The sequence below is a fragment of the Mesocricetus auratus genome, unplaced genomic scaffold (assembly GCF_017639785.1).
Source record: "Mesocricetus auratus isolate SY011 unplaced genomic scaffold, BCM_Maur_2.0 Super-Scaffold_100029, whole genome shotgun sequence".
NCBI classification, from domain to species: Eukaryota; Metazoa; Chordata; class Mammalia; order Rodentia; family Cricetidae; genus Mesocricetus; species Mesocricetus auratus.
Genome location: NW_024429210.1, coordinates 7132569 through 7385851, shown reverse-complemented (window position 1 = coordinate 7385851; position 253283 = coordinate 7132569). Strand labels below are relative to the sequence as shown.

Genomic DNA, 253283 nt, shown 5'->3' with positions numbered 1-253283 from the left:
GGGGACAATAAAAATGCTCCCTTCTTTTTGAACATTTTTAGCAAATACGGTCGTCTCTGCATGTTCTGTTTCTTGCTGCTCCCGAAAAACACTGTCTTTAAAAATGGGAAATGATTCTCCACATTATGTATTTACTGAGTTTAGTAATAATGGCTACTTTAAGGACATGTTCAAAGGTTTATTGAAAGTACATGTGTGCGAACTTACGCTTTACCATTACCATTCAGCTCTCCGACTTCAATCTGACTTAAACAACAAACCTGCTGGGTTTTAGTAACTTACATAACAACTATTTAATTACGTGGATTAAGTGGACAGGTGCTTACTCTTGACACAGACTTACATAAAATGGACAAGGAGGGAATCCTGCTATAGTTACACAGGCTCCTATACTCAATTAGGCTTTAAGGGTAGTATTTGAGAAATGAATCTACTGTATGTGCATGATTATGAGCTCAGGATGGCTGTCCCTGAATCTATCAGTGGGTGACAATTACAGTCTAAACAGTTCATAATTTATCTAGGAATAGCATATGGCCATGGATTTAAAGCCTTATTTCAGCTAATGTTATCAAAGACCACAATGCAAGCTTTTGGAAGCATGTCTGGGAACATCAACCTTGAGCTACTTTGCAGTATAAGGACAATTTGTGTTTACCTACAATCAATCTATGCCATTTACACTTTCCCTTTATAATAGGGAATCAGGGTACAACAGGAAGTTAAGGTACATCTAACTATCTCTTCACTCAGCTAATAACACATCCCTTTTCCAGATGTACTATTCAACTTTTTTAAGTTACTGACATCAAGGTGGACTGGCTTTGGATAGGCTGGTTTATGATCCAGATTGCTTGTGGTTGGAATTGTGATGACTGCATTGGACAGGGGGCTCCATTAGATGGTTTTGTAAAACAGAAAGCAACTTGGTGGGCAAAACAAGGCAAAAAACACAAGATCAAATACTTGCAACAAACCTTCTTTCTCCCCTCCGACCACTGATACAAACTGAAGTCAAAGCAGTATTTTTAAAAAGAAACTCATATTAGGAGGCTACAGTGTATTGCTGCTCCTCTCAACTCCTTATTAGGAACAAAATGCTTCCTTCTGCCAAAGGAATTCCACAAGAGGTGTAAGTTTTTCAAGTATAGATTCTGTGGTGCCTTGGTCATACTGCCAAAAAAAAAAAATCTCTCTAGGAATCTTCTGAATTATTTCTATTGGATATTTGGGAAACTATCCCACGTATGCCTTTTCTTTTTGAACCAACCTCGCCGGGCTACTCCGTTAGCTTGGAGCCCTTCCACCCCACCTTTCAAAGATTTATTTGTGGGTGTTTTGCCTGCACGCGAGTCTGAGCACTACGTACATGCAGTGCCTCCGGAAGCCAAATGTGGGCGCCATATCCCCCCAAACTGGGGTAAGAGACCATGGCAGTGGGCTCTGGGAAGTAAACCGGGGTCACCGGGAAGAGCGAGCAGGGCTTGCACCCTCTGGGCCACCTCTGGCCCCTCCACCCACTCGTCCTGTCAAGTGTCACTGAGAGTAGGGGAGCGGAGCAAGGGCACCGCCCGGCCAGACTAGTTTTAGGGGAGCCCAAACCGGTCCGGCCGAGCGTAACCGCATCCCTGTGTGCTGCGAGGAAGGTGCCGACCAGAGAACCTAGCAACCGACCGCCATCGAGCACTCAGGACCCTATCCCGGGAATGACCCGGCAGCCTCTCCTACCTAAAGCCACGGAGCCGGCTCCTCCCGCGATTTCAGTCCTGAGAATTTGAATCCTTTCCGGGAGGCCTTTACGTCCCGCCCTCTCGCCCACCCCGCCCCTCCCACTCGGGCGCGCGCGGTGCCTTCTGGGCTTGGTAGTTTTCCCTGGGTTTCATCGCCGAAAGAGAAGGAAAGAAAGGCGGTTGGAGACTACAAGGTCCAGAGGCCCCTTTGAGTGACGGCAACCGCGTGGGCGGGGCTCGAAAAGGGCGGGACTCCCAGTGTGTTTTGATTGATAAAAGGGCGGCGGGAGGCTGAGGGTCTGCGCGCCTAGGTTCTCCCCGCCCTGGGGGCTCTTCCTACCCGCCTAAGCACCCCCGTCCCTGCCGGGCTTATGTGGTTAAGGTTGCTGAAAAATTAAAGTTCACGTAGTGGTTTTTTTCCCCCTTGGACAGGTGGTTATTTAAATGTTTAGATGATAAGATCGTGTTACTCCTTTCCTTAGTTTCTTTATAGTAAACATTATAGGGAGCTGCTTGGGGAAGCTTGCATCTCAATGCACTATGTGCTTCATCTAGTAGCATTTACCAAAAATATAGTGAAATATCAAGGACCACCGAGGCTGCTATGGAACCGTAAACCGTTCTGCTTATGTGGTTATTAAGTAGGTCGAACATTTTGTCTTTGTTTCCAGAGCTTTTGTTTGCCAGCATTCAGCGTTTACCCCCTTGCCAGCTCTTCATCTAGTTCTGAATTTCTGTATAACTTGTTTTGCTTATTTCAACCTTACTACTTTTAGTTTGGACAGTCTGGTTATAAAGACGACGCTGAAGCTAAGAGGCACTTGCTTACTGTACCCTTGGCAGACAGCATCACAGGGGACACCCTGGGGCATGTAATGGCCTCGGAGGGGAGCTTCGATATACCCTGTTGTGAATTCAAGAAACCTTGATTCAACCGGGAGACACACTGAAGAGCTGATTGCCTACTGTAAGTTATTGTCCACATTCCCAGGTAACATCTGAGATAAGCCAGAGACTCATTGAGAGGAACTGACCTCGGGTTGAGAGCTGAGGGAAACGAGATACTCTCATAAAGGGCACATAAGTCTGATCCAAACCACTTTCCACTAGCTGTCATAAACAAACAAACAAACAAAAAACCCACTAGGGTCCACTATAGACGATACGAGACAGAAATGCAAGGAGAGAGGAAATGTGTGTGCTGGTGAGTTTTTGTCAACTTGACACTTGGAAGTAGGAACCTCAAATGAAGAATTGCCTCACTCAGACTGGCCTGTGGGGTCATCTGTGGCGGCATTTTTTGATTGTAGATCCATGTGGGAGAGCAGAGTCCATTGTGGTGGTCCTGGGTTGTGTAAGAAAGCAAAATGATCAAGCCATGAAAAGCAAGCTGGTAAACAGTGTTCCTTCCGGGCTTCTGTTTCAAGATCTTGCTCTTTCACTGATCTCTGGAATTCCTTGTCATTTTTGAGTTCATGCTCCCTTAGAACCTTCCTTCTGTACCTTTACCACGGCTTAACATAATGCTGATCATGCCGCCCTTAACCAGAAGAGGGCACCATTGACCTGTTGGTGGTACACCTCCTCCTCCCCTCCCAACTAAGTTTAGTAACCGCGTTAAATTTAGTAACTGTTTTCTGGACAGGACAGGGCTGTAGCGCTTATAAACTTAAGCAGCTGTTGTTGCCTGCGCAAGACCAACACTAACTAGATAACCCAGTCAGCCTTCTAGTGTACAGGAATGGGGGTGGGGAAGTTCAAGAGCCTCTACTTCTAACTGAGGAGTTAAAGATAGAGGATGGCTTTTGGGGAGTTTTCTTACCGGGCATGTCATCTGGTAGGTCAAGCAAGCACGGGTGGATAGCTCTATACCCAGGAGTAAATGACAGCATCAATTGGAGTCCATGGATGGATGAGAGTGAGAAGGAAAATATGAAGGAGGAGAGCTGAGAAGGGGGGGAGTGAATCTGAGACGTGGGAGGAGGAGGAGAAGGAAGAGGAGAGAAGGGTTGAATACCATCAAAACAACGACACCCTTTTTAAAAAAATTAGTAAAACTTAATATGGAGATTATTGCATTCACAGATTGGGAGACTAAACACTGAGTGTGCGAAAATGCCGATTTTTGTCAGTGAATTGATGCATTACAATGTGCTCTAACATGATGATGAAGACGTCTGGGACATGCTGAAGCATCACTGAAAATTACATTGAAAGACACGTCAGCACTGGTTGGGCACCTTGAAGGCACTGTGTATTTTTATTCATATATTATTCTGACAAACACACTGCCATTTATGTTGAGATAAAAATGTCAAAACACATGGGCTGGCCCTGTTTTGGACACTTATTCATTTCCATATAGTTTTTCCTAGAGATTTTATTTACTTATATTTTATTTATTTTTAAAATTTTTAATTTTCTTGTGGTTTTTTGAGATGTAATTTTCCTGTATAGCAGTCCTGGCTATCCTGGAACTCAACATAGCCAGGAACTCAAGATAGCCAGGCTGGCCTCAACTCACAGAGATCCACCTGCCTCTGCATCCCAAGTGCTGGAATTAAAAGTGTGTACCACCACCACCTGGTCCCTATTGCTTTTTAATTTTTAATTAAATATAATGACATCATTTCTCTCTTTCCCTCCCTAAATCCAGTCCCTCCAATATACCCTTCTTCCTCTTGAAATAATTACCTTTTTAAACTATTGTTTTACACACACACACACACACACACACACACACACACACACACCCCTAAATGTACAAACAGACTTGTTCAAGGCATACAAGTTCAGGGTTGTCTACTTGGTATTGGATAACCAACTAGAGGCTCATTTTTGGAGAACACTAATTCTTGTATTCTCTGCATTCCTTGGTTGCCTGTAGTTCTTTGCCTAGGGGTAGGGTTCTCTGAGATTTTTCCACTATCATGTTTGTTGTCTGTTGGCGTTCTCTTTGTTTGGGTTTTATTTAGCTAGTCGTTTTGTTGAGGTGGGTGAACTGTCTCTGTCATTTCTAGGAGATCCTGTCTTACAGCAGATTTCCTGGTCCTCCAAACCAACATTTTCTGGTGACAAGTGGGATATTAAAAATACCCAGTGTTGTTCCTGTCCCAAAGTAGGTTTGCCTTAAAGTTGTTTCTTCCTTTCTTCTCCAAGTTCCTTCCAGTCATCCTTTTCCTTCTCAGTCTGTTCCTCTGGTCCCCCCCCCCCCGTTCTGCTCATTTCCTTCTCATTTCTCCACAGAAAGAGTAAGCTTACATCCTAACAGATAGGTGTGGAAATCAACAATCATAGAAAGTCGAGGAAATTTGGGGGACATGAGTACAAGAGGGCTCCTCACCCCAGGGTCTGATGGAAGCCTCTCACCAGAGGAGCAGCAAGATTTCAGCCCAACGTTCGCTATAAAGAGGGCCAAGAGAGCATGGACTTCACTCCCCTCATGTATCTGCATGTTTTATCTTAAACTCACAAGGTACCAGGCTTGAGGTCTGAATGTGTATGATCTTGGGTCTGGCATTTCTTTTCCCTAGACAGTTTTTGAATGCCTCAAACAAAACTGTTAACATTGTTTGTGATGGTAAAGCTATGCTACCTTCCTGTACCCCGTGAGCTAGCATTCCCAACTGTAGTCGTGTCAGGTAGCCCCAAGGAAGCACCAGGGGATCTCACTTAGGTTTCTTATCACATGATGAAGACAGTAACTTCACCTGCTACCAATATCCTCTATATGACTATATCCTCTATATGACTATATCCTCTATATATCCTCTATATGGCTATATGTAATAGGCACTGAGCTGTGACTTCCCTTTGAAGCCAGACCCACATATGTGTTTGTTTTACTCTGCACTCTAAGAGAAGTTCACAGCATTCCCAGTGTGTTTTCCTTTCTTCCGAGAACCTCTCTTTATATTAACTCTCACACTTAAGCCTATATTAATGGTGGATGGAGAGATTTCTCAGAACACTGGCTGCTCTCTCAGAGGTCCAGAGTTCAATTCCCTGCAACCACATGGTGTCTCACAGCCATTTATAGTGGAATCTGATACCCTGGTCTGGTATACAGGTGTACATGCACATGGAGCACCATATACATAAAATAAATAAATCTTAAAAGAATCATTTAAAAGATATGTTTATGTATCCTAACTCTGTATTTTGAGTTGGTTAATCCTGAATTCTTTTCTGCATTAAAACCACGAATCTCAATTTGGTCTGGTCCAGGCTGCTGCAGGTGGCAATGAAAAGCTGTGTCTCTTAACTCTGTCCCACAATACTCTAACAGAATAAGCAAAGATAGAATGAGACAGACTGTCTTGGTCAATATGGACCCCAAATGGCATTTCGGTAATGCCAAATCATGGGTCTTCATTGCAGATCTGGGGATGTATTCTTGCATTCTTTTTGTGATAAAATAGTGGGGTTAGGAAGTGTGTGTGTGTGATTAATTTACTCTCTGAAATAGGAACAGAATTTGAGATGTAAATTTGGGTATTTTCTATATGGAAACTATAAAGCCTTGAGAATACGTAAACTCTGAGGTGTGAAAGGAGAAGCTGAGAAGGCACTGGAATGGGAGGCAAGATTCCTTAGAGGGACCAGGAAGGGAGAGAGGAGCTAGTGGAGAAAATAGCTAAGGGGCTACGGGGGCTACATGGATTGCAGAAGATGTAAGGTCAGGTGGAGAGGTGACGGGGGTGACCAGGATGAAAGAGAGGAAGAAGAGCACAGATAATCTCTTAGAGGCTGGCGGGGCCCCTCCTGGGCCTCAGACACTGAGCTGATTGGTTCCATAACTGGAAAGTTCTGAGGCTCACAGTTGAAAGCCTTGACTCTGAGAGTTGTAGCTACGGCCAACAGAAAACATTATGTTTTTGTAGAAATCACCTCAGGATGGATGGCACTGGGACAGCTGAGAAAGAACATTACACCGAGGGCTGTGATGGAAGGAACAAGGCTGAGGGATGAGCACAAATGCCAACACTGTGGTGCTTGCGCCTTCAGGGCAGGTGACATATCCACACATAGAGGACAGCTTTTTGCTTCTGAGTTGCTGCTAGTCTGAGATCACAGAGCTAGCGAATGCTAGAAGGAGCTTTTGGGCAAGCCTGGCTGATCCTAAAATCGAAGCATCTTCCATTCCGTGCAGATGGCTTCCAGCATCCCCCGACTGCTGGCCAGGACTACTTCCCAGTGAGCCAGGTTCCCCTGCTCGCGTCTAGTACCTTTCTTAATAAAAATTTCCAGTGGGCATTTCTCAAGTCTTTGTTTTTCTATGGCAGCCCTCTGACATCTGACCCATGAATTCCTTCTTGAAATTCTTTCAGATACAACACCCTTGCTTCCTTCTCTGTCCATTTCTTCATGATGTTTCATTGATTTTGTTTTCGTAGTTCATTCCTTCATCACTCATATATATTATGATAATAGTCTATATTTTCTCCTTTAATCTTATACCAGGAGATACAGAACAAATGATTTAAGGTATGGTACCAATGCCAGTGCCACAGTCCAGGAGCATAAGCAACAGTGCTACAATCAGGCAAGGAGAAGTTTGAGAACTAAGACACAGCGAAGTAAGAGAAAGGCATGGGAGGGGATAGGAGAATTTGGATGAAATGAATCAAGCCATGTCTGCTGTAGATTTAAAGGGTTGGAAAGAAGCTTGGGGGTATACAGTTAAGCGGAAAATTAGCCTTTAGGAAATATGTAGAATGTTTGTGTATAAGGAAACTCAAAAGCATCCTGGCCTAATTTCACAAATTAGACACTCTTAGGGAGAGCCATTAAAAATGTAAATAAATGGGCCAAATCACAGCTACCATTCTGGTCACCACAGTGAGGGCAATGCTAGAGTTAGCAGTAAGACAAGGACTTCAGAAGGTTAGTGACTGGGGGGAGTGAGGACAAGGACCACTGACTGGGTCACCAAGGAGATAATTAACAAAGGAGGCCGAGAAATCTAAGACACCATTTCATTTGAAATGTTACTTCTGAGAACTCTTCATTGCGCTTTGCAGTCATTTTGCCTGGTATTTGTGATTGGAATAAAGTCAATGATAGGATTAGACAAAGTGTTTGCTGTCGCTATTGTACATTTTAAAGTCGTGTTGAATGGACCCTGGAAATTAAAACATGAACACTCAAGTCTGTTACATTTCTAATGTCCTGTAGTTAGATTAAGGGACGTTTGAAAGTACACTCCCGTGGTGTAGTGGGACGGCTCAGCAGGTGGAGGTACCAGCCTCCAGGCATGAGTGACTGACTTTCAGTCCCTGGGCCCCACATGCTAGAAGGAAAGACTGACTTGTCAAAGTTGTCCTCTGACTTTTACGTGTGTGCTATGGTCCTCACACACGCACACACACACACACACACACACACACACACACACACACACACACGGTGGAGTCATATACTCCTTGAACTTAAACATTTTTTAAAGAAAAGAAAGGTACATCAGGAAGCCTAAGGTAGACTGAAGCATCAGGTGATGCTGTCCTTGAACTTTCCACATGCTTTGGGAAATGACCCAGAATGGTAGAATCTGTGCAGTGATGGAAGACAAGCTCTGACATGTGTTCCTAATAGCAGGAAAAACACCCCCTTTCAGACTTTGCCTTTTCCTAGGACATAGCAGCTGGGTATCACTAGCTGCTACCACAGATGTTGGGTACTGTGCTGGCTATGTGTTTGATGCAGAAAGAACCTGGGCTCCCGATGGATGGTTCAGTATCTTACTTAAACTTTCACGTATTTTTCTAAGTTTAAATCCTTACATGAATTATCCTTATAATAAAACAGCTGAAGGAACTGCACTGATGGCTCAGCAGTTAAGAGTTCTTTCTGCTCTTGCAGAGGCCCCCAGTTCTGTTCCTAGCACTTAACGTCAGGTGGCCCATGACACCTGTAATTCCAGGTCCAGGGGATCCTATGCCCTCCAAGGGCACACACATGATGCACACACATATGTTTACATACATGTAAATGAAAATAAATTCTAAGAAAGAGCTGAAATTTTATTATTTGAGGCCTACTTTGGATTTTACTTACTCAGAGTCTCATGGCTTTTCATATATTAATGAAGTAAATAAAATAATAAACATTTGATTAAAAAATTCCACTCTTTTGATAGGAAACAACATTGAGACATTAGTGGAAAAATCCCATCTAAACCTTCAATTATTCTCTCTTTCTCTCTCTCTCTCTCTCTCTCTCTCTCTCTCTCTCTCTCTCTCTCTCTTTCTCTCTCTCTCTCTGTTTCTAATTAAGTATCCCCTTTAAGTGACCCTTCAGGGATATAAACTATCTGGACTTTGATCCTGCCCTTGACTGATGCTTGTGAGGAGCAGAGAAAACACAGACTCACGGAGTTCAAAGGGTGTTTCCAGCAAAGCAGATGAAACAGTCAGTTCTTTTCAATGCTCTTTTGGTGGGGAAGGCTGATGTAGTGCTTTGGCTTATGCTAGCCACCAAGCTCGGTACAAGCACAAGTAACTGACCCTTCTACTTGCTCCCGATCAAACTCAGGCATAAATATATATTTTAGACATAACCGTAAAGTGCCATCCCCTCCTTGCCCTGAACCTAGATCTTTGGACATAACTTGGAGCTCAAACCAAGTCCTTTCTCTTCTGTGGTGGTAGGGATCAGGTGAGAGACAGGGTATCCGTTGCCTGCAGATTATAAGGTCTACAGTATAAAGGCAATAGTTACTGCAGTCACACAGACAAAGCTTACTGGGAGCATGGCTAAGGGAGAGATGTGTGTGCTTGGGATCTGGGAGATGTTTTGACCCATGAGATCTTATTGAGGGAGGTAGAGTGTAGGGAAAGCTCTCTAAAATGGATGGGGCTAAAGAAGTAGGATGTCCCAGCCAGAGAAGGCAGCTCAGAAATGCTAGTCAAGTGGTGAGTGGAGCCTGAGGTTGATGATAGATACTTAATGATGATGACTATTGTTACATGAGGCTGCTAACCATTGAGGCTGCTCTCCAGAGGGACTCACACCCTACAATTAATATCTGCATGCAAAAGCATTCTCCATGGTTTCAGAAAATGAAATGGTATGTTCCCAAGAATTTCTGTGACACCAGGGAATCAAATTATATTGTTCTCCTGGGCAGAAAGCTGTACTTGGGAACTGTGGGTATGAACTTAGGGAATGTGAGGAGAAAATTCCACTCTAAGACTCTTCTCAACTATGCATTGTCTTTTCAGACACCTAAGGCCTTGCTGTGTGTCCCATATGGTGGTGGAGTCTGATTTGGTTGGGTCTGAAACCAATCTTTGGAATCCTCTTGAAGTTGTTAAAAAATGGTTCCTTCACATTAAACACAAAAGTAGACTTATTTAGGCTGACAAAGATAATCACAATCAATAACAGTGTAAGTCTGGAAACTGCTACAGAAGTGCCCTTTCCCCCACTTCTGTTTTTTAACAATATAATTACTGGTGTCAATTGTGACCTGAAAATGTGAAGTCAAATGATCTACAATTAAATATTAATTATTTTTATTAGTAAATAAATAGTAAATATTTGTAAGGTTCTTTTTTGTTTTTGTTTTTTAATTTAAATTAGAAACAAGCTTGCTTTACATGTCAATCCAAGTTTCCTCTCCCTCCTCTCCTCCCCTGCCCCCTAGTGGCCCCCTCTCCTATCCCCTTTCTGCTCCCCAGGGAGGGTGAGGCCTTCCATGGGGGATCTTCAAAGTCTGTCACATCATTTGGAGCAGGGCCTAGACCCTCCCCCGTGTGTCTAGGCTGAGAGAGTATCCCTCTATGTGGAATGGGCTCCCAAAGCCCGTTCGTATACAGAGGCCCCACAGATTGCCCAGACCTCCAAACTGCCATCCTGTTCAGGGGGCCTGGTTCAGTCCTTTGCTGGTTTCCCAGCTATCAGTCGGGGTCCCATGAACCCTTGTTCAGGGCAATTGTTTCTGTGGGTCTCTTCAGCCTGGTCTTGACCCCTTTAATCATCACCCCCTCCCTCTCTATAAGTTTTAAATAGCTGTTTTTAAAAGTTATTTTAAGTGTCATGATAAACTGTTGCCCAGGAAATGAATTATCCCTTTATTCAAGGTATACACCGTCCACCTTCATTTCATATATGAGAAGCACTGTCTTGATATTTTAGGCTTTGTGTTCAAGATAGCTTTCTTGTTCTTAATAATGGCTCCAAAAGAAAGAGTAGGGATTCCAAGGGGGATCCCAGGGTATGAAACACGGAAGCACAGATCTGCCTGCCAATGCTTCAGAGCACACTACTGAAGTCCTGCAGTGTGTAGGGGTCAGCATCATCTTCTGACTCAGGCATCTACCAAAAAATATGTTCTGGTGAACAACCCACATGGATGTGGGTGCTGCCCAAAATATATAAACTCTAGAAAAATATGATTCCTGTTTCCTATTCATTATGAGCATGCCCTACATTTTCCAGTAGACAGCCTCTGATTGTTTTCTTATATGATAATAACTTTCTATTATTTTATAGGGAGAATTAAATATTCATCATTCCTTATGGGCAACCTTTTAAATATCTATCTTATTGATAGCATAGCAGAGGAATATTCTGATGCTGGGATAGGCTGTCTGGCTTTGTGCGGAGAACTCTTGACCGATGGCACATAGAGCAAAAAAGGATGTAGCCTGCATCTGAAGGAAACCTTTTCTGCTATTTCAGAAGCCATTTCTTTCCTGGTCTCTCCAGAGGCAGTCTTCTATACACAGGCATGGCTACAGCTTGCACATCAGCTCAGAGTCCCCAGAGTCCCCAGTGTACCTCTCCAAGTGAAAGTCAGTCTGTCCGTGCACATGTGACTGTTCTGCATGGCAAGGCAGGAGGAGTGGGAGAGGGGTGGCTACACAGTCACGTTATCACCTGCTAAGTTAAACTGTCTTGTTTTTTTTTGAAGGTTTAACAAAACATGAGCTTAAGATAACAGCCTAGGCTGATGACCAAAGGAATTAAGACTGGGCTAGTTTAACCCCCAGAAATAGCTGACCTGACAAGGGTTAACTCTTGAATCCCAGGCTGATGCCTGGGAATCCAGCATGGGACTGATCAAGACCCCCTGAATGTGGGTGTCAGTGAGGAGGCCTAGGTAATCTATTGAGCCTTGGGCAGTAGATCAGTATTCATCCCGAGTATACACATGGACTTTGGACTCCCATCCAACAATGTGAGATGCACTCTCACCCTGAACTCTTGAGGGAGGGTCTAGGCCCTGCCCTGGATGAAATGACAGACTGTGTACACCCCCATGGAGGGCCTCACCCTCCCTGGGGAAATGAGGGGATATTGGGGGGTTGGGAGGAGGACACGGGAGAAGGGGAGGGAAACAGAGAGGGACCTGGAACTGACTTGTGAAGCAACCTTGTTTCTAATCTAAATTTAAACTTAAAAATAAATTAAAAAATTCTGATGATATTAAAAAAAAAGATAACAGCCTAGGAAAGATGTTTGTAATAATGAGGGGCCTTGGAGCAGCCAAATTTACTTTATCTTTTCTGGGAAAACTCCTACAAGGCCTTTAAAAAAAACAAAACAACAAATAAAAATGAAGTTCTGGGATCAAGGAAATAGTGGATCAAAGCTAACAGAGCTCTGAAGAGAATCTCCTAGATGTCATAATTTGGGTTTCATCATACGGCATATTAAAGGAATAGATATTAATGACTTGATAGTTAATGAGGAACAAAACAAAAACAAATCAGCTTTTTTTTTTTTTTTTTTTTTTTTTGGTTTTTCGAGACAGGGTTTCTCTGTGGCTTTGGAGGCTGTCCTGGAACTCACTTTGTAGACCAGGCTGGCCTCGAACACACAGAGATCCGCCTGCCTCTGCCTCCCGAGTGCTGGGATTAAAGGCGTGCGCCACCAACGCCCGGCCAAATCAGCTTTTTTTAATGAGCAAGAAATGTGTCCATTCTCACCGATCATCATAGAATTACAAATCAAAACCATAGAAAGATATGACCTCACAGCTGTTAGGATGACCGTAACTACAAAATTCAAATGACAATAAGTGTCCTGGAAATGGAGAAATGAGAACTGTTATATTCAGTATTTGGAATATAAAGTGATGCACTCATTAAGGGGGACAGTATAAGAGTTCCTCAAAATTAAATTTGGTCCTACCATATGGTTGGGTAAGTCTATTCTTGTACATACTCAATTAAGTTAAGGTCAAGGGCTCAAAGAACTATCTACATTCTCCTGTTCATTCTAACATTATTCACAATTGCGAAAATACAAGGGAAAAGATAACTCCTCATCAATGGGTAAATTAGTAAATAAATGTGGTACAAGCATATAATGGAGTGTTATTTGACAATGAAAGGCAGGATCTGTTGGTTGTGTTGTGTGACACTATTCTTGGGGAGTCATGAGCAGATGTCCACTTACTTCTATTATAGAAAGCTGACAACAAATCAAAGTAAGGGCACTGAAGTTCAACTTGGTGAGCCAATGAATTTTACTGGGGGTACTTGCAGGAATCCAGACGAAGGGTTACTGACAGGAGCAGAAATAACGCGAAGACAGTTGCGTTAGCAAAGTCCACCCAAGCATGGGCGACATCTCTTAAAAGCTGTAAATCTGAGCTTGCTGTACAACATGCCAGCAGCTCGACAAGTTGGAGAGCTTTAGTGACGATAGATCAGTTCATATAAGCCTCTTCCAGGCAACTTGAGTGGTTTCTTTTTCTTCCAGGGAGCTAGGCTTGTCTGACAGTATCTCTCAGAAGTCCTTATCGCTTATATATGCTTGAAGAGGTAGAGGCCTGGTATGTCTGGTCAATTTCAGGGATTTCCTGAAATTCCTGAGTTGTTTCTTCCTGAATCTTAATGAACTTTCCTGCAGGATGCAATGATTTATCTTGGAAGAAATATCTATACAGCAACTTAGAACATGAGTGAAGATGTTATGTGACAATTATGCTAAGTAAAAATAAGCTGGGTACAGAAAGACATAGGAAGTCAGAAATTGTGAAACTCAGATGCAGGAAGTAGAATTGCGGTGGAAAATCCTTGTACACTGTGAAGATTTGTTGCTGTGATTGGTTTAATAAACAAGCTGAATGGCCAGTAGCTGAACAGGATAAAGTTAGGTGGGAAAGCCACACTGAGAATGATGGGAAGAAATGGGTGCAGTCAGGGAAGATTCCAGCCAGCCAGCTGTGGAGCAAAAAGTGAGATAGCAAGCCATGAACCAAGTGGTAAAGCAAAAACAGAAATATGAGTTAATTTAAATGTAATTAGCTAGACCTGGATGACATGACAGACTCTGGAGGTCCACCATGGAGGGCCTCACCCTCCCTGGGGATCGGAGTGGAGATTGGGTGGGGGAGTGGGGGGCCTGGTGGGGAGAGCAGGGGAGGAGGGGAGGAAGAGGCAGCTGGGATTGACATGTGAAACAAACTTGTTTCTAACTTAAATTAAAAAAAGGAAAGAAAATGAAAATTTTTGCTATAAAAATAAAACTTTGAAAGTGTCATTTTAGAAGTATGGTAAAAGCACATATTAAAATGTATTCAGTATGTATCGTAGGAATACTTCTGTGGCTCACTTGTTAATATAAGGTACTTAACTATAGGCCTCTAAGTTTATGTGCTAGAGATTATTTTTTAATCCCATGAATGCTAAATACTTAAAGGAAGTATATGAACATTTGTTGTCATGTAGAATGAGGTTTACTGTAGCCACCAAGCAATTAGTAATCTGCTAAATGTGACAATTCTTTTTATTCTTAAAGAGGATGTGATTTAATGGTGTTAGGAACCAGAAGTGATTGTTTATTAAATTGCATTTTTAAAATAAATAAATAAAGAATTAGCTAGTAATAAGTCTGAGCTGTTGACTGATAATTCATAAGTAATATTAAGTCTTTGTGTGGTAATTTGAAAGCAGTTGCAGGGAATGGGAGCAGACCACCAGGGGGTCCGGACAGAAAAACTCCACCCACATAGGATCATGGTTAACAAGTATTGAACAGAAAGGGATCAAGATATCTAACTTAGATTCTTAGTTATAGCAGATACACGAAATAAGGAAACTATTTGATTGATGCATTTTAATTCTGCCTTTTGGCTCATTTTTCTTTGCTGACATCTATATAGAAAAGGCAAAAAATAATGACAAACTAGAGAAAGGAAAATAAATTTTAGCTGTACTTCGAAATAGGTCCTGTGCTAGCCTCTTTTCATGAACTATTTTGTTTAATGTTCATTGCAAACCCCATAGACATCTATCAGTGGCACTCCTCTATAATAGACCAGAGTCTAGCTCTTTAATTTTATGTTTTTCCTGGTCGAAAATGATCCACACAGTAATGGATAAAATTTATACTCACAGCTGAGACAGGGCCTAACAGTCATAAGGTGTGATGCCTCGTGGAGTCTGTAGGCTTGAGGCCAGTGTGCCTGTAAGGAGAGGAGTAGAAATCGGCCACGTTATGAGGCAGAAAACCCTCTGTTCACAGATGCAGGTACAGGAGAGGTGCTGGCCCCAAGTGCTTTTGAGCTGTGCGTCATGTTACCTAACGGCCTTTCCCTTCTTTGATGTGCTTGAGGACAAGTTTGAGAGGTGCTGAGGAATTGTCTGGGGGAACAGGAGGAGACCTGAGAGGTGCAAATTGCAGACCTATGTCAGAAAGCTAGAGAATTTCTCATAGAATGTTTCTATAATTCTGTCATTTCAGCCATTAGTGGCAGTATTATCTTCATTTTATTTATGAGAGAGCTGAGGTTCACCAGTGTTGAATTAATTGACCATAGTCATGACGACTACTGGGCATTGAGCCTACACTCAAAATTCTATGTATCTAAGGCCAATTCTCTTTTCATTCTATCACTCCAATGAAAGTTTCTCTTAAAAGAGAAAAAAACTGAGAAGAATAGAGAGAGGTATGTGCAGAAAATGGGAAATGATTACAGTCAGGGTGTACTCTGAGAGCTCATTCTTGTTCATTCCGCTCCGTGTGCATTGCTGCAAGCCCATGGGTGAGTCTCTGGCATCTCACCATGGTGTCACAGACTCACAGCTGGAGAGCCCAGCAGACTGACATGTTGATCTTAGGATTCTCAGTTCCTAACAGCACAGCAAGTGCTGCTTAGCAACTGCTCAGTGAGACACAAGCATCTGCTGCCCTAGCCTTTCTTTCTCTTCCTTCTCTATAGCCTGGGCCACCTGGCTCTCTGTGGTTTCACCAAGATCCTTTCGAATGCAAAGAAACAGCTAATTCAAGTCAGTCTTTGTCTTAGGCTTTCTATTGCTTCAATGAAAGACCATGACCAAAGAGCGAGCTGGGAAGGAAAGGGTTTATTGGGCTTACACTTCCACATTGTAGTGCATCACTGAAGGAAGCCAGAACAGGAACTCAAACAGGCCAGGAACCTGGCTGGAGCCAGTAGCTGATGCAAAGCATGGGGTAGAGCTGCTTGCTCCCCCATCGTTTTCTCAGCCTGCTTTCATATAGAATCCAACAGGAGTGGACCCCCCCAACTGGCTAGACCCTCCCCCATTGACCTCTGATTAAGGATCTTCTGTAAGCCTTTTTCTCAGTTGAGGCTCTGTTGATGCTAACTTGTGTCAAGTTGACATAAAACTAGACAGGACAGTCTTCTTCATGTTGGAACCCAAAGGGTTGGTTTAGAACAACCTCAGCAGCAAATAGCTTAGCACCAACCTGGGCAGACATGTGGTCTGATGCTCCCCTCTGAATCTCCTTTTCCCCCTTGCTCCACGGCTTGACTTAACTTTATAAGTCAAGGTGGAATGATTGAGGCTGGTAGACAGACAGGGACAGAGAGAGACACACACATAGAGAGACAGGCAGACAGAGAGAAGAAAGACAGGCAGACAGGGACAGAGAGACAACACACAGAGAGACAGGCAGACAAAGAGAAGAGAGACAGGCAGACAGGGGCAGAGAGAGACACACAGAGACAGGCAGACAAAGAGAAGAGAGACAGAGAGAGAGGCACATACACACACACACAGAGAGAGAGAGAGAGAGAGAGAGAGAGAGACAGAGAGACAGAGAGACAGAGAGACAGAGACAGAAACAGAGACAGAGAGAGGGAGGGAGGAAGGAGACAGGTATGGCATTTGATTTTCCCCAGTCTGACTCATGGCTCTCTGGAACTTGTCACTTTGACCAGGTTTCAATTGTTCTGTGAAGCTGTACTTTCACTCCCCTGAACTTAACTCAAAGAGCTGAATGTCTAGCTAACTTTGATTTTTTTTCTTCACTAATAAGAAGAAAAATCTCATCTTACATACATGACACTGAGGCCTTATAGTTTGAGATTTTGTAGTGTTTAGTATTATGCTGGAACTTGGTAAGCACACCCCAAAATACTTGGACTGATTAAAAAAAGCAAAACAACAGCAACAACAAAAAAACCAAAAAGCAAACTGTGTCTATAAAGCCCAGCTGAGGTGTGGTAACTCAGTGGTAAGAGCACTTACCAGCAGGTAAAATGCTCTGGGTTCCAACCTTAGCATAGAAAGAAGGAAGAGGAGAAAATCTTCCTCAACATCGGCTCTTTTAAAATGGTAAAGCTCATTTCTGTAGATGTGTTGCATGTTTTCAGGGAAATCTAGAAGCAACCCAGTGTCTGGCATGCGTTACACAGATCCTTGTAAAAATTATCCAGCACTTCACTGGAAACGCTTGTGGTCAAGAAGGGTTGCTTTAGGTTCAACCGAAGCCTGAACTATTTTATGTAGAGAATCCAAAACGTAAGCAAAAAGGCTCTTTCCCACCCTCCATGTGAATCTCCTAGGATTGTAGTGCATGACTCTGCTCAGCCTTCTCTCTTCCCAATAATGCTTTCTTTTGTTTCTGTTTTACTTTGTTTCTTCAGATGATGGAGACTGAACCTAGGGTCTCACACTCTAGGCAAACCCTCCACCACTTAGCTCTCATGATCCTTAGCCCTCTTTTTACCTAAACATTCTTTTGAGACAGGGTCTAAGTTGCCCCAGACAGTCTTGAGTTCACTCTGTCCTCACAAGAAGCCTTGAACTTGTGATCCACTTGCCTTGCACTTCTGAGTAGCTGGGGTTATCTGCTTATGCCACCAGGCCCACCACAACTACACTGTTTGCAGTGGGGATAATGGGAGAAAGCTGGCTTTCTGGGAAGCACAAGCCAGAGAATCCTGTGCATCTCTCCACCACAAAGAGAAGCACAGCATATAGAGATCTATTTTTAATGCAAAGTGATGTATTTATTTACATGCATACGTGCCATCATACTTTGTTTTTATTCATACCCCGCCCCCTCTACTCTATTGATGAATATTCTTGACACAGACCCATATTTTATATATAAATTTAAATTGTTCTGAATAGGCATTTTAATTCCTTTTCCTTATGGACAAGTATCTGTCTTAGCAATCAGATCCTTTAGAAGTAGGTGGTCTCTGAGGGTTTCTGGTCCAACCCCCTCATTGTATGGGGAAATGTGAAATATGCCAAGTGCCTACCCAGAGGATTTATCTGAATGAAGAAGAGAAAGTATGTTCTTTGTCAATTGCTGAGTTGAAATGATACTTAACTGTTTAATATCTACAGATCATCTTTTCTCCTTATTTCAGAACATCAGACTTCTGAAGTTGCCACAAAGAGCCCTTGTTACTGCAACATGCACATTGTCTTAGTATTTTTCCTGTTGCAGAGATAAAATATTCTGACAAAAGCAATTAAGGCAATAGAGGAAATTATTTTAGCTCACAGTTTCAGATTACAGCTAATCATTGAGGCCAAGTCAAGGCACCAGGCACCTACAGCAGTCACATCTCCACCCAAGAACTTAGAGAATAATGCATGCATGCTTGTTTTTTCTCCACTCTTATATAGTTCACAATCTTCTGCCTAGGGAATAGTGCCACACAGAGTGGGTGAGTCTTCTCATCTCAACACAATTGAGATAATACCCCCACATGCATTCTTGCAGGTCAAATCCTCATGGAGACCCTTATCCCATGTGACTTTAGATTGTACATAGTTGATAGCTAAAACTACAACACACATAGAGGGGTGGGCATAAACAACGATTTCATTTTGTGGGAAGAAAGGAAAACTGAAGCTCCCATCATCTGGCAATATTCTTGGCCTACCTCCAACCCAAACACAGTTTCAGCAAAGCAGATTAACACAATGCTGGCACATCTCTGGCTGTGGAGCATATACATGTAGGATAGGCAATGTGGTCCTTTTCTTCTACTGGAGTCTGCTAGCTATGTTTCTGTAGTGTTTTTTTTTAAACTAAAGGATGCTAGAATGAGGCATCTGGAAAAGACTTTAGTGTATACTACCAGATCCTGTCTCATTTTACATATGATAAACTAAGTCAGGGGAAAGTTCTCTCAAGGACACATGTAAGTGGCTCACAGATCTGGGACATGACAGTTCAGCTCCTACTCAAAAAGATGAACTGTGCTCAAAGTGCTTGGGGGCACCATTTTTTTAAAAGTGAATTTTGTTTATTGAGACCAAATGGTAAGTAATTTGAGGATGAAGTTATGTGCATTCAAGAACAAGGAAAATGCATTTAATTACAAGTTCTCTGTTGTGGTCACTGGGCAAATCATGGAATTGCCCTCTCTCACTAGTACAGGCTATGATATCATCTGAGAACTAAACTAAATGCATCTGTGAGAAATAACATGACCCATTTCTGTTTCCCACAGTTCTTCAGGGTTGAGGAGAAAGGTAGTCTCATGACCTTTTAAAGTTACCTCTTTTCACATCGTAACCCCCACGTATATAGCAGCCCCCACTTTTCAGGTCAAGGAGATTCCATGACCTTGAGGGAGTTTTTTCTGTTGAAGTTTTGAGACTGTGTATGGAAGAGGTGTTCTGTAGAATTCAACATTGTGGACCCATTACGTTGATCCATTGCAAAATTCACGAAAATGGACCGACTGTCTTTCAGGCAAAAAATAAAAAGACTTTTAATTCCCATAATTTTTTACTTGATTGTAGATGACACTTTTGTATTCAAAGGAACTCACTATAGCCCTATAGAACACTTGCAATGTTACAGCATAACAATAGAATAGAAAAAGCAAGTCCACAAAGTAGCCATCGATAAACTAAATTTCATTTTTAGAGTAATAAAATCAAATGAAATAATATGGATTAATTTTGATAAAACTACATTTACAAAGAGACTAAATGCACAAATTTAGTGGTTATATCTGAGAGGATTGGAAGTAGCTTAGATAGAAGAAATATAAGGAATTGAGATGTTCTTATTTGTAAATTGGGTGAGGGGTTAAAAATATGAGGGAGAAATAAGATATCAAACCAACTCCTAGATAAATTTTCAATTTTGCAATAGTCTTACTGACTTTTTTTTAGGAAATTACATTAACTTAAGATACTTTTCTAGTAATGAGATATTCTTAGTTCTATTTTGTATAGGTAAGAAAATCCAAAAATTAATGAGGCTATACATTGTAGTGTCTTGTTTTTCCTTGTTGTGCAATAATTTGTAACTATACACCATTATATTCTATTAGACAGTGTAAGTTGGGAACTGAGCAGGGATTAGAAAATGAGCTTCAGCATGTGATAGGTAGAAACATTTAATACCTGTCTTGAAGATAGCAGAATAAACAATTAAAAAGCTTTACATCCTGATGTAAAGATGGCTTCTGCACCCCCAGGAAAATAGAATTCTAAGAGAGAAGAAGAGGGCACAAAATAGTAAAACCATTTATACCTCAGTAGCTATGTGGGACTTGCTCTACAAACATATGGGATTTAGATAGAGATCTTTCATTTGTAGATGCTACCTTTGAATCTTCAAATATGTATGTTGTAACATGAATAATAAAAAACCCAGAGACATATATTGGGGTGGAAGCTAAAGATCAGAGAAGCAAAGTAGCCAGCCACTAGCTCTTATCTCTACCAAGCTGAAATAGCAACCCTGTCTCCACAAGGCAATATGCAGTTTACACTAAGCCTCAGACTGAAATCCTCTGAGTTCTTGTCTCCTCCTGCCTCATATTCCTCTCTGTCCAGCCACATCACTCCTGTCTCAACCTCCCTAGTGCTGGGATTAAAGGCATGTGATCCCAAGTGATCACCTTTGTGTGAGCTGTTTCTCTTTTAGACTGGATCAATTTCATGTAGCTTAGTGTGGCCTTGAACTAAGAGATCCATTTGCTTCTGTCTCCAGAGTCCTGGGATTAAAGGTGTGTGACACCTCTAGCTCTATGGCTGTGGCTAGCTTTGCATTTTGATCTTCAGTGGCTTTATCAGATCATATATCACCACACTATGTTTCGTCTCAAATACCCAAAGAGGTCAGGAAATAAGTAAAGGGAAATGGGGGTGGGTTTCAAAGGAAGGGAGATAGAATGCAGAGGTATAGAGGATAAAGAAGAATTGTGGAATAGGAAATGTTAGTTATTTTGGTTTGGGGTGGGTGGGTGAAAAGATTAGAGGAGGGAGGGATGAATAATACTAAATTCCTTTAAGAAAAAGTCATATTGCCAGGCAGTGGTGGTGCACTTCTTTAATATTAGCACTTGGGAGGCAGAGGCAGAGGCAGGTGGATCTCTGTGAGTTTGAGGCCAGTCTGGTCTACAGAACTAGTTCCAGGACAGCCAGGGCTATTACATAGAGAAACCCTGTCTTGATAAGCAAAACAAAACAAAAAACAAAAGTCATACTTATTATCATCATAGAAACTTTCATATACATATACAGAGTTAAAGCAGTTTCCTTATATTGGTATAACAATGCCCTTATTAGACACTACAGACTAGCAATACAGTATGCAGTGCCAATAATTGGGTTACTTCTTTTAGAGTCTTTAGCCAGTCAGGTCACATAGACACTTCTCCTCCAAATTACATGCTATTGTCAATGCTATCAATTACCCTGTAGAACTTGATGCCAGGGATGAGTTGCTTCTTTTAGAGACATTGGAGGGTGAGTCCCTTAGACCCCTTACTTGTGCTCTTGGTTACCCACCAGAACTTGACAGTGGGACCACATTTGAATATGTCATATGCCTGAGTCATAGAACATGGAGAAATAAGGCTGGTAGTCACTTGGAGATTTCACTACTACTGACTAGCTTGTGTAGTGCTGGAAAGTGCTATGCATGCTACTGGAGGAGAAAGGCAATCATTATTCTTACTTATCTGTGAATCCTACAAACTAAAATAACAGTTTGCTTGGCAAGACATGCCTGGTGGCACAACAATGTCATGAACATCATGAGATTAACCAGTTTTGGTTGCATTTAAATCTTGCTCCACAAAATAAAACCCATACCTGATACCATTATCAGGTCAAGAATTTGTGTCCAGAGTTGTCATAGACCCTAGGGGAGAAACTACTTCTGTTTTTCTGACAATTGGGTAGAGTATTAAACCAATTCCTAATGACTTATTATACCAATAGATTAATGTATCTCATCAGAGAAATTTTTAGTTACCTTAGATGGAGACTAACACAGAGATCAGTACCTGGTGAAGTTCCAAGGATGCAAAATTCTCAGCCATAAATGGGTCATTTCTATCACAACTGTTCTCCCAAGGCTCAGGGGTCTTTGAAGGAAAGGGGGCTGAAAAGGCTGTAAGAGGCGGAGGTTACGGATGACTACAAGGAAGCAGTTCTTTCAAGGCACAGGAGGGCAGCTGTACATATGAACTCACAGCAGTTGTGACAGTATGCATTTGACCTGTGCAAGCCCAAGCCAGACCAAATCTTAGCATGCAGAGGGGAAATGGGCATGAAGACCCACCCCTGAGGAGGTATCGGTAGATGAGAGCTGCTGGGAGAGGGAGAGTAAGTTTTGCTTAAGCATGTAGCTCCTTGTATATTGACCATACTTCAGTTGAAGGCCACACATCCAGGAATATATATAGACAGCACAAATTGAACTTGATAGGTTAAAAAAGAGTTCTATTTTGAGACATAAAGTTGTGTGATTAGGGAAGGGGGAGTGGATCTGGGAGAATTTGGGGGAGGGTTATGAGTATTGTACACATTGTACAAAATTCAGAGACAATAAAAATGAGAAGAAAACACCCGACCCCAAATAATGGGAAGGAAGCTACAGTGAGAAGAGAGATGAGGGCTGTTCTGTATCTTCTCTCGGGGTTACCATGTGTGGATAAAACACCCGGAGCAGAGGTGTGCCAGGAGTGTGGCTGTCTGCTCAGCACAGACAGGCTGAGGCTGAGAGTTAGGGAGGAGACGGGGAGGAGTTGTAAGGACTGTGTACGTTTAGCTTTCTCCGATCTTCCTGTCCATCCATTGTTGTAGCTTCAACAGGAACCTGACAGTTTCCAGGCAGGCCAGTATGACAGACTTTGAGGCTCCCCAGTCCTATGAGCCAGCAGAGCCTAGAATTACCTTTTCTACTCTAAACCTTGACCTGAGACCTCCAGGGGTAACGTGAGCCTGCCATGTGTCTACAAAGTCATCTTTCTTCTTAACTGCATCTACCTCGGTTACCTACTGACCTTTGCTGTGGCTTCCCAGTTGCTCTCTAGTTTCTTACTAAATCTCCTTTCTAGTCCTGTAGATGAACTCTCTCAGCTGGGCCCAGATGTTCTGTTCCAGGTTTCCATTCTCTTCCCCTTGGGTTAAGCTATTTGTCCCTGATTTGTTCTACACTGGGAAGAGCTTGAAGTTAAACTAGAATTTCAACATCCCTGGCATCCCCACCCCACTTGCATCTTTAGCCCAGTTGCGGATACTGTTCCCTTCTGAAACCTCTTGAGCTGGCTTTCCATCAGCCCCATTCCTTTCAGCACTATTGTTTTCCAGGCTCTTTCTAGAATGGCCAGTCACCTATGCTCACAGCACTCAACTGATTTACTAACTCAAAGTTCCAAAGTCTTCCCCTTTCCTCAAAACTACTACAACAACAACAACAACAACAAACTCCAACATCATCAGAGTAACACCCTGCTCTCTGGCACCTTCTTTTGTGTTAGTTCTCTTTCTGTTGCTATGTTAAAATACCATGACTAAGGCAGCTTATAGACAGAACAGTTTATTGTGGCTTAGCCTTCCAGAGGCTTAAGAGGGTATCATGGTGGTGGGAGGCATGGCAGCAGGCACCTGGAGCAGGAGGCTATGTAATTACATCTTCAACTACAGGCAGGAGTAGAGAAAAGAACTGGAAGTTGCTTGAGTCTATGATCTCTCAAAGCCCGCCCCTGACAACTTACGTCTTCAGCAACGTAGATAGGGTTTAAGACTATACCGCCATCCCAAACAGTGCCATCAACTGATAACCATGTGTTCAGATACCCTGCACTCCAACCATCAGGGTGGAGGCTCTGATACGAATGTGTGGAAACACTTTTCTTCTCTTGAAACAAAAGCAGTAGTATAATCCTGTCCCAACAGTGAAGGAGTATAGGCATTCCCAGGTACTAGGGCATTGTGGGAACCTTTTTCTGACCATGAATGACAAGGAACAATGTGTATGTGGGTGATTTCTTCCCATTTTGGCAGTTAATGGGGTTGTGAGGACTCCTCTCTAAAAGTTCGTCCCGTCTAAGAGACCTGCCAAGATTTCTTGGATCCTCTCACACCACCCACAGCTAACTCCCGCCAGGAAACAGCAGAGATACCTATAAAGGCTGTCCAGGGATCACAAGGACTTCCTACCAGCTAAGCCACAAGCCTGGTGCTCAGGTTTCAACCTCTGTGGGTGGTGGCAGGGGTGGCTTTTTGTTTTGTTTTGTTTTGTGCGGCAACCCTGAAGTCAGCGCTGGAAAACTGAAAACAGAGGTGCATTCAGGACGCTTTGCTGGATTTATTTTCTCACAGACAACTGGAACCTTGGGAGCCAAAGGAGATTGTGGAGAGTATGTGAGCAGATGGCCACTGAGGATAGCTGGCCGGGTGGGCTGTAACACAGGCCAGGAACTGCCACCCGAGGATTGTGCTTGGGATGTCCACGTGATGCATGAGCAGCCACACAGGGAGCTCTGTTTTGAAAATCATTAAGCTGAAAATGAAAAGAGATAAAGACATAAACATAGAAGGGTATTTGTCTTTGGTGAAAAGGGCAACTTTTAAAATTTTATTTTATTTTTTGTTATGTGTATGAGTATGCACATGTAAGTTCAAGTGCCCCAGAGGTCAGAGGCATCAGTTGGGAGTGTACTTACAGGCAGTTGGAAGCTGCCCAACGTCCAATTCTACCTAATGTCCTCTGTAAGAGCAGAGTGCACTCTTGATGGCAGAGCTCTATTTCCAGCTCAATTAGGACTTTGAAAAAAAAGATGGATGGAACCTCAAACAAAACAATGATGTGATATTTTAAAAGTTAATTCTTCTTCACTATAGACACTAGGAATAATATTTACAATGTATATAATGCATGTGATTATAAAATTAGATGTGACACATTAAATTTATAAGTCTGACTTTTATAAGTCAGATAAAAGACTTGGGCAGCCCAGTAGGAAAAGGCCAAGAAAGTAACTAAAATGCGGTGTGCATGTGTGCTAAAGTGTATATTCTATTTTTTACAATTGTTGCATTGTGTATAAAATAACCAGTTTTATATAAAAATGAAAGGTGTTTATTTTCACTAATGTATAAACCAAGGCAAAGCAAAGAAGCTCCATTGAACCTGCACTATTTTAAAATTTGTTAACAGCAATTGGCAAGGAGCTGAAGAAATGCTGCCCCTATATTCTTCTGGCAATCTGACGAAAGCTTCTTAAGATATTACACTCCCACACCATTTTCCAAAGCCAACCCTCATCATAGAAGCCTTGGGGGTAACAAAAGATTCTAACTGCAATGTTGTTCATAGTATTGGAAGCATGGGAACAAACTATCAGCAAGGAAACAGTTGCTTTAGAGTAAGTTATGATCACACTATGGAACATTATGCAATATTTAGAAAGCATTATCTAGGGTTTTGTGTTTTTTTTAATTAATTGAGATGGGTTGCTCCATGTAACCCTGGCTGTCCCGGAACTCGCTTTGTAGGCCAGGATGGTCTTGAACTCACAGCGATCTACCTGCCTCTGCTTCCCAAGTGCTGAGATTAAAGGTGTGCATGACCATGCCTGGTCAGGTTTTGTGCTTCAATAGAGTTCTCCAAGATGTTTTTCTGAGGGAGAAGAGTAAGATGCAGAATTATAAATGGAGTAACTATTTTTGTTATTAAACATGAGCTAGGATTTTCTATAATGCTTTACTTTTAAAAACAAATATGTACTAATGTATAATTATATTGCATGGATCTAGATATTAAGGACTATACATAAATATTTCAACACTTAAAAAAACTAGAAGCGGGGAAAGTGAGAATCTTTGCAATGTGGAGGGGATGGTGTGTAGTGAGTGAGGCACTCCTGACACAGGGTACTCACCTGACCATGCAGAAGAATCTGTCTTGGAAAGAGTACCCCGTGGGGTGTTGTTGGTCCTTTCAATCTGCAGAGATACCTCTCTTAGGTTATTGACAAGTCAATTTCATAATGAAAGAGGAAGTCAATACAAGTGCTATCTCATCCTGGATCTAAGTGGAAGGACTGGCTGTTAATGAAACAGGAATGGGACAGGAGGATACACTGGAGTTTGTATGTTCTCAGCTCTTTCTCTTAGCCTTTATTGAACACTTACTATGTACTGATTACTTCTCTAGGCACCAGAAACATGGTGACTAATGTGGTATAATCCCTGATTCTAAGGTGTCTTTCATTACAGGGTAAAACCCATATAAAAAGTTTCAATATTAATGTACGTGTGGGCATAGGAATACAGTTATGGAAATGCTGTAAAGGACATGATAGTGGGTTGAGAATGGTTTCAGGACATGATATTTGCAATACATTTAGGGAAACATCCTCAAAACTCTTCTGTTTAATTCACTTTTAAAAACAAATCGCAGGGGCTGGAGAGTTGCCTCAGCGGTTAAGAGCTCTTGTTGCTCTTCCGAAGACGCAGGCTTTGTTTTCAGCTCCTGCATGTATCAGTTTACAGTCATCTAGAACTCCAGTTCCACGGCATCTGATGCCCTCTGAATGGACATCAGTCTCCCACATGGTACACATACATACACATTAGTTTAAACACTCATTCATATAAAAATAAATTAAAAATTCCAAATCTCAATAATGGTGGTGGTCTGTGGCAAGTAAACTTAAATTTTATTTCCTAACTTTTAAAATGTGATGCTCAGAAACTTTGAGTCCCAACAGTTAAGACTGAGATTAGTATTTTATTCAAAGAAACATGATGGATGCAGAAATTCTGTGCTATGTTTGGATCTCATAAATGATGGAGTGCACATGCTTTTTAAAAACATCCTTTATTGTCTTTTAATTTCTTGCACATAAAGTAAAAAATTGCCTGACTACAAAGACTGAATATTTGTGTCTTTTCTTTCCAAAATACACATGTTGAAGTCTTAACATCCCAAGCAATGATAAGTGAGAATGAAAGTTTTGTGACATAGATAAGGTCATGATGGTGGACCCGTCATGATGGGATTAGTGTCTTTGTAACAGGAAACATCTGTTCTCTCTTTCTCTTTTCCTAAGTCTGCACCCACACCAAAGCTCTTGCCTACAGAGAAAGAGAATGTTCACCACTCACCTTAATTTTGGATGTTCACCCCAGCACTGTGAGAAAAATATCTGCTGTGAGATCTAACTGTTAAGGCAACCCAGGCTGACTGTGACTTTCATCACAGTTTTTGTCATCTTATGTCTACATGTTCTGTTTTTGCTCATCTCAAGAGTCTGGGCATTATGGTCTCTACCCTTCTGACTCCTTTAGATGGAATTCTTCTCCAGTGGTGCATTAGTGTTAGAGACACTGCCCCTTAGAGCTTCACTCTTAGGAGAGAGATCAGAAGAGAAGATTAAACAAGAAATCATTGCACATGTAGTTTTGATGAATGAAGGGGAAAGGACATTCAAGTGACATATATTAAATGTTGTCCCTTTGCAATTGCAAAAAAAGAGTGCATGTTACAAAAATTCAACCAACTAGACATACACAAAATAAAAGGTAAAGTCTCCACCTTGACACCTCATTGTAGCATATTTTACTGTTATTAGGGTTCTTACCTGTCAAAGATTGATTGATGCCATTGGTTTCAGATAGTCTCCAGACTGTGTGTGCATGCACACATGTTGGCAAGTATACATATATGTAGGCATAAGCTTTTTACATGATTAAAAATTTTAAGATAAGACACAGTAAGCTTTTATTTTTCAAAGTATAAGTTCTGTATATAGACTTATCACACCAGGGAAGGTCTCTGATGGGAAGTGGGGGAAGACTTTGGGATTCAGAGCCCAGTTGGAAGCCTTCCCCATTACAACCTGCCCACCTGACAAACAGAACTGCCTAGAGGAACTTAGCAGGAACATCAATGAGTATAAGAATTCAGGGGGCCACCATGAAAGGACTCACATGTCTGAACAGCTACCCTTTGTCCCTCCTGAACACAGATCTACCTGCAACTGGTAAGAGTCAGAGGGATCTGAAGACTTCACCTGTCCACTACACAATGAATGTGCCCACACCCAAGTCCTATATCAGCTCTGCAAATATGTCAGCTGAAAGCATATAGTGGATAATGATGTAAATCAAGCAAAAGCTATAACACCAGTTACATAAATCCCAAAGGGAGTAACAGAAGAAATACAAAAAGGAAGATAAATAACTCCTCCAAAAATATGAATCCTACCGTAACAGCATCTAGTGAGAATGAATCAGGTGAAATCCCAGAGAAATAAAAAAGAATAGTCAAAGAAACAAAAAGAAATATGTTGAAAGAAAGCAAAGTACATCCAAGTGTGTGAAAGAAACCCAAACAGAAAGAAGCTGTTGACCAAGAACGCAAAGGAATGAAATAAGGAAAGTGGTCCAAGACGTTAAAGAGGAACCTAGTAAGAAGACAGAAATGCTCAATGTAAACATCTAAAGTTCAAAAAGTGGAAAACATAGTGGGCCAATTAATTAAGCTCTGTGGAAAGTCTCATCAATAGAAGAACTCAAGGAGAGAAGAAACTACCTGAGCTGGAGTAAATGGAGCAATCAAACAAGGACAAAGATAAAATAATAAGAAGGTGCAAGTGGGAATTACAAGAAACAAGCACCACACTGAGAAATCAAATCTATGGATAACAAGCATAGAAGAAGGAGGAGAAGATCTAGTTTTCAAACAACCACAGAAGAAAATTTTCCAGAGGATGAAAAGACAACCACTCAGATACATGAGGCATTCAGGACACCAAACAGACAAGACCAGAAAATCAAGACACTACATCATATTGAATATGCAGGACATAGTAAGAGAGAGAGAGAGAAAGAGACAGAGACAGAGAGAGAGAGAGAGAGAGAGAGAGAGAGAGAGAGAGAGAGAGAGAGAGAAAGGGAGGAAGGGAGGGAGAAACGAAGGAAGGAAGGAGGAAAGGAAGGAAGGAAGGGAGAGAGGAAGGAAGATTAAGCCATATATAAAGGCAGGCTATCAAAACAACAGTGGATTATTCAACTGAAACTTTAACCGGGAGTCAGGACAGACATGCTTCAGTTTCTGAAAGGCAACAACAGCAAACTCGGACTACTATACCCAGCAAAACTGTCTGTCATAGTTAAAGAAAAAATAAAAATTTCCCATGATAACAACAAGCTAAAGAAATTTATGAATGGTTTTGATAGACCAGCTCTAAACCAGCTAAACCAGCTCTGTAGATAATACTTGAAGGAGTATTTCAGTGTGAAGAGAAAAATAAATCCATTCATGAGGTCACACAAAACCATAAACTATACTAGAGTGATAGATAAACACAAAAGAAGGGGAAAAAACCAGATAGTACAAAATCAACAATGTGGCAGGAATCAATATACACCTTCCAATAATGACTCTGAACATTAAGGATCTCAATTCGGTACTGAAAAGGCACAGACTGATATACTGGATAAAAGAGCAGCAACTGTCTATTTGCTGCCTCCAAGAAATGTGCCTCACCACAAAAGAGAAATACTATTTATGGTGAAATGATGGAAAATATATTTAAGGAAATGAATGGTGGAAGCAAGCAGGGGTTACTGTCCTAATATCTGACAAAATAGACTGCAAACCAAAACTACAGAGAAAAGATAAAAGAGGGTCATTATGCTGATTAAGGGAACAATGACTGAAAAGGACATCTAAGCATATGTTCCTAAAACAGGTGCACGGAATTTTAGTTTTAAAAAATACCATTAGATGTAAAGTCATAAATTAATGCTATCATAATGGCAGTAGGAGATTTAAATATCTTGCTCTCATGAATTCACAGGCCTTCTACCCACCACCACCAAAAAAGTAAATAAAAATAGAAATATGCAAATTAAATGACATCACAGATCAAATAGAGTTAACAGAAATCTACAGTGCATAATCTGTCCAAATACACATTCTTCTCAGTACCTCATGGAATTTTCTTCAAAGTGTGTGGAAAAAAGACATTATCATTTTGTTTTGGGTGGTATTTTGATTGCTAGTAAGGTTGAACATATATCATAAACATATTTTCCCCTATAAACGGAAACTTTTAGTTGGGGATGTTTGAATTTTTATTATGGGTTCATTGGAATTCTTCACATTTTAAGATATTAGTTTTTCACCTGTCTCAGAGTTTTTGTCCTCATACATATTTTAAATTTTCTATTGTGCTTAGTCATTTTTGTGTTTTAGAAACTACATAATTAGAAGGACAAGTTGGTAACCTTTTTTTATGACTTTGGAGTTTGTTGTTAGCCATTTAGAGCAAGTTTCTATCCTAAGATTAAAAACAAGGCCATGAATATGCCACCTAATACTTCCTTTTGCTTTTATTTAGATATTAAGTCTATCTAGAATTTGTTCTTGAGTAGCCTATGAAATAGGTTTCTAAGCTTTAAATGTATAGAAAATTTATCCAAAGCCACTTTTAGACAATCTCTAATATCTGAAAATTTTTGCTATACGCTGCATTTCCATATACATGTGTCAATTTCACAATTTGTATTTTTCTATTCATTATTTTTGACTACATTTGCATTACATAACGTTAATCATTAGTTGTATGGTGCATTTTTATAGCATTGCTATTTCTATTCAATTGTTTTCCAAATATTGTTGGCTATTCTGGTAAATTTTCTGTTTTTGATTCCAATTTCTAAAACTCATGTTTCCTAAAATAACTATTGAAATTTCCTTTTAAACAGCATTGAGTTTGTGTAATATTTAGGGATAATTTGCATCTTTATTAACATTTTTTCACTTATGAATGCAATATATCTTTTCAAGTTTCTTTTATGCCTGATCAAAGTTTTATAGCTTTCATATTGTAATTTTGAAGTTTATGCATATATTTAAAAATTTTTATCTTATATGGTGCACACAGATGCCAGAAAAGGGCTTTGCATTTCCTGGAACTGAGGTTACAGGTGGGTGTGAACTGCCTTATGTGTGCTAGAAACAGAACCCTGGTCCTGTGGTGAGGCAAAAAGTGCTCTTAAGCACTGAGCTAGCTCTCCAGCCTCTGCACATTTTTGTTTATCCTATCAACTTGGTCGTTTAATTCTTATTTTATTTTTAAAAAGATTTGTCTGAGCCGGGCCTTGGTGGTTCACGCCTTTAATCCCAGCACTAGGTAGGCAAGTGGATCTCTGTGAGTTCAATGCCAGCCTGACCTACAGATTGAGTTCCAGGACAACCTCTAAAGCAATACAGAGAAACCCTGCCTCAAAAACAACAACAACAAACGAACAAGCAAAAATTATCTGTAGGTATAAGGATAACTATTTAGAATATATTAGAGATTATATTTGTTTAGGAAAATGTCAATAATGGGTTCTCCTTAGGGTCCATGAGCTTTGGATACCAGACATGACTTACCTCCTATTGAGTGGGACTTAAATCTAATTACATAGCTGTGGATAGTTTACCATGCTGATCGTTATTGTGATCTGTAGGTGTGACAACTAGGACTACTGATTGCTATTCTCTTTCAGCAGCTTGCATAGCACCTACAATTACTGTGAAAGCTATTCCCCAGGGAGAAGTCTTCTAGGTTAGTTCTAGCTCAGTTCTCCCAAGTCTAGTGTCTGAAGTGTGTAGTATCTTCAGTAACAAGGTCTTATTGTCAAGTTCTGGGAGGCATTACAGGCTCGCCCCTCATCTAAGAAACTCCTTTTGCAGCACATGGAGACCAGCATAAGGGATCATTGGTCAAATCGCAGAGAACAACTAACCATGGCATGCCCAACTCCAATTGATGCATCTACAACACAATTCTTACACTTGCAGCCCAAGGGAAAATTGCAACAGTGGGGGTGGAAAGATCTCAAGAGCCTGAGGACCACCGGCACATTTTCTGTGAGGCAGTGCTTCCAAGATGTGACAGTGAAGCTGCAGCCATGAAATCTAAACAATATGTTTGCTAAAAGACCTGCATAAATGACAGCACCTACTGACAGGCCATGGGGATGAATGCATTTCTCAAGTCCCCACTCTTAGATGAAGGCAATTAATGGCTGCTGAGAGAGAAAACTATCTTCTTCAGTGTAGATCAAAGTTTCTGTCCAGCAACTGTTCAGTCCCAAATAAACATACAGAGGCTTATATTAATTATAAACTGTTTAGCCTATAGTTCAGCCTTATTACTAACAAACTCTTAAAACTTAAATTAACCCATAATTCTTATCTATGTTTTAGCCACATGGCTTGCTACCTTTTTTCAGTAAGGCATTCTCATATTGCTTCCTCTGCATCTTTCCTCTTCCCAGAATTCTCCTAGTCTTGTAGTCCTGCCTGGCTACTGGCCAATCAGCATTTTATTAAACCAATAAGAATGACAAATCTTTACAATGTACAAGAACATTATCCCACATCACTTCAGGGCAAGGCCTCTGACAGGTTATCCAATGCTAAGTGGTTATCCATACACACACACACACACACACACACACACACACACACACACGTAACAATAATCATTGAAGAAAAAGTCATGAATATGAGAGTAAGTCAGCGAAGGTGTGTGGGGAGTTGGAGAGGGAAGGAGGAATGGTTGTAAATGTCGTAAATTTAATAATCATCTATTAAATTCTCAAAATAATAAAAAACTCAGTAAAGAGGAAGGTTTTTATGTCTGTCATTTTATATGTGTGAGGCTATGTGCACCCAACTGCACGTACATGTGGGGGCTAGAGGCGTGTTAGACTTAGTGTCTAGGGTGCTGTGATTGGGAGGGAGGGTCCAGTGGGGGTAGAGAACATCTTTTAGGGGGGTTTTGCTCCCTTTCTTTCTCCCTCTTACGCCCTTTTCTTTCCATCCTTCTCCTTTTACTATCCTTTCCTCCACTTCTCCTTTATCCTTCCACACATATCTTCTTTCTCCCTCCAGGCTAGGAACTGAGCTGAGCACTTTAGCTCTGCCCTCCAGCTCCGCCCTGGTGCTCTACCTCATTCCAGACCCACAGCAACCAGAACAGGTTCTCATGGTCCAAGATGCCTAAAACCACAAGCCAAAATAATACTGTTCTTTCTCCACATAATTTACTTTGGGAATTACTTAGATTTTTTAAAATGGCGACAGAAAGCTAAGTTACTTGTTTTCAGAACACTGAACGTTTGGATGGTTTTGAGTAGTAGAAATGGTAATGAATCCTGTCTGGTTCCTGTACAAGGTGTCAGGTTCTTTGGCAGACATATTTATCTACTTAAAGATGCTGTTGCCCATTCCTAAGTTATCGAGTCATCGAGTGTGATTGTGCTTTATGGACTGATATGTGAGCATCTGCCAGTACCTCCCTTATCAACAGTCTTCTGTAAATAATCAAAGTGCCTGTGTTCAGCTACTCTAAGTTTCTGGAATAAATGATTCAACTTCCTGTATCTCATTTAGAAAACATCTATATTCCCAAATGAATCTTATCATCTTTCTTTCCTTATCTCTTTTTCTTCCTTCTTTTTTTCTTTCTTTGTGCTAATTTTTTTGTACCATTTTCTATGTAGATTGAATTGGGGAAAAAATCCTCATCTTTTTCTATGTTCAAAAACTCTTCAATAATATTATTTGAAGCTTTACCAGGTCACCCAAAAGACATTTGGAGGGTTTAGTAGGCAACCACACTTTCTGTAAAAATATAAGGACCTGAGTTCAAATCATTAGCACCCATGTAAAAAGCCAAGTATGGTCACATGCTTGTTACTGTAGTACTGTGGAATGATGGGAGACAAAAGGATTTCTGTGTCTTGCTGGCTGTTATACTGGATCCAGTTTCAATAAGAGACTTTATCTCAAGGAAATAAAACAGATAGTAATAGAGCAGGAGATCCAGTGGTGCCCTTTGGTCTCTGCACTCACACATGTGTATACACACACACACACACACACACACACACACACACACACACACACACACACACACACACACACACTCCTGCACAAAAAATACTTTGAAATAGTAGTGAAAATTTCTATCTAGTAGATATTTCCAGTGATGGGCTGTGAAAACCCCATCTACGTTCCCAATTTCCCTCATTTTGTTCTTGACTGTTAGAGCCTGTTTTGGGTCATTTCTTACGTTTACTCATGTGGGAGTCATTCAGCTGACAGCATAAGAGCACGGGGAGCTCTGTCACAGTTAAACTATCCTTGTTGGCCCCTCATTCCTCTTCCACTTGGGTTCAGTGAAGGGTCTGTACAGTGAAAGTAGACCAGGGAGAGGGTTCTGGGAACACAGAAACCTTTAAGGCAACGACCTCCATCAAAGTAAAAGCAGCCGTTAAGGAGTGGCCTCACCCAGGCTTGGAGAAGCAGAAGGATGCTGTTCTTCCTCAACCACTCCCTCCACTTAGAATCCACTGTTCCAGGAAAGCCACTGTGTGTGCTTTGGAGACTGCATGCAGTGACAGGCCCCTTGGGCTGTACCACCTTCAGTTCCAAGTACCTGGGACCTTTTTGTTCTGTACAAGTCCTCTCCCACCCTTCCCCAGGATTGGGATGCTGGAATAAAGAACCAGCCACCTGGCACCCCGCACTTGCCGTGGGCTTCTCTCTCCAAGTTCTTTGGTGTTCTTTTTTGCAAAGGACAGAAAGGCTTTGGTGATTACATGGGGGTGAGGGAATCATGAAGCCCTGATCACGAGGAGCAACAATGGTAAATCACGCCGGGCAAGCTGTTCCTCTCTCCCATACTTTCATAATTGGGGATCTTTTCTTGCAAAGGGATTATTGCCCCAAAGGCCAACTCTCTTTAGGCTGAAACCCTGCCTACACTTTGACTGCAGGGAGATCGTGTTAACAGAGATTTGGCCGGAGAGAAGTCCTAAGCCCTACAGCATTCCTGTTACGTTGTTTGCTCTAAGCTGTTCTTCTCTTTGGAGTTGCTAAACTCATTAACTGAAGGCTTTGATTCTAACACACGCAAGTGTTCTCTGGAGGCTCCCAGAGCTTTCTTTCCCAGGGGCCCACATTCAGAGGATGGGGATACGGTCAGTCAGTAGGTCATGAAGCAGAGAGAGTGGGGAACTCCCACATTGGATTCTAGGCCCAGAGCAAAGGCTTGGAAGCTCCTCATTTGCTTATTGTACATGGATCTAGCAGTCCTGAGAAGGCCTTCTCCATGGATGAACCCCACACTTGTAAATGACTGATGGTGCCTCCAATGAAAAATACAGAGACAAATCAGTGGCTTCCCTGGAAATGATTCAGAGCCAGCCCTGTTGGAGGGCTGTTGGAGCCAGCAGAGATCAGCTTCCTGTGTAAAAGAAACAAGGTAGAGCATTGATTGTGTGGCAACAGCTGGTGGAGGGAAAGTTGTGGAATGAAGTGCTTGGCTTATTCTCTGGAGTCAACCTACTGGAGAGCCAGAACTTAAAGCCCCATAGACCACTCATTGGGCTGGAGTCACTGACTTTGCAGCCCTCCCAGCTAGCTGATGAGTGAGTCCCGCCTTTATGCCCTGTTCTTAGCAACCTAAGTCCTCAGTGCTGCTCACTCTTTGGGGCCAGGTTTCTGTAAGTTGTTCTCTTCCATGGCACAATGCGCTTCACAAGTAGGATGCTTTTCCTTTGCTTTTGTGGTATGTCTACCAGTCTATCAACAATATGAAAGTCTGGAAAGGATCACACAGTATCTGAAGAGTGGAAGCAGAATCTAGGAAACAGAGTCCAGTTATACAAGGAAAGTCTCTGAAGTGGCTTGTAGGGCTTTTTTCTTCAGAGTTATTGGGTTACTACAGTAAGGATGCGTATAATGGAGAGGGTGTTGTGTGGGGTCAGGAGGAATAGGGGAGTTTCTTTTCTATTTTTCTACGATTCTAAATCTTCTCTGAAAATAAGATTTATTAACTTTTAAAAAGTTTTTAGTTGGGTGGGGAATACAGCTTATTGTTCCACACAGCACCACAAAATCAGCAAGAACAAGTCAAGAAAGAATGTCTATAGTTAGGTATGAACAATAACAGAAGCCAACACTGCAGTGTTAAGAAAGTATGCAACGTTATTACATTCCTAAGAGTAGCAAACAATGAAGAACATACACCTAATTTTTTAATGTACAATCAGCATGTGCTAATGAACAGTATGTAAAAGAGATCCTGCTTTGCGTTTGTACAGATATTGCTTTCATCATTGCAAAACTTTACAAAGTTACATTGTACCATATAAGAAGCTGTAAGGCAATTGCTTGAATGAAACTAGCGTGAAATTATTGCTGTCTGGTGTTAATCAGTCATGTCATCATATCCTGGACTGTCTGATTTCTATGCCATCATATTATATAGCAACCATACTTTGTATACAAATAAAGAGAGTGGGGAATTAAAATTTTAAAATAAAAGTGCATCTAGGATGTACAAACTTAAATTTTTTCTTATACTTTTTGCTATTGTTGGGGGTAATGACTCCTAGCAATTTTGTTGGTAATTCAGGCAAGACAGTCTTTGACCTCAGAGAATCACTGTGTATATGAATTAGCTTCTTTTGTATGTGTGTGTGTGTGTATACTTGTGTGTGTTTGTGTTTCTTAATGCAAAATTCCTGTTCTTGGGGCTTCATTCCTACAAAAATCACTCAAGTATTTGCTAGTTGTCTTGAAGTTTGCCCTTTGCAGTAAAATAGTAGGTCAAGATTTTCATTTTGGGAAATGGAGGTTAGTGGGTTGCCAGTGATGTTGGATGAATAAACAAACAGCATCATACCTTTACTTTAATACCTACCACCCATTCTTAGCAGAGTTTGCTTAGGTAACACAAAAATAGGTGGTAGGGGTGTCTGTATCACACTTCCTCTGCTTCTTGTCCATTGGCTATACACTTTACCCTCTAATGCCTGCACAGTTGCCATGGGAATCCTGCCTAGATTCCTGGCATGGCATCCCAACTCCCAGAAAGATGCTGACAAGCAAGCTTAGGGTTCTCCAGGTCTGGACATCATTTGCATCTGCAGAGTCACCTGGTAGTCTAAGGTTGATCCCTGAGTTTGTGATTTTTTTAAACTTTCTCTGTACAGTAAAAGGGATTTAGGACTTCTTAAAAAAGTAAAAATTCCCAGGTTTTACCTCATGGAGATTCATATTGGATTATTCTTGGGTATGACTGGATTTCAACAGTTTTAAAACCAACCTTGGCGATTTTATGCTGCATGTATGGCTGACAAAGACTTCACTAGAGTGACCATGTTTGCACTTGATAGACTTAAGGGATATACTGATTAGCCTAAACAGCATGAATATTATTATGGCTTTCCAGACATTTCTAGTACATAGTAGTAAGTACATAATTGGCATTAATGTCATATTAGCATATGTAAACCAACCAAGTGTTGTGTTATCGAATCTATTACACTTACAAGGTCAAAATGGCAGATGACCTGAGAATGACAGGTGTTTAAATTCTTCTTGCAGTGATGAGCAGGCAGTAACTCCTATGTTAACAGTGGCCCAGAATCCACAGCTCCTGCTCAGACAAGCACGAAGCGTGCGTGCTGCCCATCCTTTCTGCCTGTAAGGACACTGTAATGACACTCTTCTCAGGACCTGCCTAGCTTAGCTCTGCAATGAAGTTGCACACTCACGTCAGAGAAAAGAGACTTCTTCCTCCACCTCTGCTGAACCATTTTTAAGCAGATTTCAATGTCAATTTTTTATTCTATTGCAGTTTTTCTAAAGCACACAGGTTTTTTTAGTTAAAAAATGAGTTTCCTAAAAAAATAAACTTTAAAAAGTTCAGTGCTACATAAAGAGGACAATATACTGAAAAAAGTTACAAAAATACATCTACACTTACAACTTCTGTCTAAATGTGGCTTTAACAGTACAAAGATGCTTGTCTCTGGAATGGCAGGTGTGGCTGGGAAAAGAAGGGAGGGTTTCTGCTCAGTTAAGGTTTTATAGCCCCCAAGCAGGGAAATGTAAACAGATCATTATGGGATAATACAAATACATGCTTATCAAAGAAAGTAGAGATTAAGCAAATTTTAACATCTGCTTTGTAAGTGGAATCAGCCCATTCAATGTGGGTGGTGGGAGGAGATAGGTTTTATGACTTGCTTCTCAGATAACACAAAATGTCCCAGTACTTTAGCAAGACGTCCCAGAACCTTAGCAAGGCACAGATTTAGATATTTGCCATTTTCAGTATAAAAGTTGTGCAGGAAAAAAAAGGGGGGGTCATGGGCATAGATTTTGGAAAGGCCACACTTGTGGCCAAGCAGCAGGTTTAGTGGTGACTGCAAATTTTGCTTTCCTTGTGCCAGAAGTCTCTCCCCTACCCAGGCTGTTATTTAATGGTGACCATGGACAGGATAGACAGTGGCTGGCCTGTAAGTGACGAATATGGTGCAGATGGGGACTTCATACCAGACTGTCTATTAGAATCAAAGCTGGGGTGCATCTCTGGGATTCTGACTGGATTAGACTGTTGAATCTGGGGAAAATTTTCTAAGCTCTCCAGGGAACTCTCACTGGCAGTGAAGGTACTAGCTTTGTCTCAGACAGTTGTAATCAGAGAACTGAAAGGAGTGACTGCAGATTAGCAGTCACTAGTGAGTGTCGAGGGTCCCTTTCTCTCCAGCAGTGGCTCTTGAAACCTTGGTATTTATTGGGATATCTGGGGATATTCTGAAAAGTCCATGGGCTTAAGAAGAATCAGGCTGAAACTCTACTGGCTGGAAATGTCTCATGATAGCCTAGTCCAAGACACAGTCTTGTAGTGTATATGTAGTTCAGGGCTCTTTCATGACCACAGTTTGGGGATGGGGTGGGATTCTAAAGCACAAAACAAGGCCTGTTCAACAAATGATTAAACTGTGTTGTCATTAGGAAGGATGCGATTTGGTGCCTCCCTGGGTCTTCTATCTATAAAGTTCAAGGCAGCAGGACTTACAGAATATTTAGGATTTAAGAGATGATCATTTCCAATCATAAGGTAAAAAGTAATTTTCATGGGGTATAATGATAGGGACTCCTTGAAGAGCATATGTATAATGTTAATGTCCATTGTAAGTGTTAGCCTCCTATGTTTGTATTATACTTATTTTCCCCATGAATTGCCCAAGAGCCAAGGTGGGGCCAGGGCATAGAAAAAGTCGATCTAAGATTGGACTGGGAGACAATTAGTTGAAAGATGTCCTGCGAGGTATATGGTTCTGGCTATCTAATGGAAAAGTGAAGCTGAGGACTGCAGAGATGTAATGGAATGGTGGTCCCAGGATGGTGCTTCCCCTCTCTGTGCCTTTATTTTACACCACTGGCTGCTAAGGTCCCTTTACAACAGTGGTTCTCAACCTTCCTGATGCTGTGACCTTTTAATACAGTTCTTCATGTTGTGATGACCCCCAACCATAAAATTATTTTTGTTGCTACTTCATAACTGTAGTTTTGCTACTGTTATGAATTGCAATGCAAATATCTGTGTTTTCTGATGGTCTTAGGTGAAAGGGTCACTTGACTCTCAAAAGGGTCGTGCCCCACAGGTTGAGAACCACCGCTCCATAGGGTCTGCATTGCAGCTCTCGTGCCTCATGTCTCTGCACAGACACAGTGGGGACACACTGACAAACATAACCTTAGCCCTGACAACAACTAAACTTTATGCAGAATATTTAAATAAGAAGAAAAGCAAGCTTGAATAGTTTTTGCTATTTTATTTTGTTATAAGAAAAGTATTTCAAAGTACAAAAATACTAAGATTTCATTGCTACAATTTCACTGGATTTCTACTGCTTTCCCTCACCAATCACCTGCCCCTGACAAGTAAGTGACAGGGTCATTTTGAACCAACACCCGCCTAAATGCTTCCTCTGCATTCTCGATGGATAAATAACCAGCATGGAATTTCCTGGCAGTGGCATGGGATTTCACTCTCTGGAAATGTCGCTTAATTTTCTAACTATTTTTCTAGATGACAGCCTGGCATTGCCAGGAGTGGACAACAGTTAGGAAACTCAGCGGAGGCTGCAAACTTCATTCCCAGGCTTGAGGGAGCAGCACGATGACAGACTTGGCCTTGCACCTTACTTACGAGTAGAGCTCTCCCACATTGCTCTCTTGGTTGAATTCCCTAAGGAAACGTACGTTCCATTTCCCTTCGTTTAAGACCTTTTTTTTTTTTTAATCTCAGAGGACAATTGGCACTATTATCTCCTGTGTGAAGTTTCTAGATCTCCTCACACAGAATGTGTCCTCCCTGCTCTGTGCTCTTGGCGCCTGGCTGATATGACTTGTCTGGCCATCATCGCTTTGCTTTATGGTTAGTGTTTATAAGTCCATTTCTAGCCATCCCTTGATAAATGGGAAGGAACATTAAAATATTGTTTACCAACGACGGCTGTTAACTAGTTGGGCTGCAAGGCTGAGAAAAGTAAGAACAAACATTGAGACCATGAGTATCTGGATACACCAATGGCAGTGGGATTGCTTGGGGGTGAATTTCTTCCCAAAAGCATCCATGGAAGCATTGCTGTCACTGTCAGACTCATATTGCATGTTTGCTACTTGAGTTCCACTCGATCCTTAACGTTCTTCTTGGAAGCTTACCATGGGATGTCACTTATTATATTGTAGCCTAGATAATGTATCTCAGAGGGCAAGAAAATTTCGGTGGCAGCCTACTAGAGAGAAAAACACATCTCCAGTAAACGCAAAAATGAAAAAAAAGGCAATATTTTCCATGTGTGGCTTATACTAATTTTAGAGGGGTGAAGGCAAAGTGGATTTGAAGAGCAGCATCACTTTTGTGGTCTCATGATACATGCTTCAACAGACATGATGCCGAGACCAAAATTTTGGGTTATTTTCCTCTGTGAATTTTTTCATTATCACACATTTTAATTAAAAGCTTTTGGTTAGAACAATAATGGTTCAAATGTGGAATCATGGTTGTTCTTTGATAATACTGGTTTTTTTTTTTGTTGGCTTCATGAAATCAAGATGGGAAAGCACATTACAACTCAAAACAATGAAACGGAAAACATACAAGGAAGTTCTAACAGTCAGAAAACATTGGTAAACTAGTATGGCTTAAGTACCAGGGACATATTTATACAAAAGTAAGTCTGAGGGAAAATTCTACCCCTTCATCCTTCTTCCAGTCCCACTAAGTAACAAAGTGGCTTATCCTATTGTACCTGCCATGATTTAATGCTTTACAAGTGTGGCCTGCTCAGGGCATGCAGGACATCTTGTGTATTCGGTTGTCTTGCCACAGAAGTGTCTTGAAGCAGAGCTGGTGGAGTCAACTGTCTGGTCACAGTTGGCTCCCGGCAGCTCCGTGTAATACAAACCACAAGCAAGCTTCTTCTTTCTTGGAAGAGCCCATGAATCAAATCATATAAAGAAAACAAAAACCCAAAGGTACCTATGAGGCAAATCTCCATATGTATGTGTTTTCCCCATGCACCTCACCATGAGGTAAACTTCTGTTCCGATGGGCAACATTCTTGACGGGTGCCTTTTTGTAGAATCTTCACAGTTTGAAGATCAAAAGACGTACCTTCACCTTCCCAAAGTGCATCAGGGGAGGGGCCCACTTCTTGGCTCAAAGACAAAGCCCATCGAGGTTACAGTTTAGAACCAGTCTGAGGGTTTAGCATTTGGCACAAGATGAGCATGGCTGTCAGGGGTGGAGGCGCTGCCACGGTTTGGTCCTGGGCTTCTGAAAAGTCTGGAAATTTTATAGCTGGTATGATGCCCCTCCATGTCAGGCTCCAATAAACTCACTGCTTGGAGGTGCTACCCTTAGGTATTCTGCATTTTCAGCTGTGGGACCCTTATAGATGCCATTTGGCTTGGCTTCCTGGGGAAAGAAGTCCTGTTGGTAATCAGGGTTGTCCAGGCTCATTTGGTGGCTGCCTTTTGGAGCCCAGAGGGCAGGGCTGTCAAACCCACCGCTGACACAGGTAGGCTGGGCAGTGTTGAGATACTCAGGGTTGCCCACTGCGTTGCTATGGGGGTTTTGATAATGCAGGTCTCTGCCAGCAGCTGGATGCAGGGGCTGATTGTGATAGACAGGGTTCTGCACAGAGCCTGCTGGCCTTTTGGGGACAGACTGGTTTATATATTCTGAAATGAAAAAGAAAGCATGTGGTTAGTCAAACTTTGCCCTAAGATTCCCGAAGCAGAATTTCATGGCTCTGAAATCTCTGAGAACTCTATAGACATCTTCAGTGAGACAACTGACATCAGAGGACAAAGAAGTTCTGGGAATACTATGGAGACTGCACAATAAACTCTAATACTTTCTGTCTTCTCAAAGCAATGGGCATATGTGACTTTTGCAAATTTAAAGAATGATATGTGGGATGTGTGTGTATGTGTGTGTGTGAGAGAGAAGACACATATATTCATCTTTTATATGTAGATATATACACAGAATACACATACATACATGGATATTTTTGCTATGTGCTTCCAACCCAACAAATCTGCAGAAAACCCAGTTGTAATTTGCACTTGACACAGGTCTTCCAGCATGCTCAGTTGTCTCTGTTTTTTCCCCTTCACCACATCTACAAATTTGCCAGTCTCCACCTCTGGGTGACTTCGAAAGGAACAAGTGACTTGCGTCTGAGGATGTGAGAGCAGGCACCAAGGCAGCGACTGTCCTGAGAAAGCTACTCACCAGGCGCAGGGAGAAACGTGTCATCTATACTATCCTCAGTTAAGGCACCCGTGGGGTCAGAGCTGTACCGCTGCAAGAAGCCATCTTCCTTGATACGACAGCTCTGCTGGAGAGAGAATTCAGCAAGGTTAGTCCAGTGAGAACTACTCAGATTTTGTTATAGGTGAACTTCACCTGTGGACTCATTAAAAGGCATAATCGAGCCTGGTACATGCTGTGAATTCAGAGCTCTAGAGGCTGATACACAAGGACTGTGAGTTCAAGGCCAGCTGGGATACATATTCAGACTCAATCAGAAAACCAGACAAAGTAGACTCAATGGCGCCTGAGTCTGGTAAAGCAGATTTCTGAGAAGCTCCAAAATGATACCTGCTCCAATGGGCTAGAGGGAGACAATGTCTTGATCAGTACACCTAACAGAATGTCCTGAAGGGTTGGAGATGCCTTGTAATCTGTGTTCCATCAGAAGGCAGTCAATGCCACATGTGGCTACTGAACACTTGGAATGTGTGATGAGTTATTTAAAATTTAATTAGTGGTGTTGTAGCTTCTGAACAGCATAGCGCAGGCACATGGCGCAGGCACAGTCCGATGCAACGCACTTGGTCTTGTTCAGCGTGACTGGAAGGCTAGTGCTCACACTAGTGGCACACCCACAGAACCTGCTAGGAGGTCTGCTGGAGATCTGTACACCTTCATTCCTAATGGCTGCCAGGTGTTGCTGATGCTATCTGCCTACAAACCACACTTCCTGTGGTCATGTGATAAGTGATCACTAATTGCTGGCCTTAGGATTCCAGTCAAAGAAGCCGTGGTGTGGAAAAGGATGTTCAGGAAGGAAAGTCAGCAGGATGTGGGAAGAAATGGGCACTTGCTATGAGTAACCAGCTTATTTTATTCTAGCCAATAATATTTTCATACATACCCCATTTCTATTGATGCAAGCCACAGTGGAATTGTTGCTGGTAGTACTCTGGAAAAGAAAAAGCCGTGTTGTCATGGTACATTGGTATATTCTCATCCATTTTCAGTGGATGTAGGAAGTACGTCTCACAGAGTAGAAATATTTCAAGGTGTTTAATGCATGGGATTGAAGCAAATGTTTTTCGGGGGAAGAATTTTTTGTCTGGAATTATAGCTTTAGAGAAACCAGGAAACAAAATAACTAACTGTTGATTGTTAAAATTTACTTTTTTTCTCCAAGTATAATCTAAAAAAAGGAAAGTAAATCAGTTGACAGAGATGAGAGGGGGGCACATACCAGAGAATTCAAGAGAGGAGTCCGAGATGTGGATGGGCTGTTGAAGAAGCCTTGCTGTGGGATGAGGTATTCATCGGCATCAACTACATCTTCCATGTCCTCTTCATCCATCAGGGCTCGGTAAAAGTTGGAATCTGTAGGGCTCGGCAAATGCATTCTTTCATCCCCCTGGCACAGAGATTTTGAGACCATTAGAAAGGGCAATGGAGCTGCCCTTCTGCTTCCTGGCTGCAGGAGTAAAGGTTTTTATTAACAGGTGCTTGCAGGTGTGTCAGTTCAGTTATAGTGCAATTTCTGTGGTTCTCAGAAACACAGCTCTTTCCATATTCATGTGTGGGCACTTTGCAATGTAACAACACACACACACACATAACCCTGATTCCAACAGCCTGCCTATGAAATCTGCTTAGGAGAAAGGAGGAAAAAAGCAATGAGAACATTTTCCATCCCCTACACAATGTTCTGCGTTGTGTTTTGCATGCATTATTTTTCTGAAGCTTTAAATCCACAAAGTTAAATAATCGTGGTTTCGTTATCTCAGAATCATTAGAGGAAACAGGCTGATTGCTTGTACAAGGAGGCACGGGGATGAATACAGAGTCAGGGACGGAAGCCATGTAGGTTGACAGTGAAGTCTTGCTTCTCAATTTAGCAAAGCCAGGGCTCTATTAGGGGCAAAATGTAAGATGACTGACAAAGTGAATCCAAGGAACAGGTTGGGTCCAGGTAGGACTCCTCAAATGGCACATGGTGACTTGGAGTTGGGTGGAACCCACCACTTATCCCCATGTAGTTCAGAATCATTGTATTGTAACTGAAGCAGCTCCAATACACAAAAGGGTTTATTAACAAGAAAATGCCCCACAACGGCATCTGGAGGCATCAGAGGGATTTTGACAATAGAAGTGCAAACTGTGGCCTGGTACCTGGATAACAAGGTAGCGCTGGGGGTCCCGGGCCATTTTGGAGAATTCAACAATCAACTCTCGGAACTTTGGGCGGCTATCGGCATCTATCATCCAGCCTGAGAAAGAAATGAAGAATGGCAAAGCAATTAGAACCCTGGAAAAAATGATGAAGAGGGCATTGCTTAAAGCACTTATGCTGTGATCTTTCTAGGCAAATGAATGACGAAGATCTATAATCTTTGGGACTGACTTTTCAACGTTGGCACGTGAGCTGACACTGGTTGGATCTCTAAGTCCATGAGAAATTGTTGCTGCCATTAGTGGATAGAACCCAGGAACTTATGTATCCATCCCAAGTCCTATACAGTATTTTTAAGCCAGAGTATCAATAACATGATCTGGTATTTCTTCATTTGTCTCCCTTAGTCGTCATTCTCACATTATGGTCTTCAGTGAGCACAGAGCATTGCTGTACAGTCACTACTACTGAATTACTCTGACTTTGGCATGCTTTGGTGCTTTTATTGTCCCTACTCCATAGCCTTCCAGACTGGAAACCAGACTAAATTTAGAGAAATATCTAGGCTTTCTACAACCAGTTACCATTCATACACACGACAAGGCTTGATCCATGTCCTGTTATTTACTTTGCTGTGCTGGGCCGCATAAAGCTACTACTTTCTGTGTGAAACTCTGTCTAATAGCCACACTGGTGCATTGGATTACACAATGATCTAAATATAGATCCAGTGACAGGGAGGATAAACTGTGGACTAGAAATCCCTGTGCCTCTTGGGGATTCACTTTATTATTTTTTTAACTGGATGTCAAACTATTTTAGGCCAAATTGCTATGTGACCTTAGACAAATCATGTAACCTTTTTGGACCTCAGCTTCCTCAGCCTAAACCAAAGCAGTGAAAACAGATTAACTCTCTGGTCTAAAGTTCAGAGATACATTTTATTTATATTAACCCGGCTGTGTTGTTTAGGTTTTGTCAATTTGAAATAAGCTAGAGTCGTCTGGGAAGAGGAAACTTCATGAGAGGAAATGCCTCCATTAGATTGGCCTGTCAGCAAGTCTGTGGGGGCATTTTCTTGATTAATGAGTGATGTGGGAGGGTCCAGTCTGCTGCCGGTGGTGGTGCCCCTATGCTGGTGGTTTTCAGTTGTGTAAGAAAGAAGGCTGAGTGAACCAGGGAGAACAAGTCTGTGAGCAGCATTCCTCCATAGTCTCTGCTTCAGTACCTACCCCCAGGCTCCTGATTTGAGATCTTGCCCTGGCTTTCCTTAACAATGGACAGTAGGCTGTAGGCGAAATAAACACGTTCCTCTCCAAGTTGCTTTTGGTCAGTGTTTTATCACAGCAATAGAAAGCAAACTGAGACAATGACACTGTCATTTCCTGTACTATGCTTTTATGCCAATGCTATCACGTGTGTGTATTTTCAGAGCTGACCTCACTTGCAGTGTGCATGGATCCAAATGCACACTCCTATTGGGATTAAAATGATTAACTGCTATACTCCAGGAGATCTCACATAAATCCACTGCTTGAAAGATCTAAGCCAGAGCCAAAATGCTGATTCTATCAAATTCCCATGGTTACTCATTGTTAGGCATTTAAAAACATTAAGTCTCTCTGGTAACAGGTCTCAAAATGTAAGGCAACTTTGTAAGGTCATTGAGCAATTCAGAGAATAGAATATTTTGGAATAATGACCTATGAAAGACTTTAGTTTATTTGCTTGCAAATATGGGAAAATATGAAGTCAGGATGAGTCAAGCAAGTGATTCCTAAAGAATGTTTGCAGGAGGTGTTTATGATGTTTCTGGAATTGTGTGCCTGCCTGAAAGACTGATGGTGCTTCTTCAGGGAAATGAAAGCCTTGAATATTTGGCTAAGAGTAGTTATGACCTTCCAGGCCCATCTACAAGGATTTGATTGGTCACCCCGGTCACTCACACTTGACCATGATCATGTAGACATCGATGGTGCAGATAGGTGGCTGTGGAAGGCGTTCTCCTTTCTCTAGGATGGAAGAGATCTCACTTGCAGGGATTCCATCATAAGGCTTGGACCCAAAGGTCATCAGTTCCCACACAGTGACTCCTGAGCAGACAAAGCAGGCAAAGAAAGTTACTGCTTCATGATCTTTAGTCATTATTGTTGCTAAGTATTTAAAAACTCATGTTTCTATAGCCTTGAGTCATTGGTTTGAATACTGATACCTTTGGTTTGCCTATCAAGTAGGATAATAGCATCTGTTTCATTAGCATGGCTTCAAGGATCTAGTAAGGTCTTATACATACATAAAATGTTTAGCCTAATGTGAGGCATATAGTTGCTGACTGATAAGTGGAATACTTCAGTAATAACTTTAAAGATAAGGACAACTGTGGAATATGAGTTTGCCACAGAACAAGGTCCATCCACTTACCCACCTGCCCTGAGTGCCTTTATACTCACAGTAGTGGAAATAAGGACTGTAAGCTTATGGTTGTAAACTTCAAAGCATTTTATATGTAATGTTCTTTGTCTTGTAGCTAATACAATCTGATATATCTGCTTCCATAGGAGATGTTCAGGGCAGCCTGAATTATGGTTCTTGGTAATGACCACCCATGTCTGGTTCAGAATAAACTCTCCCTTATTCCTTTCAAAGTGAGAGTTGTGTTTCATAATGACAGTGTTTTCCAACCTTTCCATGAATTGCTGGGGGCAAATTCAAGGATCAAGTGCCTGACCCAGCAACCAAGGGCATTAATAGTTAGACCACAAGTAAAAGGGAGGCATGCAAGGCAGGCTTGCCAAGGGTGGTCACCCACCCAGTGCAGATGAAGCATAGTCATGTGCATGGCTGTGCTCTATTTAGAAGAACTGGGCTCTGGTGAGGTGGTTCTTTCTTATTTTCCTTTTCTTACTTACTTCTTACAGTTATCCTTATGGTTCACCCTTGTCAAGCTACTCTCTTTGACACAGAGATATTAAATCAAGTACCAATTGAAACAACAGTCTTGGCCATTTCATGAGAAAAAAATAATTTCTTTATCAGAAATGCTTCATTTGTTGTCTTCCTTTGGTTCCCTTCAAGTTCAAAGCAAGAGTTTGCTTTTGTTTGACTTCTGCAGGCAGAGGCTTAACCCACATTCTGGTCCTTTCCCCCCTATGACTTTTCCTGCAACATGAGTTCATGGCTGTCTCTAGTGATACTTGGTGTGGTAGTTAAGCTTCATTTCCTTTGTCAGATTCTCTCAGTAGAGTAGATAGACAGCAACTCCATTATTAATGCTCACTGTCTTGAAAGGTAACACTTGCATGTCAGAGCACATAATGTCAATTAACAAATAATAAGAACCAGCTTAGCCTTAGTACAAATTCATTAGCATCAGAGGTTTGACTTACCATAGCTCCAGACATCACTTTGGTGTGTATAAATTCGGTGTAAAATTGACTCCAAAGCCATCCACTTGATAGGCACCTTGGGATGATGTGAGATAAAGCAGCAAGAAGATGATTAGTTTACAGCTGAAAAAAAAATCTAGTCACTCTAGGTGTGATTACAAATGACTAATGAGGAAACCCAGGTGACCTCCCTGCCAGGCTGCTCCCTCTCAGTGGGGGTGAGGTGGGGGTTAACTATACCAGAGAACAGGAGAGGTCCCAGAGTCACTTCATGTAAGCTGTAGCTGAGAGCATTTGGGGCAATGGACTATTCTGTTGAAGTAAGACTCTGGTATTTCCCTGCAGCTCTAGCTCCCAGACTAGGAGCTATGTTTTCAATAACCAAGTTCACTGGGTTGACAGTGCTGTTTAGAGCCATGTTGTCAGCAGGGTAAGAGGGCTGTAACTGGGAGGGGGTCATCTGGGGTTCTGGTAGGGCTGTGCATCCCCCACTGCTATGACAAGGCCTTGAAGGAACAAAAACAATACGGAAGGACGATAGCCAGCCCCTTCACTGCCAGTGCCTAGCATGAGTCACATGGACTCACCGGAACTCCCAGAACAGCACAGCTTATTGAATATGAGTCTCAAGAGAGGGTGCTACTAAATTAGCTGTGATATTTCCCAGCTGGTCTTTTGAAGGGCGTTTTCCTCCTGGAGGAGGAAGTTGAACTCAACAGTTGTTAATATGTCACCTAGAGATGGGAGCTTGCTCTCTTTGACCTTTGGGGGTGGGGTGGGGTCTCCCTCTTTACTAGCTCTCCCACCAAACTCCATTCACAAAGTAGAGAATGACCCTGACTAGACTCCAGGTCATAGTGACAGCTGTTGGGACCTCACTCAGAATGTTTGGCAAACGCTGCCCACAGCTGACAAGTAAGGAGATGGATCTGGTTGTAAGGGAAATGCTCCCCGGTCTACTATTAGGTCCTTACTTTGCCGCCCTCTGCATGATACTCTTTCTCCTCAGCACCAAGCAGTTTGGCCAGCCCAAAATCTGTGATCTTGACATGCTGTGGTGTCTTCACCAGTACATTCCTAGCTGCCAAGTCACGATGTACCAAGCGCCGATCTTCCAGATAGTTCATGCCCTGAAACACAGAAGGCCCTGCAATGAGGGAGTGAACCATCCAGAGGACCCTCAGTGTCGTGGAAAAGTGATCATGCTCCTGAATTCAAGGTGAAGTCCACAAGAATCCCGGGCTGCTCCACACCAGGGAATGTATTATTAGCCTTCATTCTTTGTGACTTGCAATTGGTAACCATTAGTGATTATCTTGAATGAATGACAAGCGAAGGGAGCTATAACCTCATGTGATCAGGAACTTTTCTCCAGCCAGATATTCAAGGCACAAGCAGAAGAGGCCAGTGGTAGAGTGAGATCCAACTGTTGGGTACAGACCTAAGGTGTCTGCATCCACTACAGCTTGCTACCTGGAGACCTTTGGAGGCCACCACATGCATTAGCTCTCTCCTTGTTTTAAGGGGGCTAATGTAAATCTCACTAGACTATAGCACGGCAGGGTTCCTTGGAGGAGTTCAGGCATGCTTTTGTCATTTTCCTTGGGCTGTCTTCTGAATCACTGCCAACAAGGAGAACTTTGTCCAACTTTACTTTCTAGGTTATTTTCTTTAAACTAAAAGGACAGGGGTGTTGGATATGTTTTACAAGACACCACCCACCCTTTACCACCTCCTTGGCTGTTCGATATTCTGTTGCAATTGAAATCACCAACATAACAGCCATAAAGAAATAATGCTTGAGGTATAGCTAGCAGGCTGATGTGCAATGAATTCCCAGAAACACCCCATTTGAACCGCTGTCTTCGCTCAAACCTTCTGGTGCCCATGTCACAGGCAGTTCCCCCCCCCTGCTGGCTGATGGGCAACACTTTTGGCCTCCACTCCTTCTCTGGTGTGGGTTCAGCTGAGCTGGGCTTCCCTGGAGCTTACCTTGATGTGGTCTGCTGACACCAGCTTACCAGCAATGCCTTCTCTATGCAGGGCCAGACTGTCAGGAGGGGGGGGGGTGAGAAGGAGCCGAGTGTGCTGAAGTCTTGTGTGTTTTGTTCCACACTCTCTTCTCTATTCCCAAATACACTTCTCCCCTCTGGCCAGGAGGGTAGGCCCTACCTCCCACTTCCCATCAGACTGATGCTGTATAAACTCCCCTGTACGGAGCTGACCCAGAGTGGCACTTGCTGAGGATGCCCAGGAAATAAGAGAGCCTTTAACCCACTCTCCTAGTCACAGTGTGTTTGTGATGGTAGACAACCCCCCCCCATTCTAGTGCATTGTCAGGGTATACCTGTCATCCCCTAAACTTCCAGGCAAACTCTCTCTTTCTGCACAGATTCTCAGACAAAAGATTATTGTTGACTTAGCCTATCAGAATGAAATCATGTTCTTTTTAAGGGCAGAACCAGTCATCTCAAGAAAGTAGATGCTATCAAAAAACTCAGCTTTGAGTTCTAGTTTGGAAACCCTTGATGTCTTTTTTCTTTGGAAAATAAAATCACTGTTCGTGTCTCTTGTGAACAAGAGCGATCCCACACTCTTATCACATTATTTAGGAAGTTCCTACAAGTTTTAGATGCTGTTCATGTTGTGTGTTTCTTTTTTGAAGGTTTGCATGTGCAAGGAAATGAAAGTGAGGAATCCTGGTGCCTACCCAGGAGGAAACCGGAAGAGTCTTTTCTGGATGAACACTTCAAAGTTAGGAATCACCTAGGGAAGGGGCTGAAAGAACGGGAAGGGGCAGAAGCTAGAGAAACATTTCCAAATACACAACTCGCTTTATCTGCCCCTTTCTCTTGCTTGATTGTGCTTGAGAAACTGTCTCCTTCCTCAGCTCTGACATATGGAACGGTAGCTGTTTTGGTCTTTGGTGTCCCTGTGTCTTACAAGAGTGAGGACTCGGCATGCTAAATATGATGAACTTTTCCCCACTAGAAAAGGGGTGACAACACTTAGCCTTCTGCCTGGGTAGAATGTCCTCACTTGTTTTCTCCCCACCCCTCACTCTTTCCTCTCGTCTTCCCTGCCCATTTCTCTTCTCGCCTCTCCTCCATCCCATCCCTCTCTTACCCTTGCTGTCTCCTATTCTTCTCTACCATGTCTCCCACTCGTTTTTTCACACCAGGAACTACTGTGGGGATGTTGTACATGTTTAAAGTGACAGTCACATTCTAGTCTCTATGCCGAGGACCAGTCACCCGTTCTCTTCCTCCAAAACGTCTTGTCTTTTGTCCATTTATTAAACTCACCAGGAGAACCTGAGAGGGCATTTCAAATTCCACACAACTGCCTGTATTGACTTTGATTTTGCTGCTTTAAATGACTAAAAGAAACCCAGGTGTGGTGCTGCATTCCTTAGGCAGTGAAAGGATCAGGCATTACGCTGACTTGGCCCTGCTACCTAGCAGAATGCACTCAGGCAGCACTCTGGTCAGCCCAGGGTTTCAGGAGCTCAGTCTGCACGCAGGTGCAAAGGACCCCTTTAAGAGACAGACCTCCGCCCACTTCTCTTCACCTCTGGCTCTCTGCTCTTACTCCTCTTGCTCTGCCCTTCGCCCCCCCCTCCCTTCGTCCCTCTCTCTTGTCCCTCTCTCTTCTCCCCTTCTGGCTGTCCTGCGCTGTAATAAACTATGGTTAATGCACTCTCTGATCCCGGTTCCGTCTCGCGCCTTTCTAATTTTAAACTTAAGCAAAAGAACAACAGTCAGCACTTCATAGGTAGTGCCAGGAGGATTAGAAGTTCAAGGGTACCCTTGAATCCAAGGTCAGTCTGGGCTGTATGAGACTCTGTCTAAAACAACAGTAAAAATGCTCAACCTGGATTTGTTTCATGGGACGCAATTTGAGCACTTGTTAATGAATGATAGCGGCAGTGCCAAATACTGAGTATGCACCATACTGCAGCAGCCTTTCTGTTTAAGTACCTACAGGGCCACTGGATAGAGACCTAGAGCAGCCTGCTTCTCAGACAAGTTCTCAGCCTCCAGACATCATGGAGATCAGTTCTAACTTCCCCTGCTGTGACCTGTGTATGAAATTTGCCGACTGGGCCAAAGCTGTTTGTACTATCAAAACCAAAACAGCAAAAATTTAGTACTTGGTGGTGTGTCAAGAACTCCCTGTAATTGTGTGAGTGATAAAGTCATGGGACCCTGCTGGCTCATCACACCCACAGGCTCAGGGCTTTAAAGGAGCATCATGTCTTTACTGTAAACACAGATTTCCTCAGAAGAGTCTTGGAAAAGCCCGAGGAGAGTGCCCACACGCTCTGAGATACAGAGTGCAGCGAGGGTCTTAAGTCAAGTCGACTGGGGACAGAGAGATTAGATCCATTGGAACATAGACACAAATCCATCCACTTTGCTGTAGCCCACACTTTCCAGGCAGCTTGAGAGGCCATCTCAGAATGCAACAAGGTTATATTTTAACAGGTCACTGAAGATAAGAGCCGTGATATTGCTTATGAACTCTCAGAGTCTAAATAGTAATATCAGCACTGGCTCCCATGGGGCCTCCTGGGAGGACCATTTCCTGATTCTTTTTACTTAATTGAGTTAAACATACTTATTTTTTGTTTAATTGCTACAGGACAGAGAGAATGGTTTTTTAAAAGCTGAAGTTAAAAAGAAATGAACTTGAAGAGCCACAGTGGAACTTCAGCTTAAAAGGGCTGGCCTGGCTGTGCACTTCACAGGGATATCAAAGGTCTCTGTGGCACACGGCCCTGCAGAACAAGAAAGCACTGGGAGTGGAGAGTGACATCTAAGGACCAATTTCCCAAGGGTTGTACATCCCACATGTCTTGGGCAAAGTTCAGAGAGGCTAGAGACGATCCATTTCTGTTCTGCCCTAGAAACCACGATAAGGATAATCCCAGATGTAGTGGCCCCCACACTTTCCCGTGCAAGGAGGGAGCAGAGCTGGAAGACAGCTGGGCAGCATTTCTGTGCTTTAGCATCAAGTGCAGGAAAGAATGTGGACATGCAGGCAAGTGTGCATGCTGCTAAAAGCTCACTGTGTTGATGGCTTAAACGTAATTATGTTGTCTGATGATGAAGGAAGAAAGACACAATTTAACATAATTAAAATAAAGCAAATATTTGGTCCTGTCATCATTGATGAGGTGTATGTGTGTGTTTTGAAGGCAAATGGATCTTACGAGCCCTTCTTTCTGTGGGCAGGAGCAGTGGGTGCATTGAATCACTCTCCAGTTTGGTGTTGTCAGTCACTGAGATGGGAGGTCCACCCCAAAGCTAATGCACAATCCTGCCCTGAAGCCTGCAGAAGCCATGATAGAGGAAGCAGATCTGAGTGCTAAAGACCTGAGTCCAATGGGCCCCGGAGAAAGAAGCTGCGTATTTGATGGTATTTGGAGCAAGTCAGAGTGTCTCTGCTACCACCCACGTCTACACAGACAGCAGCTCCGGGTTGAGCTCATATCCACTCTCCTTTTCTTTCTCTCCTGCCCCCACTCCTCTGCTATGGTAGAGCCGCATTGCTGTGGCTTTCCTTACAGGAGTTCCGGTTCCTAGGTTTCCATTAGTTACCCCTTTCTCTCTCTCTTTCCCTCCCTCACATCCTTCATTTTTAAGAAGCTTCTTGACAGTTTAGCTCAGACAATGAACTTGTATAACCACCGATACCTAGAAAACTGTTGAAGCTGCTCAATTCTTCTGTGGGTCACTGAAGGGTTTTCATGAGTCCATAGATCAGACTTTGAAACATTAGGACTTTAGCTTGTGCTCAGCCACTGAATGCCCCTGGGAAGTTTTCCTTCACTCTTGTAAAAGGAAAATTGTTTAATACCGAGATGTGTTGCCACTAATACCACTGATCACTCAGGAAAACACTATAATCCTCACTTTCAGGGGTGTACGCTCCACTACTTGGCTAGTTCAATATGGCGCAGTAAGGAATCCTTATGAACTCCCAAGCAGGAGTGCCACAGGCCAAGAGTGAACTGCCCTAACCGTAGGAAGATTTCCAATCAGAGCAATACAAACAAAGTACAACAGCACAGCAGTGGCTTTAAATAACAGGCTGAAATTGAGATTAATATGATGCAGAAGAGAAGCTAGGAAACAAGGAAGACCCCAAGAGAGACATACAGGGTCCCTCAGAGAAGGGGAAAGGGACAAGATCCCCTGAGCAAACTGGGAGCATGGGGGGAGGGGAGAGGGAGTTAGGAGGCAGAAAAGGGAAGAAGGGGAGAGGAGGGGAGGATATGAGGGAGCAGGAAGATTGAGTCGGGGGAAGAATACAGGAGAGCAAGAAAAGAGATACCATAATAGAGGGAGCCATTATAGATTTAAAGAGAAATCTGGCACTAGGGAAATGTCCAGAGTTCTACAGGGATGACCCCAACTAGCAATCTAAGCAATAGTTGAGAGGCTACCTTAAATGGGCTACCTATAATGAGATTGATGACTACCTTATATGCCATCCTAGGGCCTTCATCCAGTACCTGATGGAAGCGGAAGCAGAGATACACAGCTAAGCACTGAACTGAACTGCTGGAATCCACGTGTAGAGAGGGAGGAGTGATGAGCAAAGGGGTCAAGACCAGGATGGAGAAACCCACAGAAACAGCTGACCTGCAAGGGGAAGCATAGGACTAAAGCAGGCCCCCTGAATGGGGATGTCAGTAGGGGGGGCCTGGGCAGTCTATGGGGTCTCTGACATTGGAATCAGTATGTATCCCTAGTGTACGAATGAACTTTGTGAACCCATTCACTATAGAGGGATACTCTCGCCTAGATACACGGGGGAGGGCCTAGGCCCTGCCCCAAATGATGTGTCAGCTGATGATCCCCCATGGAAGACCTCACCCTCCCTGGGGAGCAGAAGGGAGATGGGATGAGGGCTTGGTGGGGGGGGGGCAGGGGAGGATGGGAGGGAGAGGGGTCTGGGATTGGTATGTAAAATAAGATTGTTTCTAATTTAAATTTAAAAAATGAAAAAAGAGAAAACTATCTTAAGAGCCAGTTGAACCTCAAAAATGCTGGCAGTTCATGCTTGAATGGTACCCACACTATGCAGAATTGCTATCTGTGGTAGGCTCTGTCAGGCTTTCAGAGGGGTGGTTTAGAAGTCACTCAAACTTCCCATGTGAACGTGAAGGTTCGGGGAGAGGAAGAAAAAAACTCATAATCAGAGACAGGAAAATGTTGGCTAGAAGATGCTACTTTCAAACAAAGTCAAATTAATAGACATCTAGATGCAAGCAACACGCGGGATTATAGTTAGACTGATTTTAGCCATTGCTGCCCTTGTTTAGTCAGAGGGAAAAAGAGAAGAAAGAAGGAGCATTCAGTGAGCAGCAGATGTACACTGGAACCCAGGGCAGGTGACAGACTGGCTGTTCTCTGTTCTACCATATAAAAAGATGGGTGGCAGAACACAGTAGCACTCAGCAGCTGAAGAAGACTGAGCAGCTTATGCAACTCATGAATGCCAGGATCAAGGATTTGTAGTTCACCGAAGAGGCAAGCCTCTTTTGGTTTGGGCAAAGCTCATAGAGACTCTCTGTCTGTCAAGGTGTCATTACATTCTGATTGGTCCATCTGCCAACATGGAGGGTGTGCGTGCGTGCGTGCGTGCCTGTGTGTGTGTGTGTGTGTGTGTGTGTGTGTAATGGAATCCATGATCTTGCACATGTCAGCTAGGAATTCTATGCTGAGCTATGCCCCATCCTTAAGAAGACCACTTTTGTGGAACCTGAAATGCTAAATCTCCAGGAACCTCTGGTGAACTGGACATCAGTAGTCAAAAAGGAGAATCTGGCCCCAGGAAGAGCAGAATTCTGGTAGCCCTGCCCCATTCTGGAGATGTAGCTGGGGAAAGCAGTCACAAGTTTGAGAATAAACCACACCTTCCCAGCGATCAGCATGTGGAAAGGAAGCAGAGTAAATGAAGAGGCCACTTGACAAAGGAATGCATCATGTCTTGCCTCAGGGAATCCTGGAGGAAAACATAAGACCAGAATCCCAGGGTTCAGGAGTGAGGACTTGGGTAGGTCTTCAGAAACCACCTTGCATCTAGTGAAAGCTGTTCTGGGTTAGGCGAAACTCAGCTAGTGAAGTAGAGATTGAATAGTGTCCCCCAAATTTCTTTTCTTTCTAGCACTACAGAATAAACTTTATTTGGAAACAGGATTTTGAAAATATAATTACTTAAAGATGTTGAGGTTCAACAAGTTGGATTTAGGATGATCCCTAAGTCCAATGATTGGCACCTCTTTTCTGTATATATTTATGGGTTATAACTTGATGTTTCTATGAGTGTACCTGACATGGAGAAAATTAGGCAAGCTGAATAGCATAGCCATAACGTCATCTCCTTATGGTGAGGATATTTAAAATCAGATGGCTTAGTGTTGTCACTAATCTGCTGTCCAGTGACTGTATCTAATATGTGAAAATAAAGAGGCATCTGGACACAGAGATAGGAAAAGAAGCCAGATGAAGGCAGGAGCAGAGAGTGTGGTGAAGCTGACACAGGCTAAGGTGTGTTGGGGACACCAGATGCACAGAGAAGTAGTTACCAGCCCCCAAGAGCCTTTAAAGCCAGTGCCTCTTGGAAATCCTGAGGTTGGACTGCTGACCTCTAGAAATATGAGGGGATAAGCTTTTGCTATGATACTACACCAAATCTGTAGGACTTTATCATTGTAATACAAAGAAACAACCACATGCAAGTAACAAGCATTTAGCAGCAACAAGAATTCACAGCCACTCAGGCACATATGACCCTATTATCGAACTTCTCTCTAACAGCTATCACTTAACTCCTTTATTCTGTTCAGAGCATGTAGACTGGGCAATGGCATATGATCATCCTAGTTGGAGAGGAATGAGTGTGGTTCAGACTTTCCAGATTGTGGCTGAGATATCTCATATGGCACAGGAATATAAAAGACATATTGCATTCTGGATTAATAGGGAGGGGCCTGATGCTTTTCCAGCATGACCCAGAGTTTCACACCAAGGAGCAGGCCTCATCCTATGCCAGAGCTTTCAGAAAGAGTAGGTCTTGTCGTGTCACATGTTCATGAACCTATGTGTCTATAGATGGGTGAGGCAAGTTCAGCACATACATTCCTACGTGCCAGGAGCAACTGCCACCTTGAGCAGGGCCTATAGGCAACAAGAAATGGCCCAGATCTGGGAACACATTTGCCTCTGCTCCTGTGGTCCCTTGCATATCCTTCAACAACTTACTCAACTGTCTGAAGAGGATGGGAGTGGTGACATATACTTAGAGACTAGACTTCACCACAAATTCCTTTAATTCAACCAAGTAAAAATGTGCTATTACCACTAGAAAACAAACCAAACTTTCCAAGTTTGGTTCCAAAATGACGTAGGGCTGAGGTTGAGATGGAGAAAGTTGAGATGAAAGTTTGAATCCTTTAGAGGCCCATGGAGAGTTAAATAGTTGGTCTGTTGCTCTGTGCTCATCTTCAGTTCACAGGGGTGGAGGGGATGTATGCTCCCTCAGCCACTCTCTGGCTTTGGAGTATGCCTGTGATGGGGAATGCTGACGTAGCCATTCCACTGGGCTCTTCAGACATGCATGCCAGGCTTTATGCTAGTCCCTGCCTGCCCACATGTCCAAACCATCTCCATCATTTTTTGTGTTGTTTTTATTGACAGGATTTCTTTGCAAAACAGTCCTGGTTGTCCAGGAACTCACTCTGTAGAACTCACACAGATCTGCTTGCCTCTGTCTCCCAAGTGCTGGGATTAAAGACAAGTGCCACCACTGCCCGGCAATCTCCATCTTCTTAACTCTCCTTCTTCTGACCTCACCCTGTTTTGTTGACCTTACTATAAAGTCCTAACTTAGTGAAACCACCATTCTGTGCTACAATCTCCACAATGTTCACTGAAAAGAACTCCAGAGAAAAAAGGACAACATCCGATAGGATTGCACATTCACTACTAAGGCATTGGTTCTGTGCCCAAGCCAAACAATTAAAATTAACCTGAAAAGATTAAAAAGATGCAAACATACATATGTATCTATCTTCTCAGTGAACCCAATTGCCCATACTGCCTGCCTTCCTTCCTTCCTTTCTCCCTTCCTTCCTTCCTTCCTTCCTTCCTTCCTTCCTTCCTTCCTTCCTTCCTTCCTCCCTCCCTCCCTCCCTTCCTTTTTAATTTTTTTGTTTAATTTTTGTTTTTGTTTTTCAAGACAGGTTTTCTCTGTGTAGCTTTGGAGCCTGTCCTGGAACTCCCTCTGTAGACCAGGCTGGCCTTGAACTCACAGAGATCCGCCTGCCTCTGCCTCCCAAGTTCTGGAATTAAAAGCATGCGCCACCACTGCCCAGAGTACCTTTCTGTGTGATCTTAATAATGACTACTGTCACTCCTGGAAGACCGGGGCAGAGTACAGCAGGTCAAGGTGCTTTGTATTACGTGGAAACATTGATCCTGCTTCCTAATGCCTGCCTCAGCTATCCCAGCAGGCAGAGCTCCTCTAGTGCTTACCTTTGCAATCTGCACACACCAGTTGAGTAGGTACTGAGAGCCAATGTTGTCCTTGTGCTCTCGTACATAGTCCAGGAGGCAGCCATAGGGCATCAGCTGTGTGATGAGCTGGACGGTGGAGGTCAGGCAGATGCCCAGGAGGCGGCATACATGAGGGTTGTCCACACTGGCCATCACATAGGCTTCCTATAAGCCAAAGACAACAGATGTATTACAATTGCTCTCTGGCAGTGAATGACCAGAGAGGCACATGGACTCCTTTCCAGGTAAAAATGGATGGCTTTGTTTTGACTTTCAAACTGTGACCTCTATACATACAACTGTCAGGGTCATTTATATAAGGCTATGAAATGCCACTATACTGAGGGAGGTAGACTCTCTCTAGGTGATGCCACGTTGGAGGTCTGCTTGGCAAACAAAGACCCAAATGGAATTTGCTGTTAACCAAAGCATTGATGAAAAGGGACCCGAGTCACCCTGATATGTCAGAGTTTAGGAAATGCTAGCAGCTTCATTGAGATAACCCTCCACTCTACCCCTTGAGGCTAGTGATGCTGCCTGGGGTTTGTGGGGTCCAAGCTTGACTCTCAGTATGTCCTGGACTTGCTCACTTCATCAAAAGTCCAGGTCACAGGTACTTTAGAGATCCTGTTTTGCAAAAGAGATCACTGAGCCAGCAGGCAGTCTAGAGGAAGGTCTCCCCCTCTCAACACGGCACACTTGACTCAGACTAAATGGTGGGAAGGCATTTGGATCAGGAAATCTGCCCCCCACACCCCTGCAAAGAGCTTTCAGCATACCAGTTCCAGCCTCGGACATGGATATTCATGCAAACGGAGATGCCCATATACACGTTCACACATGGTTATGTACTTACACTCACATACATACTCACACATACATACCCCCACACACTCACTCACCTATGCCGCAGTATATAAATCTGTTTTACATTCCCTGTCCATTGCCTGGCCTAAATTGAAACTGGAAAGTGTATGGAAAAATTATTAGGCCGTGGGATTGCCAGAAAAGCACGAATCACATCTCTCCTCTGGGTCTGGGAAGCTGTACAATCATAACAGCGCAGAAATCCTCTGGCTGTGCCTATTTTCTCAAGATGTGTTTGAGATTTGGGCACATATTGTATTCATTTTAGAGGGGGAGAAAAACATCTGCAAAGTGGAACAGTGTGAGAAGCTCAGCTGCCATAGGCTGACGATGACTGGGACAGGAACAGAGCAGGGGGGTGGGGGCGTGGGTGTCAGGCCACACAGAGTCTGGAACCCTGCCAGTTGGTCCTGCTAAAATGTGATAGACAAACAGAACCGGGCTGTCACTTCCTGCCCACACCCAAGACAATGGGAGTGTTGTATAGTCGTGTGTGCACGTTGAAATGAGCTTTGTTCTTCCCTGTTTATGTTGGAAGTCGGGAAGGTGCGTTTCAACCCGCAGCAAATATGCCTGGTATCCCACAACAGTCTCTGAGCCAGCTGCAGGCAGGCAGCTCTCACAGGGGAGACCCTGATGGCTCCTGTCCCAGTCTCACTGCAGGGCGGTCTGTCCCTGAGGCTTCGGTGACCCTGAAAAGCCATTGTTTGTCTCTATTACTGATACGAGATTTGGATCCTTCCTTGATGTCTCACTCATCTCTGAATTATTTGTGTTATGAATAAGGGCAAAGGGTTCCAGGAGATGCTAAATTCCTTGAGAATAAGTCTGAAGCTAAAAATGAATGGTAGTGGGTCAGCGAGATGGTTCCACATGTAATGGTGCTTGCCGTGGGAACCTGATGACCCACATGTGGGCCCTGGAGCCCATGGCCTGTGTAGAGACATAATGAAAGAACTGACTCCACAAGTCATCTGCTGACCTCTGCACACATGCTGTGAAACATACATCTCAGGGCATTCCCTTAACATGTGCACAGGTATATGAGCTCATGAGTGTGCATGCGTGTGCTCATGCAAACACACACACACTCACATACTCACAACCATCTTTAAGAAAAGGGAAAGGGTAGGGACCCCTGACATTTAAATATCTTTACCACTTGATTACATTACTAAAAACCCTATGACAGGGGAGCTAGACCACAGAGTGTGGGGTAACTGGATCCACTCATAAGTGCATGTCAGTCTTTAGAAAGTACTGTGGGCTGTTCTTGTGGCAATGCTGACTGATGTTATGCTTAGTGCCCTGTTGAAATTGGCCTTAGAACCACAGGCCTTTCCTCTTTCAGCAGAAACCAATTCCTCAGTGCCGTCGCCCTCACTGAGCCATCCAGCAATAGCACATGGGCCTTCATAGAAGACGTTCTGAGTGTCTGGCAGATGCAGCCTCAGAACAAGCAACCCAGAAGGCCTCAAGGCCATCATGCACTAGCTGCCACAGCCACAACAGCTGGCATACAAGGAGAAGACCTAAGGTGACAAAAATGAAGACGCTAGGGTAAGGGCAGACACATGCGAGTAATGGACAGAGAAAGGGGTCAAGGAGCAGGGGAGGAGCAGGGGCCTTCAGATGAGGGGTACACTTGACTTTTATGCCTGCACTATATTTATCTCCAAGCCCCCCACCCCCACCCCAAGCAGATCTCCCTCCTCCTTTGTGGACCATAGCTGTCATTCAGAATATTTCCAAACTGTAAACTGTCCCTATATTATTACCTATAAACACTGCTCAAATCAAAATTATTGGTGTAATTTACTTGTGCATAAATTACATAATGAATTAAAGTGCTACCTAAGGAATCAAGGTTGACTGAATGCTTTTCTTTTTAACAAGTATAAGTGGTAGACTGTAAGTAAAAAGCCTTCTCAAGTCGCTGTCTACTTGTCCTCATGGTTATATGAATGAGACTTGGCACTGATTCATAAGCTTTAAAATGAAAGATGATTTTTCTTGACAGGTGTGCTGCCAGAATACATGATTGTCCATGACACTGCTTTCATGTATCATCTTTCACGGGAATGGGCAGCGTGGGTTTCCCTAAGCTTTCCTCGCCTCTCTTCAACCTTCTGTCTCAGGGTAAGAGTCGTTTTCAATACCCTATTGGAAGCCTTGACAGTACTGAAGTGGGCTCTATCCGGTTCCAGGATGGCCTCTTTGGGTTAGTCCCTTTACAGTTGGGTTCAACCCTATCATGAGCTAAGAAGGATAGGAGAAGTGGGGGGAGGGAGTCGGTAGAATTCAAAGCAAGAAGGTGCTCTCATAGAACGTCCTAAAGTCTCCAGGAAGTGATAGTCAGCAACAAGGGAGACGATGTTTAAATTAGTTGGGAGAGGGCTCAGAAGGTGGGGCAACAGCCTAGTAGGCTTCCTACTGTTGATCTCTGGTATCTTTATAAAAAGCCATTGCAAAGACTGACTCAACAAAGGAAGGTGAGCGCTCATTTCAGATATTGTGACTCACTTCAGACCTCAGCCATAGACATCTGAGCAGTCTGTGCCTCCATTGCCTCATCTGTAAAGCCTGTGTTGGGGGTGCATCCTGCAGTCACTATGGTAACACATGCTAAGACATTAGCATCAAGCCCGGCCCTGGAAGAAGTATGGTAATTCCGAGCTTTCATTCTTTGGGGTGTGGGGTAAAGGTGAGGCTTAGAGAGAACTGTATTTCTGTACCAGGAAGCATGAGAAGAGATGAAAACTGAATGTTTATGGTGTGGTGATTAAAACCATTTAAAACTGAGCCTTGTGGTGGCAGGAAGGAGAACCTGCACTTTCTGAGATCCAGAAAGTGTGGACAGCTTGACCTAAAAAGGAACTCACGTCAAGGATTTCCTTGTTGGCTTTTGGAGATGTGGCTTCTCTTAACTCCTTGATGGCTACAGGAATTTTCACTTTCTCCCCTTCTGGAATCCAGAGACCCTGAGATGAAGGATAAGGGTGATGTTAACTGGAAATCATTATGCCAAGCAACATGTTATCTTGTGAGGTAGATGAACTTTTATTAATGACTCTAATCCTCAAGAGCCCACATTGCAAACTCAACAGTGCTGGGATTCATAATATCTTAGAGACCCTTAGCTACCAGACTCTAAGAATTTGAATAATTTTTAGATTAAAACAAGCAAATACCACTTCATATCAGATTAAGTCTCTCTTTACAGAAAGTGGAGACCATCACAGGAAACCATAACTGGATATAATGTAGAAATTAACCGGGAATATTTAAGGGGAGGAGGTCAGAAAGATAGTTAAAAGTCAGAATACCAGAAAGTCTGATGTGAAATAGTTTTTTCCCTAGAAATGACTGCATAAACAGGATAGGATTATAACAATATCAATGGATATGCTAAAAGTGAAAATTTCATGGCATCCTATCCCCAGAAAAAGAAAGATAGGTAACTAATTAGCTTTTCCCAGATACGAGCCCCCTTATTGGTTGTCCAATGCAGAGATCAGACCTGAAGCCATATACACACAAATAACAAAAGTGGACTTAGTTGGTTGTATTTACATATGTGTATATACACACATATATGCATATTTAACAGTAATAATGAAAAAGGAGATATCAACTTGAGAGTAGGAGTCAGGGAGAAGGTAGAGGAAGGGTACCTGGGAGGGACAGAGGAAGAAATGGGAGGGGAGAAAGTGATGTAATTATATTCCAATTATTTAAAACCAACATTCATATAAAACTTCCAAAGGGTTTAATGGCCCACATATGTAATCCCAGCATTTGACACCATAGCAAGATGATTGAATTTAAGCTCTATCTGGGATACATAGTAAGAGCCTGTCTGAAAAAAAATAAGGACAAAGCAAAACGAAATCTCTGCTTGAGATGGTTTGAATGAGGAATGTTCTCCGTGGTCTTGGATATTTGAATATTTGGTTCCCAGCTGATGCCACTGTTTGGAGAATTGTAGGCATGGCGCCCTTTCTGGAGCAAGCACATCACCGCAGGCGAGACAGGAGATGAAAATTCTAACACCGTCTCCAGTTTGTTCTCAGAGCTTTGTGCTTGCATCTGAAGATGTGGGTGCTCATCTCCTTGCTTCTGCCACCAGGGCTGCAGCCTGTGGCCATGCTTCCCTGCCATTACGGACTTTAACCCTCTCCAACTATAAGCTAAAGTCTTCTGTAAGTTGCCCCGGTCATGGTGTTTTATCACAGAGATAGAGAAGTTAACACAGCCAGTAAAGGCAGTGTGGATAATTCAGAATTCTAACTGAAATCAGACATTATGAAAAATGGACCTAGAGAAAGCAGACTGAGATAGTCATTATATGGTCTATTCTGACAGTTGGAAACATGCAGACCCTGTGTCTCTATCTATTCCACTCCCTATCTACGCCTCTATAGCGGGCAATGACATCTACGAACATGCTTTTGATCTCACAGTGCTAACAAAAAAGATTCCTTTCAATAACCTGGGATAACACTGCAATTCCTAGACCTTCAGCAAAAGAGACAAATGTTGTTAAAAATCACCAAAATGTTGAGGAATCTGATTTACCCGCACAGGACTGAAGAGCATGACAAACACTAGTTCCTAGGGCTAGTGCAGACCTGTCTCCAGGGATCTTACCTTATACACTGTGCCAAATGCTCCGGAACCCAGAACTTTGATCTTTTTGAATTCTGTTTCCTTTAAGATCCTCAGGAGGGCTTGGTTGGGAGCTTCTCCGCTGGGTGTGAGAGGTTCCACGAGCTGCAAAGGAGAAGAGAGCAGAGCTAAGCTGCTGGTTCTGCATTCCATAATCTGTGACATGCAAGGCAGATGCATTCAGAATGGCTGGCAGCCAGCAGCAGGTGGCCATGCCTTAGTACAAAGAGCTCAGCACAGATGCTTCGAAGGAGCCAGGCACACATTTTCCTCAGATCTTAGTAATATGCAGGAGAAGCCCAGGTCCTCTGATATGCTCCATATCAGTTTCTATGTCAATCCGTTTTAATTGAAGTATAGTAGCAAGAAAAATGTTAAACCATAACTGTTGGGGTCATCTTTGGAGCCCATAACAGCACTATGCTTATGAAGGACGACGGTTTCTAATGCAGTGCTAGACACAGGTGCTGGCTAATGACTTAACACCCATTCCATAGAGAAGTCACACGGAGGCAGCCACTTGTGTGGGTACTGGCATTTACCCCAAAATAACATCTCAGTCATGGGGCCATCATAAGATTTCAGTGTCTCTCTTCTTGATTACGTTCCTATGTACACATCCAGGAACTACACTTTAGGCAGGCCTCCACTCAGCTTTGAATTTTGAAAGACAATGCCTAAAACATGTATGTTTTGTTGAATGGAGATACCAAATTGTAACTGATTTTGTATAGTTGGACTTTTTTTTTCTGGTTCTTCCATCATAACAAATAATTCATAATGACCATTATGTATCTGCTATGGTTTGGACAAGTATCTTTCCAAGAATCATGTGCTAAAAATGGGCCACGATGCCATTAGGAGGTAGTGGGACCTTCATGAAGTCGGGTCCACAGGGATATAGAAGGGACAGAGGGCACTAGTTCCTTCTCCCTGGGATATGGTGATTTAATGTTCTCCACCACGCACTCCCGTCCCAGGCCCATTGCTAACCCAAACCTCTTAAAACCAGGAGCCAAATCAACCTCTTCTTTTTACATGGATTATTATGAAAACTTATTACAGTGATATAAAGCTAAAACAACGTCTAATACATAAAATTCCACACTATAAGTTCTCAGAGGAAGCTCTTTCCTCCTTTGCAGCAGCTGAGGGTCATGGAGGATATGAGGACCTTACTGATCCCAAGGCAGCCAGGCCTCACTGCTCACCTCTCTCTCCTGAAGCAGGCGGCGAAGTGTACGTTTTCGGACAATGTGGCGCCTTCGCATGAACAGGCCAATCCCCAGGGCCACCACCACTATGAAAAGGAGACCACCCACAATCCCAGTGGCAATGGAAGGAATCCTGGGCCTGGAATGAGGTTGAGAGACAAGAGAAGGTTAAGACTGGCATTTCATACATGTCCTGCACCATTTGATACATAGATAACATTGAAAATTATTTCAGAAATTGGGATGTTGTGGCTTCCAGAGAGGAAAGGAGTGGGGGATAAATTCCAAGACAAGGTTTCCAACATTCTTAGTTTCTTTGCCCCAAGTCAGCACCCTTTTTTGGGTTAAAAAATGGAGTTCTCCACAGGGCCAGGCCTTGGTGGCACACGCCTTTAAAACCATCACTTGAAGCAGAGGCAGGCAGATTTCTGTGAGTCTCAGGTGTGCTTGGTCTATATGGAAAGTTTCAGGACAGCCAGGGCTATTTACATAGTGAGACCCTTTCACAAAAAGCAAAACAAAACAAAACAAAAAATTGAGGTCTCATCTGAACTTCTCTCATTATGATAATTATTTTTGTAATATATTAATGAAGAAAATATATCACATATTATATAAAGCATATAATATATAGAATTGAAAAAAAATCCAGACATCAATACCACTTTTTAATTTTAATTTTTTGAGAATTGGGGTGGGGCTTTGTGAGATTCTATATCCATGTTGGCATGTCAGCAGGTACTGTCATTGTTCAATCTTGTTGAGACAACTATATTTTGAGAGTGCTACTTTATTTCATATATAGAAGACAGCAAATACCCTTATCCTCTGGCTCTTACAATCTTTCTTCCCCCCTTCCATGATGTTCCATGGACCTGGGGTGTAGGGTTGTGTTATAGAAGTAAACACTGCTTTTTATATGAATTTGCATCCTGTTCTTTCTAAGAGAACATTCATACAACTGGAAAAAATAGATATTTTCCCATGGCCATGTTGGGAGATCTTCCAGACACTGAGATCTCTCATAGGGCTCTCTACTTTCATCGCTATCCTTATGTGAGTGAACTCAATGGAAGTAAAAACTGATACGATTTAGATATAAAAAGCATCATCATTGCTGTAAGTGTTGCCCCAGTGTATCCTTAAACTCAGGAATGCATTCACTTCTCTGCTTTACCAAGGTCAAGTCTAATTTCTGAAAGATGAAGAATCAGAAGTCCTGTCTTCAAACTCAGTAAGGACTTTCTGAATTAATATTACCAGCTCCCAACTAAGAATATTTAAGGATTGTTTTCATTTCTTTTATGGTGGTAATAGGCTGAAAGTTTATTATCCTTAAGAATCTACCTCCATTTGAGTTCCTGATAAATTTATTTTTATTTTCAGGTATACATGTTAATGAATAGCAAATATTTGTTATCCGTGCTATTTACATATAGATAAGGTACCAAAGTTCTCTAAGATCCTTCTTAATTGAATCATCTGCATATCATGATATGGAATGCATTTCCTTCTCAGGGAGTACAAGTCATCTCTGGAGCTATAGACCAAACCCCCCAGTTAATAAAATTAATGAGTTTTCACCAATAAAAGTTAAACTCGGGATATACCAGGAATAATTTGTTTCAGAGAATGTGTCAAATGAGAAGCCCCAGTAGCAAAGGCAGGTAACCAGTTCAGAAGAGAAAGCAGTTAATAAAGAAACAATTACAAAGAATGGTCACTGACTATTTTCAAGGCAGAGATTGTATGGCAAATTATATAAGAAGGTCACGGAGGTTGCCTAGGAAGACGGGAAAGCTCTGCTGGTACAGTAACCTTGGAAACATAGAGGGAAGATGGGATTCAGAAGGGTCTGATGACTGAGACAAGGCTTTATTTTATTTTTTATTTTATTGTTTCAGATGATGGCAGAAGGGACCAACCACCATAGAAAGAAGTTAAGGAAGAGATGGTAAGGGAAGGGATATTTGTAGTCATGTCCACAACTGAGAGATAACTTGATCAGCAAACAGGCATTTTGTAACCACTCTCAATTCTTTACTACATGCTGTTAGCTGATGATATCACTTTTGTACGACGTCTCTGAACACAAATACATAATTTCACTTTTCTCAGGACAGCATCTCAGTCAACAATGGCAAAGGATCAGAAACAAAATGCTGAAGGAAGTTCATTGTCTTTGCTGGACAATGTTTCAAGAAGGAAGAGAAAATGTCTGAAGGTAGACCTTTGTCATTTGACAAAAATGTTATTCCTACCATGTTTGTGGCACAACCACCTGGGCTACTTAGAAGAAAGAAGGAGACCTTTAGAAGAGACAAGACTGAAGTGAAGCTGCTGTATCTGCAAAGCTAGAAACAGATATGTAGAATGGGTTGGTCCACAGTGTATACTTCTTAGGGAGCTGGCCCTAGCATGGTCCATCATATGTGCTCTCTACTGACCAATCAAATGGACACAGGGTAAGAGGGCAGAACCAGAGACCTATGACTGGCCCAGAGAATTTGGAAGAAACTAAAAGGCTAGAGGGAAACTAGAAATGGCTTCTGGTTACAGATCCAAAAGGTCTACCACATTCAAAGTCACGGTACATACCTTGATGGACATCCTTGAAGACCTGGCCCAGTACATCTGTAGAAAAAAAAAGACACACATCTTTTTCATTCTACTTCATTGGCATTTGTTGATCATTTCCCACATTGCTTTAAAACAATTGTGATAAATTACTCTTTTATGGCTGTAATCACAGAGATCTCAAAATTGGGCAGTTACTAACACATTTTAATACATTAATTCAATTATATATAATAATTAATATATTTGTTCATTTAGGCAGAAAATATTCTTGAATGCTTCATTAAAGCAGCCAGGTCATTAATGAAATGTAACACCATAAATGGTTGCCACACAGCTGGCACCAAATGTCTGGAAGGACAGGGATCAATACAGCAAAGACCATATTTGGAGACTACACCCTAAACATTCTGTTTGTATTACGCAAGACAAGAATTGGTTCTAATCTCTACCTTCTGCTTTTCTTGGATTTTGAGGGATTTCCCCCTCTGACTTCTCCTTGCTGTAAGATAAAGCTGTGTGCAATGCCTTTGGCTCTGCATTCATAACCATACTTGCTGGCATTCCATCTATAAACAGTGGGCTACACCAGGGGGTCTGGTTGTTTCATTCTAGATACACAAAAGACGGTCAAAGAAAGATAGGAAGCCTTCTCTTGTGTCAGTTAGACTCTCCTTCAAATAGGATGTCTGGTGGTCTGTTTATTGTTGAATTTAAAACACCGGGAACCCATGCCTGCTGAGGGGATTGACAGTTTGGACAAGCTGCTTGATTTCATACAGCCCTTGAAAGCTACACTGGACAATTGCCATTGATTGTCAACAGAAAGCTGTGATCAGTGAGCTCAGAGGGAAAGATAAACCAGTTCCCATGTAACAGGATGACCAATGGGGACAGTGACAGCACAGATGCTGCTGAAGGGAAGGATTGGGGCATCACAAGATTAAGGAAGCGGTGGGGAAGCTGACAATGTACTCTCTTGTCTTTTGCCTCTTGGTGGAAAGTCAAAGAGGTCATATCATCTACTTCTGTCATATTCTGTCTCCCACTCAATTCCTTCTTTCATTGCAAGAAATTTATAATTACAATTACAAAAAATGCATTGGGATGTATAACTAAAATGAGCAAATTCTTGTGGAACTCTGTTTAATTTATCAGGGTAAAAATGTCAAGAAAATATCCCTTTTTGTTTAATATGACATAAGGTTCAATTTAAAGATGTATGTGCCTCAAGTGTTCCTGCAAATGCTGAGGTGGCCACAGCTGTGACTCTTGGAGTCACGTAGGGTCCTTAAATATAATGTAGTTCTTAACACGAGTGGTTCACAAATTGTGAGGATTGCTGAGTTCCATAAAATATTTCCTTCTCCACGAAAACAGGAAAAGCACTAACCATTACCCTCTCTTTGAAAATTAGAGTGGCAGTGTGCTTGATAATATACACATCACAAATATTTACCTAGAGAAAGTTATCCTCATTTTTGTCCTCATCAACACTTCACCATAACTTTTAAGTAAATCCATTTCAATCAATCACACTTCTGTGTAATCAATTATTTGAGACAAAAAGACAGGTTATAAGAGTAAGACTATTTAAAAATATATGTTCTTCATCTGACATAGAATTAGGAAAAATAGAAAAAAGACATCTGACCAACTGATGAATACAAAATTTTAATTTACATTTTGAACAAATTCCATCTTTCTGTATTTAAAAACTGTTTGTTATTCAAGATAGGCATGCATACTGATAATTCTTCCTGCTTGGTGACTTCTGAAGTTCCCTTAGGGCCAATAATACACACTCACAGACAGACGCCATACACATACACTTATTTCCAAGACAGAGAAAGGGAGATGTTCATTTATCGTATACCGCTCATGCAGCAATATTTTAGAGAATCTGTTCCAAAACTGCTTGTGCAAAAACAATGGGCTAAGTTAAAAAGGATCAAAGCGTAATTTTTACAGGCTCTGCAGAGATTACAAACTGGACAATGTAACCAGTGTGGTGATACAAAAACAGGGAAAATTGTACAATGTTAAATTATTACCAAAGAAATGGTAAATTCTAAAACCCACACCTGACTTTTTAGAATTATTATTTTAAAAGTGCAGAAGACTCTCCTTAGCAAGATAAATGGAATTTCAGACCAAGGCTATCCCTAATGTTGAAACTCATCACCATCAGATGTCAAAAGTTGGCTTCCATTATTATTGTTTCTGATATTATTCTGGAAACTCTGGTCCCTTTACACAATCTGAGACTTTTGGATAAGAAATTAAAATAAAATATTGAAAAGTAGTATGCTTGTTTTCTTAGGAAACTAATTGTCCTAACATTCACAATCCTAATTGCCACTGTAACCACCACCACCAATGTCCTCACTGTCCCCACCACCACCACTGTCTATATCACCACTATCTTACCACTATTACCATTATCCACATCACTACCGCCACTTTCCATATCATCAGCACCATCTACATCACCACCATCCCACTATCCACACCACCGCCATCATCACTATCCACATCACTGCCATCACCAGTATCTTTACCACCACCCTCACCATTAACATTCATTGTTCATTAATACTCACCCTGCCTTAGTCACTATTTTAAGTGTATTGAAGATATTAACTCATGACCACAAAATCCTGTAATCTATGCTGATTTATTTATCATTGCATTTTACAGAAGAATTTAGTTAGATACACAGCACCTTATAGCCCTGTAGTTGGTATTGGAGAGTTCCAGGGAAAGAATGAGAAATAGATCTGAGTAAGGGTGAAGATTTTAAGAAATACAATGAGATGTGTAGTATATATATGTAATATATATATCTCAATACTCTGATTCTGTTCTGGTTACTGAGTGCAATCTGATTCAAATGTTAATTTATAGTATTCCAGTAAATCAGATGTATAGAATCAGAGCACTTCTGCTAATTCTAGCAGATTTAAAAAAGGTGCTTTGGAGCAATATCTCAGAAAGAGCTACAGTGTGTGCACGCGCACACACGCATGCACGTGTGTGTGTGTACGCGTGTGTGTATGTGCATTGTGTGAAGTCTAGAAGTCAGCATCAGATATTCTTCAAACACAACTGCTCCTTTTAAATTTTTTTTGTGAGTCAGGATCTCTCACTGAATGGAAGTTCACCAACAGTCTGGCTAGAATGGATGACCAGAGGGCCCTGGGGATCTTCTTGTCTTTGCCTTTCCAGCACTGGGGTTACAGGTGTGTAGCGTCATGACTCCTGGCTTTTCCTACATGCTGGGAATCAAACTAAGGTCCACATGAAAAGCATGTTACTGACTTGGCCATATCCCCAAACCCTTCCCCACCCCCAGTCCACACCATCCCCATTCAAAACTTGTGTATACAGAGGGCAAAGAGGTGACAACTTGGCGATCGTACACATCACTCTCTCCTATGGGCACATGCAGTGTCAAGGAACCAAGACTCCCTGAGTCAAACATCCTGCGAGGCAGAGTGATACTCTTAGCAGTCTAAGATCTGCCCGCCAGCACATCACTCTGCCACCACAACCACACAGTCGAAACTCATTAGGGCCCTGGCTAAAACACAAGCCAATATAACCTACTACCTAAAATGTCGTAGACATTTCCAGTGTATAGTTTTTCATATGCTATTGTAGGTGATTGTGCTACACTTACCCGTAGGTACAGTTTGGATGGCAGAGGTGGCAGACATTATTGGCATCTGCATACTTCCAAACCAGGGTGTTGTTCTCTCCCATGATCCCAGCTGGGCAAGTCTTGACACAGTGTGGGCCGTCAATGTAGTGGGCACATTTGATGCAGTTGTCTGGTCCCTGAACCAAGGTACAGAAAGGGTTACAGATCCTCTGCTTCTTTTGTAAAAATGGAAATAACTTTTTGTTTTGTTTTGTTTTTGAGATAGGGTTTCTCTGTATTGTTTTAGAGCCTGTCTTGGAACTTACTCGGTAGACCAGGCTGGCCTCGAACTCACAGAGATCTGCCTGTCTCTTCCTCCTGAATGCTGGGATTAAAGGTGTGTGACACCACCGCCCAGCTGGAAATAACTTTCTGTTCATAATATTTACTGTGAGAAATCAAAAGTCATTATTACTATTATTATTATTATTACTATTATTATTTTATTATATTGTGCATTCGTGTCTGTGTACCACTTGTATGCCTGGTGCTCATAGAGGCCAAAAGAGGGCATCAAATCTTGTGGAACTGGAGTTAGAGGTGGCTGTGAGCTGCCATGTTGGTGTTGAGAATCAAACTTGGGTCCTCTAGAAGAACTGTCATGCGCTTAGCCACTGAGCCGCCCCAGTGCAGAAGTTCTTAAAATATATACAAGTTTTGTGATTGCTCTTTCCTGCTATGCCCATGATAAGATATGTTTCTCTGACATTGCTGAAATAGATTTACCTTCTTTCAATGTGTTTTAAATTAATATATTAATTCTGAATTTATGTATGTGTGTGGATGAAACTGTGGAGATGAGCGGACAGCCTGTGAGAGTTAACACTTTCCTTCCACCATGTGAGTCTTAAGCTACCAGGCTTGGCAGCAAGTCCCTTTCCCATTTTGCTGGCCCTCAAATATACTTTCTGCTAACTATACAAATCAGTTTGATTTGTAAGCTATAATCTGTTAAGAAAGGACAGTTGTTATTTTGCTTCCCATTCTCAGCCACTCTAGTACAACAAAAGTTGTATAGAGTTAAAGATATTCATCGAAAAAGCAAATGCATTTATTTTACCCAAACATAAACTACATTCCTTACTGTATTTTAACATTATTTTAAGATATTGTAGGCATAGTACTTGTCAAAGTCATCTTGATTGGTCTGCACGTATTTTATATCCTTATCTTTCTTGTGTATCACATTTGATGTTAAAAGAATGTATTGGGGGAGGCTGGACTCTGACTTGCTGAGACACATGAAGGAAAGCCCTCTTTTGTATTTCTCCAGGGCAAAGAACGTGGCACATGGCAGTGCTGGCTGCAGAATGGACTGTGAATGTGTAGCGTTAGATCCTGTCTGTAAAACTTGGAATGTCCTTGTAAAATCCTGAGAAATGAAGGCAGGGGGACAGCCTGGGTTGTGTGCTTCACACTTCACAAGAGGACTGAAATAAAGCTGTTGGGCAAGGCTTTTTTCCCTTGGCTCGGGTGACCGTTCAGCTTTGTCTGCCTAGAGGCTGAACACACTCAAAGCCAGAGCAGCTGGAACCCTAAAGTAAAAGCAGCAATTATTTCACTGCAGCAATGAAAACCCAATCCAATGCCGTATAAGTCCTCAGACCAAGGGCTTACTTTGTAACCAGTCATGCTGACAGTCTAGATTTCCTAACCCAGTTCTGTTATACTCTGCTTGATTGATGGACAGCCGCTGAAACATGTTTTGATGAGGAGATTTAGATTTTGCTTCTGGAACTCACACTGAAACAGAGCCCTGTCTATGCCTAGTATCAGGTATGAACAGCATATTCATGTCAGAGAAACCTGAATTCTCACTTCCTTACCTTAGGAGTTTGCTACTGTGTGTATAGATAACCAAATGATTAAAAAATTACTGAGATTTCTTTAAAAAACAGTGTAACTTGAATTTGTTAAACAATACTTTGGTGGTGTTTGATTAAAATGAGGAGCTGATGGCAGATGGCAGAAGCTGGGAAAACTGCCTGACAGTGTCCAAGGCTAGCACAGGATATCCTGTGGTACAGCAGGGGCAGGGTGGCCATGGTGAAATGGTTATGGGATCCTGGACAAGGCAGGCGTGAGGCACCTTTAGCTACTTTATGGATCAGATCCTGAGCATCTTTTCCGTGGAAAGGGCTTGCATGGCCATCTTTCCTATTAGGGGTGGCTTGGATCACTGCTGTTCCTTCTGCTGCTGCTGTGAAGGCTTTCCCACAAAGCAGGGTAGGCAAGAGAGTAGAGCTCCTTACCCGGCCTGTGCAGGTGATGTTCATTTCCTGGGGCAGACATTCTGGATGGCACTGGATGCACTCGGAATTCTCCACAAACTCCCTTGGCTCCCTGGGAGAAGAACACAGTGAACTGAGCGTGCCATACCCCCAGTGGCTGCAACTATTTCAAGTAACGCAAATGACCTATGCCAGAAATTCAAACGCATCTTAAGGGCAAAGGGTCAGAATTCTGGGGGGACTGACCTGAAATATAATATGCTGAGGTCACCAACAGAACCTTAGGTCACCTCACAGACAGCTTCATTTATAATCTGAGTACTTTCCTGACATTTTCCTATAGGCATAGTTTTTGAATGTCAGGCAAGAAAGCCAAATAAGAAAAACATCTTTACGAGCAATCCTTTACCTCTAAGACTAAACTCATGGATATTTAAGCTGGAAAGAAATGGTTACTAAGACTAACGGATTCTAAAGGAGCATTGAAGTTTGTTCACTTCCAGAGCCTCTGGAAAATACCTGCCTGTGTGCTGCCTCTCTTGGTATTGCAACATTAGACACACTACTCCAACAACAGACTCCTCTCAGGCAGCCTTTCCTTTGCCTACTTTTAGTTCAAGCTGAGCTAGCAGCATCTAGATAGAAGCAGGAGGGATGGAAAGAGGGATACAAGGGGCCATGGAACAGCAGGAATAGCAGGCAGTAATCAGGCTGAGCTGCAGAAGCAGCACTTGGCTGGCTGCTTGGCGGGTGAAGAGGAGGCTGGACAGCTTGAGAGGGGTCGAAGCTGGTGGGAGGGGGATGGTGGAAGTCGAGAGGATGGAGAACTGAGGCTGAAGGATAGATTACTGCAAAGAGCGGGAGAAAAGAAACTACAGGTCCTGGTTGCTGAAAGAATTCCAGAGTGAGGCAGGCGGATCTCTGTGAGTTCGAGGCTGGGCTGGACCGACAGCCTCCAAAACAATACAGAGAAACCCTGTCTCGTAAAAGCAAAAAACAAAAAACAAAAAACAAAACAAAACAAAACAACAACAAAAAAGAATTCCAGAGTACTGACAAGATTTTAGAGCCAAGGGTCTCAGATGTTCCGGGCCCAAGGATTGTAACAGTTATCACCTCCAAGGATTGTAGAACCCATTACTGAGGCCTAAGCACATACTATAAAACCTAAGAGTCTCATACCATAGGCCTTCATAAGAACTCTAAGACTTGTGAAGCTGAGGGTCCTCCTAATCAAATAATGAAGAAGGGTTGTAACAGTTAAGGGTGTCATGTGCTCCTGTCCCTGCCTGCTTGCTTGCCACTATAAAGTGCTGTCAAACTATAAAGTGAACTAAAGAAGACAATGACTAGCATTGGATCGTTTTCCCCTTGTCATTTCACTGTTCCTATGTCGACAGAACAAAGGGACCGCAGCTAACGGACAGTGTCGATTTTCTGAGCTTTGTCTTTGTGTCACCTCCTGTGGAAGGGCCCCGGCTTGAACAGTGGTGAGGTGCTGCAGGCCGTCAGACACCTCACACTAAGAGCCCTGGGCCTCTGGGTATGATGAAGAGATTAGAAAGATGAAAACACGAATGTCTGTTTATAACAGGAAGGACTGTACTGGTGCTTCATAAATGATATTCAAACAGCAGTTACAGCAGTAGCCCTAAGCCCATTAAGAAATTCTTACAAATCAAAATTGTCTTTCCATCCAGCTCTGGAATATTTCTGGGTAGAAACTGTGGTCCACATCCTGTTAGTGAAACAGGATGGACGTAACTCACAAGTCTCCTCTCCACCATGGGTTTCCTTATTACCTTAAATTATAAAAAATGCCCCTTTGTCCTTCAATTTAATTTTCCAAATAATTTATTTTAATCATTACCAGTATTCACTTAAAACTTTACCCCAATATTGAAATTCTCATTGCATACAAACATTGTATTATTAACTGATTACTATTAAATTTAGCAAATATATGAATTACTACTTTGTTCATAGTTGTATTAAAAATAATTTGCACCACTCGATGATCAGTGTGTGTGAGGGGTACGTAAAACTAAAACTGATTAGGAAATATTCCATGTTGATATATTTTAATACAATGGAAATAGTCGACTGGAAAGAAAAGGTCAAACGCCCACGCTTTCTTGGATATATTAACCACTGTGTCTGTTCTAGCTTGAGAAACTCCTGTACAATGAAAATTTAAAGTATTTTCAGGAAGAGAGACTGGCAGATTATCAGGTGCACTGAGGAATAATGAAAAACTTACTTTCTAATGTGATGGACACTTTTCCAAAACAATGAACATAGAATAAACAAAGATAATATCAAGAACAAGAGAGAAAGAAAAAAATTAACTTGGATAAGTACAAAGCTGTAAAAGCAGCACGGTGGCTCATTTCTTAGCTAGACAAAGGCCAAAAGAACAGCGTCTCACCCCTCCAGGACGTTACACTCCTCCACGCACTCTCTGCCCCTGCTGACATTCTGGCAGGAGACACAGTCCCTGGGCGAAGGGCCCCAGCAGCCTTCCGGGGAGCACAGAGAATTACACACATGGCCTGTGGCCTCTGAGAAGACACAGTGAGTCACAGGTCAGTTATAGGACAGTAACAGCGGGGGTCAGAAGAGGTAACACTTCTGAGAGGCTGTGTGCTTTTCACAGACACACAGGGGTTCTGAAGAGAGTAGGGTGCCATGGCTTCTGAAGCTTGACCCTGACTCTGGGGAGGTTTTGATGATGGATGTCACAGCTGACAGAAATGGCAGGAAAGGTTGTAGCTGCTTGCTGTGTGCTGGGTACCATGCCAAGAGCTTCACATACAGGAAGGATTTCATGTCACTGAGGAACACCACGTGTCAATGAGGAAGCCAAAGTCCAAGGTGATTAAAATAAACCGGGCAAGTTCTCAAAGCCCAACTGGGCCAGAGGACCTCTGCTACTCATCATTACCTTCCCCAGTGTTTAGAGTCTTGCTGAAAATCCAGGAGCATTTGCCAGTTTAAAAAGCTAATTTAACTTAGTGTTTTAAACTAGAGCTGGGAATATAACTGTGAAATGCATTAATTCTTTGATGCATGTGTGTAGACACCTGTGTGCACGTATACTTGGCTATAGTGAAGTGAATACAGAGTTCTTTAGTTAAAATGTAACATCATGGAGACCACATTTTGCTCTTTGAATTACAGATGTTTAGGAGCCTAGATCTCAGCGCATATATTACATATTGTTAGATATGGCCACAACTGAAGAGGGGGAGGGTTTACTGTGCCTAACAGTTTAAGAAGGAAATACTGTCCATCACAGTGGCAGAAGCATGAGGCCAAGTATCCAAACACACAAGCCTTACGGGAACACACTCAAGCCACATCATTTCCCCACCTCTCACCCTTGCTCCCAGATCACAGAGGGTTATGAACATCTTACAATGCAAAATGTGTTTATTACATCTTCTTAAGTCTTTAAAAAACTACATTATCTTTTCATTATGTGTAGGGGGATGTGCATGCCACCGTGTGTGTGTGTGTGTGTGTGTGTGTGTGTGTGAAATCAATTTGTGGGAGATGGTTATGAGTCCTGGGAATAGAACTCAGATTGCCGGGCTTGGCAGCAATGTTCTTTTCTGCTGAGCCATCTCATTTGCCCTTGGTAAGTCTTTAATAGTACCAGTGTTACTCAAAAGTCTCAGTTCTATTTTTTCTTGAGACTCAAAGCAATCTCTTAACTGTTGACCTTTGTGCAATCAGAAAGAAAATTATGTACATCCGACATATGATGACACATAGTAAACATTCCCATTCTAAAGAAGTGGCATGAAAGAAAGACTGAACCAAATCGAGAATGAAACCCAGCAGAACTGCCCAAGTCCTTGAGACCCTGAATAATTTCATTAGGATTTCCAGATTTTGGAAATAAGGGGTTCTCAAGAACTTGGTTAGCTCTATCCTTCCTGGTCTGCCCCTTTACAGTATGCAAAATATCCTATTCCCCACCCCAGACATCCCATCCTGATGACATTGCTAAAATTCTGGTGTGTTCATCATAATTTAAGCTTCATCTTTTTGGTTCGAATGGGTGGCCTCTCCAGGCCTCCTTTAAGGGACTTCAGTCCTGCCACATACTAGCTGGCTTGACTGGTTTTCTGTAATCTTGGCACAAGCTTCCTTGCCCCCTTCAATCTTGAATCTTTCATGTGTACAAAGCCAGTACCATGTGGATGCTGCTGCTGATTTCAGTGGCCAGCTAAAGATGTAGCCTGGCCTCTGGAGGCAGGAAATCTCTCCAGCAAGGTTCTCAGTTTCAGCTCTTTTCTTTCAAAAGGATGTATATCCCTTTGGCTGGTGGGGCTTTCCCTCAGGGCCCTTTTTCCTATTGTCCCAGTGTAGAGTACAAGACTTCTCTTTACAAGTTCATCTCTCTGCAGTTATGATTGCATTCTCAGCATCTGACTTAGTCGCAACTTTAAATTCTCCCCCTTCCCCCTGAACTACACATTTTTCATATCCATATCCACTTTTTGTGCCAGCACACTGTAGACCTGGATAAGAACAGTGAGCAGGAGACACTGACCTCTTTGGCATTCCTTCTAAAAACAAATTACTTGAGGGACCATCTGCACAGGTGAGACAGGACCAGTTACTTACTGCAGTCATTCTGGGCTCTGTTGTTCATGATTTTGGTTTTCTGATTGGAAGTCCCAAAGAGTTTTTTCCAGTTTATTGTATTTGCATAGCATAAATTTCGGTTTCCAGAAATGACCACATCTCCATCACTTATTTCTTTGAGGGAACGCAATCCCAATGATGTTATGTTTAGACCAACAACCGCAAGAGAAAACTGACCACTATATAGGGAAGAAGAAAAATTGCATTGTACATGATAGTGAAAACAACATGCTACTCTCAAATTTTGTTTTTCTGGGTCACTTAAGTTTCCTGAAAACTGTGTTCCAATTATTACTAATCATTCTGTGAAAAATATGAATCACAACTTTCAAAAAATGCAAGTGCTTTTTAAGTTTCTTCAAGGAAAAGTCGGTTTCTCATCCATTTATTATCTTTAACCTTGGATAAACTGGAGGACTGAGTCATTGGCTTCATGTCATTTCATTTACTGTATTTAGAGTTTTCCTAGAAATCAAAAACACCTAAATGCACTTTAAGTAAATTTGTTTGTCTGTCCTTCCATCTATTCATCTATCCAGTGTCATCTGGTCATGTTTATTGAGTGAATATCTGTGGTACCACTTGACAAGTACTATATAGGTTAAATATGTGTCTCTTATACAGGCAGAGTTTTTGTTTGTTTATTTGTTTTTGCATCTACCTACCATAATTTCCCCTCCCCCCTCCTCCAAGTCCCCTTCCCCTATCTACTCTTTCTCCTTTGTTTCTCTTCACAAAAGGGCAGGCCTTCCATGGATATCAACCAGCCATGGTATATCAAGTTACAGTGAGAGTAGGCACCTCCCCTCATATTAAGGCTGGACGAGACAAAGGAGGAAAGGGTTCCAAAACCAGGCAACAGAGTCAGAGACAGCCTCTGCTCCCAATGTTAGAAGTCCCACAAGAAGACCAAGCTACATAACTGTAACATATATGCAGAGTGCCTAGGTCAGTCACATGCAGGATCCCTGGTTGTTCAGTCTCTGTGAGCCCCTATAAGCAATTAGGTTAGCTGATTCCAGGCAGAGTTTTTTTGAGGTAAAGAAATGAATGCAGCTTTATAGAGCACTGTTGGTCAAGCGTGGACACTTAAGTAACTCCATGGAGGAATGGCATAGAAGGATGACTTTCTTCAAGCCCTGATGTCTCATATCTGAGACCTGGAGAGCAGAGCCATGTAAGATTCTACAAGTTATGTTCCCATTGGATGGCCAGATTAAAGTTAGCAAGACAACAGGCAATGAATCCCAAAGTCCTAGGAAGAGGACTTCTGGATGTCTGTAGGTCGGGAGGGCTGGAAGACATGCCTGGGGATGGAGGGTGAAGTCAGAGCACAGATTTATGCCCCTGCTGGAGGAGCTTGGGTTATCACAGTCACATAGAAGCAGTGTGCCTTTGTAGGAAACTTCTTTGACACCTGTCTCAGGAAAGGGTTGGTTGAGATAGGACAAAGGGAAGAGAATGAAAGTTAAGAGATTAAATGCCAAAAGTTTAAAGCATTATTTGGTAGACCCCTCTTCCTTTTCATGCTTCTTCCCATTTTCCCCACAGCCTGTTTCCAGAGAAGTGACAGTCCTGGATAAGAGACCCGCAACCACCATTTCCTGGGAATTCTTCCCTAGCATGAGCTCAGAGAAGCCAAGGAGTCAGGGTCAGTCTGGGATCTTTTTTGTAGGTCAAGTCCCAGTTTTTGTGAGTCACACCCAGACCTAGTGGCCATCCAGTAGTTTAAACCCTTAAAACGAAGCTGAAGGCTACAATGCAGTCACTTGAAATCCTGTGCTAAAGTCCATCCCTGGCTTCAGGAAGGACATTCCTTAGAGTTTCAGATCTCAGGCAGGAAGTAAAAGTATCTGTGTGTTTAGTATTAGAAGTGTCTGACTAATAGAGTTTATGGAAGCAATGTGTATTGTGTATATGTGTATGGTGATTTGGCTTATGAAATAGTTCACGATATGTCATGTTAATGGTGGTAAATTCCAGAAAAGGTTATCATAATCAGAAAGATTTCAAGGCAATTTGAGCTACAGATTTCCAAATTTCTCTTCCTTCCCACAATATTAGGATTTCTCTGTTAAAGATTTCCCTCCCTCCCTCCCTCCCTCCCTCCCTCCCTCCTACCCTCCCTCCCTCCCGTCCTCTGTCTCCTTCTTTGTTTCTCTGTCTTTGTCTATTTCTCTCTCTCTCTCTCTCTCTCTCTCTCTCTCTCTCTCTCTCTCTCTCTCTCTCTCTCTCTCTCTCTCTCTCTGTATGTGTGTTTAGTGTGTATCTTTTTCTCTCTGTTCACACATTTCCTTGTTGTGACTGGAAGAACAGTCATTATAGGTCCCCAAACCATGTAGTGCTTGGTCCTCTTGTGTGATATGTGACTTAAACTGTATCATTATCAAATATTAGTCAAGCATAAATAGGGAGACATTCTATAAAACACCTGATCACATATTTCCAGCGTGTCAAGACATTGAAAATGGGCAAAGACATAGGAGCGAGGGACATTTGAAGGGGACTGAGAAGATATTAGAAGTCAGTGCAATGTGGGATTCTTGAGAGGACAGAGAAAGAACAAACATATTCCTGGACAATCTGGTGAACTCAGAATACAGTGCACGGTCGAGTGAACAGCGCTGTGCAGTGTCAACATCTTTATCTTAATCCAACTATCCACCCCGGTAGGTTGTCTACACTAGGGGAAGCTGAGTGAAAGATCTTTACACTACTTCTGCACCCCTGCTTTCAGGCCAATTTCAAAACGAAAAGCAAATAAACTACCAGGCTTCTACCAGGCTTTGTTTATGGCTGACTTACTGTTGCTTTGTTCTGCCGCGTATTATTTCAAGGTTCTCAAAAGCATGGAGGTCAGTCCAGTTTTCAGGCCAAGCCTGAATCAGCAAAAACCCTAGAAGGAGGAATAAAGGCTTAGATACACGGTACTAGAAACTAGAGATTCGGTATATGGACAGTGGCAGTGAATTCTCCCAGCCTCACTGTGACTGAGGATGACTAAGGAAGCCTAAGGATGACAGTCCTGGTGATATTAAAAAAAAAACACTGAAATTCTGCCCCCTCCATGGAACTCTGAATCCCTGATGGCACCTCTCTCAACCCTCAGGCCAATGCCCACCCGGCAAGCTGGCCACGTGCTCTGATATCCGTGAAGGATATCAGAGCACACACTGGGTTCCTTCTCTGACCGTTTCCAAGTTGCTGGTTACTTAGGGTCTCATCTTAAATACTTTCTTCATTTAGCTCTGATCTCCGTATCGGTCCTGTTTTCCAGATCAAATTACCCATTTTCAATGATGAAGAAAATGAAGTGCAGGTGGCAGTCATGGCTCTGAGACTCCCCAGGGGACAATCCTTTGATATCTGGTTTATGAAACCCGAGACCCTGAACACCCCCTCCTTCTTCTCTCTGGGGTTTGGGGTCTGTGGGGATGATGGCCTGTCTGAGCTGTGTGTCCACATGAAGTCCAGCGTGGCCGCAGCCTTGGCTTAAATGCTTTCAGCTTGCACGAAGGGACACTGGAGTTTTACAAAGTCTCAAAGAACTAATCATAGCGACAGAACTTCAGAAACCATATTCTTATTTTAGGGAAGAAGGTGGGATGTTTGATAGTTTGTATAAAATTTAATTTCCCCGCGTATGTTCCCGGATACACCAGCACGAACCTGTTATCTCCTTTACGGTCTTTAGAATATCTAGTTCCTGTGGGTCTAGAGGAGGAGTGCGTGTGAAGGTATCCCTGAAATAAACAGCGACACGATTGTCCATCATTTTCTGTGGTTTGAAAAAGCAGGTTCTGCTGCTCTTTGTCCAGATCACTCAGCTGTTACTTACCCCTTAAAGGCCACTGGCAGGATGTGAAGGTCCCCACTGATGGAAGTGCAGTATTTGAAGTGTTTGATGTTTGTAGCATTTATGGAGAGTGTGTCTTTAAATTCACCAATGCCTATGCCATTACAAACTGTTAAGAGAAACATTTGTCCATTTACCTGTGCTGAATTAAGAAGGCTGCACCTACCCAGGCAGAAGCATGAACTCCTGCACCACGAATTGTTGACTCATCCCCCCAGGTGGCAGGACTCCTGTTAGGCTTTGGTGTTCTGGTCACTGGAGTGCGGCTTGGGGCTATCCTTGTCACAGACCTCTGTTGGCTTTGAATTCTCCCCGTTGTTTTCGGCCTGGACTGAATCTAGCCACTCATAAAGACATTGGCTCCCAGCCATTCTGTCTGTGACAGTTAACCTACCTGGGCTGCAGGTGGCGCCTCTGTACCTGGTTCAAGAGAACGCCCCCTCCCCACCTCTCCACCTTTGTGTTTTGGCTCTGCAAGTAACTTGGCTTCTACTTCATGGAAAATGCACACATTGTAAATGAAACGAGTAAGGTGTGCTTGCTTGGAGGTGGGCATATGCATTCAGCCCGAAGGTCAGGGACAAGGCTTGTCTGCACCTGGAGGCCCCTCACCTTTGCGACAGGGCCCATCACACTTTTTACACTTGCGAACGCCATCTTCTTCCACCTCGTAGTAGTCTGGACCACAGGCCCGGACACATGAGCCATGATCTGTCACCACGTAGTTTCCTGAGGAAGAGGCAATGAAAAGAAGGTGTTGAAGGCCATGACAGGTGCTCCTAACCCTTCCACAAACTTCCTCAAGTCTACTGAACAGGTCCCTAATAGTTTGGTTGACTTTACTTTTGAGGGGAGAGAGACAGGTTTTCACTAGAGAAAGAATCGAGCCTGAGTTTGGTGGTTTTTCTGACAGTAGTGTGGAGGGAGCACATTCACCTACTGAACATCAGTTTCCTTGGTCAGATCTGTGTTTAGAACTTACAGGTGAACCTTGACACTGTATGAGACACCTGTTCATGCTTAGCAGACAGACCATGTCCCACTGAGGTGACTACAGTTGGTTCTGCGTTTGACACCAGCTTTGCTCTTTCCCACCTGCCATGTGGTCCTTGGAGGAGCAGTGAGGGGACCAGTTTGTTCCACTCCACAGACAGGCGCCCCAAGTATCTCTCCACTCGCTCCACTATCTCATTTAATATTTGTGATGACAGGATGGTCATGTGCTCTCCTTATCCTAGGTTCTGAGAGTTTTCTGTGGATTTTAAGGCCCTGTTTACTAAGTGCTTACACAGAGAGTCCATCTATGGCATGACTATGGCGAGTTTTCTTTCATCAAGTTTTCATTTACTTTGCAGTGACTTATTATTCTATTTGTGCTCTTCTTTTTCTTTCTCTTTTTTCTAAATAGACTTTCACCACCTAAATCAAAATAGGCAAAATCTCACCCTCATAGTTTTTCTTTTGGTCTCAGTTTCCTTTCTAGAAGTCAAGACTTTTTTCTTTGGGGGGGTTGTGGGTTTTTTTTTTTATTTTTTGAGACATGGCTTCTCTGTATAGCCCGACTACAAGGCAAGCACAAGGGGCCCCAAACTACCCAAGACTCTAGCATAAGACAAAAGAGGACACGGATGACAGGAGGGTCAAAGGTGGACAACTCACGGGGGCATTTCTTCACACAGGTGGCACCAAAGCTGTACTTCCCCTCAGGGTTGACATCCATCTGATATGTGGTAGGGTTGTACAGCATCAGTGGTGGGCAGGTGTCTTTGCATGTGGCTTCGTCTCGGAACCTGTGGCAGACCTGTCATAGGAGGGACAACATGCCTGCTCAAGTTGTGGTCAGACCAACAGCAGCTCTCAGTGCTCAGAGTTCAGTGAGAGGGAAAAGAATCCAATCAGCTTTTCGGGGCAGTCAGAAACATTGTTCTCTTGCAGGTGACAAGTGGTATTTTTAAGTATACACCCTGTTCCAGTTGCTACAACTTAGGGCTTGTGATTAGAAAAAGTACATCTCTATTGATTACAGGTGACAAAGAAAGGTAACCAAGACATGGTAAATATGGTGTAACACTATTTTTAAACCCAGTTTATACTGGGTTTCTCTTATAAAGAATGCTTTAGAAGACATTTTTGGACTTATCGTCAAAGTGCAGGAATCTTAGCAGGAAGCTTCCATGCAGGAAGGGCCAGACCAAAGGCATTAGCTCTTACTAAGAACTCCATGGACAGTGGTTCTCCTGGGCTGCTCATTAGATCCAGCCCAGACTGCCCAAGTGAACAAAATCCCGGGGCCAGCTCTGGTTGGGATTTAAGAATCTTAAGTTTGCAGAAAGTATAGAATATTTTAGACTCCAGCTCAGGATGGACTTCTTCTTTTGGAGCCCGGGACAGGGCCTTGCTCGGCTTGGTACTAACCCCAGGAATCACATTCGCTAACCCGGGCACCTGCCAAACTTGACACTAGCAGTTCACCAGAGCTTTGGTAGCATCAGGGGGCAAAAGACATCATGGGATGGCGTAGGGTAGCGGAGCAGCCAAGAGGTATTGAAATATGGTGGGCAAAGCAGAATGGAGGGGATGATTCCAATGTCATACTATGCAAAGGTCTGTGTAACTGGACACATCTCAAGGGGTCTTAAAAAAGCAGCTCTCGACATCTGTCACAATGCTGACTGTTGGCCAGGACGACACTTATTTACGCTGTGCCCCACAGGAAGGCCCCATCACAGTCAGTGGGGAACAGTGCAAAGCTCTGAGGCCTATCTTCCCCAATGCCTAGAGTCTTACCAGACAGTCACTCTCTCGGGGTCCTGTACACCCAGCGGCACACTGGTTGTGGCAGCAGTCACTGGGGGACCTGCCGCGACAACGCCGGGAACATTGCTGGGCACAGATGATTTTGGTCACTGAAAAAGAAAGATCACCAATGAGCTGCATCTAGGCAGCAGCTCATCCTCTAGTGGCATCGAGGAATACTTGCAAGCGGTAGAAAGGCACAAATGGGAAGAGGGATGGATTTCCTGACTGTGGGATTTCCTGACTGTGGGATTTCCTGACTGTGGGACAGGCTTCTAGGCGCTCACATTCAGCCAAACTGAGTATCATCACAACCTTCCCCTGGGCACATCTCTCTTATCATTTATTTCAAATCACTTGGGAGAACTGATTAAAGCAAGTCTGATCAGATCTTTTGGATAAGCAGACAATCTCTGGAGAACCCTTGGTGGTAGAAAAAGCAGACAAGCCAGAAGAGCACCTGGCTAGAAGTAGCGTTTAAAGGAACTGATAGTTATGTCTCAAAGGCAATGAACTGTGGTCAGTTTTGGAGCTGATAAATTCCAGGGTTCTTTGGGTGAACCACAACCATGCCACATGTGCTCCCTGGAGAAGCACTTGGTACTAGAAAAAGGAGGAGTGGGAGCAGAAACAGAGCATCTGACCTAGGCACTTGGGTAGCTGGTTTTTAGGCTTTTAATGACGGGCTGCAGTATCCCAAATAGTTAGCCTTAGATGGCTGTGTGCAGTGGGGTTGGCAAGACCAACATTCATGAAACAGTTAATACTGGGTCCTCTGCCAAGTTCCTGTACTCTTCCTGTTACCAAAGTGTAGGAGAGGAGGGCCACACACTGTGTGGACTCCACTCACAGGGGCATGTTCTCAGGCCCAGCGTTGTGCCGACTTACATTTCTGGCAGTTCTCTTCTCCTCCTCCCCAGCAACTTCCGTTAGGACAGCTTGGATCACATTTTTGGCCTGAAATAAAAATCCAGTAGTTAAATGTGTGTTTCAGCAAAGTGAACAAATGACATGGAACCAGCGATGCCTCTCCTAGGTCCTAGAGAATGTTATGGCTCTCCCAGGTCCTAGAGAATGTTATAGAAACAAGGAACAGTTTGGAAACTTTGCATTCATAGTTGGCTCGGATGCTTTGTAGGGTAAACTAAAAGACTAGTGCAAGAAAGGAAAACTGTGAGCCATGGGCTACAGTTTTTTGTTTTTTGTTTTGTTTTTTGCACTTTAGCTTTGAAAACTGAGAAAGGGTACCCGCTGACTTGTCACAGGCACACAAATGACCAATCTAAATGAGTCCAGGATCCGAGAAGTGCCACCTGCTTTGGTTTCTCTTCCAGACAGGCTCCGTGTAAACTCATTCACCTTGCTATATCCAATCTCAACTGACTTGGGGGTGGAGCAGGCAGTCATCACTGAGTTTTGGGATGTTAAATCATGGCTGGTATAAAGCACCCTTCTCCTCCAAGCCTTGGAGTAGTGCAGAACATGCCACAGGAAGTAAACATTCTTATTCTGTGAATCACTTGGCCAATTACCTAAAACTTCAGTTATTAGTTGGCATGCTACTATCTGGAAATCTTTGTGATTCATAATTTTTTTGTTTTTATATTTGGTCCATATCAAATTGCAGCTACAAAGTTTTTTAATATCTTGAATTATGTTCTGCAATTAATCACACTAAGAAATGTGGAGATCAAAGTGTTAGCCAAAAGTTTGTTGAAAAGTTCTACAGAACAGATTTATCCTTCTTTCCTTTGCTTTTTGTGGTTCTGTATACTTTACATTTCCATTAGGCTTTTAAAGACTACTCTGCTTAGTTTTAAAGCCCTCTTTGGGGCAATCAGATATCATATAATGTAACTTTATTTCACATGAAAGCTTATTTGATGGTGTCTGAATTTGGCTTTTCAACTTAATATTCACCCTCATGTTCCTTTCTAGGACTTAAGTGTATATTAATACTTTATTACATATACTTAATATATATTTGGAATTCACATTGAGCTATGGAGTAGCTGATGACTTTATTTTCTTTCATGCAAATACATTTTCTTATAGGCTCAAATTCTTAAGCTTCATCAACAATAATATATACTGGTCACAGTGGGCCATTCTTCTTTATCTCAGACACCTCACCTATATCACAGTGAAAGTCACCTCATAATACTGTTTTTGTCATTGTTAAAGATGGAATGCAAACGTCGCAAAAGGCTTGTGTGTCTGCAAGCTCTGGTCAGTGGAAGAGAGGAGAAGGTAGGAGACACAGGAGACAGGTTTCCTATCTTCTAGTATGGATAACTCTCATGTCCTTACTTTATTTTTAAAAACTCTGCTATGGCTCTGACACTTTGGCCATTTTGTCTCTTATTGTCATTACAGAACAATTTATTGAATGAATTCTTACTTGAAATTTCACTTATTTATACAATTTTGACTCAGTTAGGCGTATTCTCATGACTAGTGCTATAGTTTGGATATACAATGACCCCCAGGGGCTCATGTATTAATGCTTCATGTCACAGAGAGATGGCAGAAACGTCAAGAGGTAGAACTAATGATCACCCTGGCAAGGTGTGCCCATGGGTGCAAAAGGGGCATGAACGTAATGAGGGGAAATGAACCATTCCCTAGTTGCACTTCAGATCCATCCTGCAGGAAGAAACATGTGCCTGCACTGTAAATCTGGTCAAGAATACATGGCTGGGAGCTCCTAAGCCTTAGGGAAGAACTTACTACTATTATTTTGCTAAACAGACATAGCATCAAAAGTGCTTTCCAAAGACTTAAATCTGTACCATAGATCAGTGCACAATCCTCATAAGAGAAGCTTCTTCATGTAGTAAAAGATAATTACTACAAAGACTTCTACTGGTCAAAGTGCAGAATAAGTGTCTTTGGAGTGCTCAGCCATACACAAGACATCTGTGTCACAGCCCTCACTCCTAAGGCTCTAAGACCATCACAGAAAAGAGGGTAGAAAGATGATAAGAGCCAGAGAGTTCAGGGGGAACTGCTATGAAGCAGCATCTTCTGGACAAAACAGGGCTGTTGTACTGTGCTCACGACTTCACAGCAGCTGTGGCTGCCTGCCCAAGACCTGCAGAAAACCAAGCCAATCCACATTCTAGCATGGGTGGGGGAAGGGACCATGAGAGCCTACCCCTGGCTGCTGGAGGAGGGAGAGCCGTTTGTCTGGGGGTGTGGCCCCTGGTTGGTTAAGCGGTCTTCCGTGGATATCCCACAGCCATGCACGTATGTGCAGCACTGATTGTACTCAGTGGGTCATTAAAAAGATATGAAAGTGGGAGGAAGGCATGAGAGCAGAGGCGTTGGAAGGGTGGTAAGGATGTCAAATATGATCACAATTCATTGTATACATGTATGTAATTGTCAAGTAATAAAAACATTGTATGAAAAAAGAGGTGGAATTATTGGAAGCCCAGTTGTTGAAGGCAGTGTCTTTGACAGGACAGGAGAATCCTGATTTCTTCTCTCTTTTGTCTTTTACTTATGGTGCCACAAGGTGAACACTGGATGTCAGTTGTGACTGCACAACAATATGGACATGTAATGACTAAGACGACAGATTTCCTAAGTTTTCACCCCAACTACTTTAATTAATACATCAATCAAAATAAAGCAACTAAGCAAAAAAAAAATAAGAGTTTTAGTTGACTTTTTTTTAGGATTCATGTAGACTCTGTTGGAGGTCTAAACCCAGCCAGTATATAAAGCACAGTTGCAGGAACAGAAGAGTAGGAAACCGGACCCAAGCCTTATCAGCACTATTGGGAAGAACAGACTTGGTGGAGTTTGGCAAGTGGAAACATGCCATTTCAGAGCTTCCTACACAGTGTTAGTGGAGGTCACAGATTGAGTGCCCAAGCTTAGTTCTGGTCCTCTGCAAGGCCCCCAGTTGCAGGGGGCTGCCGGAGGAGTGAGGCATGGATGAGATAAGGACATTGAGGAAAACATGAACAAATCTCCTCTCCATGGTTCTATGTGAGAGTGTTTACCCTGGTCAGCTGATGAACAGAGCCCACAGGATCAGGAAGCACACATGACTTATCAGCACCCATGAAGGAGAAGGGGACATTCCCTGTACCATGACTGCCACTGCAACCTGTGTCCCAGAGAAAGGTCTCTCTGATGCTCAGTGGTTTCACAAAGGCTCTGCCATCCTGGGAGTGATGGGTGTTGCCTTGGATGATGAAAATTTTCTTATATTACTGTCTTGAATAAAACATCTCTAATGGAAAGGTCATTTATTTTCTTATAATTTTTGCTATATGTTGACTAATCTGATCTAAAGTTAACATTCTCTCTCCCACCCCAACACTGTCCACTTCAACCACTCAGAGGATCTGAAGCAAGTAGAAGGTGAATGACACACTTACAGCTGCTCGGTTGGTTCTGTAAGTCCATTGACATGTTGCTCAGAAAGTCATTGTGGACGATGTCCTTCCACTGGATAGTCTCCATGTTGCAGAGGATGGGGTTGTTGCTAAATCTCACAGCACCAATCAGGATTTCTGTAAGAATGGAACCATAGCAACCAAATTCTTTGACTCCTATTAACTTAGAAAATGCATGCACTCATTTCTTTATATTTCTAATGTTCTATTTAATGTTTCCAGTGTGGAAATCTGAAGTCCCCAAGATTGGCCCTACAGAAGATCTGCTAGGGATATATAAAGATACACTCCATGATAATGACAGGAAAAACTTAGGAGTTTTTAAGGACTAGGTTGTGGATTTTAGAAATACATTAAGGAGGAAAAAAAGACCTATTCAGTGTATATGGCATGAAGGAAAGGCATACAGTCACTGAGGTTATATCAGACAGACTGGAATGATTGATGTGGAGGGGCTGTCGGGGCAGAAGGACAAGGTGGAAATCATAAGCATTTGGACTCAGAAGACCAGTACTGTCACAAGACGATTGTCATCAGGCATACTCTCGGGTGTCACTGGAGGATTTCCACTGAAGAAGGAAAGGTTATGAGTGTGATATGAAATAACAAACATGTATAAAGAAGAGTCAAATAAACACCAGTGGTGTTAGGTCATACAAGGCTATACAGTCTTTTGAAAGAAGAAATGAGAGGACTTTACAAAGTCAGGGTTGAGAAAAAGTCAAACTTGTACAAAGGGAGAGGGCTACATTAATAACTTTAGACATACACATGGATGGAATGACTTATGTATAGAAAAATCCATTGATGCCCTGGTCTGCAAAGATGAACCTGACTTGTGGGCTTCTGTCTGAGAACTGAAATGCACAGAGAGACAGATACATTGCAACCATGTCCAAAGGAGACAGGGCTAGTTGATGTGTAGGTATTACCTCACTAAGTTCCAAAGACTATCACTGAGATATGGGGAAAAGCCTGGAGAGATGACATACTAGGGGACCTGGGTTTGGTTCCCAGCACCCATAGTGGGTGGTTCGCCTTTAACTCCAGTGCCAGTGCATCCAATATTTCTGGCCTCCATGGGCACCCACCTTCACATGCACACCCCAATTACACACACACACACACACACACACACACACACACACACAATTAAAAGTGAAAATAAAGTCTGGGCGTTGGTGGCGCACGCCTTTAATCCCAGCACTTGGGAGGCAGGGGCAGGAGGATCTCTGTGTGTTTGAGACCAGCCTGTTCCACAGAGCGAGTTCTAGGACAGGGTCCAAAACAATACAGAGAAACCCTGTCTCAAAAAAACAAAAAAAAGTGAAAATAAAAAGCATAAATGTGGGGAAACTCAACTATAGGCACAGAAGTGGCTGCCCCACCGCACAGGCAGGAAATGGAAGCACCTGTCTGCATGGAGTGCTGACATGGAAAAGGAGCAGTTCTCTGGGAAAGCTTGCAGACACTGCTGGCTGACAATAAGAGGAGAGTTGCACATGTTCAGGAGCAGACTTTAGAGGAAAGGGAAGTTGGAGGTGCTGAAGGCTTCTAGCAGACAGAAACGCAAAGCACAACTGTAGACCTGGGGGAGGTGACAATTTCTTCAACAGAAGACAGGGGATAAAAGAACTCCAGAAAGAAGGTGGGCAAGTCAGAAAGAGCCAAGATGTGGGGGTCTACCTGGAAAATAGAGGTGACAGCAGTATGATAGAAACAAGAGGAAACAGAGGTATGAGGTCAAACTTGGCAACAGAAGATAGGCACATCAAGGTTGCAGTAACCAGTAAGAGAAGAGACCAGAGGCACAGGGAGGTGGGAAAGCAAACAATAGGTAACTATAATAGTTATGGGGGGGATGGGGGACGGGATTCAATAGTCTCCTCCTTCTAACTGAATAGAGAAAGGCAATGAGTAGAAAGTCAAATCTATTGTTTTTATTTCAGCATTTGGGAAATGCGCAGTTGTGGCAGCAGTCCTATATTAAATAACTGGGACTCATACAACTATAACTTGGCATTAATTAGAAAAATAGGGGTAGTCCAGTTAGAACATGCACACACAGGTGCACATACAGACAACAACAACAGAGTAGGAACTCAGTAGCTGATGCATGCTTTGTCTGTAGTAATATGGTTGACTTTTGTCAACACAAACGGAACACATTAGCAAATGCATGTACTACATTTTGGACGTGAGGGCACTGAGATACAGAGAAAAAAACAGGTGAAGGAATATCTATAGAGTCGTTTGACTGACAAGTGATGGAGTTAGAGCTGGAACACAGACAGCCTGGCTCCAGATCGAGACTCACACCGCTGGCTTCCTCACACGTATGAGGCAAGACAGGCAGAACAAGGCATGCCAAAATCACCAAACAGGCCATTTCATGCAAAGTGTGTACAGGAGAGATGAATGCTAGCACAAATTCAGAAACATGCGTGGGTGCTCAGAGCAGTTAAAGTGGTGGGTGGGAATTCTGGAGGTAGTTTATGGGATGGTGAAGCAGAGAGCTGGGGAAGGAAGTGTCTGGCTGGCTGTGTGGTCATATCCTAGCTCCACACACCAAATAGGGTCCCACCCTCCCTTTCACCCCATCCCCATACGGCTTCCCCATCAGAACTGCAGGATACACAGGGATGAAAGAACCAGGGCTTTGGAAGAGTTATCTTACTGCCATGTCATTGTAAAATGACAACATACAACACCTGCTTTTATGGAAGGCTGTGGCATTACGCGGAGTTACTGACTTGAGAAACAGTTCATGAAATGGAGGAAGAATTGCTGTTTCTCATTATTTTAGCCACCCTTTCCAGTTTCGTCTTCAACTTCAAAACCTTCCCTCCTCTTCCCAACTTACACCCGAGTTTCCATATAGCAATATTAACCTTGAAACCTATTCCTCAAACAGGACAGATTTTTAAGTACTTTAGACCCCTTTCCCATGACTGGTTTTGGGGTTCAACTGATGTTGGTCGACTTTGGTGCTAAACATCAAGTGACCAAATTCATAAGCTTTTATTGAAGCACACTAATCATTATTTTTCATTGTTGTTGTTAATGTTTTGCTATGCCTAATCAATGAACTGAATGATGAGAGCCATATAGAGACAGGAAAGGCATGGCATGCATGGTTTGGAATACCTGATGTTTCAGACATCCAGTTTTGCCTAGGAATGTATCCCTGCAAGATGAGGGAGTGACTGCATGTCCTTTCTGCTTCTGGCCCATGTTCATTTCCTAGTAACACAAACTCTTACCAACTGAGGTTGACTGGATCCAAAGAACTTGGTCATTTATTTCTGTCTCTGGATGTTATTCCTCATCCATGGAAAAACTGGTTTCTACCTGGCTGGAATCTCTTTCCATCTCATTACCTATCATCTATGTAACCACCACCCACTGAATCCTGCAAACAGCACTCAGTACATGTGTTTCACACACAAATTTTCTCTGAGTTAGTATTAATTGAAGTGAGAGATTTGCCACATACCATCAGAACCCCTCTTGGCCACAATGTCCCACTTCTTACCCTGTAGGTTCCGCATGGGCAGTTCCCTAAGGCCAGTTCTGTTTGTCCCATAGTTGGAGAGGACCGCTAAGGCATAGGTGTTTTCATACAGAGTGTTCCCCCTGATGATCTGCAGGTTCTCTAGAGGAATCTTCTCCACAGTGTTGAGGGCAATGAGCACATAGCCAGCCACCTCCTGGATGGTCTGAGAGGGAAAACAAAGCCTATTAAAGTGGGTCCAGGAGCCATGTTTAACTTCACAATGACGCATTCATGTGGCAGATAAGACATGTAGACAATCACACGTGGGCAAAGGGTGTGGCAGGATTTGCAATGATTTCTTTCATGTTTGCATTTGAAGTTTACATTAAAGAACAGCTAATCATTTGATATATTGTGATTCCCACGCTAAATGGGATTCCAGATAAATGGAAGTGAAAGTAACTATTTTGAATTCATCTCTCATGATTTCTTGTGGAAGGAAGAAGCGAGGGAGAAGGGGGAGAAAAAAATGAAAAAGAAATAAGGGCAAAGTAAACCCAACCAAATTCCAAGGTTTTGAAAGCCTTCAGAGTTGGCTCTTAATGATTCACTAGGAATATTTAGGACTGTGGAACAGCAGAAGGGATCTCTCCCATTCTATAGCTTGACCTTAGCTGGAAGAGTGGACTTCCCATAACACTCATCCATAGTCCCTTGGATTTTGTGGCTTCCATAAGATGAAGTATCCATGCCACAAGTCAAATTCTGCTGAGGCTTTTCTGTTCATGTTTCATTCGATAGTGTTTGAGTAGGACAACCACATTCAATGAACTAACCTTTAAGAAGGAAAGGTCATAACCCCTTTGCACGTAGGTAATTTCCAAGTTCCCAAGGACCACTTCACAGTTGTTGAACATCCTCTGCAGGCTCAGAAAGTGGTCTTCAAAAGTGCCGAGTTGTGTGAGCCTGTTGCTTGTGCCTTGGCAAACTAGAGTAAAAGGGAAAGAGGTCTTTCAGAAGATGCCGAGCAAGGTAGCAAACCACAACAAAACAATACTCATCAGCTTTCTGAGCCACAGTGGCTAGCAATCATCTTTGATCAAAGCCACCACAATGCTGATGTGGTAAGAGACGTTTAAGTTTACACAGCTGTAATTCATAGTGAGACAGAGCTCATTCCTGTGATGCATGCGATCATGTGATAGTAAGAACACAGAGAAAACAAAGCATTAAAAGTGGAAGGCAGGGGAGATGTAAATTCTACAGAGGATTGCATTAGTTACCTATTTTGTTTCTATGGCAAAATACCAGACAAAAATCCCCTTAAGGAGGGAAGGGTTTATTTCAGCTTACAGTTTTAGGGAAGACAGTCAACCATAGCAGAAAAGAATGACAGCCAAAGTGTGAAACATCTGGTCACATTGCATCCACAGTCAGGAAGAAGAGAGAGGTGAGTACCACTCAGCTCCCTTTCTCCATTTTATTTAGTTTGAGGATCCCAACCATAGAATGGTGCTGTCCACCTTTAGGGTAGAACTTCCAGAATCAATTAACCTCATGTAGAAAATTGTTCACAGATATGCCCAGATGTCTATTTCTGTGGCAATTCTAAATCTTGTCATGTTGACAATCAAGATTAACCATAGAAGTTTCTAAAACAGGATAGATTTAAGAGTGCCTTTAGAGAAAGATAATAACCAAATCTATGTGGATGATACAATTGCAAAGTGAGTTAATAACAATGCAATGAACATTTTACTTCACAAAAATAAGTGTGCTACATTGTTGTATATACAAAGGGTCTCCAAAACCACAAGATAGAGTAGGCAATGTTTTCCAACCCCAATTCTATGTACCTAAAATCGATGAAAACAATAGAATGTTTAAAGTCAACTGTTAGAAATTAAAAATACTCCTCAGCCTTCCTGCCCAGCTCCCACTCCCCCCACCACCCCTCACCGTGTTCCCAATCTGTTCAGAAGATCTTGCCTCATTCCTCTTCCCTGGGGTACCATGCATATCTCTCTTAGGTTCTTTCCTGTTTCCCAGACTCTCTGTCAGTGGAAGTGCACACTGGCACTATCCTGATCCATATCTAAAATCCATATATGAGTGAGTACATACCGTGTTTGTCTTTTTGTGACTGGGTTACCTCACTCAGGATGGTTGAGTGGGGGGTAGAAAAGGGGGAAGAGGGAGTCATAGGTTAGAAGACAGATATGGCACCAGTGAGACCTCTAGTGATCTAAAGGGATGACACCAACTGGCGAGCTAAGCAATAGTGTAGAGACCACCTTAAATGCCCATTCCTGATAATGAACTTGATGTCTATAGCCATCCTAGAACCTTCATCCAGTGACTGATGGAAGCAGAGGCAAACACCCACAGTTAAACACTGAACTGAACCCATGGAACCCAGTGACAGAGAGAGAGGAGCGATGAGCAAAATGGCAAAGAAAGGGCTAGCAAAACCAGCAAAGACAGCTGATCTGAACAAGGGGGAGCTCTTGGACCCCAGATCGACAGCTGGGAGGCCAGCGTGGGACTAATCCAGACCCCCAAATGTGAGAGTCAGTGAAGAGGCCTGGGCAACCTATGGAGCCCTGGGCAGTGGACCAGTGTTTATCCCTGGCATACAAACAGACTTCATGTGTCCATAACACAAAGAGAGATGCTCTCTCAGCCTGGACTCTTAGGGGAGTGCCTGGACCCTACCCTGAGTGAAATGACAGATTCTGGATATCCCCTATATGGAAGGAAATGGTGATAGGGTGGGAGGCTGGGGGGGGATGATGGGAGGGTGCGGGAGGAGGGGAGGGAGAGGGAACTGGGATTGGCATGTGAAGCAAGCTATTTAAAATTAAAGTAATAAAAAATAAAATAAAGTAAAAAAAAAGATATTGGCTCTTCTCTATGAGTTCAAGGCCAGCCTGGTCTACAGAGAGAGTTCCAGGAAAGCCAGGGTTACACACAGAGAGAAAAAAAAAATACTCCTTGGAATCATCCAAGGACAAATCAAAGTTCTGGTTATGGAATACCCAGAATTCTCTTTTAACTGAAAAGATGACACTTTAAAGTAGTAGGTTAGTAAGAACCCAACATGTCCTTCTGTCTTTTTCACATTGTGTTATTCCAAATAGCATAGGTATCCATGTTTGTCTTGCATCCCCGCCAATATGCAACATGTCAAGACACAGACTTAATCCAAGAAAACATGCAAATTTAGGGGCCAAAGTTAGACCACAGAAATGCACTCAGTGGCTTGCATTTAAAACCAGAGGAGAGGATAGTAATAAAATGGTATTCACAGCCTGGCTTTTGGGGAGACATGTTTAGGCAAGCAAAACAAAACAAAGAGACTTGGAGCTTTTGAAGCAGGGAACTTGTTAAAGGATATACTTTGAACCAAAATTATCCTAAGAGTGAAGAAATATGGCCTCTGGGTTTAGACATTACATTTGGAACTGGCCAGATCCTTCTGTGTTGGCAAAGATGTTCCCTTGACAGTGACAGTAACCGGGGGGATAGAGCATAAAATAAGGCCAATGTCAACACAGTGGTACTTTCTTTAGGTACCTTTACAATATGTATTACTGTTTTATAGGCTTCTTTGTTCCCTCCCCTTGGGTTGTTCTAAGAGCATCATCTGTCTGGCCTGGCATGATGGAGCCACAGTAAGCAACCGGCACATGTTCAGACACCACATAATCAGCCCAAGGCATTTATAGACACTATGAAGCAATCTTCTCATCCTCTTTAACTCTATGGGAATCTCTCTAGCCCCCTTCCATTTTCTCTAATTCAGCAGAAGTGAGGGCATCACATAGAAACTGTGAAGGCTGACAAGTTTGGCTCCATATCTCCCACCTGTAAAGACAGGGTAATTTGACAATTCTTCCAAGTATGACTTTGAGTTGACCCAATATGTCTGGTCTGCTTTTGTCTAAGAGTGTGAGGTGATCTGGTGTTTGTCTCCACTAGGAACAACTGCTTAAGTCTTCTGTGCATACAGATCCCTAAGATGCCACCATAAATATATCTGTAGGGGTTTGGCAGTGATAGGCCACCTTCCCGAAGTCACATTGTTGATTGGCAGCTACCTTTCCAATTAACAGGTAGTAGTAGCCTTTGCTTTTAATTCCTACTGATCAGTCATGGACCCAGTTACCACATGTGGGAGCCTTGTTTTCGATACCAGTTGGGTAGGTTGAGCCCTCTGCAGTTGGACCCTTTCAAAAGGCATTCTTCAGCACACAGAAACACATTCAATTGTATTTAAATAACCAAGGACTTCAGCTTGCCAGTTTCTTTAAGTGGGCATTAAGATTTTTCTTTGTTATTAAGCTAATTAGAAAGTTTTGTCAAACCAAAGTCAAAATACGCCATTTGAGATTAGTGAGTTACAGAAAAAGAACAATGTATTTGTGTTTCCTTCATCTATTTAAAATGCTAAACAAGCAATTTAAGTATCTATGAATACTTATCAGGGGCTTCATTATCTGCAGTTAGGATGAGTTACTTTCATATTCAGACAAAGAAGATATGCTTAGGAGACACCAGGACTGTCTATGTAAAAACTAGACAATCAGAAGTGATTCAAGCTCCATATAGAATCTAGGAATTTGGTTTCCCTCTTGCAAACCCAGGGCAAGTACCACTAATCAAGAATAAAGGTTGTGGGACCCTGGTCCTCAAAACACTTTGCTTCCAGCCCCACTGTATTAGGAGCATTTACAGATGTGTGTAAAAACTGAAGGAATGACGATATTAGCATCCTCAAGTCAGAACTTTACCATACTCTATCACATTTCTACTCAGATCCATCTGGTCCTTGGATATATTTTAAAGTAAGGGGGAAACATCAGTCAAGTCCACCTTGATTGACAGTCATATGCTTGGCACACTTTATTGTGTTTACAGCTGTTTTTGGAGAATCCTGCCTTAACTAGAAGATGAATACAGCAAGTGCACACAGTGAGATGATCTAAACTCCTGCCACGACAGGAAATGTCACTGTCTTCCTGACCGTTCCTTCCCAGGAAGGCTTGGCTCACACCAGACACAATCAGACTCTTATGATTTTCACTGCATTGTGGTCTTGCCTACACTGGAGCTTCATAGGGATGGGCTCAGGAAATTCTGCCCTTTAAGTTGGGTTCATTTCACAGCCCAGTATTTTGGGGATTAATCTTTGCTTTTGTGATAGATTTCAGGCAAGCACATTAAGAGAAATTATTTGTGCATTTTCTTAAGGCACAGGCGGCTGCTTTGATGCTTGGTTATTCTTTTAAGGAAACTTCCACTTAACTGAAACTAAGAAAAATCTGCCACCCTCGTGCAGTGGTCCTGGCTTTACAGTATAGGCGCTGGCACTTCTATGCTAATATTGCACATACAATTCTTCTTGTTCATGTATTAATTAACATGCAGCATAAGACAAGCTTCTCCAGAGTCCTCTAAGCTCAGTCACATACTTTTAGAAGTGCCCATAAAAATGCATACTTGTTTTAATTTATTGTTATTCTCAGCTATACAGTAGGGGCTACCAAAGTTATGAGGTTCTTGGAAATGTCTCCCCATCACCTCTGAAATTGTTTCTGCTTCTGTCCTTGCCCTGTTTCCTACAGTACATCCCACTTTAAAGCAGAGATCACATCACACAAAGCCTGGGTCCAAGCCATCGTTTTGGTGGTTTCCTGGTGTAATTACAGTAAGTGCAAGCTTGTTTCTGGGTCCACAAGCTTTGTAATTCTGCCCTGTTAGCCAATTTTCTACTGTGTCTCTGGTCCAGGCACTCAACTTTAATTTGTCCCAAACCCACAGCTCTTGCTGATCGAGCTGCCTCAATCCCAGCACTGGACATCTTGGTCGTCCTTTTAGCATTGACATGGTGATTCAACAAACACTCTTCAGAAGAGCCAATCCTAACTCACTGCCACTTCCTGTCATGCCATGCATACTTCTTTTCTTCATATATTTAAAATACTTAAAGTGATTGCTTATGCATTTATTACATAGACCACGTATTCAAAGCCGAGAAAAATAAAACTACAACTGCATGGAGTGTGTACATTTTCTTATCCTTATTTTTTTAAAATAAAATACCATGTTTTCTAAAGCATTTACACTGCAGTAAGTGTTATGAGAACTAACTAATCTTGGGGTGACAATATATAGAAGGGAGGATGTGCGAAGGTCATACACGAATGCCACTTTTAATAAGGTAACTACATCCAGGGAGTTCCTGGAACTCATGATGCCCAGGTACTGTGGGCTGAAAACATATACATGGACACTCTTGGCACTGACAGGAATGATGTGCAAATGCAGGGTGGTATTACACTTCTATTTTTGTTATCAAAACAACAAGTGATCATGTGACCAAAGTTTTAGATGACACACATAGGTTTTTATGTTTTTCATTTCCTTATGTCTGATGAGGGAGTGTTCAGAGGATAAGGGATTCATTTGTAAAGTGATAATCATAGGACTTTTCCAGTCCATTGGCATAAAATCTTCCTAGCCCAGACAACACATTTCACTAACTTAAAAGCTAGGGAACCATTTTCATAGTGTCACTACTGAGAAGTTTAAGGCAATTGCAGATGAAATGGTATGTAAATAAATAATGGTTTAAGGAAGAGTCTTAGAAAGCTGCTTGAGATTACATTCCATCGGGGTGGGAATACTGTACTCTACTTGGTGATAATGACTCTTCACATGGGGACAGTCAAAGAGGACCCAAACTGCAGTTTTCCTTATGTGTAAGTAAATTTTAATGTTGTTTCTTAGGGAAATTAATGGAAATTTTCTCCATTAGGACAATATTATCAGGCTAGTTTTATGAAAGTTTAAATGAGAGAAGAAAAAAATCTTTGATTTGAGCCATAAAGAAATAATTAGAAAATAGGAGCATTGGCATTTACTGTGAGCCAGATCAAAGGTTTTATGCAATGGGAAAAGTCTTATGATTATCAAAATTCATCTTGACTTTACAAAGTGATCTTCCTCATAGGTTTTCTTAGCTATTTTCTCCTCTACTACAACTGGGAAATAGTTTCTAGATTGTAGGCAGGTGAACATTTGCATCAAGCTCCATCTACATTGCAGCTTAGAAATAAAGATGATAATTTGCTTTTTGCGTTAAAATAAATGTGTGGAGCTAACCACGGCAAGTTGTAGCATGATTACACAGTTGCAAACTCCAACAACCCAATTATGTTAACAAGCAAAACACATTAGAATAACATTTCTTATATTTTGAGCTGGGAAAGCTAGCATCAAAACTAATTGACTTCCGTCCCCATGATTCTCCTCCATTGTCTCTAAATAATTCTAAAACAAATAATTCTAAAAACCACACCAATTAGAGTTAGAACCCCTTTGTACATTTTGTCCCACTTCCTTGGTAGGTAGGTAAAATTTCTGAGTTCCAGGAAGGACAGTTTTATGAGGGACAGAAGAATATATTTCCAATGACATCATCAAATACCTTTCTATTAGCAAGACTACCTTAGTGTCATCCCCAGGCAGATAGCTCCTCTTAATATGTTAGCCAGGTAAAACGAGACAAGTTTTACCTATTTAAAGGGGCAATTGTGAGTGAAGTAACATTGTGAACAGGGGGTTAGAGAGAGGTGGCTCAGTGGTCAAGAGCAAATGCTGCTCTTCTAGAGGACTCCAGATTGCTTCCCAACAGTAGCATGGGAAGGCTTACAAATGCCTGTAATTTCAGCTCCAGGGAACTTGATGCTCTCTTCCAGCAATCTTGGGTACTACAGCTGTGTGCACAAGCCTCCACAGAGATACATACATACATGCATATTTTAATTTAAAAAATCTAGAAAAGATTGTGAATGAAAAGTGCTTTACAAATGATATCCCTCTCTAAATGTAAGCGATGTGCCTCACTGAGGCTTCACTATAACTACAACAGTTATGCTTATGTATCTTCAGTGATGCCGGCAAACTACTTTGCTCTACTGTTCTTTAATTGACGATCTAAAATCACAGCATAACCTGTTCCACTATTCACAAAAAGTTGAATGGCAAGTCATAAATAAATTTGTCTTGTGATGGAACTATTAGTGAATTCTATAAGAACATACTCTGACCTGGGAATACATTACCCTCGCAGGGAGTTTCCCCGGTTACTTGCACAGATGGAAAATAAATACTCTCAACACAGACTCATATAATAAGGAAAGTAGATTCACAGCAACCTAGAATTGAAAACGGTTGGAGTAGTCCTGCTGAATATTGAGAGCACCGAGGAGTGCACGATGGAGAAAGTGGCCCTAGCTTAGAGTCCGTCTACATGGACCTGTAAACAATAGTCAATGTTGTGGTGTTGTGCTCAGCTTCTTGGAGCCTGTGTGAGTAAGCACTCCTCTCTGGCCTGAGTGCTCGTTGTCTAATTTCACGCCTGCTCACTCACTCATGATTAGGGCCGTTTCTGCAGTGAATATTACTTCCCTTCCTGAAGTCCATCTCCCAAACTTCCACTTCCACCTTTTGCCTCCATGGCATTTCAATGAATTTGACCTATTTCTCCAGAGCTTGCTGTTCTCGAAGTATTTCAGCTCACCAAGACTGGCAGCATGGAGTCAAAAACATCAGTAGTATCCGCATTGCCACCATACCTCATAGTGTTCAAAGTCCTTCTTCTGAGTTCAGGCAAGACCTAAAGGAAACAGCTACCCTTGCCAACTCCCTCCTATGGCTGAAATCTGAGGGGCCCTTGAAGACAAGACTTCAAGGAAAATCTAGGAACAGTATGAGTTAGCTCCCTACATTGGTTTCCTGCCACCATGGGAAACTAGAACACTTTAAGGAATGGTGAGTTTGTGTGTGTAAGTGCTAATGGACATAAATGATTATCATAAAGCATAATCTCTGATAATGTCTAGTGTGAGAAAGGTGGGAAATACACAATCTCCATAGACTGGGCCTCAAGATGACTGCATGAAAATTGACTTTGAAACCTGACTTGACGTTTGAAACCTGACTTCAAGGGAAATAGCTCTTTACTGAACCTTAAGATGCCCTTTGCTACCAGCTATCAGTCACCTATGACCTCTCTTCACCCTGTGCAGTCGGGGACTGGCCATCAGACAGCATTTTGGAAGCATAAAAGGTTAGTGGTAGGCTGGAATTCACCCTCATTATTCAATGTCGCCATGGTCTTGGTGCACTAGTCTGCCCACCTGTGTTTCCTTAAGAGTTTCTGTCAGGGGAGCTGAGCGTTCCCACCAGGGTGTGGGGTGTCTTCCTCCGTGTGCCTTTACCATCCATGTCATTCCCAGCAAGGCGATGTGAAAGCAAAGGGAGGCAGGTCTTCAAAGATCTCCTTACTCCAAGCAGAGTCCCCACCCAACTCACATAAATCCTCTTTCATATCTTGCTCAGGTCTGGTGACTCACTCTTTGATGACAAAGGCTGAGTAATGTTTCCCACATTGGGCTATTCACTTGCAGGTTGAACTATTCCTCTAGAATTCATGTACATGCCATATATGGCCAGCAAGCATTATGACATGTGGGGCCAGCAGCCTGGAAACAATACTGGAGCCAATTAGCAAAGTTTACCTTGCTTCGTTGTCTTTTCTGCAGGCTCAAGAGATTGTTCTTTATTCTGTTCATTCATTCCTGCATTCACTAAGCTACAGGAAAGACAGTTTTATGAGGGACAGAAGAGTATGTTTCCAATGACATCACCAAATACCTTTCTATTTGCAAGACTGCTACAGAATCATCATATGTCATCTCCAGCCAGTTAATGCCACTCAATGTCCTAACTGGGTAACATGAGACCAGTTTTACCTATTTCACAGGGAAACTGGGAGCAGTCATAAGATTGTGAACAGGGAGCTCAGTGGTTAAGAGCACTAGTTGCTATTCCAGAGGACACCAGTTCAGTCTCCTGTACTCACATGGGAAGGTTTACAAATGCCTGTAGCTATACCTCCAGGTTGTCCACTCTTCTGTCTATTCTATATTCCATTCACTTACCTACAACATGTTAATAAAGTAGTTCAAAGATAGTTGCCAAGGATGAAACAGAAATACTGACTCAAAGAATCCAATAATCCTTTAAAGAAATGACATGAAATGTGAAATAGTCATAGAACATCCCAAAATATAGAGCCATGATAAATGATCATAATAAGGCAGAAATAGGATAAATCACCAAGCTCTAGTTGCCAGAAAAGAATGTCCCAATATTCCTTGGTAAACATGGATACGTAACGGTTTACACCGGATTAAAGGAATAAATTGGCTGTAAGTGCCAGTGTTGAATCCAATGACCCTACCATGACCAGTGCCACAGTTTGAAACCCTAAAAAAAGTGGGGGGGCTTCCATTTGTATACTTTTTTCTCTGCATTCCTCTCCTCTGGATCATTGCACACATTCTAACTTGAGGATGTAGCTTATCTTTTCTGGATTATAGTTATCTATAGGAATCATAAGTCTTAAGAAAAATCTTGGACAAGGTATTCAGTTCGCAAGGAAATAACAGAATTCTGACCCAGAAAATGGGATTGGAAGTTAGTTTGGGGCAAATATTTCTCTGCGGAGATATTCTGGACATGTTGTGCATGTCTGGTCCTCACCACAAGATACTTTACCTGTTTTTTTCTATTTTTAACTCACTCAAATTTTTCAAAAATCAGATTTTAATGTACTCTTGTATGTAAGGCCATTTTTGTACGTATACATATGTATGTACATACACACATACACACATACACACACACACACACATTTATGTTATTCTACAATAAGCACCAAAAACCAATCTAGCAAACAAGTATATAGTTTTTCTCACCAGAGAAAATAATGGGAAACCTAGGGACAACCAAAAGCCTGAAAAGAACAGCAACCACGAAGATACAAGTAGAAGGCTGGTATGTGGGTGTGGCTATTTTTCTTTTTATCTGAAAACAAGCAGTCTCCCTGCAGCTGCTCCCTCTTAACCTTGGCAGCTCTTGGCTATTCCAAGTCACTCTCCTGTCAAGTTTGGTAGGGGAATCTTCCAGAATGTTGCTCTTGCAGAACCCCAAAAAAGCCCCAGAAGGAGTCATAGGGGAGGCTCAGAGGATTTGAACTGTTCTATAGGGTAACCTATCGAAGGGAGCTTTCTTCTCCCAAGGACACTACGCTGGGTTATTGGGACCTAATGGAGTAGTTAAAGGGAACAATGCTGAGGTGTGGAAAGGAACAGACTACTTCAAGAGTGCCTGGGGGAAGAGCTGGGATGGGGATGAAAGTGTGTACCTAGAGCTGTGGCCAAGACCCAAGATGTGCTGTAAGTCCTGCTTCTCACTGTCCCTTCCAGGCTGGGACTCTGCATTGCACCATCGATGCTTCAAAAAAAGAAGAAAGTAATCTTTAAACAGATTGCTGGCTTGGCCTCATGGAGTAGGCAGCTTGCTGTACTCAAGTTACAGAAGCAAGGCAGGTCTCAGAGCTACTTAAAATAGATAGGATGGCATGTCTACACCAAAAAAAATGTTTAAAAGGCAAAAATGAGCAAGAAGCAGCGGGGGAGAGATCCAAGCCCCTCGATGTTTGACCACAGAATGATTTTACTGGCACTCATCAGTGGTCACCAGACTTGGAGCGACATGTCAGGACTAAAATCCTGGTTTGGCCCTTTCCCCCAACCCCTCCAAGCCTCTTTCTTTCTTCTATTAAATGGGAACAAGATTTCTATGACTCTGGGAGGATTTGGTGTGATGGAAGAGTCCCTAGCAAAGCACGTGACTCATGGAAAACCCTTACTAGGTCCTCCCGTGCCTTGAATCTGAATTAAATCTGGATCGGGGCCCACTAGCATGAATTGCTTCCTTCCGTTCAAGCATTCTCAGAGGAGGCTGACCTTTCTACCCTTTTACTCACACTGCTGGTGTGTGGCCTGTCCAAGAGCTATGAGGTTGTGCCGCTGAGGGAGGGATAGTTAATGCTGACCATAGCTAACTGCCCACCCGAATCACAGCGATGTGACCATGGCTCAGCAGGAAGGTAACGGGGCCCAAATCTGACTAAGGGGACTGTGCTGGGACTCTTGACAGTAAGGAAGCCAAACCTACTATGGGCCTTGCAAAATTCTTTCACAAGAAGTCCCCTCCTGCCTCTTGGAATGTTTTCTCCTGTTGTTATTTTTCATTCAGCAAAGGTCCTTTCCTGACCCTTTGCAGTGGTTTTAGAAGTTGATTATGTAAAGGCTAGGCTCACGACCAAAGCTAAGTTGATTTGGATTTGTGTGCTGTGTTTGCACATGTTTTTATTCAGCTCTTCCCTGAAAATGAGCAACCTCTTCACTCATTCAGGGTTAAGCCAGATGTCCCTTTGTTTCATTCCTAAATGAAACAAAGCAGGGTGTAGAGGAAAGCTGTGAGGGTGTCTCTCCTGGTGAGGAGGCCTGAGCTGCTTTCTCTTATAGATCTGAAACCCAAAGCACATTTTCAGGATTCACGCAAAAAAAAAAAAAAAAAAAGCTGACTCAAAGATCACTAACAACTATCAAATCCTGTCATGAAGAGCCCAAGTCAAGTTTTGTCATAGAACGATTTGAACTAAGGCTCAGGACATTATTGCAATGGGCTGGCTGATCTTTTGCTTCTAGGCTGTGGTCACTTTTCCATGGGGAATGCTATCTATTAGAAGTATATGTCCTTAGGCATCGCCATTTGCTATTAAATGGCCAAGTGTCTGGACAGATAGTAAGAGAGGGCTTTTGCCGATAGAACTGGCTTTCTAATGTGCTCATCAAAGTCTAGCAGAGGGAGTCTGTGGTGTTATGTATGAAGTTCTAGAACAGGACCCAGCACACTTTCTGTGAAAAGGCCACACAATGCACTTTTGCAGATGAGGTGGTCTCTACCCATTCCTTAGTTTCTCTGGAATAGCATTACAACAGTTGCAAGCAATGACATAATGGGTACGTAACTGACTGTTCTATTGAAACTTCACTTACAGAAGCAGACAGGATACAAAGTCCTGATGTATTTCCCAGCCTGCTTTCAAAGGCCTAACAGGAAGTCAGAAGGTATATAGTTAGACACCCTTGTTCCCGTACAGGGTAGAGATGATCCTTGTGGCAATGACAGATTTTTTTTTAAAGAGTATGTTATAAGGACTTTTCTTGGGACTAAAGGTTTTCTTATCTCACTGTCATCTAAACAGAGTAACCACCATAAGATACAAGGTACTGGAAACTGGTACCCAGGTAGGAAAAAGCTGTGTGTTGGTGTGCATGAGGTCTGTGCTGGGCATCATTGCAGCCTTAGATTTCCCCCTACCCTAAAGCACATCCAGTAATCCTGTCCTCTAATAATGGAATGGACGAGTGTCTCTTGTACGGCCATCTCTACGATACAGTTTTTCCTTGCACTGATCTGAAACTTGTTCTATTTTAACTACCCTTGGCAGAATGTGTCTCATTACTGTTCTTACCCCAGTATCTTCCTACAGAGTCCTCTCCTTGTCAGGACTCCCAGGAAACCCACATGGGTGGCTTTCTTGCCCACGACCTTTGCAAGGCCTGTGTCTAGCTGCTCTGTCTCTGGCTTCTGTGTAGTTGTAACTCCTCTGTGTGAGGAGTTGCTCGTATTCAGTGGGAAACATTGTTATTTCACAGTATATCCTGTTAGCTTAAGGAGATAATGTGTCAAAGGGAGGGGCGACATGACAGATTCCTGAGGCAGGAGGAGCACAATTAGCTCAAGGCCAGTTTGGATAAGTAAGTGAGACTTTGGGTCTGTAGTTCAGTGACAGACATGTGATTAGCATGCAAGGCCCTAACTTTTACCCTCAGCACTGACAAGAAAGAGGGAGGCTTGGTAGTCAATCCCAAAGCTTAGACTGGGAAGCATTTTCCCTTGCTGTGTCTCCCTTAGGCTTTAGATTCCTATCACATCTTAAGAACCTGTAAAACTCATCAGACAAGAAAATGCTTCGTTTTCAATAAGTCATTGCTTCATTAACTTTGCAATATACTGTCACTTCGTTGTTAACTATCGTGTGCATGAATACTTACAGACTTGCCCCAGTGAATCACAAAACATATTTCATATCTTCATTCTGAAAAATCCTGCCTTCCAATTTTTGCTTTCGTTTTACTCACAGATAGCTTTCTTGAATTTCTTCCTCACATGTTCTTAAATGTTCTCCACATAACCTTGAACTAGGCTGACTTTATCTATCGGTAAGAAACTATTTGAATTTCTTTTCCCTTAAGGACATTTGCAGGTCCATTGCAAGGAGATACCTCAGGTGTTCTTTTGTTTTGTTTTGTTTTTGTTTTTCGAAACAGTGTTTTTCTGTATTGTTTTGGAGCCTGTCCTGGAACTCTGGAACTCACTCTGTATACCAGGCTGGCATCAAACTAACAGATCTGTCTGCCTCTGCCTCCCGAGTACTGGGATTAAAGACGTGCGCCACCAACGCCTGGTTTACCGTATGTGTTCTTGAACCCAGGAAGCACCAGGGAGCTACAAGGCAGACACCGGTTCCACAATGAAAGTAGCTTCACCCAGAGATGGTGACAATTAAGTGGTGGGAAGAGTGGTTCATGGAATGAGGTACTGAAGCCTACCTCTTGGAGCAAAACCACTACAAATGAAAGTAGCTTACCACTTGGTATGTATGAATACCAAACTGAGGCTCAATGATTCACTCCAGGAGAGAGGAAACCATTCCATTTGTTCTTGTGCCAACCCTTGATTCCCTCGCTATCTTATTAAACTTGACAGCACACGTTGATGGAGAAAAATCTGGTGCTGGAATCATGGACTCTGGCATGCGCCTGTAAGGCCATCGCAGGACGGTGGTTTCCAGTGGCTGTTCAGCAGCAGGAAGACAGAGGGCTTGTGGGATGGACATATTTCAATAAGCCCTAAAGCAAGTCTTGTTTTTTTTTTCTGATTGCCTGGAGACTGAAGCCAGATACCAAAGAAGTGAACGACTCTAAGTGTGTACTTTATGTCTTAACTCAATTCGTCCTGAAGTTGTTTACTCTGGCACACTGTCAAGCCTTTACAGCCGGGAGAGCTGGTGGAGGAAGGGGTCACTCCCAAGGGTGCCATGAGTCCCTTCCAATGAACTACTTCTATGCTGCTGAAAAACCACTCAAAGATGATTTTTCCCCCTTGAAGCCAAGAAAGTTTTCTACACAAGCATTTCTTTGTAATCTCAGTTGGCTTTTACAATAATTTGTGCTTCTAGTTTAAAAGCTACAGATGTTGTGTGGGTAGAGGCAAGGAAGAAGGTGGGAACGAGAGGATAAAGACGTGAGGATCTGGGTGCCTCTCGCTCAGAAAATGTGATAACGCTTTCTTACAGGGAAAAAGCACATGGAATTAATAGGAAATGCAGATAGTTTGTGGTGCCACTGCGAAGGCTGGAGGCTGCTTGGTTTGAAGATGTTAGACTAGATACCCTCCCATCCTCTTCTTTAGAGTCCTAACCCTTTGTAAGGAGGTTATCTGGAATTGCAACTTTATGTCTGAGGACATCACAGAAGTTAGGTAACTGAACTCAGCCATTCATCATATACTACCCTGCTTTGTAAAGAGACAGAAACCAAAGTGTCATAGAAACGTTAGGATACAAACGTCTCCCTAGTAGCTAACTCATTTTATCCTGGGAATGCCGTTACCCAGTGGAAACACACTTGTACATTCTCTGTAAGCCATTTGTTATTTAGCATTGATCTGAGGCCATTTGTCTGTGTATAGGTTTTTACTGAATGTCTATTTTATAAGTCCTTAGTAAATTTTATATTCCAAATCACACGCTTTTCATGGAGTGAATACCTGAATCATCGCCTTACAAAAGGAACAACCTTACAAAATGCTTCATTGTCTAGGTTGCAAATACTTTTGACTTTAACATTCATGTCTACCTAGGAGAGAAGCTATTGAAAACATCCACCTAATAAGGAAACCGCTAGCATGGTGAGAGCAGCTGATCCCAGAGCCGGCTCAGGAAACACTGTGCAGTAATTCAGCAAATGTTCTCTGGGTGCCTTGCCAGTGTATGAACACAGAGACTGGCCATGTGGTAAGGTATGGTGTGCTAAAATGCATGGATTCCAGCTTCACAAAGTGTTATATGCAAAATAAGCCAGGTATGGTTGTGTATGTCTATAATATTATCACTCATGATGAAGGTAGGAGGATAAGGGGAGGATTAAGGACTTCAAGGTCAGGTAGGGTGAGGGGAAATGTACCAAACACCAAGACAAGTGGTTAGTTCAAGCAAGATATCACTATTGTCAATGCTATTTCTGTATTAGTGTATGAAAACCATTGTAAAAGGTCTAAGGATGTGGCAGTAGATAGGCCTGTTGCTGCTTCTCTGCTTAAGAAGCTTCCTGTTCTGGGCAGCAGATACAAACACTCGCCAAGTCTTTGCTGATTTGATCCTGAACTGCAGCTAGGGTCATGCTGGACCATTCCAAGAAAAGGACAGAGCTTGACCTAGTCTGAGAGTTCTGAAAGGATTCCTCGAGGAAGTGACCATTCAGCTGAGAATTAAGGACCAGAGGAACCTGGCCACGTGTGGGGAGGGATGGGGGTAGGAGGCTTTGCCTGCGGAAGCAGTGCAGGAGTAAGAAGGACCAGAGGTGTAAGTAGCCTTATGACAGGAAGGTGTGACGGAGGCCAAGCCCAGGGAACAAGCGGAGTGGGAGGCAGTTTCTAGCTAGAGGGCTTGTGAGAAAGCCACAGGCAGCTTTCAAATAAGGATTAATGTGCTCCGATTTGTGTTTTTAAAACATCTGCTGCTTACATCAGAAAAACTACTTACACATCCATTTTTATGGCAACATTATTTATAATAGCCAACACAGAGAAACAGCCTGCATGCTCACCAACACACGGATGGGTAAAGAAAATCCAGTGCGATGTATTTAGTAGACAGGCTTGTTGGCACATGCCTTTAAATTCATCACTGGGAGGCAGAGGCAGGCAGATTATGAGTTCAAGGCCAGCCTGGTCTACAGAGTGTGTTCCAGGATAGCCAGGGCTATGAAGAGAGAATCTGTCTCAAAACAAAAACAAAAAACAAGAAAGAACTGCATATGTGTACAATGAAACTTTAACAGCTATAAGGAAGAAAGGAGTTCTATTATTTACAGGTATTTAGAAGGAACTGGATATCATTAAAATACGTTACTCTCAGAAGAAAAATCCTGTTTTTCATGAGCATAATATAGATCATGAGAAGGTAAAAGGTGTGGTGATATATTGTTTATGATTTATTAAAGCTTGCCAGAGGATTCAGAAAGCAAAGTCAGTTGGAAGCCATAGAAGCCAGGCACACACCTTTAATCCCAGCAGTCAGAAACTAGGAGGTTGGTGGTGCATACCTTTAATCCTAGGACTCAGGGTTAAGAGGTAGATGAATCTCCCTGAGTTCAGGGCCACCCAGGGATACATGAGATTCAATCAGTCTAAAAGAGAATTACAGTTCACACCTTTAATCCCAACATCAGGGAAGTATGTAAGACAGAAGCAAGTCTCAGAGAGGCATTTATTCTCCAGCCCCACTGAGGAGAAGCAGCAGCTTGAAACTTGTGAAGAGCTCGTGCGTAGATCAGTCCTTCCAGCCTGAGCTAGGGATGAGAGCTAGTGGCCGGCTGCTTTGCTTTTCTGATATTCAGCTTAAAGTTTGAACTTCAAAATCAGTCTATGGGCCTTCTATTTTTTTTTTTTGTGCTACAAAAGGTAATGAATATGCAAATTACAGTGCTGCATGTTTGAAAACATCACAATGACACTCACTATTTTTCATGAAAACAAAAAAATATGGGTTAATTAAAAATGCCTGCTGGTTGGGGAATCCTAGACAGCATCAGAGGTGGACGTTTCTGTCAAAGAATAGAGATGCTCTGAACTCTACTACAGGTTACAACCAAAAGGGTATCATGAATGTTATCATTATGTTAGAGCTAAAATTTGCAATGATTAGGCTGGAAAGATGGCTCAGAAGGTGGAAATGCTGGTGGTGTGCACACTCCTGACAACCTGCATAATGGGGTAACCCAAATCAAGGTTGAAGAAGAGAAGTTACTGCATGAAGTTGTCCTATGACCTACACATGCTCCCCACAATAACAACACTTACAGAAATTTCAATTCTATAAATCTGAAAGTTTTAGCACTGAGGGAAAGAAGTTTGCAGTCTTGGCTAATACTTCATGTAGTATCCAGGTTTGTGTTGAAATAATTCACTCGGCTACTTAGAATAATTCAATTTTACGGTAAATTTTGGTAGAGATTTAAAAGATACTGATATCAATAATATTTGTAGAAATAAAGCTTTTAAATTTGAAGCAGAATGAAATAAATGTGACATGCCAGTAGTATGGGAGAAACATCTCCAGTTCTGAACATTTAAAGACCATCACTGATCTAGAACCAAGATTTTCCTTATCATTTAAACTTTATCTTTGTTGTCTATAGTTCTCTTCCTTTTTATTTATGTTGGGCATTCATTCTATATTACTGAGCCAGTCTCCTAGCCAGTATTTTATGTACTTCCTCTAACTAGACTGTAAAGCTACACATGCTCACACACTCTCTCACACACACAGGCATGTACACACACATGCATAGACATACATACATGCATGTACATGAACAAACATATACATGACTGCATACACACAACTTTCATTCTAAGGTTGACTTTGCACTGGAATTGAGTAAATAAGCATATTAGTGATAGATTAAAGCTCTAAGCCTCCTCTTATGATGTTTCATGAGAAACGAATGATGAAGATTCCAAGCTGCTGTCAACAGCCATATATGCAAACAGGTAGACTGGAAGACATCCTTCCAGGAGAGTCACTCCGAGTTCTCACAGATGCTACATCAAATAGCTAGCCGTATATGCTCTTTTTCCAATCATTAAACCTAAGATAAGATGGAGAAATTTCAGCGGATCATTTCAATATCTTCTATGGCAGTGATTCTTAACCTCCCGAATGCTGTGATCCTTTAATACAGTTCCTCATGTTGTGGTGACTCCCAAGCTTAAAGTTATTTTCAATGCCACTTCCTAACTAATTTTGCTACTGTCATGAATAGTGATGTAAATATCTTACATGCAGGATATCTGATATACAACCTCTGTGAAAGGGTCAGTTGACCCCCAAAGGGGTTGTGACCCACAGGTTGAGAACAACTATTCTATAGCAGTGCTATATTCAGAGCCTCTGCTACAGGGGAGAGTCTTATGAGATTGGGGTCTACCTCAGAACCTCTGCTGCAGGGGAGGGGGCTCTGCATTTGTCTGGCAGAAGAGCAATTGTGTGTGTGTGTGTGCGCGCGTGTGTGTGTGTGTGTGTGTGTGCGTGTGTTACTTGTTTCCAACTGGCTTCAGCAACCCAGTGTAGACCCATCCTATCCTAGTGTGGCTGTTTTTATTTCAGAGAAGCCAGGCGGCACAGACAACCGAAACTTCAAGGAGGTGAGGTGCCAGAGATTTGGGATGAAAGCTCACATTATCCACAGGGAGGCTGCTGAGAACAAAGAGCCACCAGAAAGGATTTGTAGCTGGATAGAAAGGAGTCAACGGAGATGTGATGCAGTAAAGTTGGGTTCTGGATGTAGTCAGGGCGCAGAAGACTCTAAGAGAAGGCTGCTGTGAGCTCTGTGAGTTCTCTCCCATCATCTCACAATGATGCCCCTAGTCAATTGCTATTTTTTTCCGATCTGGATGGCCATCACCACACAGATGCTAAAAGCATTTGGGCTGCTGGATTAAGGATTGCTGAAAACTGACACTTCCGTGCTTTTCTTCTCTGGGAAGAAGTTCTAGCACTAACTTCAGCTTGGCTGAAGTTACCCAGGAAAGGTTTGTAATCCAAAACAGACCAATTCTGCCGTGACACACTGTGTTTCTAGAAGGTGTTTAATAGTCATCTTCTAAATAGGTGCCAGAGGAGAGGACAGAAGTCGCAATGACTGACCCTGTTTGGGAGAACGAAGGAGAGGCCAGCAGGCAGAAGATACATGGCTTCATAGTAACAAGGCCAAGGACCATGACAGAACACAGCCTCTTGGTTCCTCCCACCAATGCCTGGGGAAGATGTCTTAGACATTTCTAACAACCAAACAGACACCCAAGAGGGGAAACACATGGTGTCATGGAAACATGTGTCATCTGTCTGAAGAGCAGGGATGTCCTCTTTGCTTCTCCCCCTTGGCCTCCGAAAGCACAGAAGCAGTGGGGGCAGGGCTCTCTCTTGAGTACGAAGAATAGTTTACTTTCTATTCACTTCCAGAGTTTTATCTCCAATTTTACTTGTGCTGTAAACATCCAAGCTTTCAGAGGTTTGCATGATACAGAATTTCCAAGGGGGGGGCAACATGAAGAACTTTTGTTTTTATGTTAGAGATTTCATTACCCTGAACCATCTGAGACATTTTCCTGTGTTGTAACACTTGGATTTAGTTCATGGAATATTCCAGACTCTCACAAGAAGATTCACTTATCGCTTTCTTTCTGGTCTGTAAACCAGTCCAACAGAGTTCCAGCTTGTAACAAGCAGGCAATTCACTCAACCAGAAATCAGGTTATCTCAGCTCTTGAGCACGACACCTGGTAAGTTTCTATCCCTCAAGCTGCCCAGCTCATTCTCATCATGTTTTTCTCTTTGAAAAATACTTTGTTTACTTTTGAAATTTTCATTCATGTGTATTTTGATCATGCCCACCCCTCACTTCCCTGACCAAACTTTCCCTGAATACCAGTCATCACATATTCCTTCCAATTTCACATTTCCTGTCCTCCCAGCTCTTTCCTAACACACTGAATCCCACTGCACCTGCCCACGTGTGCACTAGTGTGGTGTTGCTCACCGGCAAATGTGCATGTGACTTACCAGAATTCACATTGCCAAGAAAAATGATTCTCCCTCCCCTCAAAGCTGTCAACTGCCAGTAGCTCCTCATCTGGGGATAGGACTTCATGGGTTCCACACATGTAATTCTAAAATGTTGACAGGCTTGATCTTATGCAGGTCTTGTGCAGGTAACGGCAACCACTGAACTCATGAGTGCAACAGCCATGTCGCATGCAGAAGACGGCATTTCCCAGTGTTCCTCCGTATCCTCTGGCTCTTACATTCTCTCTGCCCTCTCCTTGAGCCTTGGAGTGGGACACAAGCTGATGATGTAGATGTCTCATTTAGTGCTGGGCATTCACAATTACTCACCCTCAGTACATTAGCCACCTATGGCAAAATGCTTCTCAGACCAAGGCTCAGAGTGGCACAGGTCTTGGGTCAGGCCTGGCCTCCTCTCTCTGACATTCTGTTTACAAGTAGTATTAGCAATGCTTTTTAAGTCTGTAGTGAATGAACCTCAGTAGGACATAGATAGACCAGAAGTGCAAAACTAGGCTTGCCTGAGATGATGGATTCTCGTCCCCAGAGGACACTGAAAGGGGAAACAGTGAGAAGGAAGGGGGTGATAGTGTATCTAAGCAGACCTGAGAGAGAATGGTTCTTAGAGGACATCCCCTTAGAAGACTTCCAGCCTTAGGCTCTTCCATCCTGAAGGCATAAAGCTGTTACTCTCCCTTTTGCTTGCCTTGATCTTCTGTCTTTTCCTGGCATTCAATTCTTTGCCTGTACTAGGGAACAAACTTGGCAATGTCTTAGACAGTCTAGTCCTTCATTACATTGTAGGTGCTGTGGCCAGTGCAAAACAAAATACAATAACAGTAATAATCACAGCAGTAGTAATAAGAAGACAGTCAGTGAACACTCTTCACAGTCGCATCCCAAGGACATCTAATAAGTTCATCATTGCTAACATATTAAAAAGCCACACATAAATGCCAGGCTCTATACTTATTGCTTGTGATATGAAGAGTCTTTGCCTTCAAGGAGTTGACTGTCCAGGAATGAATACAGGCCTGAAATATCACAGGCTAACTCCTCTCACAGGGCCACTCAGTTCATTAACCACTGAAGGGGAAACACATGGATGCCTTTGCAAATGGGTCATCCACTGCCACATAAACATCCTCATTGTAATACATTTTTTTCTTTACAAAAGCACATACCCTTTGAAGGAAACGATGGAAGTAATTATTCGTCGACTCAAGAGGAAGAGAGTAACTCTACTGTCATTAATAAAATTGCTCAGTATCCATGAAGTAGGTTGAGTTATTCTTATGGAATACAAGAAAGTAGAAACTGGTCACAAGCAGTTTGGGGTCATCAATGCATACCAACAAACATGGGGGGTGTGTGGCAGGGGGGAGTATCCTCTGTTGCTTGGGGAACATGCTGTCAGGGATTTCAGGAAGTCATTCTGCCAGCAGTCAGGAATGGCAAAAAAGCACAGCAATGTGACAGAAAAACCCAGGCCACCCTAGGTGTGTAGCCTTGAGTCCCACAGTTGCAGGAAGAAGGCTTGTCAAGCTCTGATAGGCACATGCATTACTGAGATTTTTGTTAAAATGTAGATTCTGAGGGGCCCTTGGTTTCTGTAGTTTTCTGGGTCATTCTAGGTGATTTGATATAAGAGGTTCTGGAGGAGGGGTGAGAAAGTGGGCCAGCATGCCTCTGGCAACCAAGTAACTTCCTCAAATAGGAGGAGGCCTTTCAGAGGCACTGACAAAGACAGATCAAAGAGATAGGAGAGCTGGGACAGGTCAGGACATACAGACAAAGTAGATACAGACAGACAGTCATCTCAAGTTAAGGTAAGATTAAAAGGTAAGGGTCTAGTTCCAGAGAGTCAAGGTGATTAAATTTCCTGGACACTTTCTCAGTGCCTCAGTGGAGTAGGTAGAACAAAAAATGTCACATTCTGAACAAATTCATATACTAAGTAGACTTAGTACTGAAGTCTATGAATTCAGCTCAATCTAGTTTCCTGGCAGGGAGTAGTTGTTGGGGACATGAATCTTCAGGGCCAATAGCTTCTCCAAAAGTAGAATTGGAATCAGATACTTATGTCATATTCCATTGTCTCAAACAAGAGATGTCACCTAATTCTGAGTCCACAATCTCACTTTGTCATGTCTCATGGAAAAGGGATTTTGCTTTTTACTATCATTCAAATTCTTTATGGAAGAAAGCATTCAATATGTTGTTAGAAAATTGTTCAATGGGGCACTAATTAACTGATCATGGCTTTAGGGCTGCAGTGTGACTATGTTACAGTGAGTGCCTAGCATGTGAGAGACCTTGGATTCCATCTCCAACACCAGAAACAGAACACACAGAGAGAGAGAGAGAGAGAGAGAGAGAGAGAGAGAGAGAGAGAGAGAGAGAGAGAGAGAGAGAGAGAGAGAAAGAGAAAGAGAAAGAGAAAGAGAGAGAAACGCAAAAAACCATTGCACAGTTTGAGCATTCTTATTAGATTAGATCTAAAATTCACATCTTATTGATACCATTCCTCCTGACGATGCTAGTATGAGCAGTGTGGGGTAGGAATCTCAAACTTATTAGGACTCACATATTGACACCCTTTCTTTTCTTCTTAAACTTTGACGGTAAAAGAAATGGTTTGATAAGAATAAAAGCAGTTTTTAAATGTATTGCTTCAGTTAATCTCTCCCTTTCCAACTTGACTCTTTTAAGTAATGTAAACACATTTCTCCTTTGCCTGATGCTGCAGGAACTTTTCCTGGAAGATTTGGGATAACCTTTCAAACAGCTGGCCATATTTTAATCTGACACTCATCCCTATGTCTGCAAACCTCTTGTCCTCACCTGGTCTGGGGGCTTTCCTGAGGGCAGCAGATTTAGGCCTATTTCAACCCGGCAGCTCTATCCTAAGGCTCTGAGGATAGACTGAGTTGTCCTATGACAGTAGGTGGTCAATTCTTAGAGTCCCCTTACCTAGCACCTGGCAGAACCTCCTCAAATGCCTGAGGCAGGGTAGATGTGGAGGCATGCTCACTTAATGACCAAACACAGCTCATGGTCAGAAGGGCACACAGTCACAGATGGACTCCCTGTTTTTCCTGTTGGCTTTTACAATGGTATTTCAAGTCATCTTCTTAGCCTGTCCTGTTGTAGTTTTGTAGCTTCAAGCCTGAAAGAACTACTGCCTGTAAGAATTTTATGGAGAGAAAGAAAGGACACATTCTAACATTAACTTGTACTAGAAACTTTAAAACCATTCACTCTGAGACAAGAGTAAAGCCACTCTAAGAGGCTCTGACTATGTGGGATTTACAGGCACAGTCAGCCAAATGGTAGCAGTCAGTCTTGTGCGATCTCTTTGTTCCCTATGTTCCAGGCCCAGTTCTACACAGATCATCTCTTGAAGTAACCTCAGTATCCCTGGCATCAGAATCAAGGTTCTCACTACACCAAGTTTAAATGTTCTCTGTTGATAAAATACAGCCAGGAAACTCTGGAGCCCTCCAATGCCCATTTAGTGAGACTTTCTGAAGACCAGTCCACATCACCCACAGTCACCTCCCACAAACACACACATGCAAACCTTACACAGCATTTTCTATGCTCTGGTAAGTGCTTTCTGCAAAATGCCCACAGTGAACATGCAGAAACTGTGCTCAGCATGCTTCCATAAATAAGCCTTTTGTGGCTGCCTCATTTTACAGATGTCAACGGATTTGGTCAGGACAACTCTCCCTGGGGAGTTTGCCCATCATCCAAATGAGATTCCTCCAGCTGCCTGTTGCTTTGCTAGTGACAAATGCTCCCTTAGTGATGGCAGCCAAAGCCAGAAGTCACTCATTCTGACAAGTTTCCTTGTTTGTTTTGTTTTCATTGATCAGCTAGACTTTAAGGTGTCTACTGAATGTGGGTGTTACATAGTAGGAGTTTTACCATAGAAAATGCGCCTACTTCCTTCTGGAGAGTGCTGCATCTTTTAACGGACACTACAGATGCTTACTTCCACACATTGGTTCAGCAAACCTTCTTTATCCCAAAAGACAGCAAGGGAACTTTTACCCACATTCCTGTTTCATCTCAGTTGACAAATCATTTCAATAAAAGAATACACAAATTCCCCTTCAAGGGTGAGAAACCGGTTAAGTGATTTATTTATCTGGAATATTTTGGACTTTATTGTGAACAACTTGAAAATTCTCATCCAGGAAAGGGGGCATGGGCTAGGGGATTTCCAAGTGCTCTTTAAGTGTCATTGCCTGATGTAACAAAGGGCACAAGGCAAAGCTATGAAAATGCACATCACCTAGAAAGAGGAAGATGTGAAGGTGAATTCCTATCTCATTGCTCTTGACTGACCACAGCTCACAGCTGTACAGACACCCCTCCCCAACCCCAGCTTTCCTAGAAGGCATGAGTCTCTTTGTAGAAATAAGGCCATGTGTTTTTTAAAAGGAAAATAACCTGCAGGAGAAAGGTATGAAGAACAAAGATGACTGGCCATTATGTTTCAGGCCTTCTAGTTTTAGAGATTGTATCATTTAGCCTTCACTCCATCATGTTAAGTGGGCAAGGACAGAGTGGTATTCAAAATCTTCCTTGTCTGATTCTAGGGCTGATACATGGCTTAGGGCTCCACCTTGACACTCTGGCATCACAAGCAGTTGTGGAAATGTAATGTGGAAAACTTTGGTTATTAAAAATTCAGGAAACACACCCATCAGAACAGTTAAATAAAGGAGTCAGACATTGGCAGGTATTTGGAAAGCTTTAGTGTGACAGAAACTACCAAATATCTCTCATTGAATGTAATTTCTCATGAAAGCTTTAGAAAAGTTTTTGGTGGCATCTACCAACACTTCTAAAGTTGTCCCATGACCCAACAATCCACTCCTTAGAATCCATTGGAAGCAAACACCAAAGAGTACTAAAAACACATATGGCAGACAATGGACGTAGACGCATAGCCACCCAAGAAACTGGGACACCATGCTGGATAAACACAGCATGGCAGTCTTACAGTGGAGCTCTCCACCATATGAATGAAAGCAATACAACTACATGGAACCGTAGGAAAGCATTTCCATATTATGAGAGAAAGAAACCAGAAGCAAGGGGGAATGCCCTGGGACTTGTTTCCATTTATATACAATTACGAAGAAGGAAAATAGACTTCCATGAACATCAGGTGAAGTGTTACCCTATACCTAAGAAAGTGCAAAGCATCCTTGGATTCTAATGGTGACCTTGTCTCCCTGTCTGAGCACAGTCTACAAAGAGCAGAGCTCACTGGTTTATAATAGTCATCAAACTGCCCAGGCTTGCAGCTTGCCTGTATTCAGATGGGGGCCCAGCAATGTATGTGCATTGGAAGGTACTAAGACTCTGGATACAGTGATTTGCCTTAGAACTCTTACCAGCCACCCACAAATGACCAGCAAAAGGAGAATGTCATCCCTCCCCACCCCATTCCCACCCCACAGAGAGCTGAGAGGAGTGGGTTGAAGGTGTTAGGATCTCAATGGCTTACAACAGAGCAGACACAAACAAGGCAGGGAAGCCTGAGTCCCACTAGAGTTTAGAGGTACAGAACTCATGTCTTTCTGAAATGTCTGCTGCTTATCTTCTCTTTCCCAGGAGAATTCTGCTTTCTTTAACATAGTTGAATTCTGTTTCCCAGTTGTGAACAGACAAGGTTATAACAAGAAGCTTGAACCTGCATTGCAAATTGAATACACAAGTAACTAAAGCTTAGGAAGATTTATGTTTCCAGCTGTGGACAGTTTTGAAGTGTGGCTGCCGGTGTGCCTCTTCCTACGCATGATTTGATGCCACTTAAAATGTAAAGCTCAAGCAATCTGACTCCTGGAGGATTGTAGAGCTTACAGACCCAAGTCTCCATTCCCAAGCCAAACTGATTAGCAGAAAGTCCTAACAGGTTGTTGTATGAATGGAATCAGATAGGAGACAGAAGGGACCATGGGAAGTAGAGAATGTTGTGGGAAAAGGCTATGTAGATAAGGATTGGATCCTCAGGGTAGCAACCTGAGTATGTCCAGTTTGGAAATGTGAGCCTGATGCTCCAATAGCACCGGCATCTCGAAAAGGCTCCCCCCCCCAAAAAAAAATCCTTGTTCTTTAGACTATGATTCACTCCTCAGTTCTGTGAATTGATAAAATAGCTCAAATACTAGATGTTGATAAACATAAATTCTTAACTTTAGTAAGGAGACAACAAATATTTGTTAAACAGAAATCATAAAAATGCTAACCACTAACTGAATATTTACTTTGTATGAGTAATGTTTTTGGTGTAGTTACAATAATACTGACTGGTAAAATAAAATTTACCCAGTCCATATTTCCAAAACTAGCAATGGGATGGAACAGATTGGACCCATCAAATGTCTGGAATACTTTTATTATACTACACTCAAGCCAAGATTTGGTGTTGTACCTCTTCATGATAAAGTTCCTGGAGAGATCAGGGATAACAGGAACATACTTGAACACAATAAAAGCAATATACAATAAACCAACAGCCAACATCAAACTAAATGGAGAGAAACTCAACATGATTCCACTAAAATCAGGAACAAGACAAGACTGCCCACTATCTCCATATCTCTTCAATATTGTACTTGAAGTTTTAGCTAGAGAAGTAAGACAACAAAAGGAGATCAAGGGGATACAAACTGGAAAGGAAGAAGTCAAACTTTCACTATTAGAAGGTAATATGATAGTTTACATAAGTGACCTGAAAAACTCTACCAGGGAACTCCTACAGCTGATAAACACTTTCAGCAAAGTGGCAGGATACAAGATTAACTAAAAAAAATCAGTAGCCCTACTATATACAGACAATAAATGGACTGAGAAAGAAATAAGAGAAACATCAACATTTAAAATAGCCACAAACAACATAAAATATCTTGGGGTAATGCTAACCAAACAAGTGAAAGACCTGTATAGCAAAAACTTTGAGTCTTTAAAGAAAGAAATTAAAGACAATACAAGAAAATGGAAAGATCTCCCATGCTCTTGGATAGGTAGGATCAACATAGTAAAAATGGAATTCTTGCCAATAGCAATCTACAGATTCAATACAATCCCCATTAAAATACTGGCACAATTCTTCACAGACCTTGAAAGAACAATAATTAACTTTATATGGAAAAACAAAAGACTCAGAATTGCCAAAACAACCCTGTACAATACAGAAATTTCCAGAGGCATCACCATTCCTGACTTCAAGTTCTATTATAGAGCTATAGTCCTGGAAACAGCTTGGTATTGGCACAAAAATAGACAAGTAGACCAATGGAATTGAATTGAAAACCCTAATATTAACTCACACACTTACGAACACTTTATTTTTGACAAAGAAACTAAAATTATGCAATGGAAAAAAGAAAGTATCTTCAATAAATGGTGCTGGCATAACTGGATGCTGGCATGCAGAAGACTGCAGATAGATCCATGTCTATCACCATGCACAAAACTTAAGTCCAAACAGATCAAAGACCTCAACATAAATCTAGCCACACTGAACCTCTTAGAAAAGAAAGTGGGAGGTACTCTTGAACAAATTGGTACAGAAAACAGCTTCCTGAACATAACTCCAGTAGCACAGACACTGAGATTGACAATTAACAAATGGGACCTCCTGACCCTAACTCTAACTCTAACTCTAACCCTAATCCTAACCTAACCTTAACCCTAACCCTGTACCGCAAAAGACACAGTCAGCAAGACAAAAAGGCAGCCCACAGAATGGGAAAAGGTATTCACTAACCCCACATCTGACAGAGGGCTGATTTCCAAAGAACTCAAGAAGCAAGAAGCAAGTCTCTAAAACACCAAAAAAATTCAATTAAGAAGTGGGGCACAGACTAAATAGAGAATTCTCAATAAAGGAGTCTGAAATGGCTGATAAACATCCAAGAAAGTGCTCAACATCCTTAGTTATTAAGGAAATGCAAATCGAAACAACTCTGAGATACTATCTTACTCCTGTCAGGACAGCTGAAATCAAAACCACCAATGACAGTTTATGCTAGAGAGGATGTGGAGAAAGGGGGACACTCCCCCACTGCTGGTGGGAGTGCCAACTTGTACAGCCACTTTGGAAATAAGTATGGAGATTCCTCAGGAAAATGGGAATCAGTCTACCACAAGATCTAGCAATTCTACTCTTAGTCATATACCCCAAAATGAGCATTCATACAACACGGACATCTGTTCCACTATGTTCATAGCAGCATTATTTGTAATAGCCAGAACCTGTAAGCAACCTAGATGTCCCTCAACTGAAGAGTGGATAGAGAAAATGTGGTATTTACACAATGCAGTATTACTCAGTGGGGGGAAAAAACTAAACTATACAAAAAACAATGAATTCTTGAAATTTGCAGGCAAATGAATGGAACTAGAAGAAACCATCCTGAGTGAGGTAACCCAGTCACAAAAAGACAAACATGGTATGTACTTACTCATATATGGATAGTAGACATAGAGCAAAGGATTACCAGCCTACAGTCCATAACTCCAGAGAGTCAGGAAACAAGGAGGACCCTAAGAGAGACATACATGATCCCCTGAAGAAGGGGAAAGGGACAAACAAGATCTCCTGAGCAAATTGAGAGTATGGGGGAGGGGAGAGGGAGTTAGGAGAAAGATAAGGGTAGATGAGGAGGGGAGAGCAGAACATGAGAGAGCAGGAAGACTGAGTCAGGGGAAGAACAGAGGAGAGAAAGAAAAGAGATACCATAATAGAGGGAGCCATTATAGTTCTAAAGAGAAATTTGGCACTAGGGAAATGTCCAGAGATCTAGAAGGATGACCCCGACTAGGAATCTAAGCAACAGTGGAGAGGCTGCCTTAAATACCTTCCCTTATAATGAGATTGATGACTACCTTATACACCATCCTAGAGCCTTCATCCACTAGCTTATGGAAGCAGAAGCTGACACCCACAGCTAAACACTGAGGCAAATTCCTGGAATTCAGTTGTAGAAAGGGAGGAGTGATGAGAAAAGGGGTCAAGACCAGGCTGGAGAAACCCAAAAAACAGCTGACCTGAACAAAGGGGAGCTCATAGACCCCATACTGATAGCTGGGAAACCAACATAGGTCCAAACCAGACCTCCTGAACATGGGTGTCAGTTAGGAGGCCTGGGCAGTCTATGGGGCCTCTGGTAGTGAATCAGCATGTATTTATTTATTTATTTATTTATTTATTTATTTATTTATTTATTTATTTATATTCCCTTTTTTGTTTTGTTGTTGTTGTTGTTGTTGTTTGAGACAGGATTTTTCCTATAGCTTTTGAAGCCTGCCCTGGAACTCGCTCCATAGACCAGGCTGACCTTGAACATAGAGATTCCCTCCTGCCTCTGCCTCCCAAGTGTTAGGATTAAAGGCATGTGCCACCACTGCCCAGTATGGATCAGTATTTATCTGTAGTATATGAATGGACTTTGGGAGCCCATTCCATATAGAGGGATTCTCTCTCAGCCTAGACATACGGGGAGGGCGCAGGCCCTGCTCCAAATGATGTGACAGACTTTGAAGATCCCCCATGGAAGGCCTCATCCTCCATGGGGAGCAGAAAGGGGATGGAATAGAGGGTTGGTGGGGGGCAGGGTAGGAGGGGCAGGAGAGGAAACTGGGATTGACATGTAAAACAAGATTGTTTGCAATTTAATTTTTTAAAAAAAGAAGAAAAATATCACCACAGAGCCCCCAAACTACCTTGTTGCTTATTAAATCACCTTGGGGTCTTTGTCAAAGCTAAATATCCATGAATGTTTTTAATTGACCTGAAGTTCACTTACAGGCCAAGATATGGAACAATAGTTGAATTGCTAAATGATGTCCTTGAATCATGTAGTATACCCAACTGAAACTTCTAATGGCCTTTTCCTTATTATCGCCCTTTCAAGCAGTCACCCTGAAAAGCACTGGAAATGTGAAGAGAAGACTATCTACTTACTAGTCTACAAGGCAAACACATATAGTTCATCTACAGCAAAGAATCCACTTTTAGAGGAAAAACGATACTAAAATCACTTCAGTCAATGCCGGGGCCTGCAGGAAGGGTTCTCAGAAGTTTCCCACTGCAGACTCACTTTAGTGTGGGATGACTCAGCTTGGAAGCATTTCCTGGGATTACTAAGGGCACATGCATGATCAGATTCTATTACATACTGGTCACTTCACACTGTCTCTACCACAACAGTGACACAAGCACAGATGCACTATTAGCATTGTGCCATTATTAGATAAGAAGTTTAGGCAATGGATTACTCTAATTTGGTGAACTTTCTGTTTAACTGAGGGGCTTTCTGTTTATCTGAAGGCTAAGTCTCAAAGTCTCTTTCTAACCTGACTTTCAAAAATCTTTCTATACCACATGGGAGTCACTGTTCTGCTGCCACCATAGCCCTCTCATTGACAACTGTGTCTAGGTCTAAGTGTCACCTACTCTTCACTCTCCAAAGTATACCACAGGGTGTACTTTGTGTATGAGGCTTAGTTTTTTTCTTCTTTGACAACTATCTGGGCCATCGTGACAAAACTGATTCCTGTTCATTATTTTTATTATTTTGGATTTTTGAGACAGGATCTCACAGAACTCACAATGTAGATCAGGCTGGCCTTGAACTTCCAGAGATCCTCCTCTTGTCTCTGCTATCTAAGTGCTAGCATCAAAGGCATGTGCCACCATGCCTGTCTTGATTCCTGTTTAGAAGGCATTTGGGGTTGTGGTTAGCCCAACTGCAAGGTTGTATGCTGTCCTAGATGCACACAGCAGATGGGGATTCTAGCACCATCTCTGCCATTAATGACTTGGGTCCCTTAAAAAAAATGTCACAGGGTTTTACAGTATACATAAAGACAACGAAGTTACCCATCTTAGCTGTTGTTCATTCCCATTACTTAGTTTTGGAGTTGCTAGGAGAAGCTACTTTCATGTGAGTGAGACAAGATAAATCCTTCAGACTTGGGTTTCTGGTTTGTGCCAGTTATAGTCCCTTGTCCAGGATTCCCTGCCCATCACAAAGGTCTGCCTGACTCTGAGGCTATGTCTGGACAATGACAGAACACCCAGTAGAAAGTGTCAACTCCCAACTGACCTGTGTTTGCCTCTAAGTTACAGGTTAGGTCCACAGGCCAAGCCCCACCCAGTGACCCCCACCCCTACCCCGAGTGACTTGGTCACCTGGTTGTTCAGCTCTCATTATGGCCAAGACGTCCGTGACCTGCCTGATGCCTGTCATGGATTACTCATGCAGACCGTAAGGGACTGCTGAACATGGAAAGATTTCCATAAGGAAAAAAACCCACCTGGCTGCAGCTGTCATAATGCTATGACTAAACCATCCTTAACGTGGGGCTAGACATCCATGTGAATCACTGGGAATCCTAGAAGGTCTCAAAGACTAGTTGCATTCTGCTGGTTTCACCCTACTTTGTAAGCGAAGCTTCCAGCCTCCAACAGGAGAGCTGCTGTTGTCCTAATGCCTACAGACCCTGTGCTCTTCAGCCAGGACATCTCAGATGAACCTGCAAAGCTCAGGTGTCTTCATCCATCTCACTCTGAGATCCAGTTCTGGCTTTATTCAGTGTGAGCCTGAGATCTCAATTCCATCACTCAGCCTCTTTGAGATCCGTGTCCCATCCCGATTCCTCCCTCGGGGGACTCTCAGCTAAATGAGGTAATGTGAAAAATGCTTGGCCCAGAAGAACATGTCATGAGGGTATTCATCTCACCTCCTTCCTGTTTTCAAATATCTCCTCTTCTTGGCATTACTCAGGTCCTCCTAAATATGGTATTTACCTGTCCTTCATCTAGTAGGTTGCCAACATAAAAGGATAAGTCTTTCTAAAAAAGCTCCCTAACAAAGCATCCAAGGTACTTCTCATGTTAATACTTGCCTGTGTTTGATCCTATCTTCCTTAAGCCACTTAACCAAGCTCACCCCCTCCTGAGATAAAAGCAGCTCACATTTCCCATCAAGAATTCATTTCTATAGGATTATATCCAGTCTAGACGGTCACAATATTTTTAAATCATATTTTGAGTGACTTAAAGCCTACTAATATATTCACCATTGCAAATAGGCAGAGAGCATAGTGGGTCCTGCTCAGGAAACTGGATTCTGCAGCTAATAAATAAAAGGTGTGAAATTACAAACAAAAATAATAGGACTAGCAAGCCGGATGAAACCTGCCTACTTGGGCAGCTGCTCCAAAACTGATTACTGTGGATTGCAAATCATATCCTGGTTGATTGAGCCCCAAACCACAAAATGTCTAAAGAATGAAGCAAAAACCCTTTCGTTCTCATGCTGTGAGATGTGACTAGATTGGAGTTAAAGGACTCAGCCCCACCAGCCAAGAGAGAGCAGGCACACTGGATACCCCCACCCAGCTGGCAAGACTGCTCGGGAAGAGTGCAGTCAGCTGTCTGCTAGCATTCAGCAACTCCAAATCCAATTTCTATGGTTTCTGAATCAGTTCCTGGGATATAAATGGAAGAGGGAAAAAGCAACAATGATGCTTCCAAGAATAAAAGCAGTCGCAGGTCTGGAAACCCCCCAAAACTCCACTCACTGGAGGAAGCTTTTCAGAAGGCTCTTGTATCCCCTTCGCCTCTGCATAGCATCAATGGAAAATGAAATCACTCCCACCCTGGCTTCCTAATGCTTCTCCAGCTACTTCACACCTGGGCCCAAGATCTGCCAAGGGCCAGCTGGTCATGTGCAGTCTAGTGGATGGCGGCCAGTGAGAAGCAGAAGAAAGGAGGGCAGCAGAAACCAGTCCAAAGGAAAGCATAAAAAACAGGACTGGAAATTCTATTTCCGGACAGGACCAGGTAACGCAGGAAAACGCAGTAACTACAGGACAGGGTGGCTGCTTCATCTTTGATCTTTCCTGTCAGGGGTGGCCTTGAACAGCCTTGGTTTGGGATACATGCTAAGACAATGATAAATAATTTCATATTAGTGAGGCATTCAAGATGGAAGCAAAGGTTTGTGAATCATTGAGGTTAGTGCAAATCAAATTGTTGGGTAGCTCCCAACCTCCGCCTCTCTTCCCATGGTGGAACTACCCCACACTGGAGGACATGGTCGTGTAGATAGAGCAGCCTTGGGGACAGCAGTTCAAAAGAATGCATCTGTTTTGTTGTTCACTCAGATTCATAGAAATAACTATGCCCGTAGGGATCCACACTCTTCTCTCTTTGGCTCCATTCTTATTTATACACACAGGCAAGAAGAGATTATGGGTGTTATTTCTAGAATTTTATACCACAAAGTATATTAATGAATTTCATTTAAAAAAGAGAAAGAAAAGAGGAAAACTTAAAAAATTTTTTCTGGAAACTCTTTGGAAATTCTCCTAAGAATTTAAAGATTCTTTCTGTCCTGTGCTACAATAGTCTCTTATAATTTTTTACTTCTACAATAAATGCTCATTTGTTTTTGGCATTGTTTTTTACCCCAAGCCCTAAAAGCACATTCAGATTTGGTTGTCTGAGTAATCATGCTCAATGGGAAAGATCCTTTGGCCCAGGCACTACATAGCTGATTTGCCCCACCCACCAGACGGGCTAGCTCCTCTCTTCCTTGCAAAGAAGTTCAGCTGAGAGCTCTGTTGAGTGCTATTTGAAAAGGAAGATGGTTTTATAGGTTTGTTTTTGTTCGCTAAAATGCCCCACAAGGCAGACTTCCATTGCCAGGAAAGAAACACAATCTAAGACCCTTGAACTGTCAGAATTTTGTCCTGGGGAACAAAAGTTCACAACTAAGCGTTGAGGGAGTATTGCTTTAAGGGCTGACATGAAATCAACTCTCCCTGCAAAGGTAACATTCTGACTAACACTGACTCACATGGGAAAGACAGGAGGGCATTGAATCACTGCTTCCCAACCTGCCCTGTCTTGCTTTCAGGGCAGTCTCTGACACAGGAGTGGCTTCCAGCCAGCAGCTAGCATTGCTTCTTCGTAGAAGGCCCTTGATTTTTAGTGTATTTATTTTAAGGATCAGGAGGCCATGTCTCAGGAGCAAGATCCAATTAAAGACAGTTGACTGGGGACACATGCTAGCCGATGGCTTTTTCATATATATATACGTATATATGTTTCTAACAGGAAAGCACACATATCAAGTTTAACTGCAGAGAGACTAGATACTTGGGGAAACTATGAGCACATGCAGGCATGCTTAGTTTGGATTACATCAGTATGTTTTGGGTGGAAAGATACTTAAACGACTTTGCAGACATCATAATATTAAGTCTTCTATGCACATTAATATGCTCCCTTTCTAAGTTCCAAGACATTGGAATTTATGGCCAAATAAGGCAGCCTGTTCACCCGTGTAGACCTTTGCCATCTAGTCTATTAAATGCTATTGAATATTATTTCTATTGCCTGCTTTCAAGCCAGTGTTTATCATGTTGTTCCATTTCATTATTATTCACATGCTTCCATCTGCATTTCTGCTTTCAACACTAGAATGCAAGCTTCAAGGTCTTGTCTGCTTCTGTCTCTATTGCCCAGGGCAAGTCTTGTATGTTTGAGATGCTCACTACCTATCAAAGAGGTCAAAGGCATTGCATGTTAAGTTGGATGTGGCACCACCATGCCTCCACTCACTCACCGACTCTTACCCCAGCACCACATCAAACTGAACCCTGGAATGGGATGACGGCTCCACAAAAGTGTGGAGACGCAGTCTACCTGTGGCTTCCTTGTCATATCTCACGACCCACAGTTATGTCACACTGCATTCACAAATCCCAAGCATGCGGTCGTCTTCATCCTAACTACACATTATCGGCTTCTCAAAATGTACCACTTAAGACTCACACTTAACAAGAGCTTTCACTTCCAAAAGTTATCCACAGAAACTGCCTAACTGTATAAACACGCATAATCGGGCCTGCTCATTCCAGCCTTCCACAGAAATAGATCAAATGTCTGACAGCAGAGGGAATGACAGGCACACTAGGAGCCATCCACACACCAAAACACAGGCTAGCTACTGAAAGAGCTAGGTAGGACTCTGTGTTCAATAACAAAGCAGCACAAATTGTAATGGGGAGTTAAAGAGAAGACAAAGGAAACTCCCATGATTGAATTTTGAACATCAGTTATCAGCTCCAAGTTAGGTTGTTTTTGCTGACATTCTCATCAGACAAATGTTCTTCTACTATTCAATATGAAAAAATAAATGGAGATCCTGTACCAATTTTGACTTGTGGGATGTAAGGTTATATAGATTTTTACACTGTGTCATATTTTTCCATATTTTAAGCTTCTAAGAATAAGCAAGTACTCTGAATTGACAAAGTAAGCAAAATAGAAGTGGTCTTACTTGTGAAAAACAGACGCGGACAGCTCTCTGTTTTTGGACCTCACCATCCTTCTATGAATACAGGAGACACCAGAGGAGTGTTCTGAGTACAGTATGGGTCTGCTTTAGTTTGTGTGTGGGGGGGGGGATTGGCTAAGCATGCCCTTCCATGGAGCTGCTAGCCTGCCCTCCCCAGGTCTCCCAAGCCTGCACATAACATAATGCCTATGGGTGGCAACTTTTCCCTAACACTAATGGCTTTTCAGGTGTCTGGTGTAAATACTAAGACAAGAGCAGGAATGGAGATTTTTGTTTTTAGAAAAAGACAGTCACAGTGTAACCAAGACTCACATTTAGTTCCAATTTAACTGTTTAATTCCAACAACTTGGAATTCCAACAGAATGGAACTTTTTTCATCTCATCTTTTTAGGAGGGATGCTCAAGAAGACATACAGATATTTCTAAGAAACAGAATGGGCAGCTGGGAAAAAAGGCCATGTTCTGTATCATGGTGCTTTCATTAGCAGATCTTCGTTTATTAACACTTTTGTATAAAGTACAGCATTAGTTACATAGGACCCCATCATTTTTATTTTTAGTTCACAAATCATTTATTTTATAGATAGGTCCATCTTTTTTCCTAGTTTGTACCAGGTGACAGGGGAAAAAGAAGCAGATAATGCAGAGTGACTGCACAGTGTCTATGTGATGCTTCTGCTAGAAGCTGTCTTCCAAATCACAACCACAAATATTGTTTAGCCAGCGTGAATTTGGCAGTCAAATGTTCGCTGAAGCAGAGGGAATCACTCCAGGGCTCCATATGGAACTGTCTGGTGCTTTGTGGTTGGGACATCTCAAACTCCTCTGAGTTCTACTCGTTCATCATATCCTGGCACCTTCTCATCGTGTTCTAATGTTATTTTGCTGCCAGTGGTTCACACAAAATCCATTAATCGTGGAGCAGAAATAAGAAGCTGTTCATTGTCTTTACTGCACAGGTGCTATAGAAAGCAAAACTTAAAAATGGGTGTGCGCCACTGAATAGCTGAGCTTCACAGGATTTTGTTTTCCACTGTGGGAATAACCGTTTTTTCATCAGTTTGCTTATCATGTAGCTTGCAATGGAAATAGGTAAATATATGTTACTAGTATCAGAAAGAGTAGATGGGGAGGAAGAATGATCAATGGGTAGGGAGTAAAAGCATTAGTAGTGACAGCATGGATTGCTTGTGCAGACTATGGTGTTTGAGTTTCCATAACCACATGCTACACCTTATGAGCACATATTTCTGCATATGCTCACATATTAAACATTGTTACGAAAACAAATTTAGGAACATTTAGTCTAAATTTGAAGATAATTTCATGTTAAAAGGGTAATGTCTTGTTCCAGATCTCTAACAAGCTCAGTAAAAACCAGTTTTTAAAAACCTGAATTTAGAGGCAGCTATCTCTTTAAAAAACAAAATGCATTTTTTCTACCATTTAGGTAGCATATGACAAGCTACCACACTATGATAGGATATAACAGCATTCCAGATCTTGGATAAAATGGTTTTGAATAAAGAGCATATTTCAGATTAGCTCAATAGTCATATCCAGCCTCTTGGAAGGAATGATTATTTTGGTGTCAGGGAGATGGCTCATTGGATAAAAGTATTTGCCACACAACCCAAAGACCTGAATTCCATCACCAGAACATCCTGGGAACCCATGTAAAAACTCTGACATGATGCCACACATCTGTAATCACAGCCTTCCCTTGGTGAGATGGAAGTGAAATGGGAGAATCGGGAGGAAACTCACAGGCCCGGTAGCTGGGAGTGTGTGCACAGTGGAAACGAGAGACTGTTTCAACAAGGTGGGAAGTTCAAAACCAGCTCCTGAAAGTTGCTCTCTGATGGCCACACATGTACCTTGGCAAAAGCATGCATATACATGTGCACACAGACTTGTGTGTGCACAAGCATGTGCACATACATACCTATACACACACACACACACACACACACACACCCCTGCATACACACAAACAAAATATGCACTAAAGAAAAAAAACAGAAATGTTGGCTTTCAATAGTTTTAGTTACTTTAAATCTTCATACAGAATATTAAGTTTCTTTTAACTCTGTGGTGGCAAACACACAAACTGCCTTCCCAGGTGTATGAAAATGACAGAATCTGTATAAACAATTAATTAGACACATTGATACTCAAGGAAACTGGTCAGTTTCACTCTAAGGAACAAAGCACTTTATGAAGTCAATGGAGGGAAAGGATAGGTATAGGTTACTAGAGGCACTCCCTGGACCTCCCAGAAAATGGAACAGATTAACGGTATTGGTGATTCCTGACCCACATGGTTTTGTGACGTTAGCTAGGGGGTGGTACTGTGGTGCATGTTGTCTCAAATATTAGCAGGGCGTTCTCTAACATTTATGTTTCTGTGTTGTAAGCTGCTAAATATAGCCGTGCAGCAAACGTATCTGACACAGCTGGGACACACACATGACAGAAACTGAGCAAGATCATATGGCATGGTAATGTTGTAGTTATCATTGCACTTTGTGATGTTCACACAGTGACAAAATATTGTGCCCCAGCTTTAAGTTAGGCGAGACTGTGCTAGGTTTGTAAACATCTTAGTCAGAATTACTTGAGCACCAAGTGCTCAATTACTCATGCCTATGGGAGCAGCCACGGCTGTGAGTCTGCAGTGGCATGTTTCACGTGCAGTCTTGCTATCCTTCATCCTCCAGACACACACATGGGTCTTCTGGGCGCTCAGCACACTACCTCAAGTAGGGAGCATCTTTATAAAACCCTTAAATTTTGCTGTTTCCCCATAAGAATCCAGAAATACGAAGGTGTCAGCTCTTCTCATTTTATGCTCAGAACTTCTCAGTATTCAGTCTTCAATTATGACTTGTCTACTCCATAGATGTTTTTTTATCCAAATAGCCAGATGTAGCTGTGGCTAAATCTTAGCAGTCATGATACTCGGGGTTCAACCCCATCACCAACAAGCAGCAATGAAAACAGAGTATGTGTTGGGAACAATGTTTACCATAAGTACTTGTCAGACAACCTGGATCCATTAAAACCTGGAGGCTTTGCTTCTTTTTCTGCACAACCACTAATTAGGATGACATTTTATAATCCACCCTGGATGCCATCAAATCTTAGCTGGCATGTCTAATCTGGGGCCCTTGAACCATAAGCAGCCACATGAGGCTGAAGATAGTAACGCATGCTGCCCAACACAAAACTTCCTAAACCATTATGAACTTTGGGAATTTGTTTTCTTCCGTAACTCAATTGAGAGGTTGTTAAGCAGGCACTTTGTGATGATGACATACTTTCGCAGTGTTAGAAGTATGGCTGTGGCTGCTAAGGTAACATTGAGATGGTCCCTGGGTTTCTCAGCTGTGCCCCTGATTTGTTCACAGGAGTCAGTCTGCAAGAGGGGTCAAGGAATAGCTGTTTCCACTGTGAGGTCACAAAAACTTCTAGAGCCTGCTTCTCTTTGATTGTAAGTGACTATTTACTCAGACAGTAGCAGAGGGAATCCTCTCTTAGCAGCAAAAAGCCATTTGAAAAACATATACTGGTTGACAAACTCCTTAGAACAAGGGAGGAAAAAAAAAGCCAGAAAAAGTAGCTGCAAATGAGCTCTGCAGGTGATCACACCACAGCGCGAGCCTTGGCGGTTTCTGTGTGTGTCCCTTTGCAGCCGTTTTTAGCCACGAGCCATACCAAGTTGTGGTGTTTTTATGAGGGAGCCACAGTAACATTGACCATTTGATCCAGAGACATGTATGCTCGAGAATGAAATTATGACCTAAAATAACAATCATAATTTAAAATAATACTTTAGGACAAATTATACTTCAAGTCAAATTATACTAAAAAGTCTAAAATCAGAATCAAACTTTCAATGGGATTTTTCTTGAATGAGAAGTCACTGTAGTGTAAATCGTTCATATTTGCAAAAAAAATGTGGAGGATAGCTATTTAGCTCTTAATATTTCCGATTGTTTTTTGCTGACACAAAGGGCCAGATAAAATCAGATTAAAAACAGATAAATGCAGGTTTATTGGGTGCGGCTCCTGGGCCAGAGAATGGGGCCAGAGAAGCTGCTCATTCCCGCTAAGACTTTAGGAGAGAAGTGGTGGCGTGCCAGCCAGGAGATGGGGCTGTGCCAAGCACGGTCAAATGCTGGGTCCCTGGAAGGCACTTGGGTGTCATTCATCCCTTCATAGTTTTTCTCTGTGGGGGCCCATGGGGTTGGGGGAAGTAGGACAGACAGGGTTTCCCAGCATCTGTAAGAGGGAGCAGGGGCTCCAAGGGAACAATTACCATCACTGAGTTTACCGGTTTACTTTTTCACTTGAGTTAAACAGCCTTCTCAGTGCCGCTGACGTGCACTGTATGAAATGAAGCCAAGGAACAATGACCCGCTGGCCCTAGGTTATGTTTCCTGATTGGCGGCCCAAGCTCACCTTCCTGGAATGTAAACGAAAGAATTAAAAAACATCATTAATTTGGACTTTTTTTGAGACAAGGTCTCCCTCTGTAGTCCAGGCTATCCTAGAATACACTGTACTTACTATGTAGCTCAGACTAGCCTCACGCTGACAGTAATGCTTTTATCTCAGCCGCCCCAGTGCTGGAATTACAGAGGTGAGTCACCACATCTAGCTAAACGGGCATTCTTAGATGAAGAAAGGCATTGCTCCCTCAGAGCTGCTGGTGCCAACAGAGTCGAGGAAAGTGAGGCGCGTGACACTGGCATTTCTTCATTAAGAATATTCATCGCCGATGACAAATTGTGGGTTACTCAGTACTATGTAGAAGAGTCATATACACCATTGGTATTGTTAAAGTAACCCAAAAGACAGGTCCTAATCTTTTTCAATTTATAGATGAAAAAAATGAGGTTCATGACAGTTCATTTGTCAAGGGCACATCACCAACATGTGATATGAATGGGATCAATCCAGCCTGTTTTGGAGTCCAATTTAGATCCTGATAGTCATGTGTTCAGGCAATGGTAAGTAAGTTGGAGCTCTGTGAACTATGATCTCCGCTCACTTAGGCAACTTATTTACTATGTGGCCTTGGGGAATGCAAATGGCTTATTCTGTGCCCCAGTTCCTTTGTGATAAACTACCTGCCTTTCTGTAAACCGGGTTATTAAAGAAAATTCAAAGTCCATAGAGAAATGCCCATTGCAGTATAGTAAACATTTAACAAGTGCTTCCCTATTGTCGTTAGCCACAGGTGGTCTGCTCTATTCAACATTACACAAGTGTTTTTCTGAATACATACACTCCCTGCTAATGTGTGTTCTATAAACTGGATCTTTAGTAAGGTCAAGTATTTTTTTTCTTCTATTTTTTTTAACATGAGCATAGATACTCTACTCTTTGTGGAAGGAAAAAATAAAAACTAAACAATACAATGCAAGTAATGAATTTTTGGTACATAAAAAATGCTACATTGTTTAGCCAGATAAGTACTATATTGCTTAGCCTGATATTGTTTTGACTGGCTCAGCTCCCAGGAAAAGCAGAAATAGCTCCAGTTGGATGTTCCTGTCCAGTTGAGCCTGCTGAGTGAGTGCTACTTTAATGCAGTATTTTGGTTGCCTTTTCTCCTGCTGTGCAGACCAAAGAGAAGGTTGAGGGGAGACAATCAGGCACACAGAGCCTGGGTGTAGGCTGGCGCTGGGCTCCTGGTGGGTAGCAAACCCGCTTTGCCAGGGATGAGGAAAGGCTTCCTGAAGTATCTTTCCAGGTTTACCTTGGGGAGACAAGGGATAGTTACAAGTGGGAGCCGGAAATGAGGAGACAGAAGGCAACACTCTGAATTGTGTAGAAAAGGACAGAGAAGCAGCATTCTTGCGAAGTTGACCTAGATAGGAAGGATGGGGAAAAGAAGCTCTTCAGGGTCGTGGAGTGAGGCCATAATATCAGTTGGGTGGGGATGGTTATCAGACTAGCATCTGTGGCAGACTAGAAGAAAATGTTCACCTTAGTAGGACAGTTACCACCCAATCCCGGGTGTTACCCAAGTTTTCAGCTGCTTGGAAAGGGAATAAGATGAATCAAAGTTGCTGAACATTGTCCAGCCTTAGGGAAGCCTTTGGTGTGCACAATGTTAGAGAATTGCTGACAGGCAAACTTGCTCCATTTTCAAGCAGGGTAAGCTTATGCAGATAAATATCTACCTGATGGAAAGGAGAAAAAAATATAAGCAGTCAGTACAATGTGATGCTCATGCATTTAAAGACAGATTAGTTAGTAGCATATCAAGGAAGCCCAGTGAATGCAGAGTATACTATTTAATTGGTTCATTTCGAGGTGCCAATATGATGTACTAGCTAAAGCCAACAGTATACAGGGATGCAATCTTTGAGGCAAGTCTTCTAGTTCAACTGCACTTTGAAATGAACAGCAATGTTGAAATGTAAGCCAAATGAACCCTTTCCTGCAATTTGCTTTTTGGTCCTGGTGTTTTGTCACAACGATAGAAAACCTACCTAGCCAGGTGGTGGTGGCACACATCTTTAATCTCAGAACTCGGGAAGCAGAGGTCAGCAGATCTCTGTGAGTTTGAGGCCGGGCCGGACTACAGAGTGAGTTTCAGGACAGAGTCTAAAGTTACACAGAGAAACCCTGTCTCAAAAAAAAAAAAAAAAAAAAAAGAAAGAAAGAAAGAAAGAAAAAGAAAAGAACACTGAAGGCTGGAACTATGGGGTCACAGGGATAGTATTTCTCTAGCATGCATGAAGTCCTGGGTTCTACCCCTAGGACCTGGGGGTGCAGATAAAGAAGGGAAAATGGAGGTGGCTGAAAGGATTTCCTGAGTTGACCCCAAGTTAAACAAAGCATGATAGTAAGAGGTCTCACTTGTACTCAGATGGAAAGTTTTGTGTGGTGCCACAGAACTCTGCTTTGTTCCCTATTTTCATCAAGGTTATGTAAATAGAGCAACAGAAACAATGTCATGAAGTGTATGGGGACTGGATGACAAATGGAGTCTGTGGTGGCCTCAGAAGTTATAATGAAGAAGTGTTGATAAAATGGTATTGATTTAAGAGGGGGTAGGTGACAGTCGCTTCCTTGGTTCACAACTGCATGCATACAGGTGTGGGTGTGGTGGATGGATTCGGAGTTGTAAGTATCCAGTAACCCTGCTCTGACGGCACATGTCCCAGAGGCTCTGGAACAACCTTTTGGAATGGGAGTATTGATCCTAGGGATGCCAGGAGAACAATGTTCAGTCTTGGGAAGGGAACAACTAGCTGTCTTCAAACTAAGCAAGCAGCCAAAGGTGGGATGGGGAGGGGTGAGGAACCTATGTGCTATAAGAGTGCCAAAATAAAGGTGACAGAGAGACAGACACAGGTACCTTTAGCAAACAGTGGTATTGGGAAAAAATGTCATCTAGCATCGTATCTGGTCACGGCAAGTTGCCTGCAGCTAGAAGTATTCAAATAGACTTCAAGACTTCCTGCCTCTTGATCCCCCCCCCCACACACACACACTGCCACTCTACCCTCTGGGAACAATAATGATATGTAGTAAGGCTCGGCTGTTATTGACACCAAAATAGAGATGACTGGTGCGGTGTTAAGTACTCTCCAGTGGCTGGCTTCCCTGGGCGGGTTGGTGGTGGTGCTGAGTCTCCAGGGATGGACAGTGAGGCCTTGCAAGAGGTCAGTCCTCACACATGGTGCTCTAGAGAGAGCGGAAGTGGAGGTCCTCTTTCATGGCCATGCATAACCGCAGCTATGAACACAATTACTCTGCAGTAAACAGCTGTGGTGACTCTAAAACAATTTAGACAACAGAAGGAACGGCAGGAGAGAATTTCCTGCCAGCCTCTCTCTTCAGGGTCCTGACGCCCACCTCAAACGCTGCACCCAGTCCCAGAGGACCTGGCCCCAAAGATGTTTCCAAGATGTAACTAATGTAACTGTTTACAACGAACAGCTGTCAGGGAGAGGTTGCTGTTGTGTGTATAATACAACTGTGACTGGAGCAACCTTATGACCATGAGCTCACGCTGTCCTCCAGGAAGCTACTGCCTGTGTGAAATACTTGACATAATTAAAATTGGAAAACTAGGTCAGCCAGCCCCTGGGCTGTTTAGGTGAGAGTGTTTGTGAGCTCCTAGCTCCTCCTGTCTCTGAACATAATCAACTGTCTTGAAACGGGATGTGGTTGAGACAAGAGGGCATTGGCAGCCTCTGCTGATGTGGAGAGATCCTGGAGAGGCTCCTGGATGCTGGTCTCCATTTGGATTGGTTACCGAACCTAGCATGAAAATGATGCTTCTAAGCTCAGGGTCTCAGAGAACTGATGAAAGAAAGGTAGACTGTAAGCTGGGCATGCGTGTGGTGCCAGCTCCTCTAGAGGCTGAGGCTGGATGGTCATTTGATTCCAGGAGCTCAGGATCCTCATGGGCAATATAACAATAGCCTGTCTTGGGGCTGGCAAGATGGCTTAGGACAAATGTGCCTCACTATCAAGAGTGAGGCCAGCCTGCTCTACACAGAGAGATCTAGCACAGCTAGGATGGTTACACAGAGAAACTCTGTCTCTAACAGCAACGGCAACAACAACAGAAGCCCAAAAATAAAAGCAAAAAAGATCAAAACCAAACAACAACAGCAACAAAAACAGAGTGAGGACTTGAGTTTGATCCCCAAGATTTGCATGGTAGGAGAAGAAAATCCTTGAAAGTCTCTTACCACCTCCTAGGCACTGTGACCCACTGCACACACATAGGCCCACAAACACACACACATACTACAGAAATACATAGAAGATACATTTTAAATGTTTAAAGGATGTTATTTCAAGAAAAGGAAGGAGATGCTGTAAGAACAGGAAGACCAGGTGATGTAACAGGACACCCTGCTTTTGTGGGGACCTGACCCTGAGAGTAGGCATGCAGACTGGCCTTAGGAGGATGCTGTCCATCTTTGTGAGGACTTGTCAGTGCAGCTGCAGCCTGGTGAGAAGAGACTGCCCTTAGAAGAAAGACACAGCTGTCCATCGCTCCTCCCTTGACAAGAAGAGAGATGGCAGCCGTGGAACCCCACTGTCCTGACCGTAGATCTAAAACCACCAAAGTGCCTGGTGCTCTTTCCAACCACTATGTGAATTCCTGCTGGCATCTGAGACTGACATGCTACTTAGCTATGCCAAGAGAGTATTGTATCACTCACAGAGCACAGTCCCTCACCATCATGGCTCACTATCACGCTATCTTTCTACTTCCCAGGGCCCAATGGTAACTTTCAACTCCCATTAAGAACATTGCCAGTGCTGGGGCCGGAAACAAAACTAGTCAGATGTGACTGCTTGCCTCAATACTGGCACCTGTTGCATAATCAGAAATTTCTGTGTAATCTAATGAGACAAGGGGAAAATGAAGCTCAGTGGTGTTGTGGGAATGGGTTCATGATCCATCTAATCTCAGAGAACCAACTAGCAGGACTATGCAGAGAACACTGGATCCGTGGGTTATGAGCAAGCGGGAGAAAGGATTCATAAGTGTGGCAGGGTCTGCCCTCTCTGTCGTCTCTTGGATTCTCTTTTGGCCACAGTGAGGCTGCCTGGGGCTTTTGTTTTATCTGTCACTTAGGAAATTTGAAGATTTGTGGGAGCAAGGATTCAAACTGTTTAGTTAACGGGCTGACAGATAACACTCACATGCTTTAGTAATGCACCTACTGTCTCAGCTGCTTTCTGCCTCTTTGTAAGAAGTAAAAGCTCTGAGTCCTTGAATCTCCAAAGGTGCTGCAGGAAGGACGGGTTTGCCTGTGCTTGTCTGTTTTTGATAATTGAATTAGTTTATTTTTACATTGTTGGATGAACATACCCTTTGAAATAAAATTAGGATGGTAGATACCCAAGTAGAAACAAAAACAGACAAAACGAACAATAATATCCATATAGCATTTACATATTCAGATTTTTCTATACATACATGAGAGATAGGTAGACTTATCCACAAAAATTGGGTTCCATCAAACATCACTTCTGACACTCGATTTTGTCAGCTGATCAGTATGTCTTAATGTTTTATTTTCTTTTTACTTTCTGTGGTGTTGGGAATTGAACACAGAGCCTTGTACATAGCAGGCAAGCATCTTACCCCTGAGTTACATCCCTGTTCTAAATTTTATTTTAATAAATGTTTTGCCTATGAAATAACCTTTCCTGGATGATGCAGATATTGCATTTTACAGTGTTACCATCATTATATTGGTATGATTATGAACTTATATGGCAAAGCAGTTACTCATTGTTGCAAGAAATATTAAGTGAGTTCTTTCACCAGTACTGTCTGCTGAAGGCTAAAGATTAGTTAGTCAAGGAAGCATGAGCAATGTAGGTACTGGGGCAGAAAACCAATGAGTGCACATTTTTGCTTCTGTTAAGGCTATGAACATCCTCATTTTCCTTGCCTTATGCTGTGCAATCAAGTGGATCCCGGAGAGAAAGATTCTTTATTCTATCAGCATGACCACACAAAAGTGACTGTGGGGTCCACAGTAAAAGAAATACGTGTGTGTGTGTGTGTGTGTGTGTGTGTGTGTGTGTGTGTTTGAGCATGCATGCATGTGCACACATCAGTTATGTATTGTTGGAAGGCATGGCTAATTTTTTTAGTATATTTAAAATAAGTCTTCCAACTTCTTCTGGGATAAGCACTCATTTTATAAGTATGAAAACTCACAGAATGAATGTCAAGTTTGTAAAGTGTGCCAATGGATCAAGAGTACCAAAAAGCAGGCGGCAGAAAATGGAAAAAAAAAAAGGCTTACATGCTTTGGTGAACATGAAAAACCATTTCTTTTGTCACTAATCAGTTCACTCTGAAAAAACTCACTGCTGGGCAAATCACAAAACCCATCTCAGCCCCCAGGTGCTGGGCACATCAACTGGATCAAAGTCTGATTGATGTCTACTATTCTCTATGTACTCTCCCCACGTACATGGAGGCAGATGTAGGGTGTATGGGTCCTGAGGTTAGCTTACAAAATCAGATGCAAATTACATGTGGGTACTTAAAATAGGAAATAACAACTTAAAAAGCCTTGCCAGAACACTGTGAGCCCCTCTGAAGGGGGCTTTTATTTCATAAGGCCTCTTGTCAATGTGGCATGATTGGCTTACCTGTTTTCCCTTTGAGTTGAGTGTGTTGCCAGTTTACTTTGTTTCATTATTTCCTATTGAAACAATGCTGGGAAAGAAAAGTCTGGCAGTGGTGGGGAGAGGTTGTCACTTGATGTTATTCATGCAACAGGTACAAAGTTGGCCTCCCCTCCTCTCTATGAGAAAGACTGGGCCATTGGGCAGAAAGCACGGCAGTGGCATTTCCAGACAGTATGCCTTAGGGAAGGGGCTGTCTATGAGTGGCTCTTAGATTTGAGGAGTGGTAGCAACTGTTTACAGCTTTCGTGTTAAAATTCTAGAACCAGTGATTTAGGCTGAAGTATTACAATAGCCAAGAATGTAATCCACGCAAGTGTTCATCAATAGACAAATGGCAAAAGAAAGTGTGGTACATACACAAGATGAACTATTATGCAGCCACAAGAAAGAGTGAAACTTGTCATAACAAGGACGAACTTAGGGACATCATTTCTGTGCTTTAGAACAGACACAGAAAGACACGTATCTTACAATCTCACTTATTTGTGAAATCTAAAAAACCCAGTGATCTCATGGAGAATGGATGGCTAGACAGGAGTGGGAGAGGGAAATGGAGAAGGGGAGGAGAGTAGGCAGTGATTGGTTACAGCTGCAAGTCTGTATCACCGCCTCTATTTACTAATAACATACTTATATTGTAAAACAGCTACAAGAGAAGACCTTGTGTGTTCCACCTTAAAGAAGTGGCATGTGTGTGTGGTGCTGGATGTGGTAATTACCACGGTTTGATCATTACACATTGTACACATACATTATACTCTATAAATTTGTACAGTTATTGTGTCAATTTAAAAAGAGAGGTGGAGGGGGAAGGGAGGCAGCTGGAAAGGGAGAGGCAGAGAGGAAGAAAGCAGGAAGTGAGACCAGAGCCCAGTTCGTTGTGTGGTCTGCAGTAAGGCACAATGCCCCTGGCTTAATCGTCCTAGCAAGTGACAGGAAGTCAGTAGACATGCATATGGAGTGTTTCTGAGGAGTGAAGGAAAAACATTTATGTCACTTTCATTCCACTCCATTGGTCGGATTACACTGACTTGGGACACAGAGGTGTTGGTTAACATCCAATGTAGGCAGAGCCTCCAGAATGTCAGGGAGAAGCTGTGAAGAAAAACCACCACCCTAGCTAGGTCTTTGCCATGTTGTAGGCAGCAAGGATTCTCACAAGCATCCTGGAGACCAGAGACCACAGGGGGCAGACACGTTGTTACAAGAGAAAGCTGCTTCGGAGAGGTTTCTGTTTCTCGGGAGCCAATAAATATCCAATTCACAAGTGTGGAAAAGGAAGCTTAATGAAGAGTGGCTTGGCCTGGAACACCTCATCACTCACAGCACTGTGGAAAAATATTTTGATTTTCCTAGTCCCAGAGATGACAAAGCGTCACATCTTCTCAGAAGCTAACTAGATGAGAATAGAACATACAAGTTTAAATAACAGGCGGCCTGATGTCTACTGCTTGCTGTTACTTTTATGAGGAAGCAGAAAAAATAGAGATTCCCTAGACAGACCATGGGATATTCCCACCGAATGTGATCAGTTCCAATCCACTGCTGCTGTGGATTCAACTGTGAGTGCATCGATGCACCTGCGCCTGAGCCACAGGACTCTAGATTGCCACGGCAGACACTAGACAACTAAGACTTAGAGGTGTGTCAGTGGGAGTGAGAAGATTTCACAGAAGGACAAGATGAGCTGAGCAGGGGAGAGTGAGAGGACCAGGGAATCCTGTGGTGTTTAGTGGGTCTCAAGCTGAGCTTGCTTCCCCCCCCCTCCCGCCCCCGTTGTTGAAGACTAGGAAGAGATGAGGATTTGCTTTCTCCTGTTTAACTAGTGAATATTATTTTACTTTCGTGTATGCTGTGTGCTCACATACTAGATGAGTCTTTGTGTGTCTTTCTGTGTGTGCACATTAATTCTTTCATTGTACAAATTAGGAAACGGGGGGCTCTGGGCCCCATCCCTATAGCTGTCCAATGCCAGGAGATATGCATGTAACACAGCTTGTCTTCTTAGAGGATGGAGCATAGCTCAGCATAAGCTAAACTGCTTCAGAGACTGCATTCTCTTTAGTGTGCCCACATGTAAGAGAATACCAATGATCGGTAGCATCTTTGCATGTGTGCTATGTAGCTACTTTCCTTCAGTCTTCAGAATAGCCCTAGCATTTGGTCTGCTTAGAGGAAAGGAGGTTACATTTGAGAAAAGTCAAGTGACTTGAACTTGCAACTAACTAGATGTGTAGGAAGAAAGGTAACATAACAGAGCCTGGCAAAGTCTGCCATATTTTGTGGGGCCTGAAGCTTTTGCAACAAGAGGCAAACATAGAGAGAGGTGATAATAGATTGTCAGATCAAAATGCACTGTATAAATGCATGAAATTTTCAATGAATTAATAAAAATTTTTCAAAACATCTGAATTCTGAGTTCATGGTCAGGAACTTAGCCATTGGACAGAAATGAAGGAGAACCTCACAGGGTGAAGTCTCCCTAGCTGCTCAGGGTCCATGCCTGCCTTCAAAGACAACCTACCACCCCCCCATGTCCCTTCCTCACTTGGTCCCTCCCGAATTCCCTTACCCTCTCTCACTAGGAAAAAAAACACAAATAAAGGACACAGAGATAAGCCTGCCATTCTATACTATTTACTGAGCCATAACTATAAATAACACACGTTTCAGTTTTCCCTTTTCTGCTTTCTTTGAGGAATCTAGTCAACTAAGTCTTCTGGAACTTATTTCTTCGTATACTGTTAAGCGTGATGAGAGTCGCAGATCCAAATGCTTTCAAGGAGAGAAGAGGCACAATGGACATGACCACACCGTCCTTCCTTCCAGAAGGGGATAATTACTAAGAGCATAAGACAGTCCCAACATGTCTACACACCCAAAGGCCCAAGATGTCTAGGGAGATCCTGCCATCCATTCTGGTGACTCAATCTATACGTCAGAGACTGTCTCTCACCCAGGAGAAAGTTGCAAAAGAACAAGAACAACAAGCTGGTGTCTTTCTTCCAGGTCATCACAAGTTGATAGATGTTAAAGCAGAGCTCACAGGATCCCGTTGAAATTCTGCAAGTTACCTTGGACAGTGCACTTCAGTCTTCCAAGGCTGATGAATTCCCGATGATATGAATCATAGTTTTACATGGCTGAAAATGCTTCTGCTAGATTCTTTTGGGCTTTTCTCATTTTCTAAAAATAATTGTTTTGCTTGCCAATGAGTAGGATCTGCCCAGGTCCTATGAAATAAACCTCTGTGAAAATGTAATCCCACAGCAACTAAATTGGACAGAAACACACCTTCTTTTAGAAATACACCAGAAGAGTATGTATTTCTTTTCACCTTCTTTTTCTCTAAACAGGTCCTAGATGACAACATGGATGCAAAGCCTGAAAGTTTGGAAGTATCATATAAGAATGATAAAAGAAAATTATTAGGGTGTTTTTGAAGCAAATCGCTGTCCCTGTTTGAAGTAGAAAGCCAACCCTTACACATTCTTACTCCTTCCTACTCTGTAACTTATGATTTCCAGGATAAAGGTTCTCTCCAAAGTAATGTGTCCTCACTGTCCAAATAAGTGGCCTGTGGAAGCTTCCTGATGACTGCATATGCTTCCGGGATGTGCCTTTCTCCCAAATGACTCTTCCACAGCTGTGGATGCACCTACATAGATAGCTGCCTGCAACCCACTTCTCAGGAAGAGCTGACAAAGCAAACCACATGAGCTTGGCATCTGCACAAGGCAGCTGCCTCTTATGACTGACTGAGCTCTCTCCTGAGGATAAGGAGCTGGATGATGGGTTGAGCCATTTCATTTTTCTCCTCATCAGTCAGTGGAAACTTGTTTCCACAGATTCATTTCCCAAATGAAGGAATGTTATCACCAGATGTCACCCCTTCGGGATAAACATATTCTTCATAATAGGGAACACTGGACTTCATGGAGCCACTCCTTGGCTCTGTATAATAGCTTTTACTTTTTATATATCTAACATGAGCCGTGTTACAGATTTTTCGGTGGATATACTTCCTGTCGCACACATGGTTTTGCCATCATCTGCAATAGAACCAATATTTTTATAAAGCCAGCTGCTCTGTGTCCATTGGCAGTCCTGCACCTCCATGGCCTGGACAACTCCCAGAGGTACCACAGCCTTTAAGACCAGATGGGGGAAATGTAGCACCCCTCTTTACCCCCAACCCCACTCCCACCCCCAGGATGGTCAAGCATAGTACCACCTGAGAAAGATGTGCAGATAACCACACCAATTTCTTCCCTGCCCCCAAAGTAAGAAATAGAGACAACAGCAGTCTCCAACACTATCTATCAAAATTAGAACTTGGGAAAAACACAGCATTAAAATTACTTTGGCTTATTATTGTTAATATTAATAGGTCACAGATGTGAATAGAGATGACTTTTTCCAAATAGTAAAATTTACATCATGAAAGTCGAGGAGGAGTAGAGCAGATAGACAACACAGGAAGGTGAAAAGTGTTCCCTTTGGTTCCCATGAAGTAGTACTCAAAGTTGCAGAAGAGCAGCTGAATGAAGATATGAACTTGCTAGTGTGATCTTCTATGTGAACAATGGTATCTTGCCATTGAGCCAAGAAACTGGTCAGGTTGGTGATTCTGAACACAAGTGGAATTAGGAAGACAAGTACAACTCGAGTAGAAACCAGTCTCATTTGGAAAACATACACATAACACACAAATATTTTATAATTTAGAACATAGATAAAGGAATCAAACAAAGGGCAATGCAAAAATCTGAGACTGATCACACTGGTAAAGTGCATTAAAATGCCTAATGCCAGTGTGTGGAAGTTTACTTATAGGCATCACTGGACCACCGAGCTCGTCTCCTCTGTTTTAGATACTGGTTGAGGAAGAGATAGACAGACTGGCTAAAAGGCATCAGGATCTCCCTTTAGCTGAGACTCCTTTTTGTTTTTAGGGTCTGTAGATCAAACCCAAGGCATCAAGTATGCTACTTGACCCACATCTCAGCTTCAAGACTGGACTCTTGATTAAAATAGAAAGAACCAAGTAAGAACATTGAGTGGGACACATTAAGTTAACCCATCATGTGAACACTATCTAGATGAATTCTCAGACTTTGGGACTTAATTCTTCCAGTTGTTTATTCTTTTTAAGATGCAGACACCAGGAGCCCTCCAAACCCCCAACCTCAAGCCCAAACTCCAAACACACGTGTTTTCAGTAACATCATCAAGGCCACACTTATCATCTGTAAATTGCTGGAGATATTTTGCTGGTGTCTCCTCTTGGCGTAGCTAACACCACAACACAGCTATAATTATACCAGCACAGCAATGACGTCTGTTGCCACTGTGCTCAGTGACATTTGATATTACAAGCTTGTTTTGAACGGTTACAAAGGTATATAAACTCATTTCCTTCCACACTGGAGTTTTGTGTGATGATAAAAACATGCCCCTCCCAAACGCATCTGAACAATAATAAGGGGAAATGGTAGGGAATATGAAGCAGCACATTTGTGTGGGTGGGTACAATTTACAAGCATTGGGCTCTCAGCTTAGATTTGATTTTCACATACCAAACACTATGAAGTAACAAGAAATTGGAGCCTGAGTGTGGCATACTTCAGCTGCAGGGCTCTGCATGGACATGGGGGCCACAGTGGCACAAATCCCAAGGCTATAATCAGGCTTCACTGGAATCCTCCTTGTCTCACCTTCCAGTACTTTCCCTAGCACTGGCAGAGCACAACATGGATTGAATTGCCCGTGCAAGTGAAACAGAAAGATTTGGCGAGTGATGTTTCATTATTCAGTAGTGTGCTGTGCAGTACACATCTTCCTCTGCATTCTGATTTTAGCACTGTAGCAAAGAGGGGCAGCACAGGTTAACACAAGGAGTCATGCAATGCTCTCTGCAAACAAGGAAGTGTGGAACCAGGGTTCTCTTAAGGAGATAGAATGGAGTAGGGGATGGTAGAGTGGACTAGTCATGATGCTTGAGGATTGCAAGGAAGTAAGGTCCTTCGACAGTGACTCATGCAAACTCTAATTGCATGCAAGTATGTTTACACACACACACACACACACAAACACACACAGACACCCCCCAACACACACTCACAGAAAGACACACACAGAGATTAAAAATAGAATAAGTCTTTTAAAAAGCTATATTTACAAAATTCTATTAGTTGCAAAAGACTCTCTCAACATGCAAGGCTGCCACAACTTGCATGAGTCCTTGGGTGAGAGTTTCTAGCCTTCAGCTCAGGTTTATCATGAGGGTCTTAAGAAATAAGGTGATCTTTCAAGTTCCAGGAATGGTGGTTTACTTAAACCATGTGCTTTCTGTATCTTAAGTGCTTTTGTGTTATTTTGCCTTTTATTTAGCTCCTATACCTGAATCTTAAATAAAATGGAAATATCAAGAAGAGCTGTACATTGAACGCTAAAGAAAGGCTGACAATACATAAAAAGATGTTAGTGAGACACCTGTGTCTATGAGAACTGGACTAGCTGAGGACAACACGGGATAAGGTGATTTTTAAAGTGTGAGAATGGTATTGTGGTTGCATAAGGAAAAAAGCAGTGTTGAGAGATGCATGATAAGATGTCTGTAGGATAAAATGATATGATTTCTTCCATCTGATAACTTTCTAGTAGTTCAGAAATGCAAGGACAGATGCGCAGAAAGAGAGAAAAAAACATGGTGATTTCCAGCATCTGTGAATAACTGAAAATTATAGCAAAATTTATTTAAAACTTGTTTAATCAGCCCCTCCCCTTCTGGGTGTGCCCTGTAAGTCCTACTTAAGCATGCACAAGAGGTCTGTACAAGCAGGGCCGCGTAAAGTGCTCAGTGCACCAGCTAAAAACCTCAGAACCATCTAAGCCCCTGTTAGTTACAGCTGTGTGGAAGATGCAGCAGCCATTATATATATATATATATATATATATATATATATATATATATATATACATATATATATATGTATATATATATATAAAGGAAGCTGATTTATATGTACTGCAATTGAGAAAGTCTCAAAAAAAGTGAAATTGTTTGAAAAATAAGTGTCTAACAACATGTATCATATGAACTCAAATTTGAGTGAAATATATTTAAAGCTGAATCTATTTTTGCATAGAACAAAACTCTGGAAGAGTGTCTACCCCACTCTTACAGTGAGGGCAGGAACCATGGGGTCTGGGAGAGATTACTTGTTGGTGTGTGGGGGGGCATGTTCAAGACGGGGTTTCTCTGTGTACAGCCCTGGCTGTTCTGGAGCTCACTTTTAGACCAGGCTAGCCTCCAATTCACAGAGATCTGCCTGCCTCTGCCTCTAGAGTGTGGGTATTAAAGACATGCACCACTACCAACTTGCCTTTTACGCTCTTTTTTTCCCCTCACTTGTCAAAGTTTTAACACAGAGGATATTTTTGTATCCTGTAATTAAAATAGAGCCAAATAAATAAGTAGAGACAGAAAATGGTAGCCGAGTGGGAGAAGGCAAACTGTGGCCAGGAAGGCAAGTCAGACAGTTCCCAGGGCAGGGTGACTTCATAGCCAAAGGCATTAGAGAGAACCAGAGACGGATAACATTGTAGTTTCATCTTAAAGGCCTTTCATTAAAAAAGAAGAAGAAGAAATAGAAGCCACTGTCAGCAACGGGGCTGATAACATGACTAAATTCCATTAGCAGGAAGGAGGAGGTCCCCCCCGGTAATCACAGGCAAAGTCAAGATGACTACAAAGGTCGCATGGTCACTGGAACACCCCTGTAATTTGTATTGTAATGAACTATTACCTCAGCACAATTATGTGCCAGGCATTTAATTTACAAGTGCAGATGCCTGGCAGTTGACTTTAAAATTACTCCGAAATTACCCTCATGTAATCTGAACAACTCCAAGTGTGGCCAGGGCTTCATTAGAAGGGAACTGCTCATGCCGGCCTGGGGACTGCAGACTGTGAAACATTTCTACTGACGGCGCTGTGTGCATCTGTGTTCTGAAGCTTCCGGCGACAGCCTCTGAACATTCCCATCCATCTTTCCCTGACCGGATTGCAGACTCTTCCTGGGGTTTTCTGGACAAAGGGGCCCTCTCCAAGTCTGCCCTACCTTCAGTGAGCGTCAAGTTACAGTAGAACAATGACTAGAAAATAAAATTATCCTCCCACCCCTTTCCATTTCCTTGGGAGCCCTTCCATTTGCTCCCACCAAGGAATGAAGGCAAAAAGAAGGAAGAACAGGCTTTCGGGGCCGAGGATGTCGCAGGCCTGCCTTGAATGTGCCAGGGAGACTGGGTACCTGCTTGTTCATCCAGGTAAACCAAATGGGGAGGTTTCCAACCTGTCACACCACCACAAAAGGCATGTTTTTCCATCGAAGTTGGAGCTTATTTTTGTTTCTAGGAATCACAAATCCTTGATGCCAATAAAACATTTTACTACACATTTTAAATGTTTTGCATGCGGGCCAAGCCTTGCCCAGGGAAGGCTCCTGCTTTTGCTGGAGCACAGCTTCATAAGGTGAGAACACGGGTTTCTGAGAACCACCCTCCAACACTGTGACCACGGTAGACACCGCATCACCAGGGATATGTGCAGGTTCTGAGCACCTTTGTTCTCCGAGAAATGCAGAGTTAAATAAAGAGGCTGAAAGCACGTGCTCGGGCCTCAAGATTGAAAATAAAAATTGAAAACCTTTTGAAACGCTGAATATGAATGTTGATCTTTGCCCACAAGGTACTTCTGGGCCCAGGACACCCACTATGGGGGGTTGGGGGGTTGGGTGGGTTGTTGTTGTTGGCGGTGGTGGTGGTGGTGGTGGTGGTGGTGGTGGTGGTGGTTTCCATCTGCCCAGGGGCAGTGATGACCGGGTGGGGGTGGGGTGGGGGTGTGGTAGGGCTAGGTGGTTCCCAGGTCTCAGTGCGCAGTGAAATAGTAAAAAGCCTAAGTAAACTCTGGCCATCAGATAATGGGCCATTATAACTCTGGATGACTTCCTGAATGATCTAAAACATGGCTTTCTCATTTCCTGCCTGCAAGACAGAGAACTATTCCGACAGCGCTGTGTGCAAACGGATACGGAGAGGCGGGGAGCAGGGTTCAAGCACCAATGCCTGGTAGCTGAGAGCAAGCCGGCGGCCGGCGGCCACTCCCGCGCTTGCGCAGTCGTGGCAGCTGGATCTACCTGCGGCTCAGCACCCCAGGGACAGCAGGGCAAAGAAATCCAGGCACTGGTGCGAGCTAGAAGAGGAAAGGGCGAGCCAGTACACTGCCGCTCCCATTAAAACAGAGAACTCTGCTATGTTTGGTGTAAGTCCAAGATCCTGCCAGGAAGGAGCTGGCTCACAGAGAAGCCACAGCTTCATTTTTTCCCATACTCAAGTGGTATGTGTTTCAAGGGCGCTTTTCCTCTAAGCCAGCAAAATCATCCATCTCTCCCTTCTCCTTCCTCCCTCTCCCCCCCTTCCCTGTCCCCTTCCTTCCCGTTATCTCCCCCAACCCTTCTTTTGGGTTACCACAGACCTAGAGTACAGGCATAATCTTGTTAAATCTCAGAACGTCTGCCTGTGAGAATGCTCTGGTTTGGCGGTTCCAGCCCACTAGGTCTGTGAAAAGACTCAGAGCTTAATGTCCCTCAGCAATAAAATGAAGATAAGCGTGGGAAAACAGGAGGCAATGTAAAAAAACAGATAATTCATTTGAAAAAGGTCGATTTCTGGGCTTAAGCACCTGACACATAGCTACCGCGATGCTGGTCTAGCTTCTTAGACTGTTTCTGAGACATCAGGGAGAAAATTATTATCTGCGGGGGGGGGGGGGGGGAGGATGCTCCCATCTACAGACTAAAGCAGGGACAACCCTGGTGGCTAGAGGTGAAGCACACTGCATAAGACCTCAGTTTCCTCTCACTTGGGGTCTTTAGTTCTACTGCCTAGTTTTTAAAGACAATGTGAGCATTAGCTTCTATGATTGATTAAAGTGTTAACCAAATTAATTAAGTAGAGTACTAGGTTAGTAGCCAGTAGATAGCCACAAAAGTCCATCTCTCCCCTGCCTTGGTTGTTAGTAACCTGTTTAGCTGAATTTCACCGTGAACTTTTGATTTTTATCTGAGAGCTAAGACCACTTTCATCCTTGATGTCTTAGGATTCTCGTCTGTTTACATCAGCAAAATTTTTCAGAAAGAAGAAACACGATTTATGAGGCACCGGTTGTGTCTTTCATTGTTCTTCCTATTGTCATAGTTTTTCATGATAAACTTTTAGAGATAGAAACCATCTCCATTTAATAAGTAAGAAAACAACAAATCTGATGAAGTGGAATAAATGTGGGGGGCCAGGGAGCCCTTAGAAGACCTGGCATTCGAGGTAGACCAGATACGGGTCCAAAGCCCACAAGCTTTTCCTTCATTCATGCTGGATCCCTGGGAAGATAGATGTGTGCAAAGACCATACCAACGACAAGAACAGCACCGAGGTTTTGGAAAATCAAAGGAACTTACATGATTGCAGCATGCTTGGCCATCTAGAGAAGAGAGCAGCTGAACGGAACCCCTGCAACATTGAGTCCTATACTACTGATGACTCAGTCATTAACTATAATATGATATGCAGCTTTCAGATTTTTAAACATGAGATGTCTGTGAAGCTGATATACTGCAGGCAGGATGACGGCTGCCGTGGGGGTACTCTCCATTTCTGATGGTTCTGATTCCCTTTCTGCTGCTCAGTGACTGCTTGAGGCACTTAGGACATGGAGAAGTAGAAGCCAAGCCCTTCCTAGATTCCAGGGGATCATCTTGCGAGTGTTCATTTTGTGTCTGACTGCTGAACACAGTGTGGCTGCACTCCTGTGGCATTTAAAGAGATGGTTCATCTGCAGAACCTGAATGGAAAGTAACTGGTGGGCACCAGAAGCCAGGATGGGCACCTTGGAAGGCCAAAATTCAGTGCATCAAATTCCCAACCCAGAGCAGCCTTTCAGACATCTGAGGACAGCTCTCACAACATCCTCAGTGGTTTGCAACTTACATGTCTGTCAAGGCCCTCGTGCTAAAGGCTTTCTGCTCTACTCTGTTATGCTATTGGGAGGTAGGACTTTGTGGAAGGATGTTAGTCCATTAGTGGTATTCCCCCAACCCCCTTCTTCCTGTTCTGTGTTTTGCTTTGTGGACACTACATACATGGCTACCACCATTTGTACTTCCTCACCACAGGTCCAAAAGCAACAGAGCCAACTGAGTTGGGACAGAAATGTGTGAAATTGAGAACAAAGGCATTCCTTTCCTTCTGGATGTTGATTTTCTTAGGTAAAATTCCTCACTGACAGAAAGCTGACACCAGAGCTTTCTTAATTTCTCCGAGGTAAATGTCCCATCTGCCTTCACCTGTCCTTGTGACTTCTTCCCAGTGACTTTGCCATCCTCCACAGCATATCCTTACAGCGTAATACTACTAAACCACAGTATCTGGCCCAGTTATTTCTCATTTCTGGATTATTTCAATGTGATCTGATGCAAATTGGTAAGATAACACTCCCATGATTAGGCAATATAGAGAAGTTAAGGTTTTGAAAAGGTAACTAAGGACCCACATAAGTTAGTTTTGAATTAATGATAAGTTTATCCCAGTTATGGTTGACTTGATGACTGGGAAGTCATGGTTGACCAAGGTCTCCTAGAAGGAGATACTTCCCATTGGAGAGAAACCTCTAAAAGCCAGCTCTCCTTCCTACAACTTCAAGAAACTAGATTCCTCTAACTGCCAGAATGAGCTACGGGAAGAATCAAGCATTCCAGATGAGAGCCCACTCTGATCAGAGCCTGTGAGACCCCCAAAGACGCTGAGAACTGAGGCTCTTCTCTGACTGCTCTTTAGACAAATTTTGTTGCCTTTTTAACAATGACGCTTGTGTATTTTTCTTACTACACACTCACCCAGTACACAGTTTCCCAGATGGGTCCAGGTTGCTGACATTGGGCATCTGCAGCAGTCTCTCTGGACTGTGGGAGGCATCAGTAGAGTGAGTCAGAAAGAATAGCCAAGGGAAACCTTTTCCCGGACTTCAAGTCTGGCTTGTTCAGAAAGATAGCCCAGAAATCAGCTCAGGCTGTCTTAATGATATTGGTGATATCACCAGGGCTGATACCATCAAAACCAGTCTCCCAGGAGTACATAAACTTTCATGTGTTGTGAAATGAATTATTTTAGTAATATGTGCCCAAGGCTTAACTCTGGTTCATGTTATTTGGAAATAGGATCTTTGAAGATACAGTCGAGTTACAATGGAGTCTCATTAGATAAAGGTAGGCTCCATGACTGGTGTTCTTACAAGAAGAGAGGAGTGTGGATACAGATGGTCAGGAGAACACTGTGTGAGGACACGGAAATAGACAAAGAAGAAGATACCCTGTGAGACAGAGGTGGACAGTTTGTTGTACCTACAGGGCAAGGAAAGCAAGTGTTGCTGGCAGCATCAAATGCTGGAAAAGCATGATCTTCCCTTTTGAGTTTTAGAGCAAACATGGCCCCCATGACACATGAACTTTAGATTTCTGGATCTAAAACCTTGAGAGAATACATTTCTGTAGTGTGAGACCAGCAAGTCTGTGGGGCATGGTTGCAGCAGCTGTAGAGAATGATTATTATAACTGCCCAGAATTCTGCATGAGGGCAAGGTCTCAGGCAGGAGCTGATGTGACAACCAAAGCACAGGGGTGAGTGGTCTGTTGAATATGCACACCAAAGACTGGCATCCTGCACAATGATCCTTCAAAGAAGCAGAGAAAGCAAATCTTTGTCTGAGTTCTTAGGTAATACATTAGGGCTTGCACTGTTTTGCTTTGTGAGTGGCTCCTCAGCTAAGCAAGTTCTTAGATGCCACCAGCTGAGTTTAGCTTGAAAATAAACTGTTCCTGGCAAACAGTAGATGGGAGACAAAAACAGAAAGAAAACAAAGATGCATATGAAGAAATGTGAGGTAGTGTAGAGTGTAAACAGAAGCAAGGAAATTGAAGTATTGAGACTCTTTTCTGCAGATATTTTATGTTCACTGCCTACCTTCCTGCACATTGAGACACCAAGAAAGATCTAAGTTCCTTCAGACACCTTATATTGTACATTTTCTACTCTTGGCGTTTCCTTTTTGTAACTTTGCATGTTTGGGGGGCTAACCTTGTATCCATCCACAGCCTCAGTTTCATACTCTGGGTGTACAAAAGGACCACACTAAACTGGGATTTCAAACTGTGAGTCTCAACTCCAATCAATTCCATGAGTTGAGACAAGCACAATGTAAAGAAAGAAAAATAAGTGGAATATAATGAAATAACAGACAGTAGAAAATATTAGAATAATTCCATGGAGGTAATATAATGTGTTGAAACTATGTACAGTGACGAGTGTATGTTAAAATATTAAAAATCATTTGTCAGGAAGTACTATGCAACCTTCAAAATGAGAAAATCTATCAGCAGTCCTATCAAACAGTAAAGCCTGAGATCCACAACAATGACCAGACTGGTGAGATATCCCCAATAGTGCAATGATGGCACCTATGTCTTAGGAGTAACCAATAGTTGTCCAATTGGACATAATGTGAGATCTATTTGAGGGAAGTCATACCTAGTCTTGAAAATCTATACAAGACTCTGTATCTAGAGGGACAGCAGGCCTTAGAGGAGAACCTATCACCATCATGTGACTAAAAGGATAATGTCCAACTGCCTTTCAAATACGTATCCTTATGTCCATAGGGAAGTACAATTTTTAGCTGTCACCATGGAAGTAGACAGGGGCTATCAGAATGACCTACAACCCGTCAAAATGCAGAATAGAGAGTGCCTGGCCACAAATGGGACATCTATAACACAATAAAGCTTAGGGAGATTCCTGGAGGTGGGGGCAGAAAGATTTTAAGAGCCTGAGTACCAGTTTTTCTTGGGCAGTGCAGGAATGCTATACCCATGAACTCTCAACAATATGCTTGCCATCATAATACCAGCAAGACCACAGCAATCACATGACAACATGGAAGAGAAAATGTCACAGGGCTGCACACCTAGATGAAGACCTAAAGGTTCTCAAGGGAGGAGAATCAGTTTGTTCTTTTAGGAACCAGGCCAGTCCTAAGTAGTCAGCCCTACACACATGTAAATGAGGGTAACACCAATTGAACTCAGTAGACTACGTGTGCCCCCCGCCTCTCTGTATATGTGTGTGTGTGTGTATTTAATTATAGAAGAGGTAATGAACTTGAAAGAAGATAGTAGAGGAACATGGGAAGAGTTGGGGTGAGAGGGCAGAGTGGGAATAAAGCAAATTCAGTGAACTCATGTATGAAATTCTCAAATGATTTTATCTTTTATAAAACATTTAACTTGGTAAGGCTGAAAATTTTGAAAGCCACTAAACTAGTGTTATCATAGGACCTTTTCCATCTCAGCTATTTTTGTACTGATGATTGGTTCCAGCATACTTTACAGAATGAACGAGAACATGCCCTAAAGTATAAAAGGCTTATAAACCAGAAGAAAAAACACTGCTTCAAAATGTCCTCTCACAACCCATCCTCCTCCTATCAGGTACTGGAAACTATATGGAAGTGGTCATTTCTAGTTCAAGGGAGCGGGTATATCCAAGACTAACCTTTTCCAGGGGAGAGTGGATGGGAGTCTTGCTTTACCAGTGGCCACAGCACACTTGAGAAGACACACCCACCTTGATATAATTGGAGGTATTTGGGGATAGGCCAGCTCCCAGCTCTTGTTCTTCCACATTGCACTTTGGACCTGGCCTTTACCATAAGTGGGCAACGTATGCTGAGGAGGGGAAAGCTGGATCTAGTCTAGACAAGATTCCTTCATGCCAAAGACATGCACGAACAGGCCAGTCAAAGATGCTCATCATTCTGCTCGGCAGACCATTCTCCTGGTGCTGGGGTGGATGAAGAAGTCAACAGCACAGAATCCATCCTCTAAGGGGTGGGTCTTGTGTGCAGATGACATCAATAGATAACTTCCTTTGCTGCAATAGTCTGCAATCAATACTCACTCTGTTAATCATTTCTACTCCCTGTGCACACAGAGTTCTGCCAAGAACACATTTCAAATACTTTCCATTCAAAGTAAATTTGTTGTTTGGTGTGAAGAAACATTTTTCTGTGGAAATGTGGTACTCAGTCTTACTTCTTAAACGTCTAGGATCTACAAACGTGTTTGTCTTTACATTTTGCTGAATGTGTGGGAGTGTGCAGTGCCTATAGGAAACTCCTTGTTTGTGAGGGCAGGACATTCAACCTTCCTGACAAATGACTAATATCACTAGGTCACTCCTTGTGTCCTTGCTCAACAGAAGAATGGTCACTAGTTCTTATAATATCCACATTGTGGTGAATGATACTTATTTTATCTAAGTTTATTTTATTTTTAATTGACAAATAAAATTGTTCTATTTATGGTATGCAACTTGATATTTTGGTATTTGCATACACGGTTAAATGTCTAGCCTAAGATAATCAACATATGTGTTGCTTCATGTATTTTCTTGTTTATTTTGGAGTAGTAAAACATGTCTATTTACTCCATTAGCAATTCTGAAGTCTGCACCACACTGTCATTAACTGTCGTCACAATGATTTGCCATAGACCGCTTGAGGGCATTCCCTTCATCAAACTGAAATCTGGTTGCCTTTCCATAGTATCTTCTTAACTCCTGGGGAGCGCTCTACTACCATCTGTCTTTATGGGTTCTGCCTTTTCAGAATCTACACATTAGTGAGGTCACACAGCATGGCTTTTCTCTATCCAGCCTACTGCATGTGCCATAGCATCCTCCAGCTCTACTTGTGATGTGGCTTGTCAGGATTTTCCTTCTTTTTGTGGATAACTAGTATTTCCTCTTGTATACACTATAACCACAAGCAGAGACCTGTACTTACTACAAACAAAGCAGAGCAGAGTTCCTAGTCAGTACAGGCATACCAGTGTCTTACATTCAAACATGGGCTTTTTCAGCAGAGGGTACTGGAGCAACTGGATGTCACAGGCAAAACCCATGCACTGTGATGTAACCTCTTAAAAAATCAAAAAGGGAAGAACTGCAGACCTATATCTAAAAGACAAAACAAACAAAAAACTTCTAGAAGATTCTATGAGAAACATCTTTGGGACCTGTTCTAATGGAGAATTCTCAAACAGGACAGCAAAACAAGTAATCCTTGAAAGAAAAACACATTTGTGGTAAAATTCTTTCTTTTATCTGTCTAACAACTCTTTCAAGAGGTTGGAAGTGAGCTATAGACTATTTATAAAGAACAAATCCAACAAAGGATTCACACACAGAGTACAGAAAGAGCTGAACACACACGTGCTCTGGCAGCATGCCTATGTTCAGCTTTGCTGGGAATCCTTGAGGTACATGACATTTCTTTCCCACAAGCCGCTGGGTTGACTTTCTTTGTCTATCCAGGTTTTTGAGAGTCTGTGAAAATAAAAACCAGCAAAAAGCAAGCAAAGCACACCCAAACTTAGAAAGCCACTGCAAATCTCCACAGTCAGCAACTGACAGGGCACCCTGTGGTTTGGTAGGCTCCTTCAAAACTTCCTACTTTGAGGCATTAAAAGGTGATACCAGGTAGAACATTTAAGAGGTGATTGGGTCACAAGGATCTGTCTTCAGGAATGAGTTAATCTGTCGGGTTACCTTAAGAGTGTTTCTGTTACAAAAGCCCCCTCAGCTATCCCTTGGCCTTGCTGCTCCCCAGGTGACTCCCCTCACTGTCCTGGGGCTCTGCAAAGTCCTGACCAGGATGAAGGTCCTCTTCAGATGCAACTTTCTGGTCTTCAATCTCCCAAGCCTCTCTAACCCTGAACTGAACAAAACCTTGTTATTTATACATCATCCAGGCTGTAGTATTCAGTTATAGCAACAAAGATAGACTGTGATGGTACAGTATTTTAAATAGAAACTACAGTGAGAAAATCAGCAATAAACAAAATATTAAATGTAAATGGCAGCAAGGTTTAATGCCTGTCTCAACCTTTCCTGGAATCCAGACTCGGGGAAAAAGAAACCACAGGAAGGGCGCAGGTCTGAGCAGTGAAATAATGAGCAACCCCAACCTCTTCAGTTTCTTTCCCTAAACATTTCCTCTGACTTGGAACACACAATTCACCCCAGCAGCCACATTCTGGCCATTCGTCATCTCTGCAGAGCCCACGTGGACACGTCTGGACAGAAGGTATAATTGCTCACCTACTGTCACTAGTGCAGGCTGGGTCACAGCACTGCCCCTTCAGCCTCTCACACTGCTGACCTGCTCCCTCCCCACTCTGCCTCCTCCTCTCCTGTCTGGATGGTCCATCCAAACTGTGGGCTTCTCCCCCCCCCCCAGTCCTTCCTTAATCCAGGACTCCCTGGACAGTTTTCTCCTAACCCCTCTGAAACCATCTAAATAAGGATCTTCTGTCATCCAGAAGGCTGGGAAGAGCTGGCAAGTGGTCCAGAGTTCAGTGCTCTGTTCTAATAGACTCTACACCAGAAACAAGCCCTGCCTGACATGAACATGCCGATAAAGAAGTGCAGCTCAGGGCTTTCTTTGCTCAGGCTTCTGTTGCATTGCTCTAGAGCAGGAGCAAGTGATGGCACGGAGACCTTGCACTGTGTGTGCAAGGGTCATCCAGTTCCATCTCAGCGATACTCCCTAATCCATCTGTGGCTCTGCTGCAACACCCAGGTTCTTACCACTCATGCTGGCCTGATATGGATGTTACTCAATCCGTTCATTCGCTGCAGGGTGAATGTGGTCCCCAAACTAATTGAAACTTTTAATAGATGTGTAAAGATACATCACAGTTTGTAAAACCCATTTCCCCCAGGCTGCTAAGAACAGGAGGAGGCAGAGTACTGTATAAACTATCAGGTGATAAGGAATTTTAGCTGAGTTGGTATAATTGACATATATTCCTTGTTGATTAAGAAGTAAACTATCAAAGTTTTCCCCACCACCCCTTCGGTCTGGAGACAGTGTCAAGTCTAAAAGCATGCAGTAATAGGAATTTTCCGGTGCTGGTATGTGCTTTGGGGGTGCGTGGTATCTTGGACAAATGTTACTGGGATCCTGGTGGATATAGCTTTGTCAACTAACAGGTATTCCTGCAACTACAGTCTAGTTTTTCCTTCTGTTCCCCATATGCCCATGTGCAACTGTCAATTTACAAGATCCTATCAAAAATGGGAACAAGATAAGTACTCCATGGTTTCCAGGGAGTCAAGAGTACAGCCTCCCTCTGACTCACACACAGTATTCGCAACTGTTCTTGACTGCCATGTACTTTACTCCAAGAGCCTTTGCCATCTCCTCCCTCTTCTACACCCACAGTGTCACTGGGTCACTTCAGATAGTTCAGAGAGTGCTTAACTGGAGAAACATCACAATTGTGCCAAGCTTTATTAGCTAAACAAAAGCAAGCCTGATGGCGTCAGAGACTGCTCTCCAATCCCAGCTCAGGACATGGCCTCCAGCTCTTTGCAGCTGCCTTGGGGTGAAAGACAAAACAACCCTGCCTCCCACCAGCCACCTCTCCAGAGTAACTCTACTATTTTGATTCTCACTAACTCCAGAAGACTTCCTGCATCCTGGCACTGTTCCCACACTCCCTGAGAACAATGCTTCCCCAATTTTCTAGAGGACCCAGATCTGTTAGTGTAAACAGCTGCCCCGCTCCAAGTTGTCCTGAGTTGCTCCACTTGAAAGTAAACATTTGTGCTATTCAATCACATCATAATTGTGTAGGGAGAAGTAGACGAGAAAGCATCAAACAAGGTGTGCAGTGCAGGCATATAGCTCATGCACATCCCTGTGGAAACACAACACAGGTAATACATGCATGCTTCTGGGAGACCAAGGAGAAGGCAGATATTTTTACCTTCCACGTAAATGACATGACCAAGATAAGGTCAGTTTACAATGACACTATCATAATTCCTGCTGTTCTATTTATTATTTTCAAGAAAATAGTTCCACAGCCTTAGCTGATCTTTTTTTGCTGAAATATTATTTAATGATTATCAAGAAATTTCTATGTTCCAGAGGCTTGGCCCATTCACATCTCCATTTAAGTAGCCTACACCCAACAAAGAACTCTAGCCACTCAAACTGTCATATTTACCAAGACTTACCAACCCAAACATGTACTATAGAATCTTAATCATCTCTCCAAAGCATCAAATGATTCTCTGTGTTACTCATTACTTATGCAGGTAGCACACACATATTGGCATTATTGTGGAGTGTTATCCAACTTTGATTCAGCTGTTGTAGGTTTATCTCAGCAGTGATCTCAGTTTTCTAATTTCAAGGCAGAGGGTGGTTCACATCCTCAGCTGCTTGAAGCTTGCTTCGTTTTCTTCATTGTCTATTCTTCATATGTTTATTGACAAGCTATAATGCAATGGCCAGTGACAGGGACCAGGCATACATACGAAGGTGCAAAGCTCAGGTAAAGTTCCTCAGAGCTCTAACAGATAACATATTCAAGTGTACAAATAATTCTTCAAGAATTAAGAGCTGTGTGACCTACTAACGGTATTCAATTGGGAACAACTATTTTGCTGCAGGCTTCTATGAGAAGCAAAGGTCATGTTTTAATTGTTTTTTTTTTTGCAAAGAGCATTGAGAGATTCATATAGATCTCTAGTATCAATGAATTAAACCACGCTTATACCATAGATCATACATAGCTGCATTCTTCCTGAATCTTGGGAATACATCTTTTTGAACTTGATTATACTGGGATACTTGACGCCTAAGTTCATGCCATGAGTATTCTTAGGAGGCCAATCTCACTGTAGTGATGAGAGTGAGTGCAGGCCATCTCAGTCATTTCTAAACAGATGAAGGGTATGCATACATGTGTGTGACTGTGTGTGTGTGTGTGTTTGTCTGTGACTCTGTGCGTATGTACGTGCACCTGTGTGTGTGCCTGTGTGTGTGCATCTGTGCCTCTGTGTGTGTGTGTCTGTGTCTCTGTGTATGTATATATGTGTGTGTCTATGTCTGTGTCTCTGTGTGTGTCTGTGTCTCTCTGTGTGTATGTGCCTGTGTGTGTATGTCTGTCTGTCTTTATTATGTGTGCCTGTGTGTCTGTGTGTGTATGTCTGTCTCTGTGTGTGTGCGTATGTATGTGTTTATGTCTGTCTGTATGTTTGTGTGTGTGTGTGTCTGTGTGTGTGTTTGCATGTGAAAACAGGCATATCCAAAGACAAAAATCAGAAAGGAGAATCTTTCTCTCAACATTAGTTGTGTCCTTAAATCTGGACCACATATTGTTCTAAAAATTTAAATCAAGGTTCATAGTATAATCCTCTCAGGATTTTGTGTGCCAAGGAAACCACTTTTTGCTGCCTTCATAGAGCTTTGCACTAAAATCTTTGTGTTGTGACTTGTTAAAGGAACCTACAAGGCTTTCTTGGGTTTTAAGGGTATTTGCTTGACATTTGTTATTAATTATATCGATTTTTTTCAGTTATGGTGAGAATTTTGTTTCAACCCAAATTTTTAGCAAGTTGTGTGTAAAGTTTGTAAAACTCTTGGATAGGATGGATCATAATACTTGTTAAGCTGATAAAATAATGCTATCAGAATGTTCAAAATAAACCACAGTAGCACCTCAAATGAGATGTTTCCATACCAAATGTGCCATTCATAACTAATTGCTAATGGACAATGGCTAGGCTGGAAAAAATGGACAAGGACAATTAATTGAGTTAAATAAGCTTGGATATTTCCAGTTGAATGGAAATGCCCACTGAGTATGCTTGCTTATTTTGTAAAGAACTGTTATGTAGTTATAGATTGCATTCCCACCAACTGAAAGCCAGCCCATCTAATTTAATGCTCTTTTTAGCTCAGCAAATTCTGATTTGGAGCCTTGATGTGCATGGGTTTTTGTAGAATTGTATTTGTAAATCAACTGAAAAAAAAAAAGAGTTCCAATCCCAGAGAACATGGTGTAGCTTGGAGCTTGCCAGAGACAGCAGCTGTGATTGCCTGAGAGCCTGCCTCCTGCCTGAACTCTTTCCTCACCACTGTGGTGGGGTCTGCCTCCTAGGCAAACTCCTGACAGGAACTCAGGCTTCAGGTAGCTCAATGTCATCAAGTCCAAAAAGATGCATTCTTAAGATTCAGGAAGAACACAGCTAAGTTATAACCTATGACGTAAGTAGGATTTAATCAGTGGGAAATCAGATTAGCAAATTTCATCCAGAATGCATTGCTTTGCTGTTGTTTCTAAGTATATTCCACAGTGAATTTATTCTGAAATTAAATCTAAACTGTTTATACTATAAAAGCCCTAATCTAGGAACTTGTGTCTCAGTGGTGACATTTACAAGACAGTTGATAAAATGCCCTCCACAAAGGGAAGGCTCAGAGCCAAAGGTCATGCTTACAGGTGCTAAAAAGAGGGGACCTTTGCCCATCCTAGGATCAGGGAGAGAAGTACACCACCTCTGTCCATGTTAGCAGGGACAGTGTCCTGATCCGTGGTGATACCAGTCTTTAAACATCTGCTTATGTATTGTTTGTTTGTACTTGTGTGTTGGGGGAGAGGCAGTCCGTACATGTGGAAGTCACAGAACAACTTGAGGGAGGCCACTCCAACTACTGTGTGTGTCCCGAGGTTTGAATTTGGGTCACCAGGGTTGGTAGCAAGTGCCTTTTTCTTCTGAGTTATCTCTCTAGGCCCCTGTGGAGTTCGTAAAGAGTATGTTTCTTTTAGCTCTTGCTTCTGCATGGTCCGTCTTTGGGGAAATATACAGAGTGGATCGATCATGTGATCTGTTCCCCTAGGGCTGCTTTTTGGTGCTACCCACATATCTCTGCCTTCTGTCCAGCTACTATCATCTGTTCTTTCAAACTGTGAAGCACTTAAAGAAGTGCTTTTAGTGGCATTGGTAGAAGTTTTATTTCTTGAAATTTCCTTATTGCCTTCTCACTAATCTGATGGTTGCAGCCCAAGGTTTCCAGAACAGAGCTCTAAATTAACATGACTCCAATTGGAGGTGAAATTTGTGGATGAAAATACATTTTGAATGACCTTCCCAGAGGAACTTTTCAGTTACTTGAATTATAGATTAGGCGTTATTTCTTAACTAAACAAAATAATCTTGACATTGCCAGTTAATCTAGTTGACCAGAAGTTTCCTTTGATGTTAAAATATGTATTACAAACATTACATATTTCCTGATAATAATTCAACATACAAGTTAAAAGCAGAAGGTATGTGGGGAGAAGGGAAGGAGATATTTAAAATATTAGGTGATTTTTGAGAATTCATATTACCCACAAAAATATTTCTGGAAAGACTTCCCAGGTTTTTTCTTCTGGAGTGAAAGTGTGATGTCACTACTTATACATTTTGTTTCTATTTCATGACAGGAGCTAACTAAGGAAGCCCACTGTGACCTAGTGTTTGTTTCACACTTTGTCACAGCTTTAAGTTTTGATCCAAAACAGACAGAATTTAAACAGAGCAGGGCTATTATTGCCTCGGGGTAAATGACCAGCCAGGAGGGGAATTAAAATGTATTTGCAAAGTGAAACTGGTCCTTCAGAATTTATTACTGGATCCGGAATGGAACTCACTGTCAAAACAGAAGAATTGAAACATGACTCAGAGCCTGAGAAGGCGGGAGAGTTGTGGGGCAGTCTCTTTCTCACAGGGAAAATAATATGCAGCTCAGAAAGAGCCCATGTGTGACAGGCATGGTAGAGAGCAAGCTCACACTCCTCTGGAAGAATTAGAAACCATAAATAAACCAGCACCTAGGAGTTCTGTGCCCGTGCCCGAGGACTGTCGGAGCAGCCCTGAAGCATGTAGACCGTGCACAGTGTCCACAGGGAAGGGCAACCCTGAGCCATGCAGACTGTGCACGGTACCTGTGAGAGAAGGGCAAACTTAGCTCAGCAAAGAGGTGGTTACTGTTTAAGTTCTCCAGGCAAGGGTATAAACCACATTTTACTATAGATTTGTTCATGATGGGGCATGCAAGTCACTAGAGAGAGCCTGAAGAGAAAAACTGTAGGTTGCATTGTTGGATAAGTAACAGAATAAATAGCATGTTTGCTTTAAAATAAAAGGACACTGACAGTATCCTAAGAACTGTGGCTATTTCCATACAGTTAATAAGATGGTAAAAAGAACAGGGATGGATTCAGATGGCTCAATAGAGTACCTCGATGTTGTTCTTTGGATTCGTCACAGAAAACATAGGAAGATTTGGCTATGAATGCCCAGAGTGACTAAAATGGGCAATGTTACACAAATGCAAAGTTATGTTGGCACCCTGGCTTTGTGAAACAACCTCCCACCCCTGCCCCCTCCTTTTGACTCCTTAAGCATCAGCATACCAAACAAAGGCTGCACCCAAAGTCATGTAGACAGATTTTGGAATTTGTACAAACCAGGAACACCTTTGACATGATAATTGCAGAAGTGTTTCACATGCACACATGCCAACACCACATGCTGAGGAATATTTGATTTTATTTTCACAAAAATACCTTCTAATCCAGCATGTTGTGGCACCTTGCTTATCAACTCTCCCCCTCCTGAATCCTGTATGTGTCTGCCTTGAAGGGAACCCTTCAATATTCAGAAAAATCATAGGTGACTAAATGGTTAAACAGCTGGGGAGCCTATGATAGCAGATATTTGTCATTATTCAGGAGGAGAAATGATGACTGAATGACTGGTCAGGTAGCCAGAGGATTGATTTGCAGAAGCTATAGGATACAGCCAAGTCTGAGGAATCCTGATCTGAGGGTAGTGACACTTTCTTGCCTGACTATCAGAAAACGTTTCAGACAATAAGATGAACCGAGCTGTACTTAAAACTGAACAAGGCATTTAAAAAGAAATGGTAAAATCCCTCTGTGCATGGTATTTGGGATATTGGCAAATGTACAAGAAAGAAAGCAAGTTGGCTTAGAGATGTCAGATGTCCTAGATGTCACTTTAAGGTCTTGAAAAGAGACACAAGATAGCAAACTATTGGAAGCGTTTGTTGATTCTTATCTAAATACAATTTAGTAACTGACTGATATGAGCAGTCATAAAGTGACTGGGAAAGTCATTCTTTTTTTTTTTTTTTTTTTAACGAGACAGGGTTTCTCTGTATTGTTTTGGAGGCTATCGGTCCAGCCCGGCCTCGAACTCACAGAGATCCGCCTGCCTCTGCCTCTGGAGTGCTGGGATTAAAGGCATGCGCCACCACCGCCGGGCTGGGAAAGTCATTCTTGCTTCTACTAGTACAAACAGACATCACATGAAGTGAGAGGCAGTGTCATGCCTTTGCAGGGGACAGATAAACTAAAGAAGAGAAAACCACCATCATCATCATTCAGAAGAGCCACCCATACATATGTGCCCAGAACTTCAGGGTCATAGCAAACCTCACAGAGTCAACATCCCCTACAGTAAGAAACATCATTAGATCTCAGGTGGCAACGAGAAGGCAAAGGCGCAGGTAGTTCAAGGCACTTACTGTCCAATCCCTCAGCCACTATTTGGGCAAGCTGTGTAACTAGAGCATATGTTCTTTAATCTGTGTATCATGCCTCAAGACTCTAGGGGTTCACCTTGAATGGGTCAAATAAGGACAAAGGCCGTATGAAGTTCTTTGAACAAAAAGGTCTAAACTACTTTTCTAAGAGCATCTGACTGTAGGCAGATGTAACATCAATTGACAAGGAAGTTTGCTTTTTAACTTTATATATAGCAGATACATTTCATTTGCTTTCTAGCATGTCACACACAAAATGAGAGCAATATTCGGGGATCTGGACTTGGGTTTGGGGCATAACTCAGGGGTAAACAGTATGTGAAACCTAGTGTTTCATCTCCAGAACCAAAGGCAGAAAAAGATCCTGGCTGCATGATGTGCATCTGTCACTGTGGTGTATGCACAGGACACGGCACTGGCCCCAGTGACTTTAGCAGGAGTCCGTTAGGGCTGTCTGCTGTTTTCTTGCCAGCACTTTCTGACCCAGCCCAAGAGAAAAATCTGCAGCAATGCTGGCTCTTTTCTGTTTATGTTGCTTAGTTACTGAATATTTTGTCTTGCCTCGTCCAAAAAAACTGTGGTAATTGTCTTTAAACAGATAAGCTGCATTCTGGAATGGAGTTAACGTGCCCTAAATACATGGAGATTACTTTTGTTTTTTTTTTTTTTTCTTTCTTCAAATACAGTTTACAGAGAATGGTGGTTCTCCACCAATTTGAAATGGATTTCAAACACCTTTGTATTGAAGCAGAAACATGTCTGTCTCGGGTTTCTGTGAACTGCAGGTGCTCATATGCATGCCCACGTACTGCTCTTAAGAATGCTGAGAAAGAAGAGTGTGTGGAGTCTGAAACGGAGATGACCTGACCGTGAGTAGAGAAGTGAGGCAGGTGACTGTCCATCAGTACAGGCTAGTCTTCAAGTGAGGCAGGTGACTGTCCATCAGTACAGGCTAGTCTTCCAGGCCGATAGTAAACAGATTTCTGTACTGTAATTGGTCCAGGTTCTCTCTCCAACTCCTCTTTTTAAACAAAATATGGGCAATCCCTAGGTCAGGATCTCCTATGACTAGGATGGGCAGGGCTCAATGGCAGAAGTTAGGGAGGGGAACAGAGGCCACTGAGGACAGTTAGGGTACCACAGGACTCAGCCCTTTGGGTATTATGGAAATTAAGTAACGAATGGGTAAAATACAGTTTAGGTAACAGAAGATCTAGCATACATTCAAAATGATTGATTCTTTTCTTTTAGGCACAAAAGCTAGGGGAAAAATATACAGTTTAGGAAATAAGTGTATCCAATAGTCTTTTGTGTGTTTCTCTTCTAGCACAGTTGACTGGAACAGGAACGATGGGTTCCCCCACCACTCCCGCCCCATCTCCTGCTTTTGAGCAGTGATGTCAATGCCCTAATTCCTTTCTACTACTTCCTAAGAAGCTGAGGCCTGCCTACTCACTATTTCCTCAGTGTTAGTTGGGAGCAGGAGGGAGATCCCAAGACACTCAAGGCACAAGGAAAGGGCCAGCAGGCCGATTCGGGCTTGTCTCCGTATCTCCTCCCAACAGCAGCTTTGGCATAGACCTCACTTACTTTCAGCAACCAAACCCTCCTCTGTGGTGTGTATACCCATGTTGCCATGGAATAAATCAAAACTTTGTGAAAGAGGGATTAAATGAGATCTTTCTCAGACCTGTCATCTGGGTCCGCTGCTCACTCTTTCTCTCGTCCTCTCAGGAGGACTGCCAGGAGAGGAGATAAATGTGACAGCATCTCTGTAGGGAGAGTGTTGCAGATCACCAGGTAATCCAAGGCCTCCTTCCTGTGTGTGATCTCCTCTTTCGTGTGTCAGCAGATTTCCTTCTGAACTATGTTCCTAACCATAGTACTAGAAGACATTTGCAAAATCCTTCAAGAATGCCTGGGTGTTTTCCTCTGCCAAAGGGAACCAGGGGACTGAAGTGTCTGTCTCCTTCAATTCCAGCGTCTGTGAGCTGTCTGTATTCTCTCTGTCTGTTCTTCCATTCCAAAACTGGGAGGGAAATTAGATCAGTGCTCTAACACTTGGGTCCCTTTCTACTCCAATCGAGTCACCATTAAAAATGAATAGCTTTGCTTTCATCTAAGCATTGGGAGGCCGTAGGAAGCAGGAGAATAACTCTGAATAGCCACAAAGCAAACTGATATCGGTGAACTCTAAAGAGTGCAGCTCTACTTATCAAAACCGATGTCTGGCGAAGCAGAAAGAAAGGAAAGTATTGTTCACTGAGAAGAGGGGGAACTGGAGCTTTCAGAACTCCATAGGGCATGCACACAGAAATGCCACAATGCTCAGGGAAAGGTGGAATAAAGGATGTGGCTGTATTCCTCTTTTAAACATAAGACACCTGTTTTTCTCGATATGTTCGTGGCCATGAGCTTCTCAAGTGTGATGCTTGAAAAGCAACTCAAACCGCATTGCTCTCTGCCATGGCTAAGGACACAAACCGCATTGCTCTCTGTCACAGCCAAGGAAACTCTAGGAGACTTCTTGGTTTTCAACACTGTGTGTTTATAAGAACGTCCCTGGAAGCAGGCCACCTGAAAATTAAGCAATATGATTGGAAGAAGGGAAGCATGACAATGTCTTTCAAACTTTCTTGACCTTAGAGGTGACAAACAGAAGACTGAGTGTGTGTCCCCAAAAGGACTCTAGTTCTGAAAGCTTCAAGGGCCTACTCAGGTAAACTCCTGGGTCAACACAGCTTCCCCCCTTCTGTAAACAGTTCATTTAAATTCCTGATGATGACGACAGTAGAGGGGCTATAATAAGAATATGTCTTTTGCACGAACAATGAAAAGTTTAGAAAGAAATTAACTGCTGTGCCCTCACTAGATTTATTTGCATTTCCAGAAGTTAGCATCTAGTTAAAAAAACACAATAAAAATAAAATTCTCCACCCATCTCCTCAACAAATCAAGGAATGAGTCTCAAACTACTTTATAAGACTTTAGTCTCTTGATATTGCTGAAGAAATGGTAGTAAAAGGATGAGTTCACTATCTTAAACAAATTCTTATTTAAGTCCCTTTATTAAAGTGACATTAATTTAACCCAAAATCTCCTTACACCAAACAAAATGTCTACCACTCCTGGTTCCTCCCCTCCCATCTTGACACTGCTGTGTAAAGCTCAGGTTGGAGTGGATAAAGTCTTCTCATGTGGACTCTGGGGAGCTTTATTCTAGTTTGGTCTTTGATGATAACAGAATATGAAGTGTGCAACTGACTGACTGTCTCTGTGCCTTAGACACAGGCAGGCTCTGTTTTGACCTTTTCTGGGTCTCACTGCATTGTACCTGCAGGAAACCATTGCTAATCTGGACCTGTTTCTACCCACAATAACCAGCCAAGGAGACTGCCATGCTCAAGCAAGCCTAAGGCAGCAGGAAACAAGGCTTGAACAAAAGTCAATAGGGATGCTGTTGACACTTTTGAATCTTATTCTTGTACGCCTAGTTTTCAGGAAAAAAATTAATGGGAAGAATGAAAGAGATGAGAAACATATGTTAAGGTGTTGTTTATTTATGATTTTTATATGGTAGAGATTACTGGTATTTTAAACAGAAACACAAACACCAAAACGACCATTGCCTTCTTCATTGAGGGGATGATAAGAGGCTGTATTTGTGCTAGCCTCCTACAACAGTAACTATGAGGGATGATGGGTGTGTGCATTTAAATGTCATAAATGGTACACACTGTATATATCAAGGCATCACCTTGAGTGTGTACATTCTTATGTATCACTGAAATATTTTTAGGTAGTAATTTCCCTTAGAAAAAGTGGGATTTTTATAAGTGTGAATATCGATAATATTAATGTTTTATGTGCTAAGAAATGGTTGTGATACAACGTTTTGTTTGCTTGCTTGCTTGTTGCTTTAAGGCAGTCTCACTACAGTAAACAGACTGGCTGGTTGGAACTAAATAGCACAGGCTATCTCCAAATTCAGGATCCCCCTGTCTCAGCCTCTCTAGTGTTAGGATTCCAAACATGCACCACCACAACAGTCAAAAGACATTACATGTTCTGTTATGTACGTTTGACCACAACACAAAATTCAGAATGTTGTTAATGTTTTAAAAAGAGAAAGGCAGAATGTGGGCCTCTCAGCTGAGTGTTTTATTTATCAACCATGAGCTTCTCAGAGAGCTGAGGTGAGTGGTCATTTCACCTGCCTGTCAATGAATGCCCCAGTGCACTTACTCCAGACAGATGAAATGCTACAGAGAGAAAATACTTGGAAGTAATGTCTCCATAGGTTCTATCCTCACACAGTCAGTCTTAAAAGGATCTCAGGAAACAATAGTTACATCCTGCACTGACAATCACCTTGGAGATCATACTCTGATTTCCATCATTTAATTTTAAGATCATAGATTGTCCTTTTGTTGACATAGCTTGTCCTGTGCTAGGTGCTGAGACATTTGACAGCAGGGCTGTGAAAGACAGATGAGGAAACTGGAGACAGCCAGCTCAGGTCTCCTGGGCAGCTACTAAGGGAAGGCACTGGCTACTCTCACAGGACTGTGTGGTGGTGACTAGCACTCCAGCCAGTCCTATCTCCTGAAACAATGACCCCAATATGCAACTCTGGCATTTCACGTCTGTGCGGTTTAGGAATACCTGTAATCATGAGAGCAAATTGTCTTCTTGCTGCACTGTTTACAACAGTCAGGACTGCACATGTCACCAGTTCTTGTTACGGGTTAATACAAAGAAGGGTCTGCACAGCTGACATCCAGGGCAGGTCAAAGCTTGCACAGCTGAAGGTTGGTGGTGGGGCAACTCTCTCATATGTGGGTCCCCTGCATCTCACACCGCAAAGGGCAACAGCATGCATCTCACTGAAACCCAGTGTAGAAAGAATTCAGTGCTCTCCTATTGTCAGTGTAAGCTTTTAAAGTACCCCCTTTTAACCCAGCAAACCAAACTCATAGTTAAACAAAAAGCTTTTATGACATTGGACAAGGAAAACAAAATGCCTTTATGACGCCGGACACATGGGAGATAATCTATGTCTGTGAGTTATAAACCAGTTAGTTTGTGGCAATCTGGTTTTACATCTCATTGACTTGGAAACAAGATTTGTATGGTGCAGGTAGATGGCTTTTCTTGTCCAGGAAGCATTCAGTATCTCAAGTACACTTGTCCTTTCCTTTTCCCACAACAACTGCCCAAAGCACATTTCAAAACATACATTTATTTTTATTCAGTAAGTTTAAAAATAATAGAAGACATAGTGAGGGACCAATGCGCCATCTAATGCCGCAACATTGTGGCTACAGTAGTAATTCATCAGTGTCAGGTCTATGGTTACTTTAATCAGAAAATTCAGATTAGGTTATGGTTATTTACAAGTGTTACCTGATGGGGACAACATGACTGGCTGAAGAGTGGAGTCCTTCTGAGCAAAAGAAAGAGGACAAGAAAGATTAAAGATGTGCCGGATGTGGCGGCTCCCGCTGTGTCCATGGAGGCACTTTTACCTGCTTACACAGACAGCCCTCAGCATTGGACTTTTGCTATATAGTCACTGCTGGTGGGAAAAAAATTTACACCAAAACTATCTACAGCCTTTTGAAGTTTGTCTTTTTCATAAAACATTGAGCCAGGTGACACAATGGCTTCCTGAAGCTGCAGAAGCAAGAGTCAAAGGAATATGTGGCAGAAAATAGTTCTGTCTCGACAAAGGCTGGGTGACTCAGCTTCATCTGGTTTGAGGCTGTTGCTTACTGTCCTCGTGTTTTCTGGTAGGCCATGCATATCAGAAGGCAAGGCAAACACCCTTTCTTCCCTAAGGAAGGGTAATCTTTTCCCTCGTTCTCCCAACACACTCAGGCACGCTTGATGCCTCCTGTGCTGTGCTCTCTAACAGAGATTTTCTGTTCGCCGTGCCATTTACTCTGCCAAACTCAAGTTATTGTCATGTTCTTTTTGGAACCATGACCCTTCAATCAGTACTTCAAAAACAGGGAACACCATCAGATTTTAAGTGACTTTCTATCTCATGTTTTGTGAATACACTTTTTATAGTAAGAATTTAATATAAAACATAACCTGTTTTTTAAAGAAGCAGATATGTTAGTATCCACTCTGATATGAAGTCAGTGAATACTTCTTCTGGACTGACAAATTAGAGGCTTTGGAAAGTCATTAACTCTTTAGCATCACCCTGTGCAATTAATTCACTGACCTGGGGAATTTCCACACGACTCATGAGTCGATAGCAAACTTACTTGTAGGTGTCTTCATTCTTCTTTACAGTAATTCACTTTCTAAGTACTTGTTCACTAAATTGCTCATTAAAACCCAGAATGTAGCAAGATTCTCCGGAAGACTAAGAAATTCCTATTACATTTTCCAGAAAGCACAGGGAAATCCCTTATTAGGCCCTTCCACTTATCACAGACATGCAATCAGCAAAAAAAAAAGTCACTTTCCCCCTGAATCAGGTGGACACCTGGAAGTCTGGGGGAATGTTTATTGAGATGAGTAATTTCACTGCCTGCCTTAGGCTTCCTTAGAAGTGGCTGCTATATGGATCACAGGTACCATTCTCCTGAGGCTGCAGGAGGTTGCCTTGCTGAGCAATGATTGAACATGCTCATCTCCCGGGCTATGGCTTATGAAATACTTGCTGTTACATGAATGACAAAAACTATTAACTTTACATCTACTTTCTGCCTCCTTTATCCCCTGATGTTTTTGTTTTCTACTCTGATGTTAGAATTTCTGCAGGTCAGAAGTCTGACGTCATTGGGAGAAAGAAATCTGAGCTGTTAAGTAGCCTTTGTCTTACTCTATAATCACCTCACCGTCTCCTCATGAAAATCCCGGATATTTTTCAGCTACTGTGTGGAAAGGAAATGTGCAGGTCACTAGTCATTTATACAAAAGGTAAGCACTGATTATGTGTTCATAGAGCACAGTAAGGAAACAAATGTACTCATGCTGCAGAACCCCTTTTAGACACAAGTTTACCCATGTCTATGTGTGATTCTTCAACAAACAAATGCACTCATGCTACAGAACCCCTTTTAGACACAAGTTTTCCCATGTCTATGTGTGATTCTTCATACACTTCATGAGTGGGAAAACTGGATTCTGAAAAGACAGGGGCCGTGTGTGTTCACCACAACAAAGCAAAACAGACTGCCCTGCAAAAACCACACAGGTCTAGACCAATGAGATTGAAATGGATGCCCTGTTAAATTATTTTCCACAGATGGATGAGACAGCAAAGCTCGAGTAATTGGTACCCTGGTGGGAAAGGACATGCGGACACAAATATTACGAGTTAAAATTCTGTCTGACTGACATGACCCAAGAATTATAGTAAGCATTTACCCATGGGAGACACATTATTCTTTCCGGGTAGAATGAAAAGGCATCTGTTTGGCTAATAAATGATGCAATTTGATACAATTTTTCTTATTAAAATTTTATTATCCATGAGTTGTCTGCAGAGGTGAAAGGCCAAAACACACTGTCAAGAGTTGCTGTGCTGTTAGATTTCTTTGCGGTTTAAAGGAGAGGCAAGGGGAATTTAGAATCCAGGGTGCCCCTCCTATCTTGAGGTACAGTCTGCCCTCTTCTCTGGTCTCCATGAGTTACTCCTTTTGGTAAATTACTTCTTCCTCTCACTAAGCAAGTCCAGTCCTGAAATAAGGGTTTTTCTCTGGGGCTGATTTCCCGGTGGCTGTATCTCAGCAGGCTGTGTGACTTCTGTGTATGTTTAAGGTAAAACACTTCAGGGAGATCTCATGGGAACAAGGTTGTTTTCCTAAGTACAGGTTTACCACTGACTTAAAAATCTCATTTTGGCTCATTATATTTCTTCCCCCACACCTGGCCTTTTCATCTCATTCCCCCACAATTCTGCCACTGTCCAGAAAATTCTCTATCCCTTCAATCACATCAGCACATGTAATTCTACCTAAATGATGGACCAGAGTAAAATAAAAGCCTAGAACCAAATGACTTTCCCAGGGAAGAGGATTCAAACAGGAAACTCAGGGGAGAGAAAAAGGACCGAAAGGCAGAAAAATATGGAAATTACAAGGGGTAAGTGGAGCCACAGTAATAAGGGTCAGCCGTCCTTGCTTCCGGGCACAGATTTCTTCATTTCTCTTATTTTTTTGTAACCTGACCCCTATCTGTTATTTAGATTTTTATCTGAAACAGAGAGAATGGAAGTGCTGTGTGGTGTTGTGGAGCAAACAGCCTTCAGAAACTTCCAACCCTGGGCTTCAACTGCAGTTTTCAAGTTGGTTCAGGTATTGCTTCACATTTCCAGCCTTCCAAGGCTTTCTTCCTGTTCAAAGAAGCCGTGATACCTCTCTCAAAGCTAATTTCAAGAACTAAAATGGGGAAATAGGGCCCACAGCATGATGCCTGGCATGAGACAAGCATTCAGAATGGGTTGAGTTCATCTAGTATGGGTAGCAAGGCCACCACAAACTCTACTGAAAGCATGGCTTCCCGTTTGAAGTAGCCTTTCAGAAATTCCATCAGTCAGTTTCTTATATGCCAAAGAGTTTTGGCAAGAAAAGAGCACCTGGGGATTCAGACGAAGCCCCTTTCGTGTAAAACAGTAATGCAAAAGTACGGTAACACATGGGTCTCAGCCTACTTATTAAATATGAGACCAGTGGCACAAGTACAATGGAAACAAACACACAAAATTATATTTGAAAAGGCAGGGCACGCTTTTCTATGCAAATGATAGATGATGAAAGAGAAAAAAACTATCATGCAAGCGAATGAGCAGCAGTTAATTATTCTTCAAAGTATTTCCAACGCTCTGATCTTAATTAAAGGGTTAAAAGATGAGAGATGGATGTGGTGCCCTCTGTTTCTCTGCTGTTCAGCCCTTTCATGCCCGAGTATTATTCCAATTTTAGTTTATGCAAACACAAACATGATGATCCCAAAGCCTGGATATGTCTTAAGGACTTTGCAGGCTTCAAAATCTTACTCTAAACACTTCCCTTATTCTTGTCTTTGCAGGATTAAATTCCTCCAGGTCCTGAAGAACTTGTTAAGCTCCTCGTTCAAAGTCACAAATCACTGGAGGCTAACACAGCATTCCAAGACCTGGGGTAAGCAGAAGCTCTTCATAGTTTAACACAGCCCACACAGAGATCTTGGAACTTTAGTCCTCTGCCTGATAGTTCTGCCTACTTAGTAGCACTTAGGATTCTTAAGCAGGTTCATTTCTTGGGTGCTGTATAACGATATTAATTGAATTATATTATGTGTGGTAGGTTAAGGACATTAGGTGGTAGCTGGCTTGACTTTTCCCATCCTTTAGCAAAATTTCACTTGTTTCGCATGCAGTAATCCAGATGTAGAAAATGAAATTCCAGATACGTTTATCATTGTATTGTTATTTACACTTATACTTTTTTTGTTAAACTTTATTGGGAGGGGCATACGTGTCACATCATGCATGCAGTGATTAGAGGACAACTCGCAGGAGTCATTTGTCTCCTTTCACCACGGAGGAGCACCAGGAATTGACTCAGGTTGCTAGCCTTGGTGGTAAGTGCCTTTACCTACCGAGTCATCTTGCTGGTAGTCATTTAGACATAAAAGATCCTCCGAGACCCTCAATTTTGGGGGAAGGAAAGCCTTGTTTCACATACAGTAAATTGATGAAATAATGTTCATTTAATCAAAGTAAAAATAAAATACAGGCTATGCAAGAAGTGAATAAAGGAGGGGGCTAGATTAAACTGGTGTTGACTTTCTGTAGTTTTAATTTTATAATGATATAAGAAAAATTGTGCTGATAAAGACACATCTGGGAGATGTACACTGAAACTAATTGGAAGCAGCTGAAAATAGTAAGAGGAAAAATTATCTACTTGGACAATTTCCTTTATCGTGGGTGGGCTAGTTTGTCAAGTTCCTGCAACCATCTCAGAGCTGGGTCCCAAAGGCAACACACACCTTACATAAAAAAGCAGAATCCACATCTATAAAAGATATGTAAGTTTCCACAACTTAGGGAAGCTTACATAATTTAGGGAAGAATAAAAGGAATAAAATCGATATAGTTGTCCCTAAGTAATTCACTTAATGACTATCTTACTTCCTAAGACAAATATTTCTGGTGGAAATGGGGTTATCGCGAGCCGAGTGTATTTACCTTCTTTAGGATAGCTAAGATTGATTTGTGACAGCAGATAAAGTGTGGTAAAAGAGTCGTGTGTGAATAATCAAACAATGGCTTCATGGGTCCCTACTCTGTGCTATCAAATCACATTTAAGATCGGACTCTGAGTCAAGCAGCATCCAGAGTTCTAGTCTATTCCTTCACTTTCGCAAGGACTGACATCATCACACTGGTGACAAACTCACATGATCACCTGAATTACTGTCTGACAGAGACCCATCCTGCTCATAACCATCTATTACTCCCAAAACACAAGGTAAGAAGTTCCTAAAATGACTTCCTGGAATTAAGAGAAAATAATGAGAAACCAGCTGTGGCCCAACTTATGAATAGATATTTATTAGACTGTGAATTCTTGAACTAGTTGGAATTCACAAAGTTGAAAGGGAGAGATGCTAAAAAAGGCTGATTCAATCTTTTCTTGCCTCATTCCAATTCCAGGAAAAAAATATGGGCCCTTGAAAAATACCATAATTAAGCAGGGCATGGCGGGAAATGATTTTAATCATACCCTTTGTGAGGCAGAAGCAGGCAGATCTGAGTTCTGAGTGTACCCTGGTCTACAGAAGGAGTTCCAGGATAGCCAGAGCTGTGTAGAGAAACCCCATCTCTAAAAACCAAATAAATAAAGTAGGTAAAAGAACAAAAATAGTATTATTCTGTGAAATTCAAAAATGTAGTAGTTAATTTCACTTTTTGAATTAGACCCCAAGGAAACAATCCAAAAGAGAAGTGTAATTCCATGAAAAACTTCTAAGTACCACTGAGAATAGGAATACCAGGAAACCGTACAATCCTGTCCAAGAACGGTTGAACAAACTATACATTAATGAAACATTACCACATGGCTTTCCTGGGCAATTCAGTGGTTGAAATTGTATAGAACAATTCCCTTAATGAAGGTAAGAACAGTGGAATAGAATGACCGACCTTAGTAACAATTAAATTGTTGTCTCAGTGGCTGAGGGTGACAGCTCTTTCTTAGAATCACGGGTAGCCTTTCCTCAAGTGGCACAGCATGGTTTGGTTTAGTACCAGTACTCAGCACCCACAGGGAAGACCACTGGGCCATTTGCTTCCTCACCCACCATGCAGGGAGGGGGCCTTGGGTTTCTGTTTGTTTCCAGCCTGACCACCACAGAGTCCTCACCTGGCTTGGATACATCCAATGTTGGTTTGGCACATCTCTGGAGAATGAAGGCAAGCCATGTGGTGAGATCTCAGAATTCTCTTTCCTCGTTGTGTGGCATTTCCCTCCCAGAAGGTATCTCCCAGCCTCTGGAGGCAGGAATCCCTCATGTTTGACAGTACTATGTTATCAAGGATCTAACAGGACCTAGGGGACAGAGGATTGTCATCCTGCTTCATATCAGAAAATCCAGTGTCTGGACTGTTAAGTAAAATAACTCAACCAAACTTTAAGGAAACAGTGTTTGAGGAGATAAACATGTGTGCCTTGATTTGAATATTACACATAGTCTAGAGGTTTTCCAAACAACTCCTGGTACCCCATAAGTGTGTATAAATTTATGTACCATTAAACAATGTAAATAAGTGATTTAATCAAAACATGGGAGGTGGCTGGTGAAACTACATATTTTTGAAGTGTCAGTTGATGGTGAAGTCAAACATGGCATTATAAGGAGTCTGATTAACTCACTTCAGTCTTACTCTAACCAAAACTCTTAGCATATGTGTGTCCCTGTGGAATAGAGGGTGGTGTCTTATTTAACAGGATTGCCAAGAAAGCCAAGCTGTAGACCAGAAGAGGTTAGGAAAGTGACTGAACCTTGCTGCAGTCTAGATAGCAGTGTTAAGCTCAATGCCTGGAGAGTGCATTCTCCTCTGTGGAAAGGGGCCGTTTCTCCTGTGCTTAAACACTTCCAGCGTGACGCAGTCACAGCTCTGCACAGTGCATTCCATGTTAGGACTGTTCAGCTGTTTATAGCATTCTTTCTTAAGTTCATCCAAAATTTGCCTCCCTCTGAACTTCAGATCATTCATCTTAGTTCTTTACTCTGGAGCCAGAGAACAAATCCACTTCCTTCTCCATATCACAGAATCTGCAGTATTGGAGCACAGCTGTCCACTACACATCTGTCCTTGGTGCCTTGGGCCTCTCTGTCCAGATTTTCCTCTTCACCTCTTGAGCTACATTCCAGTTCACAAACTTCAGCTCACCTTTTAAAATGTGCCCCAAGTTACACTATACTCCACACACATTCTGAGAAGCATAGCCCTTGGTCATGTGATTAATTTCTGAATTTGAGACACTGCGCTTTTATTAATAGACTCCAACATCCACACCCCCCTGTTGTTGGCTCATATTGAGCCTGCATCCAACCTAAACACCTGGATCTTTTTCACACTTATGTAACTGGTGTTTTTCATTCCACCAGTCACTCAACAAATCCTGCCTCCAAGAAAATTATTTCCACACTAAAATCTGACAAGTTTCCATAGATGATTGAGAGAGAAATAGACCAAGTAAACACAAGGCATTTTGACCTACAGTTGAACCTGAATTTCATTTCTCTATGAATTTAAAAGCTATTTAACTCATCATGAGTTGTTAAAGGGGAGCTAGCTCCAATACTAAGTGAACACAAAAGACAAATGAGGTGAAACTGATCACATTTCAGATGTGTGTGCAAACGAGTTTGTTCAGGGGGGCATATGGAAATTTCATGAATACCTGATCCTGATTATCTACAGCTTGATAATCAGTGGAAATAAAACCTTTAGGTTAGCTTGTGAGTCTGAATATGTTATATTTAGAAATTATGAAAATAGGGTTTGCAGTTGCTTTCTGATTAAGCAAATGTGCCCATTAGCTTTAAACCAACTTGACACAACTTACAGTAACCCGTGACAAGAGTTTCACTGGGGGTTGTTAGTATTACTTGGCTTGTGGGCGTGTCTGTTGGGGGTTGTCTTAGTTAATTGATGTGGGAGAAGCCAGCACACTATAGACAGCACCATCCCTACATACGGGCCCTGAGCTGTGTGAGAGTGAAGAACGGGAGCTAAGCACGTGAAGGCGAGCAGTGTGCATGCTATGCCTTCTTTCTTTTTGTACTTGCTGTGGCTGTGATGTGACCAGCTGCTGCAAGTCGCTTGACTCCCTCAAACTGTGACCAGTAACCTGCAATTGTGAGCCAAATAAACCCTTTCTCCCCCAAGCTGCTTTTTGTTATTTTTAATCCCATCAACAGAAATGAAACTAAAACACAAAAATAGAAGGTCCTCAGTTTTCTGGGTAACACATACATGTAAACACAGAAACACCCCCATTGAGTATAAATATCCAACACACTCATTTATTTTCCAGAAAGTTCCTAAGCTACCAAATTTGCCGTATGTAACATTTACAAGGTAAACCTCTTTAGGTTTTGGCAAGATGACTTTGTTTTATTCTTTATTAATTAGATCTTTTTCTTTCACAGTCTCATGAACATACACAACATATTCTTTCGTCTCCCACCCATTCTTGTCAACTTTTCCGTTTCTTTCTGCATCTCCCTTTCCCATACTAAATGTCTTTGTCTTATTACCCCTTGAGGTTTACAGGGTCATCCATGTCTACCACAGGGGCTGGGTGAAAACAGTGACTTCTCCCCTTCCAGAATCTATCAGAAGCCCATAGTTCAGCAAGGAGGGGTAGGGTCCAGAGAATCCCTTCCTCTTTTATGACTGGTTATTGATAGGGCTACTGCACATAACCACAACTGCTATAGGCTTTCTGTGGCAATGTCTGTGTTCTGCCCACATGTCGTTTATTCGTTTGGGGACTCATTTGTTAAGAATCAAAGCTTTAACTCATCTTTTGTTTTATTACCGAATCAGTTAATGATAGAACCAGTGCTAGTTCTCAGCTAGACAGAATGCTGGGAATCTGCCAAGCCAGGGCTTTTTTAGACAATGAGAATAGAGGCCAGGGGATTAGCTTTCCATCGCCCCTAACCACATTTGTGCTCACTCTGGGAACCCTGGCAAAGCCAGAAAATAGATAAAACACTAGAACCTGGCCTCGCACGGGGGAGAACAAACTGAGAAGAGAAAGTACAGGCGAGCAAAAAACTGACCCAAATGAAGAGACCCTAAATGAAGTTCCACATAGATGACATTGGTCCTGTTGCCTGAGGGTGGGGATTGTAGAGGGGAAAGGTGAGAAGGGGAGTTAGAAGGCAGAAGACAGTTCGGGGAAGGGCTCATACATCATGTGTCTATAAGAACAAGGTTCAAAGGCACCAGTGTACGTATCATGTGTTACATATAGCCATAGGAAGCATTTCTCATGAAGTTATCATTGCAGTTGCAGCTATGTACTCTGACTGCAGGTATGTTCAGTTTTTTTTTAACTCTGTAAAAGTAGTAACCTGAAAGTTTTATGTCACTAATAAGATGCTAGGAATAGAATCGAAGCTACAATTTATAATGTGGAGAGCTCTGCAAAGGTGTCTAGAAGGTCCCATCCCAAAGCACTTCTCACAGGATCACAGCTTTGGGGGGCATCTCGGGAATGTCTTAAGCATCAAGGTGCCATTCCAAAGGATAGTCAGGGTGGAGAAGAGCTGCTGCTTTGGAGACAGCTCAGGCTGCCCCAGTGAGAAGCCCTAGGTGGCAGCAAGAGAGGCAGAAGACAGCCACACCCCTTTTCCTGGAGCTGAGGGAGGGACCTAAGATAGTTGGGAAAGCAGGCACTTGGAGGGAGGCCATGGAGGGTGTGACTGGGGTGTACCCTGAACAAGAGACCTTCCTCAGAACACGGCCAGTGTGCTGCCTGTGCTCAGCTTGGAAATGTGCAAACAGGTTTAGCAGGCTCTACAAAGAGCAGAGAAGAGACCTGAGCGAGCACCCTGCCTCCTCAGCTCCCAGGTAGCCTCTGTGAATGTGGAGCTCTCTTGCCTCAAGTGCCTCAGTTTCTTAAGCAAGTCTCTCACAGTCACACTTGCTGGGAAGCTGTGGCTCACAAGGACTGTCTCACCCAACCAGATACAGGATTGCAATGGACCTTTGTGGAGCCTTCCCAAAGAGAACCTGAGAGAGAGGCCAGGAAATGAGCCTTCGGTGGTGCTGTGCTGTGTGTAAGGGGAATCTTTAGTCAAGGCCACTTTGCAGAAAGGAGGCGGGGACAGGGTTCAACACACAAGAACAGGCAGTTGGGCAGGCAGCCATGGTTGGCACCTTCTGTGCTCTGCACCGTTAATATGCATGGGGAAGAGGAAAGAAGGAAGCTGTCTTTCATTGCAAGTTAGAGAAAGTGAAAACTCCATTTTAGGGATTGAGGGAACAGATTTTTCACTACCCCTTCTCCCCCAAGAATCAAGTTAAAATCACTTTATGGGGTTGGGCTCACATCTTTAATCCTAGTATTTGGGAAACAGAAACAGTTGGGTCTCTAAGTTCATGCTAGCCAAGGCTACAAGATGAAATCTTGTCTCAAAAACAAAAGCAAAACATCAAAGTACAACCCACTACAAATCCCAAAAACAACAAATATCCCAAACAATATCCACTCTTGCAAAACAAACAAAAACAACAAATAAGACAAACAATTCTTCATTGTAAAGCAGATTATGGAGGAAAAATAAAGGGAAAAGAGAGGAGAGGAGGAGTGGGAAAGTTGTATAGGAAAGAAAGCATTTTAGTTCAGCAAAACTAGTTCAGTCCCTCAAAAGAAAGGCAGAGAATCAGATTTCCTCCCAGGAAGCCTCACCCCAAAGAGGAGCCTAGCCTACCAAGGGCACTCAGCATTCTCAGTTTTCCAACTTTCACATTTTAATTGCAACCTTTTGGTTTTTGACCCTATCATGGCTCTCAGGCAATTACATAATTAATGCTCATATCTCCCAGATCTACCAGTATGCAGGCCATCAGTGTATTGGGGTTGGGGCCTATGAGCTGCCCTTCTACCCCACCCTATGCTCTGCTTCTCAGCCAAGACAACTGTTTTGTTTCTGGGGGAAACCAGCATCATTTCCGAGGGCCTATGAAATGGGTATTGTTCTGTAATCCATTTGTAAAAATTCAGAAAACATGACTGTCAAAACTGGAAAACATGGAAGCCAAAGTTATAGAACCATTGTCATTTGTCCCAGGAAACTTCAAAGCATAACATACCCATAGGCCACTCACTGTCCTTTGGACTGTGCTCACAAATTAGTTTGGCAAACAGCTATTTCAGCTATATTCTCTGTCTTTTTTTTTCCTCAAGATAACATCATTCCTCTCCAGTGGTTAAAGATGTCTCCCAGCTCCTTGCTCAGAAATCACACTGTGAGGTCTTATTTATTCAAACATGAAATTATAACACTGAAGCATATCAAGGAGCCACGGGGATTTTCCTTAAACAAGCAGAACATGCATGAAACTGGTAATAATTAAAATAGTCTGCCCTGAAGAATGTGCAGTGGGTTGCATTTTCTCCCTAACCGTGGAAAGCAAATATTCCTCTAAGAATCAGCAAGCTACAATAACAACCTTTTCTCCTAAGTCACAACTGTAATGTGTTTGAGGCTGTTATTTCCAGACGCGTAGGTAGGGAGGAGAGTCCATGTGCTAAGAGTCAAGTCCTTTTCTGTGGTCTTCTGCCCTTCACAGCTTTGTCTGCGATCACAGAGAGCTGTACTGCTCAGGTGAAGCAGGGGTGTGACAAGAGGAGTCGAGATCTAGGAAAGCTCTAGCCTTCTGGTTTTCCAGATCTGTGACCTTCTTGACCTTATGGTAGTGGCTCAGAGCTCCTGGGACACCCCACCAGGGATGAAGTGCTCTCCTCCTTCCCCTGGATCTGGTTCCTTCCCATTTCCCTTCACCAGGCCCCACCTCCATCTCTACTGGTCCTTGACCTCCTCCTCAGTGTCATGGATCCCTCCCCTGTCTCCCCCTTTAGCACATTCCAGCAGAAGCATGCTAAGACACTACCTAAGCCTCTATGGTTCTGTCTGGGAAGAGGCAGAACATCAATGGGCCCAGGATCTTAAATTCTGATTCCGTTGGTTCTTTGTTGGTGGGATTTTTGTGAGAAGAAATTTCATTTGTGAGTGAGGAAATGCATACAGTTTGTCAGATAGGGAGACTGGATCTTCATGCTAAGAGTTGGCAGCAAAGCCTCAATCTGGGCGGAAACACAAGACCTGACTTGTGAACAACCAGGAAGAAGAATGGTACCTAAGGGGCAGGTGGGAGGCTTGGCAGGAGAGGAAGAGAGCAGACAGGCACCTAACCCCCAGGGCTGGAAGCTAAGGAAGGAATTGCCTAGATTGGGGTTTTACAGGAGAAAGCCTGTGCCAGTGTGCCATGGCAATATGGCAGCAGTAAAAACAAAACTGGAGGAGGGAGAGAGGAAAACAAACAAAACATAGGAAAAACACTGAAATTTTACTCTATCTTAAAAAGGAAGGGAATTCTGACGCAGGCTATAGCCTGGATAAAACTTGAGACTGCTAAGTGAAACAAACAAGCCATTCACAAAAAAGGAAAAAAAATACTGTATGGTACTGTATATACAAGAGGGTTCTAGACTTTCCCCCGGTGGTGATGGCTGCACAGCAAGGTGAATAGACTTCATGCCATAAATTTCAAGTTACATGAATTTCACATAACTAAAAATAATTTTAAAAGCAGAGAACATCTGAAAAGAGGGGTTTCTCAGTGAGACCTCAATCTGAGGATTGAATGAGGGCCAGATTTACTCCCTCCTGTTCCAAGACAGGGTTTCTCTGTGTAGTCCTGGCTGTCCTCGAACTTACTCTGTAGAGCAGGTTGTCCTCAAGCTCAGAGATCCACCTACCTCTGCTTCACCTCCCAGTTGAGGGGCAGAGAGAAAGATTCTTGAAGCAGTCTGAAAGTCAGTGTGGAGATGAATGTGAAGTCTCAGTAACAACCACCGATTATACCTCTGGAGCTATTCTTTAAAAATGTGTTTTCTATGCAACATAAGCTAGGGATATCTGCTCCTCCAATCATGGGGAGACACAGTCCAGAGTTCTCTTGGATTTATCACTTAATAAATAATATAACATAACCAGTCTTTTTTTTTTTTTTTTGTCCTGTTGTTGAGCAGGGCTGGGCCAGAAGTCCCTGCAGTATAGCACTGCCCCCAGGCCTCTCTCAGTAGCCCACGGAAGGACCACCGTGAACAAGCCTGGGAGAAAAGAGCAAGAAGCAGACAGATCCTGGCTGGGAGAAGGTGAGGAAGGAGAAAGTGGGGGCCCCTGAGTAGGGAACACCTAATCTCCAACTGTCAAATAATGAATTACTGAAGTATCTACATATTCTTAATGGCTGATATGAGCATGAAAAGCCAGGCACAGTAGAGAAGCAAAGCAGCTAAGTCTCTGAGGCTTGTACTTCTGCTTAAATAATGAAGAGTGAGGTGGTTTGGCATGGAAACACACCAGGCCAAGAGAATGCCATCTTTCCGGTCATTTTCAGATTCTATTTTTATACTTCCTACTGGAGGTCTTATAGAGTGAACTTTCCACAGAGAAAATGTGATCAATTGTTCCTTCATCCAGTCTGCAAACAGGATAGAGTCATTGACGTGGATGGAGTTCATCCTTGCACTAATGTGTCTAGTAAGAGTCTTGCAACTGCGCATTGCCTCGGCAATGTGGAGTGCTTCCTGGTGTTGAGTATGCACACTGAAGGTACAGAGCACGTCTCTTGATTTTTGAGGAGTGGAAATATTGCTTGAGAATAGGTTTAGGGATTTCAAAGCCTTTGTGTTTCCATTTACAGAAGTGCAGGTATTCTTAGTAAGAATTAAGCTAGATGAGATCTGTCATACTTTTACAACTGTAGGCATACTAAGCTGTTTAAATTCTTTAGTCATTCAAAGGAAGAAAGTGTCTTTGGGGTTGTTTCACTGCTTTTAATCCTTGTTTAATGTTTCAATCCATTCTTCACTCATGTCATAGACCATGGCATGTAATAGTAGTATAGTGTCTGGACTGAGACACATGCTTAACCCGTCTGTCCCATGCTCCTAATAACCAAATAGTACTGTACCCTCATTTCAAGATTAACATATACCAAGGTCACACAGCCAGTAAGACACAGCTTCAGTGCAAACCTAGTACAATGCAGAATTGCCTCTGAAGCTGCCGCCCACCGGATCACATAAGTGTATTAATTAAAAAACAAATAGACAAACCACCTTTTAAAATATCATGGAATTCCTGCCATGCTAAACTAGATGCACACATGCATCCCCAAGGTGAAGTGTGGTGATACACAAGGTCACCCAAAGGCCATGGGACAGTCCCAGCTGTGTTTACTTAATCTTCACAAACATCTCCAGTGCGTGTAACTCTGTAAGGCCCACATCCCACACAGGACCATGGTTCTGTCCAAGGACTTGCCACAGAATGCAATATATATACCTGTCACCTACTAGCACACCTTGTTCCAGAACAAGGCATGAGGCAAAACAAATGAACAAACCAACAAACAATTTAATTATACCCATCATTACTGATTGAAAAGCCAGAAGCTGTTCTGGAACATGGGGTATGTTTTTGGTAATCATCTCTGTTACCAAAAATCAAAACAAAACGTTGAAAGACAATATCTTCTTAAAGTAGTTATTTGATGGCAATAAATACAATAAACATGCACTAATACAGTAATATACACAGCACAGTTACAAAATATCCACAAGAGAAGGTGCAAATGGTCAGATTTAAAAAAACTCAAGTAGAAGTTAGTGAGTTCTGCTCTTCAGAGAAATATTTCCTTAGCTTATCATGCATATGTTGGGGATTTTAATTTATTTTCTAGTCATGGCTGAAGTGATAGAACACATAGATTCATTTGATCTCAATTTTAATATTTTAAAAGGAAAAGTGTGAGCCAAATACACACAATGTATTTTTCACTTAATAGTATTTTAATTTTTTCATTTTATTTATTTATTTGTGTGTGTGTGTGTGTGTGTGTGTGTGTGTGTGTGTGTGTGTGTGTGTGTGTGTGTATGTGTTCGTATTATACATGCGTTTGGTACATGCCCAGGCAGGTACAGATGTGCCCCATATGCAGGTGCATGTAGAAACCACAGCAGGTTTTGGATGTTTTCTGTCTCACTCTCTACCTTATCACCATGACACAGGGTCTCACACTGAACTGGAAGCTCTCCATTTTGGCCATATTGGTGGGCCTGGGAACTCTCTGCATGTCTATTGCTTCCCCACGCCCATGATGAGCTCAAAGGAATGTGCAGCTTTGATTGAACATTGTATGTGGACTTTGGGGATTTGGACTCAGATTCCCTACAGTAAATGCTCCTACCCACGGAGCCATCTTTCCAGCCTCCTCCTGCTGTCAGTGTTCTTACTGCCCCAGGTCTTGGTTAAAATGAATTTATCTTACTTGCAACTTTTCTAAGTTGTCTTAACTATTTGCAAGAATACTAGTCACAAATAAATACAAATAAAGTATGCTCTTCAACAATGTGTGTTATATATCTCAATGAGGCATTTCCTTTTTCTAATATTACTAAATATACCAAGAATAAGTTTAGATTTATTAAAAACATAGCAAGTACATTTTTTCCTCCCCTATGCTTTTTATGTTTATCTATGTTGTGTTGAGGATCAAATCCAAGATGCAAGAAATGCTAGGAAAATTCTCTAATGTCAAGCCATATCCTCAGCTTTTGATTTAAAAAATATTTCTTTTATTTTTAAGATTATACTGTAATTACATCATTTTCCCCTTCAAGCTCTCCAATATATCTCCCTTTGTTCTCTTTCAAATTCCTGTTATCTTTTAAAAAATAATATATATTCATAAATACAGTATATAAATTCTCGGCCTGTATGTTACTTGTATAAATGTGTTTTCAGGTCAGGAATGATCATTTGGAATTGGATAATCACGTGGTTTGCTCTTCCCTGGGGAAGACTATTTCTCCAGCTCTCAGAGTTCCTTAACTGCCAGTTCTTTGCCTAAGGTTGAACAAGGAGAACACTAATAGACATGTTAACAGGGAGGAGGAAAAGCTCAGGAGGCATCATTGGTTAGCTGAGCTGGATTCACGTTCATGACCGTCCTTTGCCCTTGGAAACCCTGCAAGCTTTTTAAAGAAGTATACTTATCAGTAATCTCTTCCAGCAATGGCAACTTACAAAGTTATTGTACAAGGATTTCAGAAAGAATGTTTTAACTCTCTTGCCCCTAAAAGACACTGTTCAGGTGAATGAACCCATTTTTGAAAGTTTCTGAAGTGATGTTCCACAGGCCGGCCGGTGCAGATGGGAGTATCTACTAGGCGTGTTTTGAAAAAACTTTCCGTATAACTGTGGGTAGGAAGAAGATTGGATGGGCAGCTCTATTGCAGGATTTGGAATCTTTTTATCTCCTGATGTTGGGAATGGCACCCAGGGTCTAGCTCCTAGTAGGTGAGTGCCCTTCCCATGAGTCCTGGAAAGAATCTGAAATAAGAAATGACAATGTGCTAATCATCAGTGGTTTGCTGTCTAAGCTTTAGGCCACTGGCTGCTTCCTTTTCAAGAACATCTGTCTACACCATCATGTGCCTAAGAAGCTGAGCTGGGAAACATTGATTTAGATGTATCAAGTCAATGTCAAAAGGCATAGCCCATGGACACATTCAGTGGCCCTTCCTCCGTGGGCTTTCAGCAGGGTAGATCAGTAGATCTCAGTTCCTTTAGGGAAGCTAATCAGGATTAAATATTACAATCTTTAGCCAAGAAGAGAGTGTCAGAAAGCAAAAGGAAATTATATTGACCTAGACACTTAGTCTTTTCTCTCTGTTAATGCCAATCTGTCATAGAAATAAAGTCCAACATGTAAAAGATTCAAGCCCAAAGGCCAATGGCTAGAAGCTGAGGAGACAGGAGATACATGACATCTGCCAAACACAAAATATTTCTGGGACCGTCATGACAAATATTCCAATAGCATAGTTGATGTTTCTTCCCAATAGAAATGTAAGGTGAACCATTCATATAGCTCGAAATTTTCTAGTAAACACATAAGAAAACTCAGATGGTGCCAATTTTTATTTTATGTTATTAACTCAGTTATGCCTTACAATTTCCATTTAAAATATGTAAGGAATTAAAACATTGTTCTTGCCCGGCACAGGGCACACACCTTCACTCTTAACATTCAGGAAGCAGACCAGAGGGCCAGCCTGATCTGAATAGTGTATTCTAGGCCAGCCAAGACTACATATTTAAACCCTGTCTCAAAAAAAAATCCCCCCATTTTTATTTTAGTGGTGTGAGAACGAATAAGCAGTTCACAGATACTAGCCAAGAGTTCTGCTACTTAGCCACACACAATCCCTACACTTACAGCACAAATTAATTTGAACTAACCACATTTAAGTGCCCCAAAACCAACACATGTGGCTCGTGGCCTCGCCATCCAGGCTTCAGTGACCCAGAAACCACACAGCAGTAACAATAAACAGTCAGTGTTTATAAGCACCTCTTTGTGCCTGGCCCTCTCTCTGCAACCTCCACGAATCCCCTAGGCCTTGATTACGGCCGTGCTGGAATTTGACAGGTAAAATTGTGGCACAAGAAGATTTAGATGTCTTTCCCAGAAGACACAGTCATTAAGCTATGTTGCAGATACTGGTGGTCCAGGAACCTCCTGACAACAAAATCTAGCAGCCTCCTCTCAGTCCCCCTTCAGGAGCAATAGAAGGCACACAGCTAACACAGATAGATGTAATTCTTTTTACAGGAAACAAAGCTGGGGTCTTCTATTGGGAAAACATATACAAGCTCAAGAGAAGTGAGTGAGTCTCATTAAATTTGGTTTGAGATTTATCTAATTAATTAAGACTTCTTAGCTTGGTGGCTAAAGCTTATTAATACATACACAAGAACAGTTTACAATAAATCTGTCTTGTTAGAGCTATCGTTAATAATATATGACAAGCAAATAGAGTAAGTCTCTGTGATGTCAAGCATTCTAAAATATTTTGTTGCATGGGTGTGGTATGCCCAGGTATAAGCATGTATGTGCTAGAGTGCATACACACATATGTATGTGGAGATCAGCGGTTGCTTGGGGTGTTATTCTTCCAGAATAGTCCAGCTTGTTTGTTTGAGACAGAGTCTCACTCTCTCTGGGTCTTGAAAAGCACCAAGTAGGCAAGGCTAACTGGCCAAGCGGGCCTCAGGGATCTGCTGGTCTCTGCCTCCACAGTCCTGGGATTTCTGGCATAAAAGTAGAAAGCTGCGACTTTGGGCTTTTTATGGGACTGCTAGGGACTGAACTCGAGTCCTCATTCTTTTGTGTGGCAAGCACTTTACTGGTCGAGCTGTCGCTCAAATCCCTTATTTTCAAACTAGCAGTTATGTTGGGAACTCTAACCCCATAACTTATTGATGGTTTTCAATTTCCCAACTGGGGATGATGTAGATTTTGTGGTGTTTATTAAAATTTAGGCAATGCTGGAGGGGACTCTAAGAAAACTGGTCACAGCTGACTGTGATAGTGAAAGCTGATAGGAAATGCTGAAGAGGCAGATGCGGAAGGACTGAGTTGGAGAGCAGCTGAGCCACCACATTCTGGGGGCTGCAATCCTTGCTGGGGGTGAGAAGGCAGATAAAAGCAAATCCATGGAGCTCACTGTTAATCAGTGAGACCCTGAGCTTGCTGGAGCACTCATGTGTGGAGTCACCAGCACGCGTGTGCACTAGTATGCGTGCACACAGAAGCAAGCACATACACAGACATACAACACACACATTTTTTTTAAAAAGCTGAACACAGAACTACACAGAGTGCCATGCCAGCGGCACAGTTCATCTGCATGTTCTTTCTAGATGGTCAGAATGCTTGTAGGAAGTACACAGTTTGTGATGCCGAGTAAATCATTGGGTTAACGTTTTCCCTTGGGCAGTTATAAGCCCTCCATGGATCTCCATTAAAAGAGAGCTGGATGAGAATTCCATCTCATTCTGAACTTACTCATTCACTCCACAGATATTTCCTGGGTACCCACTGCACACTAGCCATTGTTATCAGCACATACGACACTGAGGTAAAAAAAAATAGCGCTTCCTGGTATGTGTGAACTCTGGAGTGGAGGAGCAAATGCCACTGAAGCCATGCTCAGAGGCAGCCTTGCTTTTCAAGGTGGCCTCTAATCCCACCAGGAGTTTTGGTCATCTGTTCTGCTCAGACACTAAGAGAACACCCAGCAGGTGTGCAGATTATGTTCCAGGACTCTGGCAAGCCCTCCACGCATGACCAAAGAAAGCTGCTGGGTCGGGTTAGCCTGTCCCCGCCCGTGTCTGGAGTGACCTTTGCCTACCAGAGAACTTGGCTTTCATTTTGTAGGCCATGCACATAAACAACATTGTTTTAAAGTGCTACGAAGCAGCGCCGGGGCAAAGCACTGTTCACTTGTGTAATACCAAATCTACTTTCACCCTTGGGCAGGCTGCTACTGATTTCAGAGTCAAGCAGCTGCCCTCTCTCTGTGGAAGAGCTGGCCTCAACCCAACTGGGTTTTTTTTTTTTCTTTTTTATAGTTCTGGCTCAGAGATTGCTGCTCTGGAATATTTCGTTACCCAGTAGTGCCCTTGAATTGCCAGGAAGGGAGGACGAATAGAAGGAAGGAGAAAAGCACATGTTTTATCCTAAAATTTCCTTTATGGCGGTGCAGGAGCTAATCTCTAACTTTGGGGCCCTACTGACTCTCTGTAAGCAAGTTTCTGGGTGGGTATAATTAAGGTGTCCTCACATGGCTCTTGCTTTCACTTGGTAAGCTTTCAGGTGGAACAAGCCGGTGCAGGTGGAGGTGGAATGTTGGCTGGAGTGCATCTAGCAGCCATGCCAAGTTATGCCCTGGTTGGGGGACTTCTGGGCACATGCAGAACCCAGCAAGGGAACGATTAACTGCAAAACAGCAGGAGTGACAGAATGAAGCACAGAACCCGACTCAATTATCATGTTAAAGAAGATGGGGAAGCATGGGCTGAGTGTGGCTGGCTTAGCAAAGGGGAAGATAAACATCCACAAGATTGACATTTCACGCTTGGGCCATTCCTGATGGGGGTGTCTGTCCTACTCATTAAAGAATATTCACCAGCGTCCTTAGCCTCTGTCTTCTAGATGCTAATAACATGGCTCAGTATAACTTCAAAGCTTTCTCCAGATATTACCAAATATCTTCTCTAGTGGAAAAAGAATGTACCTGTGGATAACTATTGAACCAGGCCTCCATATTCCTGAAGTGTGTTATCCTAATTCACAACTCAAGTTGTACATTACACTTTCAGCCCTAACTTGGAGGTAATACCTTGGAAATAGATAGCCTGTGAGTGTGAAAGATAAGGACCATTTCAGTTGAAAGACATGCTAAAGATACACCAATCCGATGGAAAGGATGTAACACCTGCTATTATCATTGTTGAGTGACTGTTACTACTCATGGCTAGATGAGTTTGTTTTTCATGGTCTTTCTTGAGATAGCAGTTCATAATTCGTTCCAAGGTGAATCAAACCAAAGCTATTCTTTAATGGGATATTTAAGGTTTGCCTTAGTTATAATCTTTTATTATGTATTTATAGTCATGCTGTGGTATTAGTCAAGTTATCATATTTTATGCAAAAATGGTTTTCTTTCTATTACTAAGGGGCCCTTGAAGTTTACATATTACTCTGTCCTCCTACCAGTTAATGCAATTAAAATCTATAAAACAAAATTATATTTTAAATGATGGCAATTACTCCAGAAAGAGCTCAGGCTTTCCTATCTGAAGAGGTCTACCCTGACTGTCTGAAGTTATAATATGCATCTCCTGGATAGTAATTCAGTTGTAATTCAACCAGTACTTCCTTAAAATTATTTTTAAACCATAGACTTCAAAGATGATTTCTCTGAAAAGTATGCCTATGTAGACACTTGCCAGGCTCCCATGTGTTCAGGAAAGGCCTTGCCTGGGTTTACTTTCCAGGTAGTACAAAATTGGGGTACTGAAGGTCAACGAACAAATTCATGACATGCTGTTAATGCAATCTCGGTATGAGTTGGTCTGCATCCATTGGTGCTTGTCAGTAAACAAAAGTGAGTTAGGATTTCAGAAGTTTATTTGGGATACACACTTAAGTGTGTTAAATATATACAATAAGTATATTCATCTGGCATCTACTCTGTATAACACAGATAATGCTGGGAATTTGGGGCTGAACAGTCTGAGTCTCAGACTCATTCACCCCAGATTCTATACATTACTTTTGTCTGCTGTCATTGCTTACACTGTTCATTACTGTTAACCTTAATCAATAAGAAGATACAAAGTCATTTGTCTGAGTCCTCTACTGGAGTGAATGGCCCAGTTAGATCTTTTCAAAACAAAGATCACCAACTTGTCAAATACCCTTTATTGTCACACAGACACTTCCCAATAGGATCCTGCATGTTACTTCTCATGCAACTGGCTATATTCCTAGATGAATCATAAATGTTTTCTGTGTCTACACAAGAAGGATCACCTGGTAATTTTTGAAGTTTAGAGTAGAGTTCTAAATGTTCTAAAGAACTCTCATTTATTTAACAGTGTAAAGTACACACAAAGGTTAAAATTTCCTTAAGCCCCCATAAGCAAGATCTATGTAAGCATCTACCCCTATTTAATGATTAACTGAGATTTTTCTGGGCACATACATGTTGCCACAAACCACAATAGTTCCAAAACATTAAACTGATACTGAAAAAAAATGCAAAGAAAATCTCTTTGCTTTATTTAGCAAGCCACTGGTACAGAGTAAGAAATAAGGCTAGAAGAGCACATTGTAATACTTGAGACCAGATCTAAGATGATAGTAATGAAAGAACTAACATGCAAAGACATATTTCACCCATTTCATATTTTTAAAAATGTATGTTTCATGGGGGAGGAAAAAACACTTCAGAGGAATTACACAATTACACATGTTTTCCAACTCCACCTTTTTCTTATTAACTATCTCTGAACTATAGATGTGGGTGTAAGGGTTAGTACTGCTTTGAAGAAATGCAGCCACATGTATTCAAGTCTCACTTAGAAATGGAATGTAAAGTCTGAATTTTAGCATCTTTAGAGACAGAGATTATATTTCCTATGTAACCCACAGTTACAAAGTGTAACAGTCTGTAGGAAGAATTTAATGCATGCTGATTGAGTAAACTATCCTGAAAAAATGAAATCTATGTATGCATTAAGTGCTTCCAAAATCCCAAACTAAACCTGCTCCTTTTCTGAGAGAAAATTGGTTCTAGTCTATGATCTTGTAGAAGTGACAGACAGCAATGGTGGGGAGTATGTATTAAAGGAAAGGCTCTCACTCTATGTACGAGTCTACAAACAAACAAATGAGGAGGGTGCAGAGGGTCTTCCTTCTTCCCGAGTCAGCAAATGACTTAAAGACTTCCCATGGGGACATGGGTGATGTGGGCTTCGTTCCAGATTGTCCTTCCCACCTATCCTTCCACAATCTCCTGCTTTCTAAAGCAAGGTATTCCCTCCCTAGTCTCAAATCCTTTTCCAGACCTCTTCGAGGGAAAAAGCTACAAGTGTTGAGCCATGAACTGTATTTGGGAAGTCCTAAGGGTGCAGAGACTTGGAGAAATGGAAGGTGTCATGCTTCCTCCAAGTGGCCTCCATGTCTCATCTGGTTATCACTGTGTGCAAATATCCACCTTAAAATCAGCATTCACATTTGACATGACCTCCCATGAAAGAACACACAGCTTTTTTTCCCTCTTTTCTCTTTTCCCCCAAGTATGAATTAAATCTTAGAAGATGAGCTGCTCTACTGTTAGTGCAAATTGCAGTAACAATAGGTTTATTGAACATCCATACCGACTTACAAAGATCTACAAAGTTTCAGTTCCAACATGATGCTCAAAAGTTTTAGATTTCAAAACATGCTAGACTTAAGAATTTTTGGATTTAAGCTGTTCAATTGGTGATGTCTAAGGAAATATCTCACCTCTGAAAAACTCCAAAATTAAAAGATGCTCTGGTTCCAAGCAATTCAGACAAGAGACACTCAACTGCAATTGAAATTATACACCCTGCAATGATTAAGCTTACAGTAAACAATGTTGATGTCAACAGAAAATTGTCAAGAGCACACAGATTTTCAGCACTGATTTGGTTCTATCTGAACATAGAAACTTGAATCTTGTCTACTTTGTTGACTTTATTAAGCAACCACAAAGGGAAATGAGGCTTTGCTCTCATGACTATTCAAATAAGACAAAGTGTGTCACAGTCCATGTGATAACCGCAAGGAGCTCTGCAGAGCAAAGGTATGGATAACATCTCTATACGTATTTAGCAAATCTATCCAGGGCTCTTACAACTACCCTTGTCCTCAGTGCTGAGACATTCACAAACCAAACTGGACTCAAGTCTCACTTTTGAAAACGGAGTGAAATGAATGAAGTCTGGATTTCAACGTCTTTAGGGATAGAGATTATATTTCCTATGTAACCCACAGTTAAAAGTGTAACAGTGCAGGAAGAATTGAATGTATGCTGATTGAGTTAACCATCCTAAAAAATGAAATCTATGTATGCACTAGGTGGTTCTAAAATTCATTAGAGTAAACTATCCCTGATAGTAGAGCAACACGATGAATGGTTTCAGGATATAACAGGTGTAAGAATCAGGGCTCAGAAGGCTAGGCAGGCACAGAAGCTCAGGAAGATGCTCAAGGATTGACAGCAGGCTGTGGCTGCACTCTCTGAGTTGTGAGCTTTCTTGCCCCACAGAACTGATGTTTTCATTCATTGTCATGTATCTATCTTAATATGGTTCATCGAATGTGGAAGCTGAAGTTGGATGGGGACAGGTAAGGAGGGGAACTGTGAGTCCTTGCAAGAGTACAGATTCTCTGCAGTCTCTGCAGTTGCCAAGTGTCTGTGAAAATGGCTTCCCCTGGTGCAATTTAAACACAGGATGTTACTTTGTTGCTAGCTTACTTCAAACTCTATCTGTATATAATTTGAAATGAGCTAGTGTAAATTTCAGTAGCAATAAGAGAGGTATCATTTTGAGTTTAAGAGATCTTGTAGCTCTTTATCTCCAAAGTAAGTGCTGGTTCATTGCTTTGACTCTGATGCCCAATACTTTATATGAGATTGTGAGCTTTCAGACAACATTGTGACTTGTCCAATAGTTTTTCTTTCTTTTTTATGAAGGGGGGCACATGTCCCATGGCATGTGTGTGGAGGTCTCTCGGTCCCTCTCCTTCCACCTTTACATGGCTCCAAAGGTTGAACTCAGGTTATCTGGCTTGCTAGGTAAATAGCTCTACGTGTTGAATCTTCCCTCCATCTGTCTTGTCTACCAGGTGATGGGCATCATGCACAGTCTTGAAAAACTTATTTTACAGTACGATATTCATGTAAAAAAGAACACCCTGAAAATTGTGTGACTTTAGAAATGTTTCAGTAAATTCATATATCTGTGTACACAGCATCTAAATCGAGAGACATGACGCCACCAGCTTTCCAAAGACCCTCGCCTAACACACCCGCACTTGAAGTAAGGATACAAACCAATCAAGATGTGTGGGACGAGCAGACTGGCACTGGGTCCACTTGTGATTTGAGTAGAACAGAAACTTAGCACATGTAAATCAATACAAAAACTACAAGGTTCGTTCAGATCCCCAAATCTCCTTCTCATCTCTCTGCCTGCCCCATGTCCTTCCTGCTCCGCTCCTCATGTCTCCATGCCCTTCAGATATTGCAGATCATAAGCGTTTCCTTACAAAATTTCCATATAGTTTTGTGAAAGACATGGTTTCCATGCTATCACATTTTTAGCCAATTAAAACAATGAGCTTGTGGCCTGGGTTGGCAATAGGCAAAGACACTAATACAAAGGCACACAACTTTTCTGCTAAGATGGTGCCATTGGGGGAGGATGGAAGGTGACACAGAATCTCTATGAAGTTTTTGCAAGCTCCTGGAAATCTGTTGTTCTTTAAATGGCTAGAATTCCAACACTCAGGAGGCTAAGGATGATCACAAGTTCAAGGCCAGTTCAAACAAAACAAAATAGTAACCAGAGTTATTGTTATCTCTCAGAACTATGATTCGTAGTTATATAAGCTAATCTTTATTATTTTCAGAATGATTTCCTAAAACCTCCATTAAAAAAAAAAACAAATTGAGGGCCTGTAGAGATGGCTCCAAGCTCAAGAGTAATATCAACTTTTTCAGAGGACACAGGTTCAATTCTCAGAACTCACATGAAGGTCTACAATCATTTATAACTCCAGTTCTACTGGGTCAAAAACCTTCTTCTGACACTACACACATGTGGTACACAGACACACATTTAAGCAAAGCACCATATACATAAAGTAAAAACAAATAAACATCAAAACAAATATAGAATAATAATCTAAAAAATAGGATTTAAAGTTAAGTTTGAACAAAATGTGGCTCAAGATGAACAAACACGACCTAGAGTACATAGAAGCAACCCCCATATCTCCTCCTTCCTAATCACACCTTTTTGTTTCCTTTCCAAAATTTCAAAAGTAAAATTTTTACCACAAATTTAACAGTGAGAAAAGGATTTTTGTCACCCTGAACCAGCATGTTAAACTTAATTGCACTTCCCTTTGTATTGTAGAGAAATTTCCAAATAGAACAAAGACTTTAAAGTATTTGACCCCCACCCACCTGCTCAGCTGGCTGTTCCAACTGCAAGAATCTCACTGACAGTGGAGACCAACCAGTACAAAGGAATGTCTACCCTGCCCTGCATGTGTAAACCACACAGCTAATAAATCTTTACACAGTTCAAAGTAGCTATGCTGCTAGAAATGCTCATGAGACATTCGTATCAGCTTTGAACTGTGAGCTTTTCCATTTTTGGTGTTTCTTGCAACAAAGCATTTTATTTTTACTTATAGAAACACATTTAAAGGTATCACATGGTGCTGGTAGAAAAGAAGTCTCCATCGAACCTTAGTCTATCTGCAGTCTGTACACCTCATGTGTGCCTGGTGCCCAGTGGGGCCAGAAGAGGTCATCAGAGTTCCTGGTTCTGGATGTTTTTGAGTCACAGTGTGAGAGCTGAGAGCTGAATACTGGTCCTCTGCAAAAGCAACCAGTGCTCTTAATTTCTGGGTTATCTTTACAGACCCACATCTACATGTTTTGTGGTTCTATGTAGCACTGGCAATCCTTTTCAATGTGAGTGAGGTAACGAGACAGGCAATCTAGGTAAGTCTGAGAATAGACTCAGATGAAAGTAGCTCTCCTGGGGGATGGGAGGGAGTGGTTCAAAACTTCCTACATGCCAAGTGTTGTGTGGCCTCAAAGCTCGGTGTATTTATGGGTACACTCCTCAGAATGGCACCGTTGGGCGATGATGGATCTTTTATAAGGTGGAGCCTAGTGGGAGGGTTTTGAGGTAAGTGTTGATGCAAAGGAGACTGTCTTAGGGTTTTCATTGCTGTGAAGTGACACCATGACCACAACAACTCTTATAAAGAAAATATTTAATTGGGGTAGCTTGCTTACAGTTTTAAAGGTTCAGTCCATTGTCATCATGAAGGGGAGAATGGTGGAGTGCAGGCAGTTGTGGTGCTGGTAGCTGAGATTGCTATAACTTGCAGGCAACAGAAAGTCGACTGACTGTTACACTGAGTGAAACCTAGGAAAAAGACCTCAAAGCTTGCTCCTACAGTGGCACACTTCCTCCACCAAGACCCCACCCACTCCAACAAGACCATATCTCCTAATAGTACCACTCCCTTTGGAGGCCATTTTCTTTCAAACCACCACAGAGATTCTGAGGCCCCAGCTTCTTGCTTTTTCTTCCTACTCCTTTGCTATGTGGTGAGCAGTTTTGTTCTGCCGCATGCTCCCTGCCATGATGCCTAACCACAAGCCCAAGGCAACAGAGATAACTGACTATAGGCTGGAACCCCCAGACCTAATGACCAAACAAATCTTCTATCTTTCTAAGCCAGTTACCTCAGCTATTGACTATACTGATGAAAAAAATGAACAAAAGTAGTAATAAGTACACTCAGCACAGCCTGAGCCACTAGTTAGGTCCAGATCAAATAGTGCTGGGAATGACTAGAAATCTCTTCTTGTCTCTCTTGAGGAAGCTGGAGCACCACTGTAGATGCCAAGCATGAAGGCAACACATGTTTGCCTCCCTCCATGTGAGAAGAACATGCTTCAGGGGACTGTGAGGCGCCAAAGACTGTACACTTGGAAAATGATATGGCTACCATAGCCACGTCTGCTTTGGTGGCAGTGGGAGAGAAGGGATGAGCAATAGAAGGGAAATTGTGTTTCCTATTGCTTACAATGACTTCTCCCATGGAGATCAGCACAAGAGGAAGACAAGATGTGGTGGATGTTCTCTGAGAGTCTTATAATGGGGCCAAGGGCAGAATGGAGTTGAACCTGGCTCTTTTCCAAGGTTCAGCAAGCCTCTGAAGATATAACCACAGAGCAGTCATCTGGGCCAGAAGTATGGAGCTGCTGAGCTCTCCAGGGCTATCTTTTCTAGTCAGTTGGCTTTGGGTCAGAAAGGTGACACTATGCAACCCCAGATACCTCATCTACAACAGGGATCACCAAACAGTCACAATGGCAGCCACAGAGTGAGCCCAGCACTCCCTATAGTAACAACAATGAATATATAGAAAGTGTGTTGTCCAAGAACAAACCATTCATCCATTCTCTTGTGGTTCCACACTCTACAAGGTGAATAAATGGAGACCCACACAGGTTTACCACCTGGGCCAACATCATCCTGTACATGTAGACTCCGTAGTGTGGCACCAGGGTCACCCCCACCTGTTACTCTTCCCTGTACATCTGGAAGGTGACTGTTAGTAAAATTCTTAAGAGGCCTCCACCTCCCCCACTAAAAGCCATACCACAGATAGCATATTTTAGCATAAGCATTGTTTGAGGTATTCATAGTTTAGTGCCATGTGTACATTCACTGTTCATGCTTACAAAAAGCCTAGCATTCAATAGATGCTTGACATAGTTAGCTATCATTGTTTTTTTCAAGAATAAAAACAGACATTTATCAATGCTAGTAGGATCACTCATAGCTTATTGAGTACATTTGCTAGTCTATTGCAATAGTTTATATATTGAGGAATAATTTAGAGACATGGTCAGCTTGTGACCATGTCAATGGAAGTTTTCAAACATCTGTCTAGGAACTCTGAACTCAGCACAAGTGGTTTCTTTTGACCTCTGGTAAGGGGAGTCCCCTTTGTCTCACAAATGTAGTACATTCCCAACTGAGTAAGTGTCCCTGGTATCCTTTTCTTATGCAGAGTCAAGTAACTCCTGGCTGTTTTCAGCAAATGACAAAACCATTCTAGTTCACAACTAGAACATATAGAAGCAGATACAGGTTCTGTAAGAAAGAGAAGCAGTTCTGGGCAAGCCCGGAGGCATCTGGGACTAACAGATGACCAGATGCGCTTGTTGAGGGACAATAATAGTGATTATAGTGATAGCGCATTAGATAGCCAGAGTCCAGACAGAGGTGCGCAGCCAGCTTTATCAGTCAGGAGCACAAGTGGCCACTTATCCTGGATTGCACTGTATGCTGCATATCTGTGCCATGGTTCCTACTTGCCCCACAAGTTAGAAGCACTCCAGAGTATGTCAAGATTCTGATTATTATACAAGACAAACCAGAAGTCTGTGCAGGTGGCACTCAGAGAGAGAATGGAGAAAACTTTCTTATGTGAGGACACAGTTATTTCCTTGGAGACCTATTGCACCTGAACCCAGCTATGCCAAGCTGCTTTCCTCAGGCAGACACTGACTTAATGATTTAATTGTGTTCTCTATCTGTTAGGGATGACGCCACTAAGTTGGCACGTTTGACGTCTTTTTTGCAAATGTCTGGGTATTAATTAACTACTACCTGCTCTGTTTAGGGCACTCTTAACTGATCTGGGGACCTTCTCTGACTTAGCAGAACTTCCTGTGTGAGTGCCACGAGAAGTTCTCTTTAAATAAAAACTTGAATTCAAATTATGTTCAGAAGTCACCGCCTGAGAAAGGTCTGCTAGGCTGCAAAGGGCGGTCTGCATAGCTGAGCTCCCCGCCCTGGCAGCTCACCTGTGACTACCATTGCATCCAACCCCTTGGCTCATCATTCAGATGAGAGAAGTGTACGCAGCAGAAGAAACAAAGTCTAATCTCTTCTCAAAATAAGGTTCAAGGAATTCTAAATTTCTGTACTCTAAAGAGGAGCTTAAAAAAGAAACATACAGACAACTAAAAAAAATTCCAAGCAAAAGAAACCTCACCTTCCTTTGCATCCTTACTTTCACTGGCTGCTTTAGCATGCACCAGGCCTTGATTTTGTGACTTTAAATAATGACTACCCCGCATACACTGCACACTGCACCCGAGCAACGTTACACCAATTGTCCAACAAAACTAAAATTCTCTTTTTTTCTAAAGCCATGAGTTTAAGGACAATACCATGCCGTGGAAAGGAGTGGAGTCAGATAATCACCCATTTGGGATTTTTCTCACTCAACTGCCTCTCCCCAGAGTCAGGCATATTACTAGGTTTGTGTTCAAAAGGTAAAATTGGGGTGAGACCCCAAGTAACTCTAACTGACCACTGATGCTACTCCTCTTTGACAGATTGCTTGGCTTTCTGCCCTGCCTTGGCTGGGCAAATTTTGACTGACTGAAGAAAAACTGGCATGTGTTCTGGCCAGGTAACTTTCAAAGCCCAGTTACTAGAGCTGCCTTGCAACCAACAAACTAACCCTACTAGAGCTGCTTTCCACCAACAAAATAACCTGCCTGCTCACTGAAAGCATTTGTGTAGTCTAGATGTTCATTATCTCTGGGTTGAGCAATCAACCTTTCTTCCCAGTGACATTGTCTAAACCATCAATATAGGACAATAATCAAAGATCCATTGCTCAACTGACATCCGGGACTTTCCCCTATTTCATGTGACAGTCTTGAAACATGAACGTGCTTTGCAGGAATTTCTGCTGGAGCCCTGAAAAGTTTCCACTGTGAGGAATAAGCAGTGACAAAACGTTCTTTCCTTCTTGGTGAAGGAAAATAACATTGTGCTTAGAAATTTCTTTGGGGAACGGTACCTCAGCATCCAAGAGTGATCTACTCGCGTCACATTCCACATTCCATTCATTCAACCAACAAAGTTCCTCTGAGTGAGTAATTTGTTGTGTATAACAATTTCTCCTTAAAAGTTAACACTCACAAGTCTCACCCCAGACAGAATAGTTCTTAAAAAGGGTATTGTGTTAGAGAACAAACCATCCCTGCTGTGCGTGTGTGTATGAGAGAGACAGAGAGACAGAGAGAGAGACAGAGAGATTTGTTGTCTCCTTTCAGAATAGCTGTTTCAAAATCTACTGAGTTTAAGTGTGTGCTTTTCTTTAAATTTTAGAAATGACCCAATGACCCCATTGACCTGGCAACTGAGTGGCCACATGTTGTCACAGGCATTGCTGACCATCCGCACAGCTGAATCAGCTGCTTTGGCCCTCAGTTTTCTTGCAAGTATTTTTAAACCTGCCATAGTGACAGCAGCTATGACCCAATAGGAAAGGTAGAACCATATTTCTAATTTCTAAAATAAATCTTGGGCCAGCAATATGGCTCTGCGGATGGGTGATTTCTACTGAGTCTAAAAACCTGAGTTTGATCCCCAGGAAACACATGGTAGAAGAAGACAACAGATGCCCCACAAGTTGTCTTCTGACCTCCACACTCAGGCAGTGACAAACACACACACACACACACACACACACACACACACACACACGTAACTTAAATAAAAAAGAAGGGAAAGTAAATATTTTCAAAACTCACAAATGTGTTGCCCTATATCTTATGAAATGGGCAGTTAAAACACAGTATATAGAACAATGAAACATAAGAAAATGCTTCAAACCAAAAGGAAAAGTGGGAAAGGAACCAAAGCAGAGCAGAAAAACAAGCATAGAACAGTGCAGAAATTGCAAGGGGGCGTGAAGCATAAGTAGAAAAGGAACACAATTTTAAAGGATACCTTGTGTTGATTTTTGACTCACACACAGAATGAAAAGTGATAGGATATATCATCAACAGCTCAGTCACAGTGATGACTCAAAGGTGGATGAAGCAGAAATCTTAGGAAATGGGGAAAGTGAATATGAAAAGACCCAACACCAAGACACTGACCAAAGAAGTGTGAGTTCTTCACTTGCAACTGAGTGCAGTTATCCATTTTGTGGGATTGTCATGGGGAGGACAGAGATATGTGCTCAGTCAAAACTGTAAGGTGCTGTAGAAATGCAAGGTGTTGTTATTACTATGACATCACTATTTAGCATCTAAATTACAGGCCACACACTATTGACATATTTAAGTATGAATCTTGCATTCATGTGGATTGGCTTTTAATTTCACAGAGGTTTTCAGCTTCAGGGAGTTCCAGGAACTCCTAGTTTAGTTACTTTGTGGAAATTTAAGCTGGGAGAAATTCTAGCTAGTGTTGTCTTTCCCTTACAGAGGCATCACTTCTCAAAGAATTAAATATAAGTATGATGCATTCTTGTATTAAAAATATTTATGAACACCGAATTTGACAGTGACTTTCAAAATTTTGCTAGTTTTCCAGTCAGTTGTCATAGCTTTTCAGTAGCAGTCATCTGTGAAAATCTTCCCTTGCAGTTATGCTAATTCATAACAGCTTTCTAAACAGAGAGATGGAGAGAAATGGGAAAGGAAAAGGAAGGGAAGGGGGAGGAGAGGGGAAAAAGGGAGACATGAAAATGAGGGAAAGCATGCATGAAAGCAGTATGCTATTCTCAGACATTTGTTCCACATGTGTTTCCACAGTTAATTAAAAACCAGAAAGTTATCAAGAATCTGAGTTTAATAAAGTAATAACTATATGGAAGGATTTCTGGTTCTCTATTAGCTAGTGAATGCATCACATTTTAGAGTCTTAGCATTAGTAAATCGCCTTTAAAACCAAAAGAGAATTGTTCTCCAATGACTACAATTTGCTTTCCTGTCACTTGAACTTAATCAGAAGTTGATGAAATTAGGCTCCCTGTGGACTCATTTCCTATATAAAATGATAGGAACCGAAGACTAAGGCTCAGTGGATAAGAGTGCTTCCTGTGTAAGTTAGAGGTTCCGAGTCTGAATCCCCATCATCCACCAAAAGCCAAACATGGTTGCATATAATTGTAACCCCAGTTCTGGAGGGTAGAGGAAGCCTATCCCAGGAGCCCACTCATCAACCAGCTTCACCAAAATGATGAGCTTCAGGTGAGAAACCCTGTCTCAAGGAATGTTCCCCTCTGGCCTCTGCATACACATGGGCATGAACACCGGGCTGCATAGCTAAGTGCATGGAACACACACACATAAAGCACTTACCACATATAGCACATACCATATATGACACAACACACACACACACACACACACACACACACACACACACACACACACAGGAGCAAGAGAGAGGATGGGTATTAGGGGATAGGGAAATGGTTATACAAGCATAAAGACCCTTGGTTTGATTTACAGAACCTAGAGTAAAATGCATCATGTAGTGGCATGTGCTTGTAATCCCAGCATTAGGGAGGTGGAAACAAAGGGATCCCTGCAACTTGCTGGTCAGCCAGCCTAACTTAATTTGATACCCCCAGACCAATAGTGGATGCTAGATGGCTGCTGAGGATGTCTCCTAGCCTCCCTATGCACCCATACACCCATGCACACACATACAAACGTATAGGTATACATTTGTATACACATACACACACTACATACATACAAAAGGAAACTGTTTAACACAATATTTATTTTTCTAATGCTATACTAAAATATACTTCAGCAAAAAAATCTAGTTGAGTAGTTATACTTTATGAGTTAGTACTAGACAAATATTAAATGGTTCCTCTAAATGACTGTGCTCACTCAGTGGCTAATAGGGTATGAGAATAAACCTGGAGATGAGTGTGTAAGTTGAGAAAGTTAAGTGTGAATAAATTAAATCTCCCTACATCTCGCAAGAATTCAGTATCTTCCTTTAAATAAAAAACAAACCTGGTTTTGACATCTGAAACATTCCTTTTGAAAAACTTTTGAACTCCTTCAAAGTGACATGAAATTCTCAGGGACATCCATACTTACAGATTTACACAAATTAATAAATGATTTTCTTAGTTTTTTTTAAATTTTTGATATTATAGTATAATTACAAACTTTCTCCCCTCCCCCACAGAGCCTTCCCTACTTCGTCTCTTTCAAAATCAAGGCCTCTATTTTATTATTATTGAGTGCACATATGTATTTACATATTCCAATATTCAAGACACTAAAATAACGAAAATTTTCAGTTTGTCACATACAGATGGCATTTCGTCATTCATCAAGATCATACACAATGCATCAAAGTTACCCCAAAGTGGAATACAGGAGAAAACGGTAGTAGCTAAGGCGATACAGCTGCTAAAGCAGTTATGACATCATCTACTCGATGCACACACACTCATCTTAACAGTAAAGTGCTCTGGTATCACACTGCTGCCTTCAAAATAAAATCCTTTACAATTTTTCTTGAAACACCTGCAAAATCGATGGAGGTCCTTAGTTACATTCCTTCTCACACAGGCATAGGTGCCCAAGCAGTAAGTTCAGCAGTCATATTTTCCTTATATGTTATAAATTTACCCATTTGTTTCTAAATGATTTGTGCAAATGAACGATGAATTGTACAACAAATGCTTCCTCCAATTCATGAGTAGCAATAGCTGAATTTGGGAGACTTTTGGGGGTCTCATTGTGATTCAATATGGATTTATTGTGCCTAAAGTTAAGGAAACTTGGACTCTGATTTCTGTAGCAGGGGTTTCATGAAACATGTAAAATCACTATTTTGTTTATTAATGGCAAAGTTTAGGGGGAGAATGCTATTGCATGGAACACTTTAAGAGCACCCAACTACAGCCTAGAGATTCTAGTTAATTCTTCACATTTTCTCACTACTTTTTAAAATAATAGCATTTATTTTAAAATGTAAATTGTGTCACTTCTCACTCAGGCACTTTACTTTTTTTTTTTTTGGTTTTTATGAGACAGGGTTTCTCTGTATTGTTTCGGAGGGATCGGTCCAGCCCAGCCTCGAACTCACAGAGATCCGCCTGCCTCTGCCTCCCGAGTGCTGCGATTAAAGGAGTGTGCCACCACCGCCCGGCCAGGCACTTTACTTTTGACAAAATAACATTCTTTAAAGTATAAATCTTTAGTCTTCAACATAACAGACTTCAGGGTTACAAAAGGCCAGGGACGGTGGGCTGCTAGGCGGTGCTGGGGCTACAAGAGTTTCTACATTATTGAAACCATCAGAAATCTTGTGGAGACAAAGACAAACTATGTGACTGTGAACACAGAAAAGACATTCAGAGTACGGGGCTTCTCTACATATTTGAAAGATCAGCAATGTTTAATTAGTGGTTTCAAGAACTACACATCTTTAGAAGCAATAACAGAAACCACTAAGATCTGCCTTTAAACTCATAATGTCTCCTGCCTCTAAGGAGAGCAATAAACATTCATTGAATCTAGAAAGGAGATCCCAGAAGCCTGGAGTTTCAATGGGACTTTCCACCTAACCCAGACCTGGAATAGAAACAGGATTCCTGGACACTAAAGCCAGGCTTGGGCTTCATAAGACCCAGTTCTCAGAGGGGGGGCAGGGGGTCTGGTGGTCTTCCCTTGAGAAGCCATTTGAACCACTTTTGCTTCTCTTTTGATACAAGCCAGCCTTCTGAATGCCAGTGTCTTCATAGACAACAGCAGAGCAGGCTGATGCTCATAAGGCTGTCTGGTTGAGTGTTCCTGCTCTGCTCTTTTACCCTGCACAGAGGGTCTTTTCCAGAGAACTGCTTTCCCCGCCATGGTACAGGAGGAGCTTGCTCAGAAAGGCCAAGCCAATCCCCTGCCCAGATTTTGACTTACTGATTGCACTGTCCCCCCCCCCCCCCCATCAAGAGCAACCCAGGAGACCACAGCATCCTGGAACAGGAGAGAAGGCCACTGAGCAAGCAAGCTTCAGACAGGAACGCATCCTCACCATCCTGTTTCCTGGTCCCTCTCCTCCTTCAGCATCAAACCTGAGTCATTTACACATGTAACCTAGCCCAACCCTCCTACAATGAGGCCATGGAGTTTGGCAGAGGAAGGAACTTGAATCTTAGCTTCACTTCTTACTAGCTTTGGGGGAAATCACGGCCCTTCTCTGCCTAGTGCATAGGTTCTCCCACACAGATGATGAGAGTTGCCATTCCGTACATGTGATGTGAGGACTGACAACACGTTTGAAGCAGTCTCCAGAAGTCTGCTCGGAGTACAAGCACATATGGTACCATAGATTGGAGGGAGGGATAAGCCCCAACCTCACTTAAGGGAGCCAGTCTGGAACAAAACCAACAATTTGAGCAAACAAATCCTTTATCAGCACGTTGCAGAAAGACTGTCTCAGGTTTTCAATAATCTGCCCTTTAGAACTTAAGCCTTTACTGTAACAGATGCACATTTGTTTGCTACTTTTATTGCTATACCCAGAAGCATTTTGTTTTAAGTGAATACCATACAAACAGGTGAAAAATGTGGCATTTCTGTTTTACCCAGAAGCAAATCTGCTACCACCAATAGTGCTCATGACAGTAATGCTGAGGATCTGGGTGCTGAACTGAGAAAGCGAAGATCTACAGGAGGGTTAAGAGGGCAATTGAAAATTAGGAGATGGAGTCCCTCCTGTGGGCAGGGACAGATGCCACTCAGCTGAGAGCCCTAGAATTAGCAGTGCACAGCTACTGGCTATCATACGCTGGGGGAGGGGAGACCTTCTGCTAAAGAAGATAGGAGAAAAACTTCACACTAACCCATCAATGAGAAAACTAACTCCCCATCGCTGACATCACCCCTGTTTTTCCCTGCACTGCTAGACTGTCCAGACCACTGATGGCCCAAAACAGTGCTGAGAATTGATATGTAGGCTTCCTGGGATGTTCCCAGTCTATGGCAGTAAGTCGCAAACCAAACACAGTCGTTTAATTCTCACAACAAACTAGTGCAATTTGGACATATGGAGTAGGAGGAGGAGGTGTAGTTTGTTTTGCTTGTTGGTTTTTTAATCCCAAATGATTTCATTGTGTAGTAAAGTTTGAGAAACTGAGTCTTACCCCCCCCCCCCAACAAAAGCGCGCTCAGCACCAACCCCCAACTCCAACTCGGATGCCAGTGACATCAACAGCAAGTGCAGACCTGACTCTTGGAACCCGAGCAGCTGGATTTTGAAATTGTGCAATTAAACCTTCCGAGGCATGTTTCTCGTGTCAAGTGGGTTTATGGTCGGGTAGTCATGAAGCCAGACTTGTTCATATTACGTCTGGACAGTTGGCACACGTGATCCAAGGACATCAATCCGTTTCTTTTTAATTAGGGGTTATATTTTGGTTGGCCCGATATCAATCACTTCATAAGGGCAAAAAGAAAAAAAATTAAAAGCAAACTCCAAAGAGGGGAAGTCGCAGACAACAAGGAGAAAGTTTGCTGTGGGCCTCATTTTGAAACACTGAGGTTGAAGCACTCACAGCTACCCAGCTGTCACAAGGCTCTCAGCCATGCGATTGCAAGGCCAAGGGATGCTACCGAAGCCCTCCCTGCTGGGAAAGAGCAAACTTTGGGGATCCCAGGGAAGCAGCCGCCCAGCAAGACTAACTCCAAGTCTGGCAGGGAGCCCTAGTCCCCAACCAGTGCACCTAGCCTGGCAGGTCCCTGGTGTTTAGTACTCTGTGGCCAAGAGGCGGGACCGACCCACCCCACTCCACCGTCCCTCCCGCCCCCCGCGTCTGTTTTTGCTAGCGAAGAAGCGAATCACCACCAACACCATCCTTTCCGAGGCGTCCCAGGTGATTAGTGTCAGAGACATCTCCCACACATTCAGGTCATCGCTGCAGCTCCACACCCGCGGAAGGTCACGGACGAATTAGTTAGTGAGACCCTTTGGGACTTGAATTGCCAGGCCCCAAGAGAGCAGGGGTAGAGGAGAGAGGTGCGGGAGGGCGTGCTCAGGAAACCGCTTGTCTCAGAGGTCCCAACCTTGACCAGGGGCGCGTGCTGCTGGTTCTTCCTCCAGTCCCTAAACTCTGGGACTATGCGGATAGGACATGCCCGCCTTGCGAGCGAACCCGGGGTCTCTCTAGCTCTGTCTGACAGTACTTGTCGCACGTGCGTCGATGCCAGGCTCTGCCTCGCACCACGTTTCCGCTCCCGGACTCCTACTGAGCACAGAAAAGTGAGGCAACTAAGTTGGGAGCTGTCGGGGAGTCCCCGGAGCGCGCAGGCACTGTTCCCACGCGGCGCTGGCAGCCCCTCTGCCCCCAGCCTGGTCTCCCTTCCTTAGGCCGCCCCAGTCTCGACCATTCCAGACACAAGACGCCCCGTTCCTCCCAGAGGTCCAGCGGATCCTCTGGGAGACAGGAGAGGAAGGGCGGGAGGTTGAGGACTCGGAGTCTGGCACGGACAGCCAGGGCTAAGCGAGCGCTCTCCGCAGGGGGAGCGGGCCGGCGGGACACGCCCTTACCTTTCTTTTCCTCCAGGGCCCCACCTGCGGCGCAGAGGGCGGCCAGTAACAACAGCAGGATGGTTCCCGTGATCCCGGAGGGTCGCATCTCTGCCCAGGAGAGGCTGGCTTCGATTCTCCGGGATTAATCCGAGACCGACGGAGTCCCACGGTCTGCGCGGCGACTGCGTCGTCAGCGACGCGATCTGGACTCAGGCGCGCGTCCAGGTGAATTGTCGTCGGTCTGGGAGGCGGTGGCCACCGGGAAGCGCTCCAGACGCCCTGACCCGGGGCGAGCGCACTGTACGGGAAACGGAGGAAGGCTGCTGCGTTGCGCTGGGGCTGCCCAGACGTCTAGCTCGCGCGGGTCGGGACTTGGGGAGGTTGGGCGGGAGGAGGAGGGACTAGAGAGAGAGGAGGAGGGATCGGGAGGAGCGAGGAGGAGGAGAATGGCAGGAGAGAGGAAACACTCGCAGAGAGGATCGAAAGCAGGCAGTGACCGGAAGGTGGTGGTGAATGGCCTTGGCCGCAACCCGATCAGGCTCTGGGGCGAGTCTAGACTGCGTGCAGTAGGGTAGCCGGTGGCCTTTGGGGTTAATTTATGAGTGGGAACTCCTTTCCGCTGCGTTTCAGGATCTAGGCAGTCCAGCCAAATCTCTCTCTCTCTCTCTCTCTCTCTCTCTCTCTCTCTCTCTCTCTCTCTCTCTCTCTCTCTCTCTCTCTCTCTCTCTCTCTCTCTCTCTCTCTCTCTCTCTCTCTCTCTCTCTCTCTCTCTCTCTCTCTCTCTCTCTCTCTCTCTCTCTCTCTCTCTCTCTCTCTCTCTCTCTGTCCCACCTTCTCTTTCCTTTCTTCCCTTCTTTCTTCCAGTTTACGTAGCAACTCTGAACCTCGGGTACAAACTGGCTGAGCCCTAGAGCACAGGCTGGAAAAATAACACTGATGGAGGCAGACTCTACCTCGTTATTTCTCCTTAACTCCTCCTGGACAGCGGGATCTTAGCAGGGTCAGACTGGCTTGGCAGCAGAGTTCCCAACCGCGCTGGCGGGGTTGGGGTGGTGGTGCCAGATGTCTGAAGTGGCACTCCGAAGTCCGAGAGTCCTTCAGATCCCGTCAAGAACTCTCCACATCTTCTGAAAGGAGGACAACCAACTCCAGGCACAGAGAAGGGCAAATGTTTGCTGAATTAATGCATGAGTGTTGAAGAGCGAAAACATGGCGTTTTTTCCATCAAGAACCAGTTAGGAGTGCTTGGAAAGCAGAACAGTGTGTGCATGAGAATTCCTCCGTAAAAGCGAAGACTTGACACAGACAACAGTTGACTTATCTTTTTACAGCAGTTAGCAGTGACTCCAGCTAGCCTTGCCACACACCAGTAGGCAAACTGCCAGGTGAAAGTTCTCCTACAATTTGGCCAGTAGAAAATGATGCTTCCCCGAACTGCAGGAATGCCAACTAAATTCCTTCAGCAAAGACCAACTAACGTCACTGCTCCTTAGCTATGGGAGAAATGTCCCCTGCCTCCATTCAACAGCCAGAATCCCTCCGTTCTTCACAAAATCCCTTGATCCCCCAATTTAGGTCCTTTTAGGTCTCCTGACTAACAGGAGTCACTGTTATCCAGCGGGGTTCCGGCTAGGCTAGCGTTTTTCGTGCAGCCAGGAGGGAGGCACTCCCAACTTTCTTTCCCAGCAAGCAAAGAAAGGGCTGCTGCCCAAGTTCTGCAGCTGGCATCCTGAATGGGGGGATTTCACACAGCCTGCCCAGGACCCCTCTTCATATCCTGAAACCTTCATTGTGAAGTAGAGCGAGCAGGATTTCTTAAACTTTTCCCACCTGCAACCGGTTCTTGTAGTTTTTATATGAACCTTGGGCAAGGATTTATATAAAATAGGTGTGCAAACCAAACATCTGCTAATGCAAGATCATAAAGAAATGTTAAGATAATTCTTTGGCATACATATAACTTTACCACTTATTAAAGATTAAAGCAAATTCTCATGCTAATGAGATGGATTTGTTTATTGTTACATAAAAATTAGATCTTGACTGAATACTTGATGCTGGAGGACACAGAGCATCTACAAAACTATTCAGAGTTAATTTAATATTCTGGTTTTAGTCCTCAATGCAAAAAAAAATGGAAAAAAGTATAATTAGGGCTATTTTGGAAATTCCAAATTCCAAGCCAAAATTCACTTAACACTTTTTATTATGAAACTCAAGACCTTGATTTGAAAAAGCAAACATTCAAACACAGTACAATCCAAACATGTCCATATGAAGCTCATGTGCTAAGGGTCAATGGTGGGAGAATAGTAAAAGGTTTTGTTTTCTATATTAGAACATTATTCATCTACAAGAGCCACCAACTATATGTAAAGTAAAACTGCTGAAATCTATACTATACAACAGTCTTATGTCTGATCTGAGTTTTTGAGGCAGCATTTCCTGGGAGCCTATGCTGTCACAGCATGCACAGAAACAAGGCTGCAGTCATTGTGTTTTGAATTTTTGAATTAAATTTTTCGTCATAGCAATTCAGAAATCTTATACTGCTGCCAAACATTTTCTGCTTTCCTCCCAGAGACTTGGGTCCACTTTTTAAAGTAATATGGGAAATGAGAGCAAAGCAAACAAGAAACAGTAAAGCACAGGATGATGACAAAATGAGTCGTCAAAAACAAAACAAACAAACAAAAAACTGCAGACAGCAAAGTCTCACTTAGAAAGGGCCACAAATCTGGATTGAAACCATATTTTCATGGTTTCAAGTCATAGTGGACAGATAATAAAGCAGAGTCAATAGCTGCAACAGATTTTAAGAATACCTAAAAATCCCCCACACAACCCTAAAAGAGGATTGTTTCCAAAGACAATAATTCTCCCTCTGTTAGCCTTATGAAGCAACAACCTTCATACAGCTGCTGGTTAGAGTGTCCCTTGGTATAACCTGGTTGCCATCCAGCCGCTAGGAGCAAAGCTTCATGGAGACCATTAAGAAGGGGTAGGCAGCACTTCGAAGTCACAGAGCACAAAACTAGGACAGCTTCTCCGATCGAGTTTCCCTTTAGGATACCTACATGCAGTGTGGAATCTTCTGGAACATCCCTTTAGGATACAAACATGCACCGTTGAATCGTCTTAGCTTTAATTATGAAGGGTAATGTGGTGAATTCTTACTGGTTGGAAAGTGAGTCCTGGAATTATTGATGCTTATGTTCACTAAAGGTGGTCTGGCCAGGCTGGCAGAAATGACTTCTGGAAAGAACAGAAGAGCCTTGCATAGCCAGAGCTTTGCACATAGGCTCTGTGAGAGTAACCATGGCAGGTACCCAGGTGAAGTACTCTCTGTTGCCACACCATCCAGGAAAGGTAACAGCAGTCTAGACTCTGCTGAAGCCTAGTGAGACGTCAGATATCTGACGACTCTTAAGCTGACTTACATTTTTGCTTTCCTTTTTCAATGTCAAGATGACACTGTGGATAAGGAGGATGAAGAACTCTGTGGAGCCCAAATTCTGCTTGCTGATATGTGATGCAAGCATGTGATCCAAACATGTTCTCTGTCGCCTCTCCTGAACCTGAGCTGAATATTGGCTTCAGGAGTCTAGACTCTACGTCGTCATATGCCCCCAAGTTTTTAGATCAAATGCAACCAAAATGGCTGCTTGGCCAAGAAAAAAAGAAATTATGAATAAAGTCCAGGCTTGACATACTAGCAAGCACATGTTAGGATCACTTTCCACAGCAAGTCTCTCCAGGGTGCCTGTCTTTACATTACATGCTGTTCATTCTCTGGTAGAGACACTAGACAAGCAATTTTTTTTATGAGTGGCTAAATTAGAAGCTTTTGAGCATGGTGTGTTGAATAGCAGTTTAATCTCCCCCAAGAGTAACCTGGAATTGAATTCCCCCAATTCACACATTCCATGGGAGGAAAGACAGATTGGCTGAAGATACAGCGAGGTAATGATACGAGGGTTTCTAGTATTTTTGTTCTCCTTCTTGTTTGGAGAATTTATTTTTTTCATTTCTATTAGTCAAGAATTTTGTATGACATAGTTAAATCATGCTTACCTTCTGCCTCTAGTCCTTGCAGTTCCTATCCTTATTTCCAACCCGCCCAACTTTGTATCCTCTTTTTTTTCCCAAGTACAATTTGTGCCATCCATATACTCTTGGATACACGGCCTTCATTGGAGGGAGGTCAACCTACCAGGGCTTCACCCCTAAAGAAAACTTATTCCCCTGCCCCAGAACCTATCAATTATCAATAGTTCCTACCCTAAGGTTGAGACTTTGTGACTACCTCCTTGACCCATGCTAGAATGTTGTCTATCTTGAGCCTGTGCAACTGCCCTGCTGTGTCTAGATGACAACGTTTCCTTCTAACCATCCACGTTCTCTGACTCTTACAAATCTTTCCGCTTCTTCTGCAATGATCCCTGAGCCTTGGTCTTCTAATATTTTAAGTACATCTTAGATGAAAGGTATTTAGCCACCTGATTTTTCTTTTCTTTTATTCTGGTCTTAGGAGTAAAAGTGAGGAGTTCATAAAATGCTGACAACTCTTCAAAATCCCTCTGTGTATCCAAACATAATTGGACCCCTCAAATTTCCAGAGGGAACTTATTATTAACAAATCACTGTAGGAGCTTTTAGCAGAGTTTAACATAGCTGGAGGAAAGGAATAGACAATTCTATCTTCTTCCAAGTATCTCGAGTGAGGGTGAGGATCTAGCATGCTTGCAGTTTTCAGTTCAGAGACACTGGCTCGCTAAAGAACTAAGACCTATGGTCATCTTCCCATCTCCCCACCCTGTACTGCCCCCTACAAAAAGCCTCATTGTTATAGTTCTTATCCAAGTACATCATTTCTATCCTTCAACAAAAGCTTACAACAAAGCTGTCTTAGCCAGAGTTCTATTGCTGTAAAGAGACACCATGAACAAGGCAACACTTATAAAATGAAGCACTTAATTGGGGACTTACAGTTTCAGAGGCTTAGTCTATTATCATCATGGCAAGAGCATGGCAGCAGGCAGGTGTGGAAAAACCAAAACACGCTAGAGGACCCAGAGATAAAACCATACAGCTATGGACACATAACCCTTAACAAAAACATAAAAAATATGCACTGGAAAGCAAAAAACAAAACAAAAATAAAAACAAACAAAAACACCAACCTTTTCAACAAATGGTTCTTGATAGCCATCTTCAAAAAATTGAAATCAGATTTACATCTCTCACTCTGAATAAAAGTCAATTAAAAATGGTTTAAGGACCTTAATTAAAACCTGAAACTGATACAGGAACACACATCATGATAAAGGTATAGGCAAACATTTCTGAATAGAAAACCAATAACACAAGAAGAAACTGCAGGAGTTGACAGATGGGATTGCATGAGTTAACAATCTTTGTACAATGAAAGAAACTATTAGTGGAGCAAACAATACAACTTACAGAATGTGAGAAAGTGTTTGGCAGCTATTCTTCAAATAAGGGGTCAACATGCAGACTACATAAAGAACTGGGACAATTAAAACCAAAACCTGTCAATAACTAGATGGGTCAATGAACTGAACAAAGGCTTGTCAAGTGACAAAATTAAATGGCCACAAATATGTTTTATTAAAGTATTCGACCTCCTAAGTCATTAAGGAGATACAGATAGAAACTACTTTGAGATTCCATCTCATTCAGTTGATACAGCTATTACCAAGAAAACAGATGACAATAAGGATATGGAAGAACAGGAATCCTTATTCATGGTTGGTGGGAGTGTGAACTTGTTCAGAAACTATAGAAACAAGTATAAAAGCCTCTCAAAAAAAAAAAAAACAAATTTAGAATCACCATATGACTCAGCTATAGCACTAGTGGGCATAAACCCAAAGATTCTACAACCTACCACAGAGACCCTAGCATGTCCAACCTTGTTGCTCCTCTTTCACAATAGCAAGGAAATGGAATCATCTTAGGTCTCTGTAAGCTAACACACAGGCACTGGAAATACAGTACATAAGCCCAGAGGAATGTTGTTGTCAAAAAGAAAAAGGAAGCTATGAAATTTACAAGAAGATGGATCGAGCTGAAAGATGCATTAAGTGAGGTGATACAGGCTTAAGAAGACAAACACCAAGTGCTCTTTCCTACATTGTAGACCCTGACTGTGATGGCTGCTGTTGTCAACGTGACAGAATCAGGAATCACTTTGGAGAATCAGCCTCTGAACACACAGGTGCTAGGTTATCTAGGTTTGGTTAGCCTCTGGGCATGACAGTTGGAGCTTATCTTGACCAGTTTAAAAGGAGTGGGAAGGCAGACCCATTCCCTGGGTCAGGGTCCTGAGGGCATAAAAAGGAAAAAGTGAGCTGAACTCATAATATTCATCACTGCTTCCTGACTGTTGCTGCCTTAAGGTTGTGAGCTAGACTTTAATGGCTGAGTCATCTCTCCAGCCTCTGTGGCTGCCTTAAGGTCTCCTTTACTTCTGTACCATGACAGGAATTACCTTGAGTTGTGGGTCAAAATTAATCCCCTTTCTCCTGGTTTACTTCTGTCAGAGTATTTTATCAAAGGAACAGAAAAGCAACTGTGACATTAGAGTATGATTGTTTCACATGTGTGCTTAAGAGAAATCGAGAATAGAGAGCAAAACAACTGTAAAGGGATTCATGAAATGTGAAAAAAGCAGCTTTAGGATAATAGGAAACACATGATATGAAAGCGATATAGTAATACTGGAGCCTGAAGGGCATAGCAAGTAAGGGCAGTGGTAGGGATGGAGATGCTCAAAAGCAAAACAGTAGGACCACATCAGCAGACGCAGATAAAGCACTGACAAAATTCTACATCCACTTGTGATTAAAATTCTCAGCAAACGAAGAACAAAAGGTGATTCCCTCAACTTAATAAAGACTACCCACAAAAAATACCCATGATTAACACTGTTCTTAACAACCAGAAACTCAAAATATGCCTACTAGAAACAAGCAGAAAGCAAAGCTGCATTTCATCACTGATTTAGATGTCTTATTGTACACCTTAATTTATTCACAAAGATAAATAAAATATATACTTATGTGAAGAAAGATAGAAAATTGACTTTATTCCAAGGTAATGTGAACATCTATATAGAAAACGTGCTTGTTTTGCACCCCCTCAGAAAACTGGCAAACAAATGAACAAATCTCCTGCAACTAATAGGCAGTTACAGCAAGGTTGCAGGACATAAGGTTAATGGAGAGATGTCAATTTGTTTCCTGTAATCTAGCAAGGAACAAGTGGAATGTAAAGTGAAATGTCATTACTATGTGTATTTGCATCTCCCATGCTTGGTATGGGTCTGATAAAATGTGTGTAAACTCTATTCATAAGAAGAACTATAAATTTTGATGAGAAATATCAAAGAAGAGATGAACTAGAGAAAGAGCCCAGTTTTTCCTGGAGGATCATTGTTGTTAGGATGCTAACCTTACCTAAGTACATTTGCAGATCAAAGGCACACCACCACCACACTAAGTTACTAAATGGACAGCAACAGCATGGTAGACAAATTTACATGGGGAGGCTGGAGACCCAGAATAGCCACCACTGAACACTGTATCAAGGGAGAAGACAAGCTAAGGCACAGAAACTGATTTGGAACTGTAATATCAAGCAACAACAATCAAAAGCCAGTACAATGGGGCCCAAGAAAAACCATAAGTCAAACCATACAGATAAAGCAGTATAACCCAATAAAAGTCCCAAATGGAGATAAGTGAGTAAAAATAACACTTTTGACCAAGGAACAAAAGTTATTCACTTTGGCAACACATCAGTCTTTTCCACCAACTTTACAAGTCAAAAAATGCAAATAAAAAGAATGCAGACACATTACCAGCTCTACAAAATGTAATTCAGTATGAACCATAGATCTGAATGTAAAATCACAAGTCTTCTGAAAAATTATATAGGAGAAATTTAGATGACCTTAAGTAAGAGATAGTATTTTAGCTATAATACTAAAACTGCCAATGAAATAATAAATTGGTACATTGTGGTTGATTTAAAGCTTTTGCTATAAGAAAGACACTGTTAAGAGAAGCAAATGGCAGAAAGACAATTAAGGAAATGCTCAACATCCTTAGTCATCAGGGAAATGCAAATCAAAAACACTCTAAGATTCCATCTTACACCTATCAGAATGATTAATGTCAAAAACACCAATGACAGCTTATGCTGGAGGGGATGTGGAGAAAGGGGGGCACTCCTCTAATGCTGGTGAGAGTACAAACTTGTACAGCTGATGTGGAAATCAATATGACGATTTCTCAGAAAATTAGGGATCACCCTTCCTCAGGATCCTGCAATACCACTGTTGGGTATACACACGAAGGAGGCACATTCACACCACAAGGACATTTGCTCAGCTATGTTCATAGCAACATTATTTGTAATAGCCAGATCTTGGAAACAGCCTAGATGCCCCTCCACTGAAGAATGTATAAAGAAAATATGGTATATTTACACAATAGAGTACTACTTAGCAGTAAGAAACAATGGCATCTTAAAATTCACAGGCAAATGGGCAGAACTAGGAAAAGAACCCTAAGTGAGGTAACCCAAAACTAGAAAGACAAATATAGTATGTATTCACTCATAAGTGGATACTAGAAATAAAGCAAAAGATAACCAGCCTGCAATCCACAACCCCAGAGAAGCTAGAACCTTCTTCTAGAAACAGATGGAAGCTGATGCAGAAATCTACAACTAACCAATGGGCCAAATTCCTGGAGTACAATCGAAGACCAATAATATGAACAAAGGAGTCAAGACCATGATGGGGAAACCTACAGAATCAGCTGACCCAAGCTAGTCAGAGATCACTAAGTCAGGTCTGAGACATGGGGAATCTGCATAAAACCAAACTAGATTCCCTTAATATAGGTGGCAATGGTGTGACTGGGACAATATATAAGGCCACTGGCAGTGGGTCCAAGACCTAACACTAATAATGTACAAACTGACATAGTAGAGCCTAATCTATATGGAGAGATACCATGCCCAGGCTAAATACAGGGGCGTGGGGATGGAGAGGTGCCTTGGTCCTGCCTCAGCTAGATAATGGGACAGACTTAGTAGACTTCCTACAGGAGGCCTTACCCTCTCCGTGAAGCAGATGAGAGGAGGGGGGAGTGGAGGAAGTTGGAGGAAACGAAGGAGGGGGACCTGGGATTGGAATGTAAAAAATAAATTAATAAAAAAGGAAGAAAAATACATACCTATAACAAAATTGATTTAAATTTGTATAAATAAATAAAATCCTTATCAATACAAAAAAGAGTAATAAAAGAAAGCATCAAACTAGGAGAAAGTATTTGCCAAAGATACCTTGTTGAAGAACTGCTATCTAAACTCTTAGAAGATAACAGTAACAGGACTGCCAAGATGGCTCGGAGGGTAAAGAAACGTGAAGCATGATGACCTAAGAAGATCTCAGATGACATAGAGAGCTGTAAGGAGAGATTTGCCCTCTAAACCTACACAAGCAGAATGTGGCATAAATGTGCCTTTCCAAGCATATGCATGCAAACACATATACATTAACAGCAATAATGGAAAAGATGGAAAACTAACAATAACTAAAAACATGACTGAAAAGTGAGCAAAGGTCCTCAACAGACACTCCATAAAGGAAAATATATTTAATATAGGCACTACAAGTGACCAAACCAAAAACACTCAGTGGGTAGTGCTGCATGCCTTTCATCCCAGCACCCAGGAGGCAGAGACAGGTGGATCTCTGTGAGTGTGAGGCCAGCCTGGTCTACAGATTGAGTTCCAGGACAGCCAGGACTGCTTTACAGAGAAACCTTGTCTTGAAGGACCAAAATCAAAATACTCAACATCATATGTCATTGGGAAATTATAAACCAAAACAATGAGATCCACTTCACACCTGTTAAAATTGTCAGGGTCTAAAATACGGTCAACACTAATGTGGGGGAAGACATGGAAGAAAATTCTCATTCACTGATTGTGGGAATGTAAAATGGAACAGTCCCTGGAGAAGAAAGTTTCAATGTTTACAAAGCTAGGCACATTCTAACCATAAGACCTAACCATTGCTATCCTTAATATTACCCAAATGAACTGAAAACTTATACTCACATGCAAATGTATGCTCATGACAAATTCATTTAACAGACCAACCCTAAAACAACCATAGTTTCCTTCTGTAAATTAGTAAATAAATAAATCTTGATTTATGTACACAAAGAAGTACCACTACATGCTAAAAGGGTATGAGATAGTAAGCCTTGGAAACAGATGGCAGAAACTTAAGTGTGTATTCCTATGTAAAATAATCCATTTTGCAAAAGTTACATATTTTAAGATTACAGTTTTGTATTATTCAGGAAACTGCAAAAGCACTAGGACAGTAAATGGTTCAGTGGTTAGCAGTGAAAAGGAGAAGGAAATAATAGGTGACACACTAAGGTTTTTGAGGTCAACAAGATGATCCTGTGAGGCACCCCAGTGATGGGTATATTTGTTTTGTATTTGTATTTGCAGAATGTACAAAAACAAAATAAGATATGGACATTGGAAGAGAAAAGTGTGTCAATGTAGATTCATTGTAATACACACTTCACTCTGGGAAAAATTAGACATTGGAGCAGGCTGTGTAACTTGATGGGAACTCACTCCATTCTTTGCATATGAATCTAGGACCACTCTAAAGATTATTAATTCATGTATGGTGGGGGCCTGCTTATAATTTCAGATTACAAGATGATTAGATAGAAAAAGTTAGATTTGAAGCAAGACTTGTCTGCATAGCAAACTCTGGATAGCCAAGCCTACATAGAAGATCTCTTCTGAAAATATAAACTTTATTAAGAGCAAAAGTGATTGATTACATTTCTGCATGCCAGCATTCAGCATTGCTAATGTGTTAATTTCTTTGTTAGGGTGTAGGTGTTTTCTGAGTCCTGCACAATGTTCTTCCCTAGAAAGAATTTATAACATTATTTCAGAGCCTTTGTGGGAGATGCTCATTCTTATTTCACAGGTAGTACTGCTCACAGACATGGGCCTAGAGGTTGAAAAGAGTGGACTATCAGTTGATGTCTGTATATATATGTGGTTTGGGGCTCCTCAGTCAATTTTTATCAGTTGAATTTAAAAATTATAGAACCTAAATTATTTTTAAATGTAGATTCTGTATTTCTTCTGAAGATTGGAAGTTGCTTGCTAACTATGGCTGCTTTCACTTAAGATGGCTGTCAGCTGGACACCAGCAAGCCCTGTCCATGGGTTCCGAATGTCTAATGATAGTTGTATCATCCAGTTAATTAGTGCTACTGCTACTGAACAGGTATGTATCCATCTCTAGTTCTTTGGTTTTCTTTTTTCATATTTACAAGCATGTTCACATGTATGTTTCTTGAAAAATTTTGTCTTAGGGCTCTTAACATGCTGTACACTGTGTTGTAGCTCATGCTGGATGTCTCATCATACTGGTTTATTTCAAATATGGGGAAAATAAAAGCATAAGGTTTATCACAGCTTATGATTTTGCCTAATCTTTTTATGAATGAAAGTCTTACAGGCACAAACTTTTCAAAAACATCTTGAATTTACTAGGAGGATGCAGGTGCAGTCCTGTGAAATGAATAAAGACTGCCTATGAGTTCATAGACCATAGCCTGATCATGAGTTGGCTTTGGAGGAAGCAGAAGTAGGAAATACTGTTTAGAAGACTGGATGAGACAGCCTTGCTTACCCTACAAATCAACAACTATTAATCTGGTTCTACTGTCGATGAACTGTCATGATGGTCGAATGAGTGTATGTGTATATTTGTTTGCTTGTGACAATGTCTAATGAAGTCAGGATGACCTTTGAACCCATGATAATCTTGCCTTCACTTCCAAGATATTGAGGTTATATAGTCATCATTTACCACTTGCAACTTAAATCAGTATGTTCATCAGGTTTTCTTACTGTGATAAAATGCCTAACATAATCAGCTTATAAGTAAGAAACACTTATTTTGGCTCATAGTTTTTAAGGTTCCACTCCGTGATCACTTGGCCCTGTTGTTTGTGTCTGTGGTGTTACAGTATATAACAGTGGAAGATGTGTAGAGAGGCTTTTTAACCTCATAGCATCTGGAAAGCAAAGGAAAGAGGAAAGTAGAATAAGACCTAGTATCACCTTCAGGAGAATAACCTCAATGTCTTGATTTTCCCTCAATGAACTCACTTCCTTCCTATTTATTGATCTTATTATCTCCCAGTAGGCTTGGGGACAAAACTTTGTACATATGCTTTGGGGGGACATTTATCCAAACCACAGTGGAGTCTTTTTTTTGATACAGCTAAGGGGATGCTTTCAAGTATTTTAGTATGTATAATTTAATTATTTTGATCACTGTAATTCTGTCTTACCTCATGTTATAAAGGTCACAAAGAAAAGAGCTCCTTCATTCTCATAGGCAGGAATTCAGGGCATTTCATAAACTGAGGGTGTTGTGGGTTTGGGGTTTGACCTGTTGTTTTCTACAAGCAATACAGACGTTTTCATTTGTATAAAACTATCCCTTTGGAGAGGTGATTTCTGGGAGTTAGTCTCAAAACAGCATTTGAGATGATGAAAGAACTGCAAAAGTAAGAACCCTATAGAATGAAATAAACAAGTCTACACAGATCCAGACCACAAATCAGAGAAGCTATGCATCTCTGCAATTTATTGGATTTTCACAGCACCCTCAATTTGTAACGTGCCCTTAGGTCCTATCTAGAGCCTGAGGGAGCTCTTTGCTATTTACCTTTGTTACATGAAGTAAGACAGAATTGCAATGGTTAAAATAGTTAAATCAGACATCATAAAATACTCAAAGACATTCCTTTAGCTGTATCATAATAGGCATTCCACTATGGTTTGCAGCTAAGCTTCAAGGCCTCAGTAATGTGGGCTTTGGGTCAAACAGTCTCCCAGAAGGACATTTCGCCAAGGGCAAGGAAGCAACAGCAGATGAGGGCTCCAAGAGTAGACGAGGGGAATGAGACTGCTGTTTAACTAATAAAATTAAATATGGGAGCATTCAGAGATGCTGGGTATTTTAGTAAAGTTCAATGTTATAATACATTGTTTCTGAGACTCACTGATTTGAAATGGTTGGTGATGGACACATTCCAAACTTTGCCCTAGCAGAACTAATGCTAGCTGTACTTGTTATTTTATTGTTTATTACATTCTTTCAGTCTCCCTCCCTACTCTTGTCATGTGTACTATGTGTAGACAGGCACTTAAACCTCTGTGTTGTGGTCAGAGGACAACTTGTAGAAGTTGGTTCTCCTATGTAGGTACTGAGAATTGAACTTATTCATCAGGCTTGACAGTAAGCACCTCCAAACAATTTTGTATAGCAGCTAGAATAAGGTAGTCAACTGTGGAGTCTAGCCCATTAGGTCTCTCCTTTGAACATTTGTCTTTATGGTCTCATGAGAGCAATGGAAACAAAATTAATCCCATGTTTCCTAAAAGGAAAATGTTTGGCCTCCCAATGGCACAGTTTAGTGGAAAGGACTTCTCTCTGAGATTTCTAATTATGGACTTTGAAGATCACACTGTTCCTTCAAAGGAACTCCTCTTGGGTTAGGGAGATGGCTCACTGATTAAAGCACTCACTGTGAAATCATGAGAACTGGAATTCGGATCTCTTGTACCCACACAACAGGGTACAGAGGAATGTGTCTTTCACCCCAGAGCTGATAGATGTGTGTGTAAGAATGATGGACCTGGGACTTGCTGACAGGACAGCCTAGTCCACATAACCAGTCTCAGGTTCAATGACAAAGGCCAACAGTTCAAAAACTAAAATTGGCATCAATAGAGGAAGACACCCAAAGTTGACCTTTGGCCTCTTCACACACAGAGGCCTACCACCCTGTCACCATCCACCCCCTTCACGGAACTGTTATTTGTTGTAGCAGCTGCAAGGGGAAAACAAGGTCAACAACAGTCCAAATGTGGGCTGGCATCCATGGTCCACATTCACGCCTCCTGCAGATGGACATGCTAATAGGGATCTTGCTGCACGCACTAGAAACTTGCACATTTGGTGCTGGCTAGGGAGCCTTGCACAGCCAATGCCTTGGCACAATGGACCCCCAGCTGCTTTTCTTTTCTTTAAAGATGCCTTTGAATCCTATTTCCCCTCCTGTGGAGTGGCTGCAGGAGCCACCCTTGATTCTGCTTTTGGAATCTCACTGACACTGGCTTCACAGCAGGTGGGGTGATGAATATTGTGAGACTAAGGTATAGTTGGAGAACAGGAAAGATTGCTTACTGAGATGAAGAATATGTAAAGACTAGAGACAGATATCAGAGGAAACCCTGAGGGTCTCCTACCCTCTAGCATTTGGCCCAGACAAATGTGAATTTTCATTTGAGAGGGCTTTACCTGAGACTCTTGGCAAGAAAGCTGGTCTAGTTTTTTTTAAGCCTTTGTGCCTTGGGTTGTGGGACTTAATGAACCAGCTAGTTCTGATTTGGTCAGCAGGATTATGTGGACCTTTGTGATTTTCCTAGCCAGACTTGATTTGTATGCATTGTTTTAATGGCTTTTCCATCCAACCTCTTTCTTAAGAAACATTCCGTTTCTTTTACATCTACTTTTGAATGAGGGATGCAAATCAGAGCTAGTGAGAGAGGTTAGACTTATCTCCCATTTTAGTGGGATGGCAGAAGTAATACTGGAGGTTTTCATTTCCTAAGATTTGGGGATGTTTGTGAAATCAAAACAGTCCTTAGATTTCCTACTGTCTTTTGCCCAGGACATGCCACACAGGAGAAGTCAGAATGGTCTCCAGGGAAATCAGTTGAGTTTTCTCTTCAGCTGCACTGGTTCCCTCTTGCCAAAGAGTGGTTTGCTCCTTTGCAGGTGAGCAAAACACATGTGGCCAGCTCTCTGCAAGTCTTCTATCCAGGAGGGAGGTTCCTGAGGATGTGGCTCTTACATGGGAGAAATGACACATCAGTGTCTTTTTCCAGCCACCAAATAGAAGTCATTCTCAGAAGGTGAAGGCCTGGGCTTTTTGATATGGTCTCAGGAAGCCTCCCTGGAAGAGCCACGTGGTAACCTGGATGCTCTAGTTCCACAGTCTGTCAGAACAGATGGTTCTTTGGTCAGCCTGAATTACAATGAAGAGTACCCACATCTTCCAGAAGAGGCAGACATCCTGCAGATAGCACTGGAGAGAGGGAAGGCCTTCACAGGTCCTGGTGGTTCTCATAGGGTGAGCTCTAAGATGGGGAAGCAGTGGTACTTTTACATTACCTAGTCTTGGAGACCTGGTGATCACATCTATATTATGTGAAATGCTACAATGCCAGCTCCAAAGGCCAGGGCCCACTAGTGTTGGGTCTTCCACAGCATTACAGGCTGCCTTGGATAGAGGATTCAAAGCCAGCAGCTAGCTGCCTAAACGGCAAAGGATTAGGTTTCCTGGGGAACTTCAGCTGCTGCTTGCTTTGAGAGCTTTTGTCCACCTGGCCTCTAGGATTCTTATGTGGAGATGCTGCCTGACCCCATGACTGGGGAATTCATGGAGTTATGATTAGCTAGAAAGTACCTCAGGTGGTCCCACCATCTTTATAGTGGGTCTTATTCTTGTCATTTTGGGGTGCTGGTTTTTAAGACAAGGTCACACTCTAAGTCCAGGCTGGAATTACAGGAGCAAGCTACATATTTGGCTCCTATAGCAGCTAATACATAGAAGCTACTGCCCTGGAATTCCCAGTCATCAGTACTGTGCTTCCCTGGTCATCACTCAAGCCAAGTGTGAATTCCCACTATTACTCCTCCTGCCAGCCATGACACATGAAACTCTAAAAATGAGGCATTCCCTTCTTCCATACATGGGTTGGGACTAGAGAGGAGTGAATGGAGGTGATTTTTTCCCTAGTTCTACCTTACAAGGAGTGTCCTTATGCGTGCTCTCTTTCTGCCATCTAGGTTCCTAGCGTTAAACTCTGGTTCTCAGGCATACCAGCGAATGCCATTATTTCCTGAGCCATCTTTCTGGACCTCAAGGTTATTTTGATCAGCAGCTAGGTAACAACACTCCTCACTGAGAAGAAAAAAGTGGGAAGAGGAGAGGATTGGAAGAGGTAAGCCTGTCGTTTCAATTGGACCGGGCATGCTTGAGACAGCTTTAGACTTCCACATGGAGATATGGAGTAATTAGGTAGATATGAGGTCTTGGGCCTCAGGGAAGAGATGTGCGGGCAACAGATAAAAAGTGGGCTCATAGATAAATAGTTGTAATTGAAGTCTGGAGGTTGAGTAAGATCTGAAATGAACTAAAAGAGAGTATAAAGGGCCCAGAGGAGAGACTAGCCTTGGGCCCTATGGCCCTATGAGGTGAAAAGCTGGGAACTGAAGAAGCAAGCTTCAACTTCAGCTGTCAGGAGCCTCCACCCTGAAGGCAAGTAGGAGAACTGGTTTGCTCTGAAAGCATGGCCCACTGCCTTAAAAGCTGCAGACAGATCAGTGGACTGGGGCAATGGAATGTGCTGTCTCCTTATCAGATGCTCCTCAGGAGTAGTGAGGTAAGAGGTTGAAAAAGCATCTTATTGGAATTTTGCTAAATTTGTAGAAACCTTTAAAAAGTATTGATGGCTTCCAAATATTCTCTCTACACACATCCACATGTCAAATTGTAGAGACTGTAGTATATTGATTATATCATATTGTATCTCTACAAACAGAAAATTCTCTCCTCTTTTTGTCTTCCTTTTATCATACACTTCACAGGCCGACCAAAGTTAGAATTCTAGTCTGGGGAGTTGAGGCACCTCTGGAAGGATGGAGAGGCAGTGCTTCTTTGTGACTTTGGAAGAGAACATAAGGAATGACTAGGCTGGGAACCTGAAAGCATCAAAGTGTGACAGAGCAGGAAGGAGGAAGAAGAGGAGAGGCTGTGGCTTAGTGTCCAGTCAGCGTCATGACCTTAATTTCTACTCGACTTTACGCACTGTTTTGCTGATTTAACTTTAAAATTTGAATACTTAATTCACTCATTTGGTTCCAGAAAAAAAATGGGATTTAAAATGAATACAGTAAAAGGTCCCACCATCCAAGGTTGATTGGTTTTCTAGCCATTGTGGTTCTTCCAGGTCAGTCTCCATACCTACAGGGTTTCCTCTACACTACACCCAGGGGCTCAGCTCCCATCCGGGCTTCAGGATGTCTCATTTTTTCCCTCACCTGAAATAGTTTATATATATATGATTATTTTTCTGCTTACCTAGGAAACGATGCAAAGAGTATTTTCAAACAAAATGAAATGACTAATATTTAGTTTCAATTCCATTTACTTGCAGACAACACCTGAGTGTTTTGTTTCTGATTTTAAAATGATTTTATTTCTATTCTTTTAATGATCTGCACATTTAAACTGCAGTCCAGATGTTTTGTATGAGGAAAGAAAAAAAAGGTCTTGGTTTGTTCCTAGTACCAGGAAAAGAGAAGAAAAAAAATCAAACCGTGCTCTAATAAAATTCAGTTATTAAATGATTTTGTGTGTGTTTCATTCGCTTTCCCCTATAGTTTATTGTTAGTCTTTGTTCATGTATTTACCAACCATCAACTTAAGGTATCATTTATTCCTTTTATTTATTTGGTGCACTGACAATCAATATCTTTTTTTAAATTTATTTTTAGTTTTGTTTTTTCCAGACATGGTTTCTCTGGCATTAATCAGTATCTTACACACACTAAGAAAGTGCTGTTTTATTGAGCTATAGCTCAGCCCTGAGGTACCATTCACACATAGTCACATCTGTTTAATGAGAATAGTTCTGTATAGCTGAGGTTCAGAATGCCTGTGAAATAAGCACCACAGTCAAGGCTCCTGTGAGACATTGCCATTAGCCACAATCACTTTTTCCATGCTCTTTTTAAGAGTTCCCCAGCCCTCAGCCTTTGACCCCACACAACTACTGGTTTACTTTCTGCCAGGAATTAGTGTGTATTTTCTAGAGCTATAAAGAAGTATGTATTCAAAAAGTATCATATACTATGTGATATTTAGTGTATGAATTGAGATCCATCTATGTTGCTGCCTTTACTAATTTGTTGTTTCTTATTGTCATATAATATTCTACTGGACAGCTAAACCACCCTTTGTTTACCCACTGACCGGTGCTGGACATTGGATTGTTTCCAGTTTGGGGTTATTCTGATTATCAACAGAGTTAACAGGAACATGCACATACAAGCCTTTGTGTGGACACATGTTGTTATTTCTCTTGGATAAATACCCAGGAGTCAACTTAATGAGTCATAGAATAAACACAAGCTTAACTGCTTCCTGTTCTTCCACTCCTGGCCTCATGTTGCAGTACTAGGGAGGAGGACCAACTACCAATGGGTAGGTCATGAGTTCAGGGTGAGGCAGGCTTTACTTAGGCAGCTGGTTAGAGGGCTAATAGGTCTTAAAGCATGCAAACTCTGGTGTTATACCTACCTGTCTTGTTTGCAGCATAGTATGCTAAGACTGGGGCTAGGGATGGGGCTCTGATAGACACATGCTTATCGAAACAATGTTTAATCTTACCAAACTCTAAAAACAGCATATCAGTAATTTTTATTAGCATTGCAGACTTTGAATAATCTCCTTGGATTAGATCTAGCAGCAGTTGGCATCAGAGGGAGACACCTTAGAGATGGCGAATGCTCGCTCTTTCTCTCCATGGGTGCTACTGAGCAGAAGTCACCTCTATTGACTGGAAGAGTGACTCTTTTGCCTACATCCTATTCAACATTAAAAATGACATAGGAGATGCTGGATAGATACACTTTCTCAGGCCTTCCCCAAATCCGAGTGAGACTAAATATTAATGAAATCGAATAGCTTGTTCCTTAAAAGCATTTTAACAAGCTCACTACTTCTTTTTTAGTATTAGTGTCAATGAAAATGACATAGATAGCAGAATTAAAGTTTAATTAAGCACATAAATATTACTACTTAGTAACACAATATTTCTAGTTAACTATACCTAAAAATGATTTTTTGCAAAGACTCCAAGTAAATGCTACCACCAAAAGCCAGAAAAGTCAAATCAAAACAAAAGAAAAAACCCGTTTGCCATCTAACGTAAAAAGCACAAAGAGGGCTGGCAATATAATTCAGGGGTAGACACTTAAGCAGTATGTTGACATGTGAAAGGTCCTAGATACACACAGACATACAAAAACATATATGAAAGAATAAAGAGTAAAGTCCATACATGACAAACTCCAAAAGATGGAGCTCAAGTCATGGATCAATAGTGAAGGGTACAGACCTTTCTTGAAGAAGACTTCATTTCAGTTCCCACCAACTAAGCCAGGCAGCTCACAAAGCACCTGTAACTCCAATGCCAGTGGATCTGTCCTCCCGACTTCAGCTAATAGCTGAACTCATGTGCACACCCACATACACCTAACTTCAAATAATAATAGTTAATTTTTAAATAAAAGAGAAACTACAAGGGTCAAGACAGCAGAGAAAGAATTATGTGTAACAGTAAAAATGATAGGAAACACTCCAAAAGCTCTCTGAATATAAATATGAATTTGTAACTCATGTATGAAATAATGTTTTATTATTTTTTTTCTAGGGAATCAGAAAGGAAAACATTTCTGCGATTACTTTTTGATCATCACATGGATACATTCATACACATTTATACATGCATGCACATGCTCTGGTGGAAACACACACACACACACACACACACACACACACACACACAAGATGCACAAAATCATGAAGCCTGGACATCTGCCAAGGTAATGTCCCGGGAAGACACATCATCTGTGCCCTGCTGATAAGCTGGCCTGTATGCTGAATGATGACCTCACTTCCATCCAACAAGACATCCCTGAGATGTTTCAGGAACAGACAAGATCAGAATGTAAACAAAACTTTGAATGTTCAGGGAGCTACTAAGAGAAAAGACTACCAAGGCCTCTTTCACACTTACATGAGCAGTAACAGTTGCTGAGGAGATGGGATTGTCCAATCAGTTGAGCTTACCTGCGTGCTGTGATTTGAGGATGCAGTTTCACTCAAGCCTAGCTTAATGGACAAATAGGTTTATTTTGAATACTTTAAGGAGATGGGTGAAGGTTTACTTACAGCCTTGTATCAAAGGAATATGCACCATTAAAAAAGCCCTGTCCATGATTGTTCCTGAGAACGGAAACCTTGCTGAGGACCCTAGAAGTGTCAGGGACTGGAAGACAATAGAGGGACTGATGGGGGAAGTCCTATGTATATGTCAATAAAGCACTGTTGGGCCAATGGAGAACCAAGATAGGTGGGACTAGGAGTCCAGGAGAACTCGGGGAAGGAGAAACACAGAGAGTCATGATGTAACGCCATGGGGTAGGAAGCCCGAAACTATTCTCCGATAAGAGAAATACTTAGATTAACAATTATGGGGTAATTACTTAAGTCAGAGCTAGCCAGTAAGAAACAAGCAAGGCCAACAGCTTCATCATTAATATAGTCTCCTGTGTGTTTACTTGGGACTGATGCGGCTCTAGAACCAGGCTGGCGGGAAGGCTTCTTTCAAGAAAAAGGCTTCCCTTTACAAGGGACCACAGGCATTATAAAGAAAACAGAGAGTGAAGATGGTAATGGCTGATTCTCATACACTGGACCCAATAGCCTGAGTTTACAGTACAGTTTTAAAGGGGTTCATTCAGCAGAGGCCCTAGGACTAGTGTGGGGTTAGTGGTTCTGCTGCAGTCTATGACTATCTATTGCCTGTCTGAGGTAGGTAAGGCATCAGTAGTTCTAAATGGTTTAGACCAATGTGTAGATTGGGGTTTTAAGATTCTATAGCAACCAAGATGGGATGAGGGGAAGATAAAACAGACAGATCTGTCGCTGGAAGAAGACAAATGGCAGATCTGTGTTGAGTTGAATTCCTTGGGGAAAAATTAAGAGGAAGGTAAAAGCTGTAGGAGTAAGCTTCTGGGACTCTAGAAAGCCCAAGAAACAATTCTCAGACAATGTAAGTTAGTGGTGGCAAGTCCACACCCTATAGGCCTCGTGGAGTCTAGTACAGCTATGAGCGCAGCCCAGCAGAAAATTGCAAATTTACTTAGAGCAAGATTCTTTTGGTTTTGTTTCATCTTCGGGACATTCTTTCTCTTTTTAACAGTCCTATTTGTCCTGGTACACATTTTGTAGACCAGGCTTGCCTCGAACTCACAGAGATCCGCCTGCCTCTGCTTCCCAAGTGCTGGAATTAAAGGCATGTGCCACCACTGCCTGGCATTAGAACAAGATTTACTTTTATGACTTTTTAAAATTTCTTGGCTATGTGGCTTTCTAGTCTAACTGTGTGGATAACCATATTGTATTGCCATGTCATGCAAAATAAATGTATGTTCTTGCTATCTGTGGTTGGGCTTCTACTGCATTATGTGCCAAGTGCCAAAAGGCAAGCTGACACCATCAGACAGACATGTGCTCTGAGTGATGAGGCAAGTGATTGACAAAGGTTAAAATGACCATGGTAAACAAGGACATTCAATGTATTTAGGAGACATGATTATTCATGCCTGTTCCCCCTTCATTGTTATACTTTACAATCAATTGTTCATTTTGTACTATATTGGCAGATGAAACATGAAAGGACCCAAGCCTTGCTATTAGTCAGTTCATTTTCATAATAAAGGTATAATTTTCTTCTTCTTATATTATTATTATTATAGACTATATGTGGTTTCTACAAGAGAAGCCCTAAAAAACTGTATTAAAATTGTTCAGTGTAAAATGTCTACATTTTTGTCAAGGCAAATAGGCACTATGCTTAACCTACAAGGAATTTATGAAGGTTTTCAAAGATTATGGTCTGAAAAGGCATTATTTGAAAACACATACTGCCAGGTTTAGTAACCCTCAAGACTTGTGTTAGACAAACAAAACAGAGGAACTAGAAACATGCATGTCTTCTCAACAATAATTTATTTTCTTATAAGTTATAGATCATGCATCTTTTTGTAAAAACTCATTATGTGGTAGCATAACTAATGATAGGAAAAATCAGTATCATTTACTGTTAGTTTTTAAAGGCAAATTTGATTATGTCTTTTTACTAGACTTGTGTATGTCCTATCTTCACAGAGAGTAATGTACCTTACTTCAAGGGTACTTTATTCATGCCCTCAATTTTTAAAAAAAGTTATTTATTTATTTTGCATTCCTGCCACAGTTTTCCCTCCTTTCTCTCTTTGAAGCTCCCCATCCTCACTCTGTGCCCACCCCTAACCTACACCTCCTTCTTTTCTGTTTAGGAAAGGGCAGATAACCCATAAGTACCACAAGAACATGGCATATCAAGTTGCAGTAAGATTATCACATCCTCTGGGCCAGTATGAAGAGTAGGGTCCCAAAAACCAGTAAAAGAGTCAAAGGCAGCCCCTGTTACCATTGTTAGTAGTCCAACAAGAGGACCAAGCTATACAATTATAAAATATATTCACAGTGCCTAGGTCAGTCCTAGGCAGGCTCCTTGGTTTGTGGTTTAGTGTCTGTGAGCTCCTATGAGCCAGGTTAGTTGCTACTTTTCTGTGGTGTTCTTGACCTCTCTGGCTCCTACAAATCTTTTCTCCTCCTCTTCTGCAGAATTCCCTAAGCTCTGCCTGTGGGTTTTACTGTGGGTCTGCATTTGTTTCCTTAAGTTACTGAATGATGTTATATCTAATACCAACTGAGTTAGGCACCAATCTGGTCACAGAAGATGGCCAGTTCAGCTGGGGTCTTCCTTGTAGATACCCGAGAAAGACCCTTGTGCCAGGTTTTTACCTGACCCCAAGATGTCCCTTCCTGTTTCCAGTAGTCTATTTCAGTACTCCTCCTCTCTGCCCAACTCCCAAATCTGATTACTCACGTTCCCATCCTCACCCACCCACACTCCACTCACAAAATCTCTTCTATTTCCCCTTCCAAGGGAGATCGGGTGTCTCCTCATGAACCCTCCTTGTTACCTATCATCCCTGGGGCTGTCGATATTCCACTTATGAGTGAGTACATACCATTTTTGTCTTTCTCAGTCTGGGTTACCTCACTCAGGATGATTTTCTCTAGTTCCATCCATTTGCTTTCAAAATTTCTGGTGTACTTGTTTTCAACAGCTGAGTAATATTTGATGGTGTAAATGTACCATATTTTCTTTATCCATCCCTCAGTTGAGGGACATCTATCTAGGTTGTTTCCAGGATCCTGCTATTATGAATAAAGTTGCTGTGAACACAGTTGAGCAAGTGTCCCTGTGGTGTGAGTGTGCACCCTTTGAGTATATGCCCAAGAGTGGTATAGCTGGGTGTTGTGGCAGGTTGAGTCCCAATTTTCTGAGAAAACACCACCCTGATTTCAAAGAGGCTGTACAAGTTTACACTCCCACCTGTAATGGAGGGGTGTTCTCCTTGCTCCACATCCTCTACAGCATAAGTTGTCCTATGTATTTTATATTGTAGCCATTATGGCAGGTGTAAGATGGAATTTCAGGGTAATTTTGATTGTATCTCCCTGATGGCTAAGGATGGTGAACGTCTCAATTGTTTCTCTGCCATTTGAGATTCTTCTGTTGAGAATTCCGTTTAGATCTGTACCCCTATTTTTTAATTGGTTTATTTGGTTTGCTGATATCTAGTTTATTGAGTTCTTCACACATTTTGGAAATCAGCTCTCTGTCAGATGTGGTGTTGGTGAAGAAATTTTCCCATTCTGTAGACTGCCATTTTGTCCTATTGGTAGTGTCCTTTGCCTTACAGAAACTTTTCAATTTTATGAGGTCTCATTAACTAATTATCAGTCTTAGTACCTGAGTTATTGGTGTTCCATTCAGGAAGTTGTCTCATGTGCCAATGCATTTGAGATTATTTCCCACTTTCTCTTTTATCAGGTTCAGTATATCTGTATATATGTTGAGGTCTTTGGTCCATTTGGACTTGAGTTTTGTGCAGGGTGGTAGATAGGGATAGATTTGCATTCTTCGTCATGCTAATATCCAGTTAGACCAGTACCATTTGTTGAAGATACTTTCTTTTTTCCATTGTATAATCATGGTTTCTTTGTCAAGTATCAGTGTCCCTCAATGTGTGGATTTACATCTAGGTCTTCAACTTGATTTCTTAGATCCATCTATCTCTTTTTAATGCCAACACCACATGCATTTTATTACTATAGCTCTGTAGTGGTTCTTGAAATCAGGGATGGATGATACCTCCAGAACTTCTGTAGCAAGAAATCCACAGATGCTTGGAAAGAAGACTTATTTATTAAGGGATGAAATAGGAAATACACACGCATACACACAGACACACACACAGACACACAGACACACACACACACAGACACACACACACACAGACACACAGATTCATTGGGAAGTGACACCATTGCTTCTTCATCCACCAGGGAAGGATGGAGAAAGCTTCAGACCAGTTCACTGAAAGATGCATCAGGAAGCCTTCCATGTTCAAACCAGAGAGCACATGACCCCCCCCCAGGACCCCATGGCTAGTCATTGACTAATTCGATCAAGCTTCCACAACAAAGTTTTTTTTTTTATTTTAAATAGCTTGTTTTACATGTCAATCCCAGTTCCCTCTCCCTACCCTCCTCCCACACCCACCACCATCCCCCATCCTCCCACCCTATTGCCAATTCCTTCCACATAGGGGATATCTAGAGTCTGTCATTTCACTCAGGGTAGGGTCCAGGCACTCCCCTAAGAGTCCAGGCTGATAGAGCATCCCTCTTTGTGTTATGGACACACGATGTCTGTTAGTATTCGAGGGATAAACACTGATCCACTGCTCAGGACCCCATAGGTTGCTCAGGCCTCCTCAAGGACTCTCACATTCAGGGGGGTCTGGATCAGTCCCATGCTCGCCTCCCAGCTGTCGATCTGGGGTCCAAGAGCTCTCCCCTGTTCGGATCAGTTGTCTCTGCTGGTTTTGCCAGCCCATTCTTTGCCAATTTGCTCATCGCTCCTCTCTCTCTGTCACTGGGTTCCTTGGGTTCAGTTCAGTGTTTAACTGTGGGTGTTTGCCTCTGCTTCCATCAGTCACTGGATGAAGGCTCCAGGATGGTTATAGACATCAAATTCATTATCAGGAATGGGCATTCGGGGTGGTCTCTCCACTATTGCTTAGCTTGCCAATTGGTGTCATCCCTTTAGATCACTACTAGAGGTCACACTGGTGCCAGATCTGTCTTCTAACCTATGATTCCCTCTTCCCCCTGACCTACCCCCCAGTCAACCTTCCTGTTCCCCCATGACCTACTCTCTCTTCCTCTTCTCCCCCTCTCTATTTCCCAGCTCCCCCCCCACCCCTCGCCGTGTTCCCCATCTGTTCAGAGGATCTTGCCTCATTTCTCTTCTCTTGGATACCATGCTTATCTTTTATGTTCTTTCCTGTTTCCCAGACTCTCTGTCATTGGAAGTGCAGACTGGCACTCTCCGGATCCATGTCTAAACTCCATATATGAGTGAGTACATACCATGTTTGTCTTTTTGTGACTGGGTTACCTCACTCAGGATGGTTTCTTCCAGTGCTATCCATTTACCTGCAAATTTCAAGATTCCATTGTTTTTTTCTGCTGAGTAATACTCCATTGTGTAAATGTACTACATTTTCTCTATCCACTGTTCAGTTGAGGGGCATCTAGGTTGCTTCCAGGTTCTGGCTATTACAAATAATGCTGTTATGAACATAGTGGAGCAGATGCCCTTGTTGTATGAATTTGTCTCTTTTGGATATATGCCTAAGAGTGGAATTGCTGGATCTTGTGGTAGATTGATTCCCATTTTCCTGAGGAATCTCCATACTGATTTCCAAAGTGGCTGTACAAGTTGGCACTCCCACCAGCAGTGGAGGAGTGTTTCCCTCTCTCCACATCCTCTCTAGCATAAATTGCTTTGGTGTTTTTGATTTTAGCCATTCTGACAGGAGTAAGATGGTATCTCAAAGTTGTTTTGATTTGCATTTCCCTGATGGCTAAGGATGTTGAATACTTTTTAAAGTATCGCTTGGCCATTTTAGCCTCCTCTATTGAGAATTCTCTGTTTAGTTCTGTACCCCACCTTTTAATTGGATCCTTTGGTGTTTTGGAGACTTGCTTCTTGAGTTCTTTGTATATTTTGGAGATTAGCCTTCTGTCAGATGTGGGGATTTCTTGGCTTTCTATGTGAAGTTGAGTATTGTTCTTTCAAGGTCTCTAAAGAATTGCGTTGGGATTTTAATGAGAATTGCATTGAATCTGTAGATTGGTTTTGGTAAGATTGCCATTTTTACTGTGCTGATCCTACCTATCCAAGAGCATGGGAGACTTTTCCATTTTCTGATAACTTCTTTAATTTCTTTCTTCAAAGACTTGAAGGTCTTGTCATTCGGGTCTTTTATATGCTTGGTTAGAGTTACACCAAGATACTTCATATTATTTGAGTCTGTTGTAAAGGGTCTGGATTCTCTGATTATTTCTTCACCCATTTTTCATTGTATATACAAGGACTACTGATTTTTTGAGCTAATTAAAAGGTATTTATCAGCTGTAGGAGTGCCCTGGGTTGAAGTTTTAGGGCCACTTATGTACAGTACCATATCAACCGCAAAAAATGATACTTTGACTTCTTCCTTTCTAATTGTATCCTATTCATCTCCTTTGGTTGCCTTATTGCTCTAGGTAGAACTTCAAGTACTATATTGAATAGGCATGCAGAGAGTGTACAACCTTGTCTTGTTCCTGGTTTTAGTGTAATTAATTTGATGTTGGCAATCGGTTTGCCATATATTGCTCTCATCTATTCAACCCTTAACTCAATCTTCCTGATCCCTCATATTCTCCCCTCCCCTCCTCTTCTCCCATCCTCTTTCTCCTACCTCCAACCCTCTCCCTTCTCTCCTATTTTCCCGATTTATTCAGGAGATCCCTTTCCCCTTCTTTGGGTGTCTATGTATGTCTCTCTTAGGGTACTTCTTGTTTCTTAGCTTCTCTGGATGTGTGGATTGTTTCTTTATTTCTTATTTCATGGCTTGCTGTATAGCTGAGTGGCTGGCCCCTGAGTCCTCCTTTCCTTCTTCTTTTGCTCCCCAATCTCTCTTCCCAGATTTCTCCTCCTATTTATTCTTTCTGTCTGCCAGCCCTCCTATCTTATCTCCACCTAGATATTGGCCCTTCCATTCTTTATTAGACCAATCAGGTGTTTTAAAAAGGCAAAGTAGTACAGTTTCACAGAGTTAAACACAACAAAAAGAATACAACACATCTATAAATAATTAAATAAATGTGCCACAGAATAAATGAATGTAACACATCTTAAACTATATTCTATAACATTGAACAGTTTCCTTTATCTGTTTGTTTTTTCTTGGCTTTATTTTAGGGATTTATTAATGTCTTCCATTTTTTTGTTTTTTTCCCCCAGTTTCTTTAAGGGATTTGTTTATATCCTCTTTAAATATTTCTATCATCTTCATAAAGTAATTTTTAAAGACGTCTTCTTGTACTTCAGCTGTGTTAGATTGTTCAGGTCTTGTTTTGTTGGACTCTGGTGATGACACATTACCTTTTATGTTATTGATTGTACTCTTATACTGGCATTTAGGCATCTACATTTGGGATGATTATAGGTCTAGGTGCTGATTCCTGAATATGTCTTTTTTAGATGGGTGTTTTGTTCTTGGTTTCCCTTTCTCTCTGGTCTTCTGGCTTAATTGTCCAAGGGTTCTGGTAACTAGTGTGTCTTCAGGTCCAGTAGGGTGTGCTGTTTGGGGTTTTGGGAGCCTAAGACTTCTTCCAAAGTTGTAGACCAGGATATGGAACCCAGGGGAGAGGGTGCAAACTTGGGTCCCTATGTCTGATCTGGCCTCTGGGGTCCTTAGAACAAGCCTGGCCTGCCCTCCAGTACAGTTGCTTGCACTGGGGTGCCTAGATTTTGTCTGTGCTCCAGTAAAGTTGAAGTCTTCTTTGAAGTTGTAGACCTGGGTTCCCTAGATCCAGCATGGCCTCTGGTAAAACAGAAATAAGTAGTTTCTAGATCTTGACTGGCCTCTGGTAAAGCTGAAGACTTCTTCTAAAGTAGTAGGCTGAGATATGGGTTCCAGGAATGGGGGTTCTGTCTGAGGTTGTTGGACAGACTTAAAAAGGGGGGTGGTTAGCAGTGGTGGGTGGTATCTTCCCTTGGGGTCCCTAGATTCTGTCTGACCTGTGGTAAAACTGAAGAGTTCTTCCACAGTCACAGGCTGGAATATGGGATCCATGATTGGGAGTGCAGTCTGGGGTTGTTGGACAGGCTTATAGTCATTTAGAAAGTGATGGACAATGTCTTCCCTGGGGTCTGTAGAACTACTCTTGCCTATGGTACAGCCTAAGGTACAGATATGGGGCCTTGTGTAGAGCTCAGGGGAGGTGGTGCAGTCTCGGGTGGGCAGGCTTTAAGGAGTTATGTGCTCAGTTTTTAGCAGCACCTATGTTTGTAACTCTCAAGAAAGAGGCACACATGAGAAAATTGTAGCCAAATTATCTGGTGAGCACCTTGAGAACTCACTGAGAATTTTAATTCTTTCCATTGCACAGGATGCTGATGCATTAGTTTCTCAATTATGCCCCACTAGTTTAGAAATTATTCATCTATTTTAATATGTAAGCACGTATGTATGAATGAGTTTATTGCATCACATGCCCAAAGTTACCCTCGGAAGTGAGAAGGCATCCGGTCCTCTGAAACTGGAGTTCCAGGCAGCTGTGAATCACTTAATGTGGATTCAGGAGCAAACCTAGATCCTCTGTGAGAGCAGTAAGTATGCTTAACAGCTGGGGCATCTCTCCAGGCCATATCCCACTAGATTTATGTTCACAGCTCCTTTTTTTTTACATTTATAATATAAATATTTTTAAAAATCAATGGAATTTGATCAATTAGTTATGCTTTCTTTATTAGTGATTACAGGAGGGAATTCATGCCTGGCAGAATAAACCCCATGGCTGGTGAGGTCATAAATACTGTTGTTTCCTAAATGAGTATGTTGTTAAACTGTCTTCTAGATATTTAGGTTTATATCCATAGACTACTTATCAGCTTTTGTCAAAGAAGTGTGAATAACTTTCTGAAGCAAGAAATGAATGACTTTTCAGTGCTCAGTCTCAACAAGACTGTAAGTTCCCTCCTCCAAGGCTCAGGAAAGAGGCAGAAAGAATGCAAAAGGCAGAGAAGGGAGGGGTGCTGCGGAACCTTGTCTTCTGGGCATGGCGTGGCCATTGCTCTCCCAAACTCACAGCAACTGTGCTTACTGGCACTAGCCTTACACAAGACTGAGTTGGTCAACACGTCAACATTCCGTCATGGAAAGTGGAGGAGGTCAGGAGGCTTCCGCCCCCAGGTGAGGTACTGGGGTGATTATAGCTTCTTGGGGAAGGAAAAGTCATTTATCGTTGGTGATGTTGCCATTGATGAGTAGCCCAAGCTACAGTAAATAACTCCTAGCCCATGCTCATACAAGAAGACACTTAAACTCAGTGGAGAAAGAAACAAGAACAGAAAACAAACATGAAATTAGGGTGGGGGTTGTGGAGAAGGGTTTAAGCAGGTGATGGTGGGGAGTAAGAGACAATAATGAGAGAGAATACATTTGTGTCTCTCTGCATATCTCTGTGTGTGACTGCATGCATAAATTGACAAAGCTTATTACCTACATGTATATACTGTTGAGTAATAAAATAAATGAACAAATACGCCATGAAGTAGGAGAAAACCTTGTTGGAAATAAAAGGGGGCTCAGAGGAAAGAAACAAGGATGAGGGCAGTGGAGGTAAACATGATCAAAATGCATTGCAAACATGTAAAGTTTTCAAAGAATTAAGAATGTTAAAACAACAACAATAAAGGATGATGAAAGTAGAGAAAGTAAGTGAAAAATTGACCAGAACTTGAATGTTGAGTGAATGAATGGAAATGTTATTTAAGATAATTTCAGCAGTATATTCTTACTTAGTAAAGTCATAGGGATGACAGGAAAGGTGATAGTAAAATTGAATGTATTTCTTTCTTGTGTGTGTGTGTGTGTGTGATGTAGTATGGTGTGCATGCTTGTGTGTGCATAGGTGCTCTTGTACACTTAGGGTGCATGTGGGTATCAGAGGTTGACGCTCAGATATCTTTCTCAGCCCTCCATCTTATTTCTGACACAAGATGTCTTACTGAACCAGGATCTTACAAGTCCCCAGCATCTACCTTTCTCAGCTGCCCACCCTCTCAGCACTAGGGTTATAAGCACATGCCAGCACACCCCAGTTTTTGTGGGCACCAGGAATCCTTTCATTCTTCTGTAGCAAGGCACTTTACCCAGTGAGCCCTGCTCCAGCACAAATCTAAAATATTTTAATCATGTGTGATTGATCTGGAAGGGACAACAGAACATATTTTTATATAAGTTCTTTGTATTAACTTTCTTGTAACTTAGAAACTTATTACTCGGAGTTTTGATAATTTTGTTAATGGATGCTACATGTAGGTGTTAGAGCAAATGTTCAGTCCCAGTTTTACTACAGTTTGCTGCCTACAATGTCATCAAATAATCTTTTCTTAGTATGTGTAAAATTACTACTCAAGCGATGATTTTTATTGTCTTAAGTACAAAGTACTTAGCATGTAGGGTGTGGCTGGCACTCTTTCATTTGAAAATGTTAGAAATGAAACAAAGCAAATCCCAGGACTCAAACTGGCTTGAGCCAAATAAAGGGAACTCACAGAGTAAAGTACTGAAAAGTCCAGAGTGAATGACGGCAGCAAAGTACATGTGCAGGTGATGTCAGAGACAACTAATACCCTCTGCCCGTATGCGGGTGATGTTGGAGACAGCTAATACCCTCTGGATCTCAAATGCTTATGAATAATCAAAAAGAGAATCATAATAAAGGCACATGAAAATTACTAGGAATGCCATTTTTTATTGCTCCCAAATTAAGTTTTGCTTGAATGTAACCGTGTTCACCAATTAACACATTATTGTGGCTACTTTTAAACTTGTGATGATGAACGTTGAGAAGCCACAGAATGTCCCACGAAAATCTGAAATTTTTGCTGGTTGGTTCTTTATAGAAAGCATCTAGGTCCCCATCCTAAGTGTACAATAGTGGCACACCCATTTTGTGCTTCCTAGTACCATCTCATTTCGTTGCTATGGCTTCTGTGCATGGCGATTCAATGTTTATCTTGTAGCAGCAGCAAGTCATTACACATGTTTTTCATGTCTGCTAAGCTGAGGACAAAAGAAGGATGTCTTCTATTTCCCACTTATCTGGAAGGATTAGTACTGAGTCCCGTTGACCTACTTGTTCACCATCATCAGTCCCTTGAGTTATCACTCTGATTGGTCATAGCTGTCCAAGAGAGATATGCATAGATGATATGACTGTAGGTATGTAGGTAAGTATAAAGGAAAGTAGATACCTATCTACCTACCTACCTACATACATACATACATACACACATACACACATACATACATACATGATACATCAAGCAATAGCTAGCTAGCTAAATGGATAGAGGGGAGGTGATTTATTCTTAGAATTGCCCTACATGATTTGAAGGCTGAGGAATCCCATGGCTGGTTGTGATATCAGTGCCATTTCTAATTGCTGTGACCAAAGTGCTCACAAATACATCTTAAGGAAGGAAAGGTTAATTTTGGTTCATAGTTTGAAGGGATATATTCCATCAGGGTAGGAAGGAATGACAGTGGGAGTATGAAGTGACTGATCATATTGCATCCAGTCAGGAAACAGAAAGGGTTTGTGGTGATATATTATTTATGATTTATTAAAACTTGCCAGAGGATTCAGAAAGTGAAGTCAGTCACAAGCCATAGAATCCAGGGGTTCAAACTTTAAGCTGAGTATTAGAAAAACAAAGCATCTGGACACTAGCTTCTTGCCTCTGCCCCAGGCTGAATGGGATGATCCTGTCTCTACATGCTCTCACTAAGCCTCAGACTGTAGCTTCTCCTCATCGTGGCTGGAGAATGAATGTCTCCTACTGAATCCTATATACTTTTCATGAGTCCTGGGATTAAAGATATGAACTCCGATTCTCTTATAGACTGATTCAATCTTGTATAGATCTGGGTGGCCTTGGACTCACAGAGATCTGTCTATTTTTAAATCCTGAGTCCTAGGATTAAAGGTGTGTACCACCACCTCCTAGCTTCTGGCTTCTGAGATTAATGGTGTGTGCCAGGCTTCTATGGCTTGTGGCTGACTTTGCTTTCTGAATCCTTAGGCAAACTTTAATAAATCTTAAATAATATATCAGTACAGGTGGTACACTCCTTTAATCCTAGGACTCAAGATTAAGAGGTAGACTTATCTCTGAGAGTCCAAGATCACCCAAATCTACAGAAGACTGATTCTGTCCTAAAGAGAAACAGCTCACACAAAGATGATCTCAGCACCTGGGATCACACACTTTTAATCCCAGCATCAGGGAGGTATATAAGACAGGAGCAAGGTCTCAGTATCAGACATTCACTGTACAGCCATGCTGAGAATAAGAACACCCAAGCCCTGTAAGAGCTCTCTGGTAGCTTTTCTGTTTTGCTTCCCTGATCTTCAACTTGAACCCCAGTATCTGTATCTGGGTCATTTATTTATTCACCTTATAAGGGATAAATATTGGTACTTATGTTTGTCCATTTTTTCTTTATAACCAATCTGGCACTTTTTATCTATCCCATAGACTAATACCATCCACAGCCAAGTTGTGTCTTCCTTGTTCAGTTACACCTCTCTAGAAATACCCACACAGACATGTCCAGAGTGTGTGTCCCAACTGATTATTCCAAATCTAGTCAAGTTGACAGTGATTAACCATCATAGGCTCTCAACCCGTTAGAGTCCCTGGGATGCAATATGTAATAAGATCTAGCCCAAGGCCACCAGAAGAAGAAAGCTAATTGTGTATCTCTCAGCTTAAGGCTAAAAGGCCTGAGAAACTGGAGATCACTGAAAGCTGTGGAATCCAGAGGAAGAGAGTGTCCTGGCTCAGAACATAGACATATTCAATTTTCCTTTGCTGTTTCCCCCCTGTAGGGCCCCTGCTAATTGGACAGTGGCTACCCACATTAAAACTTTGAGTTCACTGATTCATATAAATGTGCATCAGATGCACCCTCATTTAATAAGCATACCCCCCACACATAATTCTTTACCTGGTTTCTAAGCATTTCTTATTTCAGTCAACTTGATATTTAGAAGTAATCTTCACATAAGCTTGTAGTAGGCTTTTTTTGGATCACCAGGCCACAATTCATGACACAGAGTCTTATAATTAATTATGAATGCTCGATCTTAGCTTAGACTTTTTTCTAGCTAGCTTTTTAAACTTAAATGAACTTATTTCTATTAATCTATGTGCTGTTCTAAAGCATGTTTACCTCATTTACATACTCTCCATCCTGCCTCCACCTTGAATGGCTGGCTGCCTCCTGGGTGGCTGGCTGTCTCCCCCTTTCTCTATGCCTGCCAGCCCTGGCTATCCTTCCTTTTCCTAATTATTGGACATTCAGCTTTTTATTAGGCCAATTAGTTGCCTTAGGCAAGCAAAGTGAGACAACACATCTTTACACAGTTAAACAAATGCAGCATAAACAAATGGAACACACCTTTATGTAGTTAAACAAATATTCTATTCCATGGCAGTGCTCTGACTATCTAGGTCCTAGAGCTTGGAGAGAGTCAATCTCAAACAACAACACAAGTGAATAAGTGCATTTGATGAAGTAATTCTTGAATACTGTTACCAAAGGAAGGATTGTTAGTTGTAAATCAGTTCATGAAATCTCAGATCATTTGGAATGGTATTCAGGCTTTACTAACATCTCATCAGAGAGAGGAGACAGTATCAGGAATAGGAAGATAGTCTTACAAGTTGATTCAGTTCTGTCAAATCCATGGGAGATTGTTTCTATGCAGACTTGTCATTTCAGCTAACAAAAATAACTTTCTTGCCTGTCTCAAAACTATTACTGAGTTCTATCATAGAAATAGATCTTAAGTTCTGAGTTAGAAAGCCACTAGAAAGTAATATGATTTGCCCCAAACAGCAATATCACAATACAAATTTTTTTGTTAGTAACTCTGCTTCATGAAACCAAAGAAATGAAAGAATGCAATAACTCATTGGCACATAAATAAATGGTACACACTGTCCATAGACAGCACTCATATCACCCCAACCTTAAACCTAGACACTGTCTACTTCCGCCTGAGTCATCAGTTACGTATACTCCCAAGCTCTCTACTTCTCTTCTTCATTCCTTCTTTTGATGAATACTCATGAATTGGCTACATGCAAAAACACTGTACTAGCTGCTGAGATTAAACGATGAACAATTTCCAAAGCCCTTGCCCTCTTACAGCTTATATGTCATTGGGAAAGCAAAACATTAATCAAATTCTAAAAGCATATCAGCATCCATGACTAATGAATCCATGACTAATGGTCCAATGACTTATGGGGACCAGAGTGTATGTCTGTATTGCAGGGGTCTAGAAATCCATCAAATAGAATTCATGTGAGTTGAAATAATGTGTTAGTAAAATTCAGAATGGCAGTAGAGACCATGAACAATGGTGAAGAATACACAAAAGCACTGAAGATAGAGGGACCCCAAGTTGATGTTACCGGTTGAACCTAGACACGCTGAATTGGTATAGATTGTGATGCATCTAAAAATAAAGGATTAAGTCAGGTTTTGCAGGAAATTGTAGATGATGTTAAAACTTAGAGAATTAGTGGCATAATGCAGTCAGAGTAGAAATCTAAAGATATGTCTCTAGTGACAATATGGGGAATGTATTGAAGATCACAAATGTGGGAGTAGAGAGAAAAATCAGGAGTGGTCCTGAAAAAAAAATAGTTTCTCCAAATAAGATGGTATCTAAAGAGAGATAGTTATGGACAGAGCCTAGTATCCTCAGACAGTTAAAATGATGGGTTTATGGATAAAGTTTGAGGGAGACAGAGATAAGGATAAGGATGTATGCCATTCCTGGCTTTACTCAAGCGAGTGGGTATGCTCATCTTTCAATACTGAGACAACCAGAAAATAAAATCAGGGCCTAAGAAGTGGCTCAGTGGTTTCAGTACTTGAGGCCCTAGGTTTTACCTCTTAGTGCTGTGGTCAAACATCAACATGATTGCCATGACGATTTCAATTTATGAAGTTTCAACTTTGACATATTTAATTAGCAGTGTCAAATAGACAGCTGGAAAACCAAGTCTTAGGTCCAGGGACTTAAGGTAGGATGGGACATAACATTTTAAATTCTTCCAACTGTTAACAGTATTTGAAATCATGGAAATAAATCAGTTTAGAGAAAGAGAGAGAGAGAGAGAGAGAGAGAGAGAGAGAGAGAGAGAGAGAGAGAGAGAGAGAGAGAGAGATGAGTGGACAACAGAAAAAATCTGAAAGCCCCCGACAAGGAAGTCTTATCTTAACACTGAAAGAAGTTTCCACATTTACTACTGAGGTGGAGGATGGTGAGGAGGCCAAGAGACTGACATGGAGCAGCAGACAGGGAAAAGGAAGACTTGCAGAAAGTGTGGCCAGGGAGGCAAGGATAAACAATGATTCACAAAGGAGGAAATGGTCAGACAGCCAAATGCTACTGAGATGTGAGGCAAGACAAAGACTAAATGTCACTCGTTGGATATGGAGATGCCCAAGTCATTGATGACCTTAGTGAGAACTGTTTGGGAAAGTTTGGGGGTGGCAGCTAGATTTCAGTGGGCTGAAGGGTGACTCAGATCCTGTGTGCAGGGATCTTGCCTTTTGATTCTGCCTTTTTATGATTTCAGTCTGCCTTTTGAACCTGATCTATTTGTCCTGAGTCTCAGACACTTGACTCAGCACCAGTCAACAAGGCCCTTCCTCCTATCTTAATTAGACGCTTTAGATTTCAAGTCTTATTTCTGGACAATGTAGTGTTCCTGATAATGCATGAGTTATTCCTCAAATGAAGATAATTGAAGCCTTATTCATCAAAGGAATGCATTTCAGACCTCAGACTTGCAGCAGGTTTTGCCACTAATTGCATCAAATGGAAAGTTGCTTAACTTCAGCATCTTCATCCATGCAGGGAAGACTGATCATACCTTCTTTGTCATATTATTGTGAGAGTTAATTCTCCTTACATATAACCTTCAATAAGTGGTTATCTCCTTCCACCTGTGCAGTCCTTTAGGACACAAACATCCTCTTGCCATCTGCCTTTGGATCATTCCTCAATTTAAAGAAATGTTTCTAAAGTAGTATGTGGTAATAAATGCTTCTCTGGTTATATTTCCTTATTTGCTCAACATATATTTCTCAAACCCCTTTTATGTGGTGATCACAGTCAATGGCGAGCCAGAGCTCCTTTCTAAATGGAGCTCATAATCTCGTGTAAGAGACAGACATGGAAAAATAAAAGACACTGATAACATGATTTCAAACTAGCAGGAAGTATTTGGGGGGATGTGTGACTAAAAGGCTGCTGAGAAAGAGAGGATGTTCAAATGAAGCCATATTGAATTAGACTTGCTGTGTAAGTGGCCATGGGACATGCTGGAAGAAAACAAAGACATCTATCCTCTTTCCTGACATTTGATGACAGTCTAGGAAATAGAGAGGGGGGTTCCCTTAAGACGTTATGGAGAGTGATGCTACACCATTCTTGGAAGGGATCCACATCTAGGTAGCTATGGGATAATGACCTCCAGAGGTTTCCATTCTTTCACTATCTGTCAAGTGACTGAGTCAATCTTCTTTTAAACACAATTTCTAATCTATTTGTGTACTGACAAATCTTATAGTCATGCTGGATAGAATTACATAGAGGTTAAAATGAATTGCATTGCATGAGGCCTCTCCCAAGAATCACATACCTAGACTTCGAGTCTGAACTTTGTACCAACTCGTAATATGTCTTAGGGACAAGTGTGGCTCATGGATTCTTGACCAAGTTCTCAACCAGTGAGATTCTAATTAAAAGATCTTAGGGCAGATGGGGTTTTGCTATACAAACTTAAGCTCTCACAGCACACGTTTGCTTTGTTAAAGTAGGCTGCCATTTGAGCCCATGAAGAGCACAGGGTTAACTGCAAACCTGGGAGGTCACTGGACAAACATATGGACTAGTCTCTATCTGATTTTGTGGCTTTCGATCTCTCCACTGGTGGCTGCTGCCTCCGGTGGCTGCTGCCTCTCCCAGGTCATGAGGCGTCATCCCATCATTAGGAGCCCTATCTTCACATTCCTCTGTACAGAGAGCCTGGCTTAGGAGAAATGTTTGCAGTAAAAGGAAATAGTATAGCCTACTGGGGCAAGTATATAGCTACTGAGTAAGAGCTGTTTAAGAAACTCAAAGGTGTTGTCCATTTATTTGACCTTGAAATGACTAGGCATATAGGAATAGGAGTAGCAGAAAAATTTTTGTGGCGCCTTCTATCCCAGGGTCTAGACATTTTCAACAGAATCAATCTTCTTATGCCATGAGAATGTGATGAGGGAGAACTGGGGGGAAAAACAAAAAGAATCTCCTTAAAATGATTTTTTTGTCCTCTGTAACAATTGAGCATTATTGTCTTTGTTTTTGTTTTTGACTCCTCATTATGATAGCTCCCAGGAAGCAGAATTCAACCTTGTCTTTAAGGATCGTGTTCTCTACTCTAAAAACATGACTCTTCCTTCAAATTTCTCTGAGGTAGGGATTATTGGAATGCCAGAGGACCAAAGGATGGCTTTTATTCTTGCTATCAAATGTCCTTCTTTGCCATAAAGTAGATCCCAGACTGGGTCTGTCCTCAGAAAACAAAGAGCTCATCCCGAAAAAAGGCTCAAGAAAGCGACAGGACATGTTTGTATTGACCTGACAGGGACAGTGCATGGATTCAGGACAGACAAGGATAGAATATTCACACAGTGCAAGCTTCATTCCCTTTTGCAGCTTTCAAGAACTATCTACCTCAAGTACTAAGACAGTGTGTCAGGGACTGGGAGAGCTCCAGAAAGTCTCCTTCACCAGCTACTAAATTTAGTGACAAATGATGGACAGGGAGCGTGTGTTGTGGAAAGCCCTTCAGAATAATTAGCAAGATCAGTGGGCTACGTGACTATGTAACCTACATAAGCCAAGAGCGCCTTGCTAAAACAACGAGGTTGCATTCTAATAACCATTAGGCATTCTTTCAGCTTGAAAATGCTACTTTTATTGATAAAAAGTGGTATACCAGGGCCAGTCTGAATCTGCACTGAACCTAGGGAAGTCCTAAAATACATTTGACTATTTTATGTGGGGCTGGTGGAGTCAGTACCTTGAGAGAGTTTCATTTCCTGCCCTTGGTGAGCTATGCTAGAAGCGGGGTACCAGATGGTCTCATGGAAATGTCCCATGGCTGACTTTGTTACTGCTGTGACACCTACCAGTGAGAGAGTGAGGCTTTGTAAATTATAATAATATAAAGGATATCAAAAGCTGATGGCTTCCTTGGGCTCAGGGAAGAAATGTACTCTGAAAAACTCAGTCACATTCCAATGGTAGAACTAAGAGGTTGCTTGTTTTTTTTTTCCTGTTTTGTATTTTCATTTTTTCATTGCTTGCTTATTATTTTATGTTATTTAGAGTAAGCATATTCATTGCAAATAGTTTATACTTCAGCAAAAGGCAAATTTCCCTTAGGGATCAATAATTGTAGCAGCAAAATTATTATAACATATTAACCATTTTATTTGCTATTAAGCAAAACAAACTTTATCACAAAATTTTTGCATTACATATTTAAATTTCATGCCCAAATTTATTTTTAATAGAAAAATCTGGGGCAAAAGCAGAATTCAATTTTTCAGTCTTCTTTTGAGGGGATAGTGGGTTCTTTTATAAAGATTTACTTGTTTATTTTATGTGTTCCTGTGTGTGTGTGTGTGTGTGTGTGTGTGTGTGTGTGTGCTGGAGTGTGTATACATGCACTACGTGCGTCCAGGTGGCCAGAAGAGGGCACTGGATCCCCTGAATCTAGACTACAGGTGGTCATAAATCGCCTGATTGGGCGCAGGCAACTTGTCTGGGTCTTGGCAAAAGAAGCAACTGCTCTTTATCCCCGAGTCTTCTCTCCAGGCATGATCTGGCAGTCTTCTAAGAAGTACTTTGATTTGAGTATTAGGTTTGAAATTCTAGACCATAGTGTTAACACAGAGAGAGAAAATTGGAAATCTTTTAACATTATTTAGGAAATACTGGCATTTTGAAAGAGAAATAGTCTACATGGGGAAACCAGCAGTAAGATGGTTTGGTGGAATTCAGATATTGAACATTCCATGTTTTAGTATCTTAATTTATTTGGAGAAGAAATTGGAAAGCAACAACAACAAAACCCCCAAAGGCTCAGTTCTTTCTAGCAATGAAAGTATTGCTGAATCCTAAATTTGGTTTGAAATTCTTCAGCATTTTGCAGCATTTACATTGGTTCCTGTTCAACACTTGTCTCATTGGAAATTTCAAACACTATTCCCGTTATTCTATTCTTAGTTCTTACCCTTTTTCCTGTCCCTACCCTCTACTAAAAGTTGGAGGTTGGGCTTCATCTCACATTTTCCATTGCATGCTGATGCCCCCAGAGACCTTCTTGCTCCTGGCTTTTCTGTAGGGAATGCTTTTTCTCCCTTCCAGGAGGAATGCATTGAAATAATCTCTGCCTTCGGCTGAGTGGCAGAAACAATAAGCAATGCCTTTTTGGAAAGACAGGGACTAATTTTTTTTAAACCAGCAGTACTGGTGGTCCAGTTGGAATCTGTTTGATGCCTCCTGATGGACGCTCCTTTGATGTGAGCTGGTAGCAAGATGACCCTTCATCCTTGCACAGTTTTCCTTATAGCCTCTTATCAGTTGCAGCTGGTCACAAAATATTGAAATTTATGCTGCTATTTTTGGCCCCCATTTGCTCCCAGCAGCAGGGATCTCCAAAAGTGTTTCTTCTATAAAATGTTCTAATGAGAAAGCCAAGCTGCTTCTGTTATTTGGAACATGGTGGTGCCTTGTGCTTTTCCAGGCACTCTAACCTCTTATATTACCTGCTACAGTCTTGGTGCTCAGAGTCCTTTTGACACCCTGAATGGCAGCCTTTTGCTCAGTTTTGGCAAACCTCTGTGATAAGAACCTTCATACTGTCTTTCAAAGAACAAATTTGTTTATTCATTTTCCATTCATTCAATAATTGTTCAAAAATATCAGACTCTGTTAGAGTAGGAATTCCCAAAGGATTTGAAACTATTTGTGTTATATATTGTGCTCTGTGAATCTTTTTGTTCCCATCTATACATTTCTGCACATTTTCTAGGTTACCATAAACTTGTAGCTATTCTTAAAATCAAGAATTCTTTTGGCTTTGTTCTCCTAATAATAAAATAATGATGATGATGATGATGATGATGATAATTATCATTGCCTCCATATTATCGGGTCATAGGCAGGCCGATGGGGTAATTTCTTAATTAAGATTCCTTCCTTTCAGATCACTTTAGTTTGTGTCAAATTGATGTAAAACTATCCAGCACAACCACCTTGTTTTCATTCTTTTTAACAGTAGCTTTTCTACTTCAGGCCTTTTGTACTTCCATTTTAGAATTCTATATACACTTAGTATTGAGTTCTAATATATACAAAAAGGTCTGGTGAGCATAATATTGAATTTAAATCTGAATATTTTAATCATGAAGATAAATAAAAAATGGTAGAATCTTTGAGGACCTGACTTCTGGGGATGGTTTAAATTAAAAGCAAAACAAAATAAAACAGTAAGAGTGGGTGGGTAATAGCAGAAATGTGTTCAGACAAAACCTGAAGTACTGAGGGGCACAGGTTTCCTCTCTTTCTGACATTCTATCTTGCAGAAGGAGACCATGGCCAGCCCTTCTTTTGGCAGAAGGTGGCAACTGTGAATACAGGATTAGGTATGGGTAGCTGGAAGTATTGTTGGTGCTGGGAGAATGTAAGTTTCTAAGGGTAGGGTTTTTGCAGGGCCTAAAAGTCAGGGTTTTTGCTATCTTAGACACTGTATATTCTTTTTAAAAAGATTTATTTATTGTATATGCATGAGGGTTTAGCCAATCTGTACATCTTATGCGTCTGGGACTGAAGAGGCTAGAAGAGGGTGTTGGTTCACTTGGAACTAGAATTACAGGTGAATGTGATCTACTGCATGGGTGCTATGAACTGATCCCTGGTCCTGTGCAGGAGCAGTACACACTCTCAACCACTGAGCCATCCCTCCATAGTACATAACATTTCAAACTCTTAAAGCAACCACAAAATGATTCCCTGTTAGTGTGGAGGGTGAGTAGACAAGAGGAGCTACCTGAAGTAGACACATCAGTGTTGGTGGTGTTGAAGCACTTTTGCAGTCTTGGGCAATCTAAGGATGATAGCCCAGGTAGACACATCATTGTTGGTGGTGTTGAGGCACTCTTGCAGTCTTGGGCAATCTAAGGATGATAGCCCAGGTAGACACATCATTGTTGGTGGTGTTGAGGCACTCTTGCAGTCTTGGGCAATCTAAGGATGATAGCCCAGGTAGCACTACATGGACAGGTCTGAGTTCTATGAATTCCAAGGGAGAGACATGAGGAGAGTCCCAGGAAGCAGGAGTGGAGGTCACAGAGGACATCAGAGGAATGGTTCTGGGTCATATGGGTTTGTTCTTGAGCATATCTAAGATGCCCCCACTGTAGCCTCCTGATTAGTCAGACAGGACTGAGCACTGATGTATAAGTACCTGATAGGACACCTGAATTGCATTTCATGATCATGACGTCAGTCACCTGGGGGAAATGTTGTGTTTTGTTCTGGAGCTTGGACATATGCAAATGAAGTGTCTCTTGAAAGAGGGTTTATTTCCTCCTGAAAAAGAAAGTGAAACCCAGAGGGACCAAAACATCTTCCCAGCACCAAGGAGCAGCACCTGTTGCTTTCCTGAGCTGACAAGCTCTGTATCCAAATGTTTAACTCTCCACTACTAGCTGGCAAGTTATTGATTTTCTTTGGGTAGTCACAAAATTAAAATCTTGTTATTTTAGTGAACAAAGATAGTCAATTCCTATAATAATATTTGAATAAAAACACGGCTTCCAGTAAATAGTTCCTATAGTGTGAGGTGGGTTCCTGATTCTTCCTCATCTCACTCTAGTTTTTTAAAAACCATAAAATAATAAAACAAAACAAAATAGGTGCATGTGAGTTCCACAAACCGGATAAAGACTGTCCATACACACATGAGGAACCACATGAGGTTTTCATAAACTTCCCTCAGCCATGTGACATATATTCTGAGTTAAGTATTCAGCAAACATTATCACATGTGGTTTTCAAGAAGATGTTTCCTTTATGCAGTATGTGGTACAATTTTTCAATGATATATTGCTTGTAGACAATTAACTTGTAAAGTGGTTCAGCTTCATTGTTATGACAATTAGCATTAAGTTGTCATATGTGATGTTCCAGATGCTTGAGAAACTGGAAACAAACTTGTGCCCTACCAGTAAGCAGTTTATGACCAGAGGCTGTGTCTAGCTTATATGTCATAGTAATCTGGTGCACAAAAGAGCATCACTGAAATTAAAAAAAAAACTTCATGGGATAGTGACAATGTAGTAGAAATATATTGGTATTCTTTAAAAATCTTTTTGTCAGTTTTATATGTGCATACAATGTATTCTGCCTACATGCAGCATAATTACCCTCTTATTCCCTTCCAACTTCTGAGAGCCTCCTTCTTCTTTCTAGTAGTCAGTCTTCCTCTCTCCCTTGTGTGTGTGTGTGTGTGTGTGTGTGTGTGTGTGTGTGTGTGTGGTGTGTGGTGTGTAGTGTGGTATGCAGGTTGCCTGAGCTGCAATGTGTTCATGATTACAATGCTGGGAGACAGCATTTCATAGCATTCTTCTCTATCCTTTGGCTATTATAATCTCTCTGTCCCCATTTTTCTGATGTTCCCTAACTTTGGAAGGGGTGATAAAGATGTCCCATTTAGAGCTATGGACTCAGTAATCACTTATTCTCAACAGTCTGACCAGTTATTAGTTTCTGCATTAACTGTCACTCTCTGATTAAGCTGAGAGTGCCTCTAGTCCATGGGCATAAACTTACATATGAGGCAGTTTGACTACACAGTGACCATTTAGTACAATATTACAGTCAATTCTACTCTACAACTGTGATCTCCCTAGTCACAGGCTTTTCAGAAGATTATAGTAGGAGACATGGATACGTTCCCATGAAGCAGGCCTTAAATTCATTCAGAAAGCTGTTGCTACCTCCCAGACACTCAGGGCAGTATTACATCAGTGGACACATCTTTCCTGACAGGTTGGTATTAAACCATGTGGCCTCCAAACCTGGGGAAAACCTTGATAAATTCCCCCCAACAGTCTACATGATGCCTTCTAGAACTATGAACCTGAAACAGTAAGGAGGAAGCTTCTGTTTCAGTTCAGCTTGGGTATGTGACTTATACCCCCAGTGTGTGGTATGTTCAGCAATAGGGTCTTTCCTTTTAGTTCTGCCAGACAACCAAGAGAAATAGTGTAATAGTTCATTTTCTGTGGCTGTGATAAAACACCAAGACCAAAATCTGTAGTTCCTTAGGATGAAGAGTCCATCAGAGGGGAGGCATGGAGCAAGAAGACATGGGGCCTAGAACGGGAAACTAAGAGCTCCCATCTTCAAACACAAGCACAACACAGAGCAGAGTGGAAGCATTAAGTTCTCACCCCCCTCCCCAGTGACATATTTCTTCTAGCAAGGCCATACCTTTCAAACTTCCCCAGTGAAACCAACTAGGCACAAAGTATTCTAATACTGAAACCTATAGTGGACATTTCTCATTTGAACCACCACAAATGGCAATAGTTGGAGTCTCTGGCATCTCCATGGCCAACAACTCTTAGAGAAGTATCCTGTATCTGGCACTGAAATTGTCATTAAAAATGAAATAAAACAAAGCAACCAAACTAAACCAAAACAAAACCATCATGGCTCTTGGGAACAACAACGTCCATCTATGCAAGATACTTCTACAAAAATCTGTTTTACTATTATTGTTGTTATAAGTTTTCAGTTAGATCCTTTCATCAAACCCTGCTGCCTCCCTTGAGCTCACAATTATCTCTATATAAACAATTCCCATACCCATTACTTCCCTTTCTACATTTGTATCTAATATATTTTATTATCCCCCCAAACCTATCTTCCACCACACAGATCTCATGGGTCTTCTTGTTTCTCGGTCTCTATAGATACTCTAATTTAAACACAAAAACATAAAATTTCAAAGTTAAGATTCGCATACCAACAAGAACATGTGGTATTTCTCTTTCTGGTTTTGGCTATTTTTCTATTTCTGGTTTAATATTTTCCACTATCATTCATTTTCTGGCAAAAAACATAGTTTCATTTTTTCTGTTGAATAGAGTCATGCTGTGTAATGTACCACCATTGTCAATTCATCATTTGATGGACATCTAGACTGATTCCATTTCTTAGCAGTTGTGAAAGAGTAGCAGCATCCATGGTCAGATGCTTGTGTGGTAGGAAATCCTTTGGGCATATGCCTAGGAGTGGTAGATCTGGGTCATACTGCAGTTTTATATTTTATTTTTAAGAAACTTTCATACTGGGTTGATCTCTTCAGTCCCAGAGGAGAATTTTATTACTGCTTCAATCGCATTATATGTCCTAGGCCAATCTAAATTTTTACCTTGTGGATTTTCCAATTTTATATAATAGGTTTA

General features: G+C 42.1%; 1 protein-coding gene and 1 long non-coding RNA gene across 4 annotated transcripts; one reads left to right on the top strand and one right to left on the bottom strand.

Annotated features, from left to right (window-relative positions):
* Positions 1-39862: 39862 nt before the first annotated feature.
* On the bottom strand, positions 39863-208801 carry Egfr (epidermal growth factor receptor). Of its 3 annotated transcripts, none has more exons than XM_005070406.4 (28): positions 208415-208796; positions 94307-94458; positions 93510-93693; positions 89957-90091; positions 86451-86519; positions 85554-85672; positions 84426-84567; positions 83379-83495; positions 82749-82875; positions 82580-82653; positions 81716-81806; positions 78890-79089; positions 76683-76815; positions 74276-74366; positions 72003-72160; positions 68342-68377; positions 65741-65882; positions 64512-64634; positions 62744-62842; positions 58974-59159; positions 49401-49556; positions 48427-48502; positions 46987-47133; positions 45040-45137; positions 44114-44281; positions 43778-43825; positions 42853-42955; positions 39863-42293 (listed from the first exon to the last, which is right to left on the bottom strand). In XM_005070406.4, the coding sequence occupies exons 1-28, from the start codon at positions 208500-208502 to the stop codon at positions 41932-41934; spliced, it is 3624 nt and encodes a 1207-aa protein (XP_005070463.1). In that variant the 5' UTR covers positions 208503-208796; the 3' UTR covers positions 39863-41931. The 3 variants fall into 3 exon arrangements, with proteins under 3 accessions (XP_005070463.1, XP_012969065.1, XP_021082980.1); XM_013113611.3 differs by having other exon boundaries at positions 42853-42958; positions 208415-208795; XM_021227321.2 differs by lacking the exons at positions 39863-42293; positions 42853-42955; positions 43778-43825; ... (8 more) ...; positions 65741-65882; positions 68342-68377 and adding an exon at positions 70982-71610 and having other exon boundaries at positions 208415-208801.
* On the top strand, positions 208504-228808 carry LOC121134655. Its single transcript, XR_005871766.1, has 5 exons — positions 208504-208621; positions 219666-219764; positions 223231-223337; positions 224412-224566; positions 228062-228808. It is a non-coding gene; the product is annotated as an uncharacterized LOC121134655 (long non-coding RNA).
* The last annotated feature ends 24475 nt before the right edge of the window (positions 228809-253283 follow it).

Excerpts from the sequence above, each read along its gene's own strand:
- Egfr (XM_013113611.3), bottom strand. The coding sequence starts at position 208,502 with ATGCGACCCTCCGGGATCACGGGAACCATCCTGCTGTTGTTACTGGCC. Across the intron at positions 68,378-72,002 it reads CATCCAAACTGTACCTACGG|ATGTACTGGGCCAGGTCTTC; the intron begins GTAAGTGTAGCA and ends TTTTTTCTACAG. Across the intron at positions 48,503-49,400 it reads ATCATGCAGAGGGCGGCAAA|GTGCCTATCAAGTGGATGGC; the intron begins GTAAGGACCTAA and ends CATCATCCCAAG.